Raw genomic sequence first — 241,786 nt, 5'->3', positions numbered from 1 at the left:
CATGGGCCCATGGTTTTTAAGAACATTGACCTTGTTTGAGTAATTTGTGGAAAGCGGCATTGCTCAATTTTGATAGTCTAATTTGTTTGATTAATGGTAGTTAATGAGTACGGATATATGTTTATGGTTTCATCATATTAGAGCATATACAAGTTTGCGATTTGCACAAATTTGTAGAACATCTTGAGGCTCTATATTGACCAATATAACAATTTCATAAAGTAAAGCTTCCAAGTCTTTTTCTCGTAATGTGGGTCATTAGAGCACAAATGAAAATTAAGAGGGCTGGAAGATTTGACAAATTTCTATAAACGATTATCAATTTGCATCCATCCTTTTAAAGTTGGCAACGAATTCTCCTCCTAGCAACATTGGTTTACAGTCAGTCGCCAGGTGTGTTATCTACCTGAATGGGTATGTAGACTTACATATGATAAGTCTTGGCAAGATATGTTGTAATTGATGCAATTATATATTTGATTTAGTTGATGTAATATCTATAAATTTGAAACTAGGCTTTCTAATCTTTTGTTGACTGGTAGTGAAAAAAAGAGTTAATGATGACTAGTTAGACACATGCTTCCTTTCAAAGTTTATTTACCAATGAATTCTAGATTCACAATTGCTTACTTAGAGAAAGATCCACCTAGTGTTTGGTAAACTTTGGAGTGGATTGTCAATTAACTTTGGTTGTACCAAATAAAGGTTCGTCCCTTTGCTTCGTAATGTAGCAATCTACATCTAACTCTTTAATCAGCTTCTTTGTGACGCTCTTCCCTTTCTTAATTATTATTACTTTTCTAGATTCTATTGCAGTAGATTTTTCTTTCTTCTTTTGTCTCGTCTCGCCTTATTTTCTTGATGCTATTAGTTTATATCTTTTGGTGGGGTTTACAAATCATGTTCTCCTTTTGAACGAGTACAGATCTCAACTTTGCTTTAAACCTAAAGTTGATACTTGCCATTGCAGTCTTTTAATAGAATTCAGCTCATTAATGGATGCTTCTTGTCATGTCTATCTTTACCTTGACATACATTTGCAAAGCAGGATAGGGGAAATAATGCATCATGGACACTTTCTTTTACACATTTATTCAGAGATCTTTTTAATGCAGGCCATTGATCTTGTTAGAGGTTGGGCCAGAATCTTCTGCATCACCAGCTGCAGAAATTTCCTGCAGTCCGGTTCTTGCCGGTGTTGTAACAGGCTGCAAGATGGTTTATAATATTTTTAACTCTTAACTCTGTCTGATTTGGCAGATATTTATATGCTGCCAAGTTAACCAAATTGTAGCATGAAATTCCTGCAGTCGGCATTAAAGGGAATCCGCTTCCTTTCAGGTAACAATTTAGCTTTTGACGTACTATTTTAACTTTGCAATCCATAACACCGGGGGATATAGAGTCGAAGGATACCTGGATCTGGTGGCCACACCCATTGGGGAACCCCAAGGCGGCTGCCATATATCGCTTTCTAAGGCTTGTTGAAGATGATAATTGGCGAGGCTGGGAGGAGCTATGGAAGCTGAACGTGGCGCCACGCATTAGGCTGTTCTGTTGGAAGCTCCTGAGTGGTAGACTGTCGACCAAAGGAATGTTGCATGCATTACAGATCGGCGGAGACGACAAATGCAGTCTTTGTGGCTGTTCACTGAAACTATAGAATATCTGTTCTATGGGTGTCGGTACAGCAAAGAGATATGGACCATATTAGGCCAGGTGCAACCGGAGCTAGAGGAGATGGGAAGCTTGGTTGGATCAGAGTGGATCACTACGGATTGGGGGAGGTGCAGGAAGGGTAACGATGGCATCCGGGCGCTGATAGCAACCACGTGCTGGGGCATATGGAAACAACGAAATTGAGTAGTTTTTGGTGAGCAGGGGGAGGTAGCTAGTGTGGTGGCCAGACGAGCTCAGCTCATGATCGAGGAATACAACCCACCTAGGAACGTCGAACCAACAAAGGTGACGCAGGAGAAGGTCGAGTGGCATCGGCCTTGAAGAGGACGGGTGAAGGTGAATGTTGACGGAGCTTTCCGCTTGGGTGCGTGCCAGGTGGGAGCTGGAGCTATCATTCAGGATGATAAAGGAGGAGTGGTGATGGTCCGGTGGGAGCCCACACCAGCGGTGTCACCACTTCACGCGAAGACTTGGGCAATGAAAATGGGTTTAAGCTTACTGAGTGGGGATCAGTTTGTGGAGGTGGAATCGGACTCAGAACAGCTTGTGAAGATATTGAGAGAGGAGCGTCCTTGCCCATGGCAGGTCCAGGGCATTGTACGGGAATGTAAGGCTACCTTAGCCAAACTGGCTGAGTACACCATAAGCCATGTATGCAGGTCAGGAAACAGGGCTGCGGATTGGGCAGCACAAAGGGGGTACAACCCAAACCGGATCGATCCGAGAGGGGGGCCCAATGCCACCGGAGTTGTACGCCTTGGTCGAGATGGATAGTTGTCCGTCTGGGAACCTTTAAAAATAGCTGAATATAGCTCTGTTTTAAAAAAAATTTAACCTTGCAATCACTTTGAATAGCGCTCTTGAGTACCATTTGGATTATACAGTTCTTAGTTACAAGACAAGATTAGATTCATTATACATTTAAAAAAGAACTATTTATTCGTCCTGTTCCTTTTCTGGGTGAACTAAGTTTTATAGTATACTTCTTTAAAGAAAGTTTTAAAGTAGACTGCTTTTATCAAATGTGCGTATGGAAGATATTTTATGGTTCTCGACCCAATTGCCCCTTCTTTTTACAAAGTTGAAATTTACTGATTTAAAAACCGGTGCTTATACGTCATACAATGGAATTTGAAGGTCTTCTTCTACTTGATTTACAAGGCAATGATGATATTATCAACGCAAAATAACCTTAATATTTAATGTTAAAATAACTACATGCCTTCCATTGCTACACTTTTAATCCTAACATTTCCTTATCGTTGGATATCGATGATTATTCTGTGATAGCTATCCTCCTAATCAAGCAATCCCGCTGTATGAGACGACCAGGATGGACAAGTCGAAGTGGCAACTGTTGGCAGTGTTGATGTGGATTAATAAACGACAATTGCTTGATCTATCGAGGTCTTCAATAATTAATACATTCTGTGAGGACTGAGGACTATCCCTTTCCGATAGCAGTGTTGGGTCCCCCGTTAGATCCTGACATAGTATTTCCAGCTATGTGAAGCTCTGGAATGGACTGATTTGCCCCCAAATTGTGTTGAACGATTAGTTCCTGCCCTGTTTTATAGTTCCTGTTGGAGGGTATTTGGGTAATTTGAGGAGGGATTGGACAGATTTACGTATTTGGATTCAGTTCTGAGCACGTAACTTCTACGATCCGCGTCATGGCAATCAGGTCACTGCCAACGAGGAAAGAGGTTGTAACGTCGACTCGCAACTCTGGGGACCGCAAGGTAACTTTCAGAACTTTGTCTTCCAATTTTCAGGTAATTACCTTCTCACCCCTGCTATTTGATTATTTTACTTATAAGGCTGCTTATAATAACCTCTAGAATATGCTTCGACTTTGGTGCATAGTCGTGGCAACGTAGTAGGGGAAGACATGATATCCTCATGGAAGAATTGTACCCTATTCTTCTGTAAATTATCCAGAAAGCACACGAGCTTATTAATGTTAAAATCGTTCAGTTGAGATACAACCATAAAATGTCAGTATTTCAACTTGATAGCTTCTGTAGCTCAATTATAAGTACCACAATTATTCTCAACTGCGAAGTTACATACGTTTCTTATGTTATATATTTAAAAGTTTCTACAAACTTATAGGTAGCTTACTTCCAAAATCCTAGCTTCAGAATTTTGATGGATGGCGATTTTCCATCTACCTCTACTTTACGGCACCCAGGATTGTCCCGTTTCCATCAACCATCCTTCATAGGTTGCAAAATTAAATAAGGCATTACTCTTGTGTTACATTCTTTGGTATATCATCTGGGTCTCTGGAATAAAAGGTCGGCAGTGAAAGCCTTGGCCTAACGGCTGCTTCGCTGTTATGGACCCCCACGTTCCAGCCATACCCAATAGAACCGAGAGACCCGCAGAATCCAGTGGCATTCTCGTCATTTTGTGTATCTCCCAGGGCGATGATGTAGCGGGAGCAACCGGTAAACACCGGTCGTTTTTATCCACCGACAGGGAGTCGCCACCATAAACCAGCCGGCTGCAGATGAATCTCTTCCAAGCATCCAAGTGTGGTCACCTCCTAAGTTGAGCATTAAAACCTCGCCTGAAGAAGAATAAAAACAACAGAGGGGTGGGAGTATCTTGGCGGCCTTCTCTTTTATGAGGCATTTCTTTGTTTCGGTCAATCCCCCCCTTTTTTTTGTTTTCTTTTTTTCTCGATTATTGGGAGAATAAGGGCGAGTTTTGTCTTCCTTTAGAGCTCCGGAGAGCTCGATCGTAGGGATTCCAAGGTGCATTTCTTTATCCGTCTCTGTTTCCGCCTCAATTGCCTGGCATCTGAGCGTGTTTCAACAAGAGGAGTCGATAGTGTGGCTTTTAGTAGGATTTGAATTGGATACTGTTAGATTGGTGAAGCCTTGGATCTCCTCTTGTTTTTCCTGTAGATTTGAGTAGTTTGTTACCATTTTGAGATCCTTACCTTTCATGGAGTTTTGATCGCGTGAGCTCATCTCTCTTGTGCTTTGTAGATCCTTATTGTGGATAGGCTTCTATCACTCTGGTTCCACTATTTTTGTATTGCCTGAATCTTGCTCTCTTTTACTCTAATTAGTTTCTATAGTCCAATAAGTCGGGCTTGTGATGCGGAGAAGTATAAATAACTTCCTTAATTTCGTCTTTCTTTATTTTTATATTTACCGTTTGGAGAATTGATGCTTTTCATGAAGTTACATTGTGGATGCGCTTTATGCCCCAAGGGTTTCCCTGTTGCCTGATTTAGGAATTCAGTACTCCTGGTAGAACTGGCTCTTCTGGGAGAGCTGTAATCTTGCAACTGTGATTGGACAACAATAATGTGATTCTAGGTTTTTTTTTTTGCCAGTCATCAAGAGTCAGAATTCCACAAGAACCACTGCCATTTGTCTATTGTGTTATCATTCTTATTAATCTCTTTAAATGGCTAATTTGTTTTGATGATTTGGTTGGATGAAACTTCCAACTTTATGCATTCAAAATGGCGTGCACTGTGGGGCTGCGCATGCATCATATTACATAGTATTACTATATTGAAATACTTGATTTAGCCAATGTATGAGCCCATTAAGTCTCAGTCAAGTTATGCAGAGAAGCAGAATGGAATGAATGCAAGATCAATTTTTTTATTATCTATATGTAGTTTTGATTTTCTAATTAGATGAATACTTAGTGTTGGAATGAAGTTGTATAGCACCTTCTTTTATCAGAGTAATCTATGTTTGATCAAATCAAGGTTCTGACATTCTCATTGGAACATTCTGTATAAATTTTGTAGTTGCTGGAAGCTTTTTTTGTACTTCAACCTCATCGAAAATTGCCTTCTTTTCTTTACAGCAAAATTGCCTATCATCTAGTTCTAGATTGTGTTATCTGGCTTTTACGTGCTTCTGTTTCATTCTTTTCACGTTATTATTATTCACTTTGATGAATTACATATGTAGGTTCATCCTTAAAAAAGTAATTCACCTTCTACGTTTTATAGGTTTTCTCCATCATTAATCTGGACTCCTCCTAATGTCTTACTGTATCAGCTTTTCTTGCCTGATAGGCTGATACTTTGTTGCCTAGTAAATTAACTCAGCTTAAATACGTGCTACTTTGCAGTTGAGTTCTTTTCCATGATTGTCCTAGGATCAGATGTAGCAGCTATTATCTTGGAATCAATCTTACATGAAGAAGATTGTATACAGGTGTGGACAACTATATAAAGTTCGACGCAAGTGCTCTTCTCTTAACAAGTAACTAATTGGATATCTACAAGAACACCCTGAGGCTTATACCTTCATACACAAGGGTATAGTATTAGTACCTAATATGTGCTTCAACTGAAGGATTAGGTGTCACTGAGCTTCGAGAATATGTAGTCATTAGATTATGCCAATTGTGCATACAGGTGTCAAGTTCTGATAATTAAATCAAGATCTTGTGGAATGGGTGCCAAAGAGAATGGGGAGGAAAGAGATGATCGTTCAAGTGACATGGAAAGGGAAGTGAAACAAGGCAAGGAAGGTGAATCAGATTATGAGCTTGCTAGAGATTCTCTTTCATCCAGTGAGACTCAAACTAATGAATACAAAAAGGTAAAAAGAGTTTCAAGGGTTCCCAAAAAGATCACAAAAAAAGATTCAACTGATAATCACCCTCGTACATCAAGAGTCATTGCTAATCGTCAGGATTATAGCAAACTGCAATCTAGATCATCAAATAGTAGTCAAAAGAAATCTCAGAAACCAAGCAAAGATGCTACTATTGCTAAGAATGTTAACAGTGAAAAATTGGACATCAGAAAGTTTCCTTCCAAATCTTCATCAGAGGTTTCTGAAGAAATCGATGATAAAGCTAGCGAGGATGTTAAGGAGATAGATGTCTTGGATGAGGCTCCCAATTGTGATCAGAGTACCGGAACAGATGATGAAACAGCTGATAGAGAAGAGAATATTGTTGAAGATGGCAGGGTGAGTGCATATCAGAAAATTGAGGAGATGGCATTGAAGATTGAGAAGCTGGAGGAGGAGCTTAGAGAAGTTGCTGCTCTTGAGATTTCTCTCTATTCTGTGGCAGCAGAGCATGGAAGCTCAGCACATAAGGTTCATACACCTGCGCGGCGTCTTTCAAGGTTATACATCCATGCCTGTAAATATTGGTCTCCTGATAAGAAGGCCACTGTTGCAAAAAGTACAGTTTCTGGGCTGGTGCTTGTCACCAAGTCATGTGGCAATGATGTCTCAAGGTAAAGCAGGTTATTCATTATAATACTTTCAACTTGAGCAAATTAGCATGTGCCAAATCATAGATTAATAAGCTTCTTTATTTTCTGTAGGTTGACGTTCTGGTTGTCGAACACAGTTGTCCTGAGAGAGATTGTTTCTCAATTTTTTTGCAATTTACCCCAACCAAGTCTGATCACAAAGGCATTTGAGATGAATGAGAATGGAAAGATATTTGATGGGAAATCTACCCCATTGGGATTGAAAAATTGTTCTGGTAGCAAGCAAGCAAAATATGCTGGACTTATGAAGCTACCAGAGGACAGGCAGGAGATTGTTGCCTTTACATCTGCACTGAAAAAGATAGAGTCTTGGATATTCTCCCGCATTGTTGAGTCTGTGTGGTGGCAGGTAAAGTTCCGTTTCTACATATTTCCTTCGAGACATTGACATATATCCCGAGCATTCTTGCTATTACATGATGTTTCATCCTTGTAATAACCTCTGGACCTTAATTATTAGCTGCTACATCTCTGCATGCTTCATATGCTACCTGTAATGGTTTGATAGAGTTTCAGAAAATGGGCATAGAATATAACAAAGAATGGTTGAATTGTTGATATCTTTATCTTGAAATGCTCAGTTAGCTATTCAGATGGGTTTAGTTGTAAGATATCACTTCAGGAAATTTTTGCTTTCTCTTCAACTATTTTGTTGGCGGTTTGGCTTACACTGTCACCAGTTGATATAGTTATGTGAAGAGAGTTTCTGCCCTCTTCTTTTATTACCTCTTTCTTTATTCCTTCTCTTTTCAGCTATCCTGCAAGGCTACAACCGCACATTGATTGCTTCAGTTCAGGGTTGAGACTTTCAGTATGAATTCATCTTGATTTTTTATTATGATATTTCATGGTTAGAAGATTTCTTTCTTGCCTTAGCTTCCATCACATCTTTGCATGAGCACATATGCACCGGCATAAGAACCTACTTAGCGCATAGTTGTTATGCATTACTTTAGTCACCTGCGTAACAAGGCTGCCGTTTAAAATGTAGATAGGAATTTAAGGAAATAAACTAAGTTGTTGAATTTTGCAGAACACGTGAGATTTATTATCTATAAAGTACTAGCATCCTGTGTGGTCACTAACTTACTCTCTACATAAATTTCTAATGAATATAGTTATGATTTCAGGCATTGACCCCTCACATGCAATCTCCAGCAGAAAATTTGTACACAACAAGAGAATTTGGGGGGTTTTTAAGACCAGCTTTTGGTGATCAGCAGCAAGGAAACTTTTCAATTAATCTATGGAAGAGTGCATTTCGTGATGCCTTCAGCAGACTCTGTCCACTTCGTGCAGGAGGGCATGAGTGTGGCTGCTTACCTGTATTGGCAAAAATGGTATGATCTGGTAGAGACAATCTGCACTTAGTTTTTTCAAGAAAATATTTCTTGTACCTTGAACAAACATGATTTGCAATTCCAATCAGAAACTAATAGACATATCCCACATGTTTTCTCTCTCCCTTTCATTTTTACGGTGTCATTCGGAATATTGTATCGCTCAATGTTCCTTTTATTTACCTTCCTATCTCCATTACCAAATAAAACCAGAATAGTGTATCGTTCTAATTTGGACTCTCTTTATCCTTATTTTGTTCCATTAAAATACTTTTGAAGTTGAGCATGTAGGCCATAATTGAAATATTAGACCACATTGTTGCCTCTCTTTTCTTAGTTTTCATATACTATCTTTACGTAAATAGTAGTACTGTTGATTCGTATGTATGAACTAAAATATAATCCTCCTCCAACCTGATCCTAGATCATAGGACATCAAAAGGATGCTATGTGCTTCATCGATCATGTTCAATACCTAAGCATCACGTAAATAGTCTGCCTTCATTAACTCAATTCTACTTTCTATCATATTTGGACAATTGAATGCTCCATTGATCATGTTTAACACCCACCTGCAACTTTTAACTTGTAATATTAATCAACTCCTTTTCGCATTATTAGGTGATGGAACAGTGTGTAGCCCGTTTGGATGTTGCCATGTTTAATGCCATTCTTCGTGAATCAGCGAGCCAGATGCCAACAGATCCTGTATCGGATCCAATTGTTGATGCAAAAGTTCTGCCAATTCAAGCTGGGGATTTGAGCTTCAGATCTGGAGCGCAACTTAAAAACTCTGTACGTGCAATATCAGTCAGCTATTCTTCTTGCCTTATAGATGAGAAGTTATTCTTTTTTGTTTCTAAATCAGAAAGAATTCCATTATTTTTTTGCATTTGTTTTTGAACCAAAATGAGCTATGACTTGTGGAAAGAATGAATGATTCACCATGGTATATGTGCTCAGAACGCAGTAGTGGACACATGACAGAACTACATGCAAATAGATGTTTCTTAACCCTGTCCTTTATTAGATAAGAAATTCCTGAACCAGTGAAGTACATAATCTGGAGCAGATTGACAAACACTTGATGTGCAGCTTAGCGTATATGATGGTATTTAGGAGTGTGTTCACAATGTTGAAACAAAGAGGTGTTTACATAACTTGATGGAAAAACTGCCTCTCTGCAGATTGGCAATTGGTCCAGATGGTTGACAGATCTGTTTGGTATTGATGCTGATGATTCTGGAAACGATGCCCAAGATGCTGATGAGAATGTTAACAGAAGAGAGACTGCGAAATCAAAGTCCTTCCATCTACTTAATGAGTTGAGTGACCTCTTGATGCTCCCTAAGGACATGCTTCTCGAAAGAACCATTAGGAAAGAGGTTAGTTGTGACATATAGCTCCTCATTTGAACTTAATAAACTTTATCATCACTTGATATCCTCTTCTTTTTTTCTTGATCACATTTTCTGCTTGGACTTGAGTCTTTGTTTTTTCTGCTTGAAATTCAAGGTCTGTCCTTCAATTGGTCTTGCCTTAGTAACAAGGATACTTTGCAATTTTACACCTGATGAGTTCTGTCCGGATCCTGTTCCTGGCATAATCCTGGAGGAACTGAATTCTGAGGTATGTGTTTTCTGGTGCATTCAAACTAACTCACAAGTTGTAACTTTGTAAAGTGTCTCTTTAAGTATCGTAACGGAAGTGTTAGTCCTTTTATCTTCTGTCCTGCAAAGTCACATGAGTGAATGGTGCCCTGTGGGCTTAAACATACACTACACTGCGAAGCCTTTTACTATGATGAGATTTCTCATAATTTCTCTCTTTCTCTGCGCTCGAAGCTTTAGTTCCAGAATTCAATTTCTGTCAAACCTACTTGTCGTCCCCCATCTTTTCCTTCTAATAAGTTGGGGTTACCCAAAAATGGGGGAAAGAGAAAGAAGAAGAAAAGGAAATGAGGAAGAGCTTTGATGGTACCAAAGTCTGCATGCATGTAGCTTGCTCTATCTTATCAGCCTTTTTTTCCTAGAAACACTAGCTTCATTGTCATCTAAAATTTCTTCTCTTGGAATATTATTTTGCCTCTCAGTTTGGCGTATAATGTTATTTCTAGTGCAGACACCTTCACTCTTTAATGTCAGTATCATGTGGCGTTCATATCTTGCAGAGGTTGATGGAGCATTTGTCAGACAAAGGCCTAACCAGCAGCTTCCCATGTGTTGCGGCTCCTGTTGTCTATTCCTCCCCTGCACCATCCGATGTGGGTGAGAAGGTAGCAGATGTGGAAGGCAAAATTGGGTTGGACAGAAGGGCATCAATGATTCAGAGGAGGGGGTACACCAGCGACGATGATTTGGATGACCTAGATTCTCCCCTCACATCCATAATCGATAAAACTCCTCCAGTTTCCCCATCCAATGGGGCAGCAGATGCTACGCAGAAAGAATACTCACAAGCTACCGCAAGATATAAGCTCCTCTGTGAAGTATGGTCTGAATGAATATATTTCAAGCCCTGCAAATGGTCATCCTTTTCTTTTGTAAAGAGTGAACTTTTTCAAAAGAGAATATTGAAACATCAAAGCAAACACATATCAAGGACAGCAACTACTACAAATCAGGATATAGATTTTATTGCAGAAATATAGATTTTATTGGACGGGGTGATGGCACCGGGCGGTGAGTGCCTATAAGGAAAAAATGTGCAGAAATATAGATTTTATTGCAAGAACATTCGGATGTTTGTATATTCTGTTACTATATAGTACTTTACAGGTTAACTTTATACTGAATGAAATTTTCAAACTTAGCTTGGTATTATATAGTGCAATGAATCATCTTCCCTGTCTAAATTATGTGGCGAATATGGAACAAATGCTAATACAATACACAAAGAGATAACTTGAAATTTTATTTTCTACCGCTAAACAATTGAAATAAACTTCTCCATTCAGTTATCTACTTTGTGTTATTGATGAGAGCATTAATCCGTTATATATACTACGGGGATAACATACTGCAACTTAAAAGATCTTCCTATCTATAATACTGTTAGCTGAAAGAAGCAATAGTGACATCTCCATGTGGCTTCGTATACAGGGACTACAAAAAATAAGTTAAACTCACTGTCAGATAAATTTTTAGTTAGATGTAGGTAAGTTCACTTCAAATCAACCAAGTGAGCACAAAAAATACTGCTGGAGGACTGAGATTTTATTGTAGGAAAATAAATTATAATCTAGCTCTAAGTATGAGTTGTCTTAAGTTGGATCAAGATGTCAGAAGATATTTATTATCTTCAAAATTGGTCGATTCCTATCAACCCAGCTGGAAGTACTATGAGGCCTATATTGAGATCCACTTGCAATTATATTTAATGACCATATGTACCGGTAAGCATGAAGGACACCAGTCACATTAATTTCACAGAAGCTAATCTGTTGATGTTAAGGAGTAGCTTCTCTGAACCGTCGCTGTTGAAGCTCACATGCTACGAATAGGAACTCTTCAAATGGATTGCCAATTGGTGTGTTGCTCTGCTGTGTTGGGTTAAGAAGTTAACAATGAACAACACTAGCTAGTTGGGTCTTTAATTTATTTAATCAAACGTAATTCACTCAACTCATGCCATGTGGAGGTGCCCCTGCTTCAAGAAACAGAGAAGGTCCCAAGCAAGACGTCGATAGTGACAAGGGGATGCATCGTTTGATGCCGATCCACCGGACAACGAGTAGTTGAATGCCATCTCGAGTCTGTTTGCTTGTACGAAGTAGATCAGGCTGTTTGGTTGGCATCCATTTGTTTCTCTGAGGCTTATGTGAGGAGAGAAAAGAAAAAAGAAGAAGATTCTAATCGAGTTTTAAGCTCTACCAAACTAACCACTGAGATTGGGATGAGGTTAAATTGCGCGGAAAGCAAGCCTCTTGTCCTCTATTTATCAAACATTGTTTTTTCATAGGGATAGGATGATATTATCATGAATATAATAAACTATGCTAAAGCAATCCATAGATGTGATGATCATGATGGGCAACTAAAATTAGTGGATTATTAAACACTAGTATAAGAGATATAGAGAGGCAACATCATAAAACCGTTTGTCCAAGTAGGTGCTCTCTCATCTAGCACTAGCTTTATGTTATTAAACAACCAAGAAATAATTTTGCACAAAAGATCCTCTTTTGTTCATATTCCGTAAAGCTTTGGGAACGAACGTTGCATCCGAGCAGTCAGTCAGTCCCCCTCCCCCTGTAAGGAAGTTTACGAACGAGCCCCTAATCTATTCCTATTTACAAAGTCATCCCCTCGTCTCTTCCTAGCACTCTCACAGTCCCCGAATATTTACAACCTAAAACGGGCTAGCCTTCTTCTAGCTATAAAATTAGAAAAAGAAAAAGAAAATTTAAAAACAATCTCTCCAATGGTGGGCCACGTCAGAATTCCGGCAGCAACTGGACGGAGGACGCTAACGGCGGCCCAGGTGGCAACGGCTGCCGCGGCTGGTGGAGCAACTTAAAGTATTCTCCGATGTCGAACCACTCACCGCCCGGTGCCATCACCCCGTCCTCGAGTTCAAGGTCGTCCACAGCTGGTAGAAACGGCGGCCTGGCGATCTCGGTGAGCAGATCCCACCTCACCCCGTTAAAGAAGGCGTGCGCCTTCACCTCCTCTGCGCCGCCGGCGTATCCTAGCCTCCTCGACGGGTCCTTCGCGAGCAGCTTCCCTATTAGATCGGTGAGATCGGATCGCTGCCCGCCGTTAAACTCGGGCTGCCTCGTCACCACGTTACGGAACGTCTCCTTCCGATTCCGTCCGCGGAACGGCGTTCTCCCGTAGGCCATCTCGTAGGCGAGGATCCCGAGGGCCCACCAATCGACGGCGAACTCGTGCCCCTCCCCCCGCACGACCTCGGGCGACACGTACTCCTCCGTGCCGACGAACGAGTGTGACTTCTCGCACGTGGCGGATGGGCTGACACGTGCCGACTTCGCCTTCTTGAGCACGTGCACAGCGTTATGAGAAGAGGAAAGAGAAGAGGATGGTCCGAAGAAGATACGGGTGAGATTGCGACGGTGGTGGTGGTGACGGGGAGGGGAAGAGGAGGAAGGGGATTTGTGGGAGAGCCGGCGGGAGAGGTCGAAGTCGGTGAGGGTGACGTGGCCGTCGGCACGGAGGAGAACGTTCTCGGGTTTCAGATCGCGGTAGACGATGGAGAGGGAGTGGAGGTGAGCGAGGGCAGAGACGATCTCGGAGATGTAGAAGAGGATGGAGGAGGTGGAGAAGACGCGATCGGGGAGGGAGTAGCGGAGGGCGTTGAGGTCGCCGCCGGGGCAGAACGGGAGAGCGCAGGCGAGGAGGTCGGGGGTCTCGACGGAGGCGAGGAGAGAGGGGAGGAAGGGGTGGGAGAGGCGAGACAGGAGAGAGATCTCCCACCGCGCACGGCGATCGGCCTCAGGCTTTGCCGTCTGGGAACGTTTGTCGAACACCTTGAGGGCGAAGCGGAAGGAGCCATCCGTCGCGAGGAAGACAACACCCATAGCGCCGCGGCCAAGGACCCGGACCGCCCGGAGCTTGTCCAGGTCCAGTTCCAGTTCCAGTTCCATTCTCTCTCCTTCTATTCTTATGCTTTTACCTTCTTCTGCTTATACAAATTTCTCTTTAAAATAGCAATGGAGGACGTCTCTTGCTCTCGAGAAATTATAAAAGTTTTGCTTGTTTGAAGAGGGGGAGAGATAGAGAGGTGGGGGTGGGGGTGGGGGTGGGGGTGGGGGATATATACGAGTAGGAGTCTGCCAAGTTGTTTCTTTGTTGGATTATTTATTTACCTATTTGGGGGATTGTCTCCTACTTAATTAAGATGGAAGGCGGTAAAGTTTATCATAACAGCAAGTTTAACTTCTTGATAATTAGTATTTAGGATCTCGGTTTAAACCCTGTGATCCAATCCAAGGAAGGAAGGTTTAGATTACCTTTTACCTCCTTGGAAAATTAGGATCTCCCCAGGTGACAAACAGCTCTAATTCCCTTTTTCTTTTTTGTCCTCCTTTCCCCTCTCTTATTCTTAGCTGTTAAAATCTAACAGAATAAACCTCACCGTTCCCTATTACGGCTTTAAGTTGTTAGAGCAGTTAATAAGTTTTAAAAGTCTAACTGATATAGTATAACAATAGCAGATAATTTTAGAGGATTAGTTATACGGAAATGGTGGAGAGCGTGGCGCTCTAGAGAAAAAGGTAGGATGAACACGTGTGGGGGGAGAAAAATATAATTTGGTGGGATGGGGATGGGGATGGAATATGATTGGGATGGTACAAATCATTGTACTAATTATCAAACTTATGGTACTATTATACTGTGGGCCACCAAGCCTAAGCATATTTATTTTTACTGGGGTAAATTTTATTTGTATCATTTTTCAAACCTTCTATTTAGATTAATAAATTAAAAAAAGTTATTCAAATTTAATAGAAAAAGTTAATAGTTTTACTCATCTTATCATTTTCTTTCAATTTGATATATAGAATACACTTTCAATCTTATCATAATATACCCTCATTAAATATATGCTCATAAAATATTAAAAAATTCAATCATTTTAAAAATACAAGTAAAAAACTCACATTTACTCTAACAATGGGTTTATTAATATCAAATTGGTAGTATAGCAATTCGTACGTTCTAGTTAAATTTGGATGAAAATTTTAACAAGTTTACAGTAGTATAAACTATAGAGACGAAGTGAGGTAATTTGAAATTTACCCTCGTTACTATTATATAAGATTATATCCTTTGACGAAACCATTCTTTTTTACTATTAAGTATCAGAGGAATACTAGAATGCTGTCTTAAACATTAATTAGCCAAAGTTATGCTTATCATGTTATCACCCATTGCATCATTTTTCTTTGAATAATGCATCAAAGGTGGTCTATTTTATACCAACCACCCTCCTTACGATAGACAATATAATTAGAAATCACGGTCTTCAGCAATATTATAAATAATATATTTACCTTTCCATTGTAAATTGGCTTACATGAGAGAACCGTTGAATCAAGCTATCAAATTGGGCCTAAAAATATACGTATGCCAACTAGTACAACGTGAAGGGTATCATAATCTATCCCTTTGATGCTCAATCTAGTTAAATATTAGTGGTGCAAAAAGGGATTAAAAGCCGTTCTTTACATTAATCTAATACTAAAAGAATTGGGAGATGGCAGGTGTAACTCCTTTTTCTTTCGACATAAAGAGCTTGACTTTGCTTACATTGATTGTTAAACTACTATTTAACACACAAGGTGTCACTTTCATTTACCACCTTTGTGAGTGGTTTTTAATTATTCCCACGATTTCTGGCTTGAATTGAGCGATCTTCTCTTATTTTATAGTAATATTTATTTAATTCTATTAGTAGTTTAGTTTATCATTCTTTACTTCTCTCTCTTGCCACTAGTTCCTGTCTTTCTCAAGCTGCAGTGTCTTGGTGCATTATGTGAGCTCTTGAGGTTTTAAACTGCTAAGTCATATATGTGAGCTTTTGAGGTTTAATCACGTATGGAAGTATAAGATATGAGATATGAATATTTCATGGTAACATCAAAAGGGCTTAAAAATTTAAGCTGGATTGGGTTACAAAAAAAAAAAAGAAACGGAGGGGTTTGTTTGGTCATGGGGGATTCGTAAATTGGGGTTCAATTCTCAAGTGGGTTCCAAGTTGCCTTCAGTTCCTAGGTGTGCTCAAAGGTTGGGAAGAATGAGGTGCTTCAAAGCAAAGTGAGGGAGACTCGGTCGGCCATCATGATTCAATTGACGATAGAAAGGGATTTCAATATTCTTCTTTGATAATATAAAAGGAAACATGTAGATCAAAAGATATATGCATAGAATGATTAGGAGCTTCCTGTTGTGCTTTTGGTCAGAGAACATAAATATTAATTTCGAGAATGTAGCTTGGTGAAGGCATTTAGCAAATAGCAACCAAGTCTTCTCATGGATTACAAGCTTAGCATTGATAAAAGATTTTATTTTATTTTATTTTGGTGAGAAGGTTGAGAAGAGAAATATTTTGCAGGCTGCAACGAATGACTGGTTACCTCCAGCCAATCATGAACTGCCACGTAAACATGTTTAAGGAAGATTTTCTTGCTGTGGGAGCTTCAGCGATATTGGGCTTAAGCCCGGCCTGCTTGTTAAGCCTGACCGGTCAAATTATTGGCCCATAAGTGCCAATTTTCGCCCATAAGTGGAGCCCATTTTGACCCGTAGTTGCAAATAGATGTATCAAACCACATTTTCTAACCCTATCCGAAGGTTGTTCTCCACTGAAGACTTTCTTTCCGGTTCAATAACTATACGCATTACAATCATAAACGTTATAATCTTCAGTTTCAACCCTAGAGGAGATGGTAAAAGACTTATTATGCTACTCGCCAATAAACATTATATATAAGTCGAGCCCAATATGAACTGAAAATATCAACCCCAGCTAGCCACAAGTGAAAGATCTGTAGTGAGGATTTACTGTAGGCTGATTGTGCCGATTAATTTGGGGCTACTATTAAATGAATATCAACGCATCAATTATACATATATAATAACTCTCCTTGCATTAGAAGATAACATAAGAAAACTATAAGACTTATGGGTATGACACAATTTTTTTACTCTAGCTAGCCTTGGCACATAGCTTTCCTATTGTTTTGGCCCTCTCCCTACTTTTTGAGGGTCCTCCCTAGCCATTGCCATTGCCATTGCCATTGCCATTGCCATTGTCGTCTCGCTCCCGCTCCCCTCCTCTCTCCTTCCTATCTTGTTGTCTCGTCTTGCTTGACTCTCGTATCCTTGTAAAAGTGGATTTGGACAGTGGGGGTGTGAGAGTGAGGGTCGGGATTGGGGGTTGGGGGTGGAAGCTCACCGACCTCCCACTTGTCCTGTTGCGCTTGTTGGCATATGTTACATACGGGTGGCAAGTTGGCATTGGGCCATGGCGTGGGGAGCTGGGCTTTTTTATTGCCTTCTTTTTTTGGTTCTAAGCCGGCATATCGTCGAATCTCTAGCCCGGGGGTATGGTGTCGATCTTCCTCTCTCCTCTAGTTCTCTAGTAGAGGTGGATGCTTATGGAGCGTCTTATTTTCTATTTCTATTTTTGTAAGGTTGTATGTCGTCACAATGTGATGAAGCCGTAGACATTCTATTCCAGTGAATCTTTCAAGGCTGTGCTTCGTGTCGTCTTTTGTTTGTGTCCACGACTTAATATTTATTATTATAATAATGTTATTCACTATTATACTTAAATAAGAGACTTTTGTTATAAAAAAAAAGGGTCCTTATCCTACTCTCTCTCTCTCTCTCTCTCTCTCTTTCTCTCTTTTATTTATCAGATTGTCTTCGAATTAAATGAAACTCCTACGGGCTTTCCGTTGGAACACAAAAATGGGCATGCTTTACGCAATCAATGCTCTCGTTAGCTCATCCAATCGCACATCTAGTAAATATCAAATCAGTAACCACTGCTCATAGCCTAGAGATGGAGCCAGAATTGTCAAATAGGAATGATTGGCTAAAAAGGTTTCACTTCCAATTCTAAACCTGAGACCCAAAAGTAGCCACCCCTAATATTACCATGATTTGATCCAACAACCACTTACGCTCAAAACCAGTCCGCACACGTGGTACTACTCAATGTTAAACGTGGCAGTGTCGCCTTGTCGGCGATAAGTCTATATGAAGATGAACGGAAAAAAATATATATACTTACTGGTTCTTTATCAAAGTAGGTGTGCAGCCAGCCCAATCTTCGTACGTAGACAGATGACTACCAAACTAAACTTGTCTACCTTTCTATTTAAATTCAGTTCACCTGTAATAGTGCCACATGGACGTTCTCTTCAAAAAAAGAAAAAAAAAAAGCATAAAACTTGCATAATAGACAAAGTCTAATAAATCTCTATTTAATTAGTATGAGATTTTTCTTTTAATTGTGTTTTGTTTCAAAGTCAGATTCTTCTAGGCGTGTCCACGTGGAACAAATGTCACCTATACTGTTAAGAATATTTAGAAGGAAATTTCCTATTTAGGTGCTTGGTTTGGAAAACACACTTAAGATGGATTAAAGATTCGAAATATCCGAAGCTATTTAAACATGAGTGAAATTTTATAAATATCACATTCACACCCATCGACATTCCACAACAACAACACCGAGTAGGGAAATAAAAAAAGGAAAAGGAGAATAAAATTAAAACTACTTCCCTTTTTTTTCTTTTTCGTTTTAAAAAAAAAAAAAACTTCCGTAGAAGATCAAATCACATCCTAACAATCTTGGCGGCCCGCACGACGGGATTCTCCCGCGTGATCGCCTCCCTCGCCGCCGCCTTGTAGTCGAAGCTGCACACGTGTCGGTCGGAGTACCGGTGCTCCCCGCAGAACAGCTCCCCGCACCGGCACCGGAACCCGGTCAACCCCACCCTCTTCCGGCAGCTGTAGCACCGATTCACCCGGCTCGGCGGCGCCGGCGCCTCCGCGGCCGACGTCACTGCTTCCTTTGCCGCGGCAACCGGCGGCCGATCCGGGGTGGATCTCGTCTTCTGACAGAAGGAAAGAGGGGAGGAGGAGGAGGAGGAGGAGGAGGAGGAGGAGGATAGCGAAGACGCCGCCGCAGCAGAGGACTGGAAGCAACTCTGACACATGTTATTAGTGGCGGGGTTGCCGTAGAAGCCGCAGTTGTTGACGCAGAGGGTTAGGGTTTCGGAGAGTTGGAGCTCCGTCTCCTCCTTCTTGTCTCGCTGAGCCATCTCGAATCGAATTCTGTTGCTAATTTAGGTGTAGGATTGGGTTTCGGAGGTAATTGGGGGAAAGAGGAGTCTCGTGGAGAGCAAAGGGGAAGGGGAATGGAGGAGGCCTTTTAAAAGATGCGAGAGAGAAGAGAGGAGAGGGAGGAGTCGGTCGCGGTGATTGAGAAAATTTGGCAGCCACGGAACGCGTAATGGCGACATTGGTTGGAATTTAATTCCCCAAATGGGCTTGGAGAATTTTTACGATTTACGGGATGGACATTGCTTCAATAGTAAGCCATCACTTTGAGGCTCTTACCTATTTACATTTTTTTGTAAATAAAATATATATTACAAAACATTTAATAAACTACTTTTATATCTTCTCATATTCAATCCCCATATTTCATACTGAAATATATCTTATTTCACTTTAAATTTTAATTATTATTTTTTTTTAACTTTAACCAAAAAAATTTTCAAAAGATATTAAGATCATTTCATATATTTATATATATATATATAGTAGTTAATAATTAATAATAATTATACAAGATAAATTTCTTATAATTTAACTTTTGTCACTTGGGGATCGGAAAACATTTAGGAGTATGGAGCACGTTAGAATGGACCCCTAACTTTTTTTTTTCTTTTTTTTTTCTCTCTCTCTTCTTTTCCTTACTGCTTACTATTCACGAGATGATATGTATTTTGACGAATATTATCAGATCAGACGCCGACCAAAGACGAGGGACCCACTTTATTACGCCGACTATGATATCTTAGTTTGGACCCACTCGTGACTGCCGACTACGGCTGGTACACTTTACTCGCGTTTGATTCCGCGTGCACTAGGTCAGGCCCCACCAACAAGAGCAGATCGGCTGAAGCATAGAGTGCACCAATTTACTACGAGTTGGATACTTGGCAGCCTTCTGAGTGATTTATTAGTATTTTCACTAGCCATCGCATTTTAAGTATGCGCAAACTCTTATCCGAATCCAATCGCTGGTATTATTATATTCGGCAAACGCCATCAAGCGAGGGGGGGTAATATCGTAATTTTGCATATACCGGAGCTGCCCTTTGCATATTAGCCGCCTAGTCTGACCCGAGATGCGATCACTTATCCTCTCACGGGAGCGATGAGAGCGTGTCGCCCTCCGAGCTGACGTGGGGTCATACGTCTGCGTGTCACCTGCGTGGAATCGTCGCGGTCCGCGTCCCAGCTGGCACTGGGCATTCCCCCCCCCCCGTGCCATCTCTTTGCCGTTCGCCCGTTCCTCTTCCTCCTATTAAAACACCACATGCCTCTTCCAACCAATTAGTGCCAGCCACGTAGACTCTCTCTATCTCTCTCTCTTCCTTTGTGTGAGTGTGTGTGTATATATATATTGGTTAGTTTATGCTATGTCATATTGCACAAGAAGTAGATGATCCAGCTTTACTTTCGTTGTTAATTTATTGAATAAATATATCGGTAGTTTATAATAAGATTATTACTGCATGTATAAAGCGAAGAGGCGCTTCCACGGTACGTAGGACGTCACGGTTTGGACAACGCGGCAGTATCTTTATCAGAACGTTACCAGCGAAAAGTTGTACCTTCTAGAAAATACTATTCATCATTACATTATTTCTAGACAGTCGTATTGTTTAATATATCACACCCCACCAACCTTACCCGTAGTTCGTGACTGTTAGTAAAATAATGACATTAGAGATATAATAAATAATTAATACCTTTAGCAAAGTAAAAAATTCAAAAAATAAAAATAAAAATAGAGTGCACAATTAAATAAAGTTTTTAAATAAAAAGATCAGACTAATAATTAATCGGTGAAGGAAGCAATAGGAGAGGATACAGTAGAAAGTGTTAATTCTCAGTTTAATGAATATCTAACAGTTAAGATCTTTAAGGGTATAATACGAATGAAAGTTCAGTAGTTAATTTTTTTTAGATATATAATCTTGCACATTATTTTTTGACAATTATATTATCTTAATATTTTATCAAGTAAAAATCATATATATATATATATTATTAACTGAGAGTAATATATATATATATATATCAAAATAAGGATATTTATGTTTTTTATAATTAACTTAATGAAAATGTAATTATATTTTATCTTTTTAATTATTTAATATTAAATGATATCCCCTATAATTAAAGTATAATTATATTTAAGGAATAAATCTTAATAGAAGAAAAAAAATGTGCAGAGCGTTTCTTTGGTAAAACTAATTATTTATCAATCAGTTTGATGAAGATTTAATGGTTAAGATCTTCAAGGGTATAATAAAAAAATTAGAAATTGCATCCAAGGATTTGTCTTATATTATAAACTAATTGCATCCAAGGGTATATTATAAACTAATATTGCATCCAAGGGTATATTATAAACTAATATACTCTTTTTGTTATATAACTTGGTTTTAAAATCGGTACCAAATATAAAAAACGGCTATTTCGTTGAATTAAAATTATAATTTTTAAAATTGCATCCAAGGATTTGTCTTAACATGAACTCTGTCCATACCCACAGCGCCCGCGCACTCATCGCTTCCTAAGTCCTGACCACCCCCCTTAATCTTAAAATCCTTATACAATCCCTCACTCTTATGAAACACTTTATCGAGAACCCCTCACACCATGCACTGCCATCGCTTGGTCGCCATTGCATCCCAACAAACACGAGCGAGTTGGGCTTCCCAAGCATGCAATCTGGGTAGTCGGGACGGCTAGGAATGCTGGAGAGCGCTTGTGTACTTCCATGCCTCACACCGGAAGACAGAGGAGAGGGAGAGGAGGAGCAGCAACGACGGGGAGGTAGGCACGGGTCTCCACGAAATTAATGTCTTTTCCTGTTGGGCCAAAATAATATAAAGGGCATTTTTCTTATTTCTCAATCCGATATGAATGCCACTTATGATGCTATGGCCAGCAATAAGATAGATAGGTAGATATGTAAACCTGGTATAGTTCGGACTTGGGAGTGTAGATGTAATTGAATCTTTAATTGTATCAATCATGTCGTGCTGCATCCACAGCTGTCAGAACGTTTGCACTCTCCATCTTCGGTTTCCAAAAGTGATTAGACATTCAAAGGTGAAAAATTGAAGGTGAAGGCACACCTACACGGTTCCGTAAGGCCCGGCTTGGATATGGTTTAATCGTAACTTTAAATCAGTTTAATAAGCACTAAAATGATTTTGTATAATTTATTTTAAAATAAGTTATTTAAACTCATACTTCTGTTTCATCTCTTTATTCATTGAGTACTTTAATTATGTGATAAAAATATTTTTAAAAATTATTAGTTTTTATATCACATCAAGTGTGATCATAACACCACTACAACTACAGTTTCCGAGACTGATTTAAGCCACCTTAGCCATACTTTTTTATTTTAAAATTCAATTCCTGGTTCTCGCGAAGTCTCTTTCTTGGGCCATACCCATTTTTTTTTCTTCCTGTTCTAGTTCTCGTGGAGAGACTGTCGTTGCTACAGCTGATAAAAATCGTTGTTCTGAATGTTTTGCCTCCGTTTGCTCCTGAAATAAGAGTTAACATTTTCTAAAATAAGTCTTCTTATATTAGTATAATAACTAAATAATCACTTAAATTTATACTGGTATAATAGTTTCTACTTCACTCTCCTCTCACTTCATACACTCCAATTATTTTAATTTAATAAATAACAAAATTATTGTTTTAAGTAGGAGACGAAATAACTCTGGCGTCGGAAGGGAGAACGGAGATTCACTCTTCTCTGTCATTAGCGTTTTTATTGGCAAAAGCTCATTTTATAGTCAATTTTTTTTATGGTATCTGAAAGGGATTGGACATCTGGAAAAGAGATGCTATTTTGTGTAGACAGAAGGGAATCAAATGTCTTGACAAGACAACACTTAATAACATGTCAATTTTTTTTATAAATAATTCTCTCATCTCCAAAGCTAATAGTGACTCAACCGAGATAATAACCCCACAATAACTAGCCCGCAGAGCAGGGTTCGAGAAAAGCTTTTTCTTTAGTGCAAGTACCAAGATAATGCCGGAATATTGAGGTAGTGCAGGAAAGAATATAATAGTATAGATTTTTTATGTATATAGTTTACATTTTTATTAATAAAAAATAATTGCAAGTACAAATTTATTAAATCTTCCTACTTTTTTTAATCTAATTAAAAAATATTTTAATTAGCCGATATAAAACATCACTAATTCCTAATACAATTTTACTCTTCACTATTAATTTAATACCAACTTTATGTCACATTAAACACAATTATTACTCCTTATCTAATATACCACTAAATATTAGAATAATTAATAATTCTATTATTTACCTTATTTCTAAAGTAAAACTGTGTCTTAAGTTTAAAAATAAGGATACCAAACCAAGTTTAGTAATCATATCATATCCAAATGCCACCTAAGAAAGCTTTTTTTTTTTTCCTAAAGGAGAAGATAAGATAAGCAATGACCTGCCATTATACATGTTTCTTACCCTTTTTCTTTTTGTGATAAAAGCCAAAACGCATCATTTGTACATGTTATAGACCAACTAGTATGAGCTTAACAACACATGCCACAAAAAGAAGAGCTGCGCATATAATATATCTAGAGACATAATCATTTTAACAAAACTTTTGACGAAACGACAGATTATTCCATTCCACACTAAGCATGTTACATGTTAACACAATTCATAAAAAAAAACTATTGTTTTTGTACGAAAAGAGTCGGAGATCGGAGTAAGAAATGACCATAACCCAACTCAAACTTGGGTAATCTGATTAGTAGTACCACAATAGCAACCCAATTGGTTGTTTTATTGCAACTGATATATCATGTATTTCTACATAGGCCCACTATTCCACTAAGCAAGAAATAATTTAGGACCTGACAAAACAGGGTGTGTGTTTTTATTGGCCTCCAGCGGCCAGTTTAACGAAAAAGTAATGGGTGATTTCATATTTCAATTTGCAGGCAATACCTTTGCATGTCGTCACCTAGAAGTCTCGGGAGAAGCTTTATCCTCTCTGAGAAGCTTTGTTTTAGGAAACATCGCCTATTAACCATTAGTGTCGAAGATGGGTGAGCAATAAACAATACTGTGTAAGCAAAGTAGAGCAACATTCTGTGTAAATTGTAATACTACAATCTTTTAAGTAAGTGCCCAAAACCTAGACTTTGCATAAACCATACACAAGCAAAAAATCACTTCGATATTTCTCATGTACAATTATTATTTACCTGCTTCTCAAGAGGGGAAAAGAAATGACCACTCGCAGAACTTGCTAGCTCGATAGGCGATCATTCTTTCTTGCTCAAGTTAAAGAAAGAAACAGTTTGTGCAATACAATTAAAATCATGTAACTCAGAACTGAACTTAGTGAGAGAGTAAGCATGATGATCAAGTCTCCCTATTCAGGGAACCATCAATTCTCTAAGCATTAAGCCATTAATATTCTCCAAAACCATCAAAACATCATTGTGCCAACCTTATGTAAGTCTGCTACTTCACATTTTTCATCTAAGGGATTGGCTTGTTTAATAATATTTGTAATATAGAATGCACATTACACAATCACAATTGACTCGCTTTCGCCAGAACAGATAACTTGCTCCAAGATCATCTATACATGGACTTGATGAAGATAAACAGTGGTTTATGGAGAAATCAAAGTACAGCCATTAAATGATTCAGTTTTCCTTTAATGAAGCATCCGGTTGAGAGGATGGAGTAAAGCATAAGGCAAATGGAATTATGTCGCACTTTCTCAAAGACAGACTCCTAAGTGAGATAAGGAGACCCCGGACAAGAGGGGTGAACAGGTGGAATGAGGGTCAAGAGCTACTGAACACTGAACAACATATCATCTGTCAAGGCATACTCAACAGCTTTCTATCAAAATAGAACAAATACATACCCTTCACAGCCTTTGGTTAAAAAAAAACTACTATCTGCTTGAATTTATTTTCAGGTAAATTAACTATCATAAGATTGGAGAAAGTAGATGAACCAACGATATATGGAAGTTGCTTGTCAAAAGGAGTAACTAGCGAATACTTGCAGCTATTATTACTATTAGTTTAAACTTTTTAGGACAAAACTGAACAAGAAATTCATAAATCACAAAGCATAGCTTGTTTCAACATCATACTAAGCTAGATGTCGAGATAAATTGTAACACACAAGCATCTCTTTCAAGTAATACTATAGAGATGATCATCAGGCAGGCCGGGCCAAGCTTTCTGAGCCAATTATACTTAAATATTTGTACACGGTCCGACCCACCAATCACTCGAGTTGGGCAGGTTTTTGGACCATGCTAGAATATTCTAGCTCGTTATACCGCTCCCTAGCCCATTAGAGACTGGGATTGGGTTGGGTATAATGGATCTAACATAATTGGTTAAATGTAAAAAATATTATATTTTATTAGACCGAGTTTAATGAGGCTTATATGAAGACATTTTAGTTATCTTTCATAAGAACATATTTATATATTAATATATTAATATATAGTTTATTAAATATTCAACGTGGGACTAAAAAATTTATAGAAATATGCATGCATTATAGGGTCGAGCTATAGATGAGAATAGTGAGTCGGACTTCTGGGTCGGGCTTATCCCATGCCGCTCACTACTATCTCGAGCTCGGGCTGGGCGAGCGAAGGCTTAGCTCATATTGCCCACTACCATCTTGGACTCGGGCTAGGCTTAGCCCAATTAAAACCGGGCGGGTTCGGGCCGAATTTGGGCGGGTCGGGCCTAATGATCATCTCTATAATACTATCAAAGACAGTAAAATATTAAACCCAGAGTTACATAGACGAGGAGAAATATAGTCCATACTGATGGGAGAAAATGAACGTTCTCCACAAAATGCTAATAATAACAAGCACAAGCAATATCATTTGCATTTTACATTAGATCTCAGTGTAAGTTTCAATTGTTTAAGTTCTTTATTTTAGTATACTGAAAGACAATTCCAAATTGCGGTCGGTCACCCCACAACATAGCGCATAGGCGAGCACTAAGACAGTTTAGTATTTTTAATATATAAATAATTATATAATCTAATATATATTATATGTAAATTTTATTAGACTTAATCAAATTAATTCACACTGCTCAGATTAAATTTAACTATTATAGTAAAATGATTCACACTACAGTCTTTTAAAATCAGACTAGAAAGTAATGAGCCATTACAAAATCCAAACCCTACCAAACTCCTTCCAAGGTGGAGTTATTTTTTTCCATCCACATGCGTCTCCAAAGCCAAAGAGACATGTTAGAGACACAAAAATCATGGATTGCAGTATCAGTCGATACCAAGAGTCCAAGACATATCAGCCAATATGATCAAAATTGGCAATAGCAGATTATGATCATGAATCAAGACATAGCATCAGAGAGAGAAAACTTCTCTCTTTCTCTCCTGAGCCATCCAACGTAGATCCGACCTCAGTCGACATCTGGTGAGCTCCTTTGACGAAGATCTGGCTATCACAACCTCCGACAAAACTAGAGTATGTATTTTTTTTCTTTCTTAACTCTTTTTATCTGATTCCTCCACTCCCTTTCTCTTTCTCTATCCTCTCCTCTATTTCTTTCATCTGTTCTCTTCCTCTCTCTCTCACACACTCTATTACACGACAGTAGAGAGTGAGACAGGAATATTTGACAAAAAAAAAACCCACTTTAATCATAAGTACATGAAATAGTTTGAGACGTTTTGAACTACAAGGAGCAAAATAATTTTAGGCATATGTAAAAGGTGGTAAAATGTATTTAACTCATTATTTCATTTGACAGAGTGAGTGGAAGAGATGCAGAGAGAGTAGTACTTTTTTTTAAAATTTTATATGAAAGTCATTTATATTTGTCTATAATTAATTTCTAAAATTTTATTTTTTCTATTTTAAAAAAATAAAATTTTAAAGTAATTACCTATCATTTTTTCAGTGGTCATTTCCAATCCCAATTCTAATATTTTGAACTTTGCGTGAAATGAAACATCACCATGAGATTGCCTACTATGACGATATTGCGCTTCTCCCAGTCTCTTATTCATTTCTCGCCTCCACGCAAATCTCTGCTATTTCTTCCATCATATCTTTTCTTCCTTTCTCTCCCAAACCCCACCAAATCCGAACAAATTATACTAGGTAGTGGTGTATTAGATGAAGAGAGATAAGGAGAGAGACTAGGAGAAAGAGGAGAGAGAGACTAGGAGAAAGAGAGGAGAGAGAGCAAGCGAAACCATTGATGATCGTCGTCTAGTTGTCAATCACCACCATTCATCATTCACAAGAAAGAGAGAGTTGCCACTGCCATTTGATCGAAAAAGACATGATTTATAGTTAGGGATCTGCATGAAGCTTCAGGGATTTGTAAGACTATGAAACTTCATGTTTTTTTCCAAAATCCTTAACTAAACCCGATCAACTATACTCGATCCTCACCACTTTTTGGGCCGCATCCACATCGGTGGCCCGAAAAAAACCTACCTATGTAGCCGATCCACTGGTGGAATGCATAAGGCCTATGCATGGACCGCCTCGCCAAGACAGCCACCAAAACGTCTTTTAATACCTTGCGTTGTTCTAAAAAGCCATAAGGGAGCTAAATGAATCTTCACTCATTGTTTATAAATTCACAGTTCTTGAAATCATAGGGGTTCAGACCATAGAGTGAGCAACACACCATGAAAAGAACAATCAATTTGAAAATCAATAGAACTCCAATTTGTTGAGCAAAAACTGAGAACCTGAGAGCGATAACTTGCTATTACAGAATGAAATCTCCTATAAAGAAGAAATGAGCACAAGGAACATGGATTGAAGATTTAGTTAATCTCGATTTAGATTGCCAAAGCGGATGGCTCAATATAGTTGATCTGGCATGATATATATCGTTTTTTCAAACGACCAATGGCTATCCGAAATCCGATACTTAGAATCTTGAGAAGGAAACATCTTTCTATATGTTATATTTTTCAACATAATCATTTCAACTAATTTATTCACAAAAGGTAAAGCATGTTATTATTCACATTTCATATCCTTATATCTTTCAATATTTCTTTCAAAATTTTCTTGTAACTACTGTAGAACATACCGCAGATGTAAAACCCTAACAAGCGCTCCAAATTAATCCCAACAAAGAATGCTCAAAATTGTGAAGTATTATTGAGGACCAGTTCGTCCTACTAATCATCATGATATCCATATGATGATCCTAAAGGTAAGCAGCAAAGTTGATTCACATAAACATCGTGAATATAACTAGCAATCGAACATGGCAAATCCAAGATCTTAGATGCCTAATTCTTCAATTCCAATCAGTTCGCCCTGATCCAAATCAGAGCGACCATACAGACAGCAGATCAAGAAATCGTTGCCTCACAAGAGTATCAATAGTCAACACAGTTATTCCAAACGATCAGGCATTAAAACAGAATACAACGCACAGAATAAGAAGAGCGAGAGAGAGAGAGAGAGAGAGAGAGAGAGAGAGAGAGAGAGAGAGAGAGAGAGAGAGAGAGAGAGAGAGAGAGAGACCCTAACCTCGGATCGAGAGGCCATAGGATGACATTTAACAAGAAACATTTGCGGTGGCCTTTGAGGCCTCGGCCTCGATGTAGCCGCAGATCCGCTCGACGACCTCCCTCCCCTTTGCGCTATTCTGTAAGAACCTCTCGGCACACCGCTGCTCCACCTTCTCCGCCACGGCGGCAAGCGCCGAGAGCGGCTTGCATCTAATACTCGTCTCCTGTCGGAACACGGTCCACTCCTCCGGCCGCTCCGGGTGGGGGCGATAACTCGACCGCTCCTCCACCTCGATGATGCCACGTAGGCTGGCGTTGACGGCGACGATGTCCATATGGCGTCTCGAGGCGTCGACGTTGGAGGACTCGACGCAGTGGCAGACGACGGCGTCCTGGCCGAGGATCCGACGGAGGAGGAAGGGGAGGGGAGGTGAGCGGACGGTGATGGATCGGGTCGTTTGGAGGAGGCCTGTGGAGGGTTCGAGGCGGCGGGAGAGTGTGTGGACGTCGACGATGTGGGAGAGGACGGTGGCCGTCTCCGGATCCGTGAACTTGCGCCACGCGGCTGTGGTCACGCGATCCCAGGGGTGGCGGTACACGTGCTCTTGGGTGTACGCGCGGACCATCGGGGATTGTGGAAGAGAGAAGGTTTTAGGGTTTGGGAGAGCAAGTAATGTCGAAGACGACTGACTAGACGAGAGAGAGGGCAAGAGATGGAGGTAGGAGTTGAATATATTAGTAGGGGCCGTGCAGCGGAGAGGAAGGCAGCGGTACTTGAACCGGGGGTTACTGAAAGCGAAGGATCCATATATAAAATTATACTTGGGGCGGTGTAAGAATGCCTCTTGCTAATTCGTGCGGCCCAAACAAGTGGACTGGGCCTTCGGCTGTGCCTAATATATTTATATGTAATAAATCCTAAATTAAACAATGATTAATGACAGATTAACATCTTTATTTGACTTCCTTACAAGTAGAACAATTAGAAATGGTCTGAAAACACGTGCAGACCACATAGTTGAAGTATTCTATGCTAAGTAGTTACCATATTATTGTGCTGTTGAGGACGTCATTGTCTTAGAGAAAAAATAGAAGGTGAGTTGTATAACGAAACAATACCTCAGAGTCCCTCGATCCTAGCAAGCTTCTGTCATTTATATTAGCTGAACCAATCAATGCTATACGATCATCAACAATCATCAACTTGCTGTGCACATATATCTGGAGACATAATCCGTCAGTTAGCAAAAGATGGTGACATGGTAATATGGCATACCATGGTATATCAGAAAAGAGAAAAAGAAAAAAAAAAACTGAAATGGGCTTCACCTGATTGGTGACCAAAGGACCTCCATCATAAAGTCTACCATATGTTCGAAGACCATGGAAGGAGATATAATCATGTGCTTTAGGGCCCATTATTTCATAAAGCTTCTGTAGTATCGAATTTGGCCCTCTACAGATGGTTCGGTATTGCCAATGCATTATTGCTCTCACAGATGCAGCACCACCATCATCAATGCCTCCCTGCAGTAAAGGACGATTGAGTAAACAGCTACCTGGATACATGGTGCACCATGCAATACTGATAAAGCATACTACCTGAAACCCAGGTAAAAGGGGTATGACTATAATAACCCTGAAACACTTCTTCTCTTTTTCTGCTCTCATTATACGCCTGTAGAGTGAGTCTAATACACGGTTCTTTATTGTGTCATCCCCTGAAAGACCTGATATAAAAAATTGATTCTGCAAAGTATGCAAGTGAGAAAGCAGCTGCTAATATATGTAAAGTAGACTTGTTACTTCCAATCATTAGTTAAACAATTTACGAATAGTAAGGTGCAAATATATTTGTCAATATATAGAAAGCATTAAAATATGGCAAGATTCACATCATATGACAAGAGGATTACTGTAGAAAATTCATTAGTCTGACAGTTAACTCATACAGCTCTCTATCACTATCTTATGTGCAAGACTGCCTTATGACATTTCCATCTCAATATTTCGTGCCTGACCCATCTTAGACAAATGATATATTTCCCCAAGTAACACATGAAAACATAGAGAATGAATCACAAGTATATAGGACATATGAGATCTTGAAATTTTGATAACCATGGAAAGTTCTCAAGGTTAAATATACTGAAATAATAAAATTGAGGCACCATCAGTGTGTGTGTGTGTGTGTGTGTGCAAACATGTCTTCTTTTTTCTTTTTCTTTTTTGCAAGCTTAATAACTTTAGCTTCTGTTTAAGTGGAGGAAATGGTTTGTCACTCCTGCCCATAAAAGAATGGACTAATAGGGGCAGTTATCAAATTCATGAAATAACAAGAGGATTTCTTGTTCTCGTCTCAGAATCATGGCGCAGACTAATTACTAATATAATTTGTTGGCAAATACTTCTTTACCACTTTATAACTTTCGATCTTATTATGTTCGGACGATTTGTTGACACTAGTATCACTTACATAGTTACATCACAAGAATCGAATTCAAGGATTTTAATACTTCATTAAATGACTACTTAGTCATTAAAGATTGTATTCATGGTTACATATAAACTTTTAAGAGATGTATTAGAAAATCTCAATTATATTCTCAGTTTACTAATGGGCATTATTAGCGGAACGTGTACGATTGAATCTGATTAAATGTTTTGACAATAGTTTCTGTCAAAATAAAAAATTAAAAAAATTGTTGATAATAGAAACAAAAATAAGGCCTAATTAATATATAGGTTAGACGGCAAATTAAGCCCAAACTCATTTAGAGGTCTCAGATAAAGATAATAAATCTTCACCCCAATTACTGTCACTGAGTTTTATCTGCATGAAATCAAAGAAGTTTTCTTTGCTATGCTATAAAAGGTGTACTAATAAATATGTTCATCCAATGTGTGCGTATATATGTATATATATAAAAGAAGGCGGGAGATTGCGATCTCTATCCTCGAATACAAAACCCAAATCCTCCCTCTCCTCTCTATGACTCTATCTTTATCCATCTCCTCCTCTGCTCGCATCTTCTCTATGGGGATGGGGAGGAAGAGTGAAACTAGCGCTTCGGAAGAGGACGAGAACCAAACTCAAGATAGGGGACGCAGCAAAGAATCCAACAATGTGAAGAAGTGAGTGTATGAGGTGATTGAGAATAGATTTCTATATATCTCCATGATCCTCCCCTTCTGTTAGCTTGGCAGATCGTTTCTTGATCTCTCCGACGTTTCCTCGAATGAATTGATCTCTGATACGTTTCTTTTTCTTCTGGCAATTGTGTATTTTTCAATGCCATGTATCAAGGGGTCATTTTTAGTGGATGGTCGAGTGATTCTATTGCAAGACGCCAAGCGTTGTGCCTGAGCTTGCAGAAGGGAGACAAAGAGTTGACAAGTAGATGTGCCATTTTATCATGGATTAGAATGACAAGAAACTATGCCTTCTGAGAGATGTTTGAGTTGAAATCTTTTACAGCGGTTAAAAAGCTTACATCCGCTTCCGTTAGGGGTGAATTGGTTGATAACAACTGAGATGTTATAGTTAATAATGTACGTTTGGTGATTGGCTGCACTAGAACAATGGAATGGGAAGGTCTTGACAACATTTTAGAGTTCATCAATGCAGTGAAAAGCGACCAAATGTTATATCTGGCCATATCAAATATAATCGGTCAGGATGATTTTAAGAAATTGACCAATATAAGATGATACTAAACTGATTTTTTTTTTTTTTACTGAAAAGGATTCGATCCTCTGTTTGCTGTTAGCTTTCTTTTGACAGTGTGTGAGATGATACTTTTCTCACATTTTGTATAGTGTTGATAGCTTTTTTGTCTAATTTTGGTGATGGCAATGTATAGATGTTTACTGTTCACCATACTGGTAGATACAAATAAGGATTGGATTCTTTTTCTTCTTTAGAGAAAGCATACATTGTTTGATGCTTACCGTGTAATATGCTATTGCAAAGGTTCTAATTAACCAGAAAAGCAATAGTTAATTTGCTACTTTGCTTCTATCTGAACAAGGGTGCGTTTGGTGCTTATTATTATTACCTTTTGATTATGGTAGAATTTGAACTTTCTGGAAAGGTTTTCTGCAAAGCACATTCACTTAGATTTCTTGTAGATTCTTGGTGTGAAGAGGTCAGCTTCATGGCAGGATATAAAGGAGGAATACTACAAGTTGGCCTTGTGCTTACCAATTGCTTACATCCAGATAAAGTTCCTGGTGATGAGGCGCACTGCTATCCATGATTTTTCTTATTCTGAAAATTATTGTCCATGGTTTCAAAGTTCTGTTATCATGCTTGAATTGTTCTCACTTATTTAACTGACTGGTTACATTCTTGTACAGGAATGCAAAGAAAAGTTTCAGCTTTTGCAGAATGTGATGTCAATTCTCAGTGATGAGGAAAAATTGGAAATTTTTATGATCAAACTGGTTATGTATATGATGTTGTAAGTCACTGTTTAATCTTATTATCAAGATTTGTTCAACAATATTCCTGTCTTCCTATTGAAGTATATTCCATCTTGATTAGGCCCTCTCTGGTGAATCTATTAGAAATCTGCAAGAGATATTCAGATCAATGTTCAGAAAGGTACAGGTCAGTTACTCTGATATAATAACTCAGAACTTAGGCATTATCGTGTGTTCTCCATTTGGCTACTCCTAGTCGCTAGTGATATAATTTTAGGCGAATGAGTTACTATTATCCAATTATGCAGCTTATTGACATAATTATTCAACATGCCAGACTTTTATGTTCTATGCTATGTTCTGATCCAAATGTGGATTCTCATCGATTCAAGGAAACTATTCGATAAAGCGAGAACAAAAGGTACGCTCTGTTGTGTTATACTCATGACCTTGCATTTCTAACATCGTTACTTCTCAACATGTAAGTTTCGGAGAGAAAAAAGATCATGTACTGTATTATTTTTCAAACAAACAATCAAATGGTAGCGCACTGATACCTTTCTAATCTGGGAATCATACACTCTCGTTAATTGCTTCAAAATATTCGATGGTGTTCTAATAATCTAACGTTCTATACTTTGCTGGGAAGACTAATCAGATTTGCTTTTGATTTCTCTTTCTTGTAGGAGAATTTAAGAAGACTGACTTAAAGCATAGGAGACATGGTCAAAACAAGTTTCCATGACAAAAGCACCTTCTGATCCTCTTGTGAAACAGGGAAAGTGGGTTTTCTAGTAAAAGCATTTGCAGTCACTAGGTTACTATTACCTGTATGAACATACCATCTCTCATCTCTCGGAGATCAAAGAAGTGTCCAATAACAGATCAAAGAATTTCAGAACGGATGACAAAGACTTAACATGCTGAGGTACAAAAAGGCGAAAAACCTAGTTATCCACCTCCATGGTTCTTAGATAACACTCCTTATCCAAGTACAAATTCAGCACTTCAGTGATGACAGTGTCTAAGCTAAGATGCAGTTTTATTTGTTTCCTTTTATAGTTCATATTAGTTTTTAGTTCTCTGCCAACTCTTGAGAATAGTGTTTCTCTGATGGTTGTTTGAATCTTACTGTTAGATGTCAGGTTTAACAATTTTCTGCCATCTTATTTTGCTACCTTTGCTTCAAAAACTTGCCAGTGGATTAAATTTAGCAAAGAAACTTTTTTTTTTTTACTTCGTCCAAATTCTCCTCATTTGACAGCAACCAGGCAACCATAGCAATTGCCAATCTACCTGCCAGTTTATCCAAATTTCGACAAAAATTTCAAATTGTAAAACTGTTAGCTTGATGGGAAACCAATTAGAGCTGTGTCTTATCTGCTCGAGTCCAGATTAGACCACAAATCGATCCAAACTATTTCGCACCAATTACTTTTAACACCTTATCCATTCATGAAATTAGAACACCCTTTTCAGCTCAACCCCCCCTCCACCAGCAAAGAACAGCGAACCCCCACCGCTCGGGTTAAATCCCCCGATCCTGACCGTCCATCAACTTCCTCAACTCCGAATCATTCTGATCCAACGGGCACCAACTCCACATCGAGCAATGATTCCCTCCTCCCACGTTCACATCGCAAGCAACCTCTCTCTCTCTCTCGCCCCCGCCCCCCTTTTCCTTTTCCATTTAAATACTCGCTCCAAAATTTAAAACTTAAAACAAAGAAAGGAACCAAAGGCAGCAGAGAAGGAAGAGATATAAAGCCCGGTTCCTCTCCATGCCTCGTCGCTTCCATCTCAAGCCATTATTATTGTCACCACTTGAGAGCTCTCCCTCTCTTTCCTCATCCCTCTCGCGTGATACCCTGCGTTCTGATGTACCCGCGGTGAGTCTCATTTAATTCAGCTTCTCTCCTCTTCTTCCTTATTAAATGGTGCGGAGAGGCGTTGGATCGAAGGGGAGGATGGAGTGGGGAGGAGAAGAAGAGAAGTACGAGATCGTGGAGCAAATCGGGAGAGGAGCCTTCGGAGCCGCCTTTCTCGTGATCCACAAGACCGAGCGGAAGAGGTGAGCCGTCCGTCTCTCGGGATTCTTCTCGCTTTAGCCGTCGGATTGGTACACGATCACGATTTCCCCCTCTTTTAGGTATGTCTTGAAGAGGATACGATTGGCGAAGCAGACCGAGAAATTCCAACGCACAGCTTATCAGGAGGTTGGTAACATCTTAACCGTCGAATTCTTACTAATCTTTTCGGTAATTGATGGGTTTGTGCAATAGATGGCTCTGATGGCGACTTTGAGCAATCCATACATCGTGGAGTACAAGGACGGTTGGGTAGACCAGGTGCTTAATTAACACCTTTTGGGTTACTTGATTTTATGTTAATACTCCGTTGTTAAATTAACTTAATTTATCTCCATTTTCCAGGGGAATTCTGTGTGCATTGTGACAAGTTTCTGCGATGGTGGAGACATGTATGTCTTCCTTGATCGCAGCTTATATCCTTCTATTACTTTCTCTCATTCTCACGTAAAGTAATGCAGGGCGGAGAAGATAAAGAAGGCCAGAGGAGTACTATTCTCCGAGGGAGTAAGAAAATAAGCATATTTGTGCAACAATTAGAAGAGTTCAAGAATCGATGCGATTAAATCTATATCTTGTGTTACAGAGGGTGTGCAAATGGCTAACGCAGTTACTTCTGGCAGTTGATTACCTGCACACCAACCGTGTGATACACCGCGATCTTAAGGTATAATAACCAGCTAGCTATAAGGAACAGTTCAGGTGGAAGATTTAAATTTTGCTCATCAATATTTTTTTGTGTTTCTTTTCAGTGCTCGAATATATTCTTGACGAAGGATGATGACATCCGGCTTGGTAAGAAGTAAACTAGAAGAAGAGATTGATTGGAAGAAAAGAACTAATAGTAGCTGTGTCACAGGTGACTTTGGACTCGCAAAATTGCTCAATACGGAGGATCTTACTTCTTCGGTATATTTCTTTCATCTTACTCGTCACAGGTTCAGTAAGTTGATGAAAGAAGGTCATAATATAGTTGATAAATAGAACCTGAATCTTCTTTACATATTATCGTGCAGTTCACCAAAATTGATATTAGTATATCATACATCATTTGAAAGTAGAATTTGCCAACAAAACCAGCATAATTCATACTATCGAATGCAGAAGAAATACTCAACTCAGCCGTGTTATCTCCATTAATTCTGTAGGTCGTCGGAACTCCCAACTACATGTGCCCTGAGATACTTGCAGATCTACCTTATGGCTACAAATCAGATATCTGGTCGCTAGGTAAAATTTCTGAATCCATGTTTTGTTGGTGAGAATATCGATATACCTGGATCTGATAAACAATCTGAATTTATAACTTCATCTTCTTTCTTATAACGTACCAGGTTGCTGTATGTTTGAGATTGTAGCACATCGTGCTGCATTCAGAGCTCCGGTAAGTGCATAGGAGATGCCCACTAATGCCTGTGGAATAAGTAAAACTATCTATCTTACGAATATGAACATCTTTGAACAGGACATGGCAGGACTGGTTAACAAAGTAAACAGGTCTTCAATATCTCCGATGCCCACTATATACTCATCAGCATTGTAAATATCCTCGCCCAGATAGATCATTTGCTAATCTAATTATTGCATCTATATTATATGCACCCTTTGACACACATAAGTTTTTATGTTGATATCATTCAGATATTTATATACAGTTTATGAATGACAGGAAGCAATTGATCAAATGTATGCTGAGAAAAAATCCAGAACGCAGACCGACTGTAAGTCTCAAAGACTCGTTTCCAGAATAATCAGATGCTGCCAAACTTTACTCATTTATATGGCCTCCTATATGTCAGGCTTCAGACCTGTTAAGGCAACACTGTTTGCAACCTTACCTTGCTGAATACTGCAATCCCTCTTCTCTCTACCTTCCTATAAGATCTACCAACAATTTACAAGAGAAACAAACATTAAGGCAAAGCTCTGGCCAAAAGCGAGCAGGTAAAACTACGAGATGCAGTGAAAATGGCGGAGATGCAAGAAAACAGTCGGAACATGTTGAAGAAAAAGAAAAGACTGTCAAGAAGTCATCGGATGATTCAATTAATAAAATTCCTGATATGGACTCTGCTGACAACTTAAACAATGGTGACATCAAGAGAGTTAATCCCAGAAATTCACAGAGATCCAGGAATGCAAATATTGAGAAAACAGAACAGCAGTATAATGGATGTCCATTCTTTCAAACCACGGAAGAGCAATCAATATCCGAAGACAACCAACACATTAGTGGTAATATTGTTAGTGTGCTTATAGCACAAGGACAAACTGGAGAACTGCAGAAAGATCTAAGCAGCGTATTGCCAGTGAAAGTGGTTCCAATTGACACCATAGTTGCAAAGCTAGATTACACAGCAGTACCATGTAAACCATCGGTTAACAGCGGTGAGGAAGCTGGCCAACAAAGAACAAAATTTGAGCAAGATGAGGTAGGAGGGGTTCCAGAAGAAGTATCATCAATCAGCACACTAACTCTTGTGCATGGAGATGGCACACATGTAGAGTGGGATGGTTTGAACATTGTGCAACAGAGAGCTGATGCCCTGGAATCTCTCCTTGAACTTTGCGCAAAGCTGCTGGAACAAGAGAGACTTGAAGAACTTGCTGGTGTTTTAAGACCATTTGGTGAAGAAGCTGTATCCTCTAGAGAAACAGCAATCTGGTTGACAAAGAGCCTCATGTCCGAACCCAAATTTGGAAAGGCCCCCCAAATTAATAAGTGGAGTAGATGATTCTTCTCTAAGTCTGAGACGGTAAGACTATATTTACATTTGTAATGATGAGGATATGTTGTTTTGCCACGGGTGTTGCGATATTTAAATTTGCCAATAAAAAGGTGGTTTTAATTGAGTCGTGAAGCAAATAACTTACAACATTTGGCATAAAGAATACCAGGAGAATTTAACTTCAAACCACGCAGGTCACCATGGAAATAGTGAAATAAAAATAGTGGCACAATCAAAACTCATTTATATTACCTACTTTAACAATACAAAATAGAATCATTTGAGTTTGACATGATTCCTTATTATTGCGAGCAATCCATCAACTGTGAACATAACCGTGGCAAAGAGGATTACCCAATTAAGACCCTCCCCAGCTATCTCATTCATCTCAACCACACCGTAGCCAAAGACCCAGCAGAGATGCCCACAATGCAGCACAAGGTGAGCACGCGAGTCCTCAAGAACAATGTATTCAGACTCTTCGAGACCTGGAGAGTGAGGGTCAAAATCTGGAGCCTTCCCTGCTCCTCCATCTTCCTGAAGAAAGTAATCGGCTTGAGCGTCCGCCGCATCAAGAATGCCACCGAGAAGGGAAACGCAAAGGCGACAAGCCCCTGGAGGGAGACCTCATCGGAGGGCTTGACGGCGTAAATTATCCAAGCCCCGAGACCGAGGTGGGCGACGCCCAAGAGCGCGAGGGCAGAGCTGAGATCATAAATTGACTTTCGCAATTTGTCGAGCACTTGGCGGGTCTCTTCAGCAAGGGCGGAGACGTCGCGCTCCACCGTAGGGCCAACGATTTCTTGGTGGCGGAGCTCGTCAGGGGCTTCTGGTTGCTTACTGGCATCCTTGCTCTCCGGAGCGGTGGAGGAGAAATCTCTAGTAACCAAGTTGGGATTTTGGCATCTGGGTTCGTGAAGAAATCGAGAAACAAGACTTGGGCTTCTAAGGTTTGGGGTTGTGGATGTCGGTGATTGATGGATTAGAGATCGGAACTGGAATCTGGAGAACGCGGCATTAGACGAGAAGGGGTAGAGATTGGAGCGGATGGAGATGGGATTTGTGGGTTTCGGATTGGAGAGAGCTGCGAGGTGGGGTGTGGATTGGAAGAAAGTTGGCTTTAATGTAAGAAATCTAGTAGGGTTTACTCTGCGACAGAGAAAGGAGGCCATAGCTAAAAGCTTTGCAGTTGCCTCGGATTGGGGAAAGGAGACGGAGATCAAATTAGAAAACTATCCGTAGATTTGTGTAAGCTCGTACTGCATGAGATTGTTTATATGCAAAATTTCGCCCATCGTTTTTGTTCTTAGTTTTATTAGCCAATAGTTTGGGTCTAGTGATTAGCGACGACGAAAACGGAAAACCCCCGTGTCTCAAGGACTTCTCTGCAGACATACCAAATCTAATTAAACTAATTGATATTTTTATCATTAAAATCTAGGTGATAAAAATCATATTTAAAATTTGGATTTTTTTTTTCTCATTTATAATTTAAGAAAAGTTCTCATTTGTTTATATGCTCCTCTAAACTAAATAATTTACATGTATACTCATCCAACCGTATACATAAATATTTATTTGATTAGTTTTCAAGTTAAATTTCAATAATTTAATATAAAAAATATATAAATTCATCCTTAACCAAGAGAAATTTATAAAAGCTAGAATAAGACTATTTTATCTTTTTATGTCCAGAAGTATCTGTGCAAAAAATAAACAATTTAAAATATAGAAGTACAAATTTTTTTTGAAGGGTATATATAAATAAATAAATAAATAAGAGGTTTTTGAAGAGTATGTATGCAAATAAAAAATAAAGACTTCTCGCTCTACAAAGTTTAGAAATGGGCCTTAGGGTTCCTAACATCATATATTAAGTGGGCTAGTCTGATTAAACTGGGCCATATGGCCCAAATGCTGACCTACGGGGTGCAATCACAGTTCACAACACCGATGGATAATTAATGAAAGGAAAGGAAGAGAGATGGTGATTAATTAGAATAATTTAATGAAAAGGAAATGTAACTGCTCAATAATAAGTAATAACAAATTATGGGTTCCTTTATTCCATGCAGAAGTCCATAAACCAAAATTAAATCCAAGCAAATCGAGAAAGAAAGAAAGAAAGAAAGGAAGGAAGAACGAGACTAGTGATAAATGTATATCGAGTCTTTCAAAACACAATAAGAAGAAAATCTATTCCATTTAAAACTCCCACGTTCCTCCTCTTCTTCTTCTTCCTCTTCTTCTTCTTTCCTTTTCCTTCTCCTTCTCTGAGGCTTACTGCAAGTAATAGGCAACGAAGGAGAGAAGGGAGGCTCCGAGCACCGCACCGACGGCCGGGGCGATGGCGAAGGAGCCACTGACCGGGCTAGGAGCCGGCGCATCGGTGGCGAGGGCCGCAGAGGCCGACGCGGCGGCGACAAGGACGGCGCAGGCGATCTTCTTCATCTCCATTGCTTATGATCGATCGACGGATTCGCCAAGGAGATGAAAAGAAGATGGTCTCTTTTATTTATTCCTACTTAGCTCCTTATTCTTCTCTCCTCTTCTTCTTTGCTTGCCTGAGGAGGGAAGAGGAGGAATGGAGGAGGTTTTATAGGTGAAATTGTTGCTCTGGGGTAGTTATTATTGGACGACTAGGATTGCTTTTGGCATTTGGGGTGGGTTTTCTAATAGTAGGTGGTGGTCATGTGTGGTGTTCTGGAGACGAAGTTTTACTACGTGCGTGCATGTGCATGGTTTCTTGACCGGATCGTCCGGTGGAGGCCGAGTTAAAAGAAGAATTAACCACATAAATTGACAACCATAAGAATTAATCATAGCGTTGGGCTGGCAATCTAAATAATTAAACATTAATCGCCTTTATTATATTACCAAACTTTATATGCAACTTCCAATCCGTTTGCGACACGTCACGTACGGGCCTCCGATTCAATTAGGAAGTAACAGCTCGAATGCAGGTGAATCCAGCATTAATAGAATGGAATTAATGGAATTTTTTGAGATTTATTGCAAAGTTTTTGAGTGGAATCGAACTTTTAGGGCTGTCACGGGACGTAATCTTGTGCAATAAAAGGGAATGAATAGTTAAGTTGTGTGTTTCCATGTAATCAATCACGGCTTGGGGTATCTTATTGTTGTGGGCCTCGGCCTCACTGGAAGCCCAATAATAATAAACTCAAATCACATTGGGTGGAATTAGAGTGTGGGCTGTGGGTCCCAAGCCATGTGATCCACTTGATTCCGGCCACCTGGATGCTCGCAAGAAAGGAATAATTAGTGAGCGAGTAGGATAACTGAGTTGGATAAGTAATCGGGAAGTATAATAGACGAATAAGGCACATGTGGTCGGTGAGTACTGTGGTGGCATCCCGTATGGACCCACTTCGTTTAGCTTAGCATTAACTGGGTTTCTCGAAGGGTTAAGATGGGGAGTAGGATAACATCATGATAATTTCCTAATAATCCATTACTTTACGGTGTTTAAACGAGGAAAGTGGATTTAAAAATAATTTCCTAGAAATCCATTTCACTTTCCAAGGTTTTATATATTTGTCTATCATTATTAATTGAGAAACATATATTGTATGTTTATCATTAATTGACTTCACTATAAACTTTTTATAATTTTTTTTTTTTTCTCATTTCTTATCAAAGATTGGCTCTGCATACTTAGCTGATGAAAAATATAAAGTCAAGGAGGTAACGTTACTAAGGAGAGTGTATGTAGTAGGCCTTGTTTGCCTGTGTTCTTGAGGATAATATTCATAACAATGATATACAAGTATATATCTGTGTATATATGTACAAGCATATGTTCCATATGCATGCAATGTGGAGTAGAATTTACAAATAAGCTGTTCTCTTCACTAGTAATTGATACTAATCCCTTAAACTTGTATGATAAATTGAGATTGGGAACTTATTAAGACTATGCTTATGAAGCAGTCCCTTTTGATTGCTGAATCTCCAGCTCATGCTCTGCCACCATTATGCAAGAGTCCGACTCCAGGGAAGAGGCCTTGCCATTATCTTTCGAAACAGATGTCTTGGGCGAAGTTAGTGCATCAGGAGTGCATTGTATGTCAGGTGTAATGCCCACCTGATCGATGTCGTGTAGCGCTGGTGATAAGTATTTTGCAACTGTGATGAACAATGCTGACCCATCATGCAACTCAGTCACGCTCTGCATCAAGAAATTAAGCAGTAAAAAAGAAAGTAGGATCATTAGAGCTCTATGGACCACTTTGTTTTTAGTAGTAGTTTGAAACATCTCAGCTATAGTCATTAAACTTACTTGAATTTTTCCTTTACCAAAGGTTTTATGGCCAACAAGAATAGCGCGACCATTATCGTGTAATGCCCCTGCCAGGATTTCGCTCGCACTAGCGCTCCCTTCATTAACCTGCAATAGCAAATAAAGAACATGGAAAATCTTCAATAAGAAAGCTCTAGGTAGAACTTCTTTCTCCACCAAAAAATTCAAGATTGGTTCTAATATGTGCATACACTGGAATGTGAAAAAGAAGTGACATCGGAAAGAACTCTCTCAGACTACAAACATCAAGAATATATTGGCTGTCATCTTGGATGGATGTAAATTTACAGAATTAGAACAAGGTAAACCAAAAAGGAAACAAGAAATGTAAACACCCAAGTAAAGAAGGACAGTGCAGGAGTAAGTAAAGCTACATCCCTTTCCTGACACAACTTATAACAACTCATATCTTGATTTGCAAAAAAATCCACCAGAGAATTTGTTAGTAGATGAAAATCTATGCATACGGCATTGCACGGTAATTGCTCCTTATTTATTAAGAAAAAGAAAAGTACTCCTTCTCATGCGGAACTTGGTCATGCAAATCAGAAGCATTGCCACTACTTTGGATTACAGACAAAGTAGGAAACTCACAAGCACAACAAGAGGGTCATGTGTCATGGCGTGTCCTTGGACCATATTAATTGGTAACATATTCCCATCTCGGTCAACTGTATTTACTAAAGTTTCATCACCATCTAACCATATTTGGGCAACATCGAGTCCAGCTTTTACTAAACCTCCCTGTACAAACATTGGATAAATCAGAAATTTGAAAGGCCAAACATGACTCTGAAATTATTATCAAGAACGAGGAGAATCAACTAACAGGATTGTTACGTAAATCTAGAATGTACGACTGAACACCTTGGTCTTCCATTTCTTGAATAGCATTTTCCATTTCAGCTGCAGCAGACTGATCAAGAACATGTTATGCAAACATCAGAACCTTGAAGAAACGACTTAGTTATGTATCCAGTATGACCTCAATAGTAATTTGGCATAATATCAATTAGTTTGGAACATCTAAGTATATGTGCATCTGCTTTGCAACCAAAATAGGAGTTTGTAAGCTAATTTCAAATTAAATTAACACAGCTATGGCTGAAGCACAACAAAAATTAAATTAATTTAAAATTCTAATGAGCTGCTTGAATCAAATGAAGAAAAGATTGCAAACTGGTATCGAGAAAATTTAATCGACACAATACTAATTCAGCATCACTATCATCCAGCTTTATGGGAAGGCTGAAGCATAACACAGCATTATGGGAAATAAAACTTGCAGATCTTCACAGCTAGCTATAGAGGGTGTTAAACTCTCAAGAATAGGTGCTAAATTCCTAGTCAAAGCCAAATCCGTAAAGATAAGAGTCTTTCCATAAATCTTGTAGGATCTGTTTCTTGAATCCTGAAGATATAGGTTGCACTTTTGGGCTTATGTAAGACAGACTAAAGGCTTTCTGTGCAAAAAGAAAAATACTAATGAAGAAGAAAGGTAACAGACATATTAGGCGAAACCATTAGCTTCAAAAGTAACACCTGGGAAAATGCAGCTAGTCTCACATATCCAGTCTTAGACTCATGGCCATCACGTGATTTATGAGAAATGATTGTGCTAGATAGAGGCGAAAGCCGGATAACTTCACGAGGTAGCAGTACCTTCAAAAGGAGATTTCACTCATATTTTAGATGACGTATAAGTCAAGTACATCAGACATAAATAGAGAAACGTACAAAAATAAAATAAAATGACACTCTACCTCTCTAACTTCGCTATGGCTTCCCTGGTTAGTCTCCTGAAAATCATATTATGCGTCAGTTGAAATCAGATTGGTACTAGAGGTACATGCAGTTGGCAAATCTGCCAAAATCTGCAGGATCCAGACAACAACAGACAGGAAGGAAGAAAATTACTTCCATCTTTATGAGTTGTGCATTATGAAGTAAATAAAAAGGATGGCTAATTACAGTGGAAAGTTTTACTACGACACTCGTTCCAACACGACCACGAAGCTTCTGGGCTGCTGCTTCTGCATCTATTCCAGCCACAGACTGTCCTGAAAATGAGGAAAATTTTATGAGATCTGGAACATCCTACAGGCATCCTGCAAATGATATTAGGAAACATTGCAGATTCTCTTGTACTCTCTCCACTTAGTAATCAGATGACAGATGTATATTAGAAATTGAGTAAATTGAAAAGTAGAAAATGAAGACTGATAGGAAATATCATGCAATTACTTAAAGAGCACAACAAAATATAAATTTTGAGCCGTAATGATAAACTAAGCAGCAAAATATTTAGAAAATAATCTCATTATATTATAAGACTTTCATTGTTTATGCAGACACAACTCACTAGTAGCCTGTATCATAATGAAAATTTCTTAAGCTTATATATCACAAAGCTGTATCACAAATTCAGAGCTATCTTCTAAAAACTCTAACCCTATTTGGATATGATGCATTTTGGAAACTATCACAAAAAAGCTAAAAAAAAATAGGTCCATTTAATGACAATGAGAACAAATTCATAATAAATAAGCAGTAAAGTGGCAGAAGAAAAAATTATATTCTGAACTTACCATCAATTTCAATCAGCTCATCGCCTTCATGTATACCAGCTCGGTCAGCTGGGCTTCCCTCAATACAAGATAAAACAACCTGTGATATCATTGACGATAATTGATTACACCTAATGATGCTCAACATCAAATAAATCATAGTCTCGAAATACATATTTTCTGTTCCATTTCAATTAAGAAACTATTGGCTGACTTATGGGTTTTCATAGAACATTTTGCAAAAAGCTATAACAGTAGTGTATCTTTATAAATAATGAAAATGGCAGGACATCTTTCAATCTCATTCCTTTAGGATGATGTGATGATTATTCTGCAAAAAGGAAGATCATGGTAAAAGGAGGATATATAGAGAGGACATAAATTGTCAAAGAATTTTGCTAACCAAGTTTCTGGAGGTTGGTTCAACATTTATAAAGAGACCAACTCCTTGCAGATTTCCATCACTGCCTATTCTGAAACTTTGGTACTCCTGCAAGTTCACGACAATTGTAACATCAAAATGTGAAAGTTTATCATCTCCGCCTACCGATGTGAAATATACCATGGATATTTATTGCTGAATGAAAAAGGCCCCTTCAGTTTTTGTTAAATTGAACAGAGTGGAAAATGTAAGTTTAAGAAACCTTACGGTTTATCATGAGCAACATTATTGTAAGTTTGTAACAATGGTAATTACGTGTAAAGATAATAAAAGACACCTCAATATGAACTTTAAGATTTTTCGCACAGAAGGTTAGAATGCACGAGATGTAAATATACAGAAATACAAAATTTAAGGGAAAATAAATAGAAACAAGAGTTTGAGTTATAATTGTATACCTTCGGGCTAATAATTTTGGTAAATGGGTCCCCAAGAGTAGCAAGCATTGCACTGATTTTACTGTATGCTGCATCTGCTGACTTTAATGGAAACATTTCCACCATAGTTTGTTGTAGCTTTAAATCCCAGTCTGCATCAAAAGAATTGCTTTGAATGATACCAAGAACTTTTAAGAATTTCAAAAAGACCCAGTACCTTGATGGTTGAAAGTGGGGTCAAAAAAAGATTCGCGAATTAAGCCCCATGCCTCAACCAGAGTTCTCTGAACCGTATTCACCTGGTGCAAGGAAACACAAGAAGATTCACTTCAAATTCCTAAAAATGCTACTTTTTCTTCAAACAAATTGAATCGGTTGGAGAAAAATATTCTTTTCTTCTACAAAACACTGAAATCTTTCACGCACACGAATAAAAGACTATTTCTTTATTTTAAAAGAAGAATTACCTCACGGGCTCTAGAAACAGGAAAGGCGACGGTGAGGGACTCCGCGAGCACCGGAGGATCACAGGCGTTGAAAGAGATCATAGTAGCGGCAGCTGCGGCGGCAAATCCAAGGGCGGCCTTCTCCAGTAATCTAGGGCCATTGGATTCGACTCCGACGAATCCGGATCTGCATCCGCCACAATCTGGCGGCGATTTCTTCTCGGAACAAACTCGGAGCTCTCTAACAGAGGCGAACCGATAGGTACTGGGAGTTCTTGAAGAGGAGGGTTTCGGCAGTTTTGGAACAGGAGACGAGGCGAGAGTTCGGAGGTTAAACTCTCTGTTAGGGCAGAGGGATTCCATTGGAAATCCCATTACGATCACCAGAAGAAGAAGAGAAAGAGAGAGAGAAGTGACGGTAGTAGGGAACTGCAGGCCTCCAATTCTCCAAATAAGAACTGAAAGATTCTGGCGGGGTCCACCTTAAATGTAAGAAGTGGCAGCGGTTAGTTTCCGTCTTTCAGTATCTTGAAGATTCTGGCCACTCGTGTCCGGTTGTAACTTGTAGGCTAGAAACTGGGAAGTTCGCTTACGTGCCGCTATAGAGAAGCACTAGTTGCTCGGTAGCATGTAGCCATCACTGGGCCAGATCAAGAAGGCCCAAGTTTGACAAGCCCAAACTAGCCTCTTCGGCCCAATTAGTAATAAGTACTAAGTGCTAAGTAAGGCCCAAATAGTGTAATTGTAAATACCAAACGTAATGTCTGTTTTGCAAATATTCATAGATTTTATCGGTGCTCTCCAATTCTCTATTGGTTGTGTACTTGTGTGTGTGGATAAGGTCACCCCTCCTAAGTCCTATCCTTCGCATCACCGTACGCAAACCAAAGCCGAAGCGCGCCATGGCCACCCTACTGACCTCCTCCGCTCTCCTCTCCGCGGCCACTAAAATCACCGCCTCCACCTCCACCTCCTCTTCTCCCTCCCCCGTCCACAAAACCCTGATCAAACCCCATCTTCCAGCTCCAAAACCCCTCTCCTCCTCCCTCGCCGCCGCGGCCGCCGCTTCCCTCCTCATCCTCTCCTCCCCCTCCCCCTCCCTCGCCGACCCCTCCTTCCAGATCTACTACGGCACTGCCGCGAGCGCCGCCAACTACGGCGGCTACGGCGGCAACTCGAACAAGAAGGACTCCGCCGAGTACACCTACGAGGTCCCCGAGGGCTGGAAGGAGCGCCTCGTCTCCAAGGTCGAGAAGGGCACCAACGGCACTGATAGCGAATTCTTCAACCCCAGGAAGCGATCCGAGCGCGAATACCTCACCTTCCTCGGCGGAATCCGAGCCCTCGCCCCCGTCGACGCCGTGCTGGGAAACCTGGCCTTATCCGACGTCGGACTCCAGGATCAGATAGCCGGAGCGGATAGCGTGAGATCCGACGAGAGGAGAGATGACAATGGGCAGGTATACTACGCTTATGAGGTGGAAGGGGCAGGAGCGCATAGCTTGATATCGGTGACTTGTGTGCGGAATAAGCTCTACGCACATTTCGTGACCGCGCCCAATCCGGAGTGGAATCGCGACCAGGAGACGCTTCGACGCCTCCATGAATCGTTCAAGACCATTGATCCCTCCGCCTCTTCTTCCTAGTTCTTGGATTTGTAAAATTATATATCAAAGATAGCGAGGATAGCTTATTCCGATTCTGAGCTGTTTGTATATGCTTGCTTAACGATGGTGAATAAAGAAGCTTCTCAACTCTTGGAATCCACTTGGTTTGATTTCAATCGGCTATGCGTTAGAAGGTCAGGTTATATATCCAACTGGTATGAAATTGTCATACCTTCATAATCAAACGTCATAATTTCTTCTTCCGCATTCAATTAGGCTCTACTGTAATTAAATAAGCCCAACTAATATTGAATCCAGGCCGAACTCTCGATAAATTGATCAATTTTATTACTCAATTTGATTGAGATCATGATACAACTGGACTGTGGCCCAACTAATAGTGGGCCCATTTAAAGCCTACGAATGGCAATGCGACCACTTCTCCCTCTCGAATCACTCACTTCCCTTTTCCTAACTCTTATCTGCTACTCTAGTATGGAGAGCAGAAGAGCACCCACATGGGAGCAAAGGATCCACACCTTAACCCACATCCTAATTCACCAAACAACTACCCCATCGTTCCACTCCCAGCTCTTCGTCGCCTCCCAAGTCCCCTGCTTCCTTAACTGGGACTACCCTCCCTTCCTTTGCCCATCAAACCATTCTTTCCCTCCTCCTCTCCTTCGCTGGTCCTTCTCCCTCTTCCTCTCCCGCGCCGTCCGACTCGGCCAACCGATCACCACGTGGCGGTCCAAGTGTCCGTTTCAGCAGCCGCCGCCGCTTGTCCTCTCCTCTGCCGTCGATCCCGCGCCGCAGCGGTGGGGTCCGGAGGAGCGCCGTGCGTACTTCCGGAAGCGGCTAAGGCGGGGACGCATCGGAATTCGTGTTCCGCCTCTTCTAATTCTTGTCGTTCCCAACCTTGCCCTTCTCTCGTTGCTCCTCTGGGATTCGCTCTGGCTCGGGGATAAGTCTTGATAAGGTATGGGTTATTGGATTCGGTTAACGTCTGACACATGTTTGTATCATTGTTTGAACGATATCAAAGTAGTAAGATGGAGAATAGATGTGCTTGTTATCTAAGTTTTTAGTAGATTAATGATCTTGGTCGCAATCTACTTTAGGTAACTATGTTTGTGGTAACTATTTGTATGGTCTCTCTACCATTTCTTCTTCTTCTTCTTCTTCTTCTTCTTCTTCTTCTTCTTCTTCTTCTTTTTCGGAATAACATGGTTTTCTACCTTTGTGTGGAGAATCTGGCAAGGGTTATGTAAGGAAAAAGGCCTCAATTAACCATATGGTATTAGGGTCAGCTAATTCGGGAATCATGTTTAAGATTTATTGGCTATTTCGATATTGAGCTCTTTAGGCGAGCAGTTGATTTTTAAGATCGGGAGTGCAGTGGGGGATAGATATTTCTAAATGGATTAGCATCCAACACCCATGCTTAAGATAGAGGAACCAGTGGGGAATAGACAGGAAGAAAGCACCTGGATTCACGCATGAAAGTAGCAGACATGCGGAGGCCAATATTTTGAAGTTATTGCTTTCTTAAACTTCCCTGCAATCCTGGATGTCTAACCAGGAAAAAATACAATCTTCACATAGATTTTATTTGAAATTCTATTGTGAAACTCCCACATTGCGTATTTACAATGCAGCTCTAGAGTGTACATCAAAGAGCAATTTATGTTATTTGATGAGCCTTTCGGGAAAGGTATGAAAGTGCTCTCCAAATTATGTCATGGGGTGCTTGCAGATCTTAATGATTCCTTGGTTATTAGAGGAAAATTCTTATTCAATTGTGGATACATGAGGTGCTTTTTATATGTAAATGAATTAATGGCAATGGAAGAGTTGAGGTAACAGTGGTTCAAAGCATTGATTGTTGAGTTGGTTGACAAGGTAGGCGGACATACCTTGCTGGTGAATTGCTTACCAAAGTGTGGTAGCACATAAAAAGGGCTTCATGTGGGAGGGTGTTAACTGCGTCCAGTGTCAGTGAGGCCCATGTCTCACCCAGAATATTTATCTTCGTGGTTTTGTGCTCCCATAAGGTAACAAGGAGATCCATCGGTCCAAAGTTTGGCACAAAGCCTCAAGGCAGTATTTCATGGATCTCAGTAGCGGTAAAGAGCAAAGGTAGATGAGTTTGAAGTTGGTATCTAAATTAAGGGTATGCTACATATTGAATAATGAGTACAGTAGTCTAAAGCATACTTTTGGTGATTGTTATGTACACATTTTATTAAATACCTTTGGCTGAGTTGCATAATTGTTGAAACATATGTTCTGAAGTTGCTTGATTGTCGAATTGTGTTACATAACCTCTGTTTGTAGTTATTATTGATGCGAACAATTGAAAGGTTTGTACAAGAATTTAATTGTGTAAAAGGCCTCCGGCCCCATTTTAGATACTCAAGAATCTAACAACTCGCCTTAAGTTCAATATCTGAGTTCTCTTAGATTTGTTCTATTAATGATAGCTGTCAAAAGAATTGCTGGTTAGATTTTTCTGCATATGAGTACACCATTTGCATAGACAGAAATCTTTGGACTTGAGAAAAATGTTATAACCATATGTAGAGTTACAGAACCAATCCAACGATGGAAACTATCTTATCCTCAAGTTTTCTTGAGGAAAATTCCAAATGTAAATTGCTTTTCATCTCCGCTGGCATGTAAATATATCATTCTCATTGTATCGTAGTAGGCAAGATCAAGATGCCTGTGAATTGTTGCCAGTTTGTTTATAAGCATTTTGTTTATTGACCAAATACTAGTCTGAAGCTTGAGCATATGAAGTTTGAATGCAGAAACTCAAAACTTACGAGAGGACGCCTCTCCAGAGAGAAAACTCAAGAATGTCTACTCGTATAAGATATGGATGCTCTTAAATAGAAGAAAAAAAAAAGAAAGGAAGGTCTGAGACTAATTCTGCATTTCATACTTATTTTATGTTATTTTTTATACAAAATAAGCTATCTTTGTAAGTTGTAACTATATATTTATTATTGCGCGATAAAGTGTTATTTTATTACTATCTGATCTATTTATGTTTGTTCTAAATGCCCATTCCTCTCGTATTCTTTATAGTAACTAGCAAAAAAATGCTCCATTGATTGCATCTGATACATTAGGCCATGTTTGTTTTGAGCTTAGGAGCCTTTTCTGAACTAGTTTAGGTATCTCTAAACTGATTCAGTAATTAAATATTTTTTAATTTTTTTCATATTTAGTCAAATTATTTTTAAAAAAATTAAGACTAATTAATTAAGTTTGAAGCTTATTCTTAAACCAATCAAGTCCTTGTAATTTTGCCCCTAGAACCATGGTGGTGGTGAGGCCAGAATTACCAATGATCACCTGGCTTCCCAATAATCTCTGGAGGTGAACCTTCTTAATTAATGTTAACAATTGCTTAAAGCGAGAGACGAAGTATGCTAATCGTCATATTATATTTGACAAATCTTCCTGAGCTTCCCAAACATCATTGGTAACTGGTAAGCGTTTGAAGCCTGTTGCCTGTTGGGCGTAGTTATGGCCAATTTTGACGCTCTGTGATGGAAGCAGTGGCGCTGTGAGCTGTAATGCCCCAACAGCTCATCACAGCTCACTCCATTCCTATTTGTTTTTCTTACCAGGGATTGGGGGAGATTATAAAGCGTAGATATAACGCAACACATAATATTATGTACGGCGGATTCTTGATCTCGCATATAGATTTCCATGCGTTTGTACGCATACGTTCCTGAGATTGGGCCCGGTAGGCGTAGGAATGGAAATATAAAAGGACTCTCTCTCTCTCTCTCTCTTTCCGAGAAAGCTGTGGCCCTTCCACTCCGGTTTGTCCGTAGTCCCTCTTTCTATCTCTCTTCCTTGGTTCGCTCTCCACCTCTCGCTCGTTTTCTTCTCTTGAGCGGGAGGCGAAGAAGAAAGCCCTCAAGGATCAAAGGGAGAGAGAGAAAGTGGGAGCAAGAGGGAATCGTGGGGATCTAAAGCCTTCTAAGGGTAAAGTCTTCAATTCATTTTTATTTCCTTTTCTTTTTTGTCGCAGTTCGAAGGAATAGTACATTTATATCTTCTTGATCTGTAGATCCAAAGGATAAATCGATGTTGTAACTCTTTTCTCGTTGATTTTTCTGTAGTTTTATTTGTATTTCCGATTAACTGGCGTTTTGTGTTGCCTAAAGCGATCTGTTCGCGCGGATCTATTTCACCTTTCCTGGATCCATCTCTCTGTTCTTGGAATTATTTTTTCTTTCGTGTAACAGATCTAAATGGAATTCTGATTTAGATCTACCTATTTGGTACGTGTCGGGTTTATTAATAGGGTTTTCTATCTTCTATTAGTTTGAATCTTTCAGATTGCTGAATTTCACGTATTATTCTGCTGTCTATAATACTTTCTTTATCATAGAAGCTCTCTAATGTCAATTACTTGTGTTGTCGTTATATTATTCTAAATATAACAGTGATCACTTGTTAAAATTTCATTTATCTACTTGCTTTCACTTTCTTCTGATTTTTTCTTATATACTATATTGTTCGACTTTTTATCTTCTCTGCGGTAATACTTTGTATTCATTATCATAATAGATATGATGTTGACTTAGAAGAAAAGAGACTTTTGAAAGAAAAAAAAAAGCTCATTTGGAATGCTGATTAACTATTAAGTATTAACATCAGAATTGCTTGGTTCTGTTGTTGGTGGTTTGCTTAGATGTAAATCTTAATTCCCTTATGGTTCTTATTTCTACTTCTAGCTGAAAGTTGAAGAGTATCTCGCTAGTCCTAAATGCGCATAGTATTGCTTATTTTGTTTAAAGGACCTGATCAGGTGGACTTAGTCCTTATTTTTGTAGGTGCTTATGTCCGTTGTTGCAATTAGGGCTATCTTTTTCTCTCTTCAGGTTCTTGCTTTGAGTTACTAATTCTTCAGGTTTCTACTTTTATCTTTTACTTTGTAGTTGCGCTGCTTAGATAGTTGTATCCCTGTATTTTTCCTATATCCAAGTAAACCTTTTAAAAAAACCTCTTTGTTTGTTCTCTTTATTTCTGTGTAAGTGCTTATATTTCTCTCTTGATATTTAAGGAAACAGAGGAGTAACTATTTAGAACCATAGTGTTATTGCTACTTGACATTGTTTGTTTTTATGCTCTCTAATGATTATCCTATCACCAAATTTTACTGTCTCATATGACTCAGATAATTTGGTGTCAGCCTATGATTCAGTTGAGGATGTCTCTATTCTTACTAAATGATATTTGTTAACTTCCTAACTTATTGTATTTTGCATTATTAATACTAGCTTCTCTTTTTTATGCTCTCTGATGTTTTTTGGTTGTGCATAATGTTGAAATTGTCAGAACATTTGACTTTATAACAGTATTAAGCTTATCCTCATTTTGGACGGTTACATGTAGGATATTCCAATAGGAAGACATGGAGGATCAGATTAGCCACCCAACTGTCGTTCAGAAGGTTTCTGGCCAATTCCACCTGAGTTCCAGCTTTTCTCAGGGTCTGCAAGCTCGCAACCGCAACTTCCATATGCCCTCTTCATATGAGAGGTGCTTGAAAGCAGGAATCTACAAGAATGATCGTTTGCAAAATTTTCAGATGCCTGTTACTAGTGCTAGCATTAATTTTCCTGTGGTAACACATGTATCACCAGTTTTTGCCCATGCACCAGCTGAGAAAGGTCTTGCCAGCTTTGCCATTGATTTCCTTATGGGTGGAGTCTCTGCTGCAGTTTCCAAAACTGCTGCTGCTCCTATTGAACGTGTCAAACTACTCATCCAGAACCAGGATGAAATGATCAAGACTGGTCGTCTTTCTCAACCATACAAGGGAATAACAGACTGCTTTTCTCGAACAATCAAAGATGAAGGTTTTGCGTCATTATGGAGAGGGAACACAGCAAATGTGATCCGTTACTTTCCAACGCAGGTAGAATTTACTATCTATTAGTTTCTATTACTTTATATTGATAATTGTCGTACATATTATTTTTTCTTTCTGTTTTGCAATTTGGAAAGGTAGTATGTATTCATATTATTCTTTTATTATTGCCTATCTAAGCTTCTTTTGATTGCTTGAGCTGGCTTACAACATGGGTATTTTATCATTATTTGTTACTCCATATAGTATAGTGGCCTTTATCAACCATCATTGATAGGAATTTCTAGCCACTTTCCATCTTCAGGCCAGAATAAACTCTCGTCTGGCTGTAGGATATCATTCCCCTAATTGTAGGCTTCATGGTTCAATAATATGCCACCTCCTCTTCGTATGTTACATTTATTATAAATGAACTGCTTTTTGGGCGGAGGCTTGTTTATGTTGTAAAATAAATGCCTCAAATTACATAGTGATAGAAATGGTGAAAACCCACAGAAATATGACACTTCAGAGTTTTTTTTCTCCCATAACAATCTTGCTCTGCGCTGACCAGTGAGATAGTTTCAACATCTATTACTGGCACTAATTAATATTAATTTTCCTTTTTCTAGGCATTGAACTTTGCATTCAAGGATTACTTCAAGAGGATGTTCAATTTCAAGAAAGACAAAGATGGATACTGGAAATGGTTTGCAGGAAACCTTGGTTCAGGTGGTGCTGCTGGTGCTTCTTCGCTACTGTTTGTGTACTCTCTCGACTATGCTAGAACTCGCTTGGCCAATGATGCTAAGGCAGCCAAAAAAGGAGGGGAGAGGCAATTTAATGGTCTTGTTGATGTCTACCGGAAAACTCTTCAATCAGATGGCATTGCTGGTCTTTACCGTGGATTTAACATATCTTGTGTTGGAATTATAGTCTACCGTGGCCTTTACTTTGGAATGTATGATTCTTTGAAGCCAGTGGTCCTCACTGGAAAACTGCAGGTATGCTGTTAGAATTCCATTTCATATTCTTCCAAAACTACAGGATGTTTAGATCTTTGCCCCTTCAATTCAATGACTTAATGATGCTAAAAGTCAAGTATCTTTAATGTTTTTTTCCCCTAAATTGGAGCTCCAGTGCTTCATTTTATTTCTTTCCACCTTCAAATAAATTGTGTTGCTGCTCAAAAAAATTCTTTCTGCTGCTCAATTTTTTGCAGGATAGTTTCTTTGCAAGCTTTGCCCTGGGTTGGCTGATCACCAATGGTGCAGGACTTGCATCCTACCCCATTGACACTGTCCGCAGAAGAATGATGATGACATCTGGAGAAGCTGTCAAGTACAAGAGTTCCCTGGATGCATTCTCTCAGATTCTCAAGAATGAGGGGGCAAAATCTCTTTTCAAAGGCGCAGGTGCTAACATTCTCCGTGCAGTCGCTGGTGCTGGTGTGCTTGCTGGTTACGATAAGTTGCAGCTGATTCTCCTCGGGAAGAAATTTGGTTCTGGAGGAGCTTAAAGGTAGAGACTATATAATAAATCATCAGTCTCAGATGGTGATGAAAAGAAAACTTGGTTCATGATTTAGTCTCACATGCCTTTTTAAGTTTTTTACATTTTTAATAATTTATGTAGAGGGAGATTCTCCCTGCACTATTTTCTTTTTTGATGGAGCATAATGTCTGTGAGCAAAGTTTGTTAAATTGAGCACAGAGAAATTCTGCTGTGCTAAGCTATGTGTTGCCGGAGGATTACAATACTTTGATTGAGACAATTTTGAGATGCATTCAAAGTCTGCTAAAGTTAAATAGGTGATGGTTATTGTCAAAGAAATGTAGCAAGCTACAAAATTGTATGCATGCTGTGCAGATATAATGTCTTCTTCTCTTGTGTATGCCTTCATTTTCTTTTACTTCAGATACTATTTTATTCTGCATGCTTTTTGCTAGACTGAATTTGCAAGTATATATTGCTGATATTTGATGAGACACTGGGCCAATTTGATCGTTTTTTCAGCCGTTAAACATAAATCGGAGATGCTGATTTTGATGGTGCTCGTTTTTCCACAGATTTAAATGGCATGTGTAAATAATTTTAGCATTGGCTATAGCATCTTATTCTTAATGAATGTGAGTTAAGATTTAGGACCAATCCATCTGTAACATTATCATTTGAGTAGCTTTAAGTTTCTATGCATGATTTCTAAATTCCTTTTTGTTTTCTTTTTCTAACTTACATATCTTGCAGATGAAAATAAAACTCTAGCGAGACAAATAACCTTTGCGTGCATTGGTAGAGGCCCATTATTTAATCCCAATATTCTTACAATTCTGCATAAAGAGAACTTCAATTTTTTTGGCAAAAGAGAACTTATTATATAAACCAATGATTCAGCATCTTTTACTCTTTCGACCAAAAATAAGAAAATGAGACTATGTGCATATTGCCATGTCAGCAGCACCGCTGACAGAAATACTTCTCATATTAAAAAAAAATGGAGGGTTAGTTTGGTCAAAAACTCAGAAAATATCAGCTTTTTTTACTTTAAAAAAACTATATTCCTGAAAGTTTAGTCACGCTACCAGTAGGCAGACATCGGCAACTCAAATAATGAAAAAGTAAACAGAGTACAAAATAAACAATCCAACTAATCAAGTAGAGCAAAATGTCTTAAAAAGAAGAAAAAAAGTAGAGCAAAATGTGCTTCAAATGGTACCTGACTCAATGTCAGCAAGGAATTGTTCCATCTTATTTCCTCCTGAAGGATTCTCAGTGCATGCTGTTAGCATGAATACAACTTTCTGGTAACATCTATGAATGTCACGATTTCTCACTCTACATCAAGATGTCCAATATGACAATCTTGGAGAAAACAGTTCCTTGTGAGTAATTCTTTTCTCAAAAACAATGAACTAGGCGGCCTTCAAGTGTCAATGAGGCTCCTTGTAAGTTATTTAACTTACAAGTATGTGCCGCCAATGCTAGGGACCGGCGAGTTGGTTCCAATGCTACATGCCATATGCTGTTCAAGCAGTGCGTGCTTGTTAAAAATCAGGAGGAGATTGGATCTCAAATCCTCCTTGCCATCAACATCCAAGGCTTTCCATTATGCTGCTCAGCTCACCAATAACCATGGCAGGCCTAGCATATGATCCAGCAAGATTGATAGCATGATACTCTAATCCCTTCCATTGTGAGATCAATGAGAAGTGTGGGCGCCTATACATGCTACTGATTATTTCAAGAACTATGGTATCTGGTGTCGCTGCAACCAAGTGAGTTAGGCCAGCTCCATGAGCCCCTATGACAACTGAAGCTTCTTGAACAGCACGAAGTTGTTCTTTCATATGCATGTGGGCAAAAAGACCATTCACAACATTTATTCTGCATTTCTTCTGGCCTTTTGCCCAATTTTGAATTGCATCAAAAACCTCCTGCTCGTTGCTCAGCCTAGATTCGACCTTTCCACTATGACGTGGGTGGGCTAAGTAATTTTCACGACGTACAAAGAGGACATTGTGCCCATGTGATGTTTTGATGAATGAGTCTTCATTTCCCAGGAGACCAAATGCTGCTCTGAGCATCTCCCCAAATTCAGATAATCGTGCAGTTTTCTGATAATCAGGGTTCTGGCTGAGGATATGAACAGAGGTACCTTGACAGCTGAAGCTCTCAGTCAGACCTTTAAACATAGCAGTCTCATAACCCAGGGGAGAAAGAACAGCGTGGCGGAAACAAACAGGACCAGAGAAGTTCTTAGCATATCTAGTGCTCGAAAAGAGTGCCTCCCAAGTTTCTTCCAATGGAGCCTGTAATTTGTATTAACACACCAGGTACTGACAGAATAAACTTAAGGCCTCATTTCCAGAACAAAAGCAACAATGAACCTTAGAAAAGCTCCACATGCAGAATGTGTTTTAAGTAATGAATTGCATAGCAAACTTGACAAATTAGATTTCTCTTAAATAATGAAAGTTCATATTCTCAGGGAGAGGATAAAAAGATAGAAAAAAAATCATGTTCCAGTGAAACATAAAGAGGTACTTTATGAAATTTACTTTGTGTAAAAAATTGTGTTCAAAAGTTTTGACAACACCACTATGACAGCAATACCAGATGAAACATGGTAAATACATGTATTAACATATTATTTTCCAATAATGGGATTGAGGAGTATCTTCATTATTAAGTAAATCATATAGGTCTAATTAAAGTAAGGAAATTTTGGAACTACAAAGGTCAAAATTAGATAAAACCACTGAGAAGAAAATCATAGAAATCACCTATTTGAGTAACCAGGTCAAGGAAAAATGCAGTGCAAAAGAATGCATAGCAACTCTAGAGCTACTACGCTCATTTTTTAACATTTGAATAAATCCATAATAGAACAGATTCAAAATAAGAAAGAACACGATTATATACCTTGCAATGCCCATCCACAAAAATCAAGTTAGGACGACTAGACAAATTTGTAACTCTAGAGCTAACATACGCGCTGTACCAGTCAGTAACTGTGTGGAAAAGGTTTGCATATTCAAAACGAGTCACCAAAAGTGTTGGTTCTTCAATCCACTGCATTCAAAAGGTATAAATACAAAATTTAGCAGTACTGAGTAAAATGGCAGACAGATATATCACAGACACCCTCAACTGAACAAAAACATTAAACCTCTTATATACTTTTCCAAAATTAGGATTTATTACATGAATCTTACTGCATTTCTGCATTCTAGATTATTCATTTATTCACCATTTAATTCTAATTTGAAAGCTTAAGAGCTGCTGTGTGATATTCTGATGAGTTATATCTAATGAACACAGTTTGATAAGTAAAAAAGACACTTCCAGTATGGATTCTTTAGATTACAGTTCAAAGTTTGAACCTATATAAGGAAACATTCAAATATTTGTCCATTCAAAGACAGAGGGAGAAATGATCTTCCCAGTACAAGTATGTCTTACAACTTGCATTTGAGATAAGAGAAATACCATCTTTATGCTGCACAACCTGCCCATAAACCAAGCTCTTGCCTTACCATCTCTTTTCTGATAATGAAATTGGAGATTGCAAATGATTGATCATGACAAATTCAGCAACAAATAGGAACTTGCAATGGTCACATTTGCATTTGGGCATAAACTCCAACAATAGCCGCCTAGCTGGCCTTTATCGGTAAACTAGAAACAGCATGAGGAATCTATATGACTCTATGCATCATCTGGCCCTGTCTATAACAGTCCAAAGAAGCATGTGATTGAGTAGTCAACTAAGAAGGCCAATATAGAGCAAGATACTTAGGAGGACCTTGGGGGCCAATAAACTTGCTATGTATACTTCTCAAAGATGCCTCATTTCATTTTCTAATTACACCATACATTAATTTCAATAGAAACAAAACTTTAGCAACTTCCAAGAAAATAGCTTGTATTTGCTCAGCTCATTGCCTGATATGTGAAGAAGCTCAATGCCTCCATCATATCACAAGTGTCACTAAGGACAGTAGATAAATTCTTCTAATAGCAACATGATCTGCACCTGATATACCGAACACGGGGGAGGAAATACAGATGACGAATATAAACTGATTACTGAATCTAAACAAAGAATCTAATGCTAAAGCAATATGCCATTCTAAAGTTCTGTGAATTCTAGAACTTAAAAATTGATCGTTTAAACATATCATTATTCAGTATAATTTTAAACATTGCTCGTTCATGTGAGAGATGTTTAGGACGTCTCGTTGCTCATTCTGATATACTAACAGCTCTCCGGTGGTAATAGATTCAGCATGATCAACACAAAATAAGATAAACCCCTTACCTGGGAGCATTCAAGCTCGCCGGGGCGAACGACCCGTATCGAACCCACGAGCTCCCGCATCGTGTGCGTCTGGATTGCACCCCGCGGCAAGTACCGATGAAGAAACTCCTCATCCGCTAGCCTCTCATCAGCACGCCCTTCCCCTTCCTCGATCTGGAACGCGCCGGGCTCGTACCTGGGGAGCTCCTCCTCCTCCCCTCTTCCGATCACCTTCTCCAGCTCCTCCCCTCCCACCGTCATCGAGATCCGGTTCGGATCCATCCGAATTCTACCCCCCTCGCAGATCGAGCTGGCCAAGGTCTCGCTGTAGAAGCACCGGAACCATCCGCCACCGCCACCGCCGCCGCCGCCGGAGGAGTGCGGATGGAGGAGATCGACGCGTCGGGAGAAGCCGTGGCCGAAGTAGCCCTCGCATGATCGGGGAGGAGGGGGAGGAGAGAGACTCCATGGGAGGAAGGAAGGGAGAGAAGGCCACGGTTTAAGGGAGGAGGAAGAAGGCAGGGTTTCTAGGGTTTGGCGGGGTGCGCGGGGGCGAGGGTGGAGGATGAAGTAGATAGAGAGGGAGATGAAGTTGAGGAAGAATAGGAAGAGGAGGGTGCGGACGAGGAGACGGCGTTGCCGTCGGCTCATCGCGTACAGTATCTTTCTTTTTTCTCGAGCTTTGAGATGTGTGCAAAGAAGAAGGGGGGAGGGGGTAGAATTTAGAAGGGTGATGATTAGGGAGTTATTTATAACGAGGTCCGGCAGAACGAAGCACGTCACAATGCGGGGGGGCAGTGGGTAACATTTTTGTCATATGATTTTTACAATATAAACCTTCACAAAAGCTATTATTAGATTGTTTATTCAGATCAAACAATACTTGGGGCCCCTACGGACATGGGATTGAGGAGTATCTCCATTATTAAGTAGATCATATAGGTCTGATTAAAGTAAGGAAATTCTGAAACTATAAAGGTCCAAATTAGATAATACCACTGAGAAGAATATGACAAAAATCACCTATTTTAGTAACCATGTAAAGGAAAATTGGGATGCATAACAAAGTTGTTTCTAAAGCATCAGCAAGTTAAGATATTTCACTACTTCGCTCATTTTGTAACGTTTGAATAAATCCTCAAGGCATTGTGCTTTAGTTTGAAAGTGATGAGGATCGTCCGGTAAACTCGAATTTTGCGACGAATTTTTGACCTATTATAGAAAAGTGGGAAGGAAAAGTTCAAAAATCTATCATGGAATAATATAAGTCGTCAAGATTGAGTTTGATGGCATTGGCAGAAGGTGGATAACTGCTCAATTGCCAGTGCAAGCATTCCAAAGAGAGTATAGTTAATAGTGTTATATATATATATATAACACTATTAACTAAGTCTAGAGAGCCACCACATTCCGTGAGCTATGAGACACCTCTTTAAGCATGATGCCATCCTTAAGCACCGGGATATGTTCAGTTCCAGTTGCAGCATGTTAAAAATGTTCTAACTTTTTTTTTTTGAATCAATTCTAAATGAACCTCATTTTATTTGACTATTTAAAAAATAATCGAATTGAAATAATAAACTAAACTACTAAATAAATTTTTTATAATAATTAATTAATATTAGAGTCCATTCTATTATCTTCTTAAGTCATAAGAAAGTGCATTTATCTTACAAAAATTAATTTGACTGATGTTGTTTGTTCAAATATCTCTCGTTCTCCTCTTTATATATTAGGTTTGAAATATCTAATTGGATTTAATGATATCAGTCGCCTTACAATTTTTTTATGTAAAAAAAGATTTTTTTTTTCGGCCAAAATGAGTAAATAAAGAATTGAATTGTACGTGGAGTTATCCCAACAAGAGAAACAATTTATCAGTTATCTGCGACGGGAAAAACTTCCACCACTAATCTCCCATACGAGAAGAAGGGAGAGAGAGAGAGAGAGAGAGAGAGAGAGAGAGAGAGAGAGAGAGAGAGAGAGAGAGAGAGAGAGCTTCGTTCACACACAATGGCGGCAGTCTCGCCTTCTCTTGTTCTTCTCTCCCACACCAAAACCCTAGCTACTCCACTGCGCAAGGGCCTTCTCCTCGGCTGGACGCGGAGAACTGTCACAGCCGCCGATAGGTTTCCGGTGGGGAATCCTCGCGGGCGCCCGTTCTCCTCCCCTTTCACCGCAGCGGTGGCAGCGGAGGCGGCCGTTGGGGCTGAGGAGAAGTCTTCCAAGGAGGAACAATCGGCGGAGGCCACGACGGAGGAGAGGGTTGTCCTCCCAACTAACGAGTCCTCTGAACGATTGCTTCGAATTCGCCACACGGTATTCCATCTCGTTCTCTTTCTTGTTCAAATATACCTCTTATTGTTTTTCGTAGGGGAAAAAAGTGTTATCTTCGACATGTCTTCGATTTTTTTCTTGCACATGGGGATTTATTATATATATGAGGTCAGTTCAGAGATCTCAAATAATTGCCTGGTGTAATTCGGGTCAAGAACTATAATTTATCACTGGTACCTTGCTTGTCGTAAACTTTTATTTGGTATCGGTACTTCCAAATACGATACGTTAATTGAACTATGTATGTCCTCATAATTTAGAGCTCGGGTGAGGGAAGGATTCATTTTTGTTAACGGTTCTTTTTTGATAATTTTCTTACGAGAGTCAATTGAGAGAGTCGATCTTGCTAACTAAATGAAGAATGTGGGTTACAAAGCTTGGCAGAATTGCTTGTGAACGATGAGAGGCAAGATTTGAGTCGCACTAGTCATTAATGCACACAATACAAAACATTTGAATATTTGGTAAATGTGAGAAAAATCCTATTGTCAGGTGGCGATGAGGCCTTTAAATTCGTATATTTGATTTCGAATTGATGAAAAGGCTCCCAACAGTTTTGCACTAGACTTTTCAAACTTAGCGCACTGAGTCCACAAACAAAGTATAAAAATATAAACAAAGAACTAAGTTGCATAAAATGCTTTCTGCCTCACAAATTATGTTTTCATTTGAAGCATATAAGTTTCTGGAGCTGGCGAACTATATGAAATTGCTCAGGTTCAGTTTAGCTGCCAATGCCCTAATTGCTCGACTCTCTTTTGCAGTGCGCTCATGTCATGGCCATGGCTGTTCAGAAAATATTCCCTGGCTCTAAAGTGACTATAGGTCCATGGATTGATAATGGATTTTATTATGATTTTGACATGGAACCTTTGACAGACAAGGACCTGAAAAGAATAAAAAAGGAAATGGTGAGGATAACCTGTATCTTATGATAAACTTAATTTTCTTGACTGGTGAAGTTAGGCTTGTACGTCATGATTGAAACATATTCATCAGCTTATTGTTCCGGGGTGCAGAATTTAAATCTTGCATCATTTGTAGGATCGCATTATTAGTCGTAATCTGCCATTAGTAAGAGAGGAAGTTTCTAGAGAAGAGGCTCGAAAAAGAATCTCAGCCCTCAGTGAACCATATAAAATGGAGATTTTAGAAGGCATCAAAGAAGAACATATCACCATTTATCATATAGGTAAGAATTACTGTTAGTCATACATTTCCACTATATGGTGCACATGGTGTTCTGTAGACATATTTTAAGTTTTGCTAATCCTCTTTATCTCATTCAGGAAATGAATGGTGGGATCTTTGTGCTGGGCCTCATGTTGATTCAACTGGAGATATAAACAAGAAGGCTGTTGAACTTGAATCTGTTGCTGGGGCCTATTGGAGAGGTGATGAGAACAAACCAATGCTGCAGAGAATTTATGGAACAGCATGGGAGACTCAAGATCAGTTAAATGCGTACCTTCACTTCAAGGAGGAAGCAAAGCGCCGTGATCATAGGCGTTTGGGTCAGGATCTTGATCTCTTCTCACTGCAGGTACTTCTCAGAACCAACTGAATTAAACTATTGCATTAGTTTATTTATTTTGAGATACGACTCATAATTATCATGCTATATAATTAGATAGATATGCATAACAACTCATGTAAAAAGCTACTGTGATGGAGAAAGTAATGGCTATACTTTAGTTCAAAATGCAGGAGGTTAAGTGCTCAAATGGAAAGTATATGAAAATTTCATAGAATTGAGCCAAATTACAGTGGGGTAGAGGGTAATTTTCTTTTTTTCTAATCTTTGTGCATGTACATCCACGTAATATATTCTTAGATGTTTGCTGTATTAGATGCATGACGAGTCTGCTGCATGATTACATTCTGAATGCAAAAGCATATGGCTTTTTAATACTATCTTTTATATCTCTTAATATTATGAAATTAGTGAATGCTTGTTTCTGATTAGAGCACGTCTCTCTTGCTGCAAGGCCATGGTACAAGATTTCTTTTTGAATTATGTGCTATATTGTGGCACAGTTGCTACTGTTTGTAGAACATTCTGAGCTCCATTTGAACCTTTTACAGGAAGATGCAGGTGGTGGACTGGTGTTTTGGCATCCAAAAGGTGCCATAATCAGGCACCTTATCGAAGACTCATGGAAAAAGATTCATTTGCAACATGGCTATGAGCTCTTGTATACTCCCCATGTTGCAAAAGCAGATCTCTGGAAAATCAGTGGCCATTTGGATTTCTACAGAGAGAATATGTATGACCAAATGGATGTAGAAGATGAACTTTATCAACTGCGGCCCATGAACTGTCCTTACCACATTTTAGTTTACAAAAGAAAGTTACACTCCTACAGGGAACTACCAATCAGAGTGGCAGAGTTGGGAACAGTGTACAGATACGAACTTTCTGGTAGCTTGCACGGACTGTTTCGTGTTAGAGGGTTTACTCAGGTAATCTCCAGTGGATTATCACTTTAAGACCGTCTTAGTCATCTGACTTGTGACCTAACTTCTATGTGACTTCCTTATAATTCTTATGTACCCAAGTCCATTGTATTTGTTATGCGATTCTTTGTTTAAGTTCATTGCTCTTCAGTTATTCTTTTGTGGACGTACATTTGCAGTTGTTTATATATATATATTCTAGGTTATGCTGTGGATCTTTTTTGTCATTAATCCTTTTAAGTGTCTTCCCCCTAATATTTATCTCGTAATGATTCCGTTTCATTTGTTTTTCACATCTTGTTATGTTTCTTTAAGTAATATCAGGGTGAATTGATATTTGACTTTCAAGCTAGAAAATGTAATGATTATCTTATTGTTTATTAGTCATTCAGAGTTCATTCCCTGGATTGATCTTGCAAAGTTATTTTATCATTTAGTGTGTCTGCATGCACACTTCTGCTGGATTGGATATTTAGAATCTACTCTTCCTACTATTGTTTCTGCTGTGAAGTGTAGTTTATGTGCGAAATAAAGTTGCAACTTTCCACAGCATAATGCTTAACTCAACTCATAGGCAGTATGTTCTGTAAGTTTAGCAGGGCAGAGTTATGTTTTGTTGCACCTTCTTTTTTTTATTGTGACCTGCTAAACAGATCATAATAGAAGGGTTTTCCGCCTTTAATTCCATACTGAATTGCATAATGTGGGTACCAGTATCTTTTAATTTTTATGACAATATGTACCTATTAATTTATGCAGGATGATGCACATATATTTTGTTTGGATGACCAAATCAAGGCTGAGATCAGAGGTGTGCTTGATCTGACTGAGGAGATATTACTACAGTTTGGTTTCAGTAAGTACGAAGTGAACCTCTCTACTAGGCCGGAAAAATCTGTTGGTAGTGACGATATATGGGAAAAAGCAACAGCTGCCCTGAGAGAGGCTCTGGAGGATAAAGGCTGGAATTACCAGGTTGATGAAGGTGGTGGTGCTTTTTATGGTCCAAAGATTGATCTGAAAATTGAGGATGCTCTTGGAAGGAAGTGGCAATGTTCTACTGTGCAGGCAAGTATTTGGAAATGCCATTAGAAGTTTCTTTTGAAAGTTGTGAGATGTGGGATTCTGCATGAGTAGACGTAAGAAGTGGGGACTGAGAAATCTTAATCTGATGCCATTACAGGTTGATTTCAATTTGCCTGAGCGGTTTGACATTTCTTACGTGGATTCAGATGCTGAAAGAAGACGACCTATCATGATCCACAGAGCTGTTCTTGGTTCTTTAGAGCGATTCTTCGGAGTCCTCATTGAACACTATGCCGGTGATTTCCCACTTTGGATTGCCCCCATTCAAGCTCGCATTTTGCCCGTCACAGATACTGAGGTTTGCTATTTCCATCACATGAACTTTACTGTTATAAGCATTGCAACAGTTGAAATTTCTTTACATAAGAAAAGCATGAAAATTTTCTCTGGCTGATTAAATATGTGCTGGTTTCACTACATCATACTTGACATTGGCTTTATATAGGCAATCACAATACATACTAGTTGGAAAAGCTAGTCCATACTGTAAATCTTCTAAATTGATCTGGCCTTGTGCCTATGATGCACAAGTAGAGAATGCGCAAGAATATCACCCACCCTCAATATTGAAGGTTTATACAACTATTCTCATAATTGTTGTTATGGCGTGGATAAAAGAATCACATTGGTTGCCCAGGATAATCTCTTTCACACCTGTCATGACTAGGTTATTTTCATCTTGTTCTTGTAGCTATTAATTAGTGCAAATGATATTATATGCAGAACTGTAACTGTGCTATAGCTTTGTTGAATTTCAATGTTTTCTGCATGAAGTCAACACTCACAAGTTACTCACGGTTATGGTTGAATTGTTTCAGTCACCTTTTGGCAGCATCCTTCACAGCTTAGTGCATATTCAACTGAGGATCTAAGCGGTCCGTTATTTTATATGTTTTGAAAGAACTTCCGCTCCAGATCATTTAGGACAATTGTTTTGAATGATCTGTATCTTAGCAAGTAAAATACTCTGCATTCAGTAATAATTCTAGCCCAACACTGTAGGAACCTAGGTAGGGTCAATTTACAGAACCTTTCATGACATGCCAACAATGTTTTTTAATTTTTTAAGTTATTGCAGTCAATTTTTTTTTCCACCAATATGTTTGGAAAAACTAGTTTCAAAGTGGAACAAGAAAATTTCCCTTTTGAAGGCTCAAGTCATAATTAAATTATTCATATTTCAGGTGAAGTATTGCAAGGACGTGGTCTCAAGGCTAAAATCCTATGGCATCAGAGCTGAGCTCTGCCATGGCGAGCGCCTACCAAAGCTCATAAGGAATGCTGAGAAACAGAAGGTGCCATTAATGGCAGTTGTTGGTCCGAAGGAAGTTGAGACCCAAACCGTAACTGTTAGGTCTCGGTTTAGTGGAGAGATTGGGACCATGAGTATAGATGATTTTATCAGTAGAATCCAGGTTGTTGTTGAGAAAAGAACTTCATTATAATGATCTAGCTTATGTCATTGATGATGATCCTGTGGGGTTGGCAGATATCCTACTGGAGATAAACTATAGTTGACAAAGCCAGTGACAATGTGTCCAGTTACTGTTCCAATACATTGTAGCATGCTTCTTTTTTCAAATTCCGTCCATGTATATTGTTACTGGTTGTTAATATTATTCTTAATTCTTTTTGGATACATATGAACTTCAACACAGAAATGCTGTAACATTAATGAAATTTTGTACTTATACAAGAACATAAAAAGTTAATTTCCGTAATTCTTTAATGTTACTCTGAAAATTAGATATACTAGGTTGCAAGAAATGCTGGTAACATTAATGAAATTTTGTACTTATACAAGAACATTGCAAAAATTGACCTAGCGAAAAAAAAAACTACAGCCATTTCAACAGCAGCAGGGAACAAATTACATAATAATTTACTGTATGAATTTAACCATAGCAATGTGGCTATATCTTCAGTCTCTTGTAATCTCTTCATCTCTATGTACAATTGTTGAGATGTTTGTCAGGATTATGTGGTCCTGAAAACAAATGTACCTGCACAGACGAAAGAAGATTAGAGGTTTGCAGACAAATTGTACAGTGAAGAAGAGCTATTCTAAATCAGCAGAAAGTGTAATAGCTTCTTTACCTAATGTGGGCATCAGAAGTGACAGTGCTCCAATGCTGACAACCTTCAGTGGCAACCCGATCTTAATCATATCCTTGATCGCAATATGTCCGGTTGTGAATCCGACTATATTTGACGGTGTGCCCGTGGGGAGCAAGAAGGCGAGCTCAGCACCAATGGCCCCGGGAATCATTAGCACAAGTGGGTGGATGCTGATAGACTTGGCGAGTTGGATGAGGAGCGGGATGACGAGCGTCGCGGTGGCGTTATTGGAGGTGAACTCAGTGAGACTACTGCTTACAAAACAAACTAATGGAGTGATTACTAGCGGTGGAGCTGTCTTCAGAAATCTCAGGCTTGTCGATAGGATGTCAGCAAGGCCACTCGATCGCACACCATCAGCTATTGCGAAGCCTGCCCCTAGTAGCAGTATGACACTCCAGGGGATCTTCTTGCATTTGTTCCAGTCCATCAACTTCTCTCCCTCTTGCTTTTTGTTTGGAATTATGAATAATAGAGTTGCCATCATCACCTGCACAGAAGAAAAGGAGGTTCTCAGGTCTAATTCTTCTCCCCTTTATATGTTTTAATTAATCTCGTGTGTTATTAGTCGATTTCATGTCTAAACTTACACTAACAGCTCCATCACCAACTTTTCCATGAAACAGAGATCCCCATCCAGGAACTTCATCTGTTATGCTTCTTGTCATCCATAAAACTACAAGGGACTGCATTGCCAATATTAAAAACAAATTGGTTAAAATGAATCTTAGTATTATTAAAAAGACTCAAGAAGTTTATGGGACATACTGAAAACACTGCCAGGATCATCTTCTCAGCAAAATCCATTGGTCCTGTTAAATAGACAAGCAAATCAGTAGAAAATATACTTAATTATAAGAGGTATCCTCAAGCTATATAATGACCAATTGATGGCTTTTCTGAATAAATATATATGTACTGCTCACCTAGAAGCTCTTTCTCTCTTTTCAAGCTGCTTTTGTCCAGATATGCTGAAAGTACACTTCCCGAACCCTTTGAGAGATAACAAAAGCAAAGCAGACCCCACAGAGCAAAGAATATTAGCAGTGCCAATGGGAAGGCAAAGAGAAACCAAGTGCTGAAACCGATGGGCATCTCCTGAGGAAAAGAGCTCCCCCACATCCCCACCAATATGAGATTGACACCAGTGCCCGTCAGTGTGGTTATCCCTCCAATGGCAGCAGAGTATATCACCCCCAGTATCACAGCTTTGCGGAATCGGACTACGTCGGGATGCACCTCATCGCCTCCGTCGGGAAGCCACTGTAGTATGCCAGTTGCCACCGGCATCATCATCACCGCTGCTGCTGTGTTCTGCATCCACATGCTGATGAATCCAGTTGTGGCGCAGATCCCGAGGAGCAGCAATGGGGGATTCAGAGGATCCCCACAGAACAACAGAGTTACCTGCCCATAAAAAAGTGATGCTTGTGATCAGTATAGTTTGAAAACCTGGAGATTTGTTCTTAATTGTCATAGAATGCAAACTAGTGTTAAATATGGGAGATAGAGTTGGAGCTCACATTCAGGGCTAGTCGTCGATGGATGTTGTAATGCTCGACAGCCAATGCGAGTATGAAGCTACCGAGCATGAGGGAGATGACGTCGTTCATGTATGACCTTGTGACTTCCTCAGATGAAGCAATTCCGAAGAGGGGGAAGAGGAAGAGAGGGGACATGGAGGTGATGGGCATCGGGATCGCCTCGGTGAGCCACCATATGAATACCCAGGAGAGGACGGCGAGCATGTTTCGGCTTGACGGCTGCCCATTGATATCTACAAAGAGGCATATTAACATGCATACAAAAGGTCCAAGAAGGATGAAGAGATAGTTGGTGTTCAAGACTTTCTTAAGAAGTGAAAGGTGGGGGATCTGGGAAGGCCTTGTAATGGGTAGAAGAGGAGTTTTGGAGTCTTCCATTTTGGAAGTGGTTGTGGTATGTATAGTATACTTGTATTGTATGTCTGGTAGGCTATATATAGATTGCCAATTTGTAGGTGAATGCTTCCAGTTTGATAGTTTGGAAGGAGCTCATGGATTCTAATGAAACAGCTTGATTGGGTCATGGCTTATGCAGCTTCTCTCTTCCTTCACTACCTGCTGATTTGAAAACAGTCTAAACTCAAAACATCATACTGGGAGAGAGGGACAGAGAGGGAGAGATAAGAGTCAAGGTGGTATATGGAAGATGCCAGGTATGCCAATTGCCAGATAAGGATGCTGTCATTGGCTCTGTGGGTCATCCTGCCTTGTCCTTTTTATACATATGGGCAATATGAATATACTTCATCTTATTCTGACATACCGGTAGGTTTGTGAGATATAAATTAGTCAATGATGTATAGTTTTAGTCCTAACTTTTTATAGAGAAATAAGATCATTTCATGTGCCAATCATCAACCCTTACCTAAGTAGGAAAGAACAACAGTTCCATTCTGTTCAAAGTTTGTGAGGAGACCATACACAAGGTCAGTTGCATCTTAGCTAGCTTTTGCTCTTTTTACGTATTCCGTGGTATTTCCATTTATTCACCTAGTCTTTTGCAGCTGTTAATAGATGCTTCTTATTGAAGCCCTCGAGTATTCAAGTCTTAATGCATTTATCAACTCAAATTATAAATCTTTAGCAACTACTATTCTCTACATAGTAGTATTCAAGTCTACTTGCTCTAATTACTTACGTTTTTTTTTTTTTTTTTTTTTTTTTTTGGTCTTCACATTATATTAAAAAAAAAAGACAAACTTTGGCCACGAAAAATCTAGAATACTCGTCACTTGGGGTCCAGAATGGTGGATCTTTGCTGATTAATTTACTCTTGTGCTTAACATATCTATCTATGTAGCATTATTATTTACATTATTGGTTTCTTTAATCCAGGAAACTCGTAACTTGGAGTACGATATATATTTATATATTTCGACATATGGCCGTCTAGATGGATACAGGCATAAAGCTGCTTTGCTATGACTTCTAATAGATTATAGATGAAGGCAAGTTGTGAATAAAATAATAACAGCGATAGGAATCATAAGACCCCCTCCCTTATCCATTAGCTTCCAATAATGATTTATAATTCCTAGAAAACATCTCTGTGGCTTTCTTACAAAGAAATTTACCAACTTACAATAATAATAAAAAAAAGCCCAATGAGGTCGATACATACTATACAAGCCTTGGTTGACTAACTTTGCTATAACTTCTTATTTGTGCCAAAAACATATGGTCCTGCATCAATTAGAAAACAAAGGAAGGAAGAATCAAACAAGTGCTACTGCAAATTAAAGGCATCAAGGTAAAAACAATGGAAGATTACTCACCCAACGTCGGCATAAGTAGTGTAAGAGTCGCAATGGCTGCAATCTTTAACGTTAGTCCAGTCTTGATCATGTCCTTGATCTCAATGTGCCCTGCGGTGAATCCCATTGCATTGGAAGGCGTGCCAGTTGGGAGCAGGAAGGCGAACTGCGAGCCGATGGCACCGGGCACCATGAGGAGGAGAGGATGCACCCCCATGGATTCGGCCAGTTCGATGAGCAGAGGGACTACAAGAGTAGTGGTCGAGTTGTTTGATGTGAATTCTGTGATACTACTGCTCACAAGACACACCAACGGCGCAATTGCTAGGTATGGAGCTGCCTTGAGGAAGCCGAGGGCTGCGGAGAGCACGTCGGCGAGGCCGCTAGTTCGAACGCCGTCGGCAATCGCGAAGCCCGCCCCGAGGAGGAGAATGATGTTCCACTGGAGCTTCTTGCATTTGTTCCAGTCCATTAGCTTCTCTCCTTCATTCTTCTTGTTTGGAATTATGAAGAGCAAGGTTGCCATCATCACCTGCATCAGATGAGAGAGAGATTATTTTTTATGCCTTCGTGGATAAGGCTTGCTTTATTGCACCAAGAAATGGCTACTTACACTAACAGTTCCATCACCAACGTTGTCATGAAACAGAGCTCCCCAACCAGGGAGATCATTGGTTAGACTTCTAGTCATCCATAGAACTATAAGAGACTGCAAAGTTTACAGAGAGTTAGAGATCTAGGAAAAGTATTTGTTTTAAAGTCTTAGAGAAGAAGTAAAACTTACTCCAAACACAGCTAGGACCATCTTCTCGGCAAAAGCCATTGGACCTGTCACAATTAATAGTGGGTCTTAAATCAATTTATTTGCAATAGGAATTCTACAGAAGGAAGAGAAACAGAGGAGCCCCTGAATTATTACCAAGTAAGTCAAGCTCCCTTTTCAAATGGTTTCTATCTAAGTAGGCAGAGAGAGCCTTCGCAGTATTCTTTGAGCAGTAAAAGAGGCAAAGGATACCCCACAAGATGAAGAAGAGAAGCAGAGCCAGGGGAAAACCAAAGAGGAACCAAGAGCTGAAGCTGATGGGTTCCTCGTCAGGGAAATAACTTCCCCACATCCCCACCAAGATGAGGTTAACTCCAGTGCCTGTCAAGGTGCTCATCCCTCCAATGGAGGCGGAGTAGATGACTCCTAGTATCACTGCCTTGAAGTACTTCTTGACATCAGAACTCAGCGAGTCCTCATCAGGGAACCTCTGAATTATCCCGGTGGCCACCGGGATCATCATCACCGCCGCCGCCGTGTTGTGGATCCACATGCTCACGAACGCTGTCGTGCCGCAGAGCCCCAGTAGCAGCAACGGCGGATTCAGAGGATCCCCACAGAACAATGAAGTTATCTGTTGGAATTATTGCGCAATTCCGATCATTTCTAGATAACTTTATAGTACGTAAAATTATAGGGGTGTCGTGAACTCACATTGAGTGCTAGTCTTCTATGAATGTTGTAGTGTTCAATGGCCAGCGCCAGTATGAAGCTACCAAGCACAAGAGCGATGACGTCGTCCATGTAGGCTTTGGCAACGGCGTCGGCGGTAGAGATCCCGAAGAGGGGGAAGAGGAAGAGAGGAGACATGGAGGTGACGGCCATCGGTACGGCTTCGGTGAGCCACCACAGGAAGACCCACGAGAGGACGGCGAGCATGTTGCGGCTCGAGCTCCGGCCGTCGAGGTCGACAAAGAAGAAGATGAGCATGCATGCTAACGGCCCCAAGATGATGAACAAATACTTGCCAGTTAAAAGTGATCTCAGAGGGAAGCGCGATGTTTGTATACGTTCACGAAGAGGTAGAAGAGGAGCTTTTGTGTCATCTCTATCAGCCATTATCGGTGATGAGAAAATATAGGCTTTTGAGCTCTTAAATTCTTTTTATAGTTTTAAGAGAGGAAATGGGATTCTTTGGCAGCAGCTCAAAGAATGGAGGAAAAGTATGTTGGTGGTGTACAAATTATATTTCTCTTTTACATGTAAGATTAATTTTGAGCAATTGAATTTGCCCAACTGGGATTCCAATAGCCAGGTGTAGTGGATAGAGATGGTGAGTCACCAATGTTTGTGGCGTCTAAACGCTGCACTCCATTCAAATATATATACTAGAATTACACTTTTGAACATAATTTTCATATACTCTTTATAAAATATAGTAAGAAATTATAAAATTCAAGGCAAGTTTAATCAATAGATTGTAGTGGAGAAATCCTCAATCCTTAGTACAGTGGAGAAAAGGAGAGATGAAGGACAGTTCCAAGGCGAGATTCACATTGTGCAGCAAAAAAAAAAAAAACAAAACAGAGTTCCTAGAAATTTCTTCCCTTGCTCAGTACTGAAATTAGAAACTTTTGCCTTCTTTTCTGATGGAACCTAATAGTTTGTCATCCTTCAATTCATGAGAGCCATGACAATTAGATGCAATTATTTTGTACAATTATTAGTTCCTACTCGATCGATGAAAAGGATTGATGAAGGTGGTCCATCCACTGTGTGAGGAGGAGGAGCTCATGCGTCCACATCCAAACTAATTAATGGCAGAGAAATCTTAATCATGTCCATGAATCTTCTACATGTTTTGAGATACAGATGATACCTTCCCGGGATAATAGAACCCAACTGGGACAGTTCTTATGGAGGAATCCAAAGTGGTTATTGATACTTGGTAGCTTTGTATCTCAAGGAAATTATGGAGGAATCCAGACTGCCAGAGCCAAGGAAATTATGGAAGTAAGATGGATGCATCTCAAGCTTCTAATTGCGGTGGCGTGATGAGATGAAATCTTTGGCTCCTGGCTTTAGCTTCGGTGGCATGCAATTACGAGTTGAGTTGCTTCTATCTGGGGGCAATGCAATGCTTTTGGCTATGCCATGACGTCCATAGAAGAGAATTCATTTACGGCTTTTGCAAATGTTTATAAATAATGTTCATAGGATTCGAACTGAGTCTTTTGCTTCCAAATTTAAGCTAAGGCCAAAATAGAGTTCACCCCTTAGTTTGTACTTACTTACTCTCTTTATATTTTAGAGCAACGATTCGATACTAACCAATTAGTTATAAAATAATATTTATCTATTAGTAAATTAAAATATATATAAGATATTTTACATATGTGTCTTAAATACTAAAGTTTACAAATATATAAAAAGAAATTAAAATGGAAATAAATTGTAATTAAAATAGAGCACATATTACAGGACAGGAACTGAAAAGGACAGAGAATTTACACTTGCTCTAAAACTTATTAATCGAGCACATATTTTCCATCTTTCCAGCGTTTAATTAATGATGCTTTCACCCCCCTCAACTACTTGGAAACATCTGAGGAATGGCACGAGAAAGTAGTGAATAGTGATCTTATTTTGGTCAAGGTGTTGGACTTCTGTGGCATGCAACGGTGGTTGCATTTGTCTGGCGAATTGTCGTCAGGTATCAGGTCAGAGACTCAGGAGGACTGGAACAACCCAGCTTGATTTGGATGCTGAAAGACTGGTACTGCTATTAGGTTTTAATAATAATAATAATAAGATTAAGATTCTTAAAACGGAATGCATTTATATTACATACATACTTTTTGATAATTGAAATTAAAATGCATACAGTTTATATAAGTAAAATTGTGTGTAAATGACCCCTGTTAGATAGTTAGATAGAGTCCGGGAACTCGAATGTTTTGGTGCATCAAAGAAATTTTTTTTTTCCAAGGGTTGGAATATGAAATATAACACTATAAAATATAAAAAAAATTAATGGATCATGAGGCTAGAAAAGAATAGGCTCTTTTCAGTTGGGTTGGGTTAGCTTTGTTCGGATTAGATCGGATCATAATACAAATACGAACATAACTTATTTATTAAATAAAATAAAATTTTTAAATATAAATTTAATTTTTTTTTTGTTAAATAAGTTATACGGATCCTAAACGGGTTATTTAAGTTATTTAAATTTAAAAAATTATTTTTTAAATTATAAATATATTAGTCAAGTCAAGTAGATTATCTAGGTCCATGGATCAGATCATAAAGGGGCTAAATATATTGAGATAGTAAACATGAATATGACTAATTTAATAATTGGATTAGATGAATTATAACTCAAATTTACTTAAAAATCAGTTTATTACATCGGATTATTATGTCAAATCAAATTTTATCATCCAATCTTGGATATATAGATTAGAACTATCCATATATTAGTAATCTGATGAAAATTCTGCCAGATATTAACTCTAATGCTTCCAAGGTTATTTCAATTTATAGCATTTGTTACTGGACTTCAGTTGCCGACCTCCAATCTCAAACGATTAGGCAAATATAGAAGAAATTTCTTTTTCTTTTCTTTTGTCTTAATCATCTAGAAGAAAACTTTTTTTTTTTTTGTTCTTTTCTTTTGTCTTATGTTAGCTCTACTTGTGAAGTTTCACGTTGTCATTTGGTTGGGTAAAGTGAAGAGTATGCCAACAAAATATCAAAGTAAACCTTGTCATTGTAATTGTACAATCACTGTCTCAAATTGACAATATACTGTACATTAATTACACCAACTCGTAATGATTTAAAAAGATCAACAAACTGCAACATAAGGAGGGGGAAAAAAAAATCTACAGTTCAAGAACCTGGGACTAGTTCTTCTAATTTCCTCAGGCTAATAGAAGCAAATAATAAACAATGAATATTATGACAAACTCTACAATTGAATTATTATTATTATTATTATTATTATTATTATTATCTTTCACTCTCCTATGGTGTAAGAAAATAAATAAATGGCAGGAAATTTGTTCTCATGAGCATCAAACTTCTAGGTCAATTAATGCCCCTGATCTCCAATGCTTGGCCTTCTCAAACCCATTGATGCAATACTGGAAATCGTCAACCGTCCGATCGATCTCCTCGTCGGTGTTCATCACAAAGGGCCCTAATTGGGCCACTGGCTCACCCAAGGGCTCACCACCAACGAGCACAAACCTTATGGGCTTAGAGGACTTGTTCCAGACTTCCAGCCCATCTCCTTGGCCCAAGAGTAGAAGATGATGTGGGCCAACTGGGCCGGATCTTTCAGAACCAAAGACTCCTTCCCCTTCAAGAACATACACAAATGCATTCCAAACTGGTGGAATTGGTTGGCTTAGGAAGGCTGATGGCTTGATTGTGAAGTCTAAGTACATCGTCGGCGTCCGCGTGTACACCGGAGATTGGATGCCCATCGACTGGCCGGCGATCACGCGGACGGCGACACCGTTCTTTGAGGTGCATGCAATGTCTTTGCTTTGCAGTTCTTGATATCTTGGCTCAATCCTGCAATTATAATATGATAAGAACTCTCTGCATTTTGTAACAGTGATTTGTAGTTAAGAAAGTTGAAGGAGATGTGATTTTAAAAATAGGATCAATTGAATTTGAGATGGTGACAGTGCTAAAGAGGAGTCAGTAGGTAGGTGGGAAGTTTAGATGTAACTTCCTCAGGCCTACTTTTGCCCCCCTGAATTTGAACAAAATTTATCTCGAAAAAAATCTCGATTTCAAACTGGTATTCTATCAATATCAATATCTTCTGAATGACATGTTTAATGTCCACTATCTCAGAAGAAGAAGTCCTTGTTTCTTTTTTTTTCAGAAATGATGCTGAAAATAAGGTACTATAAACCATTAGTTTATTATTGCCTAAATGCAAGAATGTAAGCCTGCAATGCTGCAATTTTATAAGAGTTACAAAGACTTTGAGATAGTCTAAACTCTAAACTAGCATGTTTTACACAATGCCTGAATCATTAGTCCAAGTCTTCTAAGTTACCCCACAAGATGGTTATCAAATTGCCATCATACCAAGCATCTTTGTCCCTAGATCCAGATCTACTAGGTAACACGCCTAGAGACTATTATAAATTGACTGGAAATAGACACTTGAATTATTCAGTTAACTTAATCAGAAAGATTGTTTGACTTTCTTGATATATATTACTTGAAGGCAGAGAGTAGCTGTGCTCACATTTTGTTCTTTGAGGAGAGGTTGACCCACAGCTGTAGCCCTTTGGAGGTCCCCTGGCCCGCTGGCATCTCCGAATGCACGATTCCCCTGCCGGCCGTCATCCATTGCAGATCGCCGGCCTTTATCGTGCCCTTGTGGCCCTCGAAATCCTCATGTGTGACTGCTCCCTGAGTACCAAGAGAAGATGAAAAGCTCAATTTGATGCCTGCCTTCCATTAAAAGGAAGATATTTTTTGTGGTTCTTGCGGGCATAATGTACATACCTCTAGCATGTAAGTCACAGTCTCAAAGCCTGCAATTTTGGACATAATAGATCAGCAAAATGCAAATGCTATAACAAATTTGCAGTTATATTAATTGCAGCATACCTCTGTGTGGATGATCAGGAAATCCAGCAGGAGCAGCAACTGAAGGTTTCGACAAGAGAAAATTTTCAAATTCATGGTCAGTTAAACAGAGATCATAATCTCATTACACTGGAACTAGACAACGAAACAAAAACTCACCTGAGAATTCATCCAGAACAAGAAAAGGATCAAAATACTTAAGCTCGAATCTGTGGAAGTAAAGCAACAAAAAACCAATCAGCAAAACTAGGCCACATAAATACATCAAATTGTTCAAATCTTTTGGTGGGCTACCTACCTTCCAATGCTTCTTCTAACGACGGCTCCATAGCCTTCATGTTGAGGCCTGGCCTGAAACTTCCTGACGACATGGCGAGGCTTCTGCAGCTCAGATGGCTTCTCTGTTTCAGCCATTACGGTAGTTTCTGTGTGAAGAATTGGAATTGGGTAGAGACTGAGAATGGGTTATGGACTTGTTTGGTTTGAATTGAATCTTTGGAGATGAGTAGGTTTGGAAGACGAGGGCTTGGGCATTTTATAGTGGTAAAGTGAACGGTTCCGTTACTTGACACGATCCTCTTTTGTAGTCAAAGGAGAAAGCAGTTGGCCACTCGGTGTGTTGCTTTGGTACTCAACCTATCATTTTTATTTTTCCTTTTTCTTTCTTTCTTTCTTTCTTTCTGGGTGGGGGAAATGATAAATGTCTACCTACGGATTGTTGTCATGCTGATGTAATGATGAGGCTAGCTTTATATGTTTGTCTGAGATGAAGCCAATTGGAAATTTCTCCAACTCCAGTCGTTTGATGTGAGCCCATTCGCTTGGGTCATCTGGCATCATAAATATGCAACCAAGAACTAGGGATTCTAAAACAAATGTATAAAAATATCCAGTTGCACATCAATCAACAGTAGGATAAATTAGTCAAATAAGATATGCGAATTGTCCTGGAAAAAGATATGGGATTCATTTTAAACCTTCAAGGAGTTATTTTACTTTTATTTTAGACAAAAATTAAATTGAGAGGAAAATTGAGGACAAGATAATTATTTGACGTTTTTCATTAACGCCAAGGTCACAGAAAATAAAAATAAATGTCTATGTGTATTAACTCAAAAAAGATTTTTTTTTTTTTTTAAAAACTTTCATTTGATCGTCAAACTTAGGAAATATTGGCATATATTAATGACGGATAGCTGATGTTGGTGTTGCCTTTACCTGGTCCCCATGGTGATACTGAATGATGATTCGCCTGGTTGGATCGTAACGTTCTTTAACTTCTTATCTTATAATTTATGATAACTTTTTCGGACGCTCTCCTCTCCTAATCCATAATTAATTTAGGCGGATACAATCTGCGTAATATTAACGTATTGATGACGTCAGACTATAAGATGAGTTACTTACGTATCATGCAACGTGTTCCGAGATCTCTATCCATTTAGCCGTCTAAGCCCTCTAGATTCAATATCCTTCTTTCTTATCCTCTTTGCTATATATATATATATATATATATAAATAACTTTTCATTTGTAGTTGGACACTTTGCCAGATGAAATGAACTGAATATTCCATATATGAGTTGAATCAAAACCGTGTGCTATAATCCACTTTGAATCGTCCTGGGGGATCATATTAGCTGACTATAAATAGACGACTCATAAAACTTCTACAATCTTTAACGCGTATCATCCGCACGTCATGCCAATATCATGCAGAGTCGTATGCATAGACCGAGTCAGATTATGGATTTTGGTCGGCCCAGGATCGATCCGATCCACTGGCTACCAGAAACACGGCCCAAAGAATATATCACTTACCAAATGAAGCTGAAATCCTCTGAGACCCTACAACTATAAGCCTACAAATGCCATACAGACAAAGGGAAATCCTTGTCATACCCCATAAATGATTCCCTTCCACTGCTACAAATGAGTTGCCATTCGATCTGGCAGGGATAAGGGAAATATAAGATAACCTTCCATTAGTCGCCATCTGCACGTAATCTGGTTAGATTTATCTAACAATTTAAGGAGTGAGAGTTGCACAGCAATGCGGTGCCTCCAGGCTCCAAGAAATTATTTCCCCCACTTTCCAAATATAGACCTTTAAAACCATCAACCGAAACTTTTCCTTTAGGCGGTTTTATCCCCCACCGCACGAAGCAAGTCGTAGTACTGCTACTAAGTTCCTCCAAGCCGTACTATTTGTTCTAACAGCCTTCTTACGTGTTGCAAAACCTGAAGATTGCCTGAAACCGTCCAAGCACATTGAGCCACGTACCCATTGCGTACGAAGTCCCCACATCTTGGAGTCGATACGATCCGCCGGGGGAACAGACTCGTACACCATAAAAAGAACCACACAAGCTTTTTATTTATTTATTTATTTTAGGGGGGCGTAAGTGCAAAATGGACCCCACCACACCACTACCCTTGTCACATTTACTTATTCCCAAATTCTGCGGCAAGGAGACAACTGCAGAGTCTATGTGGCATCTAATTTCCTATGTGGGCCGAAGCCTCGCGTGGGGCAGGAAGCGGCGCGCTCGCGTCGCGGACGAGAGCGCGCTCGAAGAAAGCGCCCCGGCCGTCGCCGCCGTGACCGGCGGACGTGGCGGAGCAGTCGCGGCGCTGCTCGCCCTCGCACGCGCCCCGCTCGAGGCGGCGGCTTGCGTCGCCGCGGTAGGACGGTCGGAGGAGGACGGCGCCGGCCAGGCGGCACGCGGAGACAGGCTGCGGCCGGACGAGATGAGCCACCTCATGGTGCGCGACAGCATGCGCTATGTCATCTATGTGTAATATGTAACATTTAGCGGAGTGGTGTGTTATAATGTTATGTGGAAGACAGTGGATATTATTTGAATAGGTCGGTCTTGCTTCAATTTTCCTACCTTCTCTTGTACAATTGGCAATCATATTTGGGTGTGGAACAAATATATCCTTCTTTTCTAACTCTCTTGTCGTAAATGGTTGTTTACTAATACTGACCACAAATTTTTTTGTAGATATTGATTCTGATATCTAACGCTGTCTTTGTTTGCTTGCAGATAAGTTGGACCAAAAGCTCACTATTTTGTAGGTATATCAGTAAACAATCAAGTTAGAAGCGTACAAAGTTGACATGCAATGTATAGAAAAGAACAGAGATGCAGAAATCGAATTCAGTGCTAACTGCCTTTATCGCCCAGTATAAATGCTATTTAGTTCAAGACCGGAGTTCCGTGGTTGGGTTGATTTTGTTAACACTATACCATTTTGAATCAATACTATATGCGCAAGTAGCTAAAAACCGTATACGTAACGAATGACATCTATTTGGTATTCATGGAATAGCTATACCTGCTTATTGCAGCATATAGTAAAAGATTGTTCATGGCGAATCTTTGCTTCAAGAATATCACCTTTGATTTGCACCAAGCGATAGCTTGTGCAAGTCTGTGCAGGGCCCAATACAGTTGTAGTTAAAGTTGAGATGTTACATACTTACATGCTGCCAATCTGCTATTGCATGTTGTTCCCACTTCTCAGAGAATCCAAGACACACTGTTCTCCAGTTAAGCATCTCACCAATCCTTCAAAAGTGACAAAAAATCATCGTGCTTAACAACAAAATGCATAATTTGTTGTTACAGTAGTGAAACATAGATATACTATTGTATGGCTCAAGAAATAATACTCATACATTTGAAAATTTTAATATCTAAAGTCACATGCTTACCTACTTACTGGAGAGCTATAAGAATTTTAACTAAATATATCCAAGGAGATGGTGATTTACCGTCTGTGTAGTGGCGACAGTCGTGTTTACCGACAACCAAACTGGTCGACCACTCTTTGTTGAATCTATTAGCAACATCAATGCTGTTACCATTAGAATAACCAACAAACCAACATCTACTTCTTGGCATCCTTTGCAGCTTCCTCTTAAGAATGACACCTACAAAAGAGCACAAGAAATACAAGTGACTTGTGATGTGCTACTTTCAGGTTTTTGTGAATTAATGTAGAGGAGCAAATGAGTAAGGCAAATCATTTGCGTTTCCAACAGTAAGATTGGCAATTGGTGGTGTCAACTTAAACTTTATTTTGCTAGAATGACAAAACAGCTCCACAAATACAAATGGACTCAAAGGACCCTTGAGATGTGGCAAATGAACTAAGAAAGAATAATAACAGACAGAACAGCTCCCTAGAAGGTACCGTTACTTATTATCATCATATGGAAAATATCAAAGTGGCCAACTACATAGAAAGATAGCATCATTGCAGACTCACTCCTGACTACACTACGTGAAATATAGTTCTTGATTGGTCGGATCTTCTGTTGACAAATACTTCTAGCCACATAAATTGGGTTATGATACCTTTTTCTTGTTTCTTCAGCAAGAATTAGTACATGCTACATTTCACAAAACGACACTACGTGCGGTAATTTTCCTTTTAAGTTTGTTTCAGCCACAAATCCATATACTCGATTACTAAGTTATGGGGGATAGTAATTCTAGTGCTTCTGTCAACTCACTTTGCTATGGTGGCAACTAGCAAGCAGTAATCATATCGAAACAACTTATGGGTGACCCAGGAACAGTAACGGAATATATGGGTTATGACACTGAAGTTGGAATTATATGGGTAAAACAATAGAGAAACAATCTACAAATTTGAAAGCAAGAGATGGAAATGCATAAATTCTACAAATAAAGAAATTGTATAATGTTAGCAGGAAGGATGGGGGAAGAATCCACGCAAAAACATAACCCATTCTTTGGTACACAAATACACACAAACCGGGTATGTTTCTGCCTGATACCACTGCAAGTGCTACAAGAACATTTTCAGGATCTTGTGGTTGAAAATCAAAAACAAGTATCTGCAAAAAATAAATTATGCACACTGTCAGTACGTAACTTAATTTGATTTATAAGGAATGATCAGACAGAAGTTACTCTACATACTATGTTTTTTCAGAATACTTGAGGAAAGCAAGCTAGGTAAAACAAGGATAGCATCTGGCTCCCAATAGGGAAATTGTCTGTGCCAATAACTACCATGGTAACATCTGTTAATCTATCAACTATCAGATAGAGGGGAACTTCCATTTATCATTATGCACATGAAAACCAAAATGGTAGATATACTGATATAAACTGCTGTAAAAGCTATGTATCCAACCCCCAAGCACCAACAAAGGGGAAAAAAAAACCACCTTTGCTGCAACGGCTCTAGGGGATTCCACAGCCTAAGGAGGCCTGTATATGCCTCCCCAGGGCCCTGCAACTGCCACTGGGTAATTTGTTGTAACGTTTTAAAAGACCCACAATCCAAAGAAATGTTACAAGACTCACAATCAAGCTCATTGCTCCTGCAAAACATCATTCAGCTCCATATCCTGAAGTCTTTAAACTACAATTAAGCCCTCTACATTGACAGCATATCCAAACATGTGATGTAGCAATTTCTCTCACATTGGAGTCCTTAAGAAAATGTATTCTCCATGAGTCATAATCTCTTCTTAAAATGCAGATGACATTTTTTTTTTCATCTCCACATTGGCAGAGGCCATTTGACAGACAACTGGAAGATAAGATTAAATCAATCAATATCAAAACCAGCAGCTACACTAACATTTCCCCCCAAAAACTCAAATTCATTAGTTACCAATAGAGGAATCATCCTAAATATCTTCATCTTCATCTCTGATAAAATTAAAATGATTATCACCATAAAGCAGAAACACCATAGCTCAGCAATCCTAAACCAATAATCCATAAAATATGTCTAAACAATGCATCTTCCTCTCCGCAGCGGCATATACACAAACAGTTGCAAGGCATACTAAAACCACAACAACTAATCCAAACACCATCGCAGAGCCTCTAACCAATACAGAATGAAATCAAAATCTAATAACAACCAACAAAAACCGAGATGAAGACGAGCTCACCGGAGCTTGGGGTGGGTCGGGCTTGACGAGGACCATGAAATGTTGCAGGTCCCAAGAGCCCAAGGAGTAAGCGGCCGACATAAGCATCTGGGCCGGGCCCTTCGCTGCCCTCAGAGGCACCGCGGCAACGTAAACCGCGTCTCTGGTGTCCTTCCCCTGGTGCAGAGACGGAGGAGAGCTAGGAGAAGCCAAGACCTTTAGGACGGATGCCATTGGCCAACCGATAGTTGCGGCCTTTGATTGGTTACAAAAAGTGCTGAATTTTCTAATGACTTTATTACAAAAAAACACTCGAGAAATAGGAATAATATCACTTATGACTCGTTAATACTCATCCTTACGATAAGTAATTATTAAATTCTTCTTTTCATGACTCGTTTATACTCGTTCAATCGGGAATATGTTATAAATCGATGATGATAAGTTGCTGATAGGATTAGATTATCACACCGCCCCCAATTCAGCATTACATCACCTGAAAACAAAATTTTATTAATTCCTCTTAATAGGTAGTGGAGAAAAGAGGGTGTGTTAAAAGGCTTGCCAAGCAAAGTCTCGAGAGCTTTTATTGTGGGATGTTTCGGTGCATCCTGACTTTCAATTCGTGTTTTGATAAAGAATAAGTTTGGGATCCCTTATTCTCGGAATATTAGATGTAATTTCTGTGGCCTTTAGCTGCTTCTATTTAATAATTTGTTTTGATAGAAGATAGGTTTGGGATTCCTTACTCTCCGAAAATTAGGATGTAATTTTTGTGGCCTTTTAGCTGGTTCTCTTTAAGTTCCATTTTTTTTTATAAAAATATTAAGAACTTCTTCGGTGCAGTAGGGATGAGTTTGGAGATTTAACTGTCTAGAGTATTGATATTTTTTATAATTAACTTGATAAAATTTTAATTTAATTAAATCTCTTATATTACTTTTTAATTATTTATATATATATCGTTAGTTTAAAATTGATTTAAACTAAAAATTTGATATAGAGATAGAGAATTAAATTTAAATTAAAGTCTGTCTCCTATAAAATAAAAACAAAGAATCAAATTTAAATTATCTAGTATTAAATAGTATCTCTTATAATTAATATCTAATCATATTTATTATAATCATATCTAGAGAGAAATCTTAACGGAAGAAAAGAACGTGTAACTCGAAAGTTAGTATATTTATTCTAATTTTTAAGAACGTGTAATTCGGAAGTCAGTACATTTAATCTACTTTTTTTTTTAGTATCATTTCCAAAACTATATTAAGTAAAAAAAGACTTATTAGTTAAGAAGATTAGATTATTTGTGCCTAACTTCCGGATTACATGTTCTTTTTTCTATTAAAAAAATATTTTTTAGATATAATTATACCTTAATTATAGCAGATATCATTTAATACTAACAAATTTAAATTTGATTCTTTCACTTTTATAGGAGATAAGGCTTTATTTAAATTTAATTTTCTATCTCACTGTTATATTTTAGTTTAAATCAATCTTAACTAACAAAAGATATACGTAAATATTTAAAAATAATTAAAGCGATAGAATTTAATTAAACCTTCATTAAGTTATTTATAAAAAGATATTAATAATCTTACTCTGTTATATATATATATTACTCTGATATTATGTCTTTTATTTTAATAAATTATTAAGATAATATAATTATAAAAAAATAACGTGCAGGCTAATATATTTTAAAAATAAATAATTATCTATTAAACAGGTAATACTTTTTAATTTTTTTTTGTATTTCTATTATATCTCTGAGGATCTTATATAGTTAGATCCCTCTCAAGTCTCAAGTCTCAAAGTGATGAACATTTACCCTACTAACGAGAAAGCGCTCTAGAATATATGGTATAGGATGTAAATTTTCTTTCTTTCCCCAACCCGTCATCACGCTCATCTCACGTGACCGGCAGTGAGATACGCGTACTTCATCTCACGTGCGGAGCACGCACTTGGAGAGAGGAAAAAGAAAAAAAAAAAAAATTTAACGCAAACACGCGACCTGATGTCACACACCGACGCCTGCCTTTCGAAACTTCACCTTCTCCCCACCCCACCCCACCTCACACCCCCACCTCCTTCCCCGCCTTCTTCCCTCTTTTCCCATCCTTGGCCACCGCTGCCGGAGAGAGTGAAATTTCCAAAATATCCCTCATCGTCCGCGCCGTTTACCTCCGATCCTTCTCCCTCTCATGCGGACGACCTAGGGTTTCTTCGCCGCCAGTTTCCATGTCCGTATCCCTCTCCGCCGCGATCGCCCGCCTCCACCACCACCTCGACCACAAACACCTCCTCCCCTCCAAGCGCAAGCTTGATGATTATGCCCCTTCTCTCATATCCGACATGATCGCTTCCCCGATCCCGATCTCCTCCCCGTCGGATCCCACCCTTCACTTCTTCATCCGAACCACCTCTAAAACCCTAGTCATCCACGCCCACCCGGATGATACTGTCGGGTCCATCATCGGGCACGTGGAGTCAATCACCGGCATCGCCGCCTGCGAGCTGCGTCTCATCTTCCGCGGCCGCCAGCTTGCGGACGACTCCACCCTCGCCGATTGTTCCGTGCAGAAGGATTCCGTGCTTTACCTGACCGGTCGCCTCCGCAGCACCAAGCACCCCCGTGCGTGGCAGCTCGTCAACGACATCATCTTCGCCGTCTCCTCCCTCGTCAGGGAGCCCTCTCCCCCCATCAAGGGGGTATTCAACGTCGACGGCCTTGTTAAAGAATTCCTTGTCAACTCCATTACCGTATCGAGCTCGGCCTCTCACGAGAGTATCGACCTCGTGTCAGACCACCTTGAGGTCTTCGTTCTCGCTGGGGCACCTCTGGCGCTCGTCAGATTGTACCTCTCTAGGGAGGCCTTGTATCGTGATACTGCGGAGAGGGCCGTTCGCCACTTCATGATCTCAAATGCCGAATATTTGCCTAAAGATGTTCAGGTGAAGTGCATGCCTATTCTGCTCGAGTTCTGCAAGTTGCTCGCGTGGACTGTCGGTAAGAAGGATCAGCTTTATGTGTCATGCCGAAGCGCGTTGGCATCGCTGCTGGAATCGCCAGACTGGAGATGGGTTGGACCATTGAGGTGGCCGAAGAATGTGATACCACAATTACTACCTTTTGCTAGAGAAATGGCTGAGATAGTGATGGCAGGATTATCTTCAGACACCGTGTCAGTTTCAGCAAGGGATCTCAGCGAGTTCTCGAGCTTCTTGCTTGCTTTACGTCGGGCAGTCCAGGATTGGATGTCTGGGGCATGTCCGGTCCCTAAGCTATTATACAATGGCTCGCGTCATCAGAACGACAATTGGATTTGCTCAATCTATGCGGTGTATACAGAGCTTTTGCAGAAGGTAGACGATCGCTTGAAGAAGCTGGACTTGGACCTGTTGAAGCAGAAAGGACTGGTCCAGAGTGAGTCTCGTTGGGCAGGGTGGTCGCATATTCTTGTTGTTTTGACGGAGCTCAATTGGTTCTCAGATATTTATGAGGATGCCGACCGGTCACTTCATTCTGTTCTTCTTGCTAGGCAGCTTTCTTTAAACACTCTTATTAGACGTGCAAAGAGGAACGATAGTCTGCACTGGCTTCTGAAGCATAAGGACCTTTTAGACTTTGAGGCAAGGCGGAATTTGGTTTTGATGATGTTCCCAGAAGGAAAGGATGACTTTCATGAGCTGCATGAAATGCTAATTGACAGGTCGCAGCTTTTGGAGGAGTCGTTTGAGTATATCACCCAGGCTGATGCTAGTGCACTGCACGGTGGACTTTTCATGGAGTTCAAAAACGAGGAAGCTACAGGCCCTGGTGTTTTGAGGGAGTGGTTCTGTTTGGTATGCCGTGCTATCTTCAGCCCACAAAATGTGCTCTTCTTGCCATGTGCAAATGATCAACATAGGTTCTTTCCAAATCCTGGTAAGTTGCATGATTACTTAAAATTTGTTATTTTAAATTTCCTCGCTTTTGTTTGATTACATTTTCTGGCGAACTTCAAATTTCCGGTTGTTATTTTGCGAATTTATCACTTCTGTTAGGATTGATTGATCATTGTAGATAATGGTAGTTTTAGCCTAGAAACTGGTGTTGAATCGTCAGTGCAAGATGCAGGATTTCTTGGTTATAGAGGCAAGTGCATTACTGTTCTTGTCGTGTTGCTCTAGACATATCTATGACACTTGGTGCACATTTAACTGGAGTAAAGCTGAGAGACTCAGAATCTTGTGTTGGTTTAAATGTTTTTAATCAAGGATTGTCATGCCGTTAGGCACACCTCATATGCTGACCGACATGTACTATGCTGATGGAGTATGGACATGTGGCACAGGGATGTGCTAAAGATACTCCCTATGTCACGATGTATTGAGCTTAAATAAGAAAATAATAAGGAAAATTAGGGAAACCATGAAATCGGAGTTTGACTGTTGTGAACTAAGTATATCTACTACGTAGAGTTTGACCTTAACCCAAATGCAATTATAGGTTGACATTGCACCAGCGAATACAAATTAGGTTTTTCCCGAGACTTTCTACCCTAATTTCAAAATTGTAGAAAGTAGGATAATCATAGAATTGGAGTCTACTTGGTCTGGAATCCAAGTATATCTACTCTATATAGGTTGTTTCCAATCATAAATTATAAGTTATTGGTCGAAATTGCAGTTGTAAACACAAAATTAGTGGTTATCCTACCCTTCTAGGTATTGACCAAATTCGAATTTGAACAATTTTGTCCCCTATTTTGATTTAAATATATATATAACTTTTCACTTCATGGCACTTTTATATATTGACAAAGACTCATATTCCTATTTCTACACAAAATTGGATATATTACATCAATATGTAAGGCTAAAAGACTTTCATTTAGCTGTTAAATCCTATTTTAAGCTCTGAAAAGTCTTAAATATCTATTTAAGGGCATGCCAAGGTTGTGCAAGCGACACAGGCTAAAAGACTTACAGCTCTGAAAAGTCTTAAATTTCTAATTAAGGGCATGCCAAGGTTGTGCAAGTGACACAATAGGGCCACTAGCACAACAATCCTTCTCTGTTGTTTTAAATCAACTTATTATCGGATATTTAGGTGTTCCTATGAAACTTAGCTGCAGAAAACACATTACCAGGATGACAGTTTATGAAGTGAAACACATCACCTTCTGCGATGAGAAAATGAGTTGAGCAAATGAACGAAAGGTGTTTTGGAATCTTGGTAAACTGGTGGCTTCCTTTTCCTAATCGATTAGTGCAACACACATTGCTACAGTGGAACAAGCTGCATGATTCCCTTGGCTGCTGGATGCTAATAAATGAATGACAATGAAGTTAGAACATCATTAGGAAAGCTCTTTTACTGAAAAATTAGAGGTAAAATGATGCCCATCTCTCTGTACTTGTTGTATCCTCTGGTTTTATTTATTTTGGGATTTTAATTAATTTGGTGATGTTGAGATTTTGGTGATTGATTCTCATCACTTTGTATTTGTGGCGTATTTTGAAATTTAGGGGGGAAAGAAGGAAATAAGAGAGAAGCAATAACAGCCCTCTTTAAATAGCCAATTTAGTAGTAATGATTTATATGTCTAGCTAGTGTAGATGGAAAGTTAAAGAGAATTAAAGAATGCAAGTTAAAATCGAAGCATGCATATTCTTCTGCAAAAAAAAAATATATATGCTCATTAATTATTGCCGATAGTTTTGAATATTCATATTCTCTGTTTACTAATTTTGGCGGTGTAGAAACAACAAGAAGACATCAAATCACTTGTCTCCTGGTCTTTCATTGACATATAATTCTATAATATCACAGATTGCAGACACTGCCAATAGTTTTGTGCAGGCAAAACTGTCAAATAGATCTACTTCCTATTTGGTACCACTTGCTTGAATGTCTGACTACTAGCACTGCCTAAGGCTTTGCCAATAACTACCATGGTAAAAAAAGCATTTTAATGGTGAAACACTCAAACTGGTACAAAAGTAGCTGGTCGTTGACCTAATCTTTGATAGAACCCCCCTCCTTTCCCAGAGCGAATAACTTCCTTATCTATAAGTTGATCATTCAACTATAGTTTGACGGTGAAACTGCACTTTCAGAATAGTTTCATAGAAATCTTGTATTACATTACAAAGTGAGCACAATGTAAATGGATCAGAAGGTGAAATTAAAATAATAGGAGCATTAGAAGAGATGGCAAGGTTGAAGAGGTTTCAGGACAAGTACACAAGTGTTACAGTTCCTCTCTTCAGAACTCCTTGTTACTGCAGCTTTTATTTTACAAAGTCTGAATTAGAGCCAGCAAAAGTACTTGCGGTGCATGTGTCTTGTCAGTTTGCCCATTTTTCTGTTTGCAAGACATGCAATAGTACTTCATCTAGGATTGTTGACCAATTCTTGTAAGGTCCTTTTTGCCTCAAGAACTTGCTTTTTATTGTATGAAATGCATATTTATCTTCTCACTCATACTCGTTTATGTATATTGCAGCATCTGCTGTGGATCCCTTGCACCTGAAGTACTTCATTTTTTCTGGCCGAGTGATAGCATTAGCATTGATGCATAAAGTGCAAGTGGGCATTGCATTTGACCGCATATTCTTCTTGCAGCTAGCTGGGAAAAGTATAACTTTGGAAGACGTTAAGGACGCAGATCCATGCTTATATACAAGCTGCAAAAAAATACTAGAGATGGATGCTGAGCTTCTGGATTTAGATGCATTAGGACTAACATTTGTCAGAGAAATTGAAGAACTAGGCACTCGGAAGATTATTGAACTCTGTCCTGGAGGAAAGGATATTGTAGTAAATAGCAAGAATAGAGAGGAATATATCAACCTTCTAATTCAGAATTGCTTTGTAAATTCTGTTTCCAAGCAGATTTCTCATTTTGCTCAAGGATTTAGCGATATACTTGCTAATTCAAAACTCCAGAAGTTTTTCTTTCAGAGTCTTGACCCTGAAGATTTTGATCGAATGCTAGGCGGTAGTGATGGTGTTATCAATGTTAGGGAGTGGAAAGCACATACTGAATACAATGGCTACAAGATGAAAGACCGCCAGATCTCCTGGTTTTGGAAGGTATATACAGTAGTACTTTAGACTAAGTACGTTATATACTGTATCATAATCTAAATTTGTTATCCCCTTAAACTACCTCTCAGTACTGGCAATATGTTTTTGTTATTTTATCTTCCACATCAAGAAATTATGCAAAAATTAAATAGAATCATTATTAGTTCTTTTATCAAATTATCTAACTTCAATTGCTAGGTTGATGTTCTGACGACTCTCCATTTAGCATATTTACTTTCAAGTAACTGATGCCTTTTCCTGATAATTCTTTCATTTCTTATTATTCATCATATCTTGTCTCTTTTTTTCTCGTTGAAGTTATATTATGATTCCACATAGTGAAAAAAATTGTAGGCATATTGTAGAGAATTCTTTAGCATTGTTTTTTTTTTGCCTTTTAGATTTGACCTTTTGCTTCTGGATAATTAGAATATAGTTGCCTTGTTTATATGTAAAATTGAAAAGCCCATGCACCTGCACTCTCTATCTGTAGAATTGAGAGGCAACTGGGATCATCAAGATCATTTCAAGGATCATCTAGGTATATATATATATATATATGTATATTAGGTTGGAGTCTTGTAACTTGAAATTGGACCACCAAGTATAGGGCTGTAGATCACTTCATTCCTTTTGTGTGTTTGTGTGTGTTTTTGTTTGGTACCTTATCCACTTTTTCTTCCATTATTATTCTAGAGTCCATCTATTTGGGGTCAATGATTATGTTAAATCTAAGGATCAAAATATTGAGTCGAAAGGTTGTCCTATAGAATCTATAGCTGAAAGTCTCTGGAAAGAAGGAAAATAAGTAGACTGGGAAGAAACAAGAAAGAAAATCAGTGATGTAATTCCAAATTAAGAAAAACATGGATTTTTCATCACTAAAACATACACTTCTGAGATTTCCTAATCAAGATATAACTTATTTATTTTCTGTTTGAGGTGAACCATGCTTGGAGACTTGGAATAGTTTGACGAGATCAGCCCTGTGATCACATAACTCTCTAGAACAAAAGTCTACAGACTATTACTCCCTATTATGTGACCACCGGTCACCTTTTTGTGCTGACACAATTATAGGAGCATTAGTGAGTTTGGATAACATTGCCATGCTGATTTTTCCAATTAGGCTTATGCAGTACTCTTTTTGGGCTTCTGGCAGATCGTAGAGCGCATGCCTGCTGAACAGCAGAGAGTGCTTCTGTTCTTCTGGACTTCTGTGAAATACTTGCCCGTTGATGGTTTTTGTGGCTTGGCTTCGAAATTGTACATATATAGGACTTCAGAATCTCATGACCACCTGCCTACATCTCATACATGCTTTTACCGCCTCTGTCTTCCGCCTTATCTGTCCATGTCCATGATGCGGAGCCGGCTACAGATGATCACACAGGAACATGTGAGCTGCACCTTTGGTATATGGTAGTAACAGCCTATATTAGAAAAGTTGGGGGGGGGTATATTTGTATATATCTTAGGGCAATCAAATTATGCAATTCTAGGATTAAGGTTTATTTTGCTTAATCTGTATATATATGTATAAAATGCAGGGTTTGATCCGCTGCAGGGAATTTGAAATAGAGATTCTATTTTTATTTTTCCTCTTTTCTCTGTTATTTTGCCAGCTTGACATCTTGACAGTGATAGTATTTTCAGGGGCGTCTAATGCAAAAGGGAATGGTGTCTTTGTTTCTTCACTTTTATCTTGCTGAGCATTCTTTTGTCCTTTTAGTGCATTGTTGGGTTATAAGAGCTTATTTGCTATGAGACCGACTTTCTTTTCTTTTTCTCTTTTCCCTAACCAAACTAACATGATGGTCAACTTTTCTATGCATGGGAAGCTAAGTTTTGAAAACTTTTCTTTGATTGTTGGATGGTGTACTTGCACGTCCTCACAGCTTGCCTAAACAAGTGATTTTGTCAGTAATTACTATATGCAGTTAAAGCTTTTGTAATCCGAATGTCCTTTATATTTCCTATATTTGAGAGCTTGCGTTGAATTCCTAAACGAGTCAAATTGTCATATAACAGGCTCATTCAGTTTTGATTGTTGAATTTCATATCCGGTAATCAGAGCTAGATGGAATTAATTTCCTCCCTGTTTAACAAGAACAATTCTAAAAGCCACTCAGAAGTGCTGATCAGTATTAAAAGGCAGAAGAAGACATTCCTTAGTTGATAAGAAACAAATTCATGAACATTAATAAATCATATGTTTCTCTGTCACAGTATTTATTTTTTCACATGTACATAAGGAAGGGTAATCTTCTAGGACGGTTTTTGTGAAGGGTTTTTGCTGGAGTCGTGACACTAGTTTTTTTTATTACCCTGTAATTTCTATGAAGAAAAAAAAAATTTAAGAGGTTTCAGTATTGGATTGCCATATGAATGGTCACCTTGCATCCCTTGTCTTCAAGTTTCTTCAAACTGTCAGCGGACGTCGCCGAGGAGGGCATGCCAATTAATTGTAGCTCCTGAAGACGCGTCAAATGTCGCAGTCCTTCCTCCACAAACAGCTTCAGCATAGCATCGCAGTTTTGGAGAGTGAGGTGGGTTAGTCTCGGCATCGCCCCAGCCTCCAACTTCAATTCCGCAAGGTTGCGAAGATAGCGTAAGGAGAGGTACTGCAGTCGTGGGAACCCTTCGGAAGAGCAGTACATGCTCATCCCCCTATACGAGCCGGCGTCCAATTTAAGCACCACGAGGTTTGGAAACTTCTCTAGTATTAGCATTGGGTCTTCTGTCAACTCACACCACTTCAACGTGAGCTTGCGGAGGTTCGGGGGGTAAAAGCTGCTATCGGGGAGTCGACGGATGTGCGTCACCGTCTCCATCAATCTCCCACCCAATTTCAGCACGCGAAGGTTGCGCTGTTCTTTAAATACAGTGAGGATATTCACAGGAATACCACCGATGTTGTCGAGGCAGAGGCTGACGAGTTGGGGCAATCGTCCCAGCCATTTGACCGCTCCTTCCGGAAATATTTCATGGGACACCCTCCTCGATGTTAGGTACAAAGTTCGCAGGTTGCTTTGTTGGCAAGCCATTAGTATATTCCCATCAAACAATGTAAGGCAGGGATGCGAAGTGATGATTCGTACATGCCTCAGCGTCGGTATGACCCAAAAGGAACTGGTTAGGCACAATGAAATGGTTGTCACTTCAAGAGTTTGCAAGTTCAGAAGACGCCTGATCGACGAGGGGAATTCCGCACGACTCGGAAAGTCCGGTGCTTCGAGTCTTAGATATCTTAGATGAATCAACTTTCCGATTTCCTTCGGGAGGATCACAGTGCCATTCCGTTCTAGATAAAGCACTCGCAAGGAATTCCACCGTTGAACTGGCGTCCCAGTAGATGACATCCAGTTGAAGCACAGGAGAGTGCGTAGCAGATTCGGTAAGGACGCGCTAAGTTCATCGCCGCCGGTGGAGTACGGGGCATCATAAAGAGCAAAGCGATAAGGTACCATTGCATCCCGAGATTTCTCGAGATTTGCACGGCTGCTGCAGACTTTTAGGAACCCATCCTTCCCACCTTCTCTTACACCCCAATCACGTAGCACGTCGTGGATGCGAACATCTTTGATCCGACCATAGGTCTTGCTCATCTTAACAACTTGAACTAGGCACCTCTGAGCCAGCTCCCTCATATATCCGTCGACGACCTCTTCCTGCCTCTCCCCCGCCGGCACAAAACCCTCGGCAATCCACATGTTAGCGAGCTGCGGTACCGAGATAACCTTGTCCTCCGGGAAGGATGCCATATAGAGAAAAAAGGACTTGGAATACTCGTCCGGCAAGTCGTGATAACTGAGAGCCAATATGTTATCCATGTTATTTTCATCCGTCGTATCTCCCCATTCCCTATCATTGACCATTCTTGACCACGTTTGGTAGTCAAGGTTCTTTGACAGATACCCCCCTAAAACCACAAGAGCAAGAGGCAGGCCATTGCATCTCTTCATGAGCTTCCTCCCTAAGCCCTCTAGCTCATCAATCTTTTCTTTCTTCGGATTGCTATATGATGGGAAGGCCTTGCTGCAAAGAAGCTCCCAGCACTTTTCATCATCTAAAATTTTTGGCGTATGGAGGAGGGTCTTCAATTTTGCGTGATTTGCAACTTCTAAGTTACGAGTAGTCAATATGATTCTACTCCCGTTCTTGGCCTCGGGGAAGATTCTGATGTAACGACTAATTTCGACCCATGTGTGGATTTTCCATACATCGTCTAGCACGATCAAATACCTTTTCTTTTTTAGGAAGCCACTTATATTTTTCCTCAAATCTTCCTCTTCCATATTTTCCAGATTCTCTCTACTTTCCCTATTCGTTTGCTTGGAGATTTGTTTGAGTAGATTCAAGACATCATACTTCTGAGAAATGACTACCCAAGCGAAGGTATCAAAATGTTTTTTAACTTCAGGGGTATTAAAAGCCTCTCTAGCAAGTGTTGTCTTTCCTAGTCCACCCATCCCAGCTATGGAGATGACAGTGAGGAATGGATTCTCTGGGTCCAACAGGTCTTTTATTATTTGCTTTCGTTCATCGTCAAAGCCGATAACAACTATATCATCATCAGAATAAGGAGAAATCAGTCTCTGATCCATCTGAGTCGGCTTATTCTCAGGTTTAATTACTTGACTAGGTAGATCACTAATACCATATCTGATTCTTGTTTCATGTATCGCATGGATTCTGCTTGTTATAACTTTTAGCTCCTTGCCAACTTTATGCAGGTTTATCAAATCAACTGGGGTACGAGCATACCTTGACATGGCACCAATGAAGCCTCTCTTGAGCTTCCTCCTCGTGGTTATGTAGCCGGCGAGACCGATGATGTTCTCGGCTTCGTATGCTACTTCTCGTATCTGGCTGACCCACGTTTTCACCCTTTCTTCTCCATTCCTCCATTTTGCATCCGCATCCTTGAGAAAGGCATTGATTGCTTGTAGCTCATCTTTCATGGACTGCACTTGTGCACGAACGCTGGATAACATCACAGCTTCTTGGATGGCGAGGTTGCTGATCGTCAGCAGCACAGAAGAAGCAGCAGACTCGGCCATTTGATCACTCTCTCAGCTAATAATCAATCTTAATCTCTCTAACAACAAAGATAATAAGAGGAGATAGCTTGATAACTCAAAGCGGGTGCCACCTTCTCCATTATATAAAACATCGTTAGAGAGAGTTGGAATCTAAGACCTACGTACGTAATACCTTTCTTAGCAGTCAGTGACGTCCCGTTTGCGTTACTTGTGGGTTTCATCAGAATATAAGACAATAAGTACTTTAAAAGATGCTTAACTTAACTTTGTTTCATGATCTGGCTCAGCATTTTACTTTAATATTCGACAATTGCATTTTGCTCTCTAAATTTCGAAGGAAATTTGATTAAAGGCATCAGGAAGTCAAAGTGTTATAAAAAGTTAAATAATTAAGAGAGTTTATATAAAAATAAGTTATACTTCAGAAAATGTCTAGGTATAATTAGCTTGTAGGATAAATGACATTTGAATTCAAATTTTTAATTTGTGCGTTTGAATCAATTTAATGAGAGTTTGATTTTATAAACTTTTAAAACACTAGAGATGAAATGAGTGACTAAATTATTGTAATTAATATTTTTCTTATATACCAGATGACATAGTGAGAAGAATCATTTTACCCGCCGTGTTAAGTACATAATACTTTTCTTTGACGGTCTCCAAAGAAAGAATAAAGATTATACTCGCATTTGTTCTTCTCTTCATATATTGCTTGATGGAGAAACGGATACCTTGCTTTCCTTGGGGCTTTGATAAAAGCATCCCATCCTCACTTTAGTATAATATTATGAATAAATTATATTTTACTGTTCTATAGTTTAGCTCAATTTTAACTTATTTTTATATATTATAAATTTAAGCACTTAATCTTATATAGTTCACACCAACTTATAGCTATTAGTCAACGTTAAAGCGGATATAAAAAAAAAAAATTAAGGTGCCGTTTGATTTCATGCATTTAAAAAAATTACATCTACATATCTAAAATGTAATATAAAAATTAAAATTTCAGTTTATGAATCTCACAAAATATCTCTTCCAATTGCCAAGATGAGCTCACGTGCAGCATATTGACTCAGTTTTAATTTAGTAGATATAAACACATTTTATTAATCTTTAATAAGAAAAAAAGAGAGAAAATATAACACTTTTGTTTACAACTATCTCATTTAATACTATAGATTTTGCAGTTTAAAATATATGAAATTAAACGACTCTTAATTACCTCCACATAAATATAATCTGATGTGAGAGTGATAAAAAAAAATTTAACAGATATAATTTGGTCTGAACCAATCAAAGGAGAGGAAAACCTATTCAAACAACGGCGTCGATTAGCTCAACGAAGGAGACTCGTTGCCGAATACGGGAGTAATTAGTGATAACACAAATTGCTCGATCGAATTAGGCAGTCATCGATGTCTCCAGTCTCCTCCAAACTCCCAAGTAGCCAAGGCTAGATAGCATTATTTGGATTGGACATTATTTAAAAATGCCGTAGGAAAGTTTTTATTTTGTTCAGCTACTGCACCCATCGATCTCACTGCCACGTAGGAGATCTCTACATAATTTTATTTATTTAAGGTTGGACCAAGATGTACTGTGGTGTGTATGGTGTGAACTCTGTTCTGAAGTCGTCGGCGACTAAGCGGTCGGGTAATAAATTTAGCTACAGTCGCTAGAAATCAGCGCAGACTTCTAAGCCACAGGCCAATCGACGTCTGCCAACTACCTCCCCGACCGTAGCAAATTACCACAATCATGCTTGCAGGTGATAGTCTGCCGACTTTGGGATGGATGTGTATATCCTAATTCGTGCATCTTCCTCTTGATCCAGTTGAGCCCTAGCATGGGCAGTAAATCAGGGTTGAGCCTTAACATGAGCAGTAGAGAAGAAATAAAAATTAATAACAATGCTATTTGTGTTTATACAATTGGTTTTAGTGGATTATCTTAGTTAAGTGATTTAGATCGAGCTTGATAACTCGACAGTGCGATAGCCTGGAAGATAATCTTGGTGATTAGTTTAGAATATGAGTTCAATGGCATTTAACTTAGAAAGTCTAGTTTAATAGTGTTGCAACTTAGTACAGTAGCTTGATGAGATAACTAGCCCATATGTGATTGACTTTGAGGTCTAAATCAGTCTTTGTCTTGTTTATAACTAACCTACAATGTTTTTATTATTATTATTTAAGAGCCTGAAGACTAAATATGGGCTAGATAAAAGGACTAACTTTTCATAAATACAAATGCACTTAGGCATCACCAAATTTTAGTCAATATATACTAAGCCATATGGTCTAGGTTTCAAATTGTGTTCGTCGTCGAATTATTATTTCGAACTAAATACTGTCGAGACGCTCCAAGCCATCACATCATCTAACTGCTCATCAACATAGCGTTGAACTAAGTCACCAAATAATTTTTTCCACAATAATTATTTAGAATTAAAGTCGATTACATAACTTTCTTAGTCGTAGGAAGGATAACTATAAACTCTATGAGAGTCGGTTGATATATCTATCCTACGAGTTCTTGAACTATCAAAAAAAAAAGTTTATCTAACCTACGAGTTCATGAGCTATAAAAAAATATAAAAAAATAAAAATCTTCAGTCTCGCCTCCTCGGGATCGGATGCAACATGCAACATTTATGAGCAGACCACTTCCCAACTGTATCACGTGCCTTTCATAACACTCTTAATTGCATGCAGATAGCTCTTATCGTTCCAGATCGCCCTCAGTAGCCTATAAATGGAGCAAGAGACCAAAGTAGAGCTCCCATCAACTTAGAAATTAAGACATGGCTTCTAAGGCTTTGCTTGTGTTTGGTCTTCTCTTGGCGGCTTCTCTCCTCGTCTCCTCTGAGGTGGTAGTTCGTGAGCTCGCTGAGGAAACACGTGAGTGCTCAATTCCAATTATTAACATATGCATATTTCTAGTGTTTGATTCATGCATGCATAATACTTAACCAATGAAAAAAATAGTCTATAGATGGTGCGATAATATGAAACCAGAGTTATTCAAAAACACTCATAACTTACAGTTATTTACATGGAACCAGAGAATGTACATTTTTAGAGAGAGACAATGAATGATGTTGATAGAACTTAATTGTTAGTTTATTAACAAGTCTCTCATATGCACCAATTAAAGAAACCCTTATATATATATATTAAGTTGCACAGCATGTATACTTCGTCCAAATATATATATATACACGCACATATATGCATGTAACGTATAATGACAATTGCATGGTCCATTCAGACGAGAAGAAAGCAAACGATGCTGGTTTGCAAGACTATGGAAGGGGCGGCGGTGGATATCCTGGTGGAGGCTACCACGGCGGCGGCGGATACCCTGGTGGTGGCTACCATGGTGGCGGCGGATACCCTGGTGGTGGCTACCATGGTGGGGGTGGATACCCCGGCGGTGGCTACCATGGTGGCGGCGGATATTGTCGCTGGGGGTGCTGTCGCCGCGGTTACTCCGGTGGATGCCGGTGCTGCGTGCACCCCGACGAGATCCCCGACCGCGAATATTTACCGGATCAGGTGCAGAACTGATCAGAAGAATTTGAATGCTGTATTGCGGTCGAAGTTGTCTGAAGAGTGAAACGATGTGTGTTTAAAGGGAGGATATATATATATAAATATATATACATATATCCTTCCATATCTTATGCTTCCTATCCATCTTTGATGACAATAAAATGTGTTTCACTTAGTTAACAAATCTTTCAGTGTACCAGCTGGGAAATTCTGTTCAAGTTTTTAGTTATATACTTCGCTTAATTAGCTTACTACATTAGGCTTTAATTGAATGAACAGCAAGCTCCAACACTAGCCATTAAACGGAATTATATATATATTCAAGAAATGTACATTACGGTAAGATTTAAGTTCCACGAACCTCTTTACGATCATATGTAGCCATCAATTAATGTCCTTAAAGAATAGTTTTTGAAAAGAAATTGGCTTTTGTAATTAGATACCTCTGAAAATTGTTCATCTTAATATTACCTATTAGTTAGTTATCTAGTGTCGCTTAGTAGTGAGTTAACAAGCTCAATCCCCAATCCATTTAATTTCATTGCCCAGTACGTAATCTATCAACTAAGATTTGGGTAGATCTACGACTCCATGCAATCGTGTACCTATTAATTAATCAAGTCGGTTCTGTCTCTCACGAACCAAAACAGAGCCTAATTTTCCATTCTTTCTTCTGGTTTTTCATAATTATTGGAGGATTTTTCACACAAGTATATGTCGTTTTCATCTTTTTTTTCTTCTTCTTTTTTATTTATCTGATGATCTTTCTTATTCAAATATATCCAACGTAGCAGTACCAGTAGCAGTAGCAGCAGTACTATCCCATTATATACGTGTGATTGGATCCCATAAAAATAAAAGAATTAATTAATACATGTAGACTGTATATCCATCAAACACAGTCCTGCCGTATCACATGTTATAATACGTATCGACTAAAAAATACATTATATTATACGTAACATTTACGGAGAGATTGATGTACTAACTCCCAACTGTACATCTCGTGGGGTTCACCCTTCATTCAAATCCCCTCTTAATTGCATGAGGACAGCCTTCCATTGTTACGTACAGCATTTGCCCATCATTCTTTTCCGCTCCTTTGCATATAATTAATTAAATAGGGCAAGAGATCGATCAAAACTACTCTCTATTAACTTCCCAGTCATCACCGCTTCTCAACGAAGACATGGGCTCTAACACTTTCCTTAAAGTTTAGCAATTACAAGGTTTTAAAGATCGATAAAACTAGAGGTTATTGGTTCATTAATTAAAAAACTTAAGTTTTAGATAGAAATAATAAAAATTTACTCAACCGATAATTCAACACCGTCACTAGCTCATCTAATAAAAGAATCACGTTCGTGTTTATGCTATCTTGACTTGATACAGAAGAATGCCAAAGAAGCTGGTATTCAAGACTTTGCTCAAGTACTGCAGGACGCGGCTTCGGCTAAATCCCTGACCCAGAGTGAGTAATTACCGGAATGAGGCCAGAATTGAGAAACACTTGGGTGCTTCTAGTTTTGTCCGATAATAATAATGCTGCAGTGTGGTTAATTGTTGTTTAAAGTGTTTTACTTATTTCATTTTTTTTATCTTAATTAATTTGTCTTCGAACAGTTGTATTTAAAATGCTGAAATATATACACGTGGTGCTAAGATGCCCGTATATTATTTGTAATCGACCAACTAATAAAAATTTCAACCAAAATTATTGCACGATAAATTATTGCCACAAGTACAATATTACGATATATTGCGTCTTTCTTCCAATCCAACACACTAGACCCTTTATTTACGCTCCTCCACACTAGAGCCACTAATTACTGCCCAACCAGCAAGCTAGAACAACACATCGATCTCTTCATGCACTCAAATCTCCTCAGTTCTGAACCTGATCAGGTAGGTATTCGCGGTCTGGGATCTCGTCGGCGTGCCCACAGCACCGGCATCCACCGTAGTATCCACGGCGGCAGCACCCCCACCGGCAATATCCGCCGCGTCCCGGATAACCACCGTATCCGCGCCCCGGATAACCGCCGTATCCACGCCCTGGATAACCCCCGTATCCGCCACCAGGGTATCCCCCGCCGCGGTAGCCGCCACCGGGGTAGCCTCCGTAGTCTTCAACGCCTACCTCTTTCGATTTCTTCTCGTCTGCATGGAGATCACGCACGTAATTAGTTTGTCATGCATATATAACTAGAAACCTTGGATGTCACGTAATCATTTTCATGCATGGCTTATAAATCATATATAGTATTTTGCACTCACGAGTTTCCTCGGCTAGATCACGAGATGCCATCTCTGAGGAGACGAGAAGAGCAGTTGCTAGGAGAAGACCAAACACAAGCAAAGCCTTAGAAGCCATGTTGATCTTTGAAGACAAGATACTGAGTTGATGAGACCCTCCTTGTGATCTCTTACCCTATTTATAGGCAAAAGGAGAGAATGAAGGAATGAAGGATAATGAACTACTTTAGGATCTATCTGCATGCAATTTAGTGAACTGCATGTGACTCAACTGTACAGTTGGGAGATGACCTCCCCAATTATTATTGATTGTGAGATCTTCTGTATTTGATTTTGATTTTAAGCTCGAATATACCTATGGGATGCGCATAATCGATGCATTATTATATGTATAATTTTACAGCTGGACTAACTTGAATGCATCAAAACAACCCTACAGATTTTGTCATTAATTTTCTTTTTATGGATATCTGAAGTGGGCTGCCTGAACTCATTTTAAATTGTTGCCAAGTACCTCGGATGCAGAAAATTCCTACCACTATGATTCCAGACAATCTGCTGCATGACCGTGGTACGTAATAGTTATGTGAATAATATTGTAATCACTCTATTTTCTATGATTTTATTTTTTGTAAAAAGATAATCACCGTCTAGCTACTTTGATGACCATAACGAGTTGGATGTGATGGATTAAGTTGTGATGTGGCTAAAAGAATTGCGCATGCGATAATCTAATGTTAATTTCACTTGGGTATAGTTTATGTGATCATCTTAATAGATACTTAAACTGGCTTCTCCTGATAGTAATTATCCTTCCAATCCACCAAATTACCCTAAGTTAAAATTAATATACCCTTAACATGTATCTCAAAGGGGGCCATGGTCCACGTCTTAACCTTACAAATTTAATGTTAATTTTTACCTTTAACCCCTCATTTTTTCTAAAGAATTAATATGTTAATATAGTAGATAGCCCCTCCACCCACCTCATATATGACCTGCATGCATAGATACTCTGACATTGCCCTCCCAACGAATTATTAATTCCTTCATTGCAGCTACTTTTGACTACCAAAATTCCTTTTTCTATTCCGCCACCACGGATCGATCATCTCTCCCCATGTAGGAATTGCTTAAAAATAATTCTACAGATCAAATGTAAATTAAATTTTAGATGAATCAAGTAATTTTTGTTTAAAATATGTAAGAGGCAATAATTTTAATTTGACCCTATTTTTATATTAATTAATAGAAAAAAAAATACTACATGGGGTGGTTTTTTAAATATCTAATGATAAAAAGAAGAAAAGAAGATCGGTTTAAGATGCTTTTGAACAACATTAAAAATACTGGGATCGAATTAGCAATAGTCAAAAGGCATGGAATAAAATAAATAAGAAAATAAATAAAATAGGCTGTGTTATAGTGGGGAAATTTAAGCTATCAGATAAAGATCTTATAATTTATACCTTATATATATATTATTAATAATTTTTAAGCTTATCAAGCTGAGCAAAAGCTAATACGCTTAGGCCGAGGATGTTTTGTGTCGATTATTTGTTCCGGTCTGATTCATTTACATTCGAATCAAGTCTGAGTCTAGCTTATTTTGACAGCTCTACAACAGGCGATCCTCTGCTGACTTATGATGGATGTATATATCCGTATATATATATCCGTATCCGTATATCCTCTCTCTCTCTCTCTCTCTCTCTCTCTCTCTCTCTCAGTCCTTGTGATCAGATGCAATTAACATGCAACATTTAATGAGCAGACAACCTCCCAACCGTATCACATGCCTTACATAACCTTCTTAAGTGCATGCGGATAGCTCTTATCGTTCCAGATCGCCCTCAGTTGCCTATAAATAGAGCAAGAGAACGAAGTAGAGCTCCCATCAACATAGAAATTAAGACATGGCTTCAAAGGCTTTGCTTGTGTTTGGTCTTCTCTTGGCGTCTTTTCTCCTCGTCTCCTCTGAGATGGCAGCTCATGAGCTCGCTGAGCAAACACGTGAGTGCTCAATTCTAATCACTGATATACGTATATGTATAGTACTATTTAATTCGTGCATCCATGGATAATCCTTAAACAATGAAAAATAGAGTCTACAGATAGTGCGGTAAGATATGGTGGGAAAACACTCATAATTTAAGTTATTCATGTTAATTGATCAGAGTTATACGCATTTTTTACACACACACACTCACAGAGTGTGTGTGATGTTCTAGTTGCTATTCATAAATGGAATAGGAAATATTGGTTTATGAATGATATATATGCATATGCATGTAACGTATAATGACAATTGCATGGTCCATGCAGACGAGAAGGAAACGAATGACGCTGGTGTGCAAGGCTATGGAAGCGGCGGTGGTGGATATCCTGGCGGCCGTGGCTACCCTGGAGGCGGCGGACACCCTGGCGGCGGCTACCGTGGTGGCGGTGGATACCCCGGCCGTGGTGGTGGTGGCGGACGTTGCCGCTTCGGATGCTGCCGCCGCAGTTACCGCGGTGGATGCGTGTGCTGCATGCACCCCGACGAGATCCCCAACCGCGAATATTTACCTGATCAGGTGCAGAACTGATCAGAAGAGTTTGAGGGCATCGCCTAAATGCCTTAATATGGTGCTGTATTGTGGTCGAACTTGTCTCTGGGGTGAAACTATGTGCGTTTAAAGGGAGGATATAGACATATATCCTTCCATATTGTGCTTCCTATCCATCCATCTTCGATGATGATAATAATAATAATAATCATGTGTTTCACCTAACCCATAAAATCATTCAGTCTACCTGCAGGAAATTCTATTGAAGTGTTTAAATATATATCTTCGCTTAATTAGCCATCTAGTATCGCTTAGTAGAGAGTTGCATGCCGTCGCCAAATTTCCTTTATTACACAGCCCATTTAAGTATGTCGGCCACGATTTTAATAAATCCGCTTGATCGAATTCCATCACTTCAACTCTCATAATCCGATCGATTTGCAAGCAAATCTGGTGTTTTTTTGCCTCTTTTATTAAAACTGTCCATTTTACTCTAGAGCTATTAAAATAGTTGAGCCATTAAGCTCTGCTCGAAATTAAGCAATTAAAATTTGATCCGCATGTCTCGAAATTATCTTAGGACAGCTCGATCAAACTCAGATCGATAAAACTCAAAAATAATAATGTAATATATATTACTAATATGAATTTTTAAAGCCTTGTTTCATTGCTGTTAAGACTAGATTTAAGGTTGAATTAGTTTAGATTTGAAATTAACTCGAATTAATATTGAATTGAATTAAAATTATTTTAATTCAAACTTAGTTCTGTAATTTGGTTCAAACTAAATTTATTTTAAATCAAGCTTGATCTAAGCTCCGGTCGATTACACCCCTGATTTACTCATAGCCGACTTCACGTATCACATGTCATAATACGTATCGATCAGAAAATATTATACTATACGTAACATTTATGGAGAGATCGATGTACCAACTGCGTATCTTGTGGGGGTTCACCCTTCATTAATTCAAAACCCCTCTTAATTGCATAAGGATGGCCTTACAGTGTTACGTACAGCATTTGCCCATCATTCTTCTCCACTCCTTTTGCATGCTATTAAATAGGGCAAGAGATCAAAACAGCTAGCTAGATCTCTCTGAGTTAACCGAGGATACTCGTAATTACTCAAACTCGCATATAGATGTGCTTGAAATTTAGCAATTGCTAGATTTTAAAGATCCAAATATAGATAGATTGTTGGGAATTTCTGTTCTTTTTTTTCAAGGAATAGCCTGGAGAGAAATAACTTCATTAAATCCAGTCATATTTTGCAAGCTCAATTTATAAAAAAAAAAAGTGAAATATTTTAAAGAGCCCATCTACTAGAATTATAATAAAAATATGCATTAAGTCTCACATAAAATTTAAATAAGAAACATCCAACACATTCCATTATATCAGACAATCGCTAACTTAAATTTTCTTTCAATTTTGAATAAATTTTAAAGCAGTGTAACTACAACCTGCAAAAAATATACAGAAATTAAAGTGCAGCGCCCATCAAGTGTTTATACCGTTTATTACGGGAGAATTTTTTTCTACTGATTTTTCATTATTACAGGAGAATTCTTTTACATAAGTTTATATCATTTTCATTTCATTTCTTCTCTTTTATTTATTTGATTATCTTTTTTATTCAATATATTTGATATAGTAGTACCAGTATCAGTAGCCGTACGTACTATCCCATTGTATACTGGTAGTTGGATCCCATAAAAATAAAAGAATTAGTACATGACTGTCCATTAATCAACACTGTCCAAGTGTCCATTTTACTCATAGCCGACTTCACGTATCACATGTCTTAATACGTATCGATAATATATATATATATATATTATACTATAAGTAACATTAATGAAAAGATTGATGTACCATCTCCCAACAGTACAGTTTATGGGGTTCAACCTTCATTCAAAACCCCTCTTAATTGCATGAGGACAGCCTTACAATGTTACGTACAGCATTTGCCCTTCGTTCTTTTCCGCTCCTTTTGCATATAATTTATTAAATAGAGCAAGAGATCGATGAAAACTACTCTCTTCAAGTTCCTTGTCATCACCACTTCCATACCAAGACACGGCTTCTAAGACTTTCCTTAAAATTTAGCAATTAGTAAGTTTTAATGATCCATAAGCATAGAGATTGTTAGTTATCTAAAAGTTAAGTTTTGGATAGAAATAGCAAAGATTCAATCCGATAATTTAATATTATTGGTTACTCGTTTAGTAAATAAATTATGTTTGTGTTTAAAAAATTTAACATATTTAATAAACAAATCACGTTCATATTTATAGTATCTTGATCTGAACCAAATACGACTAACCCACCTCAATTACCCCATAGTTTTAGGTCAAAGATAAGAAGAATGCCAACGAAGCTGGTGTTCAAGATTCTGGGGGGACCCAGGTGGTGGATACTTTGCTCAAGTACTGCAGGACGCGGCTTCGGCTAAATCCCTGACCCAGAATAAATTCTGGAATAAGGCCAGAACTGAATAGGATAAGGATATATGTATATTTCCATCTTATTCTCATGGTGGTTTTGTCCGGTAATAATAATGCTGCAGTGTGATTAATTGTTGGTTAAAATGCTCATCTTATTTTACTTATTTGACGTTTCTATCTTAATTAATATATCTTTTAACAATTGTATTTAATATGCTGAAGTACACACGGTGCCAGATACCTATATATCATTTGTAATCGATCATACATGAATAACGTAACTAAGTAAAAACTTCAACCAAATTTCATTGCACGATTTTTTATTGCCACAAGTACAATACTACGATACATAGCGTCTTTATTCCAATCCAACACACTTAACACTTTATTTATGCTCCTCCACACTAGATGTACTCACTACTGCCCAACCAACAAGCTAGAACAACACATTGATCTCATCGTACGTGCACTCGAATCTCCTTAGTTCTGAACCTGATCAGGTAGGTATTCGCGGTCCGGGATCTCGTCGGCGTGCCCGCAGCATCGGCATCCACCGTAGTATCCACGGCGACAGCACCCCCACCGGCAATATCCACCGCGTCCAGGATAACCACCGTATCCGCGCCCTGGATAACCCCCGTATCCACGCCCTGGATAACCCCCGTATCCGCCACCTGGGTATCCCCCGCCGCGATAGCCGCCACCGGGGTAGCCTCCATAGTCTTCAACGCCTACCTCTTTCGCTTTCTTCTCATCTGCATGGAGACCGCGCACGTAATTAGTTTGCCATGCATATATAACAAGAAATTTTGGTATTTAATCATATATAGTATTTTGCACTCACGAGTTTCCTCGGCTAGATCACGAGATGCCATCTCTGAGGAGACGAGAAGAGCAGTTGCTAGGAGAAGACCAAACACAAGCAAAGCCTTAGAAGCCATGTTGATCTTTGTGAAGATATTGATCAGTACTCGAAGACAAGATACTGAATTGATGAGAACCTCGTTGTGATCTCTTACCTTATTTATAGGCAAAAAGGAGAGAATGAAGGAATGAAGGAATGAAAGGTAAACGCACTACTTTAGGACTTATCTGCATGCAATTTAGTGAACTGCATGTGACTCAACTGTACCGTTGGGAGATGACCTCCCAAATTGATTGTGAGATCTTCTCCATTTGACTTTGAGGGTGGATATAACTATCGGATGCGAATAATTAATGCATTAATATGTATATCTAACTGCATAGCCGGACTAACTTGAATGCATCAAATCCGTTCTGATCTAGAAATTATGTCTTAAGGACTAACTATATATCTAATTAATGTATATATATATATATCGGTTATTTTATTTAATTTCGGCTCCTTTACATTCAAACCAAGCCCGACTTAACCATAACGTAGCTCTAGCAGCTGGTTTATTTTGACAGTCCTACAACTGCCAACCAACCCAACTGCAGGAAATTCCTATAATTGTGTTTGCAGGCGATCCGCTTGCCGACTTATGATGGATATATATATATCCGTACATCCCTCTCTCTCTCTCTCTCTCTCTCTCTCTCTCGGGATCGGATGCAAGTAAAATGCGACATTTAATGAGCAGACAACCTCCCAACCGTATCACATGCCTTTCATAACCCTCTTAATAGCATGCAGATATCTCATATCGTTCCATATCGCCCTCAGTTGCCTATAAATAGAGCAAGAGAACGAAGTAGAGCTCCCATCAACTTAGAAATTAAGACATGGCTTCTAAGGCTTTGCTTGTATTTGGTCTTCTCTTGGCGTCTTTTCTCCTCGTCTCCTCTGAGATGGCATCTCGTGAGCTCGCTGAGGAAACACGTGAGTGTTCAATTCTAATCACTAACATACGTATATGTATAGTATTTGATTCATGCATGCATACTCCTTAAACAATGAAAAAAGAGTCTATAGATAGTGCAGTAAGACGAAACCTACGATAGGAAAACACTGATAATTTATGCATGTTAATTGATCATAGTATATGAATGATGTTTTAATTGTTATTCATAAATGAAATAGGAAATATTACTTTATGAACGATATATATGCATATGCATGTAACGTATAATGACAATTGCATGGTCCATGCAGACGAGAAGAAAACAAATGATGCTGGTGTGCAAGACTATGGAAGGGGCGGTGGTGGATATCCTGGTGGTGGCTACCGTGGTGGCGGTGGATACCCTGGCGGTGGCTACCATGGCGGCGGTGGATACCCCGGCCGTGGCTACCGTGGTGGTGGCGGACGTTGCCGCTTTGGATGCTGCCGCCGCAGTTACCGCGGTGGATGCGTGTGCTGCATCCACCCCGACGAGATCCCCGACCGCGAATATTTACCTGATCAGGTGCAGAACTGATCAGAAGAGTTTGAATGCTTAAAAGCCTTAATATGGTCCTGTATTGTTGTCTGAAGAATGAAATAATGTGTGTTTAAAGGGAGGATATATAAATATATATACATATATCCTTCCATATCTTATGCTTCCTGTCCATCTTTGGTGATAATGATAATAATAATAACAATGGATTTCGCCTAGCTAATAAAATCGTTCAGTGTACCTGGGAAATTCTGTTGAAGTGTTTAATTATATATCTCCCCCTCATTGGGTATCTAGTATCGCTTAATAGAGATTTGTCTGCCGTCGCCGAGTTCCCTTAATTAAACAGCCCGTTTGAGTACGTCGACTACTACTTTCCATCCCTATAACTCTCATCATGCATTTGATCGGTTTGTATGCAACTCCGGTGATTTTTCACATATATAATTTTGTGTCATTTTCATTTCTTTTATTCTCTTTTATTACTTGATGCATGATCTTTGTTAATCAATATATCCACGCATTCCAGTATCATTAGTATCCCATATATGCATTACATACTGGTGGTTGGATCCAGTAGGCGTGGTAGGCCATCGATCGATCAAGTTGACAGTGAACATCTTAGTCAAGAGATTGAAGCACATACTGTTATCACCTTTCACTATCTGCAGGCAATATCCGTTCATGATAATTTCAGAGAGCTTGGATGTAGACTGATAGCTTTAAAATAGCAAGTAAAGAAGTTAGTGAAAAGAAACAAGTCAAGTAAAAAAATAAAAGAATTAACATGCATGACTGTCCATCCGTCAACACTGTCCATTTTACTCTAGAGCTGTTAAAATAGTCGAGCTGGCTCTCCTCTAGTTTGGCATAAAATTAATGTTGTATATTAAATTTGAATAAATTTAGATTTGAAATTGCTATTTTATTGGCTCAAATTAAAATTAGCTTAAATTAAAACTGTTTTGTTTCAAATTTTATTCTATAATTAGGCTCCATATTAATTTTAAATCAAGCTCGATCATAGCTCATGTCGATTAGACACTTAATTTACTCATAGCCGACTTCACGTATGACATGTCAGGATACGTATAGATAAAAATATATTATATCATACGTTGCATTAATGGATATCAACTCCCAACTGTATATCTTATGGGGTTCACCTTCCATTCAAAACCCCTCTTAATTGCATAAGGATAGCCTTACAGTGTTACGTTCAGCATTTGCCCACCATTCGTTTCCACTCCTTTTGCATAATAGTAAATCGGGCATGAGATCAAAACAATCTGGACTTACTTGCTTTGAGTTTAATGATTTGAATTGTTTTAGAGACTCCTAGACTGGTTCAATAATTAAATATTTTTTTTTATCTTTTTCATATTTAATTAAATTTATTTAAAAAAAATTAAGACTAAAAAATAAGACTAACTAATCAAGTTCAGAATCTTACCTCAAACCAAACAAGACCCTAGATCTCTTCAACTACTCAGAAATGATCACCACTTCAATACCAAGACATCTGCTTTCCTCATTTCTTCCGAGATGGATCGTGAGAAACCCATAATTACTCAAACTTTAATTAATTAATGGCTTATAGGCATGCTTGAAATTTAGCAATTACTAGGTTTTAAAGATCTATAAACATATATATTGTTAGTTTGTTATTTAGAAACTTAAGTTTTGAATCAACCAGTTATATTACTCTCGTAGATAAGATTTTGATTATCTAACTCTCGTAAATAAGAAGAAAGTGAACGAGGCTAATGTTCAAGACTTCGGCCAGCATCCGGATGGTGGATACTTTGGTCAGCTAGAGGATGGCTTCGATCAGTGGCATTTAGAGGGGCAGTGAATACTTATACTAATATTTTTGTATATATCTTTTTCTTTCTGTTGTTTAGAAACAAGGTATAAAAGTTACAAATTTAGTTGTATGTGAGCGGCGCTACAATTTAAGATTGGAAAATATAATAGAAACCTAACTAAAAATAAATCTTAAGAGGTTTTCAATAGTTTAAAGGTTTAAATGAAATTATATGTATATGTCCATTCTATTCTCATGCTTCTAGTTATGTTGGTAATAAATAACCCAGTGTGGTTGATTTGGTTAAAGTGTTCATCTTCACATACTTATTTGATGCTTTTATCTTAACTAGTTTGTCTTCAAACAGTTGTATTTAAAATGATGAATAACCTACGGTGCCAGATACCTATATATTTGAAATCATACATGAATAACGTAACCAATAAATAGTTCAACCAAATCGCATTACACGATTTTTTATTAATTGCTACAAGTACAATACCACGACATATAACGTCGCTCTTCTAATCCAAAACACCTGACCTTTTATTCGTACTCCTCCACACTAGATCTACTACTTACTACGAAACAACCAAACTAGAACAACACATTGGTCTCATCGTGCACTACAATAGATTTCCTCAGTTCTGCACCTCATCAGGCAGGTATTCGCGGTCCGGGATCTCATCGGGGTGTGCGCAGCACCGGCATCCACCGTAGTATCCACGGCGGCAGCACCCCCACCGGCAATATCCGCCGCGTCCCGGATAGCCACCGTATCCGCGTCCCGGATAACCCCCATATCCGCGCCCCGGATAACCGCCGTATCCACGCCCCGGATAACCTCCGTAGTCTTCAACGCCTGCCTCTTTCGATCTCTTCTCATCTGCATGGAGATCGCGCACGTAATTAGTTTGTTGCCATGCATATATAACTAGAAACTTTGGTTATTAATCATATATAGTATTTTGCACTCACGAGTTTCCTCGGCTAGATCACGAGATGCCATCTCTGAGGAGACGAGAAGAGCAGTTGCTAGGAGAAGACCAAACACAAACAGAGCCTTAGAAGCCATGTTGATGTTTGAAGACAAGATACTGAGTTGATGAGACCCACATTATGCTCTCTTACCCTATTTATAGGCAAAAAGGAGAGAATGAAGGTATGATAATGCACTAGTTTAGGATCTATCTGCATGAAATTTAGTGAACTGCATGTGAGTGAAATGTACAGTTGGGAGATGGTCTCCAAATTAATATCAATTCTGGATTGGGAGATAGTCTGATACTAACCATACTGATCAGATGCACTAGGATTGATGCATTAATGCATTTCTGACTGTTTTATGGCATCTGTGAAATTCTTACAACTGGGATGGCAGACAATCTGCTGCATGACAGTGGTAATAGGTATGTAAATAATATTGTAGGCATTATTACGGGCATGGCCTTGATTTGTCGAACTTCTATGCTTGCAACTCACACAATTTTCTAGGTTATTTTTAAGTTAAATAATCACCGTCTATGTTGATGACCATCACGTATTGGATCTAATCGATCGATCACCATAAGTTGTGATAGGGGCATAGGGCTAAAAGAACTCCATATTGCGTCTTGCTTACGTGTTAATACATGCATGCATGTAGCTGCTATATATATTTTATTTAATCTTAATAAATATCTAAAAATGTCCTTCTTCTTCGTGTTTATAGTTCCAAACCACCAACAACCTCCCAACTTAAAATTAAAACACCCTTCCTTCCGTCCACCCACCTCCACATATGACACAAAATGCATTTATATATACACACACACACACTGTGACATTTGTCCCAATAAAAGATGAATTCTTGAATTGCGGCTACTTTTGACTACCAAAATTCCGGCCATCTTTTTCCCACCCACCATCTCTTGCTCTCGTAGAAGTTGTTTTGAAATAAAATGACCGATCAAATATAGAATAAATTTCAAATGCATAAAGTAATTTTCGTCCAATTTAAGTACAAACCGATGATTCTAATTTGAATCTAATTATTAAATTATAGAAAAAAACACTTACTTGGGTTTTATTTTTTAAAAGTCTAATGATAAATATAAGATAATAAGAGCGGTTTAAAGTATTTTCTTCTGTATTTTTTCATTAAAATTACGGGGATTGAATTAGCAATAGCCAAAAGACACGGTGTAAACTCTAATAAATACAATAACATAGCCCAAATTAAATCAAACAGGCTAAAGTTTCTATGAACTCTATGGGCTTTTATTGGGCCAACAAAACCCACGTATAAATTCAGACAGAAGGAATATATATATGTATATATATACTCTCCCATTACTCAAGCAACACTGGAGAGTTCCAGTGTACACTACTCATCTTCCACTTGGGTGGGCTCCTGGAGACCATGACAAGTGTTTGATATTGCCATGGGATCTACCAAAATTAATGCATCTGGAACTCACACTGTCCAGGATTGGGGAACAAACCTTAGTGGATGATTAGGATTTGCATTTGATATTTTTTCAGTGGGATTTAACCAATAATTAAAATGGATCTCTACTCACCAAAAGCATACAAAAACGATATTTGAACCAATACTATTTTAGTACCAACATATTATATCATACATTACATAGTAGGGATAGATAGAGGAAGGTCCTCATCAAAGTAATAGTAATTAAATGTAATAATGAAGCATTTAATGGCTCGCTTGGATCTCTGGGGTCGTAATTAGTGGCATTAATTGGATAAAGATTTGGTCTAGTTAAAAAGAGATCCACTTGCACATCAAGCATACATCCTGTAATCTAATCGAGTTGTGACTTAATTGGAACTATTTCTCTGCATGATCTATTGAGCCAATTATTAGATCAAACTAAACCAGGCTATTTGTGGACCTACATGCAATTATTAAGCTTCTAAACAGAAACTTTTTCTTTTTTTTTTCTTTTTAAAATAATGAAGGGCTAAGTAAAAGGTCAATAATTTTAAAGAAAGCAACTGATAGCTAATCCAAGGATTGGACTTGCTTTATTGTCATGGAATATAAGTTGGCACTTGTTTTCCTGGTGAAAAAAATGCTATTTGTGTTTGTAGGTAGCAGTGGTCTACATCATTTGGTCCACAAGTACGTACTAACTTTAAAGATAATTAGGAGATTTGTTTTGTTCCTAAATTATAATTCTCTGGGATCCACCCAATCAATGTTGGATCACTTATCACTCAACAGAGAGATAGAGAGGTTGTTTGCATGAAAAACCAAAATAGGGTCACTTATTTTTAGGTCTATCTTGCAGAACTATTCAAATCCAACTATACATTATTGGATTATTATACCAATAATGATAAGATATTAGAAGAAGAAGAAGAAGAACTAACATAAGAAGACCCTTAATTAAGTAAAAGGTGGACAGTGTGGTAATAATTACATAAGTAGGTGGCTTTTTATATAAAAGAAAGAAAAAAAAAATTAGGGTCCAAAATGTCAACAGGTGATCTTTCCAACCCTCCACTCTTGGGCGCAATGCAAGCCGCATAGTTTTGAAAGATAACTAAAAATAAGATAAATTATTCTGACACACTACACCAAAAAATATAGACAATTAAATAGGATATGGATGCAATACAATGAGCAACCAAACCCTAAAAACTAGTAAACTCTCCTCACTTTCAAACTCTAGATATCAATTCTCAAGGCATCTAAATGCAAGGCCCTTTGTGGCCTTCTAAGGTCAAACCCAACAGCTCAAGAACATAAATAGTGATGATTAAAATAAAAGATGAAGTGGGAAAAAGGTAGGGTGTAATGATAACTAAGTTTGGCTATTTTAATGCAAGCTGTTTTTATAAGTGAATGATCCAATGGATGGCTTCTTTTTCATGCTAGGTGTGCAAATGGGACTTATCGCACATAACAAGTTTGATAGGGTAGTTTTGTCCATAAAAATGTCCTTTTATATGAGTTAGACCAGACTGGAGGATTCCATAAATTAGAGAATATATATATATACACACACACACAAACATATTTTTCCTATTAGGTTATAACAAGTTTGAAATATAGTGACAGGATAAGAAAATAATTTATGGGATGCCGTGGTGGTTAGGATACAAGCAACACAAGCTGTTTTTAATTTAGACAAAGGTATTCATAATATAATGTCAACAACCATTCAATTAAAATAACTGATTAACTGAAAGAAAGTTAGGAAAAGAAAAGGAATTCAACCAATTTTTTTTTTCTCTTTTGGTAATTAGTTCTAATTCATCATCCTAAGAACATGATGGAAGTCTTAAGTTAAATTTGAGTTAGAAAACTGAGCAATTGCACTGCATTCATTGGTAGTATATTGAGTTTGACTTGAAACAGCTACCTTTCATTTCTTTTCATTGTTTGTGCGTGTGAAAGGAGAGAAGCAAAAGATTAAGACAAACAAGGAAAACCAGCCAAATGTTATTACATTCGTCTACCTCTAACATCCAAAGGCAGGCTCTTGCATATTTTGCTTTGCAACATTGCAGACTAACCTCTTATCTTTTAACTAGAAGTACCCAAAGGAGAAGACTAGAAGAAGGGAAGTAAAGAAGAGATGTGAAAATAGTAGTACATATAGAGGGAGAAGAAAAAAAAAATGCCTGGCTTTCCATGTATGCCATGATCTACCAATGAATTCTCCACCAAAACTCCTTGCTCTTAATATGATCATTTTTCTTGTCGCAGTATAATAGACAATGATCACCGAAAGGGCTCGTCGGCGCCAACGAGCCAGGAAAGCAGCACATACAGCAGCTGAAGAGAAAACAGTCTCCAAGATACAGCATCAACCAGCATCTTCATCTACTTGTTGTGATTATGGGAGGAGAACAATACTAGATGTAGAGAGAGAGAGAGAGAGAGAGAGAGAGAGAGAGAGAGGAGAAGATTGTGACCAATTTATATGATATAAGACACAAACTAACAAATTATTAAAGAAAGAAGGAGAGAGAGAGAGAGAGACAGGAGAGGAAGAAGGTTGTCCTCATGAGAAGATGAGTATAGAATACTACGCTTTTGTTTTGTTGACCAAAACGAGGGCCTTTTGGTCCAACTTTATGTTTCCAACTTCGTGCGTTTCGTGTGGGGCTCTTCTTCCTTTTCCACAGTGAAAAGAATTTATCTTCCGAATAACTTAGTGGCTATTCTTGCTCTTTTGCTCAGCGACTAATTTGACCTCAGTTTAAGAAAAAAAATAAAAGAAAAATAAAATAAAAAACACAACCTATGTTTACAGCGCTTGCACGATAACAAATATTTATTCTAGTATAAATAAGTAACAACTACTTATCTTAATACTATATTACTAACACCTAATTCTCTCTTCTTCACTTCAATATTTTTATATTTTTAGTTACTATTTTACTCTTTTCAAAAGACATCATTTTAATCACATCTAAGTATAGTTATTACCCAGTATACTATTGTCTAGTATAAATTTTTTTATTTAAATATAAAAAATAAATATAGCTATATCAATACAGAATTTATTCGAACCGTACTCAAGGCAGGATGCAAATATCTTATACTTATTAACAATGAGTGAGATTTAATTAAACTCTTTTAACCTATTTACTCCACTTTATGTGTGTGATGATATTAACTGGAACATTATTATTCCCAGAAAAAGAAAACAAAAGCTTTACTATTAGGGAGCAAATAGTGATCGGAGGGGCAGCAGTGGTCCACTATCCACCAATATACCGAAGATTTATGACCTATGCAGATTGGGACCGCCAATAGTGGAGCATCACGTGGATGGCCCCACCGGTCCGACGATCCTGAGTCAGATAAAGCCCATGGTTCCCATCCGTGACCAACCCCTCTCGGCGAAGGGCGGAGCGTTAATATGCCGTCGGATCAGGGGCATCATGGTCATTCCGGACATTGGTAGTTGCTTCCCACGCACGGGTCTCGAATCTCGGAGCCGCGGTTGGAGATTTTGGACTCCAACCCGACAAGATGCGGTCGGGTCCAACCCTGTTGGTGGAAGCGGGACCCACTTCTTCTTATTCTTTTTTAATTTTTTTTCCCTGTTGACCGAAATACCCTTCTAGGGTTTTACGGCCACCGAGGTTTACAAAAAGAAGAAAACAACCGAGGTGTTAGGAAAGATGCTACAAAGTTGTTGGCCTGCAGAGAGAATCAATCACACACACACACACTTACATCGTTTGGTTTTCACCTAATCGTCTTTGGTTGTAGGTAAATCTTTGAATGAACATTTTGTCAACAGAAGCAGAGATGAATATCATAGTCAATCCAAATCTGCGATACAAGACATAAACCTTCCTTGCTGCATCAAGCAACCTACTCTGCCAGAATCCAGAGCTGCATGTGCCACATAGAGACAATTGTAGACAAGAGATTTCACCATCAGCAAATAGTTTTTCACTGAACAACATGAAGTGATTATCATGTGCCAGTTTAATGTGGGCACTATCTTGTTGTAAACAAATTGCCATAGATTCAAAAAGGATGTCCTACAGAGAACCAGAAAAGTCCAAGTGTTCAAATCTAGGAGGAAGACCAAGCTAGTAAAAGAAAAAAAAATCACATCTGATGATCCAACAATCGTAATGTACATATACTTTAGTTACGAAAATCCTCCATACTCTTTAAACTGATGTTGATCCTGCCTGACATCACAGTTTTGCACTTCCTGATATATCATGGAGCCACTCATCTTTAGTTTCAGATAGACCAGATAACAGAGTCAGTATCTGTAGCTCGTTCAGCGATAGTGTGCGGCTTCTTGCATTTCCGTGGTGTACCATAGAGCATAAAATGACACATATTTTCATCTCCCCGCTTTCTGATTGATTCTTACAAATATGAATCCTCTAACAGCAAGCTTGATTACTTTCATCTTGTGATCAAGTTCAACATATTAATGGTGGAAGCTAACTTGTCCCTGTAGGCACTCTGATCCATCTCTGTGATTACAGGTACCTTGGCAGTGCAACTTGATAATCTTCCTCAGAAGATGTACAAAAGTGTCTGAAGAAGGCTTATCTTTCACAGAATTTCTGATATTAATCAAGAGTCCTCATTCTAAATAGATCACAGCAATGCACATGACGGCATTACACAAGGTGGAAGCTGCTTATTGACATGATGGTTAATGTACTAAGACTGAGTTAAGTGAGTTCAAAGAGATTCACCTACCGCACAATGCATGTGCTAGAAATCATCATATTACTCGTTCACTAACTTGCACTGAGACAATTATTATACATATGAAATCTAATTGCTAAAGTAGATTCCAAAATTATAATTATAAACACCAATCAAGAATATCATGCATATGCTAAATTATGAGAATTACTGACCCAAGATAAGAATGCACTCATAGATGCCGCCCAAGGTGGATTTAAATTGAAAGGAACAAAGTAAAATCAGAAAGTGCAACAAAATGCAGCTGACTGTAGTAAGACACACCTGAGAAGTAAATCAGAGCCAACCTGCAATCCTTGTTCATTGTAATCTTTTGTAGTACCCACCAGCATTGACACCTGTCTCTGTATAAAATCTTGTCACAAATCAGCTTTCACTCTGATTTCTTTTTGGCAGCCATCCAACTTTAAGCAGGAAAACATGCACTTATTCAGGTACAGAACAAAGGCAACAAGTAGTTTAGCTTGCTTACAGTAGAAATTAATATATATATATATATATATATATATGTAGTCTAAAACACTAGTAGGCAAGTTATGTAATATGCTGCAGAATAGCTAATCTAGTTTGATTGACAGAAGAAATATCTGATTGTTTGCTATATAAATATGCATCTCATAACCTTCTGGCATATCTGGTAATATAGCATAAACAAGAAGGGGAATACAGTCATGAAATAATAATTTTCTATTTTATTCCTTCCTTTACTTTAATATATATATTAAAAAAATGTTCGAAACAAAGAAAGCCCTTAGTAAGTATTGCAAGCATGACAATAATTGATTAACCATTCCGCAGGAATTTGACAGTAGCAACTTAGATACAAGCAATATGATGTAGCTAGCTAAAATTATATATATATACATATATCAACCTGCTCATAAACTACAACAGCCACCAAATTATGATTGTTCCAGAGTTGATTTTGAGTGAAGGTAAACATTGAATTTCTTCCTTTCCACTTCTACACCACCGCTTAAAATGAAAGAGAGGAAAGATTTACATAATCCTTAGATGTCCCTATATGAATAGCATCCATTGTGTGGAAAGAACTGTCCCTTCAAGAAAGTCGATCATGTCATCTCATTGATTCAATGTACTAAATTAATGACCACATAGTCCACATCATCGCACTGCCTCTGATTATCCGTAAGAATAGCTGATTGATGTCAATATTCACTTACTTGGACTATCTCTGGATTGGGGAAACAATCACATGGTGCAGAGGAATGCACGAGAAAAAGAAAATTCGCTCTAAAAGTTGTCAAAAGATAGATTGAAATAAATACCTAAAGATTGATTCTCTTCTTCCTTTTCTTCCTCATATGACCTGCTTCGTGATGAAGCTCGTAATTAGCCATTTGAATCTCTGAACTATTTATAGTAGCAGCTGCATCACCATGTGGCTCCTTAGCTTGGCTGCCAGTAATGCTTTGCACTTCTTCACTAGCTCTCAGTAGACCAGTCTTCTTATTAGTGTCAATGTCAAGAGCATCAGTATGCCCAGACATAGTAGCAGGCATCTGATCTAGTTGCAAGGGGCTGGAATCAGGAGTTATAATGTTGTGGTTATCCTCCATGCCTGTAGCAGTCACATTGGCCTCACTATCTGCGACATCCTGCCATGTAAGGGCCTTCGCGGCTCTGGCAAGAGCCTCAGAAGCCTGGATGAGAGCAGTTATAGCACTTAGTGCTTCAGTGCGGGAAGGAGTGGATGGTGTTTTCTTTGTGATAGTATGAGCAGAAATCACTGGCACTGTCTCCTCGATTGTAGGGGCAAGAAGGGTTGTAGTGACATCCTTGCTAACTGGGACAGATATAAGTGGTGCAGACTCCACAGTTGTCAGGGCAGAAGTAGATGAAATTGGCTCTGTGGCAACAAGAATTGGAGGTAGTGATACGTGTAAAGTAGAAGTTGGAGTAAATGATGCCAATTCTGTTAAAGAAGGGCCATGGGTGGTTGGAGTAGAGTCTACAACAACAGAAGTGAGTGTGGGCGGCAAAAGGTCACCAGGTCCTTTAGTAGCTAGAGTGACCTGTTCGTCAATTAAATGAGTTGAAGAGGAAGAACATCGGGCATGATCGGGTGTCTGCTCTTGCCGATCATGGTGCTGAGGAGAAGTGGCAACACAAATATCATCACGTTGCAATCCTGGAAGAGATGCAGAAACATGTAACAACTTAAAGTCATCAAGAACAGTGCTGATGCGTCCTTCAATCTGACAAAAGGTCTCGGCAACACTCTGGGAAACTGCCCCACTGGCTAGCACCTCCTTAATTTGTGCTTGTATGTCTACCACTAGGTTCACCTACAAAATTGGTCATCTATGAGAAGAACGAGAGTAAAAACATTGTAACATATGTTCAAGCTATAGAAGCTACATACCAACACTCTCTCAACATGACCTTGTGGCTGGTAGGATACAGCAGGACGCGCAACTGGTGTACAGATCCACCTGCGAGTGATACTCCAATACCACTGCATATAATTTTCTAATGCATGCACTGGGTCTAGATCCAGAGACTCCTGTTCACTAACCACATAGGATAGCCTATCTGCCCAACGTCTTATATATTGTTCATGGTACATAGACCAGTCCTCTTCAGATCTACCTTGTCTAGTCAACCGGTCTACTATCTCCACCGGTTCTGGAACATGTTGTATCATCCCGAATTGTCGAAGTACACGGTCTGGAACATGCATCTCTACTATTTCATAACTAATTAAAGGTGTCCTCGAACGCCAAACCTCTGAGCCAATTTTGCAAGATGCTGGTAACTTGGCCAGTAGATCAAATGAATAAGGATCCCATGTTACCTGCACCATTAGTTTAGTGCTCAAGCCTCCATCACTTCTATGAGAAATTTGACAGAACAAATTGATGTCAGGAAATTATACCTGGCACTCCATTTGAATATCAAGCTCATTGCGGTAAAACTCAATATCTGAGGTCTTAGCATTCTCTCTCCATCTTAATGGGGCATTCCACCTAATACGAACATTCACATCAAAAACTTTCAAGTTTCAAGTAATGCTATATTATTTTAACAATGTAGTGATAACATGAGGTGCTACTAAGTGCAATTGTTAAGTTCACAAAATCTGCGCCATGATGTCATTGATTCAAGAAAAATAAACTCTCCACCAATGGACCTAACTAGTAGGGATGTGCACATCTTGATCTTCCTAGACCCCATATAAAAGTGAAGCCTCATGCACTAGGGCATCTGGCTCCTGTTCAATTTCTTATTTTGCTTTTGATATCTTAATGATAATTACCTACATCCCAGTGGTTTATCATGTAGGTCGGCGTCACCATCCACATGTTGAAGGCGCTGAGGACGGCCCACATGCAAATGCTCCCATGCCCACATCTGAGAATATTACATATATGAGTTCATACCATAGAGTGTCACATACGTTAGCTATTCCAATTGAAGGAAAGTGAACCATCACCTGAAGCAATGTAAGAAAGCCACAGCATTCAGCCTTTCCTATCAGACTGGCCTTCCCTAATTCTCTGTAAAGATAAGCCAGCACTGCAGCACCCCATGCCATCTGACCACATGCATCAAAATCTCGCAACAGAGCCAAGTACTTCAAGTGAACTCGATTGCCACTTGGGTCTGGAAATAAACTGCATCCAATTTGATACATGATGTATGCTCTAGCTGTATACTCAGTCTGATCTTGGCCAGCACCAGTTGATATTACATGAAATTGTTGATAAAGCCAATCGATCTTAATGCACCCACCTTTTACCCGGTCAGGTACCTGGCCTAGTAACTCCATGCAAAGTTCTTCCCATTGATAGTCTGTCCTACCTGTGACTGGAACACCATCAATCACGAGACCTGATAGAATGGCCACATCTTTCAACAATATAGTGATCTCCCCATGGCGTAAGTGGAAGGTCTGTGTTTCTCTCCTCCACCTCTCGAGCAATGCATTCAATAGTGCATGATCTAGGTGAACCCGTTTCAAGCGAGATAAATAATAAAATCCAGCCCTTCTTAAAAGTGCTAGGACTCCACTATGTTCCATATCCCATGCATTCAGCTTACGTCCATGCTCAACAAATCTAATAGGTTTTATATACTGCACACCGAAGATTCACATATTACAAATATTGCAAGAAATTGTTGTCATGAAAACCGCATTATTGGATTTTACCTTTTTCGAATCAAGGGCACCTGATCGATGACGGGCTTGATCTATGAGCACAGAATTATCAACAGGACCAGGATTTAAATAATCTTCCATCTGAAAAGAGAGACTATCTTAAATCAGAAGCATGGCATTCACAATACACATCAATCTGTAATATAAGCACACATTGTAGCAATAGAAAACAGAATATGTGTACACCTAGTTAGTCAGTTTCAAAACTCCCAGTCCAAATATTAGGCTCATGTAATGAATAATAATACAGTTTCTTGCACCAACTCAAATTACTTGTCTGGAGCCTACTAACAGATCCATCTGCAAACCTCGAACATTAGATAGTAACCTAAGCAAGATGCAAACTTTTGCTAACATGTTCTTAGCGGTCAGAAAAAGATGGCTTAAAGTTAAATTACTGGTGTTCCATGCTCAAAAATAAAGTTGCCCGATAAAAAGACGGATCCTATCTCATATAAATTGCTTTCCCTGGTGGTTTAAATACATATACATAGTTATTTGGTATGAACTATGTCTCAAGTCAACATGTGCCACATGAGTTCTTTTGCAGGCCAAAATCAAACCAAGCATTATAAAAAAGAAAAAGGAAAAAGCTAATGGAGTGATCTACTTAATATATCCCAAGATAGTATCTTGCCAAATCAGGGAAAATAATGAACTTAACATCTACATATACTTCTACTCTCCCTCTATTTCTACGATACTGTCAGTACAGTAAACTATCACGTCATTGTATTCTTGCTCTCTTGTGCTCTTTCCGGAGTTCCTCACTGATCTTTCGAACCAGATGGTATTAACATACAAAGTCCCACCGAGAATCTCACTCAAATACGAGAACTACAAAGCTCTAGCTATCCCTCACGTGTTAAAAAAACAAAATTTTCAAAACGTCTCCCAAATTTCGGTCAAATTTCGTATTTTTCCGACGACGAACAAAACTAAATCTATCGAAAGGCACTATGAACTATTCAAGATAGAACATCCGGGACAAAATCCGATCAAGAAAATCACGTCAAAAACAATAGTCACTAATCGAAAAATATGATGGAAAAATAACTCAAAACACCACTCACTTGAGAGCCGCAAAGTGTCGGATTCGTCGCCGATTTCTATCACAGAATGACGAGAAAGCCGGGTTTAGGGTTGAGGCGAGGGGGTTGGGAAATCGGGAAAATGGAAGGAGATAAGAGAGGTAAAAGAGGAGGAGAAAAGAGAGAGAGGGAGATTTTGGAGGGAGAGCACGAGAAGACGGCGGTGGTTTTGGGGGGGAGAAGTATAAAAGAGGGAAGGGGAAGCCGCCGAGAGCGCAACGATAACTCGGCAAAGAGATGCCGTGTCTTGGATGCGCTGGTAGATGTGCACGTGAGTTGCACGCGTCTTTATGGACTGTAGGAGATTAAAAATGGGGAAAATTAGACTTGCGATTAGGAAATACTTGGACATTCCCGACCAGCAGCCCCCTCTATTTATCAGCAGGGGCTTTTTTTTTTACAATTTAATTAGATTTAATTTTATTTATAACGATAGATTTTAATCACTCAGTTTTATATTCTAAATTAAAAAAATGAATCAAATACAATTAAATTATAAAATTCAGAATAATTAATGCTAGCAATGCTATTTGCAATAGACTAGAGATCTGCTACTGCTTGCTTCAACCATCCACCAAGAGGATGCACAAGAAAATCTGATATAACAGTAGAGAACAAATTGTGCAAAAAGGTGATGGCAATAATAAGGGGCCCAAGTTTATCATCTTTCTTCTTTGGGATGTCGGCAATCATCAATGCATATGCATGCAGCAAAGGGAAGCTTTCCATTGAGATGTGAAGCATTTCCCTCTAGTTATATCAACAATCACAGGCTCAAGGGATATAGAATTCCCTCCAGACCAGCTTAGCTAACTCTGGCCGAGTTGAGTCTGGTGATCATGCCGGAGTAGAAGCTGCCAAATTAATTTCGATTTCTGCCTAGTAGTGACCCAGACACGTAGCTTGCGATGATCCCCAGCCAGCCTCCCGCAATGCACTTCAGACCTCATCTCCTACTCAAGAGAGTCAAGATTTGAGCTCCTCCAAAACTGGAAGTCAGCGAACAACCAACGATTATAAATGCAAGCTTAGAAGAGCATTGCACACTCTTATTGCAACTTGTCGTTCAAGAGAACAAGAGACGGTCAAAGCTGTAGAAGGTATTCAACTCAAATAATCTAAAAGGTATTGCCTTTATTAAATCACTAAATGACCAACAATCTCAAGGAACAATAAAGAAGGTGTGTGAGAAAAGTGTTCGTAACCTCAAATGATTTAGTGCAGGTTCCAAGGGCTTCAAGTAGATGGCACAGGAGCATGCCATTTAAGCCATCGTCTCCTGAATAGTTGCAAAAGATGCAGGACTCAAATCAGCATTCTCTTTGATGCAACTTTCCTAATCAAGATGACAATTAAGGTCAGATGATTACAAAATCATAAAAATATTAAACCAATCTTTCTAAACAAAGAAAAAGAGAATAAGAAAATTATTTTAGAAGCGAGCCAAAGAGAAAAAGTAAAACATATCAAGGTTTTATAGCCTCCTTACAAATGAATAGCATGCATAACTCAGCCGAAAATAACAGCACTGACTACAGGCAAAATTGTGTAATACAGTATCGCCCTATCACAAGTAATTTATATTGAATGCATTCAGAGATACATAACTACAAATTGTTCATGCTAATCTTTTTCTATGATTGTTGTGCATGTGCCCCTGTGCAGGCTAAGCATTTTCTCCTCCCTTACACATGTAACTGGCATAGTGCTGGCATAGTATGTCGTAGGGTGGTCGGCCTCGAACCGTGCCCTCGTCTACTTGCCTCTCCCTTATCTCTCCAATCTTATCTTCCTTGCTAGGCATCTCCCTTTCATTCACAACATCTTTTCCCCCACCAAGCTTCTTCTCTCGTTCTATCTTCAATTAGTGACGCCATTGTTGATGAGACTTGGGAGCCCTCCCCATTGTCGATGTTAAAAAAGTAAAAATTAGAGTGCACGTGCACCCATTTCTCTCTACCTCACCGTTACACTAGGAGAGGAGTGATCATAGAATTTTTGGCCAATTTCCTAAATTCAATTCGAATTCCTTCTATATAGTAAAACCCTAACCATAAATTCCCTTTCCCCCCACATTGGAACAACCTCCTTCCGCCTCTTTCTCTTCTTCCTTTCTTCCCTATCGGAGTTGCATCCTTAGATTGGAGCATCGGAGCACTACAGGAATAATCAAAACTCATCAATTGAGTCCTCTCCCCCATGCCTTTAATTCGAGTTTAATAAAATAGATTTAAAATAGCTAAAATTTTGGGCGTTCACGACTTTGTCGGCAAAGACTATTGATCGGCAACTCTAAATCATCATCCAACTATTCTAAAAGCTTCGTGTCATTGGCCTCGTGTCGTAGATGGTCAACATATTGAACAGATGCATCGGGATGATACCTCCACTTATGATTCCTTTTATATTTCAATTGTATTAGTCATTATGTTCTAAATTTATTTATTATCGTAGTTTGATTGGTGATACATTAGTAGTGATATTTGATCATTTTTATTATTTGGAATTAGATATTCGTATTAAAGTTTTGTTACTATGGACCTAGAAAATTTGTTGTTAAAATTCATGTATCTTAAGTGTATTGAGGCATATGGTCAGTCATGGTTTTATTTCTAGATCGTAATAATTGACTTCCCCAGTGAGTCTTTATCCCTCTCCTTCCTTTAATTTGAGATTTGTTGTCACAAATTGAAATCCAGGATCATGACTAGCCATGATTCCGATTTTGGGTCATGATAATGTTGGTATTAGAGTGTAAGTTTGAGTCTCCCTTTAAAAAAAAGTGGATGTTCAGTTGCACAAGTTTAAATCACCATGAGTAATTAAATAGAATTTTTATTCTTAACATTATTTTGATTTGCAAGGACACTATATATACGCGCCACCGCACCACCGCTATGGAGCTAGTGCCTCGAGTATGTCTCCTAGCGAGAATAGGGATCAAGAGTCGACCCTTACCCCTACTCCAGCTAGGGCTGTCAAGTTCGACGAGCGGCTTGGGCTTGGCTCGGGTTTAGCTCGACTGAAGCTCGAGTCTAGTTCGGCTCAGTCAAAGCTGAGGCAAGTCAAAGTCGCTAAAATCGGCTCGAAATTAATATCGAGCCGAATCTGAGCTGGAGCTGGCTTGCTCAAGCTCAGCTTGATAGGCTCGTTAAGGGTGCCGCCGCCTCCTCCTCCTCCTTTTTCTTCTTCTTCTTCTTCTTCTTCTTCTTCTTTTGTAGCAGCGGTGACGCGGCTATCGCCTCTTTCTCCTTCGACAGCGGCAAGCTGCCGCTATACTGCTTCCTCCTTCTTTGGCAGCAGTAAGCGGCCACGGTGCCCTACCTCCTCCTTCTTCTTCTGCAGCAGCGGTGCCATGGCTGCCGCCTCCTCCTCCTTCAACAGTGGCAAGCCACTACGGTGCCCCGCCAGCTCGCCTCCTCCTTTTTCTTTTTCTTCTTCGGCTTGGCTTGGGCTCGATCTAGCTCGACTTGAATGAGGCTTGATGATAAGCTCATTTTAAACTCAAGTTCGGTCTGGTCCGGCTCATGCTAGACTAGAGTTGAATTGAGCCGAAGCTGAGCCTAATTTTAAGGCTAAAAATTAATTTCGAGCCGAGTCTAAGCCCGAGCCAGCTCGCTCAAGCTCAGCTCGTTTACGCCTCTAACTCCAGCTTCTGTGTCTAAGCCAATGACTACTCTTGCCCTTGCTGCAGATGCAATTCTCATTGCAATTTAGACTTTGATACAGGCCATTAGAAAACAGACAACACAATTTCCCTATATAGCAGGGGAAAGGCCTCTTAGCTTGGATAGAGGCACAATGTTTGAGAAATTCTTGAAGGCTTCTCCACTGTCCTTTAAGAGGACAACTGATCCAATTGAGACGGAAGCAGAGTTGCTTCGGATTGAAAAGATCTTGAAAGTTTTGAATTGCTCGAATAAAGAGAAGGTTGCATTGACAATGTACATGTTTGAAGATCAAGTAGAGCATTGGTAGCAGATAATCGAGCGTCAATACTTAGGTAAGGAGAAAGAGCTGACAAGGAGCAATTTCCAAAAGATTTTCTTTGAGAAATTCTACTCGCGTGCCTTGAAGAAGCAAAAGCATGACGAATGAAAAGCGTCTTGCAGGTTAGTGGTGGAGGAGGAGCTGGGTTAGAGAAGGGAGGAGGACGATAAGTTGACGGAGGAAAAGAGGAAAAGAGGAGAAGGGTCAGTTAGATGAAGGAAGTTGAGAGAATAAAAAAATAGGCTTTACTTATCGAAGGCTCGGCTCAAAAATAATTTCGAGCCGTCAAATTCGGCTCAGGCTCGACTCAGATCTAATCGAGCCGAGCCGAACTTGAGCTTCAGTCCAGCCGAGCCCAAGTTGCTCGTTTATTTTGACAACCCTACTAGGAGTTGAAAATTTGCAACTAAAGGATTGTGTAGGATTAAAAAAAAAATTCAAAATAGATGTTTAGAAGTCTGATACACAAATAAAAATAAGAAATAATTTGAATAACCCCCCACTAAGCTAACATTGACAACACTCTAGATTTTATAACTGGTCTTTATATTTAGCTCATATAGAATAAGCTCGTCTTAAAATTAATGAATAAGGTCGCTCAAAAGAATTTCCATATTACGAACATCCACTAAGCTTCCGTTTTCCTTATATCCACGCTCTTTCCCATCGCCACCTGTTCACTTCCCGCTACGTTTTACCCAAATCCTGTCGGGCATTTCATCGAACACTTGCCAAGTAACCCGATGAATCCATCAAACCGGCGGCCATGGGAGATGGATCCGGAGCTCGACGCCCTCGATGTCGACCCCGACGATCTCCTCCCCTCCATCCCCCTCAAGAAGGTCCCCGCCGGCGACCTATTCGAGGCGGCGCGTGCTGGCGATGTAGAGCGCCTCGGTTATCTCCTCGAAAGCGGCGCCAACGTCAACGTTCGCGACCGGTGGGACTCCGTTTCCCTCTACTACGCCTGCCTCGCCGGCCACGTAGACGCCGCCCGGATGCTCCTCGAGGCCGGTGCCATCTGCTCCGAGCGCACCTTTGATGGCGACAGGTGCCATTACGCCGCTCTCAATCTCCGGGTTCGGAGGCTACTCAAGGCGTTTGAGGCTCGGCCGCCGCCGCTTGGGCCATTGCCCTCCGCGCTAAGGCATACGTTCTTGGGGTGTCCTGGGAATCGGAAGGCATATATTGAGCAGTGCGCTGATGCCGCTGCCGGCTCTGCGTTGGCTGCAGGTCAGGTTGCGTGATTCTGGAAATGCTTGTTTTTTGTGTGCTTAAAATGGGTTTGAATTCAGGTGGAGAGTGGGTATGCTTGACCTTGGGATTTACTCTCATAACCCATATGAGATGGTATTCCTCTGATTTGGTATGAAAGAGTGTAGGAACAGAAAAGCTACAAATTTGTTTTGTTACACAAGAAGTAAGGTTTGTCATGACACCATAGAATTATGAATCATGATTATCATGGAATTCTTCCTATTTTCTCAGTCCTAGTTTGTGCTTCAGAAACACTTCTTTTGTCACAGGAAAGATATGTCCTAATTAAGCTTCTCTCTGCTCTATCTAGCAATCAATGAAACCTAGAAAGCGCTTTTCCAGAATATTCAATGACATACGTTGACATTCAACTTTTTATTCAATTTAGTCATGGAGTTGATGATTGAGAGATTTGTGAGAAAAGATCACAGTGAGGATTGCTTAAAAATTATGAGGAACAGATGTTCTGCTTAGATCTGTGTAAACTGTTAGTTCAACTACTACTGTTACTTTTAAATCTATAATATACCTAAATAGGACTGTCTTGCAAATGTAGACATATTCTATGTTTGTGAATAAGGAAGAATGTCTGCTGACATAACAACCATTTCAATACTATTAGCTGTCATAAGTGACACATTTTGTTTGTAAAAAGGGTTAATAGTGGCTTGTCTAAGTAAAGTACTACAAGTCTACAACAGGTATTCATGTTTTTCTTGCATGGCTGGGGATATGCAGATGGCGTGTTATTTAAAACCTCAACTGGGACATAAATGAGGCATCAATAGGAAAGATGTAGCTGGAAATTTGGAGGAGAAAGATACATTTGCTGTTGGCAAATACCTCCTTGTGTATTTTACCTCTTAAATATGGATAAATACACATTGATTACTTGTCTCCATCAACCGCATATTCCTATCCTCACCAATTCACTGTCGCCTTTTCCCTGGGGTTTTCCTTTATGCTCTGCATCTTCCATTGCTGCATTGGCGGACTCAAAATAGTTGGCAATAAAGCGTTGGTTATTTTATATTGTTCATTGCATTGAATTTTAAGTTGGAAGCATTCGATAACTTCAATAATCCATTTGCTCAATTCTAGATGTTGCTTTCTATTATTTCATATAATGTTAGTGTATGCTCTGCTCTTTCTGATGTAGAGCTGAACCAGTACGCAGAGTGCCATTGATAGAATTTCAGCAGTTGATACAACAAATAAAATAAAGAACTTTATCGTATTTGAATTTTACTGTCAGTCTATCATATCATTCTTCATAGTCATAACAACAACCAAATCTGTACTGATTACACTAGAGACTGATAAAAGGCATGTGCTTCTTTGAATATTGTTATTCTAGGGATGAAATAACCTTCTTGTTTGCCTAACCAGCCTGATCTAACATAATTCTGTATGGGTAATGATAGCTTTTATTGATCAAAACAATTTTTTTATAATATTTACAGGGTACTAACACACTATCCACTTGTCAAACAGGTTACTCTTCTACCAATGATGGTTCGAATTTTAATTCTTTACCTCCAGATATTACGTTCTATGTGGATGGAAGACCTATTGAGGCACATCGGGTCATACTAAGTGCCCGATCACCCTTCTTTAAGAAGAAATTTGAGTCAGAATGGAAAGGTCGAAAGGAAGTGAGATTTTCTAACCAAAAATTGTCTTATGGTGCTTTATATAGCCTTATTCATTTCTTCTACTCCGATAGACTGGAAGTGGCGGTGGATGACATGGAGGACCTTGTTCGTACATGTAAAGCCTGCAAGTGCAAGGAGTTGCAAAAGATTATACAGAAAGAACTTAGTCACCAAAAATTTGCGGAGTACAAATCGTTAAGGGAGGTGGACAATTCTCAGAAACGGTTCATATTACAGGGATCGTCTCTACCGGAGGAGGATAGGCTTCCTTCAGCGTTGCATCGCATTTTACATGATTCTCTTGCCTGCTCAAGCACAAAAAACATGAGTACAGCCAACATATATGAAGCACGAGCAAACCAGTCAGGTAATGATGATTTTGCAGATCTTTGTGTGAAAGTTGGTCCCAGATTTTTCCGTTGTCACCAAGTAATCCTGGCCTCAAGGTCGGAGTATTTCAGAGCAAGGTTATCTCGAATGACTGATTTTCTTGAAGGGAATCATGAGCTCTCTAGTTTCTCCCTTCCCTTTCTTGAGGAACATGACATGAGTATCGAAGCATTTGAAAAGATGATCGAATATATGTAAGCTCGTGCAAATTTCATAATAAACCTTGTATTCTGATAATCTATGCGGTGCTCGGTTCTAATGTCTTTGGGTACATTCAGGTATACAGATGGATTGAAGGATATGGAGCCTGAGCAGGTAGCTGTATAAATTATGCCTCTTGGTAAACATGGTTAAAGCCATTTTGTATAATTCATCAATATCTTAAGTATGAATTTTGATTGGTCAGGCCGAGGAAATGTTTGATGTAGCATCAAGATACTTGTTATTCCCTCTTAAACGTGCTGTTGCTGATGTACTTCTACCGCATTTGGAGCTTGTTTCAGCTGCCGAACTTTGTCATTGGCTGGTATTAGCCGACATGTATGGTTTTATTCATATACTCTCCTTGTTGATCTCGAAAGATTCTTCCTTGTAAGAATAAGGTGGTACCCTGAAGTTCTTCTGTTAAAGGACTATCTGCTATATTCTTGAACCCCCTTTCTTTTAAGTTTTAACAAAGAGACAGATCAGAGACATGTTAAAATCTTGTTGTTTTCCTCTATGACTTGTTCATTTTAGTTAAGACTGTTGGCTTTGGCTCATAAACCGATCTCATATTGCATGCTTGAATACCTGAGTTCGTCTTCATTATCATACTTTCATGTAGTCTCACGTTCCATATTCCTACAAAATAGAGGTCCATAACCTAGTAAAAGTTAATACATATTTACATTGTAAATTATTCCACTAGATTGTATAAAATAATTTGCTGCTGGTTTGTGCTTAATGAATTTACGATTGCATGTGCAGGTATGGTGTTTTAAAGATAAGAGAATATTGTTTGGATGTCATTGCTTGTAATTTTGAGACATTTGCGGATACACGTGAATTTCGGGCACTGCTTTTGAGACTCCCACCACCTTCTGGAGATTCTTCCTTGCGAACTACTCGTCCCAGTGCTCCTGGTTCTGCTGGCAACTCAGATCAGAGCAACCTTCTTGATGATTTGCGAGAAAAATGGCTAGAGGCTGAGGCTGCTGAGCTTGACAAAAGAGATGAGAGTGCAACTTTATTTGACAAACGACTAGAGATGCTTATGGTTGTAGCAGAACGAGAAGCCGCAGATGCTGGTGACTGTCCAGTTGGTCTGTAAGCTTTGCTCTTCTTTTTCCCCTTCATTTTATCATAATGCAAAAGTGATGGTGCTTATATATTTTGTAAACCTTTTGCTTATATTTTTTGGGAACCTTCTTTCTCCTTTTCTTCTATTATTGGTGTATGAACTTTAAACTACACAGATTTCTGAATAACTAGCAATAGAAGGAGTCTCTTTTGAGTCAGCAAGGCTGTTGCCTTTTGGTGGATTACTTAGTCACGAATGATCCTAGCAGTCATGGTTAAAACTTGAGAATGGTAGAACTCGACATTGCATTCCAGGCATTTTTTAACACAAGGTCCCAGAGCATCGCCATCTTCTTTCTTTCTTTTCTCTCTTTCTTTTTCTTTTGTGTGAGAGCATCTCGATCTTCAAATTGCTAGACTAGCAAGATTGACGAGTGCTCAACTTACGAAGATTTGTTTCCGTGTTTCTTTTTTTCGTGAGAAAAACCAAGAGATTATTTCAACATGAAAGTCATGGAATTTTAGCTGGTAAATTTATCTACCTGATTTATTGCGGTTTAGATTTAGATGGTAGAACCTGATCTTGGGGAAAATGTACTTACGTATACAATCTTATTTCCATATTTGTCGTTATGGATCTCACTAATTGCTGAACCCTCTTAGCCTGTCCTCGTTTTTTTTTAATTGGGAAAAAATGGTGGTTCGATCTCAAAGTCAAAATTTCAAAAGTAAAGTTCCCAACAGTGGTGTATTTATACATCTGGACATTGAAATTATGGTAGATTTTTTAGGTGCTGGATTAAATCAGACTGCCAAAAAGTCATTATTGAATTGTCACATGATAGGTCAACCAACTCCTGGAAATGATTTGGGTAGCATGTCTAAAAAAATTCATTCCAAAACCATCAAGATTCAGGGCAGATTGCCAAACCATCACAAGTTGATAAAAAAATAACTGAAATGCATAAAAGGAAATTCATGATCTCTTCAAGTTAAACATCTATAGCTTTTATACCAACAATGAGGAAGATGGCACAGCTCATACACAAACAATTCTAACAGCTATGCTTCTTCTCACCTGTGAAATACTCTTCAGTTTGACATTCAAATAACTAGCTGATTCAACAGAGCAACATTCTCAAGCACGAGTAGAACTATACTTTTCACGTATCAAATACACCATAGGCAAGCTTTGATACCTCATACAAACAATTGCTGAATTAGTCTGCTCCAATGGATACAAATGGAAGAGAAAATCCCTGTACCAAGCTAAATATATCTACAAAACTATTACATCCTCAGGAACAATCTTCATCTAGAACTATGAATGCCAAAATGCACTCTTTTATATATTGCTTATTCAACAAGAGATGAAAGAAAATTGAACCACCAAAGAATGACTATTATGAAATGAACAACCTATAGAGACATCTTTTCTCTAACCTACCCAAATAACATGTAAAAGGAGCAAGAACAAAATCAACGAGTTCCATCGCAACAATTTCTTGACACGATGCATGCAGCTGCTATTTTGGTAAGTAAAGATAAGCAAAACAAATTTAATGCTATAGAAACAACTTTTCTCTTGTTGCATAGATATCACCCATTTACTTGGTCCTGTTGGTCAATCATCAACTGCAACACTGCCATTATCTATTGAGGTGTTGGAATTTTCATCATCAATTCTCAAGTTGGAAAAACTTTCCGCAACAACATTCTCTTCTCCATCTGAGGAGGGTGCTTTCAGTGAAATACCATCCTCATTGGTTGCTGAAGCATCAGCAGAGAAGTCTGCAGGTTCCGAGGCTTCAGAGTTTTCAGCAGGTTCTGAGGCTTCAGAGTTTTCAGCAGGCTGTTGCTTCTGCAGGCTCCAGTACATGATGCTTGCAGTGAGCGTGAGGATCATCTTCTGATTAACCTGACATAATAAAAAGTAGCTTATAACGTTAAAGACTGTAAAGGAAAGGAAGAACAAAAGGAGGGAAGAAGAAAATGTTCCGGAGAGTCCAAGAATTAAATAAATGAAGAGGCTTTACTAATTATATGGATACATTCATAAGAAAGAATCAGAACGAGTTAGGCAAGAAAACATCAAAATATTCATCAACAAAATAATGACGATGCCTATCAAGTCCTCATAGTTCTTCCAACAAGAAGCACCATTACATGAAAAGGTGCTTGCTACAAACATACTATGTTTAGCATGCATGAATAATCCCTGCTTTGGATTGGGGGTAGCGAGAAAAATTCCTCACAAGCAGTAAACACGTTTCAATATCTTTTCTACTTATTGAATTGCACGAACATTTACAAAAGATTTTGCTACTTTACCTCCATGATGTCCTCTGGCAACAAAAAGACTGAACATCCAAGCTTTCTAGCAACACTGATAATATATGTAGCATTCAACTTCTTCTCCTCCTCTGTATTCGAACAACAGAAAGAGAGACGGTAAAAAAAAAATAAGAATGATGTATTCCAGCTCAAATTTGCAAGAATATTTATAAGGATCTTATGCTAAATAAATTAAATAACAAAAGTACAAAACTATGCAAATGCATGAAGATCATTTGACTATGAGTAAACAGTAAATTTATTAATAGGGTGCAAAATGCGCACCATCTTCGCCCTTTGTGACTACTTTCCAATTTACAACTCTTGGCTGCACGGCACTAAGAAGTTCAAGGAAAAATATTCCACTTGATAGGTTCTTATCCTGAAGGGAGAAACAAAAGTTAAATATCAGAGCTTAGAAAACAACACTCAAATGGATAGGAGACATGTGGAACTGGATAAGAGTACCTTGAAACTATCCATCTGAGAGCTTTTTCCTGATTTCTTAACTTTATTATTTGCCCAGGTCAGGATATCAGCATCCGATATCTCTTTTCCTTGGGAGTGGAATCTCAAGTTCTTTAGCAGTTGAAGAATATTGAATCTCATCAGCTGCCATAGAAAAGCTGAAATAAAACACAGGGTCAAAGATATATCTCTTCTTTATATTTTTCACTTTTCAGGAACTTTAAATATATCGTGAATACACTTAAGGGGTGACTCCAACACTGCCTCTTTAATGCTGTGCTTGCAAGCCAAAGGAAGAAAATTTTCAGCACCTCTGAGGTTAAAGCTTATAAAAGAAACCCAATAATGTATGACAAGTAGCAAGGCAAAGGGAATTCACAACCAAAGTAGTGCAAAACTTTACAATCATATTGTAATACTGAGCCAGCTTGGAATGGAAGATACTAGCATTTATCTTGGTTTCCCCGCAAGTTTAATGGTGTCAATATCAAACAAGAATTAAGAGGCACAGAGTATACAACTACACCAGTGTATTAAACTATTAATAGAAACTGGATATCAATTTTAAACAGGAAACTAGACAAAGAAGGAATGTAGAATAACAAGTGATTTGAAAAACTAATTTTTGTGAAGAGTGTACAGAAGGAAATGAACAACAAGCAAAGTTACCAAGAATCAGCTTCTTATTTCCTTGCACAATGTCATTTCCAGCCACATTCACTAGAGAAAATTTCAACTGCTTCCCAATTTTTATCACTTGGTTGCAGTTTTCAACTTTTCTAAATGGCATCTTGATTGGAGGTTTTGATGCTTGCTTCCAATTAACTGATCCAGGGGAAATTTTGTCAAGTACTTCCAACAGGACCCATCTGCACATACTTTCAAACATTTAGCCAACAAGATACTAAGAAGTCTCATTCATTACAAAAAAGAAAATCTTACCCATTTCTGACATCCTCAAACAAATTATTAACATATGTAAGAATTCCAAGGCTGTTGATCCACAAACGAAAGGCCCTCTCTTCCCTAGATATTTGGACGTCATCAGGTGTTGATTGTGCAAATGTAATCTGCTTGTTGTCAGTGGATAAGCCATTCCTGCATACATTGTATTGATACTCAAAATGAGACTACTAATATAAATAGAAATTCAGCATGTAAATCATCACAAAATGTCCATGTACAACAAAAAGTACTTCCTAATTTATGATTTTATTCTACACTCTCTAGCAGTACTTGTAGTTAGATGCAATGATGATCATGCTAGTGCCACGTGTCGGTCGGCACAGGGCATGCCAAGCGGCATGCCTCTACATGTCAGTGGCACGCCCTTGTGTGCTAATGCCACACATTTATAGTATTTTTAATAAAAATTTTAGGATATTTATAGATGTTTTTGAGTCTTCGGCATGTCAATTTTTTATTTTTAATTTGTTTATATATATATTAAAACCTACATTATAGTGTTTTATCTTTAGATTATTTTTGCAAAATGAAATAATAACTAAATATAAATATTATTCGACACATAATATGATTGAATACATTCACTAAAACTAATATTAATGATTTAACACTTCATAATATGTTTAATACTCCATAAGATAAATAAACACATAATAACATTCAACACATAATATTAATTGATAATAGTTCAATAATTAAAACTAATATTTAGTTTAACATAGTATGACGAGGAGAATTAAAGACTTTATTTGTCGGCACAAGAATAGCACAAGAATATTATACTTGTCGATAATCTTCAAAACTCATCCACTTATAGTAACGTCTCACATAGTCTTTATACAAACAGGAATTTTACAATTCTCCTATGATATAATATGAATATTAAACATGTATGAGAACTAAAGTTGATTTGATGATAATTGACGAAAATAAAAAGGAATTTAAAATAAAAAAGCTCCACATGTCGTGCCGAACCAACATGCTTGGCATGGTAGTGTGCCACTAGTACACTCCGTGCTAAGTGTTGCGCGACTATCGGCATGGTCATCCTTAGTCAGACATGTGAATAAGTAAAACAATTCCATGAACTAAGAAAGAAATAAGAAGAGTGACAAGGCACAAATGTGTTAAAGAATTCTATTTTATAAGGAGTATATGTTAATAATACTTTTTATTAAAGGAGAAAACATAGTTGTTTAATGTTAATCAATTAGAGAAGTGATCGATATAACACGAACAGTGGAGGCACAAAATGTGGTAAGCACGTCTGCTTAATTTCTTTTGCATTAATTTTGCTTTTCCTGTAACCTTCAAATTAGTTCATCCATACAGTGCAAGCAGCAACCACAAAATTTCTGAGTTTATAAATTTGTAGACATATTACTAGTAGAACCTCAACCAGAAAATGAGTATCCTCCTTAAGGATTCACAACCTAAAATACATTCTTAATCAACATATCTAGTATAGCATAACAAAATGCCTAATCATGTAAAATCTAAGATGTAACTTATATCAGTGAACCTTGTGCACATCAAATGAGAGTCCAGAGACACACGGTATGCTTTGTGGCAAATTTTATGTAAATCAAGATATTACCAGAATTGTAATGTGTAGTTGATACCAAGCGAGAGAAAGAGATCATAAAATAGCCAGGCCAGTATTTGGAGTTAATTGGTGACATTTACCAAACTATATCTGTTAAAATTTGAGTAAATTGTGAAAATCCTTATCTAATATTATGCTAATATTTGAATATGATGTCATAGCTCATAGTGGTTGTTCATTACATATCGTATGATTAAGCATTTGATGCAAATTTGCTCTAAGGAGATGCATATGATATATGGAAGTCATGGAACACTAGATTAATTAATCACTGCATCTGAAAAGGCAAAGTTTTACAAAGATCTCTAACCACTAAGAAGATGCATATGATGACAAAACACTAAATAAATGAATCACATCTAAAATGCAAAATGTTACAAAGATCTCTAGCTAAAAAAATTGAAGCTGATTATAGATTACTAGTGCCTAAATATGTACCAGGCAATGCCACAAACTCTGCAACAAAAGTTTTAAGAACAATTAACTATGAAAACATTAATCAGAAATTACTTGGAGCACTTCCTCATTGATATCATTAAAGAGCATAACGAGTATCTGCATTTACGCAAATTACTAGCTTACCTTCACGAATATATATTACAAATAAAGAGACACTGATTTTCTAAATGTTCTTAAGAAAGTAACACCAAATGATAAATATATGCATACAATGCTGACTGATCTGCACAAACTTATGTACTATTATCTTCACTATTATCCAAACGATGCCAGAGAAGTTGACAAAAGAGTTGACCAAAGAGTTCATGAAAGATGATTTTTCAAGGTAGCCTATTACAGTTCTCTTTTCCCTAATCTTCATTGTTACCACCAAAGGAGCACCAAATATTTGAAAAGTCCTGAGAAAGATTGATTACAGTTGATTAAAAGTAGAAACCCTAAGTTAATCTAAACTGTAACTCTGTAAGTAAAAGTGCCTGTGAGAACTAATGTCTTTGTGCTAACCAAATCATATCAAATATAAGTCGCCAGCTTCATAACATTAAAGTGATTGTTAGTTAAATTGTGTTGAGAGATAGGGCCATCAGTTTTGGGAAGCTCCTGCTATGGTGAAACAGGATGCACAAAACTAGGAAAGTGGTCAAGTTCCTGCGACTTCAGAAATTCTTTCAGTTTAAAATTGATCTTATATTCAAGTGCAAACAACTCAAAATACTCTTGCATGTGATCAATATAACTTAGCGATATAAAATTTGGAAACTCCTTAAGATAAAAGGAAGTGAAGTGCTGCTCACCTGTGCTGGAATATTTGTGCAACAAACGCAAGGTTCAAATTAGCAGAACCTTCAACAATGTCCTTGGGAGTCAAATATCTTTTGCAATCCAATTTCTCCGCTTGTTCAAGTACCAATTTTGCCCTTTCATTAGGATCCTTAGTATCAACAATTGTTGGGGTACTGTACTCAGGGGCAAGAGCATTAAGGAGGTGAGCATAGGCTTCTCCATCCTGGGTTTAAATGGTAATGTGAGCATAAAAGCACAATAAATAAGTTTCCATAAAAGAAATAGGAAACAAGATAGAAGGGAGGCAACGATTACTAGGACTAACAAGAGTACTATATAAAAATGACTTCAGATCACAAATAGAATCGATGATATTTTGAGTTTCTGATGGTTGTTGAACAAAAATGTGGCAGGAAAGATTCTCTTTATCTCCATATAGGTTAATAAAGTGCTATAGAGAACTAGCTGGAAATTCTGATGCACATGGAAAACAACACCACAGATTAATAAGAAACCCATAGTGCAGAATGGATACAGTTTACTTTGATACTTTAGTATGTCCCAGTTTGTTACTAGCTTTACTAGTTTTGGAATTCATGACATGCAGATGAGCAGATCAGATTCTTCCCTTTTCTAATCTCTAGATCACCTTCTATTTACTCTTCATCAAAGTACAGTGACTTGCTTGTAAAAGTACAACACGTTTTTATTTTCTTCATAAAAGAATAAAGCCAGTAAAAGGATTTTGAAATAATGCAAGAAACCCACAATGAATACGTTGGGATCTAGTAAGATTTTATTCAAGACATGACCTTACTGACATAAAAAAACTGGCAGGTTAATTGTTACCAGCACAAAGGCATTCACATTATTAGAACAGATTATAAAGTTAGGCTGTATATAGATACTAGAAAGCACCAAGTTTCTGTAAGCAATAAATTCTGACCCCTTTTCAGTAAATGAAAAAATTGAAATGTTTGATCAAAAAACCACTTCTATGGATAATATTTCAGGATATATTTTTTCCGTGATGATTTGTTCCGAATATAATGCCAAATCTTTAACAGGAATACATACTTAGAATAGTGTTGACATAATATGTTATTGCATTAGGCAAGTTTAAGTGTTAATGATACAGCTGCCATGACTTTCATAGTACATGAAAAGAGCAGAACAATTCAACAGTTCAGGTATGCACCTTTACATCAGAAGAGAAATTTGTGACAGTTTTCTTATAGCCTGCTTTCTTGAGATGAAAATTCATCCATTTAAGTAACATTTTTTCTGGAGCTAAGCTCATTAGCTCATCCATGTCCTGTATAACATCAGACTAGCAAACATTAATAAGGGCAACATTATCCAACATAATTCATAAATGATTATATATATATAATTATTTATATATATATATAGAGAGAGAGAGAGAGTCTTGATAAAGATTTAACAAGTAACCTTGCCATCATCTACCAACTCCACCAGCTGGGGTGTCTTTCTGAGGTTCAGATCAGCTAATAGTTGTATCTGCAAGGACAAAATATCATTAATAATTATCATTTTATGATCTTTAAGTGTATAATATCCTATATGTTAGGATAATCTTCTCATATTCATCAAAGAAGTACACAGATCAACTACTTCATAAACCTATAATACCTCTATCTATGGTGAAAAGAATTTAAAAGAAAAGGAAAAGAGTTCCGGTCAGTACCTTTATGATTTGAGATATCAAACCAAGAACCAAATGAGGCTGCACAGAAATGATAAAGCTTTAGTTTGCATCCCTATTACGAATTCCAGATTAGTTATTAAAAACACACTCCTTGACATGTTAGTAAGAGCAACAATACAATTTTCAAGAGGATCCTTACGAGTTATGAACAGTTTCAATGGCCTGGCAGGCCAGAAAACCAAAAAGTCTAGTAGAGATGATTCTAGACTGTTAACTACAAGCAAGAGGCACTAATCATTATACTTTCAGAAACAGGTAAGACGGCGACCACAAGTTTAAGCTGGACTTGTCATAAACCTAACCTGGACCTATTTTAGATTTACATGCATTTTAAGCAAAAACCTTCAGTTCAATTTACAATTATATAGGCTTAGGAAATAGTAGAAATAGATAATAATTAAAGAAAGCACACAGCTTTTCTTTTCAAGTACACAAGCCCAAAGAACAAGAACAGTAGTAGGCAGGGGAAGAGTTCTTTAAAAAAGAATGAAGTAGAGCCCAAATATGCAAGCAAGAGCATCAAAGAAGGCCTAGCCAGACCATCAGTTATAGCAAGAACACAGTAACTAATAAAATATAAGGATGGTGGGTAGAGCAAACAATGACCTAAATAGAAAAGAAGAAACTATCAACATCAGAACTTACTCTCCCTTCAACCAAGTCCTGTGTGCCAATATTAACCACCGTACATCCAATAGCCTTTGCAGAGTTGAGGCAAAGAGTGTGATTCTCATTCCTCTCCCATGGGTTGAGAACTCGTTTCTTATTAATAGCCCTCTCATCTATCGTCCCCGGAACCGCAACATTGATCAGTTTGCTGGTCAAATAAGCAAGAAATATAGGTAAATCTCATTACAACTAATTGTAAGTATGAGAAAGCTTTTCATTAGATCCAGCAATATACAGTTGCCAACTTATGCATACTTATATATAGAACAATCGCTTCCATCTACCTTGTTACTCTTTTCTCACTATAAATAGACTAAATTACCAAAAACACCAAGAATAAGTACAACATGGATCGAAATAACTTACCACAGGAGGACACCATCCCTCACAAGGTTGAACAGATCGTTGGAGGCGGGATCCAACGGCAGATATTTCTTCAAGAAAGCATCCTCCCCAAGATAGCTATTGATGTGTGCCACATAAGACGCCTTCTCGGATTCATTAATGGTGTGCAAGAGTGTGGTGGTGGTGGCTTTCAAGAACGAAGAGGAATTCTTCGTGCCACCAAGTTTAGCAGCCGCCCGTGCTTGAAGATTCAAATAATCCTGCCAAATTTCAATTCTGCATCATCAAGTCCTGTCTCTAGCCTTTTATATGATAAATCCGAAATCAAGAAACAGAAACTAGATCTCCGATATACCCGAAGGAACGTTTCAAACTCAATCTCCTGGTTGCTGTCGGCATGCGACTCGCCAAGAACAGCAACGATCTCTTCCTCGGTTACCACCTCGTTGATACCCTTCAATTTTCCCATCAATCGTGGCAAATCTTTGATCGTCACATGACCTGTCTCTCTCTTTATAGAAAGAAACTGAAAAAAAAATCCAATTTAATCGAATATGAACAATGCGATCAAGAGTTTTGAAGAAAACCCGTAGAGAAATCAAGAAACAAGGGTTCTTTCGGATCGATTACCTTGGATTTAAGCCCCCGAAGCTCCACCTGTGTGAATTGGCTCTGGAGCCAGGGATCGGAAACGAGAACCCCGACGAAACTCGACATCTCACAGTCCTTCGACTTCCTTTTTCAAATCTCAGATCGGAATCCCAAAATTCGCCTCGCAAATCCTACGTATTCTCGATCCCGATCCAAAAAACTGCAACTTTTCTCATTCTAGCTGCTTAAAGGAGGAAAAAAAAAACCCCCCATTAAACATCCACAGAGATAAGAGAAAATAACGCAACGAAAACATCGCGATTAGTTGTTGAGATATCAAGAAAGCGACAACGAGGATGAGATGAGCAAAGACCCACCTGGCGGGATCGAAAATTCGTGTGCGAACACGTAATTCTCGTCCTCCACCCTCCTCCTTTTCCTCTTATATTCTTTCCTTCTTCTCGCTGTTCTTTTTTTTTTCTCTTTTTAACTCCCCCAGTCCAAGTAATTTGTCCTTCTTTATAAATTTCCAGATTTCGTGGGGTAATGGAGGAGATGTGGGGGCCGGTCGCTTTTTCCTAATCTCTCCTCTCTGCCGAAAGCTAAAGAGAAGCGGTTGGTTATTTCCTTCTGCGGGCCCGCGAAGAACCAGGAGCTTTGCTATGTAACAAGCTGGCATTTTTAGAAGCTTGCTTGAACCGGTTGTACCTCAATTGGACCGGTTCAATTTCCGGTTCATCATCTTGGACCGGAATAATTAGGACACACACACACACATATATATATATATATACTTTCCTTTGTCTAGTCCTGCATCTTCGTTTTGGATATAAAAAAGAACAATTGAACTGCACTACTGCAGCATGGAAATTGAGCAACAAAACATAAACATTAATTAAAAGTGTCTTTATATTATTAAAGGGCCCACAAGATTTTAGAACAATTTTGATGAGATAAAAGTGTTGATCAACCTCAATGCTGGACTGTCTAGCCTCTCATACTCTTGCTACAGAAACACAGAAAGAATGAAGAAATATATATATATATATTTCTCCAATGCTGATGGTGGTGAGAGTGTAAGAATTGGTCCTCCCTGCTACCAAAATTATATTTTACAACCTTTGTTCCACTAATTCTTCAACCAAGTTGACTCACTCTCTGGACAAGTTGGCTGAAACATTTGTCACATATCTGCATCATAAAATCAGAAGGCACACACTTGCCATTTGTTTAAGAGATTTTTGCATATAGCACCCTACATTTTGATAAAATTATAATTTATACCTTATATTTATAAATTCTTTTAGTATAAATTAACTTAACACGTATGTTTGATTAAATTTAACTAATAAATCTTATAGCAATATATTTTCTACACATCTTTACAATTTATAAATAATAAAAATATATAACGTAAATAATAATTTTATTAAAAGACAAAGTGTTATATACAAATTTCTCTTTTTCTTAATTACAACGAGAGAAGTTAGTAAGATACCTTTTCTCCCTAACATTTTTGTTTAATTTTTTCAAAGTTGAAGCAAAGAAAGTTGCAATCCTATCAGGATGAAATGGTTCCTAGGATTGGAATGGGAATGCCAGTGCCAGCCATTATGCTGGAACAGGGTGTGAACAAGTCTTACTAGAGATGGGACCTCCTTGTTCATATAGCACAAGTCAACAGGAATCTTATGAATTCTTCAAATATCAATCATGCTATCTATCGATTGGCTTTCTGCAGGTACGTGTATTTGAGATTCACTGTAAAGTTATGTGGTAACTGTAGATACCATAGCAAACAATATGCATAAAAAGTAGAACAAGTAACAAGAACCCATATAAAGTTTGACACATTACAAATCTCAATCCTATTTTAACATCTCATTGGGAAATATAAGCAGAGCAATGAGTGTGCTTTGTTTGCTGTTAAACGCCTCTCAGAACACAAGCATCAGAAGACCAACACAAGCCATGATCAAGTAATTAACAAGACCAACACCAATGCAGTAGGAAGGGCTTGTTGGAGGTTTAGGAGCCAGAACTGTTGCACTTGTGCTAGGCTTAGCGTCTGATGGTTTACCTTGGGCAGCTGGGGCCTCAGCTGGAGCTAATGGTGGATCAGTTCTGAAAATTTCCAGAGGAAGTAGAACCTTGTCAACCTCATAAACTGCAACTGGTGCAGTGGAGTACACACTGCTAGTAATCTTCGGATTAGACCATTGTGATGCTATGCGAATTAGTCCCATGTCATCAGTGACATTGAGAGCATACTGTCCACCAGCAAAAGTAGTGACAGGATTCAAGTTGCTTAAGTTCTTGAAGTCTGATAGGGAGTAGTACTTGGGCAAGCCATGGTATAGGAGGAGGGACTTGAGCTGGTCTTGGGTGAGGTTGGAGAATGTAGACTGTTTAAGAGATGCAAATGCCGAGTTCTTTGGGACGAAGATTGTTACGCCTTGTTCTGTGTTGTTAGCTTGGTTTTGGAATGTTTGGATGACTTGAGTTTGTAGAAGATAGTTGAGAAAGGTGCGGAACGGGCCGGTGACGGAGAGTAGCTCAGTAAGGTTTACATGGTGTGGAGCAGGAGCTGGTGCTGGAGATGGAGGTAGAGATGGAGAAGGGGGAGTTTGTGCCATTGCAGGAGATGAGATCAATAGGACTAGCATGATACTAGCACAGACAGCTGAAGTGAGCTCCATTATCTAAACTCTCTCCTTTCCTTGATATAAGAACTATTATGGCCCTGTAAGAACTAAGCAACATCAAAACAAGCAAATGATATGGAAATAGAAACCTTCACAGTTCAAATTTCAAGATTTTGATTGGCAAATAATGAACAAGAATGTCTAGATTTCAGACGTATAAAGTAAAGAAAGCAAGAGAGCAGAATTATTTCATTCAAGTAATGTATCAGAACAGTCGTAAAGAACCTTTTTGAATTAAGCGTACATTTTGACATGCTCTCTCACATTCAAAGGACCACATAAATCATATTAGAAAAATTCATGGTGAAGAAAGTGAAAGAATATGTTTCATTGTTCTCAAGAAGCATAGAAGGAAAAGAAGAGAATTGTGCAAATAAACTCTAGGCTTATGGCCTTTACGGTGTAGTACAATCAGATTTCTCATCACAAAATCCATTTATAACTGAGCATAAAGAAGCATTTGAGGTGGATGAAGGGAAAAATCCTAATAGATAACACATTAAGGAGATCCAAATTTATTTTTCATCAAGAGGCAAATAAGTACTACCATTAGAAAGAAAAACTTGCTACAAGGCAGAAATGGAACAGAAGTTACTTAAATAAAAAAAAAGAATAGATAGAAAAGGGGTGGCACCAAAGAGATTCAAGACTCTAAGAAACAAAAAACAAAAGATATCGGACTTGTTCCAGTCGCATGATGATATTGTCAGATCACCACTAGCATAGCATCTGCTATAAGAGATACCAAGCAAAACATATAGCAACATTTTATCCCATTTAAAAGGTTGTTAAAGGATCAAAAAGCTAGTAAGACCCAAGTTGGGAAGTCTACCTTCAATGTATGAGAAAGGCAACAATATTGAAACCAACCAGATTGAAGACAACTTTCCTCTATGGCAGAAGAAAAAAACAAGAAAAGTCACCTTAATCTAAACCCAGAAAAGCTAAGGACCGCCAAAAAAGATTCAAAAACTTAACTAATAGAAATACAAACTTCATTTAAGATTAAAGAGAAAACAACCTTCAAATATAGATCCACTTGTGGTGAATGCTACAAGAAATCGAGGTGGAAGCAGGAACTATTAAAAAAAAACCAAATATCTACTCGATTCAGAGAGGAAGAATGGTTTAAGAACATACTTGCTCAGAGGAACTCAAAATGCGTCCAGACGAGGTAAAGAAACTCAATGGAGGTGGAAGTGCTAAGGCGTCCTATATAAAGTAGTTTGTCTGGAAATGATGTGATCTTCTTGGTAGCTAGAAGAGGTTTGACAGTATATTTGAAAATAGACACTTTTCCAGTTAGTTTATTTTACCTTTTGGATTAAGATGTACTTCTCCCTCTCTCTCCTCCTTTTTCTTCTTTTTTATTCTTTCTCTTCAAGTGAAAGACCAAAGCATTTCAAACAATGGCACTTCAACTACTCTGCTTCCTTTTACTCCACCTTGAGTTCAAACACCAAACATAGTCATGAAAGATAGATATATTTTTTGAAATGTGTCAGCAATTTATTATCTCATGAGAGAAGTTCTTCTTGTGGTTTTCTATCAATAAATTCTTTCATGTGCAACATGCAGTGTCTTGCTCCTTAAGGAGGTTGGTGGTCCAAAGGATGGGCCTATCACTTCCAGTTATCTCAAATGCATCAATAAAGCCCTGTCTAAGTAATAAAGTGGGCTTCCTGAGGACTTATGAATGATTTCTAAGTTCTATCATAAATAATCTGATCAATTGGATGTGGCTAATAAAGAGGAGGTTTGCCATAGATTGCTGTCCTCGAACTGCACGTGATCAAGCCATGGAAGAACAGACAAAGACATATGGACCACTCAGGCCTAGGAAGAAGTTTAAGCATGTCTTCTAAAGCCATTGATACCTTCCAAATTTAGAAGTTTAGCTTTGTTTATTAATATTTTCCACTTAGCTGGAAAGCACTTATCACATGCTCAACAGACAGAGATGGAGACAAATACAGTCGAATCTATGAGAATTTAAGTACTCAGTTCCTTTTTCAAATTAGCTCTTTAATCTACTGTTTGTCTGCCTCTGCAACATTGCGCATTTCAACACAAAATGGATGAACCATACTAATGCTTAGAATACAAAACTTGCACAATACAACTATGCAAGTTGCCTGATGGATAAAAAAAAATTGCGATTACTATATTGTTATAATTCAAAACAGACTGGTTTAACTTTTTTTTTCTTGACTTTTTTCATGAAGTAAAAGTTTTTTTATAATATATTATTTATGAGCCCGAAGTCTATTGTTTCAAACTATTACTGAACTATTAATTTCGAATTAAATACTATCAAAATATCATTCTAAGTTATTATATTGTCGAACTACTCTTACAAATTAATACACCATTGAGCTATTAATCGAATCGAACCGAGCTAATAAATTAAGTCACTAAACTATAAAATATTTTTTTATAATAATTATTTAAAGTTAGAGTCGAATTGCGACGTGCTGGCTGTGGAGAAGGTGGTAACAATTTTACAAGAATTTGTCCACAAATAAAAGTGTAAAAAAATTGAGTGAAAAAAAAATAATAATAAAAGTAAAAGTGATTCCTAGTACAGTGGCTCTTTTTCAATGAGTAGCAGATCATCTACAGCCCCAACTGCAGGAAATTCAGGCAGTGGGGGCATCTAGGTAGTCTATGATTGGTTGTCAAAAGATTATCTAATCAATTTAGAAGTATCTAATCAATTTAGAAGGCAACCAAGGGCATTTTCTCCCTGTTCTGATACCAGGTCTGCAGGAGGAAGCATATCTGTAACATTTTCACATTTTTCCTCTGGCAACCATAGTTGCAAAGAACCTTCTACAAGCTTGGCTTTTGATACATCCACACCCTAATAAAGGGAACTATGAAATGTACTACTTGACCAATTGGTTAGATGATAATTAGATAAATTTCTTGACAGCAAATATATAACAGAATCAAATGGCTCTTGCCTTGAGATCATAAGCAAGTCCCTGTTTGGTAATGTCTTAAATAAAAAGCATACAAGAATTTTCCGAACGTGACCATAGATCATGAGCAAATGATGCAATCTGAGTGAGATGAAGCAACACTCATTCAACAAATCCATATACAGATGGTTAAAGCTAGCACAAAGAAATGTAGCCAAGCAGAAGAAAGCAGAGAACCATCAGACCGCAGCACTGTTATTGATGATGCCTTGGTAGACATTAGCCTCTTTTCATATATGCGACTGTATCATGCAAGAATCAACTGCAAACAATGGCTTCAAAGGGCTCAAAAGCGATGCTTTCCATCATCTTGTTGCTGATGGCCATTCTCTGCGTATGTCGAATGTATAATTGATCTCCAAGTAACGCTTTCCATCATCATCAACAAACTGATGTGAAAAATTTAGACATCGCCCCATTAGTTAGTAGCCATAGAAAGATAGCCATTAGACAATAGTTTGAGGTTCTACTCACAAGCTGACAGAACATTATTGATCTGTGTCATTAACAAATTTGTCATCTATTGTTCTAGAACTCAAAAGGCAAAGTAGATTGTATAGTAATGCTCATAGGACTGCATATTAGTACTTGATAGGATTTATTCATTGCTACCACAGCCTAACATCTTTATCAGCAAATTTGAGGTAATCTGAAAATATAAGGTCGACTGAAGAAGAAGGTTCAGGACTAAGTTGTAATCTGAACCACTGACAAATTTTAGCTGATACTAAGTGTTGACTGTGGACAATTTACCAAAAATTGAGTTATTAATTATTATATTGCTTTTCTTCAACAATTAGTGATTTATTGGCTGTCATGTTGTGATATTTGACATAAATATTTAAAAAAAACCAATTACTACAGATTCAATGTTTATATCCAATAATTTGCTGATGAAAAAATTCAGAATAGACATTCCTTTAAATTTTATGCAATGCGAATTTCGCAAAAAGAAATTGAGGGCATGCAAATCTTACCCTAGTTCTTGCAGAATAAGATCCTCTTGCAAACATACCAGAAGGGGTGGTCTCTTCTGGTGTTTCATATATGTAAGGCTCAAGCTGAGGGCTGAAGGTCCCTAGCATCTCTTTAGTGCTATCCACTGCAATGGAAATTGATTGAGTAGCAGTAAGGAGTTATTAAACTTGGATTTATTGTCACCATTGTGAGAAAATAATCTACTTTAATTCATGTAATATGGAAAGCCAAGTGCCAGATAGATGCCAAAGATGAACTCACCCTTAATACCAGTCTTCCAAACTGTGTTAGTGTATCTGAGACCAGAGACAATATTATTGCTGACAGAGAAGGTGAACTTGAGCTTGTAGTGGCTACCTTCTTTCAGGGTGAACCACACACCCTTGGCATTGGGCTCCACAGGAAGAGGGAGAACGATGTCAGATCTATCAGGAGATAAGATTGAAAGGCTCAAGATCTTAACCTCTGGGTCCAATATTTCTACAACAAAGTAAAAGTAATTAAAAAGAAACATTAGGAAAATGAATAGTTAGTCAAAGTTGAGATATATGTGAATAGTTAAGAGGCTGAATTGCAAATCTTATGCTGGAAATGGAAAGATTCTTTTTCTGAAAAAAGGCAGCACAAAAGTTAGGCAAATTGAACTTAAAAGAAGGAACTTTTGGAAGAAAAGAGAGTGGGGTCACCTCCCACAGAGTTCAAATCCACACTCCCCAAAAGCTGCTCCTTCCACCTTCTCAGGCTATCATCATCCTGCCGGTTAAAATGATGAAACATCCATGAACAGTAGCTATGATCATCACAAGCAAGCTAAAGAAATTTGGGAAAGAGAGAAGAGCAAAGGGAGCAAACCTTATCCTTCTCCATCTGGTCTTTGAGACTGACCTGAGGACCCAGATCAATTCCTTTGACAACCTTACTATCATCATCTTCTTCTTCATCATCACTGGCTAAGAGAGAAGCCTCACTCATCTGCCTGTTGAGCCTTTCAGCATCACGGCCATCCTCTCCTTCCCTGTGCACCTCCACCTCCTTTGGTGCCAAGATCCCATTTTTATCGGCTTTTTCTCTGTTCTCTTCCAAACCCATGTCGTTAGAGCTGGAAAGAACTCCAATGGCCAAAGACATAGCAACCCCAACACATCAACTTAGAGCAAACAGAGTATAACCGTATAGAAGACACAGACCTGAAAGATACCCACCACCCAATAGAAGTCAAAGTACAAAGAGCCAAAAAGGAACCAAATCCGAGACACCCACCAATCCAAAACGAGGAGGAAGAGAGAAAAGAGAACGAACCCAACGAAAAAAAAACTAGCAGTTCGAAAGATGCCCCGCAGCACAAACAGTAAAATAACACGACCAAGGGTCCAAGGGGAGGAGGATTTCGACAGACAAGAAGAACCCAACAAGGGAAAAGCTCCACTGAGACAAGAACTAAGAAGAACGAGGAGGAGATGGTTTGGGTCTAATTGGAATTCGCAAAGAAGAGGGAGGCAGGAAAGGTAATGGAATTATCTAGAGAGAGAATGAGGTGGCTAGAACGTGTCAGTCACTACCATAGAGGGAGGGAGGGAGGGAGGGAGGGAGGGATGGAAGAAGGAGAGAGAGAGAGAGAGAGAGAGAGAGAGAGAGAGAGAGAGAGAGAGAGAGATCTCATGCACAGCGAAACATTGGGTGGTGATGAGCTGCTCTCTGACCCATTATTTGAGGTACCCCTCTGGGTTGGGATAGCAGGAACCATTTGGGTGCATGGCTTACTGTGATTGGCTACAAAATCACCCAGAGGTAACTGTTGGACTTTTTTTGCAAATCACCATATAGTTTAGCCTTATGCATTGTGGTCCTCCTGACACTGCACTGCACTCTAGAATGATAGGAAAGAATAGTTAAAATTCACCAAAAACTATCCTCTGCTATCCCGTGAATTGCAACTTGAAGTCTTTGTACTGCTGCAATATATTCTAAGGTACACTTCTGAGGTACCCCAAGGAAAGCTCATCAATTCTAAGGTACGTTGCAATTTTATCATTTTTTCTATAAAACCATTGTGTTTATTCTTTCTTTCTTTCTTTCTGTTAAAACTAAAATTTATCTTCTCAGATGTTCTTTTTTTGCAAAGGTGAAAATAGAGAAGATGTGCGTTTCAGTCAGAGGTGTATATAATACACTGAAATCATTTCTTTATCATAGCTAATACGTGATAGTTTTTTTTAATATACTTAAAATAAGTGATGATGCGTCTCAATTCTCAAACCATAGAAACGTGGCCGTTTGCAATTGGGGCCCGCAACTTTCAGCTCTGCAACTTAGTGGGCCCAAAAGAACCCATCAACTTATTTTAAATTTTAATTTTCTAGGCCTGCTATTAGATTACAAGTTTACAGCCCATTGAAACAATTTGCCATCACCACCCAATTTGTCAAAGTATTTAAAAATAATAAATAAGACGGTTTAATTACAATTAACCATGGTACTAATCCTAATTCCTTCTCGTCGCTCTATCCCTATATATATCTATGCGTATATAAGCAAGAAGCTATATACCTTACCCTCCTCCTCCTCATAACAATCGGTTAGTTAGTTACTTAAGATGAGCGTAGAAGTATTGGACGAAGCCACCATCCGCAGCTTCGTCGAGGACGAGGAGGCCTTCAACACGTCGGTCGAGGACCGGTTTCGCAACCTCGATGCCGACCACGACGGCTTACTAACCTACGGCGAGATGGCCGCCGAGCTCGAAAACCTCAGAGTTCTCGAGACGCACTTTGGAGTGGACGGCGCAGGGCTCAGCAACGACGAACTGGTCAAGCTCTACAAAGGTCTGTTTGCTAGGTTCGATCACGACGGCAACGGAACGGTGGACTTGGAGGAGTTCCGGTCCGAGATGCGCGAGGTGCTGCTCGCCGTCGCCACCGGGATCGGGTATTCGCCGGTGCAGATGGTGATCGAGGAGGGGAGCTTCCTTAAGAGAGCAGTGGATCGTGAGTTGGCCATGAGAAAAGAAGGTTAATTTATAAATTACGCAGTATTTTGCAATCTTAATCGCTGTAATTGTACTGCATTTTGTGTGTACCAAGGAAATTCTGTTTGATTTTTTTCTTTTTTTGCATTTAATTATTTTATATTTAATTTTGAGAGTCGTAATTTGTGTCGTGGATTTAAAGAAGCCTTTGCTATGTGCTGGTCAACGCCTTGAAATGCTTTCTTCTTTTGAGATTTGCCCGAGACAACGAAGTTGACCACGAGATCTGAATGCTTCTTTGACTTTTCATAAAAATTGCCTCCTTTTATTGAAATCATTAACTCGTACAAACACAAGTATATGATATACGTCTACTTCATAATCTTACTAAGTGAAAAAAATCTATAATCAAATAATAATAATTAAAATTAAGCAGCAGGAATCCTCTGAGCCAGCTCTCTCTCCACAGCCCTCTTAAGAAAGCTACCTTCTTCAACCACCATTTGAATGGGCAAGAATCCGATTCCATTCGCCACCGCCAGCATCACCTCCCTCATCTCATTCTTGAACTCCTCCAAGTCCACTGTTCCATTGCCGTCATGATCAAATCGCTTGAACAGCCCACGGTAGAGTTGCATCAGCTCATCTTGGCCCATCTCCACTTCGTCCACCCCAAAGTGCTTCTCTAACACCCTGAGGCTCATCAGCTCCTTAGCCATCTCGGAATAAGTGAGCCGGCCGTCGTTGTCGGCGTCGAGGCTGGCGAACCGGCCTTCGACGGAGACGTTGAAGGCCCCTTCGTCCTCGACGAAGCTGAGAATTGTGGCACCGTCCAATAATTCTACACTCATGATCTTTTGATGAAGACTGGCTCTGTGATTGTGACTCTCTTGTTGGTTTGAAGAAGAGAAGGTGGTGGGTGTAGTATATTTATAGAAGAAAAGAGAAGGCTTTGGTTAATTAGTTAGTAGATATTGGTGCAATGCGTGTATGGTTGGCCGGTTGTTTTAGGTGTGGTTGGAATTTTGTTCTCGGGTTTGGTATGCTATGGGCTGTTTTTGGTGATTGGGTGCTGATCGAGTCATTGGTACTTGAAATTTTTGGCAAATTACACTTAGGCCTACATTGTTTAAGGATTTACGAGATTACACCTTGATATTTATATTTTTGTAGAAAATTTTCAAATAACACCCTATATTTTTACTATTTCTTTGTTAACATCTGACATTTTGTAACTCAAGCTTTTTTTTCTTTTTTCTATAATTTTTACTTAACACACTGTAAGTTAACTTAACTTAACTTAACTATTTTTAAATAAAAAAATATCGAACAAAGAGTCATTCCTAAAATACCTCGATTGCATGTTGGAATATAGTGATTAAATTTGAAAGAGGTTTTTAATTTGGTTGGGCAGGTTAGCATAGTGTATGGTTTAGAAAGAGTTTAACTAGTGTGGATTTAAATCAGAATCTTTTAAGAGTATTTAAATAATTTAATTATTAGAATTATATAAATTAACAGTTAGTTAAAGTAATGTCACGAAGCTATACGAAAATTATAGGAAAGTATTACAAAATCACGGAGGAGTGCTAATAAAAAATTAATAAAAATATATGATTTTATTTAAAAATTCTCCTTAAATTTGAGGAAAAGAAATAGGATGTTCCAATCAGGCATAGTCAAGTTAAGGCGTTTTTCAATAATAAAGCCCAAAAAATAGGAGTCAAAAATCTAAATTCATAAACACGTAGGATGTTTCTGTAAAAATTCTTTTCTTAGGAAGCAAGGAAAGTTCGTCGAGTCCAAAGACGTGTTCTCAATTCAACATATCTCTGCTAGCGAACGAAGAGAATACGCAGAGAATATTCTTACGGAGGATCCGGCGCAAACGGTTTGAAAAGCTTTTATTCCCAGTCTTAGAGAGTCAAAAGCTTCAAAGGTCTTGAGGGTGTGATCGAATCGAGAGTTTAATATATTTGTAGGTCTCGCAAAGTTTTCAGTGGGCTTCGAGTGTTCACGAAGTCATCAAATTAAGGACCAAGAAAAGTATATCCTTGCCTTCCTCGAGTTCAACGAACATTCTTAGGCACACCGTAGCCGACCCAACTCTCTCCACCGACTTGCCTAACAGTCCAAAGCCCATAGCATCCGATACCAAACCCGAGAACAAACAACAGGCCACCATTCTCTATCTTTCTCTATAAATTGCATGCATACTTACCTTCTCTTCTTCAAACCAGAGAGAAGCAAAACTTATAGATTCTGAGAAGTATAAAGATGAGTGTGGAGGTACTAGACGGCGCGACAATTCGTACCTTCGTCGAGGACGAGAGGGCCTTCAATGGCTTGGTCGAGGACCGGTTCGCGAGCCTCGACAGCGACTGTGATGGCCTGCTTTCTTATGCTGAGTTGGTTAACGAGCTGATGAGCCTCAGGGTGTTGGAGAAGCACTTTGGGGTGGATGAAGTGGTGATGGGCCAAGATGAGCTGATGCAACTCTACCGCGGGCTGTTCAAGCGTTTTGATCATGATGGCAATGGAACAGTGGACTTGGACGAGTTCAAGGCTGAGATGAGGGAGGTGATGCTGGCGGTGGCAAACGGGCTCGGCTTCCTGCCGATTCAGATGGTGGTTGAAGAAGGCAGCTTCCTGAAGAGGGCTGTGGAGAGAGAGTTGGCTCAGAGGATCCCTGCAGCATGAATATGCTTGATGATCATGTACTTTCATATGATAAAATTATAGATAGGATAAGATTGCATACCTGTAACAAGCTTTTGTAACAGTAAAGTTCAATAACGTAAGCAGTTCTGAAAGATATGTATACCTTCAATGCTCTAATTAGCAAATCAAGTTTCATGAGTTGTAGCTGATAAATCTTTTGCAAGACCAAGATGAGAATATAACAAGAACATCGATACTAATGCATTAATATTAGCTGTTCACAATTTGTGTAAGGAACAGCAAAGCCAAAATATTTGATGTCAGACTATTCAAGGTTCAAGAACAGAGTACAAGAAAATTTATTGGCAGAAGTGAAAAAAGAAGTCAGTACAGATGAACTAAAACCAGTTAACATCCGTAACTTTGAGGTAATGATGAAAAATATACTGAAGTTGACATTATCAGTGAGCACAATCGCTGGAGAGTTTTGGCTCATAAAGTATACAATACATATTAAAACTTGAAATAGATAACTGACAGATCCAAATTAATAGCTTTACATAGAGAATCTACTAGCGAGGGGCTTGGGCCTCCTGAGCAGCGGATTGTATTTCTTCATTCTTATCCAAGCAAACGAGTGAATTATGTGCTGTCAGATCCTAGAAGGGATCAGAGGGATAGTGTTCTGAAGATAAGCAGCCGCAGCTGCGACTCCACTTCCCAGCTGAATTGGGTAGCCGACATCCTTGAGTACCATCTCCACACCACTCAGGCAACCCAGCAATTGCAACTGCAGAAACCAGAGAGAATGGTCATTACTAACAGAGAACGAGAAGAAGGATATAGTGAGATGGCTGATAGCGCTAGTGGATCTGTGTGTAGAAGCCTATTTTTCTCTTATAAACACTAGAAGTAACTAGTTAATATAATTTGTAATTACAGTGCGCGGCTTTCAAAGTTCTAGTTCAACAAACTGACCTGATTCATAGACATCTTATTTTCTTTCTTAAATCAGGAATTACTTAGGTACCATTTACAGTTAGCTGAAGAACCATGTTATTCCTGAAAAAGGTACTGCTACTCATTCCGAAAAAGAGAAAGAACATAGCTTGTAATTGCAAGCGAAGAAGAAAGGACATACCTCATTAAGGTTGCCAAGATGTCCTATCCTGAATACCTTCCCAGCCACCTTATTAAGGCCCAGTCCTAAGCTTAAATTGTATCTCTTCCATGCTTTCCTAACGACTTCAGCACTATCAATGTATGGTGGAACTACCACTGCGGTGACAGTATCACTAACCCATTCTTCTTTTCTTGTGCAATTCTTCAGTCCCCAAGCTTCAACAGCAAGTCTGTGAATTTAATATTATCACTTATCAGCAATACTTGAATTCACTCTAGTCGCAAGAGCATAGAATGCAGCAGGAGTCAAATAATTGAGTGAAGTGCAGTTCGTCGTAAACTTTTGCAGTTCAATGAACTATGTGTATCTCTATTGGAATAATAGCTAACCTACATGAAATTAATGCATGCATATCAACTTTATATACCTTGTTGCTTTCCCCAAACGACTATGTCTTGCAATCACATTGTCAAGCCCTTCCTCAAATAAGAGATCCAAGGCTGCCCTTAGCCCATAAAGCAGTTGAATGGAAGGTGTGTAAGGCCAGTAACTTCCTAGCTTATAGAACTTCAAGTAATCATTCCAGTCAAAGAATACTCTAACAGACTTGGCCGTCTTAGTTGCTTCTAGAGCTTTCGGGCTTGCACAAATGATACCCATCCCAGTAGGCATGGAAAGAGCCTTTTGTGATCCAGTTAAAGCAACATCAATTCCCCACTCATCCATACGAAAGTCAAGGGCGCAGATGGATGACACTCCATCAACAAGTATTAACGCAGGATGACCATATTCATCTGCAAAGATAACAAAGGAAATTTTACTACATAAAGCAAGAAGACATAGCACATAGAGGCTAAAGCACAAGGCAAGTCAGGTCAAGACTCAACCTAAGTTTTTTGGCATGGGATCAATTAATTTTACTAGGAAGTACCTAATGTGTATGTGTAAAACCATCTCAATTTGATGATATCAAGAAAAGAAGCAATTCCATCACAAATAAACTTAGGATTGAGCAATGGCACAATAGGGAAAGACAGGGGAACCACTTCAAGAAAGTTGTGCCATCCTCTAGCTAAACTAATTCTTAGATTAATATGATAAAATATTCCTATACTCTACCTAGCAATTTCCTCACAGCTGCCAAATTGTTGGTGACTCCAGTTGCTGTCTCATTGTGAACAATGCAGATTGCCTTGATAGTGTGAGTCCTGTCTGCTGCCAATTTAGATGCCAGAATATCTAGATTGGCACCATCTCCCCATTCACTTTCAATGACATCAACATCGAATTTGAGGCGCTGTTGCTGATCAATCCACAGGAGACTAAACTGCCCAATAAGAAAAGATACAATCCTATCACCAGGTGAGAGAGTGTTTGTAAGTGCACTTTCCCATGCTCCAGTACCTGGCAGAACACACAAAAAACACAAAGAAGATATAATAGTATACGAGGGCTATAGGAAGAAATATAACTGGATCAAGTAATGATAGGGAATGAAGTCAAGACATAATCACATAAAAGTAACAAGCAAGTACTGAACAACATATCCTAAGCAAGCACAGTGAATATTCGAATTTTGTCTAATTATGCTGAGAACACTTTCTCTGATCAAATATTAGAACACCATAGGATGTACCAGTAGTGGGGATTATAAAAGGAGTTCCCGATGTGGTCTTGAAGATCTTCTTCACATCCTCAAGAAGAGTCTTTGTCAATGCTGGCACGGCCGGAGAGCGGTAATCCTCATTGTTCCGGTTCATCGCCCTGATCACCGGCTCCGGGATATTCACAGGCCCCGGCACAAAGAGATGGTTCCTCCCAGGTCCATACATATAATCCATCTTCCTTGCGGATCCTTCAACACTACAAACAAATAAAGCTAAAGATCAACTTCTACAATGTTTACCTACATGCTGATACGAGTTTAATGTTTTCCTTTGCAACCTAAAAAATTAATACAATTCACAAAAAAATAGGATACAACATGAAGTTTTGTCTTCAATTTTAGATTTAATACTCCAGTTCAAAATCGATCATAAAATCTGTCAGATTCCATATTACAGAAGGCTTGGATTTCACAATTCACAGGTATAAACATTTAATCCTTTCAGTGGCAAAGTAAATATTACAATCAAAATAATGGAAGTAAAATTAAAAATTAAACAATAATATTTGACCCACAAATATTATAAGTGGAATCTACAAGCAAAAAAAAGAAAAAAGAACCACAAAAATTACAACAAAGGAGAAAACACAAATTACGGACAGAATGGTGGCGGAGAAGGAAGAGACCGCTTGATTTCGTCGTGTTCGCTAATGGAGAAGATTGGAGCCGAAGCTTACTAACATTTGACGACACGAGGAAGGAAACGGAAAGAGGACAGCGGGGACGGCCTTATAACTCCCGAAAAAGGATATATTACGGACGGACAAACGGATAGGATATACCCGCTAACCCGCTAACCCGGTAATCGGAATCTTTATGGGTCTTATGCAGACCTTTTCGGCTAATGGGCCGAGGCCCGTCCTGGAAATAGGACTACAATTTACAAGAACTGGCTAACTGTGTATAGATAGTTTGGTATAGCAATTTCCAACAAACTATACGCTTCATTAATCCCAGGAATTTCTTAAGCAATGCAAATGATATTGATGGAAATTACAAAAGGAAAGATGACTTTGGTTCTCAAAGGAAAATAGATAACTAGAGAGAGAGAGAGAGAGAGAGAGAGCACTCACCAGAGTTTGGGATAGTTTGCACGTATGATGGAGAGAGACGAGAGACGAAGAGATATGGAGGAGGATTTATAAGAGCCATGGTGGCCAACGAAGAGCTCTAGGTGGGTCCCAGGATAATCCTACGTGGCAGATAAGAGCACTCACCAGAGCCCCATGGAACTTGGAGAGGAACTGCCAAACTGAGGGAGCCGATCACGTGCAGCCCCCGGCTGCAGGAGACTTGGCAGTTTTGTCTCTGCAGCCAACCAAGTAAGCCAAAGTGTGCCAAATCCATACAGCAGGAGTTGCAGAGGAGCAGCTCTGTGGTGCAGGGGATCAATGGGATCAACTCCCTACTCCTTTGGCTACGGATGCATCCACGTCAAGATTTTCAGTAGAGATAAACACATTAAGTCATGCATGCAATTTGGTGGATCGGACGTGAAAATAAGACGTAAGAAGAGACGTAGTATGATGCTGACTTCCGATGGATTCACTCGACTGGAGATTCTATTTTTTAATTACTATAACCATAAAATAAGTATGTTCATATCCCGAGTTTAGTTTCTCCGCTTGGAGGTAGATTTAAGAGGGACGGTAGTTTTCAGAGCCATCAATCCTCATCCTTCAATTTCTTTTAGCATAAAAAAAATTATATCCTTATTTTCTTAATAGTTTCTCTATCTATTATAATACTATGTCTAGATTAAGTGAGATGATGAAATTTGATAAAAAGAAAATTTAGAAAAGGGAGGTCATAATAGTCAATGTTTATATCCCATTATCGAATATATATCCTACCTGTAAAGCTCTGTAGGTTTTTGACTCGTTGTGCTCTAGCATATGCAGGAATTACAATATTACACTCATAGGAATTGATCATTGGAACAATCATCTTGTTTGTTTTCTAGCAAAGGGGAACGATTCTCCATCCTAAGATCTGATGAGAAAAATATTCTTATAATGTTCAATATATGCAAAGAAGATCGATCTTTTGTTATATATTCTTGTTCAGAAAAAGGAACTACTATGTAAAGCTCGTTGCAGTCTTTCTTCCCTTCAGATTTCAGATTAAAAAGCAGCAGTTCTTCCATAATTAAAAAAAATAAAATTAATTTGCTTCCATAAATTTGGGAATCCTGATAGTGTTCTTTGAGGTATTACATTATCATGTCACACTAATCACTATGCATGGCACCTCAGGGAAATTTAAGTGGATATATGAAATTTTTGACGAGCCACTTGAGCACTGCCAAGTGGGGGGTGATTGTGGGAAACTCCTGCAACCGGGAACCCAGACGATCAGATCTGCGAGTTCGGAGGAACTCGTGTTTGTGGCGATGTGGTCAAACTATTGGTGATGCTTCCTGAGCTCATGATGACTCCACGTCATGGGTGCAGCGTAGTAGCCGTTGCACGCGACCTTCACCTTAAAGAGAGGCAATTAGCAAAGCAAAAAAGAAGCAAAAAAGAAGCAAAAAAGAGACAGGGCCTTACAGAGGGGGGGGCAGACTCGGCGTCCAAATTTTGCTCTCTTTTTATTTACCTAGCAGATAAACCTCATTTTTTACGACTCTGCTCACCACCTGGTACTTTGTAAGAGAGAAAAACAATATTATTATTATTATTATTAATTAATTAATTATGCCATCCCAAGTCTGAGGTCATTGCAATAGATAGGTTCGGATATAAGTTTTGGTTTGGCCCACATGAAATTTTAACCAGACAAAAGCCTAACCTAACCCTTTCCCGAGTCGCACCGGTTGCGGCTCAACAATCCGAAGGAAGAAACCACCGTGCCATAACTACCGAAGCTTATATTGCGGTGAGGTAACCGCGAGTAACGCGATCCCGACAACCCTAAGGCGGCAGTATTGCTATATGTGCACCTGTAATTTCGCACACCTGTTGAGGATATTTGCGTCAATCCATCTATTATTTAAGAGACCCCCCAAGGAGAGAGATAGAGAGAGAGAGATCCGTAGAGAGAAGAGAGAGACAGAGACAGAGGAGAGAGAGAGAGAGAGAGAGAGAGAGAGAGAGAGAGAGAGAGAGAGAGAGAGAGAGCAGGAGGGCGGGGAAGGGTCCAAAGATTTGATTATTTATTTTGTGGGGTTTTATTTGCATTTTTTAGACGTTAAATGGCGTCGGACCAGGAGATAGCGAGCTGCGTGGAGTCGCTGCTCCGTCAGACGGCGGGGAGTAACGCCGCCACCGGATCCGTCATCTCCGTTAGCGGCGTCGTCCGGCAGCTGGAGGCCAAACTCGGCATCGACCTGTCCCACAAGGCCAGCTTCATCCGCGACCAGATCGATCTCCTACTCGGTCCGTCCCCAAAAGACCATTTTGCCCTCGCCTCCCACCCACAATACCAGCCCCATCCCGCGCAATTCCACGTCGTTCCGCCTTCCTCCTCCCCGTACGCCCACCTCCCGCACCACCATGACCTCTCGTTTCGCTACCCGTCTCCTCTGCCGCCGGCCAGCGCTTCCGCATCTCCGGCGGCTGTGGCGGCCGCGGTGGCCCAGCAGCAGCAGCAGCTCCAGTTGCAGCAACAGCAACAGCAACAGCAACAACAGCAGCCACCGGCTGCCCCGAGGCCACCGGTGACTGCGAACAAAGAAAGGTGCCCCCTTTTCGCCTCTTTCATGGTCTGAAATTAGGATTTGGGGCTTGCTAAAGTTTCGGTTTTGCCTAACGATTTCTTGAAAGCTCTGAGAAATTGGTTGTCGTTTTGGAGAAAATGATGATATCCTTTATTATTGTAGTTTTATTTTGGTTCTTTTCTCCCAGTGATTGGTTGATCGTTTCATAAGTTCGCATGGGTCATGGAAGAAGTGGCTAAAACTAAAATCCATTTGTCATCAGGAGAAAAGTTATTTCACTTGAGTTGATATTTGGGTTGATTCAAATGCTTGTAGGGAAATCATGTGAGATAAGTTGGTGTTTTTTAGATCTTGACTTGATAGGCAGATCGGTTCATTTCAGATATTGTTTCTTTAGATTTAAGCAAGGATGACTATGTAGTCTATATTATGACGCCCTTCCTGGTAATTTAACTACAAAATAGATATGGGAGCATCACATTCACATTTTTTTTTCTTCCAGATGTAAATATGGTTTTTGGAAAAAACTTACTTAAGCTACAACCACTCTATGCTCACACTTAATCTTGATATTTTTATTGGTTATATGTGTTACAGTTTTCTATTAATGGCAACATATGACTATTTTAGAGAACTTAACTGCTATGCATATGAAGTGTTGTACCATATGTTAAGAAATGATTGTGGCATTGTTGCATTCAATTTAACTCTACTCTTAGATAATCATGATAATGTACCATAAGTTACTAAACAAGGATCTATATTTTATTATTCTGTGAAGTTCCTATATTTTCATGGTATAACTTTAAGCTACTTGCCAAAAGAATAATTGTTGTTCAGTGGAGGTGTATGTTTGTGCTATCTATGCTAGCTAACGCTCATGAGTAGATTTTTTTTTCTGCATCGTGTATGATCTTAGGTATTACATGGTTAAATAAAAGACGACTCAGAGTCGTATAGATGATTGTCATGGATGGATAGAAACCAACACCCCAAGTATGTTGAAGCTATAAGCTTCCATGATAAGTGTGGCTGGTGACAACTGTAAAATATCTTATGATTTCTTGAACATGCCTCATAGTATTGTGTCCCATGTCTGATGTTGTAGGTGAGACGACTTCCTCGAGAAATATTGCAGTTTTGGTCCTCTTCATCCCACTGGATGGAGCCATGGGTTACACAATTATGATTAAGGGTGGAAGACATTGAAGGAAAATTTAGGAAGAGACTATTAGAAAAGCATCATGGGCTACACAGATGTAATTCCAAGTAGTGACAAGGGGATCATAAAGTAATATCAAAATACTATATCCTTTTGTTCATTGGTTTAGGTTCTGTGACTTTGTTTACTGCTACTCGGAACAAATGGTTTGAGGACTAGACTGAATTTGTGATATGATGGTGCTTATGAACAAATCTAAGAAAAAGCAAGAAGTTTGAAAAAGGGAATGTAAAATGCACCGATTTTTAAGCTCTAAGACATTTCTTGCTTTGTTGTCACCGGAGACAACCTTCTCTCACAAAGCAATAAGAAAAGTATTTCTTAAGGAAATACTGAAATTCTCTGGACATGTAATCCTTGCATATACCAGTTTTTATTATTATTTAAATTCTAACCTGATGAGGTTGATTGGTGTGCCTTTTATTTCAACTGATAACTGTCACTCGACTCACTTGTATGTTATGTAGCAGTGCTCCTACTGGAGTCAAACGAAGAGGCGGCCCAGGGGGGTTAAGTAAAGTCTGTGGTGTTTCCCCTGAATTGCAGGCTATTGTTGGGGAGCCAACCATGGCTAGGACAGAGGTTCCTCTTGCTTCCATTTAACTTTTACTGCCTGTCCGGACATTTTTATGGTTTTCTGAAATTCTAAGAGAGCATATGCATTTCAGATTGTGAAGCAACTCTGGGCATACATTCGCAAAAATAACCTGCAGGATCCAAATAACAAGAGGAAGATCATTTGCAATGATGAATTACGCGTTGTTTTTGAGACAGACTGTACTGATATGTTCAAAATGAATAAACTGTTAGCAAAGCATATAATACCTCTTGAGCCAACTAGTAAGTATATAGTGTTATAAACAATCCCCACAATTATGTATGTGCTGTTGGGATTTTGGCATATTGATGATAATAAACCAGAAAACCTCACATGTGATTTAATTCTGCAGAAGGTTCAGGACCAGATTCTAAAAAGTTAAAGGCTGCAGCTACAGAACATGTTTCTTCTGCTGCGCCCGATACTGATCAATTTCCTCTTGTCATATCGGATGCACTGGCTATATTTTTTGGAACTGGAGAGAGGGAGATGCTTCAGTCTGAGGCCCTAAGACGTGTTTGGGACCACATTAAAAGTAATCAACTTGAGGTTAGAAGCAATTTTTACTTTGCATTTTGGTTTTCTTCTGAACATGACATTTTCATCTGTTTCACAAGAATAGTAACAATTTCGTGGATCCACACTATTCGGGATTAGCTCAAAGCCTAGAAAGACGATCATTTCAGATATTCTCACTTCTCATGTTCTTTTCCCTCCCTTTTCTGTGCATATGTAGCCAGGGGCTGTTAATATATTTACCAGCTCATTGCTGTCCTGCAGAGTCTGGGTCTTTGTTGTTTTGGATATCATTTTATGTATTTTTCCAACCTCTTTCTGGTTGGCCTCATTTTATTCCCAGTCACTGAGGAATTCCCAAAAGACATGACAAATCTATATGCTTTGGCTGTTTTGTCTTAACAGTATATTGTTATTATTTGTCTAGGATCCAGTGAATGCCACAGTAATATTATGTGACTCCAAACTTCAACAACTTTTTGGATGTGAAAGCCTTTCTGCAGCGGGAATTTCAGAGATGTTGGCGAACCATTTGTTTAAGCAATCATAACAGAGATGATATTTACTGGTAAGTTAGCAACCTAACACTTCATATTCAATAATTAAATTCAGATATCCATCAAACATTGGGTAAATTTTTTTTTAATTGGTGATATTTTGGCTTATAAGTTACATCTCAAGAGCTAATTATGTCCTTTAAGCAGGGTTATTTCTTTTGCTAAGGCAGTTGGAATCATTATGCAAATATTATAGGGGCACTGAACAATGAAATATTGGCGTACAAAAAAAAGAAGCCTAAGTTATTCTTACATGGAATAGATGAGTTTGAAATTTGACGTAATTGGGATGAATGACAGAAAGAATAAGAAAAAAAGAGGAGGTGTAGGGAAGGGTAAATTGATTGCAATTTGTTTTTCTAGTCAAAGTTTATTATAAACTCAAAAGTATGAGATATTATTTGCCCTTTCATCTGTGCCGATCCTGTACCTATCAAACAAACCTACCTGATTGCTCATATCACTTCGTTCTCAACTTTTGCTAACTGAAAAATGAACAGAAAGACACCAATAAAGTCATTGCACAGCATAAGGAATTTCAATTCATTATTTTCTGGAAAAAGGGATATACTTAAGCTACTAGAGAATTTCATTAGTTGACCCACGTCAGTAGCTGGTAGGTATGTTAGTGTCTAAGTAGAGTATTATTGGATATATTTCCTCTACTGTTGTGTTGTGGGGATTGTCTCTTGCATTCTCTGCTTATGCAGGTTGATCTGACAGTTTTCATGGTTGTCTACTTAACTGTTACTTTTAGCCTTAGCCCTTGGTGATCTAAGGGCGGGCCAGCTCGCTTTGCCTAGTTCTAAAATCTTATGATTTTCACCTATTAGAGGGAGTTCCAGGCAAGTGTTTGTAGTGCACAAGCCAAACTATAGTTTAAAAGTTTAAACTGCATACTTTTCCCGTAAGTATTAGATTATATACATATATTTTCCTGTCACAGAACTGTTTTACTTGCAACAAGAACCAAACTAGTAGTACCAACTATTTGGGGTTGGGTCATGTAACTGTTTTACTTATTCTACAAAATATCTATCTCATTTCCTTCCATATAGTTCATTAATTCTTCCACCCTTCATATTGTATAAATGTCTTGCCACAAATTTTTACTGGGTTATTATTACCATGTTTATAGAAATAAGTTGCCATCCTTAAAATATCACATTTAGTAGTTCGTCATACAAATTAGGGTTCTAGAAAATTTCAGCTCACATGGATTTCTTTCAAAATTAGGCGACATTGGTGTAAATTTTCCTGCCATAGTTTGAATTAAACTTTTGAGGTGCATGATGTCTGTGATTATACAAGGACCAGTTTTCAAAAATAGTTGTGCAAATTATCCCTCATGGAGAGTGTACCTTTATTAAAATGTTTGATAGGGAGAGTTGCTTACCTCTGGTAATTTCTTTCGGCGAGAAGCACTACTGTAGGTATCCGAAAACTGTTCCATAACCTTTACGACTAACTATATCATCCAGTTTATGTTTTGGTATAATATTTGTTGGATGGAAGTTTTTCTCCACATGGAAGTGACAAGCGTGCACTTATTTCTTGTACGTGCAGATGAGCAAGTTCACTGGCATCTAGTGGTCTAACAGTATAGCAGATACTGATGAAACAGAAATATTTTTTGTTCAATGTGTTTTTAGTTGGTTGTGCTTTATTTAGCTCAGACAAACTTGTCTCTCTCTGGGCAATCTGTACTTTGATCTTTGATAGTGGCAAGGAAGGTGATGATAGTTGTCTTAGTTTTCTCTCTTCCAGCCTTCTTGAGTAGTACCTTTAACACCAATTCTTGGGTAATTCGAAGGCAAAGCTAAGCAGAGAACTGCTTACCGCATTGTGAGTATTGACATGCTTGTAGGTTTTCTTTCCCATTTGCGCCGTATATACAGGTAGCTGTTGAACAGCGTAATCCGAAAGAAGTATTACGCAGTTACGGATGCGATTGGTCAATGCCAGTTAATCTCCTGTTCTTTTGTCAAACTAATTTGCTATTTATGAGGTGCTCATTTTGGTTATGTAAATGGGATTTATAAAGCCTCTGTTACATGCTACATATGTACCAGCTGCAAGAGCCCCCATTTCTGGATTCTTGAGATCACTAGGATGGTGTATCCAGTAATTTATGATCGACTGGATTAGCTCGATTTTATTTGGTCCAAGAGCTTGTCATTTGACATATCTATGCAAGCGTAGAAGCACTCAGTATAAATTTACAAAAGGTCATTCCAAATTTCTGTTCTTTTTTTGTATAGCTTCATTTAACCTTCCAATTAACAGAAAAGAGCTCATAGAATGATCCTATACTCTGAATCCCTGTAACATTTTATTCTAAGGAGTGTTCTTCAGTAAGACATAGCTTATTACCATGACTATTAGACTAAGCAAGCAATACATAAGGATCATCCTCTTCCCTTTGAGTACTCCTTGAGGAAGAACCTTATCAATAATGGGCAAGAGGACCTCCTCCAAATCCTGAGAATGGGAAATAAAAAAAAAATCCCCAATTTGCTCAAACTTTTAACTTACGAAAAATCACTCGCCCTAATAAATTATCCGTAAGAAATAATTTTCTTTTCCGAGATCAGGATTTCTGATGCTTACCAGTTGAAGGTTCTTGACGCTAAGCAACGGGCCAAATTTATTCTCGCCTTTCCTATAATTTATTTGGCAATAGGATTAGCCCCCCAAAAGGGAAAAGATGAAAAAAAAGAGTAGTAGTGATAAGATATTGAAGCTTGAAACATTCATCATCCTACTTGCTTACTTTATAAAGACCACCCCCTTATAAATATGAGTAGTGTTGACGTTTAAACCAAATCCTAAGGGCAAGTTACTGTCCTTCCATTCTGCAAACAAGGTATATATTTTGAGTTAACAATATATCTCAGCAATTTCATTATAATCCTTCTCTAATCAAGTTGTTCTACAAAAGGTTTTGAGTTAGCACAAACCTAACATCCATTTAACGCCCACATCAACTCCATTATGTATTGATGGTTTGATCACAAACATCACATTGTTCCGAACCATCAGAGCGATGATTATCCCAAACACTTTCTACAACAAACAACAGATGCCATTAACGTTCTAAGATTGAAAACAGATAGATTCTTGCTTCATTCTAGTTGTGTAAGATTAAGCTTCACCTTAGATAATCCTAAAGGGTCAATGGCGGGAAGAGAGTTACAAAAATACTTGAATTCATCGCTAGCCAACTCAAACAATTCCTTGACATTTCGATTCTGAATCGCGGAATTTAGTCGTATGATCCTCTTCAAGGTTCGGAAATCATCACCTCCGACTTGCCATGAAGCTCTGGCGCGTTGCGGCGTTCGCCGTTGATCGATCTTTTTACGGAGGAATTTCCTGTCCAAATGTTGATGCCTAAGCTGTGTCCTTTTCAGGATTGAGGTAGGATAGGCATGCAAAGTGGTGGAGAGGAGGGAGGACATGATACTTTGAAACGGAGTTTGTTGGGTGGCTTAAGGAGACCTTATTGTGGGGATGGACTCATAGCTTGGTGGGCATGAAATGGGAGGTGATAGATGTTAAAAGAATGGAATTTATGTACTATGAGACAAGCAAAGGATTGTATGAAATGGAAGCAATACTTAACAATGCAAAGTTGTCAAGCTAAGGATCCTCTTCCAATCTTCTTTGAAGTCTTATACTTACGAAGTAGGTCATATTTGGGATGGCTAAGCATGAAGCCATAAAGGCCCCTTCTTGCTTTATGAATCTAGTTAGCCTTGAAAAAGATATATCTAACGAAGAAGTCGGCAAATAGAAGCATCTCGTCACCGTCATCTTAAGCACGGCGACGTATACAAATTTCTCATGATATCGTTATACTCTAACGTGGCATCCCTTCGTCCACAAGTCCCAGCTAAGATTGCTAGTGAGATCGTGCAAGTCAAAGGACTACCTACCCCATCACCATTATTTCAGAGAGAGCTCTCAAATTCCCCCAAATCTTTCCCTTTCCCCATAGAGAGAGAGAGGGCAACCTCGCAATTGATTCTGTAGTCCAAGAAACATCCTTCTTGGGGGGTGTTGGAGATCAAGTGGAGCTCATGAAGGCAGAGCTGAGGCGACTGCAATCCTTCCTCAAGGACGCCGACGCTAAGTGGAGGAACGTAGATCGGCGGCTGAAGAACTGTGTACGGGAGAACGGGAGATAAGAGACGTAGCGTATGAAGCCGAGAATGTTATAGAGATCGCCAGCTACATAAGCAGGAGGAATAATATGAAGAGAGGCGTCAGGGGGGCCTTATCAAGGTATGCCTGCAAAACTCGTGATTTGAAGACCCTTCATGATGTTGGTGTAAAAATCCAACAGATTAAAACAAAGCTTAGTGAGATCTTTCATGGCACATCTAAGTATGGTATGGCTGAGATAGACGGAATCAAAATCAGGGAGAATAGAGTTGAGGATGAGATTCTTCGTGCTAAGAGGCTAGTCTCTCCTGATTGCGTCGACAGCATGGACGTCATAAGCTTTGATGATTATAGAGACCAAATAGTTGACCAACTGATCGATCCAGAGAACCAGCTGCTCATCACGGTCTCTATAGTTGGGATGGGAGGAATCGGAAAATCTACTATTCACAATTACCTAAGCAACATTTTATTGTTGTAGTCTCGATAACCCTTTCTCTGCTATAAGAATTGTCTCATCTGTTAAAAAGAAACAAAAAAGCAGAGTATGAAAAATGGCGAAGAAATAGATAAAAGGGTTTAAGAAAAAGATACTTAATAGTATTGGATGATGTGTGAGAAACTACCACATGGAATCAACTTCAATATCCAATGTTCCAAGTTGCTGAGAGGAGCATAGCTCATGGATGGATCGATTCTATTTGCATCTATGATGAGATTCTTATGTGTGCTTCATAATTCATTTAGCGGGCTTATGAGAATTAAGTATCCTAAGGAAATCAAAGGAATGATCCATATAAGATATCTTGGAATTAAAGACTGCGAGGGTGTGGAGCTTTCATCTTCTATTTGGCGCCATCTGAACTTGCAAATTCTGGATACAAGAGTGATACTTATAAGATGGCTTTCGAGTTCTTTTTGGGACATCCCAACACTGAGGAATGTATACTTATAGAATGTTGCTTTGACTTTACAAAATTCTAACAGAGGAAGAAGCTTTCAGACTTTGAACATAAATGAAAAAAAAATATTATGGCCATTATTATCCTATTGCTCAGTTTACAAGAGGTTTTCTTGGCGGCAAATATAATCTGGAAACAACGATCAAATCATTGGTAGGAATGACTACACTTGTCTCCTTGACGTTGGACTGCAGAATTAGAGCTACTGTTACTATACCTTCAGAGGTATTCTTTGGGTTCCCAAATGTTGGAGTTCTTCCACAAAACCTTACGGAGATTTGGTTACTTATGCCAATAATGGAAGAAGACCCAATGCCAATATTGGAGAAGTTTCCAAGCATTGTGGTGGTTAGATTGGCTTTAGACGAATATGAAGGGAGGAGCATGTACTGCTCTTCACAAGGGTTCCCTCGGTTGCAACGCCTGTATCTGGCTCACTTATTGAATGTTGAGGAATGGAAGATAGAGGTACGGGTGATGCCTAGGCTCGCCTATGTTCTGCTAAGCCAATGCCACAAGCTGAGGATGGTCTCTAAGGAGGGATTGCAACACCTCACATCCCTTCAACACTTAGATTTGATTCAAATGGATAGTCTATCCATGAACAGTGTCAATGAACTTGAGGAGAATGAATGCATGGTGGTCATCGAAAAATGAGAGATTGCCTCAAGCTGAGGATGGTTCATGAGGAGGGATTGCAACACTTCACGTTCTTTCAAGGGCTAAAGTTGAAGGACATGGACAGTCTAATCCATAGACAATGTCAAAGAACTTTAGAGAATGGATGTAACGTGATCATCCTTCCTGAAACGAATTAACAGGTCAGTGCAAATATAATATTTCTATGCATACATATTTTTTTCTTATACATATTCTTTGTCTCGTCTCATACCAAATTATAAGTCCTTTTCACGATCTTGACAGTCGTCTCTGTTTCTAGTGTCCTAGTTTCTAATTGGTTCTCTGCATTTACAGATAGGTCTTCTTTCTACCTTCTGCCAACTGAATATGGTTAGCTAATCCTTCTTTATTATTTTTATGCAGGAAACGAGGAGAGAGAGATCCAACAGTTGCCTACTCTGGTTGACATTGATGCGGTTACTAACTTTTTCAGGATTTCCTTATTATGTAGCAAGTTTGTGATGATTTATATCTTTATATTGTCAGATCAATTGCATGTAATTGTGTTTCTTCATCCTTCAAACTCTTGCTTCAAAGAACTCTAATCAATGCAATTCTGTGCTTTTATGGCTTTCTTGGTATGATTCACTCTCCATTCGCGATTTAGATGTTTAAAAGGTATGGTTTCTAATCATGTATTGGATTCACATTGATATATTCTAATATGATATCAAACTTTCATATCGTCGAAACAGAGATGTCAGAACAATTTTCCCTATTTCAACACTTACATAGGTGCCAATACAAAGGGTCAAATGTCAACAATTCTGGAAATTGACAAAAGATATACTGAATGGAGATAATTTAACTGTATCTGTCCTATAAATTGATTTAAAAAGACTCGCATTGGCTGCTGAAGTCAATGCGATCTGACATATCTGTTTCGATGATGTAGAAGTTTGATAACATATTAGAGTTATATCAATGTCAATTCAACTTAGTGATTAGAAACCATGAACTTTAAATGTCTAAATGGTGAATGGAGAATAGAAGTGCATTGATAAGAGTTATTTTGCCAAACAATATCGAAACAAGAGTTAATTTGGAAGATGAAGAAACACTATTACATGCAATTGATACAACAACATAAACATATGAATCATCACAGCCTTGATACATTACGAAGAAATCTGAAAACATAGTAACTGCGTAACTGTCACACTAGAGAAGGCAATTATTTGAACCATAGAGATTGACCTTATATTAAATATATGTGATACATCTTCTCTTAGCATAGATCAGGATTTTGTACAGGGAAGACTCTAAGGCAGCTAGTTAGTTATGTTTTAAATTTAAAGAAATGCAATATATGTGAGCAAAACTTTTCCATAATCTTTGAAAAGTGCCACACTTTTCTTTCTAGAACTGTTCTATAATTTTAGCAGCAGAGCAAGAGAACTTTGTAAAATATTTTTGGAATAGCAATACAACTTTACCATGAGAGTAGACTTCAATAAGCCATCTGGCCAAGAAATTTTAAAATGAGAATTGCAAGCAAGAATAAATTGCAATGCAAGACTTTGAATAAATGCATTACTACCTTAAATCTTTACATTGCTCTCTCATATCTTTTTCGCTTTTCTTTCCTCTTTGAAGGTAATAGCTTATTAGTTGACTTCATGCAAGTCTTTATAAATCAATTTATGAGGCATGTGAAGATACAAGATATTACACTATCAGCCAAATTATCTACCTTTCTTCTCTTTTTGTGTGAAATTTGTAGAATTGTTGGCATTTCACCCTTTCTATGGGCGACATCAGTTACCTCTGCAACTGTTGAGATAGGGAAAATTAATATCATATCTCTGCTTTGACGATGTAAAAGGTTGATGCCAGAAGATTAGAATACACCAATGTGAATCAAACGCGTACGCATGTTGCCCGAATTATTCTAAGTTGTAGTAGTACTTAACACATGTTATGAGTTACCAATTGGTGCTCCTCTACAAGACTTAACAGTATCACGTATTACAATTAGAAAGTAGTAAAAGAATAGATTTAGCTAGTCAATTAGATTGTCATAACGGTGCGTTGTTATTTCATTAATGCTAAATCTGACCCCAGAGTAGTTGTAAAAGGAAAACTAATAAGAGAGCTCTTTGTGCTAAGAGAACCCCTGGATTGCATATACTTAGAGCTCTGCATCCCAACGTCTCTTCACCAAGGCAACAGAGAAAGAGTTCTAATTAGTCGACTTTTGCTTGCGGATAAAGAATTAAGCTAAATCGACTTTTGCGAACTCCTCAGCTTACTTTGCGGACTAATTTTTTCCGTTCGAACGGATGAGTACCCTAGTAATTGTACCGAGTTTTGAAATGTGAAAATAAAAGGAGCCATTTTGGAACAGGGGTTATTAGTTCAGAATGGGCCAGCTTAGTTGGATTAAGCTGGATTTGTAGGAGTGGGAGAAGCGTCATAATTTGAAAGGATATTTCAAATCTCTCCAAAGCTTTATGAAAGTACTTGAGATGAAGACGTGTCAACAAGTTCGGAATAATGGTGACTGGACAATTTCTGGAAGAACTCTGGTGTCATTCGGAGTTCAGAAAGAGAGGGTATATGATGAAGATTTGATGACAAAGGCATATCTGTGGTTAGATCTCACATATAACATGAACCACTTTAATCATCACTTTAGCTATCCGAGCACAGTTCCATTGCCAAGCACTATAATAGGGAAATGAGTATATCACCATCTTATTTTTAAACTGGCCTTGTACAATATGGCGGTGAAAATAAACAAACAAATTGGTGCAAAGACTAGTTTAGGCCACACTTGTAGCCCTGCATAGGATTGTGCACGTAATAGCTTACCCAATAAAGGGAAGCATGTAAACACCCATAAGATGGCCAAAATTGAAATAATGGCTATCAAAATCAATGAAGATGAAGAGTTCATTATAAATAGACAAAGCAAATGAGCAACTTTGATCACAGAGCAAGGCCTTGCTTCCTTATAGAAAAACCATTAGTGTATGACCTGTGTATTGCTCTACTTTTCACAGAAGTCTCTTTCATGGGTTTCTCATTATCTTTTTGAACATCCTCGTTTGTGATTGTGTTTGTGTTTGTCTTTGACTCTACTGCTCCTCTAGCACTGATCGTCTCAGCAAGAAATTGTAGCCCCTGAAGTGAAAGGACACAAATTAGGAAATATCAGGCAGAATTTGACAGAAGAGTTCAAATGGGAAACATAATGTACCTTAAGTGACTTGTCCTCAGCAGAAGTCAATGAATGTGAAGACTTGAGTTTTTCACCGGCTTCCTATCGACGAGAAAAATTATATGTACCATCATAAGGAATTGGCAAACAGAAAATAGGATAGAGCAAATATTATTCCATGACCATATGCATTAGTAGGTAGATAAACATCTCATATTGCAGTTCGGAAAAATGAAATTGGTAATTGGTTTAACACTTTAACTTCCAATTTTTGAGCTGATTAGAGATGATAAGAATTAGGTGGTCATCATGAGCATTTTCTGCTGTAATAATTGAAGCCTTATTTGGTGCTTCAGGTGTCAAATGAAGAAAAGACAGCAGCGTATTGTAGTCTGAAAATGAGGTAAGTGTTTACTGAATTCTTCCAATACATGGTGCTAATATACCAGGCCAGGTGGAGCCGAAATAATCAAAAGAACTTCAGAATAGGAATCACATATGTAAAAGAAGGCAATATTCCAATGGTAGTAGTTAGTAGTATCAAGTACATCCAGGAATGTATATGAAAATAGGAGAAGGGTGTGGACGGAAGGCATCATTCAATTGATGGAATTTTCTTCCACTTCCATGTGTGGTGTTGGGATTATGCTTCCTGTCAGAGTCCAGAAGACCTGAGCCCAAGGCTAACCTTCTCTATCTTCTCCTTTTCATTCCCTATTTATTATTTATTCTTAATTTTCCTGGATATCTATATGAACACAGGGTGCAACAAAATCTCCTTTTCATGAGACTGAAGCACAGAAATGGAACAACCAATTTACGCGTTAGGCATAGAGAGCTTGGAAGAATACACAAATGGGCACTCACCTTAAAAAACTTTGAATTCACCCCATCCTTTATACCTCCAGCTATTTGGCAAAGATACCAGATACCTGCATTAGCCATATCCTGAACAATAACAAAAGAAGTGACAGACAAATGAGAACATTGTAAGTCTGTAAGTTGCACAAACACAAGAGAAAATTCTTTGCAAAACCTGCTTGTTTTCAAGTAGTCCGATCTTTCCTTCCTGTCCATAGAAAAACAAAACTAGATCAATAAAATAAGATCAGGTAAAGATTCATAAGAACAGTGGAGAAAACTGAATATTTGGACTCACCAGTCCAGCCACCATATTCTGTATAGATTCGATATCAAATCCAATTTGAGAAAGGCTGCTTTTAACACCATCAACCTAAATTTATACAAAAAAAAAATCTTTATTTAACTATGAAGTGGATTAATCTACAATTGAACAGGCTCTAGCTTATTTATATATGACATGGACTAAGAGCAGAATATCTAACCAACCTCATTCATGATAACTTTAGAAATCTCCCTCTGTTCATCCAACTTTCCATCCAAGTTTTCAAGTCGCTGCGTGAGATGCCTTTTTGTTGCCTGAGAAGAACAGCAATGAATGATAGTACTGTTGGAGAAAAACTTAACCATGAAGTAGAACTTGTGAGAATGTGCATACAGCTAGAGCTGTCGATACTTGCTCCAACTGTTGTGATACACTTGCAACAGCATTAGCCATGTTGCGTTTTGTGACAAACATGACATCAGAAAAAGACCAGCCCTGTGAAGAAGAATGCTAAAGCAGAATAAGATAGGACAAATGAAGATGCAAAAGACTGATAAAAAGAGAAATATATATATCAACACCAGATGTCCAACTGCACATATCAAGTTTAAACTTTAAACACATTGGACAGGAGCAAATGGCAAATTTCTAAAATTTGGCCTCCCATAATTCCAAACCAATTGGCAACAATAGAGACTACATAACAGGACAAATATGGATCTCAAGATTTTCTGTGTGGCAAGTAAAACCAACCTTAAATGACTGTTAAAATGATACTGTGAGCAATGGTACAGGGACATCATTGAATTATGTATAAAAATATTATAAGCACGAGATAAAAGTAAGCCTCGGCAAGAAGTCAAAATTCTCTTGTTATAACCTGTGATTTTTTTAATGTTTTTACTTATGAAATAGTCTATATAGTTGTTGCTCTCATATAATGAGAAAAAAAGAAGATACAACCAATCAACTATGGTTTCATGTAGCTTCAAACAGGCATCCTGGTGCAGCAGGTTTGCACCTATCTTGGGTCTGTGGAAGGTTTTATATAGCTCAAGAATTAAAAATAAATTATGCATGATTTCTGTATTAAGAGGGTTCATTCACAGTACAAGGCCTCCCTTCTTTGGCCTCAATTTCTTTGTTCCTATCCTAAAAATAATAAATTAGAAATATAAAAAAGGCCACCATTTTGGATTACAAATAGAAACATCACATGCTTACTGGAACAACCTTTATATATCTACAAGGTTGCCCTGAAATATCATTGATGCCTTCTTAACAGATGGACATTGCAATTCGTAAGTCCATTAAAGTTGTCGTGAAATTATTATTTCATCACTGCCTTACCAGTGTACTATGGTTCAGACACTACCCTCTGCTATTTCTCAATAAAGCCCTGTATTTACCTGAAAATGTTCAGATCGCAAGCTGGGACAACTTTAACCTAATGGGTCTTAGCAGAAATGTACAAGAAATGAGAAATTCTTATTATTTTGAGCGTAAATGATTGGGATCTTCAAACTGCCTTTGAACTTTTCCATGAAGTTGGCAATTACTTCTTCCTTAATTCCTTTTTACCTTTGTGTTAAAGTGTTCATCTGGGATAAGTTGCATTTGAGTTGAGTTAGATTCATTCTAATTAGAAAAGTACAATTAAGCTAACTAGGGAGTTAAGATTGAATTCTGTTAAACAAGACTAACAAAAGGATTTTATTTGAACAATTTAATAGAAATGCAGGGTTTCAACTTAGAACACTGAAAAGGTAGGGTGTGAACCAGCGTAAATCCTGCAGGCTGTGAAATGAAAATTTTCCTAACTTGTTAAGTACCAAAAGGATATTGTTTAGTAAGTTGGCATCTTAGTAAAAGATCAGAAGTCCAGACAATTAAGGCAACAAATTATCACGTAGCATAGTATAGTTTCAGTCTAAAGGATTCATAGACTACTGATAATTGAAATCTTGCCTTCCACCACATATAGCAATAACCCATGGCTCCAACTGCAGCAGCTGGCACTATGTAGGAGGACAGATTCCCTGAAGATCAAATGAACAAAAAAAAAGGAAAAAAGAAAATAGAAAAAAAAAAACGAATCAAAATAAAGATATATATGACATGCATGTAGAACTTTGAGAACCAGGGGAGATTACTTTCCATAAACTAATGGTATATCAGAAATGGAAGAAGAGAGTAGCAACAGTATATGTCAAAATGTTAAAAGACCAATTAATTCTGCCCAAAATAGATTATCTTTTCAATGAAAAACTTACTCTTAGGAAAAAAAAAACATTAATCATCTAAGAACATGCAATACATTACAAATCCTACCGGAAAGCAAGATGGTTATCTTTGTATTTCTTCTCCATTGGCATTTATATTTTTAGTCACCAAGTAGATGAGAAATAGAGGTATGAATGATACATAATGAAATCTAAAAGACTACTATTGCCTGGTATAGTTTTAAAGCAAGTATAAACTGGGCCTGGTAAACATATCAAATGAATGAGGCTTATCTTATTATCTGCTGGGGTTTCCTATAATCCTTATGGAAAAATAAACTCAACATTAAAAAAGAGCAGTTGCAAAGATGAGTTTCTGCAGTAGTACTGCTTTCAAAAGAAAAGGGGAAAAAAATCAATAAGTAGGAAACAAGAACAGGAAGGAATACATACCACTGGAATTGGAGTCCCCTGTCAATATGGTCACAGGCCTAGAGAGTGTCAAGTCCCTGACTTCTTGAGCTAAATGCCGAATCTACTAACAGTATGTGATAGGCAAGTAAGCAACACTTAAGATTGATATCAAAGAAGAAGATAATGGAAGTAACTCTTACAATAACGAATCCAAGAACTAGAATATTTCTTCATACACAGTTTAGAAGTTGCTTTACAAGCTTTAATATTTAGATTAAATGATTAATTAAACATCATCTGAAGCAATGTCATCAAGGTTTTGTTGGGTAAGAAAGGTTACCTAGTAGATCAAAATCTCCAAGAAACATAAAAAATATAAGGCAACACTTACCAGTATACTAATAGAAGCATAAGTTCGCATTATTGTAACTTCAAGACTGCCTATGGGGGCTAATTTTGGAGCAAATTCGAGGCACTACTTTGAAAAAACTCAGCCGCACTTTGTTTCTTTAAGGATGTTACAACTTACAAACTTTAGAATATTACCGTATGCAAAATCATATTTTTAGTTCAAAATGCGCAACTCTCAGTGGAGTATGTCCTTAAAAGGAGAAGGAAAAGATATTTTGCACATCTTTTTGGAGATTTCTATAATCTGGAAAAGAAGGTCTAATCAAATAGGTAAGGAGCTTTAACTTTTAAGCTAGCAGTTCACCGTAGTTTCTTCTTCTAGAAAGGAAAAAGGATGAAAATGTGACGGCTATCAAACATACAATAACCAGCTAATCAAAATAAAAATTGATTCATTAGACATACTTGGGCATGCAATGCGAACAAAGTGATACCTGAGCTGCAAGAAGAGAAGTGTCATAATGGCTTGAAGAAACTTCCCCTTCATTCACACCTTTCATTAGCTCCTGAAAGCAGGAATGCGAGAAACATAATGTTCTTAGAAAGGAAATGTAAAACAATTACCCTACAAGAAAGAACGACTATATACATATGGAATTCCTTTTGATGAACAAAAAGTATAGTGTCCTGAAATCTGGATGGCCAGTCTTTACAAGGAAAGCTCAACAACTTAAATATCAAAAGAATGCATATGATTAGAATGATGGGTGTTGCTTAATGAAGAAAGCAGGATGATACCTCATTACTTTGGATATTGAAGAATCTCAAGCATATATGGAGATCATTATGGTTAACAAATCTCAGAAATGATGTTATTGCACCATCTATAGGAGATGTTCCGTACGATGGACTTAAACTTACAAATATTCAGCCAAACTAACATGCAGAATGGTGAAATTCCTTAGGAAGATAATTGTCACTCCTTCAGGGAGTAAAACAACTACATGAGAAATTTCTCAAAAAAAACAAAACTATATGAGAAACTAAGAGTGCTACTCTCATATCAGTTATATAGTTAAGCTTAATTCCAATAATATGTTGAAGTAAATAGTATAATACATTAAAATGGCCCAACAAGAAATACACAAACGTGGCAAAAAATTGTCCTATGGAAGGTGAAGGAACTAACTTGTGTTTCATCTAAAATCTCAACATTGAACACCTAACAAGAATGTCTTGCTTCATCAACTTGGGTTATGTTTGTCTAAAAGACTAAAATCATCTCCCAGCACGCACTTCTAGCTCAAGGTGCCATACTTAAGTTGCTGGCCTAATATAATGCCAAGATTCAGTGGAACTGGTGGCAAATTAGTCATGAAAGATATCCCATTCTAACAATTCCAGAAACCTAACAACTAATATAGAACGATAGGCTTTTGGTGGCATACAAAAAATCCTAGGCTCATGATTGTTCCAGAAGAGAACGCATATATTCTGCATGTCCATGAACTATAATCTGTAAAGTTTGATAAGTTTATCCCCCAGATATTCTAGAACCAATCAATAACCACTGTGCACGCCAAGTCAAGAAATTCACAAGTAACATTGCATCAACTTAAATTCTTGAAAGAAAAATTTTAAAGTTTTTAATCTACAAAGAGGGGCAATCACCTGAAGCTCCGCTAAAACATCCGATAACCGACCATTCTTCAGGATGATCGAACCAGTCAAACCTAAACACAAAAAGGGAAAATAAAAGGAATAGGAAAGAAAATTGGGCACAAATTTAACAACCTTTGGTCAAACCAATCGTATTCCATCCTAACGATTTAGAGAGATACATAAAGAAAGCACCCATAAAACTTGGAATCGAGGAACGAGATAAAAATTTGACATGAGGAAACGGGAGACCTGCTCCGACGAGGATGAGAACTTTGGAGGTCGCGATTCCGGACTGCATCGCCATTCTTGAAGGAGTCTGGTAGGATAAAACTCGACGCTTCTTCTCAAGATCACGAAGAGGAGGCTTTCGACTTTTTTTTTTTTTTTTTTTTCTTCCCAAGTGGTCAGATTTACTTTCTTTTCCCTCTTTTTTTTTCTCCTTTACTTCCAGAAAATAAATTCTAATGTATATGATAAAGTCACGCGCCTTTTCTTGCTTTATGCACCCCCAAGATAAAATAACTCTACTTTGGTGAATTACTCGTTTTTTTGGGTTAAATATATTTTATTTTATATCTCAAACATACATACTATACTTAAGACTAAACCGTCAATTTTTCTATCAAGAATCAATAGAGCTAGATATAATATAATTATTAAACTTTACTATATAGTTTACACAATTTATTAAAAAATAAAATAAAACATGTATATTCTTTAAAGAAGAAAAAAATACTTATATAAAAGAAAAATAATATTTTTATTTATAAAAAATTAAAAATTGAGAGAATTTAGCCCGTCATTTAATTTTTATAACTTTTTGGTATACTAAGTTAATTTGATTAAAATAATTAATTATCTCACTTTATAAGTATAAGTATATATAGACTAGTTTAAGATTTTTTAAAAATAAATATAATAAAATAATTTTAGATATAACATTTTTATAATTATTATCTCGGTGAATTAGTTGTTAAATATAGACAAGTCAACTCTGCTTCTATTCATTGTATATTTTGTATGCCTCGTGGAGTGTAAATTTGGAATTCTCTTCAGTGAGGAACTGCCACAAACACCGATCGCTCATTCAAACCTTGCAAGCAATTCTTGTGAGTGTTATCTTTCCACGTCCAATTTGGTCTCCTCCAAATCCTCTTCTCCCAACCAAACTAGGGTTTTTCCCATCTGGGTTTCCTCCCAATCCCATGGCAGGCCTTCTCCTCTTCCTCTTCCTTTTCCTGACCACCTTCTGTAATTCTTCCTCTGCCCACTTCCAATCCAGCAAAGAAGGTTTTATCTCCGCAGTGATCTCCGAAAAGGGTCTTGATTTCGTCAAAAACTTGCTCATAGAGCAGGCGGTTCGTTCTCTTACCCCACTTCGCCTCCCCGATATCGAGGAGACCGCGAATATTCCGCTCATTGGAGGAGTTCACATGGTTGCTTCAGACATCACGCTTTATGGAATCGATGTGAATTCTTCCACGGTGCAAGCAGGGGAGTCAGGGATTGCTATCGTTGCCTCGGGTGCGACGGTTAATTTGAGCATGGATTGGAGTTACTCGTATAGCATTTCGTTTCTTCCTATTAAGATATCTGACCAAGGGAGTGCTTCCATTGAGGTATCATTTAGTTCTATAAATCAAATGTTTTTAGTATGGTTCTCTGTTGAGTTATAGTTGCTCTGTTTTTAATCCTTACATGGATTTTTATTTGAAAGTTTTATCTTCGTTTGTGCTCCAAACATAAATCCATACACTTCCCTATGAGTTCCAATAATAGATATTCACTATATTAACTCTTGTGAACCCATGAAGCTACACCGCTTTAACGTTATTATTGGATCATGCAATAGACTGCTTCCTTATCAAAAAGGCATGCTTCAATGAAGTGTCAATAATCACATATTCACATCTTTTATCTTCCGCGTTTATGATGCATACATATTCTAACAAATAGTAAATGTTGGTTCCTGGCTTCTGTTAAGGTTGAAGGAATGGAAGTTGGGCTCACCATGAGCATGAAAAATCATAACGGAACTCTTGATCTGAGCGTCTTGGAATGTGGCTGTTATATGAGGGACTTGATCATAAACTTGAATGGAGGAGCATCTTGGTTTTATCAAGGGTATGCAGCCCTTTCCTGTTATGTACTATATGATTTAGGATGTTATATATGATAATTCATCATTTACACTTTGAAAAGAGAGAAGTTATCGTTGTCTCTGTTTTGGATTTATAGTGTGCAATTGTGCGTTCACTACCTAAACTTTTTTCTTCCCTAAGCATCATCTCCTAGTTCCTGTATATGGGAATAACATCTCAAGTTCTTAGCTTTATGTAGCCACTTCTGTCACTAAAGCATGGTCAGTGATAAGCACTTATATTTCATGCTCAACAGTTGACAAACAATCATTTCAACAATGACTGACTACCATCCATGTTTTCTTTTCATACACTCTAGGTTTGTCAATGCTTTTGGGAATCATATTAGATCCGCAGTTGAAAATGCAATCACTGATAAGATATCTGAAGGGACAGCAAAGCTTGACTATTTACTACAAAGTCTTCCGAAGGAAATCGATGTAGACAATGTTGTTGCTTTGAACGTCACTTTTGTGAATGATCCCCTCTTTGGCAGTTCTTCTGTTGAGTTCGATATAAATGGTTTATTCACTTTATCAGATAAAGTTTCCCATTCAATCTACTGGCATAAGTATCCCTATCTCTCATCATCTGTTGGTCTTGCCTCAAGAATGCTCTGGATTTCACTAGATGAAGCTGTATTTAACTCTGCTTCAGTGGCATACTTCCAGGTATATTAGATACATCTCCTTTCACTTTTCTTAATCTTATCTTTTCTCTAGATTCTTGTTTTCCTCTTTCTTTTTTCATAATTTGTCATGTGGAGAGAAAAAGAAACATAGGTAGTACCAAGACAAAGGTTCTTCTTGATAGAGCAGCCCAAATATAACAACTATAAAGTCCCTATTAATGCTCTTGTCAGTGAGTGGAGATCAATTTTGATCTAAGTTGAGTAAAACTAATTGGTGCTGTTCCTATACTCTTTCCTTGCAGGAATCTTATAGGTAAACCTATTATAGTAATTGAATTATTCTAAGCTGGATGATGGAATAATATTTTAAGAAAATTGAAATATGCTTCAGTTTATTCCACTGGACCACTAGGTAATGAATGAGAACGTGAAGATCTGGACATCATTGTCATGTATATATTATGTAGCAATTCATGTTTGTATATGAATGTACACTAACATATACCTATAAAATGAAATTTCTTCTTCCAACAAGAATGTACACTACTTGCATGTTGACCGACCTTTTGTTTCAGGCAGGTTTGATGCACTGGATTGTGGACAGGGTACCTGATCAGTCTCTCTTGAACACTGCTAGCTGGAAGTTTATAATTCCTCAGTTATACAGGCAGTACCCAAATGATGACATGCAGTTGAATATTTTGTTAACCTCAGCTCCGATCCTGAAAATTAGAGCAGGCAATATTGGTGCTACCATTTTCTTAGACATGACAGCCAATGTTCTGGATGACACTGAGACAGTGCCTGTTGCCTGTGTATCGGTGGTGAGCTTATTAAAAAGCAATTGATTATTGAATCATCTTTTGAAATCTCCTTGTCAAACTATTTTTATGAAGCTTCACCAAGTGATCACAACTTCTCCTATTATTGCAGGCAGTTACTGTCTCAGGTACTGTGAAGATATCAGGAAATAACCTAGCTGGTAGAGCTGAATTAGATGATTTCTCTCTTTCCTTGAAGTGGAGTAATGTTGGAAACTTCCATATGTCCTTGATTCAGGTATCCTTGCTTCATCATGGTTGGGCATGCTTTCCTCTGGTTCTAGCCCTTTGTGAGTTTATCTTCTTGAAACTAAATCAAGGAGGAATTTGTCTTCTGCTTTGTTCCTTGCAGTCTCAAGTTTTCTAGCTGCAAAGCCTGCCAATTTGGTTAAGACCACTCTAGATTTTAGAGTTGTATGCTGTAAATTTATTGTCTGTTATCTTTTGTGCTGAATACCATCTGCAATCATAAAGAGAGAACTGAACATGGGCATTAATAGGTCAAATGATGAATGAATCATGACTCAATCGTGAGAAAGCAAGCTGAATCTGTCGGCCTGATATAAGTTCTAAAGAAGCTCTGTATTTATGCATTCTTGTGAGTCTTGAGATATTGATGCTAGGCAGCTGGCAGCAATTTTGCATGCAACTAATTTTACAGTCTCTCTTTTTAAGATAAAATGGACGGTATCGATGATCTGACTTCCGTGCTATTTCATTCACAGGGTGTGATGCATATATTCTTGAACAGTGTATTCATGCCATATCTGAATTCACATCTGTTGCGGGGATTTCCTTTGCCGATTATCCATGGTTTCACTCTCCAAGATGCTTACATACTTGTTTCTAACTCAAGAATAATGGTTAGCTCGAATGTGGCCTTCACTAACTCAATCAGTGTGATGCACGATTATTTGCAAGATTCACACCATGAACAGAGAAACGTGACATAGTTTGCAAATTTGTCCCAGTGTACAAATGACAGGCACTGAGGAGAGAACTCTACAGTGTCCAAGGTATATATTGCTGTACAGAATTGTACAATGTTATTTACTTTTAGTGATAGGTGAATAAAATGGAAGATATTCAACCAATGGTTATTTCTTTGTGAAATGTATCATAGTTAATATTTCCAGTCTGGTAGTTTGTACATAATACAAATTAAGAAAGATGGATTGTATTATATATTTTTTTCTTTAATTTCACGATTTAACTCCTTTATGTTGTCTGAGCTTGGCTTGTTTAAAATAGGGGCATGTACTATTTATTAATTTTCAGTTGCAGGAAAAGAAAAAAAGAAAAGATAAGAGAAGCCAGAATCTGAGAGTATGTATGGCTACAAACATCTATGTTTTTTTCCTTTTAGGTCTCTTTTCCCATATTATATATATATATGGGAAAGTATGTTCAAATTATAATAAAAATCTAATATACAAATTAGAGAGGATATAGAGTGATAGACTCTTTGATATATGTCTTATACTTAACTAAATTAAGCTGAGCCATAAATTAAATAATATGTCAAGCTCGAGGGCACCAAGAAAATATAGATGAAGAAGTGAAAAGAACTTTGTGGTTCCACACCATCTAATTTTATGGGTCTAAATTGGAATCATTGTTTGGGATGTAAAAATTAGGTATACCAAAATAATTCCGAGCAAAATTTCCCAAATACCAAAATCCCTTTCAGTTTGAATTCAAATTTTCTCAGAAAAAGGGGAACTTTGAAACAAAACCTCATGATTTTAAAATTAAAAATTTGATTATATGGCAATTACTAGAGAGTAGAGGTGCAATTGGTGGAGCAACAGGTAAATAAGCAGTACGTACATCGTCACAAAGCCACTGTAATCCTCCTTTCCTCTCTTTAACGCGCTACTACTCGTTATCTTCTTCTCGCCTTCCATCTCCACCCAATTCCTAAACCCCTAAACCCCAGTCCTTCGCCCTCTTCCCCTTTCCCTTTCCCCCAACCTAGACGACGCCCTCTTCTCTCTAAAGCAATCCCAGATGCCGATATCCGCCACCCTTTCTTCCTCCCCTATCCCTCTCCCTTCTCTCCTCCCGTTCGATCCTCCGAACACCATCTCTCCGCGGAATCTTTCGTTATCAGGTGGCCGCCAATTCCGAACTCTCGCCGTGAATAAGCCGGGGCTCTTGTCTGTGCTTGACCGGGCAATGGAGGAGGAGGAGTACCGGAAGGCGAGGGCGGAGGTGCGGCGCAAGGGCGTCGACGTCGAGGGGTACCTTATTGAGGGGTTGTCGGTGGGCGGACACGAGACGTGCGTCTTGGTTCCTAGCCTCAACTCCGCCTTCGACATTGGCCGGTGTCCGGCGAGGGCCGTGCACCAAGATTTCCTCTTCATCACCCACGCGCATCTTGACCACATTGTAAGTATTTCATCCGGATTCGTAATTGCTTTGAAAGATTTCTTTGACAATTTGGTATCCTTAAATTTCAAATCTTGCATTTTGAATGCAGTTATCAAAAAGAATTATGTGTTATATGCGCGGACATTTTGTTTATTCATAGATGGTATGAATTAGTAGCTTTGGGTTATTAAAGCCCTTCATAGTTTGTTCGAAGTTAAATCCCCAATTAGGCCCTAAAAGAGCATAATGATAATTGAACTTATCTTTGAGATGTGAAACCTCACAACCCATGCGTCGTATTCTTTTTCTTCTTCTTTTTTTTTTCTTTGCAGAAAGCTAGTCATGCTATGTAAATGCAACGTGTGCCTTGCATCTACTCTTCTCCTTTTCTTTATAGCATCATCAGTCTCTCTTGATGATTTAGCAATGTAAACTTTACTGTTATCTTATCATGCTATGTAGATGCAAGAAAGAGTCTTAGTATTATTGCTTCTTATGAGTTGATAAAAAATAACAAGGCAGAAAGTGCTGAGATCTCAATATCATGACAATCTACTGCTGAGAACATGTAAACCTTCTAGGTGAACAGCTTTTAAATGCTGAATTATGGAGAAGATATACTTGTTTGCTTCTTGTTGGTCGCAAAGATGCAGACCCATTTTTTCTTGATTATTGTTGCAGGGCGGCCTTCCGATGTACCTAGCTACTCGTGGTCTGTACAATTTAAAGCCAGCAACAGTTTTTGTGCCACCATGCATCAAAGAGGACGTGGAGAAGCTGCTTCAAATTCATCGGACCATGAGTCAAGTTGAATTGGAAGTTGACTTAATTGCATTGGATGTTGGTATGCAGATCTTTTTGCCCTTCTCATTGGTTGCTCATATTTATGAATGTTTCTTATTGTATTTGCTCTTATATTCTTCAAGAGACATTCCCTTATCTGTTGCTTGTGTTGTTTATTGTTTCTTATGCATTTATTATTTATTTCTTAGGAGAGACGTATGAAATACGTAATGACCTTGTTGTCAGACCATTCAGAACTCACCATGTTATACCCAGCCAGGTATTCTTTATTAAATCAGCTAAAAGAGTATCTAGAGTTATTAGTAGGCTTCTGTATTATCAGATATTGTTAGCAAGGCTAGTTTTGCATTTTCATTCAAGTGGATGGTAATGTGGTTCAGGGATATGTCATTTACTCAGTCAGAAACAAGCTGAAGAAGCAATATGCTCACTTAAAGGGCATTCAAATCAAGAAATTGAAGCTTTCAGGTGTTGAGGTTAGTAGCCAGCTCCCCTGGCAAAGAAGAAGACCTTGTTTGTGCATCTTTCCTCTTTGTTTGCAAGTCCCATTTCTTGACTGTAACTCTGTTTGTTAGATTACAGACACCATATTATATCCAGAGGTTGCCTTTACAGGAGACACAACGTCTGATTTTATTCTCGAGCCACGAAATGCAGATGCCCTCAGAGCAAAACTTCTTATAACCGAGGTACTAGAGTGGTCCTCTGTTGACTTCTTGTTTTAATTGCAAAAAATATATTTGGATGCTTTCTAATACTGCTGGAGTAATATAAATGTGTAGCCCCTTGTTCTTAACTAACTGTCATATTGGTACTGAACATGCCTTCCTCACCTTCCTTGAAATTTTTGGTACAAGAAGTTTGTGTTTCAAAGCTAATAGCCTAGTTAATTGAAGTTCTACACATCTTGGTTGTTGGTATATATCTTTTGTTTGGTACGGTGCAATCCCTTTTCTTATTGGTGATCTATTTGACAGGCAACTTTCCTAGATGAAGAAAATGATATCAAACATGCTCGGGAGCATGGTCACATGCATTTATTCGAGGTATTAGTTCCCTGCTGTATCACTCCATGTTGTTGCATACCTTTTGGCATGATTCATGGTCTCAACTCCATCCATTCTGATTTCATTTCTACCTAAAGGATACTGTAATATTGTTTTTCTTTAGTCTGCAGTCTAATAGCTGATGCTTTTGATATGAAGCATTTGTTCGGTTAAAAAGTATAAAGAATTTTCACAGGTGTAATAATATGCATGTTTTGTAGATTATGGAGAATGCCCAGTGGTTCCGAAACAAGACCATCTTACTGACCCACTTCTCATCAAGATACAGTATTGAGGTAAGCTACTCTTCAGTTAACCCTTCCATCCCTGTTTTGTAGCTTACCTGAAGCAATTATAATTTTGCAGGATATCCGCCAGGCAGTGTCTAAGCTACAACCTAAGTTATCTTCTAAGGTGGTCGCTCTCACAGAAGGCTTCAGATCAGAGTACACCTAGTGTATATACAAATACCCTTTTTGTCTTTTGTCTCTTCAATTCTCCCTCAATTCTAGTTCTTCATCAGTAATATAAGATTGTGTTAATTCCTCTCACCTCATGTATCCGTACTTCCCAGCTCTCCTGCTTAGCATAGTTGGTGAGCCTGTCTGCCCTAACAAGAAGATAGGATTGAGAACTTTACTAGATACATTCTCTTCTTAAGATGTGTTACCTTCCACTGTGTAACCATACAAGACCATGGACTCTAGTTTCTCTGTCGCTGTGGATGTCAACAATACTACTGATGCTCAGTGCTCATTTTTGAGACAGATGCTAATTTATTTGTGGGTATCAGCAGGATTAAGATTTTGTAAACAGAAGTCTGGCAATTTATTTGTCAGTTTTCATGCAAATTGCTTCATGCCATCATATATTGTTAGGCTGTTACCTTCTGCTAGCTGCGTAGCTTTCAATATCACTTTCATGGCTCCATGGAAAGGACTGCATTTCCTGAACATGGCTGTCTGGTTTGAATTTTCGGTTGGAACAAGGCTTTCCATAAGATCAATTATAGTCGTAGAGTGAAGCTTTATAGCTTCAGTAGATATTCTAAGATTGAACTGGAGAAAAATTTCCCTTTTGTTGCAAATTATTTATCCAATATATAGATGATGCATCGCAGGGATTGTACGTTAAAAATCTGAACCCTGAGATATAGTTTCTAAATTCTCCTTGACAGAGCTCCACGTTAAACAATGTATTAAGTAGAAATCCTCAGGAAGATTATTTATGAACAAAGGAAACCTTTAGGTAGAAACAAGTCAGGTTTGGTTCGGTCTAGATCGAGCCGGAGTCGGCATTGATGGTTAGTAGCACTCACAGCGGGCAAGCTCGACTCTGGACACGTGTGGCTCTCTCGTCGGCTCTGGTTTTCGTTTTCCCGTACCCGGATTCGTAGGCGACCCAACCCGAAACCCGCAGCCGCTTTTTTAAACGGGGCGAGCCGATTTTAATCCGATCCGAGGAGAAAATTAAACTCCTCGGCCCCCGTCGCTTCTATTATTTCCTCAATCTCTCTCCTCGCCTGCTCCCAAACTTCCCCCAAAACTCTCACCGCCATCTCACTAGAATACCATCCTTCTCCTCACTCGCTCTTAAGCCTTTCTCTACGTCTCAATTACGCGCCAAATAAGTATTTAAACTCATCCCTCCTCTCACTCGATTCCCCTCCCTTTCTCTCTCTCCCTCTCTCTTCTCCTCTTCCCCTCTCCCTAGGGTTTCCTCTCTCCCTCTTTCTCTATTTCTCGTCTGCGTCTAATGGCGTTCGATCTCTCTCTCTCTTGCAGGTCCATTCCTTTGACGGAACGGCGAACCGACGGGATCTGTCCTCTCGCCGACGCCGGAGATGGGAGACGAGGGAGGCGGGGAAAAGAAGAGGGGGAGGGATGGATGTGGGGAGGAGGAGCTCAGGAGAGTGGCGGAGATCGTCATGGTACTGTCGACGATGGCGGATATGAGGGGCGGGAAGGAGCCGACAGCGGCGGAGAAGGCGATGGTGGCTGAGGCGAGGGAGAGGCTCGCGGGGGTGTGCGAGGGTGTGAAGCCCAAGGATTTGTTCTCGAGGGAGGCGGTTAGGGTTGTCGTGGAGGATCTCGGACTTAATCGGATGAAGGATTCGGCTATGGGATTCCGCCCCCCCAAAATGTCTATTGCCGAGAAGGTCTTGCTCACTAAGAAAAAGGTATGCCTTTTGTTGATTTAATCTTTCCTTGGTTTGGACAATTTCTTACAATGATACGCATTACATGAAATAACAGTGGGAATTCGGTTGTTCTTTTATCATATTGTGTGGAAATTTAGTATCTTTTGGTCAGTAAGTTACGTTGGTACTGTATGAACCTTTTCGTGTGAATTGTTCGTGTTGTCTCTCTCACAATCTTTCACGATATCCAAGGCAGTTATGCTTTCCAAGTTTATCTTCTGAAAGGGGAAAAAAGAAGTTGAAGAAATAATTGGAAACAGAGACATGTTCCTTTGTGTATGACTATGTATTGTGGTCGTTGTTGTCGCTTGGGGTAAAGACATGGACATGTCTTGATGATGATGAGGATGCATTAGATAGCCTGCCAGCTAGTTGTAGTCACCAGATTGACATCGGATTTCTTTTTCCTCGTACTTTGCTCAATGTTTCTACTTGTTGAACCGGTTTCCTTGGTAAATTCTCAGTTGCAAATTGATTTTGTTTTTCTGACTTCTCTTTTACTTCGTTTGCAGGGATATATAGTGAAGTTAATATAACATTGTGATACATATCTGATGGTCTGTTTTTGTAATTCTTTCTTTACTTCCATAGATGGAGGAAACAAAAGAAATTGCCATGCATCAATCTTTTTCTCCATCCCAGCATCTTCCAGTGGCACTTGGCACAAATCCTGACCACCAAGGAAAGATGTTGCCTGGAGCTCCTAGATTTATGTCAGAAAAAGCAAGTGCAATGTCAATCTCTTCTGGAGGCTTACAGAGTCAGCCAATGGCACATGTACCTGCTCTAGCTTCTGCTGCCACATCTTTGAAGCAGCCACAAATAAATGATACTCGGTCTTCACTACCAGTAAAACCCGTATCAAATCCTTCATTAGCACTACCTCACAGGGAAGCACATGCACGACTTAATGGACCTACTTATTTATCACAAACTGGAGGTAGTCTTGCAATCTTATTATTTGCCCTTTCTTTCTTTTCTTTGTTTCCAACTTTGGATTCTATTAGAATTCTGATGATCTAATAATTGATCCTTTAGATGATTTTAAACTTCCCAGACTTTCGCAAGATGTTGTATACGTGACATTGCATATTATAATTTAAAAATAAAAGATTGTGATGTATGATGTTAAAGTGCATCAGTATGGGCATTCTGACTATTAGCTGGCATTCGGATTACTTTCTTGTGCTGTAATTACAATAACTTCTTTATTCCAGAATATTTGTGTGATTTGTGTTAAAATTGGCATGCCTGTCTATCTTTTAATAGGGCTGCTCGCTATGCTACATTGACTGTGTATTGAATTTGCGGCTGCACAGATTTTGAGTACATAAGAAAACTGTCATTACTTTGTCTGACATAGTATTTTGTTGTTTCTCAAAAGGGATTTCATAAATGATTTAACTTCTCAGGCTATTGGTGCCTTCATGATCATTGAACTCCATTAGTAGGATGGCTTGTTACATGCTAAATGTTTTGTGTTCCAGTAGTTGGCATGATAGGGCATGGTAAAAGTTGCATAATTGTTCACATTTTCTTGCATGGCTGGTTTAACTTTCTTTATTAACTGCTTACACTTCTGGTTCAATCTTGTTTGTTATTGTTGACAATGTTTGTGGTTTTTTATATGGGCTTGATTTCTTCTTTCTACTACTGAATGTGACACAAAAAACCTCAAAATCTCCTACGCTATCAGGTTCTTCTGCTTTAGCAGCCCATGAGCAGACAAGCAAATTGCTGGACCATAATGCTATCAAGTCTGAAGGTATGCATGAAATAAATGCTGTACAAGCTTCAAATCAAGTGATGGGAAATCAGGAGGCAAAGGCATCCTTAAGTCAAGCTGGATCAGGAAGCCTACTTATTGGACATCAAGCTCCACCAGGAATAACATTTGTTCATACACCATCTGTTTTTACGAACCACAGTGACATAGCCAAAAATGTGCAGCGAATCTTGCAGCCAAAGGTTTCAAATTACCCTAACTGGATTCCACCATCAACTGAGTACATGAACAAACTTATAAATTGCCAAGTATGCAAGATTATTGTCACTGATGTAGAAAGTTTGCTTGTTTGTGATGCTTGTGAGAAAGGAACTCACTTGAAATGTCTTCCATCTTCTGATGGCAAAGTTATTCCTAAATCTGAGTGGCATTGCCAAAAGTGCTTGACGTCAAGTAATGGAAGACCTTTGCCACCTAAATATGGCAAGGTTACAAGAACTGTTGGTGCTCCGAAGGCTGCTTCAAATACAGTTGCCCCTCGTGCTTCTGCAGAGAAAAGACCAGAAAATCCAGATTCCAAGAGAAGTTATACTGTAGCAAGTGTATCTCGAGCTACGAACACAGGAGGTAACCATGTGGAGTTGTCTGAGAGTAGTAATGCTACGGTTGTAGAAGGACAAGAGAGTTCTTTTAGTGAAATGAAAAGGGAGGACGGTGTGTCTGCTGAAACCTCATCTAGTCACCTGACAGAAGATGGGATGATATGTAATAGTACAGGCAAACAAAATGAAAGCTCCGAGAAGAATCTTCAAAATTGTGGAGTACCTTTGTTTGATAAGAGTTCTTTCTCTGAGTCTATGTTGGCACCTGCAGTTGTATCAGAAAATATTACTCCTGAACAATCTTGTGGTGATGGCATGGGAAAATCACAGGACACTCAAGAACTCTCTGTACCACAGATTGACAAGAATGTAAATACTGAAAGTAGTCTTGAAGCTTCTGGAAATCAAATGAATAATATCAGAAAAAAGAGCATTGATGAGCTAAGGGAATCTTTTAGTGGACAAGAAGCATCTAAACATACTGGTGACGTTACCAGGTTAGACGATGGAGACGAACATCGGGCAATCTCAAATGGAGCTTTGGACTGCAAGGATGAAGCCAAAGATTGCAGCAGACCTTCGCTATCAGATTTGAATACTGTGGATTGGGTTGGTGATGCTGTCAAAGTTGTTGATGGAAGGACTTACTATAAATCCTGTCACATTAATCATATATTGTATAAGCTTCAGGATCATGTTTTGATTGCTTCTGAAGGTCGCAAGTTTATTCCATCAAAGCTCCGCGTAAGTCTTGACCTGCCCTTTTTTCTTTGAAAAAGATGATAAAGTCCTTCCGACTTCCTTTGTCTCATTTAGAGAGAGTGATTGTTACACAAATTTGTGATTATTTAACATCTTGCTTTCTGTTCTGACATTTCTTTCCCTATGTTCTCTATAGTCTTTGTGGGAAGACAATGAATCTGCATCAAAGTGGGCAGATGTGAGTCCATACTACCTTCCCACTGATCTTCCACAGGCTGTTAGTCAACCATCTGGTACTGAAGACAGTGAGGTGATTCATCCCTGTTATGATATTTGATCGGAAATACCTATGGAAAAGATTAAGTTGAAACCTATGTTGTATTTTCTGTTGAGCACACTACCATTCAGGATGATATCTATCAAGAGTAGGGTCTGCACTCATGCACAAGTTAGGCACATGGCATCTGTTTTTACTGAAACAAGTGAGGTGCAATTGGCACATAGAATCCTGATTAATTGAAATCAGATAGTTTCATGCGTAATGGTTGCATGTGGTGCTAAATAAACCTAGAAGCCCTATAACTTAGCAATCATTGAAAGTAGAGGCGACTTCATTATCCATCTGATGCTATTCATATTGTCATACACATTAATTTATCTTTGATGGGAGCATGTGTGGTTTGTTGCACTTGGAAGATGTAGTTGGTTTATATGTCGAATCCTTTTTGTGGTTGCAGGTATATGCTTTAAGTAATCAAAGAACCATAATGGCTGCTTCCATCTGTGGTCCATGTGAAGTTCTGTTCATTGACAAGTTCCAGGAAGAGAGTGAAAGAAGAAAGCAATTAGTTGATACAAATAATTGTCTGCATCCAATTTACGTGTGCAAGTATGTCTCTTCTGCCTTAAGAATTTTATGGAACTTTGTTTTGTAACACTAAGTCAGTATTAGTACTTCCCCAGTCAGATATCTACTGCAATTTGATTAAGCAACTTGATTAGTGAAACATTAGCGCTATCAGTTGATGATATCTTGTGAAAAATATTGGATCACTAATTGGTGACCTTGAGCATGCTGGTTATAGTGCATTAATCTTGCTTCTCGTTTGTCTTTACGCCCTTTTTACAGCTCTATAGATGCTATTAGTTTTGTATTTCTGATTTCCTTGATTTGTCCATCTTCAAGTAGTTCCCTGCAAATTCTTTTTCTTGTGCCAATCGTTCTATGTCAGAAATTTATAAAAGAGAGGGATTTGCAGATGGAAATATGATGAATCCAAGGGCATCTTGGAACCAGTCACCAGTTAGCGTGTACTACATTTTTTATGGAGGACACTAACATATGTGCATTCATTTCCAGCTTTCTTCCGTCAAAATGAAAACTTAAATGAGGTGTGTCTTTTTTACCCTCACTTTGTTTCTGGCAAACTTTAGATCCAGTAATAATGGAAGTATGGCTTGTCACATGAGGTCCCTAAGCTCAAGCAACTGTTAAGGTGGAGGCAAAGCTCCACTATTTATTATTATTTCAATGCAAAGTGCTTAACCAAATTCTTTATTTCTGGACAATGTATTGTATCTTTGGCTGTAGCATTCCCATACTTGATTTTTACCTGTTAATTTTTAAGAGAAGAAAATTTCAACATTTAGACATAGCAGACATGAAGTCATAGACAAGTTACCTTGTTGCGTCATCTGTCGGACTACGATTCAGATGTTTTGTAGCATATGTGCTTACAAATTTTGTTTACCACTATTTTTGCGGCATTAAACAATTTTTAATCACTCAGTTATAGTAAAAACTCTAGTTAGTACTACATATGAGAAACCGGCTACTGTCAGGATGGTGGATTGGCTTTATTGAATAACAGCTGCATTATCTCAAAATTGGGATGACGAATTACTATTTGATTCTCTAATCCAGTCTGTCACATGGATCAATAGAAGTCAAGACTTTTTTCCCTTTTTTACCCTTCTGTGCAGAGTAATGTACTTGTAGTCAGCATCCAAGATATTTAGAACCATATTTTTGGCATCTCGTCTTATCTGTTTAGCTACTAAATGTGCTTGGCGTGCTATGAGATGATTTGTTTTCCCCTTTTTTTTTCTAATGTAGAATTTATTTTCATGCGCTGATTGATAGTTTTCTTCTACGTCAAACAGGTACCAATTGGAACTACCCTTTTGGAAGCTAACAGGAAGGCTATCTTCCACGCTATTGTTGTAAACTGTGTAGTTCTTTTAAAAGTCTAGGCCATTAGCTAATTTCTCTGTAGTTTAATTCTCATCTGCTCGCCTGATATGGTGTAATTACGTTCACATATCTTAACGAGAAAAGCTTGAAAGGATGGCCTTCTCGTAATGCTTTTCACCAGATGAAAGGGGTAAGAAGATAAAAGAGAATTGAAATGCCAGCAGGAGCTCCAACCTTGGTTCTCTGTAGATTGGATTTATAATTATGTTTGACCAGTGTCACAGAGAAAGGAAGAAGCGCTTCTTGTGACGTACTCTAGCTCTGAATTAAGCATTGAGAAAAATCTAAGCAGGTTAACACTTCACTGTGGCAAACCTAATTCATTGAGAAGATCTAGAGATGTATATATGCGTTTATTGCAGTAACTGAGATGTAAAACTAGTATTGAGTAACTCTTGTAATATAATCTTGGCTGAGCGAGGTGGAAGTATGATGGGTTTATTAAATCCACTCTGACATTTTATTTTAATGCTTTCTAGAGGAAAACATAGCAACTTGACCCATTTCAACACCACAGCATCTCACATGCATTGCAACCAAAGGGGCTTATATCTTTCATGTTCAGCATTAAATTCTCTTGAAATAGAATTCTTGTCCCATGTTTACTGATCCAACCATTAGTTATCCACTTGTCATCAATTTTCATTTCATTAATATGGAATATCATTTTGGCATAATATCTAAAACATGGGGCTGAAAAATAAACATTGAAAAAGGAAGAGTGTGAAATGTAATTGTTCTCTTGAATTATGACAACTCGCAACAGAAACCTCTTCTAATCGACTCAAAACGCTTTTAATCGCCTCGGACGATTCTTCTACATAAACAGCAGCTTCTGATTAAAGATCATACGCACCATCTCTCCGCAGCACAAATTATGTGCATTTGATTCACATACTATGATGTCAAGGCTGAATAATGTACCTAATGGTAATATAGTTATGTTTGCATGGAATATATAGCATATATGCTATTACAATCAGCCAAGCCATCATAATATGTCTTTTCCTAGTGATCAAATTCTTCATCCAAACAAGTAAATCTAGTAAGAGCATAAGCAGCATGAAGAGCTTCATCAGCACGAATTGCTTTCATGCTTTCTCTATTAACATTTATCAATCATCATGGGTGTGAATTATATATATGTATGTTATCCTTCTCCGGCAATTTAAAGCTTACCCTCCTTCCATTGCCACTTTGACTTCTATTCAGAGAAACCAACCATCTTCCCTCCTCTCCTTCAACCATCGCTCCTTCGCCAGAGGATGTTTCTCTGGGAGGTGGGGAGAGTTCATCATGAGAGCAACTCAATGGACAAACCTTAGGAGATTGTCGACGCAACGGCGAGTCGATCTCGAAGCCAGGAGAAGAGAGGAGCCACTCCTCTAGAGTTGCCATTCTATCCTTTCCTGTGATGCTCTCTTGGTGGTTTGTTTTCTTCTTCTGCTTCTCTATCTTCAGGCATTTGGGCTTCAAAATGTCCGCAAATGACGTTCGCTGCTCCGTTGGCATATCGTCGTCTTTGATATCGTCATGGCCTGAGAGAGTTGCATGACCCAAATGGCGGAGGGTGCAAAGGTTTGCTCCCATCTTTCCGTCGACTGATAGACTGAGTTAAAACTTCCGAGTGCCTCGAGTAAACCTTTTTTTCTGAGACCAGAGCTAGACATAGATATGTTTCTCTTATTGACTCTTTGATCTCCGAGATATATAAGTTATGCTTAGGCTGTGGCAATCTTTGTTGGCATCGACATCGGCAAAGCTGGTGATTGAAGCAAAGGGTCAGTCCTTGGGGGTGATACAAGAAGAAGATTACAAAGAGGCCACTTGCTTTGGGCAAGACTTTGTCAATGCTGTGATCAAAACTTCGATAATCAGAGTTGTCTCATCCAGTGGCTTGGTAGTTCTGTCAATGGACGACAACTACGACACAAACGAACTGCAAATGAGAAACTTTCGTAATGGATAAAGGGCAACAAGAGACTTGGTGGACTCCAATTGCTTTGTTCTTTGTTTGCTTCATGAGATAAAAATAAAATAAAAGTAAAAAATCATGCATGACTATATATGTGTGACGTGATAATAAGAATATGCTAAATTAGCAAACATATCGTCCATTAAACAAGACGAGTATGCATGAAGCTCTGAAGGTAGAAGCAAATTGATCGAGTTTACAAGGGCGAATACACTGCCAGACTATATATACGCTTTAGTGAACAGGAAAGATCACACCCTATATATTTTCTCAGTACCATATTGTCACGTACTCTCAGCTTTGTAAACTTGCACAGCAAAATCTCAAAGCATTCAGCTTAAAATTTCTTTACTTGCATTAGACAAAGAAACTACATTACCCTCTGGAAAAGAATTCAGTTCGATATTAGTTTCTAAGACAATTCGCACAGGAGTGGACACTTTTATAGTTCCTACCAATCTACCATGGTTTAGCATGAAAGCAAAAATAAAGACATCCGATATACCTAAGAGCACCAAAAATAAAGTAACACGGAAAGAAAGATCTAGCAAAGATTAGGCGAGTGAATATGCATGAAACGGGCTTAGAAATAAGCAAACGGTAAAAGGAGGAGAGAAAAACAAGATCAGGTCATGTTTCAAACATTACTAAGCATCATTACCTCAAGAAAATGGGAACAAATAGCCAAGACGACTGAAAGAGTCCCCTAAATTTTGAGGTAAATCACTTATAAAATCACCGTGCAGGGACAAGCATATGGTGAACAAATACATACAAAAATACTTCATCTCAAATCCATATTATACAACCCACACCTAATGAGGTTCAGCAGAAGGATTGGTCAGAAGTTCAAGAGAACGCCGAAGAAAATCTACTGCAACAGCAACATCATCGAATGCAAGAGCACCAACTGCAAACCTCGCAGCCTTATGAGCTTCAGCAATCTTCTCCACAGATGGCTGATAATTGCTGTCATACTTGTAGAGGTCAGAAGGTGGGGTTGAAGATGCCACTTGATTCCCAGCATCATTACCAGAATGGTATGGCACAGCTGGTGGATAGTTTGAGACAGGAGCGGGTTGAGTAGAATAAGAAACATCAGGACCATGGTAATAAGAAGGCTGATGAGTTGGGGCTGCAGGGAAAGTGCTGTCGTGAAAGCTTGGATAAGACTGAAAATTAGGATATGAGTAGGAAGGTCCTGGAATTTCTGGAGGGGAGTAACTTTGTGGCATGTGTTGCTGCTCGCTAATGTTAGGTTGATGATGATATGGTTGCTGATAAGCAGAAACTTCAGGCGTGTTGCTTGGTGGGAGCTGGTGATTGTCATTAGAAGGATAATCATAAGATGAAGGTGAAAAAGGAAAGTGCGCTGGATTATGTGTATTAACTCTATCAGCCTGCTGCGGTGATGAGTGATCCCCTGGATAGCTAGCCGACAAGCTTACGCTCCTACTCAGATCCTGGGAAGAGGAGGTGTAAACAGAAGGCCAAAAATCTTGCTAACAAATATGCTAGTCTATAGCTAGATCATTGAGTATATTAAAAAAGAAGTCGCATACTGTGTACTGACCTTGTCTAAATGCTGGAATGATGTATCGTCACTTTGCTGACTGGTAGAAAAGCTCTGACCTGATCCCAGATTCTAACAGACAGAAGAAAAAGATGAGAGAAATCGTAAAGCTCTGGCCTTGTCTCAGATCAATAACACTGCTGAAAGAAAGAGTTGAATACTGACCTTATCTGGCTGCTGGAATGATGTGTCACCACCTTGCTGCCTAGTAGAGAGACTCTGACTTGGTCCTAGATCCTAAATCAAAGAGAAGAACATGAGAAAATCCCTAAATAGTCATGATATCTCCATGGCTGCTTGATAACAGTTTAGACGCCAGTCCTGCTTCAATTGACGCAGTAAATATCTCATACATTCAGAAGTTTTTCATAATCATAGTTGGAGCAGACGGATGATGCCAAAGGCTATTCATTGGAAGATTTTCACATAAGTTTGGCATATAACTTTATATGTGATGTGTTGTTCTAAAGTACTCAGTATGAGGCCCTTATTACACCATATAAATGAACTCTAATTCTAATGCATCTCTTATTGATAAACTAAAACACTAAAAGCAAATAAAAACCTGAAAAAAATGGAAATAAATAATTAGAAGGCATTATCTAAATCAGCCAATAGACTACAAAAAGAAGGATGAAATGTAACCTAGTTTAAAGTCTACTTGGGTTTCAATTGAGTTTTAATAGCATTACAACATCAAACTTGAATTGTCACCTCCTGGTCTGCTGTATTATCCCATACATATCAACTACCAATATTTTATCAAATTTATGCATACTTTTGGACTGTAGCCTACTAGTAGGATCAGAGGGAATTCTCCATTGCATGGCAAACAAACTATCTATACAAAACAGGATGTATCAAGCTCTAAATCAGACTTTCTATATTGATCTTATGTACAAATATGTATGAATTCCTAAACCAGACCTCTATAATTATGATTATGTTTCTTTCATTTCATGTTAGGAAAGATTCAAATGAATGTACTAGAGTATCCATTTCCTCCCTCCAAAATCCAGGACGGGTTTGATCCTTCTATTCCACCCTATCCTTAACTGCTTCTTTTCTCCCCTGAGCCAAATTACTATCTACACTTATGAGAATAACTACTCCATATTTTGTATAACGTCATCCTTGTCACCCTTCATCGCATTAATTTGCCACCTACTCCTATTAATGGGAACTATATCAGGCTAGCAAATTGTTCTATCACAATCTCCCCGGATTGACAACTATTTGATGAGCTATCTTTAATTCTTTACTAGCTTAAATTCATTTCCAGTATTTTGATGTTGCCAATTTTCAGAAATACCAAGACACATAGGCAAATAAAAGTAAAATAAGTTAGAGACAAAGGTGTTATAATTACATATGAATGAAAGAATGATGCACCAGAATACATGAAGGTCACTCTGTAAAGAAGTACAGCAATATATCTTCTTGGCCATTTAAAGACATTATAGGACTATCAAGTTAAAAAACTTACATATGTGTCTTCTGTGGAGGGCAATTCATCTTTATCACCACCAGGAGGCCCAGGTTCAGGTTTCCGCCCTTCCTTTAAAGCTTTTCTTATATCTGCAGCTTTCCAAACAGCATATTTCTGTTTCTGCTCAATCTGAGAAGGATCAAAGACCAACCTGAGTTAACTTGGAAGTAGGCAACTTTAACTGATTAAGTACATAATAACAAGGGAAGTAGGCAACTTTAACTGATTAATAAACCAGTTACATGATTAAACTTACATCAGACTGGAGTTCACCAAACTGGTTCAGAATCTCAAAGAAGATACTAGCAGCATAGAAGGTCTTTGCTGTATTTCTGCAACATGGAGTGCTATTAGCTTTCAACTGCACTTGAGAGGCCTAAGTAGCAAGCAACAATAACAGAGTAAAATCCGAAATAAAACAAAAATATAACAAAAGTGAAGATTACGATACAGGTCAGCTCTTCCGGCACGATCTTGCTTATCTGCTTTTGCAAAGACATTTGATGCAAATCCTTCTATATAAAGGCTGTCTTCAGGTCCCAGCTTCAACGATTTCTTATCCTGACAAACGGTTGGTTATAATAAATAACCAAAAAAGAGGGGAAAAAAATGTATCAGTTAATCATGTAATATTCAAATATGTGCAAATTGGTTGATCTATTCCATGTCAGTCAATGCAGGTGTGGAAGATACTCAAGCATATAAACTACTTTCTCCAATGAGAGAAAAGAAGAATCAAATGGTTCACATAACCGAATGAAACAAACTAGTGGTTGACATATGCTTCTCTCTACGACATATATTGGCTTAAATGCTAGGTTAATAAGTTTTTCTCAAAGTTCAAGCAAAATTGCATGTGCCCAGACAATGTTATAATTTTCTCTTGTCCAACAATAACTTGATAAAATCATGAAATACTTCTAGGAAATCTTAACACAGAAAGAAACCATAAAAAGGAAAAAGCTAAATAACACACAAGTATCTACCCTTTATTTCCAAGAAACTATACATCAAATTTTGGAAGGAGAAGTCCTAGATAAAAGGACATTAGTATAGCACAATTTTATCAAACTGGATAGATTCAGTAGCATATATAATGCCACAATACAAAAGAAAGCAACAGAGTCAGAATGTCTTAAGTAGTTATGTTCCACGAGGACACATCAAAAGTTTATTATTACTAATCTTTCATGATGGATAACCAGCATAGAAGGTAAATATCATACTAAAGAGACAGATGACACCTGGCCAGGTAGGCTACTAGCCTAATATCATGTAACTATGTCAATAAAGATAATGTTAATGTCTAACCCCCAATTAAACCGCTGATCAATGGACACACTAAGAACCTAAAGTCAACCAATGCCTTCCATCATCAACCAATTCAGACGGCTAAATTGATCCTCCTAAAAAGGATGAGAAATTCTTAGAACAAGAAAAGGATCCATCCAAATCGGTTCACACGAAAACTACATGTAATAATCCAACACAAACAGTTCGACGAAGATCGCATTATTCTGCCTTCAGATGGCATAACTTTTGCATCACAACACCGATACGAACACCGGATCACAAGCTAACCTTCTCAAGCTGTTTCATGAGGGAGACGAGGAGGGCGTTTGTGGTCTTCGTCCGCTCCTTCTGCGGTATCCTTAGTCCTCTCTCCATCGCGTACAACCGGCCTAGGATTGATCAGAGATCAAATAACGATGGAAATGGTTAGAAATTGGGGAATTAGGGTTAGGGTTCGGATGCTTACAGTAGTATGCGACCAGGGGCTCATGCTTCTGTAGCTCGTCGGCTCGCTGGAGATAGGGAAGGAGGAGCTTTGCGGGCTCGGCGTCGCTCCCCATATTTGACTTCACTCACGAGCAAAAAACAGAGAAAGCTAAGGCGAATCCGAGCGCGGAGGAAGGTGAGGGGAATAAGCAACGAATAATTTTGGAGAATAAGAACGCTATTCGTGAATATTTCACCACGAATTGGTCGTAGGAGGATTGGGGAGAACTAAGAAGGCACTTCTCTTGCCTCGGGCGTGGAAGAAGAAGGGAAAGGATTTTATCGGATCCAAAGCTGAACGTAATGGATAATAACTAATATGGGCGAAATATTTTTGGATCCGCTGTTCTCTTGATTCAAGATTTAAAAGAAAATTTCTTTCAGGATTTGTTTTCCTCTATGCCCCCTGAAAAGTTCTTATTTATGTTTACACCCTTCTAAATTTTGTAATTCTATGTATCTTTCTTTCAATTCTCAGAACACTTGGCTTCATTCACATGGTAAGTTATTTTCTTTAACTTATATTTTGTTAACTTGGAGGGTCTAGCTGTCTAAGGATAATTATGCAAAAAGGAACAGGGAAACATTAATATTAGGCTTTAGAATAAATATATATGCAAGAAGTTTCTGCGTTTGGCTCCGTAGACAATCCTATGCCTCTTTCTTTAACCATCGATACACTTGTTTAGAACCCAAGGTTCCTTTCGCTTCCCGTCTACCTGAACTCTCCTTCCCTTCCCCTCCGTTCCAAGACGCTTCTCCACCACCTACTGCTCCAAAATTCTCACCGACGAAGCATCGATTCCATCTGGGTCCCTTCCAACTCGATCTCACGGTTCGCTTTTCCATCTTGGTATCTCTTGTTTGGATCACCAAGGACTTTTTGTCCCGGTTCTTGATCGAGTTTGGACGACACCTCCCTAAACGATGAGGAAGAGGGAGAGAGAGAACCCATGTGGAATTTGTGGCCACTACCACAAGTACGAAGAAGGAGAGGTTTGTGGGGTTTGCGGCCATCGGATGCCGGCGTCCTCGGAGAGGTCGGTAGAGAAAGGAAGCGCGTTTCCTTCCGAGATTTTGAAGGATTTTCTCTACTTGGGCAGCTACGACAATGCCTCACGAAGCGAGTTGCTTAAGACCATGGGTATTTCTCATATTCTCAATGTAAGTTTCCAACTTTCTTCTAAGTAGACATTGCTAATTATTTAAAGATTGCTTCTTTGTAGTGGTAGGCTGAGGATAATATGAGAGGCATGCAGATCTTATTCGAAGTTTCTTGTTTGAGGTTGATTAGTTGAGCAAGTGTGAAAATTAGGGGGCAATATATTTATATTTTATATACTCTCATGCATATCTATGTGTGTGTATATATATATTCCAAATTAGGTCACAGATAACTTGCTTCTTTATCTCATATTTGGTCAAGGCAAACCTAATTCTTTTAATTTATTGGTCCAATTGAGTATCACAGAAGTAAAGCCTATTCATCATGGTTATTAAAAATGTAAGAGTGTGTATATTTGGCACGAAAATTTTGCAAGCAGCTCTGTTTGGCTGCAATGATATGTTGAGTTGGTCTAACAGTGGACTGCCTGGACATCTTATTTACATCTGCTTGTATGTGAAGTCTCTTCTTTACTTCAGAGGATGTAAATAACTGTTTTGTAAGCCATCGGTTGCATTCTCTGGCTGCATCGCAAGAGAGCTGAAACATGACCTTCTCCATTCAAGCATGTAGTCCAACAATTTTTATTTAGTTTCTGTTCTCCAGCTGTAATATATGGATTGAGAAAAACCTATTTGGAAAAAATGTTGTCTTGAAATGTCTTGAAATAATATTTTGACATAAAGGTGGTAGCAGGAATTCTTTATGCAGCAGATGGAATTGATATGATGAAATTTACTAGCCTTGATTAATTTGTCCATTACCATCTGTCTTGTTATGTTATAGATGTTTCTGCTTTCCATCCTCATTCGAACTTCTAACCAGTCAGACGCTTGTGTACTGAGGGAAAGAAAGGGAAAACAAAAATTCTCATGTTTTGTCCTTATCCCTGGAGGATCTGTCTCTTGCTAATGCTGGTGTGATTGCTTCAACTATGTCTGCTATAATAATACTTTGTTTTAAAATCTGTTCTTGATCTCACTTTGCATGGGAGCATCTCTTGGTGTGATAAAAGAAAGCTTCCCTACTTTCTTATTGCCAAGTGGTCATAGTTGAAGTAATGTAAATAATAGGGTAGGGCTGTTGCCTGACTGCATCTTTTTCTCCCTGTACCCTGTATTGATGGGAGCCTTGTGCATGGAGTCTTTCTTTTATTGACTTCACTATGCTTGAAGAGTGAATTATTGTTTTAATAAGCTAACATACACAAGTCTACGTTATAAGCTAATAGTTGCATTGGGGTTAACTTGTGAAAGAATTCAACTCAATTTATTTTTTATTATGAGAGAGAGGATAAAGAACTTTGGGATACAATAATATTTTCATTATTATTATTATTCTCATGAAGTCTTTCTCTATTGAGAAAATAATGTAAGATAGGATGTCTTCTACTATGGGCTTCTAATTGTTCATAAATTAACTTATTATCATGCTTGTCATATTTGCATGTATATTGATTTACTCATGGTAACTTGTTTTTTTCCTCAATCTCTTATTTAGTTGCTGGGCCTTTTTCTAAGACGAGGATTACCTTATCAAATCTAGCCTTCATAGGGATGGGTTTGGTTCTATTATAGTTACCTTTTGTGCTTCTAAACACATGTTTGATATTATTGTTTGTCTACATGCAGACTGTACCTGCTTGCCAAAATCTATACAAGAATTCATTCACTTACCATTGCCTCCAAGATGACAAAGTTTTGCAATTTGATGATGCAATCCAGTTTCTAGGTATGCTCTTCACATGTTAAATTAGTTTCTCAATTGCAGAATGTCATTCTATGCAGTCAATCATAATTCTCTTCTTTTTAAGTAATAGATATCATGTCATGCATTTAACAGCGATGGCTGTTATTGAGTAGTTGATACTTGTAAGGGATTATAGTCCTCTAGCGAATGAAATGGTAATTGTAGAAAAGTATATTGAAAGCTTGTTAAGGGTGATTCATCTCTTTTCCGGTCAATATTATCAAGGGACCTGAAGTTTGTGCACAACTGTAATGTATCATGAATAACAGTCTGATATTGAATCAATTGTCATATGTATGTGATACAATTGAGTGTGTTCTTTAATTCTTGTTAGCGATTTGGTGAGAATCTTTTTTAATGATTCCTAACATGATCTTACTAGTTTGGTAGTCCAAACTCTTTTTATCATTTTATATTTTTTTTATTTTGGTTTAATGATGATTGAAGGTCTGGAAATCCCAACTTGATCTGTTTCTGGTTACTGTTTAGATGAGTCTCTTCATTTAATCAATCTTGGGTTAAATATGCAGAGCAATGCGAAAAGGATAAAGCACGTGTTCTTGTCCATTGCATGTCAGGGAAAAGTAGGTAAGTTTACTAAAAGAATTTTAAACAAAATGATGTATAGCTGTATATGGTGCACTATATCTGTGGGGTGCCCTTTCTACAGGTCAGCAGCTATTGTAGTCGCCTTCTTGATGAAGTCTAAAGGATGGCATCTTGCACAAAGTTTCCAATGGGTTAAAGAACATAGACCACAAATAGAGTTATCTTCAGGTGATATATGTGCCTCAAAGCTTTAGAATTGAGCTTACTCTTTGTCAGTAATCTGATAAGTCATAATTTTCCTTCACTAGTCATTTTTTTCTGTAGACATTTGCTTGCTCAAGTTGATAATAGCTCCGTCTAGACCTCCTTTTATTATTTTCTCAAGTACATGGATTGTGCTGCTTGTGCTGGTCAGCATGGGGTGCCATATACAACACCCACCATGTAACGGCATAAATATGAAGGATATCTACCCTTCATATCTACTTGTACACAGCCCTTTATCTGTTTCTCAAAACTCAAGCAGCTCAAGCTCAAATATCACTCTTTAACTCAATGAATGAATTCATTTGGTAAATAATGCCAACTGCTTAATAGATTGCCCTATTCACAGAGAAACATTATTTATTTTTATAAATTAGATAACAACTTGTTTATGAGGTTATTTGTGGTTGCTTTTGCAATTGAGAGATTAAATAACAATCTGCATGCATCACATATCTGTATTGATGCTTAGGTTCTGATGGAAGTTGTTTTTTCTTCACTATGTTCCTCCCAAATAGTGGAGGCCCCAAATATCTAAGATAACATTGTTTTATTCTGGAGATTTCAAAATTGAAATTTGAGAAGCAAAGTATAAAAATGGAAGTTAGCAAGCCATAGGCGAGCGAGTAAGATTACTATCTTATCCTGACTTTAAGATTTTACCTGCAATGCTGTTGCTATCCTTTTGAATAAATGCAGATTTGAACAAAAGGCAGAACCTCTTTAATTTTCCTCACTCTATCTATTTATGGGGTAGCAAGACATGAATATAAAGTAACTAATTAGATTCTGCATAGTTATCTTCTTTTATTCTGATGAAAAGGAGTATCTGTAGTTCTAGTAGATGAATGAACTGTCGGACTTTGTTGATCCAGTCATTTCATAAGATTTTATTGAGGGAACTAAAATCAATTTGATAATGATTTCATAGATAGATGAAGACCCTTAAAGCAGTGGATACTAGTCTCCTAGATTACCTGAAACATATGTGCTTCGTAGTCCAATAGTCTTGCATGTAACACAAAGAAAGGAGAATTTTGCAAAACATGCATAGTACAACATTACTTTACAGTTCAGATTTCAAAATGTTAGCAGATATGTGATTGTTGAGTTGAATGACAGAATTATGACACAAAACAGAACACATAGAATTCTTCCAAAAGTTAAATGGAACTAATGGTTGCATATTAGAGTCAAGATTCATAAAGTCATGTGTTTCAGCTCAGCATGTTCTACTGACGGCTAGTCACCTCATGCCAGTTTTGCAATGCAGGACTTTACAAGTTGTCTATTTATAAGTTTGTACTTTGATCCCGTTATTTTTTATGGATGAAGTATCTTCTGTGATGATGGCTATATTAACTCCTCCACACATCTTTTCATAAAACTGATTATCTCAAATTGCAGCTGTTCAGCAGCAGTTGCTGGAGTTTGAGCAACACATGTTGGGGTCGTGCCGCACCAATTCAAACATTTACGTCTGAGTCATTCCCATCCTTTGGTTTTGGTTTTCCAAAGCCACCTTCCAATGTTCCACTTCCGACTTTTAATCAGCACGCCACAGCATCGATCTTTGAACGTGCTTCCCCAAATGACTTTCCTAGTGACTTCACTTTTGGAGCTGGCAGGACTCCAGAGTAGAAGAAGATTGAGGGTATTAATAGTTTCAACCTCTCTACATCCTGGGATGAAGGCCCCCTTGTGGATAACTCTCAGAAATATTCAACTCTTTTGAATCCTGACAAGGGGAAATAAATCCCAGCATGCCTAGTCAAGTGGGTCTTGCTATCTGTAAGTCATAGCTCAAGTGGATATCCTATTAAGTGTTATAAAACTCTGGAAATAGGTATCCTTTTCTGTACAACTGTCTCGATATTCTCTGGCACGAAACTTTCTCAACCATGCACCAAAACGTTAGATTCCTGTCTCTTAAAAGTTTCTTCATACATGTGGGTTCATCGATTGTAACATTGAGTATTTTCATACAAATTCTTTTGGCGTTGTTGGATAGACTTTTGGTCGCATCTGCCAAAGATGGCCTAAGTTTTCCACGGAGACCCTTGAACAACTAACTTTTCACCACTAAACAAATCACATAAAGACGGTATTGTTCAACATGTACTAGAAGCATTTGAATGGTCTTCGTTGACTTGACGTGGCAATCGATCAATGAGAGAAAGAGCAGGTAAGTATTCAAGAGAAACTTCTCTCCAAGTGATCGTAAAGTAAACTCAAGCCATCTTTGGAAGCCTTGGAAGTGCAGAGAGCTTGTCGTTCGTTCGTTCGTTCTTCTTTCTCAGAGTACAAATGATGATAACTCTCAGAGCGTTATGCTTCCAATTGCTTTTAGCAGTAGCAGCAGCAGCAGTTACAGATTGCCGGGAGACTTGCGGCGACATCAGCATCCATTATCCTTTCGGCGTCGGCCGGGGTTGCTTCCGGGAGGGCTTCAACCTCACTTGCAACCGAACACATCAACCTCCCAAGCTATTCTTAGGCGATGGCACGATTGAAGTCCTCAATATATCATTGTCTGAAGGCACTGTACATATCGACGGCAAGATCATGATCATGAGCACCCCATCTCAAGACTCCAATGGCTCATGGAGGGGCCTACCTGACGATGGCCCCTTCGCCCTCTCATACACAAACAATCAGTTCACAGCCATCGGATGTGGCATCCTCGCTCGCTTCATGATTCCTCACTCGCAAAAGCTCCTCACTTTTTGTGGGTCAATATGTGAGGACTCGAGGAGCTACTACTACGGAGAAGAAACAAACGGTGTGAGCTTCCTGTTGCCTGAAAACGCCTTGTGCTCCGGCGTCGGCTGCTGTCGGACGTCCATACCCGTAGGCCTTCGTTCATTTGACATCCAGTTCAGGCCATTGAACCAAACACCCAACTGGGCTGAAGAATTTGTAAACAAAGCCTTTGTAGTGGAGAAGGACTGGTTCAGCAGAAATGTTCCCATGCTGAAGAACTTAACCTCTGGCACGTCGGTGGCGATCCCGGCAGTGTTAGATTGGAAGATCGGCAATTCATCATGCGAAGAAGCTAAGAGCAGGTCGGATTTTGGGTGCCTCGGTGCGAACAGCAAGTGCGTCAACGTAGTTGGTGGCTATCGATGCAACTGTTCCAGTGGTTTTGAAGGAAATCCTTATTTGCCCGATGGATGCAAAGGTATGTAAATCCACACAACTGCTTGATTGCTTTATAATTAGTGAGCCTATTTGCACTCATCGTTTCTGTGGATGATCAGATATCGATGAGTGTCAGCAACCAAAAAGATATCCATGCGGTGGAACATGCACGAATATGCCAGGGACATGCAATTGCCAGTGTCCAGAAGGAACTACTGGTAATGCCACAGTAGAATGCATCAAGGACACCAAAGATTTCCCAGTGCTTCCAGGTAATATTGAATCTTCTGCAAAAGACAATCCTAAGTTTATACCCATATTTTACTTGTATCATTTTGCTGCTTAAACTGATCAAAGATAACAGAACCTTGGTAAGACATGAGATAATTCTTCGACGATACACAACCACAGATAAAACTAGCGAATCCCACTTCCAGAAATAGAACAAACCAACGTTTAAGTTTGCTAATGTTTGGAACCAATTCAAGATGGAACCCAATATGAAACTGAAATCAATCGAAATATGATCACTTAACGGCTCCAAACTTAGGAGTCCAAATCATTTGAAACCCACCGATAATGTTGAGCCTGTTCTTAGCTCTCCTCGTTAACGTTTACCTTTGTTTCGATATCCAGCTGTGTTCATAGGGCTTGGCAGCGGTGTTTGTCTTCTATCTCTGCTGATTGGCATTGCTTTGCCCATCCATCAATTCAAGATAAGAAGAGCGAAGAAGATAAAAGAAAAGTTCTTTAAGCAGAACCGTGGGTTACTGTTACAACAGCTGATTTCTTCAAACACAAACATTTCTGAAAGGATGAAGATCTTCAAATCAGAAGAGCTTGAGAAGGCAACGAACAACTTCGACAGGGCCCGAATACTCGGTCGCGGAGGCCATGGCACAGTGTACAAAGGCATTCTATCAGACCAACGCGTCGTCGCCATCAAGAAGTCCACACATATAGTTCAAGCAGAAATCGATCAGTTCATCAACGAGGTTGTCATTCTTTCTCAAATCAACCATAGGAACGTGGTGAAACTCTTCGGATGTTGCCTAGAGACCGAAGTTCCCTTATTGGTTTACGAGTTCATCTCAAACGGGACCCTCTCCGACCATCTTCACGTCGAAGACCGCCACTCACTGTCCTGGGATGATCGGCTCAGGATTGCAGTAGAAACCTCGAGAGCTCTAGCCTATCTGCACTCCTCTGCTTCCATATCAGTCTTCCACAGAGATGTCAAATCCGCCAACGTGCTACTCGACGACAGATTCACTGCAAAGATATCGGACTTCGGAGCTTCGAGGTCTGTTCCGTTTGATCAAACAGGCATAACCACAGTCATACATGGAACGTATGGGTATCTAGATCCGGAGTACCACTACACGGGTAGACTAACAGAGAAGAGCGACGTCTACAGCTTTGGCGTCATTCTGGTGGAGCTGCTAACTAGGAAGAGCCCAGTTTCACGGTATTCTAGGGGAGAAGAAGAAAGAAGTCTCGTTGCACATTTCAGCCAGCTACTGAGAGAGGACGATGGCATCTTCAGGTTTCTGGACCCGCAGGTTGTGGAGGAGGGGAAGAGAGAGGAAGTCGGAGCGGTAGCTGAGCTTGCGGAGATGTGCGTGAGGTCGAGAGGAGAAGAGAGGCCGGCGATGAAGGAAGTAGAGGTAAAGCTCGAAGCCCTGCGAGGTTTCAGGAAACAGAGCACACACATTTGGGTTGCTCCGACTCCGAGGTTGGATGATGAGATGCAGAGCCTGCCGGCGTATCCACCAACGGAAAGTAGCAGCTCGGACGTGAGCAGGCAATATAGCTTGGAGGAGGAAGCCATGCTATCCTCAACATTTCCTCGATAATTTGTGTAATTCCACTCAGTATATTCGATTCTATATCCGAGTTTTAGTAGGACATGGATTGAGAACTTCTAATCTGTTTTGATGTTTGAATTTGTACATGTATTTGGATGGATAGTCTATGTGGATAAGAATATAGACTAAAAAGTAGTATCCGAATTAATACTTGTATATTCGTGTAGTTTAAATTAATATAAACTTATTGCGTTATAAGTTTCAATAGTTACATTACAAGTTCTTATAACTTTTAGATTGATATTTAAGAAAAGTTGGAACTTGGGAAAGTGGATGTTCTAAGCTTGTCTGGTTTCCAATCTCACAAATAAATAAACCAAGTGATGAAAAATTCCATTTGGTTTATAATTAATTTATGGTAAAATAACATGTTAATTGGCTTATTTATTTGTGAGATTAGGAAAGCGTACAAGCTTGGAATCACTACGTAACAGAGATCAATGTTCATAGGCTCTTGTTGTTAGTCAAACGAGCTAATTAATATTATACGAACAGTAAGCTAAACAATAAGTATCTCTGGGCCGTTTGCACCTTCACTAGTAGATGCCTATCTGTTAAACAAATATAAAGAGCACGTAGATTTCGTTTTCAACGATCCATATTAACGTAATACATGATACTGACATCAATAATTTTTTTAACTTTTTCCCGTACCATCACGAGAAATTAACTCTGAATGATGTATTACTTCTTTTTCTTATATTAAATACGAGTGGATGAAACTTCCCAAGGGTTGCATGATCCAATTAAGAAGCTTGGAAATTAAGAAATACCAACTTGGAAAGATTTCAATGAGAGAGAACTATTCTATAATTTATTTTATTTCTAAGTAAACGAGATCTTAAAAGATTCTGATGAAGCTTACAAACTGTATCTGGAGAATGGATTAATGAAGAATGCACTAAGGAATAGTCATGGCGGCTATACAGGGGCAGGAAAAAGATATGAACACTTAATTTTCTCAATTTGTAGACACAATAATGATATGCTAGTTGCTTTCTTTCTCTTTCTCAGAAAAAAAATTATTATATTAACTAGCTTTCATTATTTGTATGATAGTAGCTCATCTGTGACATTATATGCCCTGATATCTTAATGGGTTATGTTTCTAATGTTGGTGGGTAGAATGTCACCGGCTATTTTAATTGGTTCTTTTTGTTCCTTTTCCACTAGTGCAGACATACCCACCATCTGAAGTTTAACAGCCTAATTAAAGATAAAAAATAACTAAATTTCTTTTCGTAGAGGCCCACTATAAATTCGGTTTGTTAAATCCGACCCCAACTCAATATCGTGGGTGTTAATAGATTTTAGTATTCTAGCCCAGCTTAAATTTGGCCATGCATAATTAGTAGATCAAGTCATGAATAAATATTTAAGTTCGGTTGGCCTAAAAAGCCCGGCCTTACTGGCCAACGATCCGTTGATCACCACTAAACTTAACTAATTTAATTACTTTTAGACTTGTAGATTATGTGCTCAGTTAAGTTTCATTCATTACAACTGAAAGTTTTATGTTTACCTGTTCTATTCTATGCAATACTGCTGCTAATAATTGCAACGAAACAAGCAGAGACCAACTACTAAAGAACTAGGCAGAAGAGAGAAGACTGAAGGGGATCTCAAAATTTCCTCAATAATTTTGGTACTTTGTCAGTTTTATGCAGCACAAGCTGGTATAATATAAGCATCTCTATTTATCTTGTAACAAATTATTGTGTGAATATTTCATTATGAAGTGGATATTTTAGAGGCTTTAGGAATCTTTGAGAATCATAATTAAATTAGAATTTTTAATTGGAGGCATTTTTTATTGGCATTTATTTTTGTTATATGCAAGTTTTTTTAGTTTTTATTGGCATTTAGTGATTTCTCTATTATAATTTGCATTCTTGTAATTTACATAGTGAAATTAGCAAGATCTTCATGGACCTAACTCACATTAGGTAAACCAATCTTATGTCTCTTGTATGATTATGAAAAAAATTAAACCTCAATGTACAATTTTCTAAACTCTCGTAAACAACAATACGAAATGATAATTAGAGAATTAAAGAAAGATAAATACTAAGAATTTAACAAAAAAAACTCTAAATTAGATAAAAATTTAAATTATGGATTGAAACTTAAATCAAATTAATAATTAAAATACTTTAGCATTGTATACTGACTTCTAAACTCTTATTGATACCTACAACTCCATATGAAAACAGTCTTACTCATTTAGTGATTCGTTGTTTCTCATAAAAACTTTCTGGTCTCAGTGATTATTGAGATCGATCTATTGTCTTTATAACACTCAAAATGGAAAACCTATGTTCAAGATAATGAAAACTTCTATTGATAAAAATCGTTGTTCCTTTAATAAGGTCTCTCTAAATTAACGATCGACGATGTTTAGGGTTAGGGTGTACTAACTCTTATGTACTTCTTCAAGAGAAATCTAAATAGATGTCCAACCAAATTTCACAAAGTAGCAGATTTCATAAAGATTCACAATCTTATTTGAACGCAAGGATGTTCATCTGGCCTAACATAAATTTACAGAACTGTTTCTATAACTTTAAACGACTATCAGATTGCATCTGCATACACAAAAATACTTCTCTATTAATTTAAACGATTGTCAAAGTATGTTGGAACAATATTTTGTGTGCTTCTGTAAATTCGAATATCTGCAGCAGTATATTTGAATGGCATGACTTAAAGTTGCTCCAGAACATTAAAGTCATTATATAAATGTATGCCCAATTGCACATACTAATCCAATTTGACGTTTCGGATTTGCAATGATCAATGATCTGACCTGAAGATGCACCAACATGGAATATTTAAGCATGCACACTAAATTTAGTTATGTCTATGTAGCTGGTTGATCTGGCGTGCGACAAACATTAATATGTAATACAGCTAATGATCAACAATATGATATACGTAATATACATATTTTTTAACTTCTTATTAGTCCACTTCATATACATAGATTATACCAAAGTGGACACTGTTTACAAGCAACATGATTCTGGTCTTCTGGACCAACTTCGCTGCTATTATCGACGGCAACTAAGCCATTGATTAGGAATGAAACACCTCTGACTTCCATTACTTTAAAAAATACAATAATTGAGATTGGTGGCATACTTGGTTCACTTCGCAATAGGATATCTATCACAAGTCACAAGACAAGTTGCTTACAAAATTTGTTGTGAAAGAATGGGTCTTGTAGGCTTCAAGTCTTTGCAGACTTGAAGTTAATGCCAAATTGCCCATGGGTCATGCTGCTGCCGTTGATCATGTCGATAGCCATTGATTAGAGATGGAGCTCCATATTTCTTCCGGACCTTCATTGTGTAGGAAGGAGAAGTGCCATTAATTGGCTTCAATTAATGTTCTTATACACACTTATAAACGTATGACCTTTTCTCCGTAGATATTTTAACTTTAGCAAAATAAATTGGCTGATTGAGTCGGGTCCTAATTTTAAAAAATAAGAAAAAAGAAGCAGCCATGGCCCACTGAGTGTACTTTCTCGTGGCAATATTAATTGGACATGGAAACAATAATATTGGATATCAGCAATCAAGCCATGGCCTACTTCAAAAACTCGAAGAAGCCCTGCGTCTATCTTGCCATCCTAGGAGCAATATGCTTCCATTTCACAGTAGCAGCAGCAGCAAGTATAGCTTTACATCGTTGCCAGGACAGTTGCGGCAAGATAAGCATCCCTTTCCCTTTTGGCATCGGCCAAGGCTGCTTCCGGGAGGGCTTCAAACTCACCTGCGATAATAGTACTACATCTCGGCCTCCAATGCTACTCTTAGGCGATGGCACCATCGAAGTTATCGATATTTCGATAACCGAGAACACAGTGCGTATCAAGAGCAAGCAGGTAAGCACCACGGACCTCGACTCCGCTGATTCATGGGAAGGGATACCTGAGAGCAGCACCTACAGATTGTCATCCAGACGCAATCTGTTCACAGCCATAGGATGCAACATCGTTGCTGAGTTTGTCTTCCCTAGCTCGCAAGAGTTCATCGGTATCTGCGCTTCCTTCTGTCCGATTCGCAACAGTACTTTACCCAGCAACGGGTCGTGCTCCGGCATTCGCTGCTGTCAGATGTCTGTACCTGCGGGTCTACGTTCGTTCGACGTTCAGCTCAAGTCATTAAATCAAACACCCGGGGGGGCTAATGGCTTCCCAAACAGCGCCTTTGTGGTGGAGACCAAATGGTTTAGCCGGAACGCCGTCATGCTGGAAAATTTGAATATAAGTGGCTCCAAGGACCCTTCAAATAACTCGTTTGTGATACCAGCAGTGCTAGACTGGTGGTTGGGCAATTCTTCATGTCCAGATGCGAAGAACAGGTCGGATTATGCGTGTCGAAGCAAAAATAGCGAGTGCTTCAACTCTGACGACGGTCCTGGCAATCTGTGCACCTGTACTGAGGGATATGAAGGGAACCCTTATCTGGATAATGGATGCCTAGGTACGTAGATTTCTACTGCTGTTCCGGATCTCTGTCGAGTTTACTTAGATTCCTTGTAATGCTAACTCTGGGATTTGTTCCTTTGGTGGGTGATTTAGACATTAATGAGTGCGATGATCCAGGAAGATACGATTGCGGCAGTCCAGGAGAAAAAGAAGATTATCCTTTTGGCACAATCAGAAAAAAGAAAAAATCTTTATTAGCAGGTAACGTTTTCTCAAGCGAATGCATCGCTGCACGCAAATGCAAGAGTTGCTATAAGTATTCAATCATCAGGAAAATTTCCCCTGATACACTTGCGATACACAATTAAGCGTTAATTTCCACAGCATTTGACTTTTAATATTTAACATGCAAGACACATCAATACCTTTCTGGGAGTATATTTTCACATTCTCTAGAAATAAAAAAATAGATTGATATACCTCCCTAAACTATTTAATGATCATCAAAGTTTTCTCCGATGATATTTTATTAGAAATTATTTTAAAATTTTGAGCTAACTTAGTAGAAGGATAAAAATGCCCCTTCTTCATTTTACATCATTCAATCTCTCATTTTAAGCGGCCAATATGATAATTTTCTAATTATTATATTTAAAATAGTATTTTTTTTTAATTCTTTTAAAGTTACTTTTAATAAAAAATTACTTTTTTTATCCATATACTGAGTTTTTTTTTTTTTTTTGAAAGCCTAAGAGCTGTGACCAGCTATATATTAATAGACGGTCGAGACGTTGCCGCGTCGACAGTTAGAAGATTACAAAGCTTAGATGGAACCTGGCTTAGCCGCTCTGCGTAGCAGTAGCCAGAGGCCACCCTTGCCTTCGCTGCTGCCCAGTCCGCCACTGCATTGGCTTCCCTCCCTACGTGGGCAAGCCTAACTTCCCCAAACTCTTTTGCTAGCTCCGCGCACTCCTGCGCCAGATTGCGGACTCGCCATGGACAGTGGTCCGCCTACTGCATGCATCTGATGGCCTTTGAGCAGTCCGTTTCTATCACCAACCTGCTTTCTCTGCTCGCCACCTGCAGGGCCATTCTGATGGCCCAGAGCTCGGTTTGCAACGCTGAGTTGCCTGGGCACGGCTCCCATGCCGCCTGGACTAGCTCCCCTTCAGCATTTCGGAGAATTGTCGCTGCACCTCCTTGGTATGCGCCGGGCTTGAACGAGCCGTCGGTGTTGGCTTTAATCCAGCCCGGGTCCGATGGTTCCTAGCTCTTCCTCCTCATCCTTGTCTTCACAGTCTTCTCTTTTGTCTTGAGCCCATACTCCTCCGCCATCGCGACGGCAGATCGGACCACTGCTAGCTCCGTCATCCTCTTCTCTCCAAACACCACTTCGTTTCTACTTTTCCATAGAGACCACAGCGTGCAGGCAATCTTCCCTTTGATCCGGCGATCATTCTCTTTGGTTGTACACCACTCTCTCGTGATCCAATCTTGGTCTATCAACGTTGTCTCCACCCCTTCACTGGAACGCAGTATCTCCCACACCTCTCGACTGTATCTACACGTAAACATGAGATGGTCGATCGTTTCGCGAAACAACCCGCACATTGCGCAGCGTTCCTCGGCACCCACATGGATATAGTGGAGGTAAGCATTTTTTATAAAAGGGGCCTTAATAATATAATTAAATAATTTAGGAGGTATATGCATCTATTCTATTTTTTCTCTTAAAAAAACATTATGTTTCATAGTTATGAAACCTAGTTATAGTATTACTATTTATTAGATTACATTAATTAGATTAGTAATAGAATATTCTATTAGGTTAGGTTTAGGTTTATTGAGGATGTAAAGATATAATTAACCATTGATGATACTAAATTCCATAGATAAAATGAATTTGGTTCTCCATATAAACGTTAATTTGTCTGTACGACCAGCTTTAATACTCGGCCTCTGGAGTGGTTACGTCTTCCTACTTCTTCTTGGTGGCGCTTTATTGATCAACGGTAAGTTGAAGAAACGAAGAGCGAAAAAGTTGAAAGAAAAGTACTTTAAGCAAAACAGAGGGCTGTTCTTGCAACAAGTGATTTCTTCAAACAGAGATACTGCTGAAAGGATAAAGATCTTCAATTTAGAAGAGCTTGAGAAGGCGACAAGCAATTTCGACAATACTAGAATCGTCGGTCGCGGTGGCCATGGCACAGTTTACAAAGGCATTCTGTCAGACCTACGAGTCGTAGCTGTTAAGAAGTCAAAGATTTTAGTTCAGCGGGAAATTGACGAATTCATAAATGAGGTCGTCATCCTCTCTCAAATCAACCATCGAAACGTGGTAAAGCTCTTCGGGTGTTGCCTTGAGACCGAAGTTCCATTGTTGGTTTACGAGTTCATTTCGAACGGAACCTTTTCTGATCATCTTCATGCCAACAACGGCCGGTCGTTGCTCTGGAAAGATCGATTGAGAATAGCAGTAGAGACGTCAAGAGCTCTAGCCTATCTACACTCAGCTGCCTCGATATCCGTATTCCATAGAGATGTCAAGTCCGCAAATATACTACTCGATGATGCATTCACAACCAAGGTATCAGACTTTGGAGCTTCAAGGGCTGTACAACTAGATCAAACATCCATCACCACAGTCGTTCAAGGAACGTTCGGATACTTGGATCCTGAGTACTACCACACTGGTCAGCTAACTGACAAAAGTGATGTTTATAGCTTCGGCATAATTCTCCTGGCGTTGCTAACAGGGAAGAGACCAGCTTCGACACATAACTTGCCAGAAGCCGGAAGCCTTGCTGCAAATTTCTTGAGTTTGATGAGAGAGGATCGCGTCTTAGAGATTCTCGATGAACATATATTGGAGGAGGGGAGGATGGTCGAAGAAATCAAAGCTTTGCGTGGTCGCAAGAAACAACTCCTACATCCTTGGATCGTAAAGAGGATGGAAGAGTCTCAGAGCCAGCGGTTGATAGTACCAAGCCATCCATTAACGGAAGGTACCAGTCTTGATACGACTAGCCAATATTACAGCTTGGAGGAGGAATACTTGCTGTCATCGGATTTTACTCCATAGTTACATTGTGGTTTTAGTATGACAGCGGTTTGGAAGTCCAGAACTTATGATGTTCAACTATTAGTTACAATTTGTCTTAGAAAGACCAGTATTTGTCATGATGCGACTATCACTAGATTTTGTTGGCATATATATATCTTAAATTGATGCTAATCTGCAACAAAAGTTATTTCTTCTTGTCCATTTGTAACAAATTACTAGTGTGCATTTACAAGGATCAATGATCTGGATTCTTCTATTAATTTGATACTAGTTCTCTGATTTATTTCAGCACGTAGTTAACCAGTTTGGAAACCAAATATCAGGGATCCCATAGAAATGGATTCAAACTAACTAGTACTTTTCAATTAATATAAAAGATATATTATATTATTTCAGATGTTAGTATTAAGTCGCTTATCATTTAAGATATCAGATATCAAAAATAAATATGGTTTTGTTAATTAGCATAATCTCATAGTAGAAATCCTAAGTTTCAAATCATTTCTGCGAAGTTATTCAAAATTCGCAGTCCTTCTTACGATGGATACTAATATTTCAGCTAATAAAGAAGCTTCCTCTTCCTTCACTCTGCTTAGAGGCAAAAGTGGAGAGCTGTGATCATGTTCCAAAGATTATCGTTTCAGATAGATTTTTGTTAATATGATGGTGAAATAGTTAGCTTGGAGTCATGCTTTCGGAGTTCCTTTTGAAACGGTTCAGAATGACAAGAGAACCACATTTGAAATGACATTATAGGAATAGATCCTTATCAAATGGTTTTCTTCTCAGATTTCTGAAATTCTAATAAAAAAGAAGAGAAATTGATAACTGGAGTATTACCTGTTGCATAGAATTCGATCTTTTTGACAGTTTTAACATAGAAGTGTGCAACAGAGCAACAGAAAATTCTTTTGAGGGAATTTAGCTATAGCCTGCAAATCCTTACGAGGGAAAGGAGATAGAGAAAGATTCTTATAATTAAGAGTCAATTGTCACACACAGATGATATATTTTAGTGGAAACCTAAGTGTTAAAGATATTTAAAATTTTAAGCTACGTCGAACAAAGATAAACTCTAAGAAACCCTACAAAAATTAAGTGAAACACAAACTTATATTCTCGGTTGGACTGCTGCTACAATAAAGATAAAAAGGTTTAGTGACAGTAGCTATTGTGAACTTCTAGACAGCTAAAACATCTATTTATGTCCTTCACTCACTAGAGAAGGAGCTGTGGCCTTCACTTACTCGAAAGAATAATTGAGCCGAGCTGAGCTAGTATTTGCCAACTCGAGCTCCACTCTATTAGGCTCGATACTATATATATATATAATAATTTAAGTTGAATACATTAAAATATATTCACAATGAATAATATGATAATTTTATATTTTAAAATTTATAATTTTAAAATACTTTTGTTTTTAGAACTTATTTTATTATGTATATCAAGCTTAGCCTATTATATCATCCAACTATTGAGCCGAACTCTAAGCTACAAAAGTTCAGCTCTCGAGCTGTGCCAAGCCAAGCATGGCTCCCTCAAGCTGCTAATTTACACTCCTTACTTGACTCTAGGTTTTTATTGATAATTTATAATATGCCGACAACTAAGATTATCTCCTATTAAATAAAGTAAAGATATCATTAATTAAAGCACGTGTAAAAACAAACTTTTATAGTGCATCTTTTGAAAAGCAAATCTCTAATGATTCCACATATATTAATATTCGCTACCGCAACCCTACTTTTATGGAGCATATATATATATATATACTATAAAAGGGCTCACGCCTCTTTCATTTAAACAAATAAACTAATACGAAATAATTGCGAGGCATCTTTAAAAAGCAAATTTTCATTGATTTCTTCGCTCACAAATTTTCAAAGCAATCTTTTTGACGAGCCAAAGATTCTTTGATGGTTGCTTTTTTTCTTTTTGTTCTCCTCTTTTTCTTTCTTTTTATTCTTGTCCTTTAATTATATTCTCTTGGTCGCAATCCATCTCCCACCTGATAAGTGCGTTCGACATAATCTCCTCTTTTCATAGATAAAATATAAATAATAACTTATAAATATTACAAAATATAGGATGTAGTAATTACATTAAAAAATATAAGATAGGATGTTAAATACCAATTTTACCTAAAACATAAACATTGACATGTATTATTCTTTTCCAATTTCCTAGCCTGTAATTTAAAGTGAAACGGATGAGGACAATTTGTTTTTAAATTATTTTCTGAAATTTAGAGGATAAGGATAAAAATGGAACTCTTTGAGTTTTCTTATTTAATTCTACATTCAGGATCTCAATAGAATTATTTAAAATAATAATAATAATAAATTTCTTTTTTTTACTTCTTTAAAGTACAAAAATTGTCAATAATCATCGTACCGAAATTAAAGATGCGTTAATAGAGTAACGCGTAGACTTAGTTGACCTGATCTAGCGAGAGATGACAGAAGGTGCTCTTGTTTTCTTTCTCTTGGAAATAAGTTATTATATATGGGATGAGCTACGAGCACTCAAATGCTTCTTGAGGGAGATAAATGGATTGCAAAGCAAGAGAAGTGATGACGGTGAAGAATTGGTTATTATGAAGCAGAGGATCTTGTTGAGGAAGGACTACGAACGTTCTCCAGGGATACGGGTACTCTCCTCTTACTGGACATTCAACTTAAGCACAAATTAAATATATGGATTATAATATCTGAACAATCACCAGTGAAAGAGTTGTGTATTATGTATTTAGGTGTGGACGAAGGCTCGGCCTTTAGAACAAGTCTAAAAAATGTTCAAACTTTTTTTAATCCTGACAAGGAGAAATAATTAAATCCTAGCATGCCTCGTCATGACGTGGGTTTCTGATATCTGTAGTTGTTCCGATACTCTTGATATATATATATATATAGGTATCCTTTTTCGGGACAACTGGTGTTGATGATCTCTGAATTATATTATCTGGTGCTAAAAGTTTCTTAACATGCCCAATAGGATTCCTGTCCGTGAGATTTCTTCCTTCATGTGGTTCATCAATTGTAACGGCGAGCATTATCATACAAATTTCTTTAGCTTTAAGAATCCAAAATACTGTTGTTGGTTATACAGACAAACTTTCCTTGACTAAAATACCAGCAATGCCTGTCAAGTTTGCAGTATAGCCGAATGAGTTCGGACGAAGACTTCAAATCGCCTGAAGCCAAAAAACGAGATGGTTTGCAAAATTGTTTTTAAAATTGCAGAGGAATCATCTTTCTTGCCAGGAGTAAAGATGTCAATTCTGGGAGCACTATGTTTCCATTTCGCAGTAACAGCAGCAGCAGCAGCAGCAGCAGCAAGTATGTCTTTAAGTAGTTGCCAGACGACTTGCGGCAATATAAACTTTTCTTACCCTTTTGGCATCGACCAAGGCTGCTTCTTGGAGGGCTTCAACCTCACCTGCGACAAAATATCTCAGCCTCCCAAGCTATTCTTAGGCGACGGCACAATCGAAGTGATCGATATATCGATGTCCTTGAACACTGTGCGTATCAAAAGCAAGATGATAAGCACCACAGTCATCGGTCGAGACTTCAGTGACTCATGGAAAGGACTACCCGAGAAAGGTCCCTTTGTCCTGTCATCCAAACACAACCAGTTCGCAGTTATAGGATGCGACATCTATGCTCAGTTCCTCTTTCGTAGCTTCGGAGACACCATCGGTCTCTGTGCTGCAATGTGTCCGCCTTCCAGAATTAAGTTAGACAACAATTTCTTATGCTCCGGCATTTACTGCGACCGGACTTCTATACCAGTAGATTTTCGCTCGTGCGATGTCTATCTCGGGTCATTAAATCAAACACCACCTTGGGCTAAAAGCTTGCCAAACAGCGCCGGTGTAGTGGAGACGGAATGGCTCGATCGATACACTGTCAGGCTGGTGAACTTGCATATCAATGCCTCCAACAAAGCCCCCCCAACTAACTCGGTGGTGATACCGGCACTACTAAATTGGTGGTTCCCTAATTCTTCATGTGCAGACGCTAAAAACAGGCCTGACTATGCGTGCCGAAGCAGAAACAGTTACTGCTTCAACTCCCAAGACAATTCCAGTTATCTATGCACCTGCTCTCAAGGATACCAAGGAAACCCTTATCTGGTTGATGGATGCCAGGGTAAGTAGTTCTGTACTACTGTTCTTGATCTCTGTCGAGTTTACTTAGATTCCTTGTAATGCTAACTCTGGGATTTGTTCCTTTTGATGGATGATTAGACATTGATGAGTGCCAACATCCAAGAAAATATCCTTGCTACGGGGTATGTACCAATCTACCAGGAAACTACGATTGCACCTGTCCAAGAGGAACATATGGTAATGCCACCATCAGGGGAAGATGTTTCAGGAGATCAAAAACTTATCTTTCAGGTAACGTCCCCTCAAGAGAATGCATCACTGAAAATGAAATAGTTGCTATAATTATTCAATCATCAGAAAAACTATTGCTGCTCTGGGAGTTCACCGATTCCTGATAGACTTAGAAAACACAATTAAGCATTTCCACCACATATGAATTTGTATACTTTTCATGCAAGACACATCAATCCCTTTTGGGGAGTATAATTTAGTTGACGAGACTAGATTCAGCAACAACCAAATTTGGCTCCCCACATAAACGTTAAATTGCCTATATGACCAGGTATAATCTTTGGCCTTTCGAGTGGTCTTGGCTTCCTGCTTCTTGTTGCTGGCTTTTTATTGATGAACCGTAAGTTGAAGAACCGAAGAGCAAAAGAGTTGAAAGAAAAGTTCTTTAAGCAAAACAGAGGATTGTTCTTACAACAAGTAATTTCTTCAAACAGAGATACTGCTGAAAGGATAAAGATCTTCAATTTAGAAGAGCTTGAGAAGGCGACAAACAATTTCGACAATACTAGAATCGTCGGTCGCGGTGGCCATGGCACAGTTTACAAAGGCATCTTGTCAGACCTACGAGTCGTAGCCGTTAAGAAGTCAAAGATTTTAGTTCAACGGGAAATTGACGAATTCATAAATGAGGTCGTCATCCTCTCTCAAATCAACCATCGAAACGTGGTAAAGCTCTTCGGGTGTTGCCTTGAGACCGAAGTCCCCTTGTTGGTTTACGAGTTCATCTCGAATGGGACCCTGTCTGATCATCTTCATGCCGACGACGGCCGCTCGTTGCTTTGGAAAGATCGATTGAGAATAGCAGTAGAGACATCAGCAGCTCTAGCCTATCTACACTCAGCTGCCAGTATATCCGTATTCCACAGAGATGTCAAGTCCGCAAACATACTACTTGACGATGCATTGACAGCCAAGGTATCAGATTTTGGAGCTTCAAGGTCTGTACCATTAGATCAAACATCCATCACTACAGTCGTTCAAGGAACGTTCGGATACTTGGATCCTGAGTACTACCACACTGGTCAGCTAACTGACAAAAGTGATGTTTATAGCTTTGGCATAATTCTCGTGGAGTTGCTAACAGGGAAGAGACCTGCTTCGACTCAGTACTTGCCAGAAGCCGGAAGCCTTGCTGCAAATTTCTTGTATTTTATGAGAGAGAATCGCATCTTAGAGGTTCTGGATGAACATATATTGGAGAAGGGGAAGATGGTAGAAGAAATCAAGGCTGTGTGTTGTCTTGCAGAGATGTGTATAAGATTGAAAGGGAAAGAGAGGCCTACCATGAAAGAGGTGGAGGTGCAACTTGAAGCTTTGCGAGGTCGCAAGAAACAACTTCTTCATCCTTGGATCGTAAAGAGGCTGGAAGAGTCTCAGAGCCAGCGGTCGATAGTTTCAAGCTATCCATCAATGGAAGACACCGGGAGTCTTGATACGACTAGCCAGTATTGCAACTTAGAATTGGAACAATTGTCGACATCGGATTTTACTCCATAATTACATTGGGTAGACAGGTTTGCGATTTAGCACGAGTTGCTAATATCACTTGATTTTGTTGGCATATCTTATATTGATGCTAATCTTCTATTAAGTGACCACTTATTGCCTATTTGTAATAAACTACTCTTCATTTACAAGGATCAATGATCTGGATTCTTCTATATAATTTGTCATCCGAGGCCATATTCATAACATTAGTTTTGTCATTTATTTCAGGACATAGTTAACCAGTTTGGAAACCAAATATCATGGATCCCATAGAAATGGATTCAAACCAAATAGCACGATGCTCTACTATCATGCGGTTTGGAAGTCCAGAACTATTATGTCCATATGATCTTAAGTTCCGCAGTAGTTTTACAATTTATTTCGTAACAAACTAAGGATCAATTATCTGGAGTTCTTCTCAACTTGTCATCTAGATCATATTATTGACATTGGTTTTATTATTTATTTCAGCACAGCCGGTTTGGAAACTTAATATCAAGGATTCTTTAGAAATGGAATCAAATTTCTGAAATCTACCATCTACCATCCAAAACTACGATGATGGAATTATGTTAGATGATGAGACATAATTTAAAAACAAAATTAATTAAATTAAATATAAAATTATAATTGAGTTTATGCGCAGTATAAATTTAGTTTGGATTAATAAGTAGGAAAAAAAATCTGATGTTTACTTGCTAATTTAAAATAGTGCATCTAAATTTAGAACAATGGAAAAGATAATTACGAGGTGAACGAGTGGTAAGATATAGAAGTATTTTGTTAAATCTAACAAAATATTCTTCTACCGATACTTTCTGTTAGTCAGGGACTCGTGATTGACAAGATGTTTTCTGAAGATATGCACGAATAATGTAAATATTAGAAAGATAGATTGTGAATAATAAGTTTATAAAAATATATGGTGCAAATAAATTTTTTTTTTTAAAAAAAAGCCAATTTTTGCTCGTGGTTGATTTTCTAGGGGCAAATTTTTAAAGAGAAACACCAATTTTGCACCGATAATTAGTTGTTACATTACAAAATTCTGGTCAGCAACCAATATTTTTTGGTTTACAAGTGGGGGTGTCAAAATAAACGAACAGCTCAAATTTGGCTCGACTGAAGCTCGAGCTCGGCTCAGCTTGTCTTAAGCCGTCATTTCGAGCCGAGCCTGAGTCTAAATCGGTTCGCTCAGGCTTAGGTCGATAAGCTCGATATAAAACCCAAAATATAAATCCCTAACTCTTCCCCCAAATTCTCAAATCTAAATTCCTCATAATCGCTCTCCTCAAATCGCCGGTATGCCTCTTTCAGTCCTCCTATTCCTCCAACTGTTAGCAAGCCTCCTTCTCCACCAGCCGTAGGCTCAGCCTCCTCTACTCCTTCTCCTCCTCCAACCGTTAGCAAGCTTGGCAAGCTTCCTCCTCTTTCTCTACTGTTGGCAAGCTCGGCCTCATCCGGTCTTTCACCTCCTCCTCATTCCCCACTATCAGCAAGCTTGCCTCCTCCTCCACTGTTGGCAAACTCTCCTCCTCCTCCCAACAGTCGGCAAGCTTGGCCTCTAGTCCTCCTCCTCCTTCTCCACCATTGGCAAGTTTGGCCTTCAATATCCTCCTCCTTCTCCATCGTCGACAAACTCGGAAAGCTTCGCCTCCGGTCCTCCTCCTCATTCTTTACTATTGGCAAGCTCAACATTTTCGGTACTCCTCCGTTGGGAGTTGGGACCCTTAATTTGATTAGCTTTTGTTCTAGTTACATGGGTAAAAATGTTAAATTTCAATTGTGGCTCAGCTCGGACTCAATCCGACTCGGCTTGAATAAGGCTCGATAATAAGCTCATTTAGGCTTAGGCTCGGTCTAGCTCAACTCTAGCTAGCTCGAGTTAAGCTGAGCTGAGCCTAAGCACGATTAGAAGGTTTAAAATTAATTTTGAGTCAAACTTGAACTGAAGTTGAGTCACTGAGACTCAGCTGTGGTTCCATCGTCGAGAATAGTTGGTAGCGACGATAATTATAGATATTTATACAAGCATATGCTTTGGTACGTCATGCAAATAACTCTTGGCAGATTCGACAATAACTTGTCAGAATATGATATTAAATGTAGCAGCTAATGACACAAGAAATCTTCTACTTTAATTGCCGACTTGGATATAGAAAAATAACCGATAAGGAAGTTGTCGTGCATTCACATCTTATCGACATTGTTCGATGATGCACTAATAGTCGATGGACCTAGACATAATGACTAATTTTGAGAAAAATAAAGCCGTTGACGAACAACAGTAAGCTTAAAGAGGAGAGCAGACATAGCAAGGCTCTAAACTTCATTTTCATCAGGTTCTCCTTTGGCCTGGGCAAGCAAGAGATGGCAGAAGGTGCTCTTGTTTCTTTTCTCTTGTCAAAATTAAATGAGCTCCACTTTCCACAAATCGATCATATATGCGGGGTGCGAGGTGAAATCGAGTCACTACGCGATGAGTTGCGGGCACTCGAATGCTTCTTGAGGGACATGGACTCCAACGCGAGAGAAGAGATGACAGTGAAGAATTGGTTGAGATCAGTTAGAGACGTGGCATATGAAGCGGAGGATATCGTTGAGGGCTATGTTATCCAGGTCCACAGGTACTCCCCTCTTGCTAGACCATTTACTTACAATTCATTCGGCAGACAAATTAAAGACTTAAATTCTAAGATCCGAAAGATCACCACCGAAGGAGATAGATATGTATCTATGTTACGTGCAATGACTAGGGGAGAAGCGAGCAGCAGTTCTTCAGTTGCAGATGATCGTGATCGGTATATATTGAGGCGATCATCTTCTCACCTTGGTGATGATATAATTGTCGGTTTTGAGAGTGATGCGAAGGCTGTCATGGACATATTGCTCCATCCGGAAGGATGTCGGCAGGTGATAGGTATCACTGGTATGGGCGGTTTAGGCAAAACCACCCTCGCCACCCTTGTTTACAATATGGTTTCTAATCTTCCTATACTTGGTGTTATCGCCCAGCATCCCCTTCTCAAGGGAGAAGCAAATCTGCCTCAAGTTAGGAACCATTTTGATGTTTGCGCTTGGGTTTCTGTTACCAAGGATCCTAATCTTGAACGCCTTCTGTTGTTCATTGCGCTTCAAGTGGGATTTGACTGCAACCAAATCTTTCTGCAAAGAACGGGTAGTGGTACTACAATTTCTCTTCATGGATGGATGCGAGAGCAAATGATAGCGGAGTTGTTTAAGTTCTTGAGGGTGAGGAGATACCTAATAGTGTTGGATGACGTATGGGAAGAAGGTATATGGGATCAAATAAAAGCAGCTCTTCCAGATTCAAACAATGGTAGCAGAATAATTTTGACAACTCGGTCTACAAAAATTGCACTCTACGCCGACCCTCGTTCTCCTCCCTACGAACTAAAACCTTTGACGGATGAGGAGAGCTGGCAACTCTTTCTTACCAAAGCTTTCCCACCGTTGAATCCGCAAGACAGAGCTATCTGCCCCAATGAATTGCAAGATCTAGGCCACCAACTTTGTAAGAAATGTGGAGGCTTACCTCTTGCTCTTGTGGTGTTAGGGGGGATTGTCTCAGGTAAAGAGAAGCATCCTGTCGTCTGGAGTAGGCTGCTGAGGAGCATGAATTGGGATTCCACGGAAGACGGGCGGCGGTGCTTGGATATACTCGCTTTGAGTTATCATGACTTGTCTTATTACATGAAGTTTTGTTTTCTCTATTTAAGTGCTTTTCCTCATGAATCGGAAATAAGCGCCTCCAAATTAACAAAGCTTTGGACCGGAGAAGATTTGATTGAGCGAAGAGAACGTCAAATAACGGAAGACACTGCTGCAGATTACTTGGAGGAGCTAATACAGAGGTGTCTAGTGAAAGTTGTGAAAAGAGGACAGCGGAGCGTGAAAAGGGTACGAGTTCATGGTCTCATAACTGAGCTAGCAAGATCGGAAGCAAGAGAGATTCAGTTTCTTCATGTCGCAGATAATTTATTTGATGGTCAGACTTCTTCAGATGCAGATCACTCACAACCTCAGCACGTAAATCATCGTCGCCTGGTGCTATCTCAGGACTACACCCATTTACATAGCATACCTTCCACAGGAAAACTACGAGCTTTATTATTCTCTGAAAGGAGAAAATTTCATTCTTTTGGATATCCAGTTAACGGATCATCCCGTTTCAGGCATCATTGGATATCTAAACTCTTCAATGTTCGTCCTCGAACCAGTTCTGTTTCTCTTGCATTGACAGAAATGAATTATATCAGAGTGCTGGAAATCGAGGAACAGCAAACGGTGTTTCGTCTAAAACTTCCTAAGTGTAGCATGATCCATTTAAGATACTTCGGAATAAGAAATTCCAACTTGGAAAGATTTCCATTGCACACAGAGGACCTTCCGCGGTTGCAAACTCTAGATATAAGAGGGACCCGTATTTCAAAGCTACCGGATGTAGTCTGGCGTAATAAGACGCTTCGGCACTTGTACTTAAATTTAATGAAACCTCCGAGTATAAAGGATTTGATAAGCTTGCAAACTCTATCTGGAGCATTATATGGAGAATGGATTAATGAAGAAGGTATGATGCGTTCTGATCTCAGAAAGCTGGGACTTAGCGTGCCTTGTGACGACTTTCCAGATGCCTGCTGCTGGAGCAACTTGGCTGCTTGGTTAGAGAAATTAAAGAACCTCAACGTGTTGAAACTATCTGCCGACAAAATCCCATGGAGGATATTTGAAGTGACCTCAACGCATGACCAGCTATACAAATTGAACCTGGAGGGAGAATTGGTGGATGGACTACCCGGTGTTCGTATGTTTCCCAGATACATTACCGACCTCACCCTGTCTGGCTCAATGTTGGAATTAGACCTGATGCCGAGCCTAGGCGGACTCCGTAGTCTCCGGTCTCTTAAATTGAAAGACCGTGCATGCAGGAATCGTGCGGTGGTGGTTTCAGCGGGAGGATTCCCGGAACTCCAATACTTGAAATTGAGTGACCTATCTATGCTGGACTTGTCCTTCGAGATTGGATCCCTTCCCAGAGTTTCTCGATTCTCCATCAAGTCCTGCAAGACTCTAACAAAGCTTCCAGATGGGCTGCAGCATCTCGCAAGAACCCTTCAAGTTTTGAAGATCAAATATATGTCACCAGATTTCCTCCGCGTGATTAAAGCTTGGGGTCAGACTAACAGTCATGTGGCTATCTCAATGATCGAAGGTCGCGAATTACAGCTGCTCAGGCCATCAGGGACGTTGACCTTGGTGTCCGTGGAATAGTCATGGCGGCTATATATACAGAGGCCAGGGGAAAAGATCATAAGCACCTGTACATATCAACGGCACTGATGGCACGATTGAAGTCCTCATTAATTTGATACTACTTTTCTGATTTATTTCAGCACGTAGTTAACCAGTTTGGAAACCAAATATCATGGATCCCATAGAAATGGATTCAAACTAACTAGTATTTTTCAATTAATTTATTATATTATTAGATTATTTCAGAGGGAATTTAGCTATAGTCTGCGAATCTTTACGGAGATAGAGAAAGATTCTTATAATTAAGAGTCAATTGTCACACACACATGATATATTTTAGTGAAAACCTAAGTGTTAAAGATATCTAAGATTTTAAGCTACGTCGAACAAAGATAAACTCTAAGGAACCCTATGAAAATTAAGTGAAACACAACCTTATATTCTCGGTTGGACTGCTGCTATAATAAAAGATAAAAAGGTTTAGTGACAATAGCTATTGTGAACTTTTAGACAGCTAAAACATCCACCTATGGCCTTCACTCAGTAGAGGAGGAGTTGTGGCCTTCACTTACTCGAAATCATAATTGAGCCGAGCTGAGCAAGCATTTGCTAGCTCGAGCTCAACTCAATTAAGCTCAATACTATATATATATAAGTTGAAAGCATTGAAATATATTCACATGAATAATATGCTAACTTTATATTTTAAATTTTATAATTATAAAATAGTTTAATTTTTAGAACTTATTTATTATGTATATTAAGCTTAGCCTATTATGCCATCCAGCTATCAAGCCGAACTTTGAGATATAAAATTTAGCTCTCGAGCTGAGCCAGGCCTGGCTCCCTCAAGCTGCTAATTTACACTCCTTACTTGACTCTGGGTTTTTGTTGATAATTTATAATGTGCAGTTAACTTAACTGACAACTAAGATTAACCCCTATTAAATAATGCAATGATATCATTGATTAAAGCACTGTGTAAAAGCTAACTTTTATAGTGCATCTTTTAAAAAACAAATTTCTAATGATTCCACATATATTATAAAAAGGTTGACGCCTCTTTCATTTAAACAAATAAATCAATATCAAATAATTATGGGGCATCTTTTAAAAAGCAAAATTCCATTGATTTCTCCACTCGCACAAAATTTTAAAGCAATCCTTACAAGCCATAGATTCTTTGATGGTTGCTTTTGTTGTGCAAAATACTAAAATCGAAAGTAAAACCCTTCACCCTCAAACAAATCCGAATGGAATAGCAATAATTTAGGGCAAACCAAATCTTAGCAAAGCTAATATTAATATCTATGTGAGAACTCTAAATGCAAGATACTAGTTGTAGAGAACTTCAAGTATCCAAGATAATTATAAACATGAACACCAAATTAATGCAAACCATAGAGAAAAGAGGGAGAGACACAATTTACGTGGTTCGGCGATGTGCCTACGTCCACAGGCGGAGCAATCTTCAATCTACTATGCAAATCTTCAAATACAAAAAGATTACAACTCTAATCTCTCTCTAAACAAATGTAGCTCTCTCCTACAAGCTTTTCTCTCTTGCAAAATGCCTACACCAAACCCTAAAACCCAACATTTCTATTTATAGGCCCGGTTCAGAATTAGGTTTTTCCGCGTCGCGTTCGAACGCCCTCGGGGCACGTTCGAACGCGCCCATATCAAAGCAGCAGAAACAAAGGGGCGTTCGAACGCTCTCTGGGCGCGTTCGAACGCGCCCAGTGCAAATGCAGACTCGCGTTCGAACGCCAAAGCCCCGTTCGAATGCCTGCAGAAATAGCTGCTATCGGGTTGGCTCGCGTTCGAACGCGGCTGGGGTCGTTCGAACGCCTGCATCACAGACTGCTCTCTGTCTGGAGCCCGTGTTCGAACGCCCCCAGGGCCCGTTCGAACGCGCGGCACAGAAATGCTGATATTTGCTGAAACTGAATTTGAGCCAATTTTTAACAATTCTCCACCTTGGCGACAAATTCACAACTTCACTAAATCACTCTCCACCACTGCAAAGTGACTGCAAATCTCAAAATTGCACCGCCTGCAAATTTGCGTCAAAAGACACCAAATCCAAACAATTTCTACAAACAAATCCAAAATAAACTCCAAATGGTCTTCATCATTGCAAAGTGAGTGCACCACTCCAAATCCCAAATGTAAACAAATATGATGAGACTTCAAAGATGCCAAACAACTGTCTCCACCACTACAAAGCGAGTGAGTGCACCATGCCAATGCCAAGTAGTCAAACATGCAAATACTTGCTCAAGTCCAAGCAATGTTGGAACTTGACCCCAGTCACAACTGCACTATCGTCATGAACAATCAAAAAATGCATATGTCATTCTGTTAGTACACCGTGCAAACTTCTGGGTCTTTTTTCTTCGTCTACTAACTGCAATTGATTTTCCTTTCTGCAAAGTTTTTTGATTTGAGGTCTCCACCTTATGCAAACTTGAGTCTTCTACATCCAAATTGGTAGACTTTGGCGGAGCACCAAGGATTTCATTCTCCACCTGCTGCGAAAAGTCTTTGCTTATGCCATTCTGCAAATTCTTCTGATTCAAAATAGAAAACTCTCCAAAAAGTTACATTTCTCTTGGAGACCTCATTCTTCAAATTTGGGCTTTGTGATCCATGACCATATCTGCCTATCACAATCTTGCCCTGCAAAAAATACAAATTCATTTCCCGAAGGCCTTTCATCACAACTCGAATTCCCAATGCAATTTTTAAAATTCTATCTTTTATTATGATTGTGAAGCCTTTGGATTCCAATGCGCTCAATGAGATGAGATTCTTCTTCAAATGAGGGACATATCGTACCCCCGTTAACTCTCTCATTGATTCATCATGCAACTGCAAACGAACTGTGCCAATTCTTTCAATTTTACAGGTACTATCATTACCCATAAAAACCATGCTATTGCCCAGTTCTTCAAAAGTGCAAAACCAATCTCGATGAGGACACATATGATAAGTGCAACTCGAATCCAAAATCCACTCATTTGTATGACATGGTACAGATGAACTGCTAAGTGTAATATCCAAATCCAAATCATTAAACTCATCTTCAAGATCGGCCACATTTGCATTTCCCTTCTGAGTATCCTTGTCATTCAAAGCCGGACAATCCTTTTTCCACTGCCCTTTGTTGCGACAATATGAACATTCATCTCTAGCAGGAATGTCTCTACTGGACGATTCACCCCGCTTGCTAAACTTTCCAGTTTTCAATCTACCACCCACTGTCAATGCTTCAGATGGAGAGTCTGTATGAACCTGCTTATCCATCTTGCGATATTCATTATTGATCAATGCTTTTGCAATATCCTCATAACGAATATATTCTTTTCCATACAGTAAGGTAGTGGTCAAATGATCATATATACATCGGGCAACGAATTCAACAATACCAAGGCTTTGTCTTCGTCCAAAATTAACACATCCAAATTTTGCAAATCCGCAAGTAACTTGTTGAAGGCATTCAAATGCTCGGCCATGGGCATTCCAATCTTGTACTGAAATCGGAAAAACTTATTCTTCAAATAGAGCCTATTCTCAATGCTCTTAGTCATAAACTTGTCCTCCAATTTCTTCCACAAGCTCTTCGCCGAGGTCTCCTTCATCACAAAGTATTTTTGATCCTTTGCTAGACAAAGCCGAATAGAGCTGCAAGTTTGCCGGTTCATTTTCTCCCAATCCCTCTCGGATTTATCTTCGGGCTTCTCCCCCAAGGTGATGTCCAACTCTTGTTAAAACAAGACATCCATCACTTTACATTACCACATTACAAAGTTATTGGTGCCATCAAATTTCTCTACGTCAAACTTTGCATTAGAAATAAGTTTCCCCAATTTAGATGATCCCGACATATTTGCAAATCAATGCTATCCCCAAATTCAAAGCTATCCCCAAATTTAAAGCCCTAGGTTTGAGACCTTTAAGCTCTGATACCAACTTGTTGTGCAAAATACTCAAATGGGTGAGAGAAGCGTAAGCAAAACCCTTCACCCTCAAACAAATCCAAATGAAATAGCAATAATTTGGGGCAAACCAAATCTTAGCAAAGCTAATATCAATATCTATGTGAGAACTCTAAATGCAAGATACTAGTTGTAGAGAACTTCAAGTATCCAAGGTAATCATAAACATGAACACCAAATCAATGCAAACCATAGAGAAAAGAGGGAGAGACATGATTTATGTAGTTCGGCGACATACCTACATCCACGGGCAGAGCAATCTTCAATTCACTATGCAAATCTTCAAATACAAAGAGATTACGACTCTAATCTCTCTCTAAACAAATGTGGCTCTCCCTTACAAATTTTTCTCTCTTGCAAAATGTCCACACCAAATCCTAAAACCAAACATTTCTATTTATAGGCCCAGTTCAGAATTGAATTTTTCCGCGTCACATTCGAACGCCCTTGGGAGACACCATCGGTCTCTGTGGTGCAATGTGTCCGCCTTCCAAAATTAAGCCAGACAACAATTTCTTATGCTCCGGCATTTACTGCGACCGGACTTCTATACCTGTAGATTTTCGCTCGTGCGATGTCTATCTCGGGTCATTAAATCAAACACCACCTTGGGCTAAAAGCTTGCCAAACAGCGCCGGTGTAGTGGAGACGGAATGGCTCGATCGACACACTGTCAGGCTGGTGAACTTGCATTTCAAGGCCTCCAACAAAGACCCCCCAACTAACTCGGTGGTGATACCGGCACTACTAAATTGGTGGTTCCCTAATTCTTCGTGTGCAGACGCTAAGAACAGGCCGGACTATGCGTGCCGAAGCAGAAACAGTTACTGCTTCAACTCCCAAGACAATTCCAGTTATCTATGCACCTGCTCTCAAGGATACCAAGGAAACCCTTATCTGGTTGATGGATGCCAGGGTAAGTAGTTCTGTACTACTGTTCTTGATCTCTGTCGAGTTTACTTAGATTCCTTGTAATGCTAACTCTGGGATTTGTTCCTTTTGATGGATGATTAGACATTGATGAGTGCCAACATCCAAGAAAATATCCTTGCTACGGGGTATGTACCAATCTACCAGGAAACTACGATTGCACCTGTCCAAGAGGAAAATATGGTAATGCCACCATCAGGGGAAGATGTTACAAGACATCAAAAACTTATCTTTCAGGTAACGTCCCCTCAAGAGAATGCATCACTGCAAATGAAATAGTTGCTATAATTATTCAACCATCAGAAAAAACTATTCCTGCACTGGGAGTTCACCGCTTCCTGATAGACTTAGAATACACAATTAAGCATTTCGACCACATTTGAATTTGTATACTTTTCATGCAAGACACATCAATCCCTTTTGGGGAGTATAATTTAGTTGACGAGACTAGATTCAGCAACAACCAAATTTGGCTCTCCACATAAACGTTAAATTGCCTATATGACCAGGTATAATCTTTGGCCTTTCGAGTGGTCTTGGCTTCCTACTTCTTGTTGCTGGCGCTTTATTGATCAACCGTAAGTTGAAGAAACGAAGAGCAAAACAGTTGAAAGAAAAGTTCTTTAAGCAAAACAGAGGGTTGTTCTTACAACAAGTAATTTCTTCAAACAGAGATACTGCTGAAAGGATAAAGATCTTCAATTTAGAAGAGCTTGAGAAGGCGACAAACAATTTCGACAATACTAGAATCGTCGGTCGCGGTGGCCATGGCACAGTTTACAAAGGCATTTTGTCAGACCTACGAGTCGTAGCAGTTAAGAAGTCAAAGATCTTAGTTCAACGGGAAATTGACGAATTCATAAATGAGGTCGTCATCCTCTCTCAAATCAACCATCGAAACGTGGTAAAGCTCTTCGGGTGTTGCCTTGAGACCGAAGTCCCCTTGTTGGTTTACGAGTTCATCTCGAATGGGACCCTGTCTGATCATCTTCATGCCGGCGACGCCCCCTCGTTGCTCTGGACAGATCGATTAGAATAGCAATAGAGACATCAGGAGCTCTAGCCTATCTACACTCAGCTGCCAGTATATCCGTATTCCACAGAGATGTCAAATCCGCAAACATACTACTTGACGATGCATTCAAAGCCAAGATATCAGATTTTGGAGCTTCAAGGTCTGTACCATTAGATCAAACATCCATCACTACAGTCGTTCAAGGAACGTTTGGATACTTGGATCCTGAGTACTACCACACTGGCCAGCTGACTTAGAAAAGTGATGTTTATAGCTTCGGCATAATTCTCGTGGAGTTGCTAACAGGGAAGAGACCAACTTCGACTCAGTACTTGCCAGAAGCCGGAAGCCTTGCTGCAAATTTCTTGTTCTTTATGAGAGAGAATCCCGTCTTAGAGATTCTCGATGAACATATATTGGAGGAGGGGAGGATGGTAGAAGAAATCAAGGCAGTGTGTTGTCTTGCAGAGATGTGTATAAGATTGAAAGGGGAAGAGAGGCCCAACATGAAAGAGGTGGAGGTGCAACTTGAAGCTTTGCGAGGTCGGAAGAGACAGCTTCTACATCCTTCGATCGTGCAGAGACTAGAAGGGAGTCAGATTCAGAGTCAGCGGTCGGTAGTTCCAAGCCATCCATCAACCGAAGATACATGCAATCTTGATACGACCAGCCAGTATTGCAGCGAAGAAGTGGAACAATCGTCGGCATCGGATTATACTCCATAATTTCATTGGGTTTCCGGTATGACAGGTTTGCGATTTAGCACGAGTTGCTAATATCACTTGATTTTGTTGGCATATCTTATATTGATGCTAATCTTCTATTAAGTGACCACTTATTGCCTATTTGTAATAAACTACTCTTCATTTACAAGGATCAATGATCTGGATTCTTCTATATAATTTGTCATCCGAGGCCATATTCATAACATTAGTTTTGTGATTTATTTCAGGACATAGTTAACCAGTTTGGAAACCAAATATCATGGATCCCATAGAAATGGATTCAAACCAAATAGCACGATGCTCTACTATCATGCGGTTTGGAAGTCCAGAACTATTATGTCCATATGATCTTAAGTTCCGCAGTAGTTTTACAATTTATTTCGTAACAAACTAAGGATCAATTATCTGGAGTTCTTCTCAACTTGTCATCTAGATCATATTATTGACATTGGTTTTATTATTTATTTCAGCACAGCCGGTTTGGAAACTTAATATCAAGGATTCTTTAGAAATGGAATCAAATTTCTGAAATCTACCATCTACCATCCAAAACTACGATGATGGAATTATGTTAGATGATGAGACATAATTTAAAAACAAAATTAATTAAATTAAATATAAAATTATAATTGAGTTTATGCGCAGTATAAATTTAGTTTGGATTAATAAGTAGGAAAAAAAATCTGATGTTTACTTGCTAATTTAAAATAGTGCATCTAAATTTAGAACAATGGAAAAGATAATTACGAGGTGAACGAGCGGTAAGATATCGAAGTATTTTGTTAAATCTAACAAAATATTTTTCTACCGATACTTTCTGTTCGTCCGGGACTCGTGATTGACAAGATGTTTTCTGAAGATCTTCACGAAAAGGGCAAGTTTTTAAAGACAAACGCCAAATTTTCACCGATAATTAGTTGTTACATTACAAAATTCTGGTCAGCAACCAATATTTCTTGGTTTACAAGTACAAGTTGATGCGGTTCCATCGGCACGAATAGTTGGTATCGGCAATCATTTCTATGTATTTATAAAAGCATATGCTTTGATATGTCGTGCGAACAACTCTTTGCAGATTCGACAATAACTTGTCAGACCATGATATTAAATGTAGCAGCTAACGACACAAGAAATCTTCTAGTTTAATTACCGATTTGGATAATGAAAAATAACCAATAAGGAAGTTGTCGTGCATTCACATCGTATCGACATTGTTCGATGATGCACTAATAATCGATGGACCTAGACATAATGACTAATTCTGAGAAAAATAAAGCCGTTGACTACCCTGAAGAACAACATTAAGGCCAAAGGGAAGGAGGAGCAAACATAGCAAGGCTCTAAACTTCATTCCTTTGGCCTGGGGAAGCTAAGAGATGGCAGAAGGTGCTCTTGTTTCTTTTCTCTTGTCAAAATTAAATGGGCTCCTTCTTCCAGAAATCGGTCATATGTGGGGGGTGCGAGATGAAATCGAGTCACTACGCGATGAGCTGCGGGCACTCGAATGCTTCTTGAGGGACATGGACTCCAAAGCGAGAGAAGAGATGACAGTGAAGAATTGGTTGAGATCAGTTAGAGACGTGGCATATGAAGCGGAGGATATCGTTGAGGGCTATGTTATCCAGGTCCACAGGTGCTCCCCTCTTGCTAGACCTTTTACATACAATTCATTCGGCAGACAAATTAAAGATTTAAATTCTAAGATCCGAAAGATGACCACCGAAGGAGATAGATATGTATCTATGTTACGTGCAATGACGAGGGGAGAAGCGAGCAGCAGCAGTACTTCAGTTGCAGATGATCGCGATCGGTATATATTGAGGCGATCATCTTCTTATCTCGGTGATGATATAATTGTCGGTTTTGAGAGTGATGCCAATGCTATCATGGACAGATTGCTCCATCCGGAAGGATGTCGGCAGGTGATAGGTATCACTGGTATGGGCGGTTTAGGCAAAACCACCCTCGCCACCCTTGTTTACAATATGGTTTCTAACGTTCCTATACTCGGTGTTCTTCCCCAGCGTCCCCTTCTCAAGGGAGCAGCGAATCAGCCTGAAGTTAGGAACCATTTTGATGTCTGTGCTTGGGTTTCTGTTACCAAGGATCCTAATCTTGAACGCCTTCTGTTGTCCATTGCGCTTCAAGTGGGCTGTAAGGACCGGAAAGAGATCTTCCTGACGCAAGGCACACCATATCATCCTGATGTGCGACAGGACGTGATAATGATCTTGTCTATGTTCTTGAGGCCGAGGAGATACTTGATAGTGTTGGATGATGTGTGGGGAGAAGGTATATGGGATCAAATAAAAGCAGCTCTTCCAGATTCAAACAATGGTAGCAGAATAATTTTGACAACTCGGTCTACAAAAATTGCACTCTACGCCGACCCTCGTTCTCCTCCCTACGAACTAAGAACTTTGACGGATGAGCAGAGTTGGCAACTCTTTCTTACCAAAGCTTTCCCCCCGTTGAATCCGCAAGACAAAGCTATCTGCCCCAATGAATTGCAAGATCTAGGCCACCAACTTTGTAAGAAATGTGGAGGCTTACCTCTTGCCCTTGTGGTGTTAGGGGGCATTGTCTCAGGTAAAGAGAAGCATCCTGTCATCTGGAATAGGCTGCTGAGGAGCATGAATTGGGATTCCACGGAAGACGGGCGGCGGTGCTTGGATATACTCGCTTTGAGTTATCATGACTTGTCTTATTACATGAAGTTTTGTTTTCTCTATTTAAGTGCTTTTCCACATGAATCTGAAATAAGCACGTCCAAATTAACAAAGCTTTGGATCGGAGAAGATTTGATTGAGCGAAGAGAACGTCAAATAACGGAAGACACTGCTGCAGATTACTTAGAGGAGCTAATACAGAGGTGTCTAGTTAAAGTTGTGAAAGGAGGACCGCGGAGAGTGAAAAGTGTACGAGTTCATGGTCTCATAACTGAGCTAGCAAGATCAGAAGCAAGAGAGATTCAGTTTCTTCATGTCGCAGATAATTCAGTTGATGGTCAGACTTCTTCAAGTGCAGATCCCCCACAACCTAAGCACGTAAATTATCGTCGCCTGGCGCTACATCAGGAATCCACCCAATTACATAACCTAACTGGCACAGGAAAACTACGAGCTCTATTGATCTTCCCAGAAAGTGGAAAATTTAGTTCTTTTGGAAATCCAGTTAACAGACCATTCCTTTTCTGGTTTGTGGCATCTAAACTCTTCAAGCTTCGTCGAACCAGATCCGACTCTCTAGCACGGACAGAAATGAAGTATATCAGGGTGCTGGAACTCGAGGAACTGCAAACGGAGAATGGGCGATTGGAATTTCCTAAGGGTGGCATGATGCATTTAAGATACTTTGGAGTAAGAAATACCAAATTGGATAGTTTTCCATTGCACGGAGAGGACCTTCCGCGGTTGCAAACTCTAGATATAAGAGGGACAGATATTCACAAACTACCGGATGTAGTTTTCCGCATTACGACGCTTCGTCACTTGTACTTAAATTCAAAGATTACTTGGAGTATAAAGGATTTGATAAGCTTGCAAACTCTATCTGGAGCATTATATGGAGAATGGATTAATGAAGAAGGTTTGTTGTGTTCCGATCTTAGAAAGCTGGGAATTCACGTGCATCCTACTGAATTTGGAGATGCCCGCTGGAGCAACTTTGCTGATTGGCTAAAGAAATTGGGAAATCTCAACACTTTGAACATATCTTCCATCCAAAATATCCCAGAGAGAATATTTGAAGTGACCTCAAAGCATAGCCAGCTATACAAATTAAACTTAAGTGGAGAACTGGCGAATGGACTACCCGCTGTAGATATGTTTCCCAGATACATTACCGACCTCACCTTGGATGGGTCAAATTTACAAACAGACCCCATGCCGACACTAGGCAAGCTCTCCAGTCTGCGGTCTCTCAAGTTGAGAAGGGCATGCCCTTTGCTTACGACGATGGTGTTTCCAGCAGAAGGATTCCCGGAACTCCAATACTTGAAATTAAGTCATCTACGGCTACGCATCCTGTCCTTTGAGATTGGATCCCTTCCCAGACTATCCCACTTCTCTATCTGTAACTGCAACTCTCTAAATGAGTTGCCAGTTGCGCTGCAGCATCTCGCCAGTACCCTTAAAGTTTTGAAGATCAGATATATGCGCAACAATTTCCTGCGCGTGATTAATGCTTGGGGTCAGGCTAACAGTCATGTGGTTATATCGATCAGATATTCCACCCTGCAGCATCTGAGAGGTAATTGAACAACCATTACTCGTTTCCTTTTCTTTTTCCAAAGAAGACCGTAGGCAGAGATTAACATATATTTGTCTTGATACCTTGACGCGTCTTATTTCCAATATAAGCGTCGGGAATTGATTTTAATTCCTTTTACGGAAGCGTAAACATGAGCCACCATTAGAAGATTTAACTGACTAATCCATAATCGTACCATGCAACTTTATACTTCTTTGATTACTTAGGACTAATTTATTTTAGAAATAATACTAATTTTAAAATATATATTTATTATTATTATTTTTTAAATAATATTTGTTTTGTCGGAAGTAACTATGTTGATTTTCACTTATATTTTAAAATAAAATTTTAATAATTACTTTTAATTTAATATAAACCAAAAAATATTTAATTTTTTTTTATAAAATAACAATGTCTTATAATTTAATATAAAATAAAATGATGAATAAAAATTGAGGATAAATATCTGAACGTCTTGTGGGTACCTTATCTATTTTTTATGCGATATGCAGTTTAAGAGTCATAGTTGCAGTGAAGCGAGCAGAGACGAACAATGAAAGAACTAGAGAGGGAGAGAATCTGAATCCTGTAGGCATTCCTATCGTCATGAAGGCATTCCTTCCTAAGAGTTTTAGTTTTATGCAGCACAAGTTAATTTGTTTTCTTGTAATAAAAGTGAGCTCCACTTGTATTGTAACAAACTCTCGCGTGTGCATTTATCTCGTCTCGTAATTGTGATAAACTATTGTGTGAGCATCTACCCTCTTGTGACAAACTATTGTGTGAGCACTTATCTTGATACAAACTATCGTGTGAAATAAGGAAGAATGATCTGTGGATTCTTCTATTGGACTTGTTTATGTAGGCCATATCACTGACATTACTTTTGTGATCTATTTCATTACAGCCAGTTTGGAATATTAATACCATGGATTTCTAAATAATGGAATCACCCTTTTGAGATCTACCATCCAAAACTAATATAGTCTAAATGTTTCTGTTTCATACCACAAATCCATATGAATGTAGGCATCACATGACGCAACCTGCAGTGATCATAACGCAGTTTGCCCGGATGATGACCGAGCTACATCATTCTTTCACCTCAAAAAAATATTTAAAATTAAAAATCAATAAAGAAAAATCATGTAACTCTTAATGTGCGAGAAGGTTCTCTTGAAATGGCTAACGCGTGCACCATTTCCTTCTTCTCTCCCTCTCGCAAAGAGAATAATCTCAACTAAGAATACAAATTAAAAAATATGGGAAGTTCGGTAAGCGGATTGCTGGAGGAGAAGAGCAAGCCGACCAGTTTTTACTTCCCCCACTTTGTTGATATAGCTACAGCCGAATCCGGCGATTTCAAGACAAAGGGCAACAACGAAACCCTAATCTTGGTACATGTAGCCCATGAAAATCTTAAGCCTAACCAGAAAATGAACTAAATACAAAGAAAACCGGACAAATCCAACAAAGATTCAAGACGAAGGCTTCCAGATCTAGAGGATGGAGTCGGAGAACTACCAAGGGAAAGCCCTAGGGTAGAAGAGATGAGGAAAGCATACATCGTTTTATAGAAGCCTGGAACCCATGGTCGGGTTGTAGAAGATTGGGTCATTTCAAATTTAAAATGTAAAGAAGAGCCCATTTGGCCCAAGTAGCCCACTAGGCCGGCATCCAGAAAAAGGCGGACTAGAAGTCCGAGAGGTGCGGCAGACGTTTCCATTTTCGAACTAAGCATCCACGTCTAATGACCGGCCTTCTAGGTCCTTAGAGAAGGATCCAGAAGCCCTCCTGCATCCCACCCTTATAAAAACCCCCACTCCCCATCTCCGCCTTCACCTTCCAAAAACCCTAGATCGTAAGTCTCCTCGTTATTCCTTTTATACTTTTCTTCTTCTCGAGATCGAGGGCGCATCAATGGCGGCGGAGGCCGAGACTTTCGCGTTCCAGGCCGAGATTAACCAGCTCCTTAGCTTGATCATCAACACCTTCTACTCCAACAAGGAAATCTTCCTCCGTGAACTCATCAGCAACTCTTCTGATGTGAGTCTGCTTTTCTTCTTCCTCAGGATATTTGAATCTCTTGATCGATCTCGATTTGTTACTTATCTCGAAAACCTGAACAGGCCTTGGACAAGATCCGGTTCGAGAGCCTCACGGATAAGAGCAAGCTTGATGCCCAGCCCGAGCTCTTTATCCACATCGTCCCAGATAAGGCGACGAATACCTTGTCCATCATCGATAGTGGTATCGGTATGACGAAGTCGGATTTGGTGAATAATCTTGGTACCATTGCTCGATCTGGGACTAAGGAGTTTATGGAGGCACTTGCCGCTGGGGCCGACGTTAGTATGATTGGGCAGTTTGGTGTCGGGTTTTACTCGGCTTATCTTGTGGCGGAGCGGGTTGTTGTGACGACCAAGCACAACGATGATGAGCAGTATGTGTGGGAGTCGCAAGCCGGGGGATCGTTTACTGTGACCAGGGACACTTCCGGAGAAAGCCTTGGAAGGGGAACAAAGATTACGCTTTTCCTCAAGGAAGATCAGGTATAATAACTTCCCTATTTGGTTGTGTCAGTGGAAATGTTTACGCTAGAAGAATTCATGCAATTGATAAACTCTTGTCTGTACGTAGTGGACGTAGATGTGATCTTATGTTTTCTTTTGCCACTTGAGTCTTCGATTAGTGGTTAAGTGGGCAATAGTGTAACGTTTTATGATGGGCACTTGCTGCTAATGATCTTTTCAATTAAATTTTTTAATATATGATTGGCATGTTTAACATGTGGGTCTGGTAGGTGTTCAGTTACTTGATTAAATGCGTCGCTAGGGGCTTGGTGACTTGGATCATTAAACTTTGTTCTGTAGAATATGTGAATTGCAACTATCACTATATAATTTTGAAGATTTTAAAGTTTTTATGCTGCTCTCTGTTTTAAATGATCCAGAACTACCAAGTCTTTGAAGTAATATCGCAGCAACGGTTTCTCTGGGTTGATATCCTAATTTTCCTTCTTTCCCCGTTCTTTTCTTCTTTTTTTCGTTGTCATTTTTCTTTCCATTTATTTAAGGTTATTTGTTTTGGGAGATTCTAGCGAGCAAGCTATTTTTTGTACTATGGATCTATCACTTAGTATTCTTACCTTCTGATATAATTTCTAATATTTTTATTTCTTTAATTTTATATCTGTGTAGAATTCAGCTTGTCGGTTACCTTGCATCTGTATTTTGTATTAGCTCCCTCGTGGCTTCAACATGGTTTTATTTAAAAATGACGTGGTACACTTGAAAGTAGATTCTTATTGCTTTCCAGTGTGTATTTCTCCTGTTTTCCTGATCTTTGTATCCCTTAATTGTTCATGTTATCAAATTTTTATGTTTCTCCCTCACTTGCCATTTTCTGCTTGGACTATCATGATGGAACTTGCATATATAGTTGGTAGTCCTATGGGCATGAATGCTTTCTTCTCGTTGATGCCTGATGAAAATCTCATGGATAGATCCACTCATTGAGTATTTGACTTTATTAATTTGATGCAGTTTTCATAACACCAGGTAATTTTGTCATTTATCATGTTTCATATTGAATTTAACTGTAATTTTTTTCCTTCTATCTCCGTGTTTCCCATAAACTATGTGCTATTTGATACAGTTTGTGTGGAAGTAGCTCTTTAAGCTGTTGCATTTGTTAGTCTAAGTGCTGTATGATCTCTTTTTCATTGTTTAACTTTCTTAATATTGTTCTTGTACATGTGTGTGTGCTGAATATGTTCCTTGTCATTGGAACATACTTGTCAGTGTAAAGCATGAAGGAAATGAGATCTTTGTGTCTGTGAAGCCTTATTGGTCAGATATTTTCTCCTAATTTTTTTCCTTTTATTGTTGACTAAGGAGTGAGTTGTCTAGTTCATTGTGCATTTG

At 38.7% G+C, this 241,786-nt stretch overlaps 45 protein-coding genes, 3 long non-coding RNA genes, 1 other non-coding gene and 1 pseudogene across 68 annotated transcripts; 28 read left to right on the top strand and 22 right to left on the bottom strand.

Moving 5' to 3' along the window:
* Positions 1–4,208: 4,208 nt before the first annotated feature.
* On the top strand, positions 4,209–11,117 carry LOC140790690 (uncharacterized). 3 transcript variants are annotated; one of them, XM_073140896.1, is made up of 9 exons: positions 4,209–4,442; positions 5,877–5,980; positions 6,080–6,916; positions 7,007–7,304; positions 8,086–8,295; positions 8,917–9,090; positions 9,483–9,680; positions 9,811–9,924; positions 10,466–11,117. In XM_073140896.1, the coding sequence occupies exons 3-9, from the start codon at positions 6,117–6,119 to the stop codon at positions 10,796–10,798; spliced, it is 2,127 nt and encodes a 708-aa protein (XP_072996997.1). In that variant the 5' UTR covers positions 4,209–4,442; positions 5,877–5,980; positions 6,080–6,116; the 3' UTR covers positions 10,799–11,117. The 3 variants fall into 3 exon arrangements, with proteins under 3 accessions (XP_072996997.1, XP_072996989.1, XP_072997005.1); XM_073140888.1 differs by having other exon boundaries at positions 5,791–6,916; XM_073140904.1 differs by having other exon boundaries at positions 4,410–4,560; positions 5,877–6,916.
* Positions 11,118–12,393: 1,276 nt separating this feature from the next.
* LOC140792904 (serine/threonine-protein kinase UCN-like) lies at positions 12,394–14,039 on the bottom strand. The gene has a single exon (XM_073144136.1). It carries the CDS (start codon positions 13,898–13,900, stop codon positions 12,731–12,733), a length of 1,170 nt encoding a protein of 389 aa, XP_073000237.1. The 5' UTR covers positions 13,901–14,039; the 3' UTR covers positions 12,394–12,730.
* Positions 14,040–18,432: 4,393 nt separating this feature from the next.
* LOC140792913 (zinc finger A20 and AN1 domain-containing stress-associated protein 11-like) lies at positions 18,433–19,389 on the bottom strand. Its single transcript, XM_073144149.1, has one exon. The coding sequence runs from the start codon at positions 19,091–19,093 to the stop codon at positions 18,605–18,607; it is 489 nt and encodes a 162-aa protein (XP_073000250.1). The 5' UTR covers positions 19,094–19,389; the 3' UTR covers positions 18,433–18,604.
* Positions 19,390–23,732: 4,343 nt separating this feature from the next.
* On the bottom strand, positions 23,733–29,425 carry LOC140789898 (uncharacterized). The gene is made up of 2 exons (XM_073139798.1): positions 28,670–29,425; positions 23,733–24,156 (listed from the first exon to the last, which is right to left on the bottom strand). Exon 1 carries the CDS (start codon positions 29,274–29,276, stop codon positions 28,698–28,700), a length of 579 nt encoding a protein of 192 aa, XP_072995899.1. The 5' UTR covers positions 29,277–29,425; the 3' UTR covers positions 23,733–24,156; positions 28,670–28,697.
* A 286-nt stretch (positions 29,426–29,711) lies between these two features.
* On the bottom strand, positions 29,712–30,533 carry LOC140800854 (uncharacterized). Its single transcript, XR_012111321.1, has 3 exons — positions 30,253–30,533; positions 29,980–30,177; positions 29,712–29,871 (listed from the first exon to the last, which is right to left on the bottom strand). It is a non-coding gene; the product is annotated as an uncharacterized lncRNA (long non-coding RNA).
* A 1,160-nt stretch (positions 30,534–31,693) lies between these two features.
* On the top strand, positions 31,694–33,482 carry LOC140800069 (chaperone protein dnaJ 6-like). The gene is made up of 5 exons (XM_073154751.1): positions 31,694–31,777; positions 32,782–32,883; positions 33,010–33,096; positions 33,197–33,262; positions 33,384–33,482. The coding sequence occupies exons 1-5, from the start codon at positions 31,694–31,696 to the stop codon at positions 33,480–33,482; spliced, it is 438 nt and encodes a 145-aa protein (XP_073010852.1).
* Positions 33,483–34,794: 1,312 nt separating this feature from the next.
* On the top strand, positions 34,795–38,015 carry LOC140795631 (serine/threonine-protein kinase Nek6). Its single transcript, XM_073148318.1, has 13 exons — positions 34,795–35,146; positions 35,225–35,291; positions 35,358–35,423; positions 35,508–35,554; positions 35,624–35,669; positions 35,749–35,829; positions 35,915–35,957; positions 36,022–36,071; positions 36,311–36,392; positions 36,497–36,546; positions 36,628–36,701; positions 36,832–36,883; positions 36,962–38,015. The coding sequence occupies exons 1-13, from the start codon at positions 35,010–35,012 to the stop codon at positions 37,895–37,897; spliced, it is 1,731 nt and encodes a 576-aa protein (XP_073004419.1). The 5' UTR covers positions 34,795–35,009; the 3' UTR covers positions 37,898–38,015.
* A 100-nt stretch (positions 38,016–38,115) lies between these two features.
* Positions 38,116–39,063, bottom strand: LOC140795640 (uncharacterized). Its single transcript, XM_073148329.1, has one exon. The coding sequence runs from the start codon at positions 39,061–39,063 to the stop codon at positions 38,275–38,277; it is 789 nt and encodes a 262-aa protein (XP_073004430.1). The 3' UTR covers positions 38,116–38,274.
* A 2,554-nt stretch (positions 39,064–41,617) lies between these two features.
* On the bottom strand, positions 41,618–46,497 carry LOC140780443 (carboxyl-terminal-processing peptidase 3, chloroplastic). Its single transcript, XM_073126009.1, has 12 exons — positions 46,066–46,497; positions 45,816–45,897; positions 45,620–45,750; positions 45,183–45,269; positions 44,801–44,879; positions 44,184–44,272; positions 43,976–44,011; positions 43,755–43,874; positions 43,042–43,128; positions 42,807–42,956; positions 42,192–42,299; positions 41,618–42,080 (listed from the first exon to the last, which is right to left on the bottom strand). The coding sequence occupies exons 1-12, from the start codon at positions 46,417–46,419 to the stop codon at positions 41,832–41,834; spliced, it is 1,572 nt and encodes a 523-aa protein (XP_072982110.1). The 5' UTR covers positions 46,420–46,497; the 3' UTR covers positions 41,618–41,831.
* Positions 46,498–46,835: 338 nt separating this feature from the next.
* On the top strand, positions 46,836–47,811 carry LOC140780444 (thylakoid lumenal 19 kDa protein, chloroplastic). The gene has a single exon (XM_073126010.1). The coding sequence runs from the start codon at positions 46,947–46,949 to the stop codon at positions 47,688–47,690; it is 744 nt and encodes a 247-aa protein (XP_072982111.1). The 5' UTR covers positions 46,836–46,946; the 3' UTR covers positions 47,691–47,811.
* A 287-nt stretch (positions 47,812–48,098) lies between these two features.
* On the top strand, positions 48,099–50,571 carry LOC140780618 (uncharacterized). Of its 2 annotated transcripts, none has more exons than XM_073126280.1 (2): positions 48,099–48,630; positions 50,454–50,571. In XM_073126280.1, exon 1 carries the CDS (start codon positions 48,147–48,149, stop codon positions 48,624–48,626), a length of 480 nt encoding a protein of 159 aa, XP_072982381.1. In that variant the 5' UTR covers positions 48,099–48,146; the 3' UTR covers positions 48,627–48,630; positions 50,454–50,571. The 2 variants fall into 2 exon arrangements, with proteins under 2 accessions (XP_072982381.1, XP_072982382.1); XM_073126281.1 differs by lacking the exon at positions 50,454–50,571 and adding an exon at positions 49,558–49,670.
* Positions 50,572–51,422: 851 nt separating this feature from the next.
* LOC140780616 (ADP,ATP carrier protein 1, mitochondrial-like) lies at positions 51,423–55,318 on the top strand. 3 transcript variants are annotated; one of them, XM_073126278.1, is made up of 5 exons: positions 51,468–51,659; positions 52,514–52,590; positions 53,076–53,601; positions 54,165–54,536; positions 54,755–55,318. In XM_073126278.1, the coding sequence occupies exons 3-5, from the start codon at positions 53,095–53,097 to the stop codon at positions 55,049–55,051; spliced, it is 1,176 nt and encodes a 391-aa protein (XP_072982379.1). In that variant the 5' UTR covers positions 51,468–51,659; positions 52,514–52,590; positions 53,076–53,094; the 3' UTR covers positions 55,052–55,318. The 3 variants fall into 3 exon arrangements, with proteins under 3 accessions (XP_072982378.1, XP_072982380.1, XP_072982379.1); XM_073126277.1 differs by lacking the exon at positions 52,514–52,590 and having other exon boundaries at positions 51,423–51,659; XM_073126279.1 differs by lacking the exon at positions 52,514–52,590 and having other exon boundaries at positions 51,466–51,659; positions 53,089–53,601.
* A 915-nt stretch (positions 55,319–56,233) lies between these two features.
* LOC140802046 (beta-1,2-xylosyltransferase RCN11) lies at positions 56,234–60,059 on the bottom strand. Its single transcript, XM_073157457.1, has 3 exons — positions 59,354–60,059; positions 57,955–58,104; positions 56,234–57,341 (listed from the first exon to the last, which is right to left on the bottom strand). Exons 1-3 carry the CDS (start codon positions 59,981–59,983, stop codon positions 56,619–56,621), a joined length of 1,503 nt encoding a protein of 500 aa, XP_073013558.1. The 5' UTR covers positions 59,984–60,059; the 3' UTR covers positions 56,234–56,618.
* A 1,162-nt stretch (positions 60,060–61,221) lies between these two features.
* Positions 61,222–66,851, top strand: LOC140780709 (threonine--tRNA ligase, chloroplastic/mitochondrial 2). Its single transcript, XM_073126430.1, has 8 exons — positions 61,222–61,651; positions 62,434–62,580; positions 62,714–62,861; positions 62,959–63,212; positions 63,755–64,132; positions 64,886–65,194; positions 65,310–65,510; positions 66,397–66,851. Exons 1-8 carry the CDS (start codon positions 61,346–61,348, stop codon positions 66,655–66,657), a joined length of 2,004 nt encoding a protein of 667 aa, XP_072982531.1. The 5' UTR covers positions 61,222–61,345; the 3' UTR covers positions 66,658–66,851.
* A 288-nt stretch (positions 66,852–67,139) lies between these two features.
* LOC140800025 (tonoplast dicarboxylate transporter-like) lies at positions 67,140–69,093 on the bottom strand. Its single transcript, XM_073154655.1, has 5 exons — positions 68,854–69,093; positions 68,257–68,737; positions 68,099–68,142; positions 67,921–68,016; positions 67,140–67,820 (listed from the first exon to the last, which is right to left on the bottom strand). Exons 1-5 carry the CDS (start codon positions 69,076–69,078, stop codon positions 67,272–67,274), a joined length of 1,395 nt encoding a protein of 464 aa, XP_073010756.1. The 5' UTR covers positions 69,079–69,093; the 3' UTR covers positions 67,140–67,271.
* Positions 69,094–70,327: 1,234 nt separating this feature from the next.
* On the bottom strand, positions 70,328–72,638 carry LOC140788326 (tonoplast dicarboxylate transporter-like). Its single transcript, XM_073137538.1, has 6 exons — positions 72,106–72,638; positions 71,548–72,025; positions 71,413–71,456; positions 71,242–71,337; positions 70,650–71,160; positions 70,328–70,557 (listed from the first exon to the last, which is right to left on the bottom strand). The coding sequence occupies exons 1-6, from the start codon at positions 72,508–72,510 to the stop codon at positions 70,523–70,525; spliced, it is 1,569 nt and encodes a 522-aa protein (XP_072993639.1). The 5' UTR covers positions 72,511–72,638; the 3' UTR covers positions 70,328–70,522.
* A 2,502-nt stretch (positions 72,639–75,140) lies between these two features.
* Positions 75,141–77,570, bottom strand: LOC140788334 (pirin-like protein). Its single transcript, XM_073137551.1, has 6 exons — positions 77,309–77,570; positions 77,170–77,219; positions 77,032–77,070; positions 76,927–76,955; positions 76,664–76,830; positions 75,141–75,972 (listed from the first exon to the last, which is right to left on the bottom strand). The coding sequence occupies exons 1-6, from the start codon at positions 77,422–77,424 to the stop codon at positions 75,468–75,470; spliced, it is 906 nt and encodes a 301-aa protein (XP_072993652.1). The 5' UTR covers positions 77,425–77,570; the 3' UTR covers positions 75,141–75,467.
* A 2,166-nt stretch (positions 77,571–79,736) lies between these two features.
* On the top strand, positions 79,737–80,221 carry LOC140788352 (uncharacterized). Its single transcript, XR_012109014.1, has 2 exons — positions 79,737–79,878; positions 80,060–80,221. It is a non-coding gene; the product is annotated as an uncharacterized lncRNA (long non-coding RNA).
* LOC140788344 (uncharacterized) lies at positions 80,160–83,248 on the bottom strand. Its single transcript, XM_073137561.1, has 4 exons — positions 82,957–83,248; positions 81,801–81,882; positions 80,791–80,949; positions 80,160–80,584 (listed from the first exon to the last, which is right to left on the bottom strand). Exons 1-4 carry the CDS (start codon positions 83,167–83,169, stop codon positions 80,514–80,516), a joined length of 525 nt encoding a protein of 174 aa, XP_072993662.1. The 5' UTR covers positions 83,170–83,248; the 3' UTR covers positions 80,160–80,513.
* A 1,725-nt stretch (positions 83,249–84,973) lies between these two features.
* On the top strand, positions 84,974–91,719 carry LOC140801569 (E3 ubiquitin-protein ligase UPL5). The gene is made up of 3 exons (XM_073156740.1): positions 84,974–86,872; positions 89,439–90,028; positions 91,185–91,719. Exons 1-3 carry the CDS (start codon positions 85,186–85,188, stop codon positions 91,446–91,448), a joined length of 2,541 nt encoding a protein of 846 aa, XP_073012841.1. The 5' UTR covers positions 84,974–85,185; the 3' UTR covers positions 91,449–91,719.
* A 409-nt stretch (positions 91,720–92,128) lies between these two features.
* On the bottom strand, positions 92,129–95,095 carry LOC140801562 (putative disease resistance protein At1g50180). The gene has a single exon (XM_073156728.1). It carries the CDS (start codon positions 95,083–95,085, stop codon positions 92,389–92,391), a length of 2,697 nt encoding a protein of 898 aa, XP_073012829.1. The 5' UTR covers positions 95,086–95,095; the 3' UTR covers positions 92,129–92,388.
* Positions 95,096–97,858: 2,763 nt separating this feature from the next.
* LOC140800493 (glycine-rich protein-like) lies at positions 97,859–98,799 on the top strand. The gene is made up of 2 exons (XM_073155295.1): positions 97,859–97,970; positions 98,341–98,799. The coding sequence occupies exons 1-2, from the start codon at positions 97,874–97,876 to the stop codon at positions 98,637–98,639; spliced, it is 396 nt and encodes a 131-aa protein (XP_073011396.1). The 5' UTR covers positions 97,859–97,873; the 3' UTR covers positions 98,640–98,799.
* A 3,989-nt stretch (positions 98,800–102,788) lies between these two features.
* On the top strand, positions 102,789–103,654 carry LOC140801286 (glycine-rich protein-like). The gene is made up of 2 exons (XM_073156319.1): positions 102,789–102,893; positions 103,206–103,654. Exons 1-2 carry the CDS (start codon positions 102,797–102,799, stop codon positions 103,466–103,468), a joined length of 360 nt encoding a protein of 119 aa, XP_073012420.1. The 5' UTR covers positions 102,789–102,796; the 3' UTR covers positions 103,469–103,654.
* Positions 103,655–107,616: 3,962 nt separating this feature from the next.
* LOC140800296 (uncharacterized) lies at positions 107,617–108,450 on the top strand. Its single transcript, XM_073155004.1, has 2 exons — positions 107,617–107,722; positions 107,996–108,450. Exons 1-2 carry the CDS (start codon positions 107,626–107,628, stop codon positions 108,259–108,261), a joined length of 363 nt encoding a protein of 120 aa, XP_073011105.1. The 5' UTR covers positions 107,617–107,625; the 3' UTR covers positions 108,262–108,450.
* Positions 108,451–116,187: 7,737 nt separating this feature from the next.
* LOC140802789 (protein MAIN-LIKE 1) lies at positions 116,188–122,727 on the bottom strand. 5 transcript variants are annotated; one of them, XR_012107476.1, is made up of 9 exons: positions 122,493–122,727; positions 121,411–121,500; positions 120,694–121,335; positions 120,517–120,611; positions 120,136–120,226; positions 119,623–120,054; positions 118,526–119,545; positions 117,501–117,580; positions 116,188–116,390 (listed from the first exon to the last, which is right to left on the bottom strand). XR_012107476.1 is itself a non-coding variant. In XM_073158416.1 (8 exons), the coding sequence occupies exons 2-7, from the start codon at positions 121,498–121,500 to the stop codon at positions 118,526–118,528; spliced, it is 2,370 nt and encodes a 789-aa protein (XP_073014517.1). In that variant the 5' UTR covers positions 122,493–122,727; the 3' UTR covers positions 117,388–117,640. The 5 variants fall into 5 exon arrangements, 3 of the variants coding, with proteins under 3 accessions (XP_073014517.1, XP_073014516.1, XP_072981781.1); XR_012111711.1 differs by lacking the exon at positions 116,188–116,390 and adding an exon at positions 116,504–117,161; XM_073158416.1 differs by lacking the exon at positions 116,188–116,390 and having other exon boundaries at positions 117,388–117,640.
* A 4,427-nt stretch (positions 122,728–127,154) lies between these two features.
* LOC140780751 (BTB/POZ domain-containing protein At2g04740) lies at positions 127,155–131,305 on the top strand. 3 transcript variants are annotated; one of them, XM_073126509.1, is made up of 5 exons: positions 127,155–127,733; positions 129,252–129,996; positions 130,081–130,117; positions 130,209–130,404; positions 130,772–131,305. In XM_073126509.1, the coding sequence occupies exons 1-4, from the start codon at positions 127,244–127,246 to the stop codon at positions 130,395–130,397; spliced, it is 1,461 nt and encodes a 486-aa protein (XP_072982610.1). In that variant the 5' UTR covers positions 127,155–127,243; the 3' UTR covers positions 130,398–130,404; positions 130,772–131,305. The 3 variants fall into 3 exon arrangements, with proteins under 3 accessions (XP_072982610.1, XP_072982618.1, XP_072982602.1); XM_073126517.1 differs by having other exon boundaries at positions 130,209–130,328; positions 130,772–130,955; XM_073126501.1 differs by having other exon boundaries at positions 127,157–127,733; positions 130,209–130,342.
* Positions 131,306–132,274: 969 nt separating this feature from the next.
* On the bottom strand, positions 132,275–141,554 carry LOC140802291 (fimbrin-5-like). Of its 2 annotated transcripts, XM_073157764.1 has the most exons (15): positions 141,411–141,554; positions 141,073–141,274; positions 140,798–140,968; positions 140,464–140,702; positions 140,074–140,245; positions 139,408–139,446; positions 139,152–139,220; positions 138,898–139,014; positions 137,711–137,922; positions 134,828–134,983; positions 134,555–134,754; positions 133,886–134,043; positions 133,703–133,799; positions 133,415–133,506; positions 132,275–133,001 (listed from the first exon to the last, which is right to left on the bottom strand). In XM_073157764.1, the coding sequence occupies exons 2-15, from the start codon at positions 141,157–141,159 to the stop codon at positions 132,708–132,710; spliced, it is 2,103 nt and encodes a 700-aa protein (XP_073013865.1). In that variant the 5' UTR covers positions 141,160–141,274; positions 141,411–141,554; the 3' UTR covers positions 132,275–132,707. The 2 variants fall into 2 exon arrangements, with proteins under 2 accessions (XP_073013865.1, XP_073013871.1); XM_073157770.1 differs by lacking the exon at positions 141,411–141,554 and having other exon boundaries at positions 141,073–141,341.
* A 1,266-nt stretch (positions 141,555–142,820) lies between these two features.
* On the bottom strand, positions 142,821–145,183 carry LOC140782136 (fasciclin-like arabinogalactan protein 7). 3 transcript variants are annotated; one of them, XM_073128572.1, is made up of 2 exons: positions 145,055–145,183; positions 142,821–143,776 (listed from the first exon to the last, which is right to left on the bottom strand). In XM_073128572.1, exon 2 carries the CDS (start codon positions 143,730–143,732, stop codon positions 142,971–142,973), a length of 762 nt encoding a protein of 253 aa, XP_072984673.1. In that variant the 5' UTR covers positions 143,733–143,776; positions 145,055–145,183; the 3' UTR covers positions 142,821–142,970. The 3 variants fall into 3 exon arrangements, with proteins under 3 accessions (XP_072984673.1, XP_072984655.1, XP_072984663.1); XM_073128554.1 differs by lacking the exon at positions 145,055–145,183 and adding an exon at positions 144,879–145,034; XM_073128562.1 differs by lacking the exon at positions 145,055–145,183 and adding an exon at positions 144,760–144,875.
* Positions 145,184–146,642: 1,459 nt separating this feature from the next.
* On the bottom strand, positions 146,643–149,379 carry LOC140791259 (rho GDP-dissociation inhibitor 1-like). 2 transcript variants are annotated; one of them, XM_073141742.1, is made up of 6 exons: positions 149,000–149,379; positions 148,553–148,887; positions 148,387–148,453; positions 147,962–148,180; positions 147,700–147,824; positions 146,643–147,111 (listed from the first exon to the last, which is right to left on the bottom strand). In XM_073141742.1, the coding sequence occupies exons 2-6, from the start codon at positions 148,826–148,828 to the stop codon at positions 147,028–147,030; spliced, it is 771 nt and encodes a 256-aa protein (XP_072997843.1). In that variant the 5' UTR covers positions 148,829–148,887; positions 149,000–149,379; the 3' UTR covers positions 146,643–147,027. The 2 variants fall into 2 exon arrangements, with proteins under 2 accessions (XP_072997843.1, XP_072997834.1); XM_073141733.1 differs by having other exon boundaries at positions 148,553–148,799; positions 148,903–149,037.
* Positions 149,380–150,293: 914 nt separating this feature from the next.
* On the top strand, positions 150,294–150,713 carry LOC140799987 (uncharacterized). Its single transcript, XM_073154632.1, has one exon. It carries the CDS (start codon positions 150,294–150,296, stop codon positions 150,711–150,713), a length of 420 nt encoding a protein of 139 aa, XP_073010733.1.
* Positions 150,714–150,968: 255 nt separating this feature from the next.
* On the bottom strand, positions 150,969–151,560 carry LOC140791276 (uncharacterized). Its single transcript, XM_073141766.1, has one exon. It carries the CDS (start codon positions 151,514–151,516, stop codon positions 151,094–151,096), a length of 423 nt encoding a protein of 140 aa, XP_072997867.1. The 5' UTR covers positions 151,517–151,560; the 3' UTR covers positions 150,969–151,093.
* Positions 151,561–152,606: 1,046 nt separating this feature from the next.
* On the top strand, positions 152,607–153,539 carry LOC140791271 (uncharacterized). The gene has a single exon (XM_073141753.1). It carries the CDS (start codon positions 152,943–152,945, stop codon positions 153,363–153,365), a length of 423 nt encoding a protein of 140 aa, XP_072997854.1. The 5' UTR covers positions 152,607–152,942; the 3' UTR covers positions 153,366–153,539.
* Positions 153,540–153,748: 209 nt separating this feature from the next.
* On the bottom strand, positions 153,749–157,221 carry LOC140791243 (serine--glyoxylate aminotransferase). 3 transcript variants are annotated; one of them, XM_073141705.1, is made up of 6 exons: positions 157,189–157,221; positions 156,086–156,312; positions 155,569–155,853; positions 154,877–155,243; positions 154,468–154,678; positions 153,749–154,116 (listed from the first exon to the last, which is right to left on the bottom strand). In XM_073141705.1, the coding sequence occupies exons 2-6, from the start codon at positions 156,288–156,290 to the stop codon at positions 153,979–153,981; spliced, it is 1,206 nt and encodes a 401-aa protein (XP_072997806.1). In that variant the 5' UTR covers positions 156,291–156,312; positions 157,189–157,221; the 3' UTR covers positions 153,749–153,978. The 3 variants fall into 3 exon arrangements, with proteins under 3 accessions (XP_072997806.1, XP_072997814.1, XP_072997824.1); XM_073141713.1 differs by lacking the exon at positions 157,189–157,221 and adding an exon at positions 156,742–156,803; XM_073141723.1 differs by lacking the exon at positions 157,189–157,221 and adding an exon at positions 156,716–156,801.
* Positions 157,222–159,017: 1,796 nt separating this feature from the next.
* On the top strand, positions 159,018–164,417 carry LOC140788428 (uncharacterized). Of its 2 annotated transcripts, none has more exons than XM_073137677.1 (6): positions 159,018–159,793; positions 161,463–161,577; positions 161,664–161,835; positions 161,946–162,142; positions 162,537–162,677; positions 164,233–164,417. In XM_073137677.1, the coding sequence occupies exons 1-5, from the start codon at positions 159,309–159,311 to the stop codon at positions 162,657–162,659; spliced, it is 1,092 nt and encodes a 363-aa protein (XP_072993778.1). In that variant the 5' UTR covers positions 159,018–159,308; the 3' UTR covers positions 162,660–162,677; positions 164,233–164,417. The 2 variants fall into 2 exon arrangements, with proteins under 2 accessions (XP_072993778.1, XP_072993785.1); XM_073137684.1 differs by having other exon boundaries at positions 159,078–159,793; positions 161,466–161,577.
* Positions 164,418–164,898: 481 nt separating this feature from the next.
* Positions 164,899–166,185, bottom strand: LOC140788444 (uncharacterized). The gene is made up of 5 exons (XM_073137690.1): positions 165,822–166,185; positions 165,627–165,732; positions 165,440–165,521; positions 165,277–165,328; positions 164,899–165,147 (listed from the first exon to the last, which is right to left on the bottom strand). Exons 1-5 carry the CDS (start codon positions 166,125–166,127, stop codon positions 165,004–165,006), a joined length of 690 nt encoding a protein of 229 aa, XP_072993791.1. The 5' UTR covers positions 166,128–166,185; the 3' UTR covers positions 164,899–165,003.
* A 1,075-nt stretch (positions 166,186–167,260) lies between these two features.
* On the top strand, positions 167,261–169,808 carry LOC140780598 (uncharacterized). Its single transcript, XR_012107542.1, has 2 exons — positions 167,261–168,616; positions 168,840–169,808. It is a non-coding gene; the product is annotated as an uncharacterized lncRNA (long non-coding RNA).
* A 1,338-nt stretch (positions 169,809–171,146) lies between these two features.
* On the bottom strand, positions 171,147–177,864 carry LOC140783490 (uncharacterized). Its single transcript, XM_073130390.1, has 12 exons — positions 177,664–177,864; positions 177,424–177,485; positions 176,247–176,318; positions 175,441–175,522; positions 174,734–174,804; positions 173,159–173,260; positions 172,990–173,079; positions 172,799–172,873; positions 172,676–172,708; positions 172,507–172,587; positions 171,679–171,741; positions 171,147–171,602 (listed from the first exon to the last, which is right to left on the bottom strand). Exons 1-12 carry the CDS (start codon positions 177,716–177,718, stop codon positions 171,408–171,410), a joined length of 981 nt encoding a protein of 326 aa, XP_072986491.1. The 5' UTR covers positions 177,719–177,864; the 3' UTR covers positions 171,147–171,407.
* A 562-nt stretch (positions 177,865–178,426) lies between these two features.
* Positions 178,427–182,235, top strand: LOC140782315 (putative BPI/LBP family protein At1g04970). The gene is made up of 6 exons (XM_073128813.1): positions 178,427–179,033; positions 179,399–179,538; positions 179,875–180,226; positions 180,762–181,010; positions 181,120–181,245; positions 181,733–182,235. The coding sequence occupies exons 1-6, from the start codon at positions 178,620–178,622 to the stop codon at positions 181,958–181,960; spliced, it is 1,509 nt and encodes a 502-aa protein (XP_072984914.1). The 5' UTR covers positions 178,427–178,619; the 3' UTR covers positions 181,961–182,235.
* A 585-nt stretch (positions 182,236–182,820) lies between these two features.
* LOC140787748 (tRNase Z TRZ2, chloroplastic) lies at positions 182,821–186,081 on the top strand. Its single transcript, XM_073136877.1, has 8 exons — positions 182,821–183,398; positions 184,062–184,224; positions 184,373–184,443; positions 184,565–184,660; positions 184,760–184,873; positions 185,162–185,230; positions 185,452–185,526; positions 185,597–186,081. The coding sequence occupies exons 1-8, from the start codon at positions 183,018–183,020 to the stop codon at positions 185,684–185,686; spliced, it is 1,059 nt and encodes a 352-aa protein (XP_072992978.1). The 5' UTR covers positions 182,821–183,017; the 3' UTR covers positions 185,687–186,081.
* Positions 186,082–186,733: 652 nt separating this feature from the next.
* On the top strand, positions 186,734–193,160 carry LOC140780655 (uncharacterized). The gene is made up of 8 exons (XM_073126348.1): positions 186,734–186,860; positions 187,015–187,409; positions 188,022–188,370; positions 189,127–190,502; positions 190,657–190,770; positions 191,198–191,349; positions 191,720–191,852; positions 192,624–193,160. The coding sequence occupies exons 2-7, from the start codon at positions 187,074–187,076 to the stop codon at positions 191,766–191,768; spliced, it is 2,376 nt and encodes a 791-aa protein (XP_072982449.1). The 5' UTR covers positions 186,734–186,860; positions 187,015–187,073; the 3' UTR covers positions 191,769–191,852; positions 192,624–193,160.
* Positions 193,161–195,303: 2,143 nt separating this feature from the next.
* LOC140797323 (protein HOMOLOG OF MAMMALIAN LYST-INTERACTING PROTEIN 5) lies at positions 195,304–199,820 on the bottom strand. Its single transcript, XM_073150681.1, has 8 exons — positions 199,511–199,820; positions 199,333–199,433; positions 198,203–198,312; positions 198,008–198,083; positions 197,749–197,880; positions 196,428–196,499; positions 196,263–196,334; positions 195,304–196,152 (listed from the first exon to the last, which is right to left on the bottom strand). The coding sequence occupies exons 1-8, from the start codon at positions 199,602–199,604 to the stop codon at positions 195,505–195,507; spliced, it is 1,305 nt and encodes a 434-aa protein (XP_073006782.1). The 5' UTR covers positions 199,605–199,820; the 3' UTR covers positions 195,304–195,504.
* Positions 199,821–200,171: 351 nt separating this feature from the next.
* On the top strand, positions 200,172–205,201 carry LOC140783650 (protein-tyrosine-phosphatase IBR5). Its single transcript, XM_073130602.1, is given in 6 exon segments — positions 200,172–200,694; positions 202,327–202,426; positions 202,975–203,032; positions 203,115–203,221; positions 204,665–204,710; positions 204,712–205,201. Coding segments are annotated over 6 exon segments (735 nt in total). The 5' UTR covers positions 200,172–200,457; the 3' UTR covers positions 204,899–205,201.
* Positions 205,202–205,454: 253 nt separating this feature from the next.
* LOC140783644 (wall-associated receptor kinase 5-like) lies at positions 205,455–208,464 on the top strand. Its single transcript, XM_073130590.1, has 3 exons — positions 205,455–206,438; positions 206,518–206,670; positions 207,035–208,464. The coding sequence occupies exons 1-3, from the start codon at positions 205,565–205,567 to the stop codon at positions 208,252–208,254; spliced, it is 2,247 nt and encodes a 748-aa protein (XP_072986691.1). The 5' UTR covers positions 205,455–205,564; the 3' UTR covers positions 208,255–208,464.
* A 3,388-nt stretch (positions 208,465–211,852) lies between these two features.
* Positions 211,853–215,868, top strand: LOC140799920 (wall-associated receptor kinase 2-like). Its single transcript, XM_073154509.1, has 3 exons — positions 211,853–212,756; positions 212,855–212,962; positions 214,645–215,868. The coding sequence occupies exons 1-3, from the start codon at positions 211,853–211,855 to the stop codon at positions 215,781–215,783; spliced, it is 2,151 nt and encodes a 716-aa protein (XP_073010610.1). The 3' UTR covers positions 215,784–215,868.
* A 2,414-nt stretch (positions 215,869–218,282) lies between these two features.
* Positions 218,283–221,839, top strand: LOC140783630 (wall-associated receptor kinase 5-like). Of its 2 annotated transcripts, none has more exons than XM_073130575.1 (4): positions 218,283–218,418; positions 218,925–219,922; positions 220,021–220,173; positions 220,445–221,839. In XM_073130575.1, exons 2-4 carry the CDS (start codon positions 218,980–218,982, stop codon positions 221,668–221,670), a joined length of 2,322 nt encoding a protein of 773 aa, XP_072986676.1. In that variant the 5' UTR covers positions 218,283–218,418; positions 218,925–218,979; the 3' UTR covers positions 221,671–221,839. The 2 variants fall into 2 exon arrangements, with proteins under 2 accessions (XP_072986676.1, XP_072986680.1); XM_073130579.1 differs by having other exon boundaries at positions 218,315–218,418; positions 218,918–219,922.
* A 2,167-nt stretch (positions 221,840–224,006) lies between these two features.
* LOC140783622 (disease resistance protein RPP13-like) lies at positions 224,007–227,074 on the top strand. Its single transcript, XM_073130565.1, has one exon. It carries the CDS (start codon positions 224,032–224,034, stop codon positions 226,951–226,953), a length of 2,922 nt encoding a protein of 973 aa, XP_072986666.1. The 5' UTR covers positions 224,007–224,031; the 3' UTR covers positions 226,954–227,074.
* Positions 227,075–231,413: 4,339 nt separating this feature from the next.
* LOC140799853 (putative wall-associated receptor kinase-like 16) lies at positions 231,414–233,778 on the top strand (annotated as a pseudogene).
* Positions 233,779–234,982: 1,204 nt separating this feature from the next.
* Positions 234,983–237,287, top strand: LOC140799776 (putative disease resistance RPP13-like protein 3). Its single transcript, XM_073154273.1, has 2 exons — positions 234,983–237,125; positions 237,217–237,287. The coding sequence occupies exons 1-2, from the start codon at positions 234,983–234,985 to the stop codon at positions 237,285–237,287; spliced, it is 2,214 nt and encodes a 737-aa protein (XP_073010374.1).
* Positions 237,288–239,118: 1,831 nt separating this feature from the next.
* LOC140780816 (small nucleolar RNA snoR109) lies at positions 239,119–239,210 on the bottom strand. Its single transcript, XR_012107578.1, has one exon. It is a non-coding gene; the product is annotated as a small nucleolar RNA snoR109 (small nucleolar RNA).
* Positions 239,211–239,688: 478 nt separating this feature from the next.
* Positions 239,689–240,649, top strand: LOC140783607 (heat shock protein 81-1-like). The gene is made up of 2 exons (XM_073130551.1): positions 239,689–239,906; positions 239,990–240,649. Exons 1-2 carry the CDS (start codon positions 239,781–239,783, stop codon positions 240,416–240,418), a joined length of 555 nt encoding a protein of 184 aa, XP_072986652.1. The 5' UTR covers positions 239,689–239,780; the 3' UTR covers positions 240,419–240,649.
* Positions 240,650–241,786: the final 1,137 nt, after the last annotated feature.

This window comes from Typha latifolia, chromosome 1, assembly GCF_019914945.1.
Source record: "Typha latifolia isolate L0001 chromosome 1, TyphaL0001v2, whole genome shotgun sequence".
Taxonomy (NCBI): domain Eukaryota; kingdom Viridiplantae; phylum Streptophyta; class Magnoliopsida; order Poales; family Typhaceae; genus Typha; species Typha latifolia.
This window is presented reverse-complemented; position numbering and strand designations above follow the sequence as displayed.

Bases quoted from the DNA above. Each gene is read 5' to 3' on its own strand.
- LOC140802291 (XM_073157764.1), bottom strand. From the start codon at position 141,159: ATGTCGAGTTTCGTCGGGGTTCTCGTTTCCGATCCCTGGCTCCAGAGC. The intron at 140,246-140,463 runs GTAAGTTATTTC...TTATTTGACCAG, and splicing joins AGGGATGGTGTCCTCCTGTG to CAAACTGATCAATGTTGCGG. The intron at 133,507-133,702 runs GTGCGCATTTTG...GTTCGAATACAG, and splicing joins AGTCACAAAGGGCGAAGATG to AGGAGGAGAAGAAGTTGAAT.
- LOC140788334 (XM_073137551.1), bottom strand. From the start codon at position 77,424: ATGGCTGAAACAGAGAAGCCATCTGAGCTGCAGAAGCCTCGCCATGTC. The intron at 77,220-77,308 runs GTAGGTAGCCCA...TTACTTCCACAG, and splicing joins GTTAGAAGAAGCATTGGAAG to ATTCGAGCTTAAGTATTTTG. The intron at 77,071-77,169 runs GTGAGTTTTTGT...CGAAACCTTCAG, and splicing joins TGTTCTGGATGAATTCTCAG to TTGCTGCTCCTGCTGGATTT.
- LOC140783644 (XM_073130590.1), top strand. From the start codon at position 205,565: ATGATGATAACTCTCAGAGCGTTATGCTTCCAATTGCTTTTAGCAGTA. The intron at 206,439-206,517 runs GTATGTAAATCC...GTGGATGATCAG, and splicing joins TTTGCCCGATGGATGCAAAG to ATATCGATGAGTGTCAGCAA. The intron at 206,671-207,034 runs GTAATATTGAAT...TTCGATATCCAG, and splicing joins AGATTTCCCAGTGCTTCCAG to CTGTGTTCATAGGGCTTGGC.
- LOC140800493 (XM_073155295.1), top strand. From the start codon at position 97,874: ATGGCTTCTAAGGCTTTGCTTGTGTTTGGTCTTCTCTTGGCGGCTTCT. The intron at 97,971-98,340 runs GTGAGTGCTCAA...TGGTCCATTCAG, and splicing joins TGAGCTCGCTGAGGAAACAC to ACGAGAAGAAAGCAAACGAT.
- LOC140795640 (XM_073148329.1), bottom strand. From the start codon at position 39,063: ATGGCCTCCTTTCTCTGTCGCAGAGTAAACCCTACTAGATTTCTTACA.
- LOC140780444 (XM_073126010.1), top strand. From the start codon at position 46,947: ATGGCCACCCTACTGACCTCCTCCGCTCTCCTCTCCGCGGCCACTAAA.
- LOC140789898 (XM_073139798.1), bottom strand. From the start codon at position 29,276: ATGGTCCGCGCGTACACCCAAGAGCACGTGTACCGCCACCCCTGGGAT.
- LOC140780618 (XM_073126280.1), top strand. From the start codon at position 48,147: ATGGAGAGCAGAAGAGCACCCACATGGGAGCAAAGGATCCACACCTTA.
- LOC140792913 (XM_073144149.1), bottom strand. From the start codon at position 19,093: ATGGCTCAGCGAGACAAGAAGGAGGAGACGGAGCTCCAACTCTCCGAA.
- LOC140800069 (XM_073154751.1), top strand. From the start codon at position 31,694: ATGGGGAGGAAGAGTGAAACTAGCGCTTCGGAAGAGGACGAGAACCAA. The intron at 32,884-33,009 runs GTGATGAGGCGC...ATTCTTGTACAG, and splicing joins ACATCCAGATAAAGTTCCTG to GAATGCAAAGAAAAGTTTCA. The intron at 33,263-33,383 runs GTCAGTTACTCT...CCAATTATGCAG, and splicing joins CAATGTTCAGAAAGGTACAG to CTTATTGACATAATTATTCA.
- LOC140801286 (XM_073156319.1), top strand. From the start codon at position 102,797: ATGGCTTCAAAGGCTTTGCTTGTGTTTGGTCTTCTCTTGGCGTCTTTT. The intron at 102,894-103,205 runs GTGAGTGCTCAA...TGGTCCATGCAG, and splicing joins TGAGCTCGCTGAGCAAACAC to ACGAGAAGGAAACGAATGAC.
- LOC140802046 (XM_073157457.1), bottom strand. From the start codon at position 59,983: ATGAGCCGACGGCAACGCCGTCTCCTCGTCCGCACCCTCCTCTTCCTA. The intron at 58,105-59,353 runs GTAAGGGGTTTA...TTTTGAATGCAG, and splicing joins GCGAGCTTGAATGCTCCCAG to TGGATTGAAGAACCAACACT. The intron at 57,342-57,954 runs GTATATAATCGT...TACAAATTACAG, and splicing joins TTGTGGATGGGCATTGCAAG to GCTCCATTGGAAGAAACTTG.
- LOC140780616 (XM_073126277.1), top strand. From the start codon at position 53,095: ATGGAGGATCAGATTAGCCACCCAACTGTCGTTCAGAAGGTTTCTGGC. The intron at 53,602-54,164 runs GTAGAATTTACT...TCCTTTTTCTAG, and splicing joins TCCGTTACTTTCCAACGCAG to GCATTGAACTTTGCATTCAA. The intron at 54,537-54,754 runs GTATGCTGTTAG...AATTTTTTGCAG, and splicing joins TCCTCACTGGAAAACTGCAG to GATAGTTTCTTTGCAAGCTT.
- LOC140795631 (XM_073148318.1), top strand. From the start codon at position 35,010: ATGGTGCGGAGAGGCGTTGGATCGAAGGGGAGGATGGAGTGGGGAGGA. The intron at 35,147-35,224 runs GTGAGCCGTCCG...CCCCTCTTTTAG, and splicing joins CACAAGACCGAGCGGAAGAG to GTATGTCTTGAAGAGGATAC. The intron at 35,555-35,623 runs GTATGTCTTCCT...AAAGTAATGCAG, and splicing joins TTCTGCGATGGTGGAGACAT to GGCGGAGAAGATAAAGAAGG.
- LOC140783630 (XM_073130575.1), top strand. From the start codon at position 218,980: ATGGTTTGCAAAATTGTTTTTAAAATTGCAGAGGAATCATCTTTCTTG. The intron at 219,923-220,020 runs GTAAGTAGTTCT...ATGGATGATTAG, and splicing joins TCTGGTTGATGGATGCCAGG to ACATTGATGAGTGCCAACAT. The intron at 220,174-220,444 runs GTAACGTCCCCT...CTATATGACCAG, and splicing joins ATCAAAAACTTATCTTTCAG to GTATAATCTTTGGCCTTTCG.
- LOC140790690 (XM_073140896.1), top strand. From the start codon at position 6,117: ATGGGTGCCAAAGAGAATGGGGAGGAAAGAGATGATCGTTCAAGTGAC. The intron at 7,305-8,085 runs GTAAAGTTCCGT...TTATGATTTCAG, and splicing joins TTGAGTCTGTGTGGTGGCAG to GCATTGACCCCTCACATGCA. The intron at 9,681-9,810 runs GTTAGTTGTGAC...TTGAAATTCAAG, and splicing joins AAAGAACCATTAGGAAAGAG to GTCTGTCCTTCAATTGGTCT.
- LOC140780655 (XM_073126348.1), top strand. From the start codon at position 187,074: ATGGGAGACGAGGGAGGCGGGGAAAAGAAGAGGGGGAGGGATGGATGT. The intron at 187,410-188,021 runs GTATGCCTTTTG...TTACTTCCATAG, and splicing joins TCTTGCTCACTAAGAAAAAG to ATGGAGGAAACAAAAGAAAT. The intron at 191,350-191,719 runs GTATGTCTCTTC...AGGGATTTGCAG, and splicing joins CATCCAATTTACGTGTGCAA to ATGGAAATATGATGAATCCA.
- LOC140791271 (XM_073141753.1), top strand. From the start codon at position 152,943: ATGAGTGTGGAGGTACTAGACGGCGCGACAATTCGTACCTTCGTCGAG.
- LOC140801569 (XM_073156740.1), top strand. From the start codon at position 85,186: ATGTCCGTATCCCTCTCCGCCGCGATCGCCCGCCTCCACCACCACCTC. The intron at 86,873-89,438 runs GTAAGTTGCATG...TGTATATTGCAG, and splicing joins TAGGTTCTTTCCAAATCCTG to CATCTGCTGTGGATCCCTTG. The intron at 90,029-91,184 runs GTATATACAGTA...GGCTTCTGGCAG, and splicing joins AGATCTCCTGGTTTTGGAAG to ATCGTAGAGCGCATGCCTGC.
- LOC140791259 (XM_073141742.1), bottom strand. From the start codon at position 148,828: ATGTCTTTGGCCATTGGAGTTCTTTCCAGCTCTAACGACATGGGTTTG. The intron at 148,454-148,552 runs GTTTGCTCCCTT...TTTAACCGGCAG, and splicing joins ACCAGATGGAGAAGGATAAG to GATGATGATAGCCTGAGAAG. The intron at 147,112-147,699 runs GTAAGATTTGCA...TTTTCACATCAG, and splicing joins CTTATTCTGCAAGAACTAGG to TTTGTTGATGATGATGGAAA.
- LOC140780443 (XM_073126009.1), bottom strand. From the start codon at position 46,419: ATGGGATTTCCAATGGAATCCCTCTGCCCTAACAGAGAGTTTAACCTC. The intron at 43,129-43,754 runs GTGTTACTTTTG...GTTCTTGATCAG, and splicing joins GACTAGCTGCATTTTCCCAG to TCTGCTGCAGCTGAAATGGA. The intron at 42,081-42,191 runs GTAAGTTTAATG...TTCTTGATGCAG, and splicing joins TTGGTAAAGGAAAAATTCAA to AGCGTGACTGAGTTGCATGA.
- LOC140783622 (XM_073130565.1), top strand. From the start codon at position 224,032: ATGGCAGAAGGTGCTCTTGTTTCTTTTCTCTTGTCAAAATTAAATGAG.
- LOC140791276 (XM_073141766.1), bottom strand. From the start codon at position 151,516: ATGAGTGTAGAATTATTGGACGGTGCCACAATTCTCAGCTTCGTCGAG.
- LOC140799987 (XM_073154632.1), top strand. From the start codon at position 150,294: ATGAGCGTAGAAGTATTGGACGAAGCCACCATCCGCAGCTTCGTCGAG.
- LOC140780709 (XM_073126430.1), top strand. From the start codon at position 61,346: ATGGCGGCAGTCTCGCCTTCTCTTGTTCTTCTCTCCCACACCAAAACC. The intron at 62,581-62,713 runs GTGAGGATAACC...CATCATTTGTAG, and splicing joins AAAGAATAAAAAAGGAAATG to GATCGCATTATTAGTCGTAA. The intron at 65,195-65,309 runs GCAAGTATTTGG...ATGCCATTACAG, and splicing joins GGCAATGTTCTACTGTGCAG to GTTGATTTCAATTTGCCTGA.
- LOC140782315 (XM_073128813.1), top strand. From the start codon at position 178,620: ATGGCAGGCCTTCTCCTCTTCCTCTTCCTTTTCCTGACCACCTTCTGT. The intron at 179,034-179,398 runs GTATCATTTAGT...GCTTCTGTTAAG, and splicing joins AAGGGAGTGCTTCCATTGAG to GTTGAAGGAATGGAAGTTGG. The intron at 181,246-181,732 runs GTATCCTTGCTT...TTTCATTCACAG, and splicing joins TCCATATGTCCTTGATTCAG to GGTGTGATGCATATATTCTT.
- LOC140783490 (XM_073130390.1), bottom strand. From the start codon at position 177,718: ATGGCGATGCAGTCCGGAATCGCGACCTCCAAAGTTCTCATCCTCGTC. The intron at 173,261-174,733 runs GCAAGATTTCAA...TCTTCTTCACAG, and splicing joins ATTGCTATATGTGGTGGAAG to GGCTGGTCTTTTTCTGATGT. The intron at 172,588-172,675 runs GTTTTGCAAAGA...GTTATTGTTCAG, and splicing joins GACTACTTGAAAACAAGCAG to GATATGGCTAATGCAGGTAT.
- LOC140780751 (XM_073126501.1), top strand. From the start codon at position 127,244: ATGAATCCATCAAACCGGCGGCCATGGGAGATGGATCCGGAGCTCGAC. The intron at 129,997-130,080 runs GTAAGCTCGTGC...GGGTACATTCAG, and splicing joins GAAAAGATGATCGAATATAT to GTATACAGATGGATTGAAGG. The intron at 130,118-130,208 runs GTAGCTGTATAA...TTGATTGGTCAG, and splicing joins AGGATATGGAGCCTGAGCAG to GCCGAGGAAATGTTTGATGT.
- LOC140802789 (XM_073158416.1), bottom strand. From the start codon at position 121,500: ATGGAAGATTATTTAAATCCTGGTCCTGTTGATAATTCTGTGCTCATA. The intron at 121,336-121,410 runs GTAAAATCCAAT...TTCGGTGTGCAG, and splicing joins GTGCCCTTGATTCGAAAAAG to TATATAAAACCTATTAGATT. The intron at 120,612-120,693 runs GTGATGGTTCAC...TAATATTCTCAG, and splicing joins GCTTTCTTACATTGCTTCAG to ATGTGGGCATGGGAGCATTT.
- LOC140782136 (XM_073128572.1), bottom strand. From the start codon at position 143,732: ATGGAGCTCACTTCAGCTGTCTGTGCTAGTATCATGCTAGTCCTATTG.
- LOC140799920 (XM_073154509.1), top strand. From the start codon at position 211,853: ATGGCCTACTTCAAAAACTCGAAGAAGCCCTGCGTCTATCTTGCCATC. The intron at 212,757-212,854 runs GTACGTAGATTT...TGGGTGATTTAG, and splicing joins TCTGGATAATGGATGCCTAG to ACATTAATGAGTGCGATGAT. The intron at 212,963-214,644 runs GTAACGTTTTCT...CTGTACGACCAG, and splicing joins GAAAAAATCTTTATTAGCAG to CTTTAATACTCGGCCTCTGG.
- LOC140788428 (XM_073137677.1), top strand. From the start codon at position 159,309: ATGGCGTCGGACCAGGAGATAGCGAGCTGCGTGGAGTCGCTGCTCCGT. The intron at 159,794-161,462 runs GTGCCCCCTTTT...TATGTTATGTAG, and splicing joins GTGACTGCGAACAAAGAAAG to CAGTGCTCCTACTGGAGTCA. The intron at 162,143-162,536 runs GTTAGAAGCAAT...TTATTTGTCTAG, and splicing joins TTAAAAGTAATCAACTTGAG to GATCCAGTGAATGCCACAGT.
- LOC140783607 (XM_073130551.1), top strand. From the start codon at position 239,781: ATGGCGGCGGAGGCCGAGACTTTCGCGTTCCAGGCCGAGATTAACCAG. The intron at 239,907-239,989 runs GTGAGTCTGCTT...AAACCTGAACAG, and splicing joins TCATCAGCAACTCTTCTGAT to GCCTTGGACAAGATCCGGTT.
- LOC140799776 (XM_073154273.1), top strand. From the start codon at position 234,983: ATGGCAGAAGGTGCTCTTGTTTCTTTTCTCTTGTCAAAATTAAATGGG. The intron at 237,126-237,216 runs GTATAAAGGATT...TTCCGATCTTAG, and splicing joins AAATTCAAAGATTACTTGGA to AAAGCTGGGAATTCACGTGC.
- LOC140788344 (XM_073137561.1), bottom strand. From the start codon at position 83,169: ATGGCATCCGTCCTAAAGGTCTTGGCTTCTCCTAGCTCTCCTCCGTCT. The intron at 81,883-82,956 runs GTGAGCTCGTCT...TATTTTTTGCAG, and splicing joins CCGACCCACCCCAAGCTCCG to ATACTTGTTTTTGATTTTCA. The intron at 80,950-81,800 runs GTTTGTGTGTAT...GCTCTTTTGTAG, and splicing joins ATCAGGCAGAAACATACCCG to GTGTCATTCTTAAGAGGAAG.
- LOC140788326 (XM_073137538.1), bottom strand. From the start codon at position 72,510: ATGGCTGATAGAGATGACACAAAAGCTCCTCTTCTACCTCTTCGTGAA. The intron at 71,457-71,547 runs GTAATAATTCAG...TAATTGTGACAG, and splicing joins AAGGGAGCTTGACTTACTTG to GTCCAATGGCTTTTGCCGAG. The intron at 70,558-70,649 runs GTGAGTAATCTT...TAATTGATGCAG, and splicing joins ACTACTTATGCCGACGTTGG to GACCATATGTTTTTGGCACA.
- LOC140787748 (XM_073136877.1), top strand. From the start codon at position 183,018: ATGCCGATATCCGCCACCCTTTCTTCCTCCCCTATCCCTCTCCCTTCT. The intron at 184,225-184,372 runs GTATGCAGATCT...TTTATTTCTTAG, and splicing joins CTTAATTGCATTGGATGTTG to GAGAGACGTATGAAATACGT. The intron at 184,444-184,564 runs GTATTCTTTATT...AATGTGGTTCAG, and splicing joins ACCATGTTATACCCAGCCAG to GGATATGTCATTTACTCAGT.
- LOC140800296 (XM_073155004.1), top strand. From the start codon at position 107,626: ATGGCTTCTAAGGCTTTGCTTGTATTTGGTCTTCTCTTGGCGTCTTTT. The intron at 107,723-107,995 runs GTGAGTGTTCAA...TGGTCCATGCAG, and splicing joins TGAGCTCGCTGAGGAAACAC to ACGAGAAGAAAACAAATGAT.
- LOC140792904 (XM_073144136.1), bottom strand. From the start codon at position 13,900: ATGGAACTGGAACTGGAACTGGACCTGGACAAGCTCCGGGCGGTCCGG.
- LOC140788444 (XM_073137690.1), bottom strand. From the start codon at position 166,127: ATGTCCTCCCTCCTCTCCACCACTTTGCATGCCTATCCTACCTCAATC. The intron at 165,522-165,626 runs GTTTGTGCTAAC...CCTTGTTTGCAG, and splicing joins GGGCGTTAAATGGATGTTAG to AATGGAAGGACAGTAACTTG. The intron at 165,148-165,276 runs GTAAGCATCAGA...TCCCATTCTCAG, and splicing joins GCGTCAAGAACCTTCAACTG to GATTTGGAGGAGGTCCTCTT.
- LOC140801562 (XM_073156728.1), bottom strand. From the start codon at position 95,085: ATGGCCGAGTCTGCTGCTTCTTCTGTGCTGCTGACGATCAGCAACCTC.
- LOC140791243 (XM_073141705.1), bottom strand. From the start codon at position 156,290: ATGGATTATATGTATGGACCTGGGAGGAACCATCTCTTTGTGCCGGGG. The intron at 155,244-155,568 runs GTAGAGTATAGG...TTATCTTTGCAG, and splicing joins AGCTGTGAGGAAATTGCTAG to ATGAATATGGTCATCCTGCG. The intron at 154,679-154,876 runs GTATATAAAGTT...TTAAATTCACAG, and splicing joins CGTTTGGGGAAAGCAACAAG to ACTTGCTGTTGAAGCTTGGG.
- LOC140800025 (XM_073154655.1), bottom strand. From the start codon at position 69,078: ATGCTCGCCGTCCTCTCCTGGGTATTCATATGGTGGCTCACCGAGGCG. The intron at 68,143-68,256 runs GTGAGCAGTACA...TCTATTTAACAG, and splicing joins AAGAGAGAAAGAGCTTCTAG to GACCAATGGATTTTGCTGAG. The intron at 68,017-68,098 runs GTATGTCCCATA...TTGGCAATGCAG, and splicing joins TGATCCTGGCAGTGTTTTCA to TCCCTTGTAGTTTTATGGAT.
- LOC140797323 (XM_073150681.1), bottom strand. From the start codon at position 199,604: ATGGGGAGCGACGCCGAGCCCGCAAAGCTCCTCCTTCCCTATCTCCAG. The intron at 197,881-198,007 runs GTAAGTTTAATC...GATCCTTCTCAG, and splicing joins TTGGTGAACTCCAGTCTGAT to ATTGAGCAGAAACAGAAATA. The intron at 196,153-196,262 runs GTCAGTACACAG...TCCTCTTCCCAG, and splicing joins CATTCCAGCATTTAGACAAG to GATCTGAGTAGGAGCGTAAG.